We start from the raw sequence: 282,068 nt of genomic DNA, 5'->3' as shown, positions 1-282,068 counted from the left end.
CTCAGGACCTTCTTGCTGTGAGGCAGCACTGCTAATCAATGTGCCACCGTGCTGCCCTTTTAGTCACAGTTGTGTTTGATTGTTGTCTGAGTTGTTATTTAAGTGGTGGATGTCTTGGAGTGAAGCCATGCAGCTGTGACAGGTGACACGTGTGATACACAGGCATGGTCATTTGAGTCTGTCTGAAAGGCAGCTGATCTTGGAGTTCCTGCTGGTGATGGAGGTCTGTCTGTCCTGGCAACGTGTTGGGCAGAAGAACGTGGACATGCAGGTGACGTTGGTCCATCGCTGCAGTCTGTGAAGTGGACGGCTCCATTCCTGCTGGTGTCACTGCTGCTGCTTGGCCTTTTGAGTTTCCTCTGCAAGACAGAAACACCAGTCGGTCCTCTGAAACCTTAAGATACTGCTTCTTGACTCTCACATTCACACCTATGGACAATTTAGAGTCACCAATTAGCCTATTATGCTGCATGTCTTTGGACTGTGGGAGGAAGCCGGAGCACCCGGAGAGAACCCACGCGGACACGAGGAGAACATGCAATCTCCGCACAGAAAGGCCCCAGCCACAAACTCCCCAGCTGGCTAGGGGATTTGAGCTCAGGACCTTCTTGCTGTGAGGCAGCACTGCTAATCAGTGCGCCACCGTGCCGCCCTTCCCTTTTAGTCACAGTTGTGTTTGATTGTGGTCTGTGTTGTTATTTAAATGGTGAATGTGTTGGAGTGAAGCCATGCAGCTGTGACAGGTGACACAGGCATGGTCACTTGAGTCTGTCTGAAAGGCAGCTGCTCTTGGAGTTCCTGCTGGTGATGGAGGTCTGTCTGTCCTGGCCAGGTGTTGGGCTGAAGAACTTGGACATGCAGGTGACGTTGGTCCATCGCTGCAGCCTGTGAAATGAACAGCTCCATTCCTGCTGGAGTCACACACTGCTGCTTGGCCTTCTGAGTGTCCTCTGCAATACAAAAACACCAGTCTGTCTTCTAAAACTCAAGATACTGCTTCTTAAACCTGCTTTAAAGGATCAATATGTAACCCCCTAGTGTTCAAAAAAGATTACTGCAATCCAAATACCAACTATATTAAAAAGGCTGAATCCCTATTCAATGTACAATCTATGTTTGAAGCAAGTTGACTTGAAGTTGAAGCAGGTTGCAGGGACACTTACACTGTGAGAATGACAAGCAACAATAAATCCTATACCGTTACAAAACTTGCATGTTGGTTTTCTAAACTTAACACAAATAAAAGGTTATTAACTCTTGTCCCACTGAAGACAAAATCCAGATGTTAGTGGGTGTTAGTGTGTTTTTTGTCCAGTGTAAAAGAGTTTATTGCCTCAGTCACTATTGTCAGATCTTGTTCTATACAGCTTGATGTTCATTTTGTAAATTATGGTGCAGTGCTCACAAAACTCAATATGTAAAACTAGACAGTATTGATCAATGCTCTGTTACTACATTGTCTATTTCTCACCTAAACTGTGTTCAGAAACTGTTTAATTGTAATAAAAGAAAGATCGCCAGGCAGGCTAACATTATTTCCTGCTGAATGAACCAGCTTAAACCAAGAACTGTCCAAGTCGGAGTATGTCACCTACCAGCTTCACACTCTCTTCAGTACTGTGCATGCTGTGGTTACAAAAACCAACATGGCAGCCCCCATAATACCAAACTTGAGGCTTGAAAACAGTTGTTCACAAACCAATGGGTGACATCACAGTGGCTGCGTGACTTGAATATTGTCTTACCTTCAGCCTCTGTGGGGGCCTGGCTCCTCTCCCACTTCCTCTTTGTCTTTTTGCCCTACACACATACAAACATATTGATATCAGAGGATGAAAACTTGTTGCAGTGAGTGTGTGTCATCAGCTCGAATGTAATGATGTGTAGTGATGTAAACATGTTATGAGTTGTGTGTCAGCAGGGTGTACTTACATAGTTATCAAAAGTGGACCATCCAGGGTGATGCTGTAGGTGCAGCAGTCTTTCTCTTTCGGCTTGCTCGTAGTATTTCGCCTGCTCCGGCCTTGTTAGTGAATTCCACTGTGGACAGACGACAACATACTGTGAGTGAGTTAACAAGCTAAACTAGCACAGCGTGGAAATAAGCATTGACAGTGATGTCTTGTTGCAGGGTACCAACCGAAAAGGAACTATTATTTTTATACCAAACTTTACCAGACGAGTGTCGTTTGTAAAACACAGTGTCCCAAATATACAGAACCAACATACTTACCCTTTCTGCCACGGCTTTGTTTACAGTCGCACTTTCTCTATTGTTGATTTCGGCAGCTACAGCTGACCTCTGCTCCTTCAGGTAGAGCATGAAGGCATTTGGCGGCTTTTTCACGTATGGCCGGTCGTTGTCGTCTTGTTGGCTTTCACGCTTCCTCTTTCTGTAAGACAAAACAGAGCTCATTTTAATCACTGCAAAGAAAGACGTATTCTAGGAAAAAATTACGATTAGCAGAATAATACAAGATGTAAATGTTATATCATGAGCTGTTCACAAAAAAAGACAAAAGCACGTTTTGATCCAAACTGTCCAGAACAAACTTACCTTGATTTGATGATATCCGGTGGGGGAGCAGAGACGGGGTTAACGGCAAGTCCTGGTGGAAGCGCATACACCAACTGTCCATTCCTACACAGACAAAGACACACACATTTGTTAGCAGAAGGAGTGTGATGATACATACTCAAGCACAGCAGCAGTGTTCCCTCCTGTTTGTTTGCATTCATGAGTGTGTTACTTACATAACTCCAACTGGACGCAGGGACTGGTTGGTGTCTTCAGGGATCCTGGGAACTGGTACACTGTTACACTGGAGACACAAACACACAGAGAAAAAGGTGATTAGACAAGTTGCAATGGTGTCATCTGTCCACCAAATGTCCTAACACTGTCTTACCTGTCCGTGGCCATAAGCACCTCCTTGGCTGTACAGGTGACCTGGCTGCATAGGGTTCAGTTCCAGTGGGGCAGAGACAGGAGGAGGAGGTTGGTTGTCTGGAACAGCATCAAAATATATTAGAGCATCTTCCAGTAGGATGCTCCCAGGGAATTCTGCACCCTGGCTGTCTGCTGGCTGAGGCTGGGGGTTCAGGTCCAGAGTGGCAGGAACAGGAAGATGAGATCCATCATCGGGGGTTGCATAAAGAAAAGCTAAAACATCGTTCCAAACAGCGTCGTCACATCCGTTATCCTCGCTGTCTGCTGGCTGAGGGTTGGGGTTGAGTTCCAGCCCGGCAGGGACAGGAGGAGAAGGAGGAGGTAGAAGATCAGGTGGGTCATCAAGCAGTGTGTACAGGGCCTGGATAGCAGTCTCTATCAACTCTCCCTGCTCCATCCCCTCTACAATACAGTCAAACTCTGCCCTGAGCTCCATATGGGGGCAAAGATGATCTGTGTGCAGTTTGTTGTCGCTGAACTCTTCCAGAAGAGAGACGTATACGTCTGATTCGGTCTGGACTCCTGTTAAACACATCAAAAAGAAGCTGCTTTTGAGACACTTGACTGTGGAGTAACATTCATTTATATGATATATCATATAGTCATTTAGGAATATATTGTATATTTTAGTTCACTATATTTAAGTAACTTTGCAGATATTGCACATACTGTGTATAAACAACTAACAACAAGATTTAGAGAAAATATTCAACTAATTTTAGCTGTCTGTGTGTGTGTGTGTGCTGTTCAGTTACTTACGTTCACACATTTTACTTTGCTGTTCACCAACTTGTCTTGAACTCTCTCTCGGGGTTTAGATTCTCGATATTTCGCTCTCAGTGTCGCTCTGAAGCCTTCATGAATACTAGACAAATGACCAAATGTGGGCTCAGATGTCCCTGATGCTGTCTCTCATTCTCATGATGTCATGAGGTGCATTGTGATGTAAGCATTCCATTCTCCGACTCCATTCTGATTTATTCAGTTTGTCAGAATTCATTCCAAATTAAAAAAAAAAAAAAGTTTGAAACAAATTAACAACAATTAAAATACAATAAAAACAGAGCAGAAGATAAAACATTTCAGTCAGAATTACAATAAACTCACCACAACATTTTAAAATTATAACCGTGTACCACATGCACGGATGTTGATTCACAAAATTGCATATATGTGCATATATTTCTCTTTATAAGATGAAGCATTTCCTTTTTTTTATTACATATCTATTGGCACAAGCATGTGTAAAATCCAACATTTTATATACAGCCTAAGATAAGCCCTTTAACACTTTTTAAAGATGAATAAAAACATTTCAAAAATGAACTTAAAGAAATCTGAAAATAACAAAAACAGATAGTATGCAGTATGACGTACTAAATCAGCTGCTTTGATTATATTTGTACAATTAATTAATTGAAATATATTTTAAATATATGAGTTTCTATTATATTAGTTGAGTACAGACCCATTATTAAGAAGTACAAGATATAAATCTGTGCTCAGCTAAATATAAAGATGTGTATATGAAATATATTTATACATTAGTCAAAATTAGTTTAGGTTTTAAAATGAAAATTCATTGCTTATGTATTTATGTATTTATGCTGGAACAGCTCCTGGTATTAAATGGCCACTTGTTGGATAAAGTAGCCTAATCAGAACTGGCCAGAACCAATCTGTCTTTTTATATATGTAGTCTTACACCAGCTAGTGATTTAACCTCACTCTCAACACAGACTCTAGTTAAAGTTTTATATTGAATTGAAGAATATGAAAACCTCATAAACAGCATTGTCCATTTTCTTTATTAATCAATTTATTTGGCATATAAAATGTAAGAAAATTGTGAAAAATATAGATCAGTGTTTCCCACAGTCCAAGATGACGTCCTCAAATGTCTTGTTTTGTCCACAACCCAAATATATTCAGTTTACTGTCAGAGGATTAAAGAAACCAGAAAATATTCACAGAAGCTGAAATCTGAGAATTTGTACACTTTTTATTTAAAAAATAACTTATAACAATTAATCACTTATCAAAATAGATGCAATTTAATAGTCGATAACTAAGTCAATTAAACTTCCACCCAGTGAAGCATTTTTTCACTAGAGGCTATGATAATGTGCAGGGTAGTTTATCATCTATGTTTTAAAAGTGTAATCCTACTAATAATCCTAGTTTTTAACTGAAAGTATCTGTAATCTGATCATGTCTTTTTTTTTTTATCTGTAACTGTAATGGAACACAGTTACTTTTTTTTGTATTCAGATTACGTATTCCTGTTACATGTAATCTGTTACTCTCCGACCCTGAACGTTGGTCCACCTGTAGAGATGTTGCAGTGTTGTTTAGGTAGTGATCCAATGGCAGTTCTTGACCAGTTTTACTCTGGGGGGCAGGCTGGAGCCAGTTGTCCTGCTGTAGTAATAGTACATAATGTAATAGCACACAAACAACATTAAATACCATGATTGGTATTTGTTTGAGTACCTTACAACTGCAAGTATTTGTTTCAGTAACAGTATTCAGTTCAGTAACATGGTGTCAGCACCATATCATTGCAAGAGAGTGATCATTTTACTATTATTGTGGATTTTTGAAGTGAGAGGGAACAGGGGTGTCTGGTGAGAGGCAGTGCTTTGAAAGGGCAGAGAACTGACATGATATTAGATTTCTGTGTCTAATGTAGAGAAGTGTGTTTAGTGATTTGAAAAACACTCTCTTTAGTGTTTTGCAAAAAGTGTGAGGCTGAGAATGTGCCTGTTGTTGTGCAGATCTGGACTGAAGTTTTGCTCCTTGAGTATCAGGTTTCACTAACTGTGTGTTTATTTTAATTATTCCTCCGCCCGCCGAAGGTGCCGGGCCGGAGACATACTGTTCTCCAGTTGTCCAGCTGTACGTGAGTCGTGCGTCCGTCCGTCCGTCACAGATTTTTGTTTGCGCAATAACTTTTGAACGATGGACGGATTTGCACCAAGTCTTGTGTGCTAACACTCTATAACACGTACATGAACCGGTTAAATTTTGGAGACCAACGCTTTCAAGATTGCCGCAAAATGGCCGTCTGACAGACCTGTCTCTAAAAACACACTTATGCCAATAACTTGGTCAATTTTAAAGCTTTTTTATATTTGACTTTGATATATTTTTGAATAACTATGTTGGATACTATTAGGTAATAAAGGTAATAGTCCTTTCTTGCAATCTTTTCTCATTAACTGTATACTGTATCAATAGAGCCATAATTCTCAAACTCCTGGGACACTTGCAAATAGGATTTATAATGAATCAATGGTTTCAATCAGGTGCACCATTTCATCATCTTTCACATTTGAAAATAAACAAGCTCTCTTACTGTTCAGAAAGTAGTTTTTTGGCATTTCACTTGGCAATTTCTCAAAAAGGAAGATATCCAGTGACAGTGTTTCACCAGCTTCAGTTTACCAACAAATGATGGATATATATACATGCTTCATATGTGTGTTTTATTGCAGCTCCACTGTGTGCCTGTTTTTATAAAGGGACATAACTATTGGCAGAACAGAAAGAGGACCACCATGCTGGTGGTCTGCAGAGACCAGGTAAACATTCACTTTTATCATCTTGGATAAAAACTAAACCCATGTTTCAAATCCCTCACATATTCACTCTTCAGTATTTAACACCATGATTTCTGAATGTCATTGTCATGAGGTTTCATGATGCATTCACACTATACAGTGAATCATTCAAGTTCACAGTTCAAATGTATGTATTTAAAGCAATGCCACAGACAGACGTCTCTCCATCAGCAGCCACGTGTTACTGACTCTCTGCAGGTCCTGGTTGTCAACCCCAGGTCCCAGCCTTCCTCACCTGTTCCCACCCTTCCTCAGGCCCCAGGTCCTCAGTCTCCTGCACCCACCTCTGACTTTCTCAAGGTCCTCGGGCTGATCCCCAGACCTGTTCCTTCCCAACCTCAGCTGAGCCCTGAAGTCCGGGAGGACGCTGTCCTGCCCAGTGAGGCACCACTGAATATCCATGGTTACTCTGCTGAGGAGTACCGGAGGATTTACCACTCTGTGGTGGATGGCATGCTCGTGTATGTAAACTAAACCTTTAAAAATGTTTGTTAGTTCATTGGCTAACATGAATTGTTAGTTATTTTACAGGCATTAACTTTTAAACCCAGTTAAATCATGGTTTCACTTATAAATATATTTCACCCAATTTAAACTTTAAAATTCAAAGATTCATTTTTAATCTCACTTTAGACTTTAGTTTAGGTTTTACTCTAAACTTAGATTAAATTTAATTCTGTTATTGCACCAAAGCTTTAAATTCCAGTTTGAGCTGTGATTTGTTATTAACTTTATACTGGACTTGAGGAGGTTTCACTTTTAAAATGGCTGTCTTTTTGAAAGGGACTGAGCAAAGATTCTCTGCTGAGTCATCATAAGTAGGCTAACTAGACTAACCAAACATTTTTTCTTTTTTCAGCCAGCTAGTAAACTTTATTTTACTTTTTGCAAGTGAGCAAACAATGCACCTTTCATCATTTCCATACTCATTCAACTCAATTCAATTTAGGTTTACATCAATAAATCTGGATTTACTAAACTGATATTAGTTTGTTATTGTGCAACAGAGTTCTTCTTAATTTTAATCTGGATTTACTCATTTTAAACCTGGTTTTGCTGAATTCAGACTAGAACTAACCTTAGATTACATTATTTTTTTGTTGGTTCAACCCAGTGTTAATGTTCCTTTAATCACATTCATCTTTGTAATTTAGCTTTTGTGTTGTTCTCTTCTCACAGATTTACAAGTGGCAGGCTTCGCCCATACAACCTGCAACTCTGACGAAGGATTAAGCAGCGCCTCTGGGAGAGACTGGGTCGTCCTAAGGTGACCATGACTGAAAAATCTGAGGGGATCCTGGAGATTCAAGAGTCTAGGGCAAACGAAGCCTACCCAACACTCATAGATGTCGACATGTCAGGTGAACCAGATCCTTGGGAACCACTCAACAATCAAGCATAACATGCAACCTAAACCAAATGTATGATTGCATGCAACAGTAGTGAAGTATATGAAATACTTCACAATTCTTAAATTTAAACTTGAGATTGAGATTTTTCTCATGGAAATTCAAAGCCCACTTTAATTCTGCAAAGTCGCCTCAAACTCAGCCATCTTTAGCCCAGAATCTCACCGCAGCCTTTGACAACATGCTGTTACATCATCATCCTCCTAAAAAACAGTAACATCCAGTCTTCAGAAAACCATCTCCAGCACAAACAGCCTCTCCTGCCTAAACACTCAGCCTTCAGACAGCCACTCAAGCTCCACCTGCAGCCTCAAGATAAAGAAAACACCTCCAGAACCTCGCATCCTCCAGCAGTCAGCAACAATTCATACGTCTTCAGCTTCTGACATTCAGGCATTCACCACCAACTCCATCATCCACCTGCAATTTTTGCACTAGCAAAAGCAGATGAAGCCACTGCCTGCAGCCTCTGCCAGCCATCAACATCCATGGCCTGTTCCTACTACCATACCATCCCAGCTGTTCCTGCTAGCCTTAGCCTTACCCTTCACCATCTGAAAACCAGCTGCCTACAGCCTTTGGCTACCCTCCTCAGCTTCCACCTCAGCCTTTGCCTGGTGGTTTTGGCAGTATCACCAACATTTCGGCAATCAGCCCAAACTTCCATCCCTAGCCTCAGTATTTAGAAAGACAACTCCAAGATTGTCCAGCAGCCAGCTGCAGCCACTACATCTGCCTCCAGCTTCTGACAGCCAGCTGCATGTACAGCTATCTCTGACACCCAGCCATCTAGCACCAAGTCCTGCATCAACCTGCAGATTCCAGCAAGAACAGATCCAGACACTGCCTGCAGCCACTGGCAGTCATCTTCATGACCTACTGCTGTATACAGGTCGGACTCCTCACACTTCCGACTACAGCCTTCAGCATAAATGCAACTGATGCCATTTAGGTGGAGCCTCCAGTACACACCAGCCTGTATCATCCAACTCTCTGCCAGCCAAGAACGACAGCCTCCTCCTGAGGCCATATTCGCTCCCAGCCTCTGTCTCCTCCCTCCAGCCTTAAACCCAGCCTCCACCACCAAAACTCCACACAGCTAGCTTCCACGGCCTGTGACCTGACATTCAATGTTTGTTTAAAGCACAGAGAATGGTAAATAACATATTTGATTATACTTAATATAATGTATATGCTTTTTCTGCCTTTATTATGATAGAACAGCTGAAGATATCACAGGAAAGGGGATGACACACAGCAAATGGGCCACAGGTGAGAATCGAACCAGCAGCCGCTGACAGCCTCAATATGTGGTGCACATGCTCTACCAACTGAGCTATAGGGGCGCCCTGATGTATTCTAATATTTATACAACCTTACACATTTCTCAGTATGCACAGCCACGGCCTCCAGCCTCCCGCCCCCAGTTTCAATGCACCTGTCACCATTCAGCTACCCGAGCTGCAACTTTTTGTGATGAGCAGGTCCAGATCAGCCAGCAGTCTCTGTGCCTACACCTATTGACTTCATCAGCCAGCAGCAACAGAGGTCAGATTAAAGCTCTCTGATAGACTTGTGACACCAATTGTGCTTTATGCATGTGAATATGAGAGGGGTGAGAAAACAGTCATTTCACAGAAGCTGATTCCTCCTCCAATTGCTCCTTCCTTTTATCAGCTGAGAAGTAAAAGAATCATCCATGTATTATAAGGGATGAGATAGTGTATGCAAAGATGCTATTCATTCAGCTGAATGAGAGTTGATCTTCAGGTGCATGAGCCAAAGATGTTTTTCCAGCTTATAGGTTTACTTCCTGATTATACAGTCCACTGAATGTGTGCAGTAGTGTTTGCCCCCTATTTATTCAAGTAAATTAACATAAATTTCTAGTATTATTCTCAGAAAACTCATGAACACGAGTTCTTCTAACTTGTGTTTTGTGTTTTGACTTGAAATGTTGAGTCTCCTGGGACCCTTCTTTTTATAGTTTGAAAAAAACATATGATGGAAACTTTGTGTGTCTCTAATACACTTTAAGATAAGTTATGGCTGCTTATTTTTGTAATAATGAAAATACTGCAAACCATGATGAATATTAGCATTAAATCCGTCCCTTCACCCTTACACCTAGAGTTCAATAAATTCACTGGGAGCAGTTTCCAAATGTAAAAGGAAATCAAATTTGTTGTGTTCATCAGTTGACTGAACAATTGTTGGTTCAACTTAAAATTTTAAGCTTATTGAGCATGTTTTCTCAAGTACACTGAATTAATATCAAATTGATTTGAAAGAAATGTTTATTTATTTTGAATTATTACAAAATTACTTCAACTTGTCTTTTTAAATCAGTCAGTCAACTTAAAATTTTAAGGCAGCCAAAACACTAACTACTCAAAGTTTTTTTCAGTTAAATTTAAAGTTTATTTTTATAGCATGATGCACTTAACATAGGCTTATGACCCAGTCTATAAAGTTAGACATACACAGTTCACAACTTAAACTGTAATTAAAAAAAAATGCTTTTTACATTAAACATTTGCCAGAGATTGAAGTTTTATGGTCATTTTAAAGTGAAAGTAAAGACTGAGTCACACAGCCACACTGTGGCCAAAAAAGGGGCTCATAGTGACACCAGTAGAAGCTGGTTGTCTTCCGGTCAAGACGGGATAAATGAGAAGTTACTGAGCCCTCCTCTCTTTGCAAAGGAATTTACATGAAACATCTATTTTTAGAGCACTGCTCCAATAATTAGGGAGAAACAGCTGGTTTATTTTGGTCCTTCCTGATATGGCTGTCACCAAAGTAGGCATGACTAAGGTCTCAAGCTACTGCTGCAGGGTTTTGTTTGGTATAACGTGATAAAAATAGAATCTCCTGTATATGCTATTCATTTCTCTTGAACTGAGGTGCAAATGAGGGTGGATAGTCTAAACTGAAAATAAGTGTTTTCGATGAATTAGGATGAGCTGTATATAATAGAGTCTGACCAATACTGATAGCAATGAAACAGTGCACTTTCACAGGCATTTTTAACAATTCTAAATAAATATAAATAATAATAATAATAAAAAAAGAAACAGAAAATGAACAACTTGCATTAATAAAAAGACCTAAAATGCTGCATAAAAAACTAAAAACAAAACCCAAAAAAATCTGCAATATATTCTGTAAAAACAAAAAAATGTTGGACAACATATATACCAAAACTTATATAGACCAATAGAACTAGAAGCTAATGCCAGGCCGATAATATTGGTAAATATATATACATATATATAAATGTATGTATGTATGTATAGATAGATAGATAGATAGATAGATAGATAGATAGATAGATAGATAGATCAGTGTGATATTTTGTCTGTATATATCCTCATTCTTCTTCAGATCATTTCTTGTTGTTTGAGAAAGAACAGTTAAACAGAAGATAAACTCATTTAACAGTCTGCTCATCATTTGTTTTCTAGAAATGAGCTTGTACAAAAATAGAACAGACACTTTACAGAACTGACACGTTGTCTCATTTCTGTTGCTTTTACATCACTGACACGCATCATATCGTTAGTTTCTGGGAAAAAGCTGAAGGTCTCCCAAATGTTCTGATAACCAGGATACTGTTATTATTTTGCCATAAATTGTGGGTGTGTGCCAGTGTGTGTTTGTGCCTGAGTGTGCGTTCATCCTGCTGTACAGCTCTCTGCGGGAGATGAAGTGTTTCTGAGAAGTGCCTGGGATCTTTCCACAGAAACAGAATGAGAAGTCAATGTGACGTCCGAGACCACCTGTGGGTTTTCACGGTGGCTTCATTTCTAAATCTTACAGCAAATTACCGGAAAACACAAACACCTTCAGCCACACCAGTCAGTTATGACTGCTGCTGACAGGAGGCAAAAAACATACAGAACCCCCAACACCAGAGCACAAGGACACATCGTGTCTGCATTTGTTTTAGTGTTGTGTAATGAGGATGTTGGAGACATGGAGACGTTGAGATGAAGCTGTGCACATCACTGACCTACAAGCAAAATCTTTTCAAGTTATCTTTACATAATTTGTTATAGAAGAGTAGTTTGTGTAATTTATCAGTTAATCTAAAATGCAGTAGGTTTTCCCCCAATCAACATACCGGTGGTGTTCCGTTGATGTGGGCGAGCTAATGATGCAGATGATTATTGTAATTATGCTTAATTAAAATAATTTGTGATTCAGAGGCGTCCTTTGAAGCTCTGCAAAGTAGAGACGATGACGTAGATACAACACGGTGAGAACAATAGCTGAGGCAGTGTTTCCTTTGCATGGTGTGCGCTGTATTTAGAGTATTTTCAGTGCTTTACTTTGCTGTCAGACAGTGTTTTCCAACAGGACACCACCGTTACACAAGCCAAATGTCACTCTCCTCAAACCAACCTAGTTGCATAGGCAAAATCAGCAATTTTACCTCACAGAGCACAGGAGACACTGGTCTACCGCTGCCTCAGTGTGTTAGTTTGTTTGCATTATTTTGTGACTTAGGTGTTTTAAAAGGATAGTTCAGATTCACTGAAGTCACACAGCAACACAAACAAACTAACAGACCAAGCCTGTGAAAGAATGGCAACCCGTGTATTCTGCAAGGTAAAATTAATGATTTTGCTTATGGAGTTTGGTTTGAAGAAGTTATTTGCCGTGTATGATGGCAGTTTCCCATCAGAAAGGGCTGTCTGAGGGCAAAGTAAAGTGGCTGAAATATTTTAGATATAGCACACACTGATGCTGATTTTTTTTTTTTTTTGGCAGCTAAAATACCTTTTTGGTGCTGACGCTGTCCACTGTGGTTCACTGCTCAGCTTCTGTGCTGATACTATTGATCATACATCCTCATACATCCTCATACATGTCAAATAATAATAATTTGACTGACAATTGGTTGATCATCTCTTTTATTTATTGAAGCTCATGGCTCTTCCATCCAGGTGTTTTCACTTATTTCCTAATGAGGCCTCCTCTCAGGACTGTGTGGATGCCTGCAGACACACTTGATTAAAGAAAACATCTTAATGCTTCATCCACCGCTGCTGAAAATTAAACTTGACAAAAGGACATCAAAATGTTTTTGAAATATTTAATGTTTTTTTTTCTTGGTTTTTCTTCCTTAACAACATTGTTATACGATCACCCACAGTTTGTTTGAATTATTCCAGCTGTGAACAGCTTCTCCATTTCCTTTGTGTATTGCATTATGGGAGAATAGTGTCCATCAACTGCATACTGCTTTTATTTTGTCACTTTTACCAGTGTGAACACACAACACAAAACCTGCCATGTATGGCATTGGTACAAGGCTTTGAGTCTTGCCACTGCGTATAAGAAAGCATCCGGATAGCTCCTTTGAAAAACAGGATGTTCCCTGGAGAACAATATTGTTATATCACAGTTTTCTTAGAAAAATGAGAAAGAAGAGAGGAAGACATTATCAATGCTCCTTGTCACCTGTAGAGTATCCAAGTCTGCCCACAACATATCTGAGTCTCAGAGAAACTTCCTGTTTGCTTTGGTTTTCACTGAACATTAGACAACATGTCCATCTTTACAGCTATCAGCTTTGTGTCCTCTCAGTCACCCTGAAACCTCAGCTAATCCCCCGCGAGTAAAAATACAGCAGCTGCCTGCCAGCAGTCTGGCACAGTCACTCTGTGTTGATACTTTAACCTCTTTCCTCCTCGTTTCCTTTGTCTTCTGCTTCAGCTCTCACTGAGGCTTCATCCAAACACAGGAAACACAGGAGGGAAACTGAGCATTCATCTGTGGAACCACACACAAATATAATATATAAATATATAGTGACAAATAATAGAGCTTTGTATTTGTCTTAATGAGAGAATGAAACTTTGTGTATCCAGTATCACAAGCCTCCAGTCATATTTTAAACAACATAAAATGCTCTGCAAGAAGTAAAAATTGTCTCATATATTTATTTCGCAAAATAAGGGCAAATGTGTAAACACTCAGGTGACTAAAAAGTGTACCTAAGTACAGTACGTAAACAAATAAATGTAATAAATTCCATCACTGATAGACCTTTTCCACAGCAGCCATATTGGAATGTAACAGTAGTGTAAACAGAGGTGTTACCAGTGATACATTATAATATTCATGATAATGTATCAATGATATTGGCTCACTGGGAAGACTCTGCTACACTAAATGGAACAGGATATTGATTGGTATCATTTCTAATACCTGTGTTTAGCCTACTAGTTCATGTCGGTATGGCTGCTGTAAAAAAACAGACTATTGTCTGTGATAATCCAGAGTTGCAGTTTGATTGACATGCATCAGTCTAATTATTGTATAATTCTTCACAATTTTCTTCACAATAAAAAAAATGCAAACTAGACAATCAGAGTGTGACATGGCTTTAAATCTGGACCAAATCTATACTGCATACTAATTCTATGTAGTATGTGCTCTACACTAATCTTCATAGTAGTATACATAGTACACTGTTTATTTATTTATTTTTTTGGCAATACTTTTTGAATGTTTACTTCCATCCACAATTTATTTCCATTATGCATTGCATTGTGGGAGAAGAGTCTACAACCATGCTAGCTGCTCTTTGAGGACGTACTAAGGCTAAAGTCATTATGCCACAATCCTAAGCATGTAATAACATTATCATGCTCACGTCTTACTTTACTGTGTTCCCATTGTTATGTGCCACAGTGTGTACACTATAAAGTTGCAGTTTAGTGTTTGTATGGCAGGTTAGACTGTGTATTGCTACCTAGTTGCTAGCATGGGTTGGATTCCACCAATTTACCCCCCTTTTCAAAGGGAGGGTCTTTGTGTGTTTTAACGTCCTTGGTAAAGACAGTGTTCCTCCTTTTAGTATTTTAGGTTAATGTTTATTTGCCGTTAACGTATTTCTTTGACTTTATTAATAAAAAGGACCTTCTTGGTACATTTGCCTCTGTTTCCTTCCCTTCTTTTTCCACAGGTAACTGTTTATCATTGTCACTTTGCTCATCCCACAGATCACCACTGAACCTGATGCCATGCTAATGTTTGCTTTTTGTTTGGTTTGGTGCGTAACACAAAGTACAGCTGTGGCTGACGGGATGACTTGACGCAGCAGGGGAATAAAGACAAACACTCCAGCATGTTAGCTGATAGTCATTTTATTGAACAGAAGAAAAAAAAAACTCAAAATGAGTGTGCTAAACTGTGGTTCTTCATGTTAAAGCATTGAAGCTCATCACTAATAAAGTGCACTTTCAGTTTACAGCCAAATGGAGACTAATTCATCTCCTCTTCCCCTCCAACAAGCTTGATCAGATCCCACCTGAAGCAGCAGGACTCTGTGCACCTGAACTCTTCTAGGTAGAACACTATCACAGTAAGATAATATAAGACCAAGTGCAACAACTGAGCATCTCAGTGAGGGCGAGTGCATAAGTGTTAATGGAAGATCGGCGCGTGAAGAGTCTCTTTCCTGTCACCCAGGTCTATTCCTGCTACTGTTTTCTATCCTGGCTCAGTTCAACCCGGTGAAAGCAACAATATGTCAGATGGTGACTTCTGCACAAATATGTTCAATTATGTAATCGCATGATTGTAAAATAACAGTATTTCTCAGCAGGGTTTCATTAATGGTCAGCGTGATACTAAAATCTTTGCCATGAGCGTCTCTTAACATTTTAAGATCTTCGCTTTAAAAAAATATTTTCCTATTTCCAGAAGTGTTTTTTCTACATAATATATATGTACAAGTTGTATCTTTACAAAGAAAATAATGTTCTGTTAAAGTTGCAAGGTCAGTATCGACTCCAGTTTGGCACGTTTTCCTCGTGACTTCACCCAGTAACAGACTAAATGGAAGAGACAGCAGAAACAAGTGCATTCGACAGCCTGAGTTTCACTATTTTCACTTTCAATTCTGCCTTTCAGACGCAAAGCTAGCAAATTAATCCTACCCCTACCTCCTATTTATAATGAGATGCTGTTTGAAATGGTAAATCCTCTCATGTGCAACAAATAGGAATGTCATTCACATGAAAACAAGTTGTTTGATGTCGCTCTAGTCTACAGGGCATGGCCACAGAGCCTGGGGAACGGGCTGAAGAGAAAAACATCCACAGTACAAGGAAGGGATATCGTATGATTTAACATTGAAGCTTGAATTTTACCTCTAAGGTTTCAAATGTGCTACATTTGACACACACAATTTACATCATCAAAGTCTGAGACAAACTGAGAGAAATATAATGACATGAAAAAAACAAACAAACAAAAAAATAATAAAATAATGCCATGTACGGTTACGAAAAAAGACAGATGAAAGAAGGTTGTAGCTAACATCCCAGCACATGGTAAGGGGGGGGGGGGGGGGGTGTTTACTTCGATATCACTAACACACAGCACTGGGAAAAGATCAGCTGCTAAGAAACACATCTACTACTAACATTGAAAAGTAATTAATATTAGTCTCACTGGGAAAATTCGACTTCACCTCTTATTGCACTTTTCATGTCAATCAAAAGATTAGGCAGTTCTGGGTTGTGTCTTGCTTGCATTGTGTTAATCTGTCTCATCTTTTTATTTAACATGCAAACTACAAAATGAAATAGAAAACCACTTTTTTAGCTGTCCTATCAAAGTGTGTATCATATACACCATGTCCTTCAGAGCTTAGACACAAGGGTTTTAACATACAAAGCTCTCAAAAGAGCCATATTACACACACACACACACACACACACACACACCTTCATTATTTAACAGTCTGCATTACAAATAACAGTAATAAATATGTTAGGTTCAATAAATAGGGGTTTCCTATTGGAATAAAAAATTATAAAGATTTGGCTGATTTGAATGGAGATCCGTCTGGACAGAGACGACAGCAGGATTTCCTTTCACGTGTAGTGTTGTAGAGCGTTTGGCTCAGTTAGATTAAGTGTTAAAAGTATTGATCATATCCAGTTAATAGGCAGCATCTCACAGAGTGATTCTCTATGGGACAAAACCTCAGCACTGTCAGCAGTTAGGTAGTTTTCAGCTTGTGAGTTCTGTCATTAAAGGGATAGTTGAGATTATTTAAAGCAGGTTGTATGAGGTACTTTTCCACAGTCAGTGTGTTAGCTACACTAGAGGTCGGGCGGTCGACTCACACCTAGTTTGAAGAAGCAGAGAGGAGAACCGGCTCATCTAATCAACCTGCTGTTGTAGACAGGGTCAGTGGCAAAAGGTATTTTAGCCACTTAAAGAAAGGTCCACCTGGAGAAAACGGGAGTTGCTGGTCTACTACTGTCTTAATGTGTTAATTGTTTGTGTTATTATGTGACTTTGGTGAATCCGAATGATCCTTTTAAAATACAAAAGTCACACAATAACACAAACAAACTAACAGATCGAGGCATCAGCAGACCACCAACTCCTGTGTTCTAAAATGTAAAATGGCTGATTTTTCCCATGGAGTTTGGTTGGCTGGTATAATGGTGGTTTCCAGTTGGAAAAGTTAAGTGGCTAAAATTCCTTTTGTTGCAGACTCTGTCCACAGCAGTTCATTGCGTTGCGTCCGTGCCGGTGCCTCTCTCTGCTTCTCCCAATATGTACTGCATCCAACCTACTGCAATACTACTTCAAATAACCCGAACAATCTCTTTAATACTCAGATATTGCTTCAAAACCATTGGAAACGCATGAAATCTCTTTTAGTGTATGATACAGTGTTTGTCTCCAACTTCATTCACTTCTCATGCATCCACCCAGGACATGGACATATCAAAGGACTGGACAGTGAGGGGGGAAATAGCCCTAATAAAAGGAATTATGATGGGGTGACACATCATGGAAGTAGACCTTATATACATATAAATGATATAGTACAATTTCTGACAACAGTCTGTATGTGCACCAGACCCTTCTTCATCACCCCTAAATCATGTTCCTGGTAGAGAATCACCTCTGCAGGCTTCTCAGGCTCATCTACACCCAGCGTGAATGTAGACTCTTTTGTTTCCGTCATGCTTGTTGAGCATTTTTGCTTTTGTTTTAAAGTGCAGTCCAGATGCAGGTGACTAAAAGGCAAGAAGCAAATTACACAGAGAGAAAGAGATGAAGCACAGGTAAACCCAGAGGTTGGGGTTTGGGACAGGATTGGCACGTATGTCAGAGGTATGGGAGCAGGATGGGATGGGGATGGCAGGAGTCTGGGTCTGTTCGGCTGAAGATAAAAAAAAAAATAAAAACAAATCCTATTCAGTCTTCTCCTGTGTCACTGATCCAGCTCCAGCAGTCACTCCCTGGACTGGTAGAAGAGGATGTATCCCGACTCAGAGTTCTTTGAGATGTCTGAGGTAAGCCCATAAAACTCCTCGATGGCCTGGGCGTCGATTTTCTGCACAGCACAAGTAAGATTTGGTTTACTGAAAATACAAACACACACCGGCAAACGTACAAACAGATGAGTCAATGAACACAGGCAGGCTGAGACTGAGAGTGACGCACCTCCACGATGTCATCATCAAACAGCAGCCAGAAGCCATGACTCTTCACTATGGTGATGTAATGACCTCTATTTGGGCCACTGAGGAAACAGAGACAAACAGTGACTCTCTCTTGTACAGAAGTTAGAATCAAAACTCCCACATTGTACTACATGTATCTTAGCATCCTGCAGGAGTAGCTGAAGTCATCTCTACATCATTAACGCGAGCACAAATACTGTAACACACAATGATCAATCAGTGACATTTATCTTTAAGCTTTGGTATTATGCATTTTGTCTCTTTTTTTGGCAAATCAATTACACTCACACTTCTTCTGGATTGTTATTACAGAAAATGATCATACACGATATGAATATTTAATTTCTTTAATATGACAGTTATTGTAAATACCAATATACTGCAGCACTCTTTATTGTAATTAGCCCTCTAATCATATTCAGGTCATATTTAAATTCTGTCCAGGGAATCTGCTTCACAAGTTGCCCTCGAGCCGATTGTGATTTGTGATGTGTGTTATGGGTATTCAGGTAACTCTGAGCAGTAACAGAGAAAACCTTTCTTTGAAAGCAAGGAGGAAAAGTATGTCAGTGTCATAACTGAGGTCCTTTGGACTGCTGTTTTTCAGCTGCTAACTTGAAGGAACAGTTTGACATTTTGGGAAACATGCTTTGCCATCACAGTGAGAATAGTCAGAATCTATGACTACTGAGATTAGAGATTATCTTAGATTCTGGATGTTGTTATGTTGTGATATGGCATGAGTGTTGTCTGTCTTTAGTTTTAAAGGCTGCCTCACAGTAAGGTGATGTAATTTTCTCAACTTACAAGACTGTTCTAGCTGTTCTGTTATTTGCCTTTCAACCACTTAGTCTTTTAATCCACATTACTGATGATTAGTCATCAAAAATCTCATTGTGTCAATATAAAGCACCAATAATCATCCCTGCAATGTTGTTGCCATATTGATATCGGGGTATTTGGTTAAAAATTTTGTGATATTTTATTTTGTTCATATCATCCAGCCCTAATTTTTCATTTCAAAAGTTGCATATTTAACTGTGGCTTCAGACCGGTTATGTCACAAAATCGTTGCCTTTAACTCACATTTATGGTGAGTGCAGATGAATGCAAGAAGAGCCTTCCAGTGTCTGTGCTTACATCATCGGTGAAGGTCAAACACAGTGACTGAATATAAAATGGACGTCATAAGAGCTCTGCAAAAGTGAAGCCAAAGCATCTTGATCGCCCTCTGATGCACAGCTGTAGTACAGGTCTTAAACTCAGCCTCCTAAACATGGCTTCTGTCATTTTATCACACTGATGTATATTCAACTGCTAATTTTTCTGATAAGTTTGCTTTAAATAAGTTACTTGATGTTATAAAGATGGGGGTTTTAAGCCATGATTAACACCAGTCACCAGTGCAAGATGACGGCGCTCGTATCCGGAATACTTCAGCTTCACTTTTGAATGGTGGGAGAAAGTCGAGTCGTTGTCCATCATTATTTACTGTCATTGGTCCAACAATAAGCGACAAAAATAATTTGATGGAGGGGGACTTTACTGCACAGGCATGTGTGATATTGATCCTCTCATCTAACAAACTGAAAGCGAAAGCACTATTTCCCCGCATGTCAAACTATTCTTTAAATATTATATAAAGCAGAGTGACGGGATACAGCTACAATCACCTGTTGTTGCCACCAAGTAAAAATTGTTTCTCAAGGTCAAATTTGCTCAACACATTCAACAAAAGTCTGATCAGTGTGTCTGCAGAAGCTTGTACCTGCCACAGTGAACAACCACAGCCACCAGATCGTACATGCGGTCCAGGTTAACTGCATCACCAGATGTGTTGAACAGGCGGAGCTCGAGGGGGAAAACCACTCGATAGGACAGCTTGGTGTAGCGGTGCAGCTGCTCCATGTACTTGAACCTCTTCAGGTGTAGTGCCAGGATCATGGGAAGCTTCTTCACACGCATCCTGCAGAGAACACATGCGCGCTCAGAGATGATGTGTGTTTGTGCAAAATGACACTTCGCAGTGTTATTAAGCTCAGTTCTTTACTGACCGCTTCTGTGCTTCCTGCTTGCTGCAGCATGTCTCACAGTAGTATTTGTATTCACTGCACAAAGTCTCTGTGTTACTGAAGTCCCTGGAGGGGAGAGAATGCCACAGGAGGCTTGGTTATTCAATCTTGCTCTGCCGCGAGCCTTTTAGCTGTGACTGAATGTATAACAAATAAATCGATTGTACCTGAGACAGTGTGTTATTGATGTGTTCTGCTCCACGTCAACAGACAGATCCAGAAAATCTTCATCTTTGCTGCTCACCTGCCACAGAGGGAGAAAAATGAGGTAACTAAACTGTCATTTTCTCTGACTGAGCAGGTGAGGATAAGCCCACTGCGCTGTGACAGAACACCCACCGGCCCACACCTATACACACACAGCCAGCCTTTGAAATGCTTATTATGCTGAGTAGCTTTTGTGTCTGCGCACTGCTGCGTCTTGCTGTTTGCAGTGGTTGTTCAGGGCAACCCGTCCCACTACTCGCCCTCAAAATTGTGAGGACAAAACCTCCAGTGGCCCTGACGTAAAGTGGGTGGCCGGAGCCCACCGGGTGCGCTCGCTGAATCTGCATCTCTCAGCATCTGTGCGAAAGGCTAATCCCTTTTTCAGACTTATTCAGGAGAGATCTCTCATTCAGGGTGAGACAGGGACATAAAATATACTACCACACACCGTTTCACAGTTGAGGCAGCGTGTCTCATTGGTCAGGGTGCCTTGGAAGATGTCGTGAACCCATGTGGGCTCTGTCTTGTTCTCCGTCTCCGTCTCTGTGGTAACGGCGGTGCCGTTGTTCTTGAGGCGTCCGTTCTGCTTTTCCTGCTTCTTCTCCTCTTGCAGGATGTCGGCCACCGTGTTCAGCAGGTAGTTGAGGAATTCATGGGCGTCCTGCTGCATGTAGTTATCGAACAGATCTGGAAAGAGACAGAGAGATAATATTAAGCGTTATAGAAATAAAATTTATTATCATCATTATTATTATTATATGGGGAGATAACTCGTAGGGAGGAATTGACGGGGTTGTCCCAGTCAACTTATTAATTTAATAAAGACTGTGGTAGTCATGGTAGCTTTCCCAGTTGACAAATAATTGCCAGCATGGGCAGTGATGTTCACAATATGATTTTATGTAGATCTGAATGAAATGCACAATTTTCTGTCTTATAAATCTTGTTTGTGTTTGTATGGGCCAAGAGATCGAGGCTGGTGTATACAATGCTTTTAATGCTCGAATTGAGCAGGTAACACTGTATAAATGGTGTGCAGACTCTGTCTTTCTTGCAGCACTGCAGATGTTCACTGACGTGGTAGTGGTAATTATCTGCCCATTCTGAGTCCAATCTTAATTTTCTCCACATAATTATTCTGCACAAAGCACACTTAGCTTAAAGCAGGCCTGTATTAAAATCAGTAATCATTTATTTTTAACAGACAGCTGAAGAACTTTGGGCTGAAGATATATGGAATCACAGCCTTCTTTTAAAGAGAAAGTTTGGCATTTTGGGAAATACACTTATTTCCCATTTGGTTGAGAACTGGATGATGAAATTGATACAACTGTCATGTCTGTCTGTTGAATATACAACCAGCAGCCGCTTAGCTTTGCTTAGGATTAAGACTGGAAACAGAAGGAGACAGTCCAAAGGTAACAAAATCCATGTAACAGCCCGACTAAAGATCGGTAATTATCCTGTTATATTGCTTGGGTCGGAAAACTTCCTGGAATTGTCACTGGTTGTCTCGCAACTACTCCCAGCCAGGGAACAGTGTGGCACATTTTTACATGCTTTTTTTGTACGGGTTCAACAAACCATATACACCGTTTACCACCTTCAGACAGAGCTAAGCCAGCTTCCCTCTGTCTCCAGTCTCGGTGCTAAGCTGAAGCCACATTCAGACAGAACCAGGCATCCAGTGATGAGGAGGTGTGCAGGAGTGTTTACATGTGTTAAGAACATAACTGCTATGAAACAATCAGAAAATGTTTTATTTCTCACCACCAGCGTGGCCTCACCTCATTCAGCCTCTACCTTGTACAACCACTGACGCACTCTCTTTCTCAAACAAATGGACACACACCAAAGGAAGCTTGGTGTCGCTATTTTGCAGCGTAAACTGCAGTCAGACCAAGACGTCACATGTGGGTACATGAAATAAACAAAGCAAGAACACAACTGTGAGATTATTATCATTAAGTCCATGAATTCTGCTTGGATAGCACCCGGTTTCAAACATATTTCAGGCTGACCAGGGAGCAGTCTTATCTCCTCCTCATGATTGGCCATCACAGCGTGACATTGGGTTGCGTCGCTCCTTTTCTACTGCACCACCTCAATTCAAAATGACTGAGTTAGGTTTTTGCCACATGGCCTGATTCTGTCTACTGACTGGCTGCTGCCTATATTGTTTTGCACAGTGTCCGACAGTATTCTATATAAAATGACGAGAGGGGTGTCGGTGTGGATCTGTCACCGAGGACACTCTGACTTGTTGAGCACAGGTGTAATTAATCACAGTAATGACTGCTGTCTCACTGAACACAGTCATCATTACTGCCATGAGTTACACCTGTGTTTTTCCCGCTATGAGGAATTCCTACTGAGAAGTTCTGTCTTGAGAAAGTGATGTTTTTCTATGTTTTTCATTCTTGCATTCAGTTATTTCTTCGATTTTTTGCAAGTGCTATTTTTCTTTGGTAATCTTTTGTTTTTGCCAGGCCTGTACTACACATACTGCTGCATGGGGTCTGTCCATTTTCACGGGTAAATACATCCACCTGGACTGCAGAACTAGAGTTTGTCTCAGTTTTTTGGGGATTAGCCACTCATCCAACTGTGCAGTGTCCAACAGTATTCTGTATAAAAATCATTTAAGAGATGTCTGTATGGATCGACCTCTGTCACTGAGGACACTCTTGTCAAACAGAGGTGTAATTAATCACAGTAATAACTGCTGTCACACTGAACAGAACCATCATTACTGTGACAGGCTACACCTGCGCTTCTCCTGCTACGAGGAATTTCTACTGAGAATTTCTCTCCCGAGAGAGGTCGACTGTAGACCATTTAAATAAAATCAACAGGCTACACTGATAATACCAACATCCACACACACTTCTGTTTTGACAGATCTGTATGTGAAAAGTGAAAACTGAGATGTGGGGGATTGGGGGGGGGGAGAGAGAGAGAGAGAGAGAGCAGAGGGGGCAAAAAAGTCCACAGAGGAGGCAGCTGACCAAAGCTGGGTCCCAACAGAGATTGCATTGTTCATTCACATAAAGAGCTTCCTCAATATGGACAGCAGAGAACAGTCAGCCTCTCTGTCAGCTCCACGTCTCTGAATGACCTTACCACAGACATGCACCTGCCCTTCTCCTCAAAGCAAACACTGCTAGAGTTTGCGAACATGTATGTGGAGAGGTGCATGGCTTCAGCACACAGAAGAATACAAGTTTTATATAGGAGCCTTTTTCTATCTCCTCAGACACCAAACTGCACACACGTGACAGCAGTAAAAAAAAAAAAGAAGACATTTTTCATGCGATTTCAGCTGCAGGGACGTGGTCACACATGTGCAAGTACAGGAAAGTGACTATCACCCACCAAGGCAAACGCCACACAAACGTCTGTGCTATTGGCCGAAGTTAAAGTTGAACTCCATCCAAAGCAAAGATGTAAATTTGTACAGATGTTACCCAACAGCAAGAACAGCACAGGTGAGAGGAAACAGAAATGAGATGAGATGATGCCTGTTTTATCAACCTAAATGAATTTCTAAAATATTTAACGTGTATATTTGCAATAATGTGTCAAGTTAATATAAGGTGACACAGAAATGGCAGGAATGTTCATTTATGCACAAATTAAATCGCCCAAGATTTACTGATAATGGTTTGATAAGGGATAAATAATTGGGAAGAAAAGTTTGGGAAACACTGCGATAAATTATTTTGCACTAAATTTAAATTCTTAGGCAAAAGGCTCTATAAAAGCTAAAGTATATTGGTGGGTTTTTTGGATTTTTCAGAACTGTTTCATTTTGTTGTAATAATAGATTTGGATTAGATTAGATTTGGTTCAGTCAGAGCTGTGAAATATTAAACCATCCATTTAATTAACTACAGGTTATATGAACTTCTGTTTTAAAATACAAAAATGTAAATATATCGGTTATCTTATTGGTTGCATCCATGAGAAGCAGGTATCTATCAATATCAGCTGAAAAAAATATATACCTAGGTAAACCTAAATGTAATGAAGCCATCATTAATGTTATCATTAGACCTGTGATTTTCCTGCTATGACTTGTTTAAAATCTGCTGAGAATGTTCCTTTGTAGTGATTTAGTAAAGGCTATATTAAGTGAGTATCCTCTTTTAAATCCATCCTTAATCATGCATATCTTAACTGACGGTGGATTGTTGAAATCTTATCAACATATTTTGGATTTTACTTAATCTTTTATTCTTATCTTATTCTTATTATTTGTTTATTATTATTTACTGTAAAGCACTTTAATGTACTACTGTTAACTTTTTTGTAATGTCTGAGTTGCAAAAGGTGTATCTTTAATGAATTAATTTCCTGCCTGTCTACTGCTTTCACATGAATGGGGTTGGGTGCAGACAAAAGGCTTCAGGTCCAAACACACCAAAAACACCAAAATGTGTTAAATGGCAGAATTTGCACCAAAAGCATTATGAGGTCTGTCAAACTGCCTTGATGCCGCCACTCTGACCTGGTTTCAATTTTGGAGCATCAAATGAGAACCAAAGCTGTTTTTTCCCACAGCTGCAGTGCTGTTTGGAGAGAACTAAAAGGAATAAAAGGCACCATGGATGTGAGAAGTGGGAACTGACGTCTACAGCACCATCTAAAACCAGCTATTATAAAAAACAATTAACTGATAAAAACAAGTGATGCAGACTCGCAACAGAGAGAGCGAGAGGGAGGGAGAGTGTGAATTAAGACAGAAGTGTTGATGTGATACAAAAACTTTTTTGGTCATAATATTGAAGTTACTGTACAGTTCTGTAGTTTATCAGTGAAGTATTAACTTCACTGCAGACTGGAGTCTCTGTTAACAGACAAATTGAGGCCCGTTCCCTCTAAACATCTGTCACTGCACTGCAATACTATAAACTTCAATGAAATGTCCAAGTGCTCTCTCTCCTTCTTCGTCTCCTTCATGCATGTTGGTGTTGAAGTTGTATAAAATTGTTGTTAAAAACTAATTCATCCTGGCCATTTCAATTAATAAAAAAAATGACATCATGCACCATTTAGTATGACATCATTATATAGACTGGCCTGAAAAAAGGTAAGGATTTCTAGTAACACTTTAAGGATTACCAAAGTGGTGTGCATAAGACTGTCATTACACTGTCATAACCATGTCATGCCACCTTTCATGAACAGGACGGAGGAACGTTTATGACAGTGGCCAGTTTGATGACAGGGAATAGAGTACCAATGTGGTTTTCTTGCTGGGTTTGGCTCCTGGCACTCCAGGGCTGAGTCCACACCAAATTGAGCTAACTGGCCCAACGTGAGCTGCAGATAACAGCAGACAGTTAGCTTACTTTAGCAACAAGTAAACTAGCTAACCATTGTTCCATCAACTAAATCTGTAAGCTAAATCACCTTGGTACTGTACCATCATCAAACTGGCATTATAATATTTAATGATAGCTTTATGACAAGTCCAAATAGTAGCAATTTAACTGATGTCCAGGAAAATATTCACGACACACTTATAATGGTCTTATGACAGCCATGTCAAAACCAGACACATATGACGGTTTAATGTAATGTTAAATCATAAAGCTAAACAGTTTCTTAAGACATTTTTGTCTTTATTAATATCAAGTTGTCATAGTATCTATGTAAACTCTGAAATGACTTAACTGACCAAATGAGACTTAATGACAACAGTCATAAACATTCATCAAGACTTCTTTATGTTCATGACAGCTGTCGTGACAGTGTAATGACAATCTTATGCACACCCCTTCAAACTAAGTGTCACTGGAATTTTTTCCCCCAGAGGACAATATTTCATTAAAGAATTTTTAAGTATAATGCTGCAAACAAACAATACTAAACAAATAAAGTAGTGAGCATCAAATGAGTTATGGCATTTGGAAACATCCATACTTAAAGTTTTCTGCAGAAAGTCAAGGTTTACAGGCTTTTCAGTTGTTCTGATACACAAAATAGTTTCTTAAGACAAGATTTACTACTCGTCTATTCAAGCTCTTCCTGTCTCGGGTATGGGATCTCACCATTCTCTTTCCGTAGGCGGGAGATAAACTTTTTGGGTGGGATGACGCCCACTTTCTTTTTCTGCGTGGCGATGGAGTGGAAGAGGTCAGCCAGGCATGTGAGCAGGTTCTCCTTCTTCTTCTGCTGGGCTTTGTAGGCCAGCACGTTCTCCCGGAAAGGCCGGCAGAAGTAGAGAGCCTGGAGCACTGAGTTACAGTAGCATGTGTTTCCAAACTGATGAAGACAGGGACAGGACACGGGAACAGAGACGAGGACAAAAACAAGTTTCAGTCAATTTTTCTTTGTAGATTATTGGTTAAATCGGCTGGTGGAAAAATACAGATACGCTTAATTGTTTTTATTCGCACTTGTCAGACACTACATCAAGGGTGTTGAGAAACAGAACACCCCTGTATTGGCCAACAGACTTTAAAAACAACACTGTCACATTCAATACCAACTGTCCAGTAGAGGACATGACTCACCCAATTCCTGTAACAGTTTGTTTTGAAAAATGACACCAGTTTTTTTTGGCAATGACCTTTGTTAATGTGTGAGAGGATTAAGTGATACTCACGTTGACCAATCCAAAGTAGTGTTCATTGATTGGGAATTGCTCCGGGCCGATGTCTTTCTCCAGAGCAGAGGCATTGGTGCCCTGAAAGACCAGAGACAACACGAGACATGAAAACGTCACTGTCATCATCACCATCATCTCATATAATGCATTTTACTCATTTATTATGGAGTGTTACAGGACTAAATTGAAAGTGTATTTTGTTTAGTCCAGTCTCTGTATATATAGCCAAATTATTATGGAAATCTTGTACAGTCAAGGAGCAGCAACCAGCTACTGAGGGTTCAAAGCTGCAGATAAGAGATAAACCAGAATTAGAGTCCTGTCTTTCATACAGCATAATTGATAAAATTATCCTTCCTGCCAAATTTCAATGTATCAGTTTCCAATGAATGTTTAAGCTCATCTCAACGCCTTTTCTTGCCAGAAAATCCCCCCCAAAAAACTCCTTGTCAAAGAAGAAAAAGGATATGGTCTAAATAGACCCGTGTCAAAAGTCAGGAGCTGGCCTATTTTGTGCCTGATTGCTGAGACAGACCACTTATCTCTTGTCAGAGCCTTTTCACTTGTCAGAGCTCAAAGCTTTTCCAAATGAACCACTGCTTTGTTGAGTGGATACAGAAGACAGTTTCGTTTGGGGAAGGCTTTGACTTTCAATGACTGTCATTTATGTGTGTCAAAGCAGAAGGAGAATACCTCTTTGTCTGGTTTAAACCACTTCCAGTCTGAGATGAAGCAGCATGTACACAGGCGCAAGTCCGTTTAGTGTACTGGGGCTGCGACTAACAATTATTTTCTTTATTAATTAATCTATTAATCGTTCGGTCTGTAAAATGTCAGAAAAATTGTGAAAAACAGTCATCGTAATTTCTCAGAGCCAAAAGGGGTGTCTTCAAATTACTTCTTTTGTCCAACTAACAGCCCAAAACCAAAAGACATCATCACTGTCAAAGTAAAGCACCAAATCCTTACATTTAAAAACTTGCAGTCAGCAGGTGTTGACTGAAAAGATGTGTTCATTATCAAAAGTTAGCAACTAATATTATTTTGATTGACTCATCTTTGCCTTTGGTCTACAAAACTGGAGAGAAACTTTTTGGCGAATTCAGTGAAAAAGTACAACAAGTTGACCTTACAAATGGAACGTACTGACACCTGATGCCACATTTTGACATTTGAGCCCGTCGTTATAAACAGCAGGCAGTGGCATAATTTATTTAAAAGGAAAAAAAGACTTCATCCTTGATGGTCTCAAAGGAAACAATGCATGTTAGCAGGAGAACGAGAGCAGAGGATGCTGTCAAGAGTCATGACAACCACACACTGTCATCCCTGGCTTTATATTTCTATTATCATCATCTGCAGCAACCGCTTCAGACTTCTGTATAATGTTTATTGAATAGCTGTGTACTTTCAGTCTGAAGATCCTTGACTCGCATACTACAAATAACAAACTATACAATCAGTGTTGCCCTTAATATTGAACACTTTTTCCTCATAACTTGTTTGCTTTATTTAGATACATCGTATGCAATTCAAGAAAATCTATGTAACCTCGAAACTTTCCTTTCTTAACTCTGGTTTCACTTATCTTCAAATGTGGTTATTTTGAGCTTTTATTTTTTTGAACAGAGGGAAACTCCTCAGCTCCTTTATGAGTTGAGATGATTATCCTATTTTTTTTAAGTCAAGCAATTTAAAAAAGCCACTGGATCATCTGAAGAATGCATTACCACAAAGCTGAAAACGTGGCCGTTTTCTTCTCCTCTTGAAAGGTTCATATTTTGGAGATGAGTGGTTTTCACTGGACAGTGATGATATGTTTAAATGCATTTCAGCAAAGTGTTATTCTAGATTTTGACACCAAGACTTTAATTTTTACTGCAAATACATACTGAGTCCAAATATCAGTTTCCTAGATAAGTAATAGTCGGTATCGGCCCCGAAAAAAACAAAACAAACAAAAACAAAACAACCCCCACAACAGTCGACCTCTAATTTGATGCATTTCCAGTCTTGTATGATAGTAAACTTGGTATATTTGAATTTTGGCCTATTGGTTGGACAAAACAATGTATTAAAATATGTCTTGGGCTCTGGGAAATTGTGATGACCATTTTCCAAGCAAAAACACCAAACATTTTCTGGTTCCAGCTTCTCAAATCTCAAAATTTGATGGGTTTTTTTTGCCATATATGTCAAATAGGTCAAATAATCACCGTGGGCTGTGGCATTTTACACTATTTAACAACATTTTATTTTAAAAGAAAATAGAGCTAATTGATGAATGAAGAAATAATCAGCAGGATCAGAGGTCAACGTTAATGTTTTATCTCACTTATGTGATTGTCAGGCAAGTGGGTCAGAATTCGACTTGGCCAGAGGCAATTTTTACCTTCCCCTGTAATGTTGTAATGTATAATATTCATTTAAGTAAATTAATCAGAACACACACATCTTGCATATCAAAAATGATATAACAATCCTCCATGTTTCTCCCTAGAGATGGACTTCTCAACTGTCACACAATGTGTGCATTTCATTTTTACCACTTGTCCAATCAGGCAAGTGAGTTGCTAGATTCACTAGCCCAATGTGCTCTTTTACTTGCCCTGTGCAAACATGCAATCCTTATTGCTGAGCCCCAAAAGAGAACTGAAAATGTGTTATATATTACAGCACAAATTGGAAAAAATATCCCTATTATATGAGTATACAATATCCATAATATTCATTAATGATGTGATTTCAACCATATCACATCAGCACTACAGCAAACTGCCGAATCCGTATCGGCTGTCACAAGTAGTAATGCACAATTAACTGAAATATTACTGAAATCACAATGTGGCCAAATCCCAGAAGCTGCACAGAAATGTGTGACAAAACATCATTATGAGTAACTGTCCTGCAGCATAAAACCCTTGACCTACAAATCTTGTTCTCCAGATGAAAGAAAGCATGTTTGATCAGCCCAGACCTTAACAAATGTCACATCATCATAAATGTAATAGTTTTTTTCAGTGAAAATGAAAACAAAAATGATCAATCCCACCAATCCTGAATCATATCGCAATCGCACTATTATTCATTTGCTATACTGAGACACAAGAGATGCAAGTTGTGTCCTTTCAGTTGCAGGACTGCTTGTGTTAAGACACCCGACCATCTAATGAATAACACCGTTTTACGCAAGTGGAGTCCATTCAAACTTGACCTGAAAAGTGCTGTAACACTTGTTCAGAAGCTCTATATTCACCAACATGTATGGGGTACAGTGTAGTAACTCAGTGTCTTTAACGCAGGCCAGCAGCACCCTGAGGAGACAGACACTGCAGGCTTTTGACATCAGTATCCAGTCTAACAAGGGGAAGGCCATTCTCTCTCTGCACCCAGCCGTCTGCAGCAGCAGCAGCAGCAGCAGCAGCAGCAGCAGCAGCACGTTATGCAATCACAACAAGCTGTCAGAAGCAGCGCTCGGCTTCATTCACCTGTCAATCATCGGTGACATCTACACAAACTGCATATTGTGTCATCTCGCCGGGCTGCAACACACAATGTCAACGCTACCAGCGATTTGAAGGTTTGGGATGCAGCCAGGCCTGTGTGAGCACCGAGACCTGATAAACTGCACATCGTTCATAATAGTGACTAGCGTTACATTCACTGTGCACCCGTTATAGAGAGCCTCCCCCCCTGCACAGTGTGTCGGGAGGGAGGGAGGGGGGGGGACGACTCACCCGTGAACATCATTACACACCAGGTCCAAACACAGTGGCTGCAGGCAAATCAATAGCAACACACATACAGCAGCAGGATACTCACCATATTACAAATGGAGGCGATGTTTCTGACAGTCATTTAGTTTACAGTGTCCCCCTCACCGCCATCTTTATAAAATAAACATGATTTCAGAGCAGGGCGACGCTGAGAAATGAAGTTAATTCGCAGCCGCGGCTGGAGGCCAGACTGCAACCCCAAGCGTCAGAGAGCGGCGGCGGGCAGAGAGACACGGAGCAGCGGCATGCGGCCCACCGGCACCGGGCTGACGGTCACACTGCACTCAGCGTCCGCACGGCTTCATCTTCACGCACGTTTCACCAACATTATAGGCTGGAAACCGTCAGTGCATGAGTGAACAGTGGACCGACCAAGTTGCAGGCAGCAGGTTGTTAGCAACGACCAGGAAACAAGCTTGATGGCGAGCAAACGCCGTAGCCCCGCCCACATTGAACGAACTCCGGAACCGGTTGGTTCAGATTTACTTCAGTTGATTGACAGGGCTGTAGAGCCAATTACAGACTTGAATGATGAAGCTTAGGTGAGCTGCAACCAATCAGAAGCAAGTGTGTGTCACAATGTCGTGAGGGAGTTGTAGTTCACAGTTGGGACGAATTTAAAGAGATTTTGTAGGCGGTAATGTAATGGGAGATTGACCAAAGATGTACTGTAAAGCTATGAATTCATGGTTTGTTTTATTGATTGATTAACTGATTTTATAAAATGAAATACTGCAAAAATATGAATAATATTATTTTATATATAAAATATGTGTAATAAATACAGTGCAATCAATGACTAAATTTTAAATATAAAACGAATAAATAACACAGAGCCATTTTAGGTAAGATATCTCGTCCTCTGATGTGATTGTGTGTATTGTCCTGGATAATGTTATTAATGCCCAATTTTTATTTTTATTTTATTTTCATCATTTTTCTCAGTATTTATTATATTATTTTTTATTATTTAATTTATTATTATCCTCATTATTATCCTCATGTATGGTATGTCTTGTCTTATAATTGTGTTGTTGTCATCTCACAATTGTCTTTAAAAAGGAAATAAACACATTGTTTGTTTTTAAAAACACCAATAAACACCCAAACTGCCTAAAAAGGCCTAATACAAAACATAAAAAGAACAATAATAGCTTGCTAGATTAGAACATAATCTGTATTTTTATTTTAGATTTGAAAAATAAAATATTATATGTGGAACTATGAAGCCTTTTGTGAATGAATGGATGAATAAACAAACACATAATTAATTAAACACAAATAAATAAATCTACAAATAAATTCATGTTTATATCATAATTATAATCATATAAATAAATAATAATGAATGAATTTGAAAACTTTTCAAGGAGCCCCTGGTAGTTTGCCATAGACACTGAGGGGTTCCCTGGACCACCAATTAAACTGATTATTTTAGTCTATATAATACAAGAAAATGCAGAAAAAAAAATCAGCTCATCAATTTGTAACCAAAGGGTTACATTCAAATTACCGGTTTTAGCCACCCAAATTAAAATGAGCCTATAGTCAATTCATAATGATACAAGACACACACACAAAAAAAAAAAATTCTAAGCTAACGTGAGCTAATGTAACACACTATTGGCTCCATAGGGCAGCTGATTAAAGTTAAGGCACTCAGGTTCGCATGTAAACATCACATGCTTTGGATTTGCCTGAAAAGACAGTACCAAGTACTTTACACAGAAATAAGTCCACAAACTGTTGGGCGACCAAAACAGTAGTGGAAGGTCTCATTTCTTAAGTTACATTACAATCTGTTCAGACATTGGCAATACAAAGCGATTAATAACTCAACATACAGTTGGGCATTTGTCATCATTCTTGATATTTTGTGGACTAAATAACCAATCATTTAAGTTGCAGGCATCCTGCACACAAACCACAAATAGCTGGTCATGATTAAGAGAGAGAGGCATTAAAAGGTAAGTGTCCTCTCTGTAAATCTCTGCAGGAGTCCCAGGCCCTCAGGACACCCTCATTCACCACCAGCCTTTGTTGGTGCTTTCACAACAATCCTCCAGCAATTATCTCCTTAGCATTTACATGTGAACAAAAAGAAAGGAAAACAGCAAATAATTATGATTCTTCTCGACTTCAAAAGGAATGGGGAAGGAGGCAGGAATAAAAGTATTTACAGAAAAACAAATTCAGAATAACAGGGCTGTCAGTTCGAGAGTTTGAGCTGTGGAGGATGGGAGAGTTTCATTGTTGATCAGCTGTTTGGTATGCACCATGAGTTTATTGGGAAATGTTTTGATTGACGTGTTCTTATGTGTTTATTTCTGAATAATTTTGACTGTCGGGAAAAGCACTTAGATGGTAGCTTATGGGCTCTTGATGCAAAAGTTCTCAGACTTGCTTTCTATTTCAGTCTGGTCTGTATTTATAGGATCGAGGGGCACTGACGATGCAGCTGCTCTTTTCCTGACTCATACAGCTTTTACTGTCATTATAGCTGCTCTTTGTGTACTTACTGGTGTATTTGTGGATATGGATAATGTCCTCACTGTAAAAACATTTCATTGACATCCAGAAACCAAATTATGCATGAAAACAGCTCCAGTTATGTACCTCTGATGATCTACTCCCAGCCTTGTTGATGAGATAAAATCTTCTGTTTCAAGCTGTGCAGGTCAGTGTTGACACAAGGCTTCAGATGATCAGAAAAGGTGGCTGAATTCAGTCTGTGTTTATCTGGAGTTTTAATCTCTCTCTCATCCAGTCTGTGTTTTGTCTCCTCATGTTTGGATGGAGCTGACAGGACTTTTGTATCCACAATACGTTTTTTCGCGAGCCAGCGGCAGGTGAACCTCAGAGGACCTTCTCTGCTCGCCTTGGTTGAGATCAAAAGTGGAACTGAGTGTTGGGATTTTCATGTGGGTGCACGTGCACTACACACAGACAAACACAGAGAGAGACAGAAGGAGAGAGAGAGAGAGAGAGAGAGAGAGAGAAGGAGAGAAAAACACTCAGAAAATGTTTCCTGTAAACGAGGTTGGCTGCGCTACTAAAAGCCTTGATGACCTTCCTGTCGTTCAAGCTGCTACAAAGAGAGGCACATGAATTATGCATCATTTACCTACAGACGAGAAAATAATCCTCCAGTTTAGAATCTGTGATTCACAGCAGCTTGATGACATTCGGCACAGGCCTCTGAAACATCAAGGCTGCGTACAGTCTATTAAGATTGTTTTATGGGAGTTTACTGGCAGCAGACAATTGTCAGAACTCTAAGTTCCAGACGCTCGTGTATTGTGATAGTTGCAAAAACAAAATGAGTCAGAGCCCAAATCTTAACAAGTTTGACTTTTTAAAAAATGACTAAGCACTCAGATTCCTTATCATGTTGCATTATTTGTTGCAGGTGAAAAATAACTAAACCATTTTATTTCCTTTTGTTTTGCGAAATTGTCGTTTTCAATGCTGTATAATACAAAAGTCATATTTTACTCGCAAAACATTTAAACAATAATCACAGTCCCTATACTTTTGTGCATTATTCAAAACTATGTTTTAATGTGAGTGTGGAAATAACAGTGATAGCATCAATAGCAGCCCATAGATGCTGCACTGATGCTGATTTTATAGCGGTTATGTAATACTTGAGCCATTCAAGATCGAAGATTATTGTCATATTGCCTTATTATTAGACATAATCCCTTGGGGACAGCTCAATTAAAGTAAGAAAAAGATAAGAAAAGTTAGACCACTCACTCACATTAAATAGAGTATAAATAAAAGATAATATCCGGTCCATACAATAACTGATAGATACATACAGTGATGGTCGACTCCCTTCAACATGGCTCCAAGTCAATATTTGGACTGCAGTACTCATTTTTGGACAAGTAATTACTACATATTGTTCCTTTGAATGGGCTGAAACCCTATTTAATATACAATCATTGGTTGAAGTGAATTTTTTTCCCCGACAACCTGCATCTCAGACTCAAAGCTCAGGCAGGTTGCCTGCAGGCTGCCGGGACACTGAACCAACGCAGCACAAGACAGGGACAAGATTATACTGTCAATGTCAATTGACAACAAGTCCTCCACTGTAAGTTGATCACCTGTTTATTACTATCAGTTGTCTGTCAATGTAAAGTTGAGCCTGTTGTCTTGAAAACAAAAGCCCTTTGCTCTTAACTGTTATAGACACCTCCACCCTCTGAAATATTATTAATGATTTCTTATGTCTCATAATTGGAAACTTACTTATTTGGTGAACTTTCGGCATTATTTTAACTCTAAGAAACACAATATGATCAACAAAAAAAAAATGGACATTTCAAAGTAGAGCATGTTGGCCATAGTGTTGTTGTTGAAGAATTCAGTATTTCAACTTAGCATGTTTCCTTCCTTCTCATCTCACAAGACATGTTATCATTTTATGATTAAGCACAGTAAATATATTACATATTTCTGAGTGGCCTGCAGTGCTATGTTTGGACTGTTAAGGAGGTGGACACCCTCAGGGTATGTGCTATTCTGGAACCTGGATGTTCTGGTCCTAATGTGAGAAGGAGGGAAATTAAAAAGGTTGTTCACTGGGTGAGAAGAATCCTTTAAGGCCCTATTTGCTTATCTAGCCATATCGATTTCCACAAAGGGTGGGAGATAACAGTCAGTTTTTCTGGACGCAGTGCACACCACTCTGTCCAAGTGTCTCTCATCCTCAGCTGATGTGTTTCCAAACCACATAGTTATTGCACAGGTGAGGGCGCTCTCCACCGCAGCTCTATATATATAATTGGAGGGATCATATTTTCAGGTCATCCCACTTTTGTGAATGCCATGTCTCAAGAACGTCTTGAGGGAATTTCCTCAAACTTGGCACAAATGTTCATTTGGACTCAAAGATGAACAGGTTAAATTGTGGTGGTCAAAGCTCAGAGGTTAAGGTCACTGTGACTTCATGTCCCATTCTCATGATAACAATATCTTAAGAACACCTTGAGGGAATTTCTTCAAACTGGCGAAACTTTACAAATGTCCGCCGGTTGCATTTGGCAGTTGTGGTGGCATTGCAGTAGGTGCTTCACCGCCTGATGCCTAAAAAGAAAAACTTCTGCCGTGCTTTCTGCAGGTTAGTAGTAACGTTAACCTGACATGTCAAGGAGATTGTCACATGCTGGAATTTGAAACGTCTCCTTTTCTCCTTTTCTGTGAAGTTGGTTTCTTTTATACAACTGAAGCACTGCAGTGTCTTTTTTTTATAGCATATCAAAGGGAGTGTTTGTGCCTCATTTTTTATTTTCTTGTATCAAGAGCACAAAGAATTAAGGTGGTCTGTTATTAAAGGAGAAGAGAAAAGTCTGTTCAGGTCAGAGCCATTACCACAGACATGCAGCACACAGATGCTCAACATAATTCAACTTAATTGATATCAATCATGATTAAACCAATCACTTGAGACCTTGTGTCATAGTTCTATCCTGATCAAGTTACCTCATATTGTATTCATGAGACTCCCTGAACACTATAACCTAACAGAATAAACATTTCCTGTGTTTTATCAAGGGAGGTGAGGAGAACGACAATAAAAACTTGGCCAGAACAGAGAGAACAGCAAAGAGAAGAGGAGGGAGTGAATTATTGCACACACAAGCGTTGGCGCGCTTATTGTCTCCTGGTACACACTGTTCCAGATGGGCTCATCTGGACTCTAGTTTACATGTACGGTACCCCTGCTTCTGTAAACACAGGAAGAGGGCATGCTGAGTACTGGCACTCTGTTCTTTGTGGATACACAGCAGGGTTCTTGTGTCACCATGGCTAAACATGGAACAAACAAAGAGAATAAATACAAGGAAAAGGTACGATTAGGAAACATCTGATGTTCTAAATGACACACAGAAACTATTGCCTTAGTTCATTATTAATTATTCTATTATTTTTTCAGATTAGTCAATTTTAGTTTAGTTTTAGTTTAAAAAGGTCAGAAAGTACAGAGCCTATAAAAGGTTTTGAACGCCCTTAGAAGTTTTTATGTGTTAATATCTTATAACATTGATTGAATGACCCTTTAAAATTTAAGAGAAATCAGATCCCTAAATAGTGAGTGCAAAATACTTGTTTGCATAAATATTCACAACCTCCAGGTTAATAATTATTAGATGCACTGACTGGCAATGATTACAGATTTGAGCCAGCATGAATACATATTAGCTTCGCACATCTGGACGCTGCACTTTTCCCCTGTTCTCAAAACTGCTCAAGCTGCACTTGACAGTCTTTAAAGATCTTTTGATTCAGTGTCATAAAACAATATATTTTTTACAGGCACTATAGTAAAAAACAAAAATGCAAGATATGATTCCCGAGAGCCCAAAGTGACTTTTTTGTCCAGCCAACAGTCAAAAACCAAAACGTTTTTAGTTTACAATGATACAAAACAGAGAAAAACAGAAAATCCTCACATTTGAGAAGGAGGAATGAGTTCATGTTTGACATTTTTGCTTGATACATGACTTAATCTATTATCGAAAGTTTGTTTAATTTGAATACTCTACTAAAGATGGGGCTGCGGACGGCTGCTTTGCTCTCTCATGCTTTGTAAATGCAAATCCAAGCACACTGCACACTGGACAAATACATGTTTATATCTACCTGCATATACTTGTACAGCATATGTACAGTATATACCAGAGGTGGAACCAAGTAATTGTTTTCTTGCAAGTCACAAGTAAGTCTCATGTCTTTACATTTGAGTCTCAAGTTAAGACACCAAGTCGCGAGTCAAGTTCCAAGTCAAATCATATTCATGGACAAGGAAATATTAAAGGTTTTGTTCATGCAATGTTCAGTCACATTTACCGACTTTCTTCCTCACTCTCTGATGTGCTCATTGCATCCCATTGTCCTGCAAGTTATAGAACAGGAAATGCATAGTTACCTTTAATAAATTATGTATATGTATCTCTGCATTTGAACATCGTTGTTAAATAGTATCGGCACATGTGACGTTTTGGGCATCAGCCCTTCATGAAGCCCTTCATCTATTAAAATTTGCAAATGGAGCAATTTCTGGCATATGGAGCTATTTTTGTGTTTTAGCACAGAAACTTGCAACATACATTTTACAATAACACAGTCCTAAAAATAAACACTTCAAGAAATGTTCAGTCAGGTGACAGCGCTGTTCGCTGCCTCGGTTACCCCAAAATGCACCTGTTCTGCTCCATAAACACTCTCGCTCAGTGAGACAGCGACAACAGCACAATAGTCACATTGTTCTTATTCCACAAAGGCGGGAGCAGAAGAGTTCACCGTGGCCATCTAATACAGGCTGCCTGGAAACTATATCTGTATGTGTGCTTGTATTTGAGCGCACTGAGTGAGAGCACATCATTATGTGGGCGACACATAATGCAATCAAACTGATGTACAGCACCCAAATGGAAAAGGTCACAAATTATGTTTATGTTCACTGAGCAGTTTATTTAAACATGGAGGCTTATGACAGGAGATCAGAATGTCAGTGGATAATAGTGTCAGGCTATAAAAAGCACTGGCCTAGTTTTTATAAACTTTTCACCACAAGGAGAGTGACATTCATAGAACTGTTTTGCTGTCAAGTTAGGGGTGATTCGAGGTGCCCACTGTAAAGGTAAACGATTTGGTTTAACTTTGAGCTGCCTGAATTTATAAAAGACAAGTGCAAAGTATAACTGTATCTCTTCTATATTTGGATACTAAAATGTGAATGAATGATGGCTTGTAATTTAGACCTGAGAGGATCTAATGAAACAGAAGATAACCAGATGTATTTGCACAATCCTTCCTTGAAAGATGCCTAAATTTCGCAGTATATCAGAAATCTACATGCCATTTGGACACACACACACACACACACACACACACACACACACACACACACACACACACACACACACACATACACACACACACACACACACACATACATACACTATATGCACACCTGCTCATATATCATATCCCCTGCCTGCATATTTGGCTCATCTCTACAGCAGCTCCAGATTCCTGCGCTGCCCTTCTTCTGCTCTGGGAGCTCAGCAGCATCTTGTTCTCATACTGGTCAATAACAATAGATCTGCTTGTATAACTGGATGTCTACAGTGAACTGAGATCGCTGCAGAAAGCAGTGGAGCTTGACCCACTTTCCAGTCCCGTGAAGCGCATTATTTCACCCTGCCAGGTGCTTGAGAGCCTGGAGGTCTGCTAAGTGAATGTACTGAAGCCTTTATCTGTCTTTCACACAATACGGGCTTGAACTTGAGATTTTGATGTAAAAGGAAGCCCCTTGACACATTTTTTCTTGTGTAACTATGTCTCAGCAGAAATATATACAAGGAGTTTACATGAAGACATGAAGCAGGGGTGGAGGGGAAAATTGCAATTGTAAATTAACTCATGAAAAATATGAAAGTGTGTCATTTTGTTGCACACTCTTCTTCTGATTTAATCACACCTGTCTGGACAATTACTGCCACCAACTGTTTATCTCCATGCAGTCAGCTCCTAACACTGGCAAAACAGCAGTGGACGGAAACACACATTCATTTGTGTTTGTGTCACCAGAAATTCTGTTAAAATAGGTGCTAAATTTGGATGAAAACTTTGGATGGGGTCCAACTCTGATCAAAACCAGATGATCTGAGGTAACACTTTACAATAAGGGACACAAAATTATGAGTAGTTACTAGGGAAAAAAGAGTAACAGATGAGGAACTGCTAGTGAACCATTAGTTAATGACTGATTGATGATTTGTTAATTTAAAAAAAAAAAAAAAACAAGCGAGGAAAGAATCAGGAATGGTTTGATAATTGATAAATCTGTGAACCAATACTGACCACTTTCTTCAAGAATGGTTATTAATTAACTCGTAACCAGCTAGAGTATGGCACATAACTAGTGACATAACTCATTGATTACCAATTACTGAAAAACTTGTTAAAGTTTTTGTACACCCCAAGCAACGTGATGTGAGTAGTTACTAAGTAGTCCATCATGCCTTTATCATCATCTTAAAATTACTTTTTTATAAAGTCAAGTTGTGCGTCACACTGAGTGGTTACTGAGTACTGAATCATTAGTCATTATTTAAGCAGTAAATATAACTGTAAATATATTTTTTTGTCAAGAACAAATGCTAACAGTAGGCGACCAAAAGATTTGACAGCACAAAGCATTGTTTTTATTTTTGAAGCAATAATGGACGAAGGCTCAATGTAACAATCAACATAATGTAATTATTGTTAATCTTAGGGGTGGGATTCTGAGCTGATCGCCATACCGACACGGTTTCAAACCTCCACATTACCTCTAACATGACAGAAATACACACAGTGGAGGATATCCCTTACTTTTAAGATCTTTTTATCATAAAACCAAACATTTACACTTCATCAGTTGACCACAGTGTGGTTTTGCAGGCTGACATCTTTTTTTTTTTTTTCATTTTAGTTGCGTGAATACACAAATTGTGATCACAATTTGCAATTGGTGTGCAGGATGTCCATGTTTGACAAGTGATGATTCTCTCTGACCAGTTGGTTTGCAGTATTTTCACTCCACCATCAGCCTTTTTCCTTTTTTGCTGGTCTGGCTTGACTTGATTTAACTCAGCGTGGGCAGGGCTTTTGCTGGATTTGCTAAAAAAAAAAAAAAGACAAATAAACACTTAATTTCCTTTATATTCTTCACAATAGAGGTCCCCTGTTGCTTTGTTATTTAAACACTTTTATTATGAAGCAGTCAAAAGTGCCAATGGAAAAGTCCCACATTTAGTGTCGGTTCAGCTCGTTTGGAACTTGAGGTGATACCAAAGAAAGCCCCATAAGCCAAGTCGAGTTGAGCTAAGCTGAGCTGTACCATGCAGTAGAACTACAGCTATAATGCATACCAGAGTCTGTCAACTGAATGAAGAAATACCAAACTGATATCCACCCTGTCTCTTCTATTATGACAGCAAATAATCCAAATAACCCCAAAACTGTCAGTGTAACAGAGTGTTACTAGGAGTAGTAACATAATGTAATTACTGCATTTCTAATTGTAATCCCTCACAGCACATTATTGAAAAACATAGCCAACTGTAAGATATTTCTAACTAATGCAGTACTGCCCAACAGCAGCCTCGAAACCCAAATATTTCCTCCCAGCTCAGTGTTGATGTTATATAACTCACCTGTGAACTGTGAGGTTTAAAATCGGTGAGCCGGGAGGAAATTTGGGGATTCTGGGGTGCTTTAACAAAAATCTGTGAGTGTACCTTTAAACACACAAATACATTGTACTGAACACATTCCTCCGCTGAGGTCTGCAGAGAGCACAGCATTTTGTTAAATGCACGGATTTAATGTATTTATTTGAATGTACTATTAATGAGCAGGAATCGTCTTTTCTATGAGAAGTTGAGCTCCTCTCTGACGCAGCTGCATAAAAAAAAAAAGCTTTTTTGAGGCTCTTTTTCAGTCTGCTCGGAGTGAAAACATTCCTCAGAAAATAATCACCACACCAACCTTGGGTTACTTTTGTGCGTCAAAGCAGTGGAATCTGCCACAGAGGCGACACTGAAAACATTCATGCAGGCGAAATCCATCAGACTGTGTAATATATACAGTAAAGTGCATGTATGAATTAAATCATGTATATTGAAGTTTGTCGGTAATATTACTAAAATGTCATAGTGCCACAAATTTACAGCTTTCTTCCTCGGTGAAAGGACTTGAAGTGTCATTTCCAGTCACAGCAAGCCCCCTTGTGTGTGATGTGTGAAGCATTAGGAAGAGACAGCTCTGTCTGCGGTGGTTTAATGAGGAGGGGGGGAGCAAAGAGGCACATGATGCTGTGGTACCCCCTCCTTCAGCATGTCTGACGCACGTCTTTCTCTTTTTTTTCCATTGTATTTGGTGCCAATTTACACATAGGGTACAGTGTGTACCCTTCAAGAACATTGACACGTATCCTCCATTATTGCCCAGAGCAGTTTGGCCCGTCTGTTTTCTTTTTTCTCACTCTGTGGCAACCTAATGGCCCAGCTCCACCACAACTCTTCCCTGCAGCAGACATAATGTGTTTCTGAAAGCCAGGCCCGGGGGGGGGGGGGGGGTTGGGGGGTAGTGTGTGCTTGTTGACCAGCATCCAAGTATCATCAGTGGTGGGGCCGGAGGAAAGCAGAGGCAGAGCTGACTGCTTTAACACAATTTAAATGTGTAGGATTTTACTTAAATATGAGCCACATCCACATAATCATGACAAACACGCCATGTCTTCAGTTACGTCATTCAGTCTGGCAATTTACTGTACGCAGGTGAGTTAATAAAATGTAGCGAGATTTTCTTTTCTGCTTCCAGCTGATGTTACACTTCCGCTAACGCACTCACTGACTAAAACACCCAGCATCTGTTCCTAACAAGCTCTCTTCCTGTTTAGCGCCCTCGCAAAGGACAGACGCTGCACAGAGAGATGACCTTGACAATCTGAATCAGTCACACACACACACACACACACACACACACATCCGTGATAAAATGGTTGAATTCTTTGTGCAATGTCTGTGATGCATAATAACTGAGATTCTGTGTGGGTGTGTGTGTGTGCATATGAATGAATGTGGAGCACTCAGTCATGAGTGTATCATTGTCATAATGAACGTGATGGAGGAGTCCACTCTTCCTGAGTCTGTTTGCATGTGCAGGGGCTGAAGAGTTTGGAGGACAGTCCAGGACAGTTCAGATTATTTGATGTGGGGTTGTACTTGGTCAGTACCGGCATAGAAGTTCAGCAATCAACTGCTGTCGACAGGGTCAGCAACAAAATGTATTTTATCCACTTAAAAAAGCTCCTCCTAAAAAAATCTGTATTAGTTCAGAATGTTTTCACTGCTTTACTTTATTGTAAATCCTTTTCTGATAGGAAACTGCTTTACATAAGCCAAATATCACCCTCTCCAAACCAACCAAACTCCATACACAAGGAGGAGGTGCTGGTCTACTGCTGCCTCGATTAGTTGATTAGTTGGTTAATGTGTTACTCAGTGAATCCGAACTAACCATTTAAAGAAACAAAGTCACTCAGTAACACACACACAAAAAAAATCCCCTACCAGCAACTCCTGTGTTTTGCGAGTTTATTACTAATTTCAATTTCAATTTGTTTGGTGAGATTATATGATGACAGCTCCCAATTGGAAAAGTATGTCTGATGGAAATGTAAAGCCGTAAAAATATTCTAAATATTTTGCACACTTAAACTGGTACAATTTTTTTTTTTTGGTGAACATTTTTTTAAGTGCATTTTTTTAAACACTGTCCTAAGCAGTACCTTGCATAACTTATACTGGTACTTCTGTGCTGACTGCCATCTACTGAAGCTAATACACTGACTATCAATATGTAACTCATAAAACCTCACTTTGAATAATCCAAACTATCCTTTTATAGTATCATACACTAATGTCGGGTAGGGCCAATCACAAAACACAATGCAGCAGACAGATTTCCTCGTGTGCTCTGTCTAGTTTTGTTTTTCACAACATTGAAGAGTAATTGCAACTTTCCTAAAATAATGATAACAACAGATAGAATGACTAATAATGCTTTGATATGAAATAAGTTGTGTCATACGCTACTTTATTCTTGGGGTCCCCAGGGAACCCAGTCTGTCCTCGAATGTTAAGTATGTTGGTACGATGAGGGTTGACGGGAAAAAAGAATAACTCATGATAAACCATCCTGTAAAGACACACCATCACTTGAACACAGATACAACAAGCTGCAGGCCAATTTCAGGCCATAATATCAGCATAGTGTCAGTGATTAAGTGTGAATCTCAAGAACAAGGTGAGGCCACTCACTCTCATCAGTCCATCTTTAAGGCTCCTCTGAGTCGGAGCGCTCAATTCATCAAGGGATTAATGAGCTCTAAGCTCTCTGAAGAGCCGTTTTTTTATCTTGTAAAAACACGCTTTGACCTAAACAAATGAAAAAATTGTTAGTTTATTCCGCTATCACCAGGATGTATTGTTTTTCACCTTATTCAACCCAACTTCACATCCAATCCCGGGACCTTAAAAGACCTCTGGGTTCTCTCATCTGTCTGTCTACAGTATGTTGATGGAAAGTCCTCCGGGTCACAGACAAAAACAGGCCATTAACAACTAATGTTGTCAGATTTTCTATTGGTTTAGGTGTGACTATTTGTGCCATCAGATTTGTGCTCACAGGTGCCTAATCCACCTGTATTCTGGGTCATTCTTCCTGTGAGAGGCAATGACAGGACTGAGCCTGTCTGTCAGTCTGCACACAAAACTTTATTTAGTCTTGAAGATGCTGGACTGACAGAAAGGCTGCCTCTGGGATGACAGACGATGACAGATCCATGGGTAAACTGTGAAAATAATGAGGTCATTCCCAGCTAGCAAAATCTGGTTCCCAAAAAGTTCTGGGAACATTGATTGACTGCATAATGTTCCTTTGATGTTAAAATGGCAAGTTTTTCTGATGTAAAACCAACATTATTGATATTGTTATCAGAACATTCTTGGAAAGTTTGCTGAAAGTTCCAGGAATGTTCCTTGAACGTTTCCCCCACTGTTTCATACAAACAGTCCAACAATGTTTTCATTTAAAAATAATCAATCTATCTATAAATATAATAATAAAATAAAAATATACTAAAATACTAATACACTATATATTATTATATATAATATAATACTAAATATACTAAAATATTGAAATAGTATTGGAATGACATTGAAAGTAATATTGGTCATGATAATGAAAATTAATAAAGTAAGTAATATTGTATGATACCAGACCTAACATTGCACAAGATAATAATAAAAAAAAGGTTACTATTAAATATTGCACATCATTAAAAATGTATTATTGTACTTGATACATGATAATCATAATGAACAGTAACACTGCGCGTGATAATGAACATGATATGATATGATATTAAATGTAATATTGAACATGAAAAGCAGTAATAAAAAGGAATATTGCACATGATTATGCAAAGTAATATTGCTCATCATGTTGAAAAAAGTAATACAGTAATACTACAGCAGTGCAGTGATACACAAATTGTTGTTATTGTTTTTCTGTGTCCGATGTTTCAGCTGTGTTTGCTGTGTTAAGGTTATCGATATAATATGATGATAATAATGGAAGGAAAGCGATGATAATAGATGTCTGGCTGAAAACATAATAGAACAGAATAAATATTTGGGAGCTTATTTTCCATGTACACATACTGTTCCTGTTTACTTTCATGACTCTGGCTGCACGTGCACAGCGGCATCTTTATCCCTATTCATCACTGGGCTCTTGTTACCCGTGAGCTGATAATGGGTCACTGTGTCCCACTGAGGGCTGTGAAGAGGCCAGAGAAGAGTTGTGATAACAGTCGCATCAGACTTTCATTTTCCATTTTGCTGCACACAAAGAGCAGCAATTCCAATCCATACCCACAGTACACACAGTACTACTATGCGTAAATGTTCTCATACTATTGGTATAAGTTCCAGTATGTGAGGCGGTTCTTGGCAGCGGCTTCATTTTGACCACTCAGTAACCACATCCACAGATCAGAGCTCCAACCCCGGCCCAGAATATGCCCCCAAGGGAGCTGTCTGTCTATATTAACCCACCATAGAGGCCCCACTCTGAACCCTGCTCTGCCTCCAGCGTGGGCTCCAGCTCCGATCAGTCTGGGCAGTAAAGCAGGCTAGACGGACAGACAGGGCCCAGGGGGGAAAGTCTGGATTACCGACAGAGGCCGAAAACCGTAAATCTAAACCATTGAACCCCATGTCCCAACACGATCTGTCCAGAGCAGACTGTCCCCATCCGTTCCTCTGTGTGCGTCTGTCATACTGATGACGACTTTATCTCATTACAACCCGACTCCCTGGTTCAAAAAATTACATTAGAAATAAATGTGTTGTCATGGATGCCTGAATAATATTGATTCATAAAAAAAAAAGGAGGCTAAAGATGAAATGGGTCATCTCAAAGATATCTGAAGATCCATCTGTTTCTCTCTCTCTCTGTTAAAAATCAAACAGGTCACCATATTCACACCGTGGCCATTTTCCTGTGGCGTCACGCTCAGAGAGGAAAAACATCGTATTGCAGTGTTCCAGGTTGGAAGTCGTAAATGTAGGGAATCTGACAAATCGTTATCATCGCTATTACAAAGGCAATAGATATTTCAAGCTAAAACAACATATTTATAACTGATAGCCATTTAGCTACCGTGAGACAACAGCTAATGTTAGCATTCAACCACTTCGGAGCTAACGCTACCATCTGATAGTGTTACACAACAATGACAGGAAAAGTGTAAATTAATGCTGAAATATCAATGCACATCTTGGACTAAAGTGTAAAACACACTGGATGTAATCAAGCTTGCAATGTGATGTTTTCTGTCTTGTTGTTTGGATGTAGAATGCAAGATAGCAGCTAAAACAGGTTTAACAGCAATCTGAGCTTAACTATTTCCTAATCAGGTAGCAGATAGCAGGTAAAATTTAGCACAATTTCTTAGCTGACAATATTAAATCTTGTCCAAATAAATACTGTGTGTATTCAGAGTCATTTTGAGCCTTTAATCACATTCTTCAATGACCACACTGTGTTATAAATACCACTGAAATGGCTGCAATGTTGAACATTGTGAATATGGTGAATTCTTTGAATTTTGAACTCTTTTCTGTAGCAGTACTGTATAACCCTGACCCCTTTTTTTGGTGTGGGTGTGTCGCAGGGGTCGATCTCCAGCTCATTATTGTTTCACCTATACATTTGTGCTGAAGACACCATTATTTACCGTATACACACTGAAGAGGTGCAGAGGATGTTGTAACAAAATTAATAACTGTTATGGAGAGTGCAGCTGTCTGGGTTAATTATCTGAGCTTTCCTTAAGCTGCTGACATGTTTTTTTTTTTTTTTTTTTTTTTTTTTTTACATCAGACTGAAAAACTCTTTTTCTTTACCAAAAAACATTCATTTCATTGTAGAACCATCTCTAAATATAATTTGTTTTGCAATATATTATTGGTATTCAAGATTCTTCGCAACATTTTCTTCTATAAAAACAATAAAAATGACCTCCTTCCCCTCTGACATGAAAACGTCCTCTTAATCTTCCACTTAACATGTTTAAAAAACAAGACAAATATGCAGATCCTGTGCAGTTTTACTATGTTTTCACTCACAGCTTTTGCACGTGAGAAGAAAAACAACAACTTCTCATTTGAAGAAAACAGGATAATCCCAGAGTTTAAGGTCTTACCTTAAATACATGTCTATGGTCACATGCACGCCAGACGAAAAACACCCCGATCCTATGTTATTGCTGCAACACCCAGCGCTTGTTGTCTGTCTGTGTCTTCTACATGCACTCGGCCACACATGCTGGCACATACAGTTTGGGGACTGACACGTGCTCGTCAATCCTCAGAAATGAGAGTGGAAACCAATTATCCAGTGTCACGCTAGGGGTCAGCTGTGGAATGCAAACACGAGAAGCATGAATGAGAGATGGAGAATCCAGATTCAGATATTTTCCATCATGTTTCATAAGAAATGGGCTATGACTATCTGGATTACTTCAGTGTAAAAACGTGAGCTGGCATTCCTTGAGCGGGAGGAGGGGGACCATTGTCATTCAGAACCAGTGCCATAGTACACACAACCCCCTAAAACCAGCACTGCCTCCCCCTTCTACTACTGTTGACATTCAGAGGTATGCAAATGGATGAACATGTTGGGAGGTTTACATTTCAATAAGAAAAAACAACCTCTCTTTCCTTTGTGTTGGTCAGGGGCTGCTTGTGCCAGCAGGTCAAGACAATTTCCATTGGTCATTGGAAATTCAAATGTGCTTGTGGATATAAACAAATAAGTGAAGAGATCTATGGGAACATGTGTGAACGGATCTGTTTTTTCATGTTATACTTGTGTTTCTGCAAAGTTTGTTTTGTAGCATTCACACAGCTTTGAATCAGCCACTATGTTAATAAATTCTAAGACTTACTGTAAAATAATTGGCTCCTAATTATCACTTTTGCATGCAATGATTAAGTGCAAAGAGAATGATAAGCATCATAAACATATGACCATGGCTCATGAAGTTTGCCCCCAGGGCAGATCCAAACTGCCCCAGTTTCTCTGATAGCCCAAATGACCGTCCTTTGAGGGATCAGGCCTCAGGGGGCAAGTGACGGCAGTATGCCTCCTCTCAGCTCCACTGTGAAAGGCGAGGCCACCTCGGGAAATCAGTCCTCACTTATGTGTCAACAAGGACATCCTTCTGAGAACAACACCTCCTCCTGATTTCACCTGCCCTCTGCCACCCCCAAATTAACTCCACATTCCTGTGTTTGCAGTGAATACCCCAAATTCTCCTTGATAATTTCCCACACCCTGGCTAAAAGCAGAGGTGGGAAGTAACAAAGTGCAAATACCCCGTTAATGTACTGAAGAGGAGTTTTCAGGTATATGTACTTTACTTGAGTATTTATTTTTCTGACAACTTTTACTTGCTATATTTTAACACAAATATCTTCAATCTTCTTCTTCTATCTTTCAAAAGAGGCTCACTGGTTAAGTTTTGATCCATTTGTGGAGAATTATTTATTATTTTGCATCATTGTGTGCTGCCTTCAAGACATCAAGACCAATTTCAACCTAAATGGATGCAACAATTACACGGAAAAGACGATTCCTTGACAACATATGTAACAAGACAAAAAAAATGAAGTAAAAGACATAACAGGACAAAACAAGAGAGGGAGGCCTGACCGTTGAGAAAATGTGAGGATCAGCTAACTTTGCACAGAAACAGCAGATATGTCCTTAAGAGGGTGAGTGTCTGTATTTTTACTTGAATTAAGAATGTGTTGGCGTTTGCCACCTCTGGCTAAAAGATTAGCCTCCATTTTAGCCTCTCTAACCATCTATTGTCACTTATGTGGGCTTGACACTCTGACACTAAAGTCAGGCCTTGTTCTGCTCTGTTGTAGCTATAATTGTCTGCTTTGACTCAAAGGTATTTTAATGTACCTCCAGCCCTCCCTCGGGGAAAGTGAAGGCATCACCGGCCTACAGGGAGCACTATTTTAGTGGAGTTCCTGCACCGCTGCGTGAAACGTATTATCAACACATAAACACTGTTTTCCAGAGATAAAAACAAGCAATGTTGCATTTTAGGTTAAAGTCACTGCGTTGATGACACTCTGCTGCTTTGACTTCTGCTGTGAGTCACTCTGCATTTCTAAACAGGCTAAAAACACCTCCACCTCCCATTATCTGTCATCATTAGCCTTCTCGCCTGGTTGCTAGAGGAGGGAACGACCGTGATGCCTTTTATCTTTCTGTGTAACAAAAATGCTGCAACGTGGGCTTAGATTACAAAACGGTGACACCTCACTCATATTATTCACTTTAAAAGGCAGGAACCCAGTTTACATGTCATCAAATGCAAGTATGTGCAGAATTTACTGACTATTACCGGGTAAACAGCCCTCCCATGATGCCGCCGGGGTGGAGTTCACTGTGTCGGCTGTGATGTGGTTAGAGGGATCGTTCTATGTGTGCGTTTGTACACACCTAGCAACCATGTCTGCTCACGAATCCTGGGCACTAATTTCATATTTCAGCAGTGCAGCCGCCTGTCATCAGCACTCTTATCAAAAATACATACCAGACCATAATCACACGAGGACCGCATGCCAAAATACCTCAGAGCACATGAACACGAGTGAAAGACGAGAGAGGCTGAGGGGGGGGCCTGTGGGGGGGGGTTGAGGTGGAAGAAAATGGGACAAAGAGATGATGCAGGTTAAATCAGAGCGGAGAGCAGCTGCCGAATTGATTTGCCACGTGAAATATCAACAAATGTGCTATTATGTTGCAGCACGTTCCTGAGAATAGATACGGTTTCACTGCTCTGTTACATTTCTCAGATAACTGGCTGAAATATTGTGTCATTTCTGGATGTGGAGGGCCATTCGCTTTCACATCCACAGCATGAACGCTTGCATGAATTCTTGTAAGGTATGTGTGTGTGTGTGTGTGGCAGGGGTGTATTTGTACAACATCAGCAGCCATTAACCCCCTGTGTGGACGATTCACAAGTATAGAGGGCATGTCTGAACAGGTTACCAGCTGCAACACAACAGTGGGAGGATGAGCAGGCAGGATCCATCCACATCCTATAGTTCCACACAAAACTGTGGTGTTTTGGTTGAGTCAAACTTTATTGCCAATGTTATAAGTAGGGGAGACTGGGGAATGTTGTAACACTTGATTAGTTGTAACGCTGTCAGTTTTACCAAGTAGGAAAATGCTGTAGTGATATCATCAATGTGGTACAAACCCATTTCAATTTCAGCTCACAGGTGAAGTGACAGATTTATGACAAAAATATTCTATATTCTATATTTAATTCATTTTCATGTAACAAAATATTTTTTTTATCCAGGTTATTTTTGCCCAGTGTCCATTGTAATGTGGAAATATAGTTATTTGACTTAAATAACCTAAAGTAACAGTTTCTCTCATTTGATGCTTTGCATTCGTGGTACCTTCAAGGCCATATGCTAAAACAGTTAGCTAGTGGCTTCTTTGGGTGGGGGCAGGTATAACAGCTCATTAAAGTGATGTGAATTTCTCCATTGAGTACAAAAGAAGTGTGGATCAAGTGTGTACATTGTCACTTCTGAGCCCACAAAGCCACAACTGTGGCACATACACAGTCATGAATACAGTCTGTACACACACACACACACACACACACACACTGTGTGTGTTTTTGTCACTTTAAATTGTTCACTTTACTCAAAACTGCTTATTCTTTATTTTTCCACAAAGTTCGTTCATACATTGGGTTGTGTGGCTCCTAATTCATTGTTACATCTATCACCAGTTAGTGTTACAACTCACCCCAGTAGTAGGGTACGTTGTAACAACTGAAATCTTTGTATTTGACAGTAACTCACACAATCTGTGCTTGTGTAGAAGATGCCCAAGTGAGTTTTATTTGTAGCAGACAAATATAGGAACCATGTCTCACAAGTTGAAAGATCTAGCATGAAAAAACACTCAGGTACTGATCCTCAAAAAAAGGAGTTACTACCTTTCCAGGTCTCCCTCTCTAACCCCTATTAAAACGACAAAGGTTAAAATTAGGATAGAAACAAAACAACATGCAGTTGAAAAAAAAGCTGTATTTTGAGGATGTGACTATTGTACGCAAACAATTTGTTCTTTACTTATGCAGAAACTTTCAATTGAACAGCAAAAAAACCCCACACATTTTGTCCTGTTTCCTCTTCTTAATGAAAAGCTGTTTTTGAGAGGACACCCAGCTAGAGGTCCCACCTGTTGCAGGAGCTTGTGTATAGCTGCATATCCACGTGTAGGCGGAGGCGCGAGGGAAGGGGGGAGAATCAGCAGCAGCCAATCAGATGAGACCTCCGCTCCAGCCCTATAAAAGCCGCGTCCGCTTCTTCTCAGCAGCATTCAGTCATTGTCCGTCCAGTATCAGCGTCGACTCACTTCACCTCGACTGAGACACTACGGGAGCGGTGACAGCGGATTAACTTTGTCTGTTTTCAGCCGTTCAAGAAAATTATTTGCCTTCAGTTTGGCTTTTTGGAAGGAATTGACGGACAAACGGGAAAAATGCGTCTTATCCACAACATGACGACCATTGCGGAGTATCCAGCGCCGGAGTACCCGGTCCCCAACCGGGCCATTAAAATGGCTGTGATAGGAGGCAGCGGTGTTGGGAAAACCGGTAAGAAAACTACTGAAACCCTTTCGTTGTAGTTTACTCACAACGAGGTTTTATTTCTGCTTTATTTTGTCTTATATTCTGTGGTATAATTGTCTAATGTGTTGTCACTTTTCTTTATTTCAGCGCTGGTGGTGAGGTTCCTGACAAGGCGCTTCATCGGAGACTATGAGAGAAATGCCGGTGAGTAAACTGAGCAGTTTTATTTTTGAGGGTTAAATTTAGAGCTGCAACGATTCATCCATTAAGATTTGATTGTAAACTTAATCCCCAATTTATTTAGATAATCTAACTATTATTATTTTTTTTTAATATTTTAAAAGTCAAAATTCTCTAATTGAAGCTTCTTAAATATGAATATTTTCTGTTCTCTTTATTCCTTTATGATGGTAAAGATAGTGTAAGATAGACCTATAATTAATCCCAAGGTTAATTCTTGTGCCAAAGATTGCTCCAAATTTACAGTAATGTAGAATAAACTCAGTATCTTTGGGTTGTGGGCAAAATAAGACATTTGATGTGTCATCTTGATTTTTCATCATTTTCTGACATTTTATAGAGCCAACAAATAATTGATTAATTGAGAAAATAATCAACAGATTACTCAAAATGAAAATAATTAATTCTAATTGCTTAACATGGTGAAACTTGGTGTTAATATCATATTGTTTCCTCTGTGCGTGCAGGTAACCTCTACTCCAGAGAGGTCCAGGTGGACGGAGAGCAAGTGACCATCCAGGTTCAAGACACTCCTGGTGTGGAGGTAAGATCCTCAGACAGAAAACAGACAGATTACAGTGCATTTTCTCTGTCGGGTAAACTTGAGCCATCGACAGGGCTCAACACATGAAAATCTGCGGAGAATAATCCAATACAAAGATGATATAATCTAATTCACTGCCTGGCTGTTAAGGTCATCTAAGCCTCTCTTGACTGGGCACCAGTCCAAAACCTAAGATGTGTGTGTGTGTGTGTATTTTCTCCTGAAGTAGAGCCCTTCAGTCTGGTTGTCTAATCTCCCATTTAGGCTAATGGATGTCTGAGGCCAGGGTAAATGATACCCTGGTTCAGACTCCTCAATCACCCACACCTCACTGTTCAGGAGGGGTAACACTATAGCTCTGTCTGCTGCAGTCAGCATTCCAGTCATGACTAAAGATCAGTTGAACAAAGTCAGGGAATGTTTAATCTGGCCTGATTCAATTAAATTTTTCAGTTTTGGACAGAACATGTTTACACTTTTCTAATAAGTCTGTCTTTTCCTTTCCTTCCCAGATGACTGATAACACTGTCACTCTACCTGACCATGTGACCTGCTCCATCCAGTGGGCTGATGCAGTGGTGCTTGTTTATTCCGTGACAGACCGCCGCAGCTTCGATTTGATCGATCAACTGCACCAGCTGGTTGTCCGTGCTGGCGGCACCAACATGCCTCCTGTAATCTTACTGGCCAATAAGGCAGACCTGCTACACCTGAGACGAGTCGACTCCCAGCAGGGCCCTTTGCTGGCAGGAACGCTGGGCTGTTCTTTCTATGAAGTGTCTGCCAGCGAAGACTACAGCCAGGTGCACAGGGCTTTCCACAGGCTGTGCTGCCAGCTCGCCAAGCAGCCGCCTCCCCCCGCCTCCTCCAACTCCGCCAGCGCCGCCACAGAGAAGAGGCGCTCGCCCCTTATCCCCCGGCCAAAGTCTCCCAACATGCAAGATCTGAAGAGGCGCTTCAAGCAGGTGCTGTCAGCAAAAGTCAGGACTGTCACTTCTGTGTGAGAAAACCGAGATGTTGAGCGTGGTCCAGAGTGGCCACAGAGAGAATGAAAGCATTGAAGGTGGAAAAGAGGACAAAGAAGATTCGTGTTTCTCCTCCACAGTCCTGTACCGTCTGGCTGAAGAAGGCAGGTGTGAAACAAACAATGAAAGGCGGAGGCCGAATCTTTCCAGAGGTGATGACCTCTGAACGGGCAGGTGTCTGTCCTGTTGGATACCATGTGTGAGGAGGAGCAGCGAGGAGGTTCATCGTCTGTTCAGGAGTAGAAATGACACCTGAGGACACAGAGGCAGCCGTGTGAGGGTGCCTGAACCCCAGACTCTGCAAATCAAATCAAAAACTGCAAATCAGGTTCTCCTGGCAACAGCAGCTCTGAAGGACTCTGATGCATATTTTTAGCTGTGTTGCCCATTGTGTCGGTTCTTTATTCAGACTGCCACTACATGGCACCGCTGAAGGCTGGTATTATTATAACAGCTCCTTGAGCCAAGGCTCTGTGCAGCCGTGTGTGTGTGTGTACTCAGTCTCTTGTATGTCAGTATATTTTTACAGCATCCAGAACCATCATCGTGCATAACAGAATGATGAGAGGAGAGGAGGAGGGGTGGGGTGGGGGTTATAGAGGGGCAGCAGACACAGTATGTAGCACGGTTGTTATCACTGATGCACTTTATAAAAAGAAGTAATTCAAAGGGCCTATTGTTATTTATTCGTTACAAATTCACTTTTTTTCACAATAAAATGATGATGAATTTGACTATGTCTCTTGTCATTTATCAGTTTGGATGTATGCATATGAGTGGATTTGGTCATTTTGGGGTTTAAGGCAAACAGGCATGGGACCTTTCACATCCCTTGTCCTCAGACCTTTCTAGTCTTCAATAAATAAGTCATAAAAATGTAATTATTAGCGTGGAGGGAAGAAGAGTCCATGCTGTAGTTTGGTGGTACAGCAGTGGATACTTCTGTATCTCTTTGGGGGACTTCTTCCTCCTTTTTCACACAGCTATGGAAGCTTCAACCAGAGACATGTAAACGCTGCACTGACTGCTTCAGCTTGTTGCTGTTTCACATCGACGTTGCTGCCATTTTCCCTAGGTCAAGACTGACAAATACATGTAAACAGGGGAGCTGTGGTTTTTCTGAATTAAAAACCATTGTTTATTTCTCAACCGATTTCAGTGAGTGGTGTTATATTCGAGAGGTTATAATCTGTGTGGATTAAATTGGAAAAAAATCTAAACTTTTCTCACTATCAATTATACGCGAACATAAACCAGTGAACGTCACTGCACTCATTCAAATTGGTCAAGAAATAGAAATCATAGTGTTTCTTATTCAGAAAAACCTTACTTGAATTTGTTCACAAGTCAGGCTTGACCTAAGGAAAATGGTGGCAGTGGCATCTACATATATATATATATATATATATATATATATATATATATATATATATATATATATATATATATATATGTATGTATATGTATATATATATATATGGATGTCTATGGCTTCAACAGTTAGACGCCACGCTGAGCCGTTTGTTGGCTACTGTCTTCTTGAAACATTTTTGCAATAAGATCATAGAAAAGACAGACACTCATGAATTAGGCATTCTGATGCCATTCAAGCATGTGAATTTATAAGCAAAAGGTAAAAAAAAAAACCAAAAAACCAAAACATTCTTAACTTAAAGTTTATGAGGCATTTATGGGGCCCTTAGTGGTTTAGGGCCTAAAGCAATTGCAGAACTCTACCTCCTGTATTTGACAAGAAACAATCATAATGGCATCATAAGGCTATAAGAGTCGTCTCTGTTATTGTCAATGGGGTGACTCACAAAAATGTTTTGAAAAACAGTATTAATGAATAACATCAAATTAACAAAGGAAGCATGACTGTACAGCAGCTTCTTGAGATGTGTTAAAACCCTGGTGCAGTCCTTGACTCCAGAAAATCAGTCTGACAACAACAAAAAAAAGCTGTTGAAATAACCTGAGCTGACAGCACTGGAGTTCATGTTAGTTTTCATTTGGGGATCTCCAGGGAATTACAATATCCTGGAAGATGAGGAGAAAATGATAAAAGCACTTTTCCAATAAAACCTGATGTGCATGCTGTTATGTTAGTGATAAACTTATTTACAATAGAGAACCTAATTAGTGAAACCCGAATATCCTGATCCCATCTGTCAGAAGTGCCTCAAAACGCAGGATTTACCGGCTTACTCTGCTGGACAATGTGGGAGACTCTTGCGTTCACAATGGATTCAGGCGTGAGTAGGTGGATGAAATTACTGACCTCTCGCTGAGGTGATTCACGTTGCAGAGAATAAAGACGGTGGGTTGTGTGTGTGGTGGTGGGGCTCAGCAGGTGTAGGCAAACCCTAAGTGTGAGCAAATTATCGGCCTTAGCAGACAGTGTGAAACAACTTGTTAATTACTCTGCTCTCATTTGTCACCGTATGATGTTGGCGAGGTGTGAATGGCCACTAATTGAGAGTGTGTATTCTCTCCAGCACAGCAGAACACACACATGCGGCTTTTAACACAGCCTGGTCAAAATGGCTAACAACCGAGCCTGATCAAAAGACAGCGTCACATGACTGGGTTTGAAAAGTCAGAAGATTTTTATTGCATTAACATTTGATGTCCTGATGTGGAGCCGTAAAGTTGCACCTCTTGATCAGGAAAACTACAAAGTGTCTGGCAGCACAAGAATAGCGTCAATCACACAACAGAAAAATGCAAATTTTCTTTAATGTTTCCAAGAAAAATGTAGCCAATAGCTGCTTTTAATTACTTTACAACACAATCTGACAGAAAGCACTGACATGAACCTGATAGGAATGTTGCTTTGTTTATGTACTGCCTCCTTGGTTTCGGCGGATCTCATTAGTCGATCTCCACTCACACCTGACGAGGTGTCTAGACGTTTGTGGGCGCGTGTCCTCCCACGTGTGTATGCGTGCGTTTCCACGTGACGGCCTCTCAGACGCCGATATCAGGCAGCAGTCTCTGCGTGGTGAAGAGCAGCTCGGGGACATCTGTCGGCCGCAGTAATCTGGTAGACAGAACCAGCACCTGGAAGTGCAGCGTAACAAGGTTAAAATGGGTCACACTGTGAAACTCGACACGTAGAAATGAACACGACAGACATGAATGTTGGGGTGCGTAATGCACAAATTGGCAGTCAACAAGGTGCATGAATCAGGTGACCTGGCAGCTGGTTTATTGTCTTAATTTGATTTAATTACTTCCGCCGACGATATTGGCCTGTGGGGCCTGATTATTGTTCTCATTTTTCAGGCAGCATTTTGTGTAAAAGAATATTTTTTGGTAGGTGATACTCCAACAAACTCTATCGTAGTGTGAGGTGGCCATATGTCGTGTATTTAACCAACTGTGAGGACTGAAACTGGTTGTTATAAATCCCCTTTCAGAAATGGAATACATAATATTGCTGCCGTTGTCAACATCCTAAACTGGTTGCTTTCTCATCTTTCAGACATAGATGTCCAATTGTCTGTTACGTCTTTCCTGAGACATAAGAGGACCGTTATGGACAGAATCACAGTGTTGTTAATATTTGGTATCTGGTGTGTAAAAGGAAGCACTGTCAATGCTGGGAAAAAAAGCAGCAAATTAAAAAGACAAAAAATCCCCAAAATAAATGTTCAATTGAATCATTTACTGTGGTGGAAAGTAACTATCTGTGTTTACTTAAGTACTGTTTGAGTATAATTTTGATTTCGTCATCCTTTACTCAAGTATTTCTGTTTACCTCTACTCCACTATTATTCAGAGAGAAATATTGTACTTTTTACTCCACTTCATTTATTTGATACATTTAGTTACTAATTACTTTGTGCACTCCACTTTTTCAACTACAACATTAAAAGAATGTTTGAAGTATTAAGGCATCAATAATTATAATTATACAAATAAGGCTGCAACTAATGATTATTTTGATTATTGGATAATAAATAATAAAACCAAATATTAATAAGTTACTCAAAAAACAATTAATTGATTATCAGAATAGTTTGTGATTAATTTAGCAGCTGGTTACTTAATCCTTGTAGCTCTCTTTATAAGAATAATAACAATGATAATACATACGTTAGTCTGATTTGGGCAGTTTTGCATGATGAGTACTTTTTGAACTTTCGATTTTGATTGCAGGACTTTTAGTTGGAACAGAGTATTTCTACACTGTGGTATTACTACTGTTACTTAAAGCGGCTGTAAGGCTCTGTCATACTGCTTTGATTTTGGAGGTCCCTGTGGACAATAGTGGTCGTCTTTCCACTGCCATATATAGCATCAAAATGAAAACATCTCATCTTGCTTATTTTAAACTGGCTAAAGTACTGCTCACTGTAACTTTGTCTGGCAAAATAAAAACCCAGGCTCTTCTGGTCTGCAGTTGTTTTGTTTTCATCTGCTTTCATGGAGACTCTGACCTGGCTTTAGGCATTAAGAATGACTACATAGAAATGGACAATCTTGTCTCTGATGGTCTTGTTAACTTATGCTGGTCATATAGAAACATCAATATTAAACTGAGACTGTTTCATAACCAGTTGAAAACTTCTTGTTGCCTATGCAATGTTGCCAGATAGTCATTTGTTTGGCAATGAAAAAGTTAGATTCAAGGTGGAGAATCACTCTCAATTTCAGTGAAAACAGGTGAAAAGTATTAGTAGCCAGGCATCAAGTTATTCTTTAATGTCTGCACCAAAAGCGGTGCAGCCAATCATCGTCCACGGAGAGACTACTGGCTGCTACAGGAGTGGTTTTAGGTGCGACAACAGCGAGACACGTCTGTGAACAAACAATGGCGACTCCTGAAGAGGTCGGCGTAGATGCTGTGTTAGCATCAGTTATTTCTTCATTGAAAGAAGAGCAAAGAACAACACTGAAGGTTTTTTTTTTCCCCCGACTGGCTTATTGGCTGAAGTTAGCCCGTGTTAGGCAAATGGTTCATCTAATCATCTGCCAAGTGTTTTTTTTTTTTTAAAGTGCCTGCCCTTTTCCAAATAGTTTCTAAGGATTTTTGCCATTGTCTCATTAAATGCTACACTTCACTCGAATTAAAACACTAAGACATACATCTCATTATTTTTTATTGTCACATATATTTCAATGCAGACGGAAAAGGCTTAAGTTACTGTAGTTGTCGTTTGGCGTCTTTCAGTGCTTTCTAGTTTGAATAAGAAGCCCAGTTCTCTTGTGTTGTATAACAGAGGGGCTCTGTGTCCCAGCAGCACTGTTGCTTTAACTCCGGGTCAGCACCTAAAATTGGCAGCGGACCTGTTTTTAGTGGCACAGTCAGTGTGTTTCAGAGGAATTTAGTTCAAGTTCACAACCAGAACGGTGCAGTTTGTTTTCAGCGTAACTGCTCATCAGCGTCTGCTCCAAAGCCATTGTTTAGCCACACTTGCATGTATACAGTATGTTATGTATGTATGTACTGAGGCCAGTATGTGTGTGGGCCAGTAGGTTATTGTATAAGCTGCTCTTTATTCAGTTCTCCTGATTACAGATGGAAGGCTTTGATCCTTGTCAGGCCTTTCATTGCCTCTGGCCTCCTTCTCAAAGCCTTTTATTAAGACAAACCCACATTACCCAGCCTGATCTCCCTCTTCTCCTTCCTCGCACTCCTCTCACACGGACAGAAAACACATTCATCTGCATGTTTTGCATGTCAGTGTGGTCTGCATATGTAATCAGCACTTAAAGCTGCTGAATGCAGGCAGAGGCAGACGGACGCAACATCACCTGTATGAAATGACGGTGTTAATGCGTGTAAAGATCAGATGCCGCTCTCACCTCTACACCTGATCTGAGCCACCTGCGAGCAGTATGTAGGTCAGCGTTTATGTTCGCTCACTCGCCTGAAATCTGTCTGACGGGGGTCATTTCGTAAACCTGCCCGCCAATAGTGACCTAAATGTGCCAGCAACACACAGTCTGTGCTCATCTTTATCTCAGATTATTTTATGTTTAATGGCTATAAGAGTATAACGGGTTTATGAACTGGATGATTATGATACATGTACACATGTATCTGAGTGCATTTTATTCACTCAAATCAAAACCCAAAGAACATTTTCAGTGTTCTGCAAAAGAAGACTCTAATAAACAGCAGCTGCACACACAACTTTCCACAAAAACACCATCATCTCTGCAGTTCACTGTTTCAGTCACCTGTTGCCTGTGGCAAAAGAAATATTCAGATCTTAAACTGAAGTAAAAGTAGCAACACCACAATGTCACAGTACTTTATTCCAGGTAATAGTACTTTAAAAAGAAGTTAAAAATACAGACACATGAATGAATGCATGAAAGTAAAATAGCAGAACTGTATTTAACTACTTTAAACATACATACATGTACTGAGACTATTAAAAATTAAATTATTATATATTAGTATTATGCAGACAGAATAGCTCCTCTAAGTGTTATATCAACCAAGTTACATGTTGTAGTGTATTTATATCAAAATTAGTGGTATATTGGCTGACTGATATTATCGACCTGTTATTAGCCTATCACATGTATCAGCATATTGGCATATAAGTTGTCTGATATGTGGTCAAAAAACCCAACATAATGCAGATTGGTTTTATTTGTTTGCGTTATAGGGAGCGGTTTATGTATATTTGATCCCTTTTCTTAATTCAGGTTTAATACATACATATAATTTACTTTATTTGTATTTTTTTAATAGTTATATATAATTATTATAAATACCAGTCAAAGTTTACTATCTCACTGCTTTGATATCATTTTGTGTTAAATTGTATAATATTCTGCCTCCATTACACATTTTTGTTAAAAGTGTGTGTCGACACAAAAATGTGCACAGGGATCATTGCAAAAAATCAGAAATCTTTTTACTCAGAAATATCAGACCTTTTTTACTCCCTTATATTAGTGTCAGCATCAACCTCAAATACCAGTGTCTGTTGGGCTCTAGTCTTTTAAATACGTAATATTTTCATCTGAAACTGCAGTGGAGTGGAAGGAGCATTGAACGGAAAGATGAAACCCAACACAGTATGCAGGACTGAACAATATTAGCTACCCTTGGTTACACGAATTAATAACATTTTATCAGTGTACAACACTGGTTAACTGTTGCATCTAAGAAGTCACACAGCTGCCCTCTCCCTGCACTAAAGCCTGGATGGATTAAATAAAACCAGTGATGTTTGGCAGCATGTAATCTAGAAAATGACAATAAGGTTGTATGTAGGCTGTGTCAGTATAAACTGGCATATAAGCGCTGGCTGGAACAACGCGTACAACAACTTCGTAGAAGGCAAAGATTTCTGGAAGTTAATGGAATATATTGAGCCTGAAAACACAGTGCTGGCGTGCAAAATGATCACAGTGATCCCTGCAGCTCACACGGTAGAGTACGCTTCCATGTAGTGCGGCTGTGGGCAGAAATATACTTGTTATCCACACATTTACATTTGTGAAGCATCTCTCCTCCTGATTTCTTGTTCTTCTTCAGCTGTTACCATAAAAACTATAAAAAAAAAAACTCAAAAAACATTTTAAATTATGGCAGCATTTTAAATATGATTTGGTTATTGTAGAATGTCATTAATGGTTTCAAATGGCTGTTAAATACATGCAATAATCTTGGGACAATGTTTTAAATATCGATTAATAAATCCTAAATTTGGACTAGTCAGACATTTTTGCTTTGTCGACAGGTAGGAATTAGTTGTTAGGAACATCCCTAATCAAAATAAATCTAGTTTCAGTTGCAGAAAAAAATTTAATTCATATTTTAATAATATTTCATTATTTTAATATAGGATTCTATTAAAAAAGACAACATGCAAAAATGCTACTCTTCACCTCTGAGCTGAGAACACCCTGATAGTTTGTTGATCCTAAATTATAGAAAGATCCTAAAGTTCTAAAGCGCAAGTAGTGAAGTTTTACCCAGATTCAGTGTGATTATTCTTAGTTTCTTCTCTTACATCATCATTAACCCACAGACCTTTTACTACCCACAGTGTTAATTTGTGTTGGAGGAGTGAGAGAATACACAGCCGAACTTTACAGAAAAAAGAACAGAATGTGTGCAGAAGTTTCTGACTCTCGCCGACTCACCTGGGTTCCCGGTTTGCGTGTGGTGACGATCTCTTTGATGAGACGGAGCTCTGAGGCCGTGACTCCACCCACCAGGAAGAGGAGGAGCAGGGGGTTGTCGCTGGGATGTGGACGACTCACCTGGAGTTAAGATGGGACATTGTGATTGGCTGGTCTTTTCTGTGACCTATTATACAACAGTCTGAACGCTTAATCATTTCCTCTTCATATTGTTATCAGTGGCTCTCGCTCCGTGTCTCGATGCTGAATCACTGCTCAGCTGGACACCAGCATTGTTTAGTATTTTTCATTAGTTTTTATTTTGATTTAGTTTTTTTTTGTTTGTTTTCAATTCCGTCAAGTTCCAGATTCAGGTTTATTGTTCAAAAATGATTAGTTTTAGTTTATTTTTCATTACTGTAAATGTGTCAGTATTAGGTCTACTTTATTATTATAAAATGGAGGGTATTTGTCTGGGTACATAAGTTTTTGTTTTTCCTTTTCTTTTAAGGTGCTTCTGCTTTCCTTCTGTAATAAAATAACATTAAGCCATGTTCTAAGCATGTGCAAAAAATTAGCATGAATTATGTAATGAAGCAGATGGAGTGCGTAATGAAGTGGAGTGGTTACATGACATACATCTATATTTTATTTTATTTCAGCTAATTTTGTAAGTAGTAGTACACAATATAGTTACTTTTCATTATTTTCTAAAGTCTAGATTTTATTTTTATTTCATTTAAACTAAAATACACCTAGGTTTTGTACTTAGTTTACGTATTATAACCTTGCTGGACACCTGTGATACTGTGGAGATAATGATGAGAGTGGACCCAGGTCACTGCTGCTACAAACAAAGGATGATGTCTGTCTTCTCACCCTGGTGTTCTGATGGCTGACACGTGGACATGTGTAAACACACACACACACACACACACACACACACACACACACACACACACACACACACACAGACTCACAAACAAACAACATGCCCCAAATCAACTGTGTCAGGAAGCTCTCACAGACCTGCTGCTACAGTGAACTGTCACTTAAAGATGGATTTTAATAGCGGGGTAAAGTCTGGTGCCTGGAGCGTGATTGGTTGTCGGGAGAATAATGGCTTTGTGCGATTGGTTTGGCGAGCTACAGCCAGGGCACATCTGCCCCCCGTGAATGCTAACGGAGCAATCAGAGCTGCAGGGGGCGGACCTGAGGAGAGAGTGGCTGTACACGTGAAGCCCCAGCAGGCTGGGGTGGAGCGTGCTGAGGATGATTCAACATGTGTTGTTTCCGAAAAAATGTGAGAACAAATGCTTTCAGGTGTATTCTCCTTGTAATATTTTGTGTTATGGGATGGATTCGGTGGAGCTTCATCCCTGACACGCCGAATCCATGTGCGAGTTGATCACCACATGCATGCTGGCTGGATCCAGAGACACACTGCAGCTGCGAGTGTCTGACCATGTGTACTGCCATGGGATAGACAGGGAGGAGGGGCCTTATGAAAGTGTGTAGAGATGAGGTGTGAAATGTGCCTGTAAGTGGAAGTGAGGAAAAGAAAATGTTATTCTGCATCCTGATGATAAAATACATCCACAGGTGTTCTTAGAGACGCCCCTCATTCGGTTTTCTTGATATAAATTCTTTAAGATATCCAGCTGCTGGCAGTGAGCTGCCTTTGAGTGAGACGAGACATCCACAGTTTTAACTTCTCCGGATGTCTCAGGATGTAGATTTTATCCTCAGGTCACCCTCCTCAGAGAAATCGTTTTAAAGGACACACAGATGATTTCATCCATCCACGCACTCTGCCTGTCAGTGGATCCAAACCCAGAAAGAGAACAGAAGTAAAATGTTACTTTGAAAGATAATGAATTTTGAGGGAAGTGATTTTATTTTTAAGTATGCTCTCCCACTGCCAAAAACATTAGCATATATGTGCAGGCGACTGACTCCTCTCCCACTGCCAGTAGATGAGTTGCCTTTTTTTTACCTGATGTGTCACACTCAATGTCATGAATGTGCCAGAAAAAAAGTGTTGGTAAACAGTAGGAAGCAGCATTTTACTTCAGTCTCTCTTTTGCACACTATTACAATCATGTTCGGGTGCTGCTTGAATAGAGGCAGATGGAATCTGTAGCTGAGGCAGCAAAAAGTCGCAGAACTTACTGATGGAAGTGACAAGCATTCATTGCCTCAGCCGGTAAAGGGGCGCAAATTAGCGTGTCAACCCGTGTGATTTCTCTAATAATTAAATAATCTTTTAAATTATGTTGAGCAGCACAAACTTTCTTTATTGTGTTGTGTTGAAGTGTTTTCTACAACGATTTACTTTCTTGATCGGAGAGGCTGCTTTGATTAATGAACATCCTAACATTTCCATGTGTGCAGTAACATCACAGCAGCCATGCCGCTGTGCGTAAAAGCGCACACAGCCTATTTCAATGATTTGCAACCCATCCGCTTTCAATCAAAATGTTTAATTTACTGACCCGGCCTGCCTGACCTGTGGATTAACAGCACTGCCTGCATCACTTCAGACATTTCAGCATCTCCATTCGCTTCTCCAATTTGCCAAATCAGTCATTTAAATAGCAATGCACCTGAAGCATGCATACCTGGTTCTTAAAGGGAATGGGAGCTGACACTCTGATTGGTTTCATTCATGTTATGCCTAAAACACACCTATGACTAATTAAGAGACTAAATACAACCTCTTCGCACCTCGTGCCTTACTTTGTGCCTAGATTATGCGCTATTTAAATAGCACAGAGGAGTGGTGGTGGTCACTCAGGATGAATTGTAATGCCAGGTGTTGCACTCACATACTTAGAGCTGACTACTTGTGATCAGATCACCCAAGACGCATATTAATACCAGGTATGAACAACCTCTCAGACAGCAGCTTACACAGTGCGAGAAGGTCAGGAGGCCCCCGATCTCCTGATGTCTCCATAAATGTGACTTTAGGATTAACAGCTCATATCTGGCTGCTGGTTTTAGTCAGATGGAGGACCTGCATCTGAATTAGCTTTTGAAGGGACTGGAGCCAGATCCCTCGTACAACTGGGACTCTGTCTAAACAAAGACTAAACATGGCACACCAGACACAAACTGAAACACATACTATGTGGTTACAGACAGTTTAAGATGACAGTTTAAGTGCACAAGCTGTCACTTGGTCATGACCCAGACTGCAGGTTCCACTGTGTTCAACACTATAAGGATCTGTGGTTAAAAATAGAAGTTTTATTGGGTTGTTTTATTGCATTAAGGGTGTGCACAGCGCTCCTATAGAAAGTTCAGGTTTATAGGTTTAGTCTGTCGGAGTTGGTGGTTCGTGGGCCAAGTTTTTTAATTTGTGTAAAACCAGGCCACGGTTACACAACCAGTCTAATTCTTCCCCCCCGGGTAATCATCAGTTTAAGCAGGCCCAGATGTGGGATAATCAGACCGTGGATAGTGATCTGCTCTGTGGTGGATATACATTACCCACAACCCCAAAACTACATGACTGTTAGAGAAAAATATTTGGCCAAAATATTAACATAACCCCAAAAATTCAGGTTGTCATGACTCCCACTGATGTTTTCAAAAAAGAATGAATACCTAATTGAATGAATCAAAGAGTAAGTCAATTGATAATCAGTCAAACAGCTTATTAACATCAGACTGTGTATAATCGCTGCCCTCAAACTCTGCAAGTTGCATTGCAACTGCATTATTTTAAAAGGTGAACTTTGGGTTAAATGGACTAATAGGGAATTAATCAACTGAACAAATTAAACTGAAATGACTCACAGACCAAATGTGAGATTTTATTTGAATCTTTGCTGAAGGAATCTAAATCAAACAGAACTTTGACAAAAAAAGTCAATCCTCTAATGATTGATGATCAGCGCTGGAATGTGTTTGTATGATTACTGATTTGCCTTTAATAAACTTTTCAGCCTCAAACTTTTACTGCTTCATAACTTCACAACTTTTACGTGTATTTGTTGCAGGTGCTTAAGGCTCAACAGATTTTGACGAAGCTGTTTGACACCAGACCAGTTTGCTAGTTGTAAGGCTTACTGGTGGGATGTTACCTAAGTTTGATTAATTGATGTCATAATAGTTGGTTAATTTCACAACAATGACAAGCACTAATGTCACTGTCAGCAATGACGGCAGGTCAGGCAGACATGGATCATGCGATTTGTGTATGTTAACTGTAATGGCTGTGATAAGGGAAGTCGAAGAGGGAGGGACGGGAGCTTGAGTGGTCTTCTTGAATTAGAACTCAGATGCATTTGTCTGGAATTACAACACAATTTTAATTGAGAATTGATGTCAAGTGCCAAATTTAAAACTAAAATATAAAATTAGAAAAAGAAATAAGAAAAAAAAAAATCCTGCAAAAGAGGCACTTATCCGATCAGAGGCCAAAAGGGCAGGTGCTTGAGCACCTTCACACATGGCTGTATGTCCGACATATAACCTTCATCAAACTTAGCTTATTATATTATCTGGATCACCTAAAATGCAAAAAGGTTTTTTGTATAAATGGTTACCTAAGTCCTACAGGTGAGATACTGTCTGGATATTGAGTAACACTGCCTTATCTATGCAGTGCAGCATGTGACTGTAACACACTTGGGGGACCCGAAACAAGTCTGATTCACATGGTGTTTCACCTATAACTGGCACCATAATAAGCTTCATACTTGGTAGAGATGTTGCCCCTGGGCATCTGCTCGACATGTTCAAACAGGTCACCAACAGCGCCACTATTGCCACCATGCAGCCACTTATAAAGCACTTCACACTTTTGCAAATGCAAAGTGGGCTATCCAGTACTCTGTGCTTTGTAAATGTGAATGAAAAGAAGCAGCTGGTGACTCCATGTGGAGACACGTGGCTTATCCCTGTGCAAATGTTCCCTGTATTCTGCTTTTCTTTCAGCTTCTGACTAAAGAACCATTTAATTGATTATATTCTGATGATTCAGACTGACTGAAATGTTAAGGCTTTAATCTGTTGGTCAAATCACTGCAAGTAGTGCTGTACATCAAACATTTCAGGACAGAGTGGTTGTGGTTGAGGAGAATTAAAAGTGGAGGGTAAATACGAGTTACATAATAATGGTTTTGATCATCATTTTAGGGTCAACTCTGTACATGTGCGGACCTAAGAAGGCACTTTATTGGGGTAGCCAGCAAAGGTAGGTTTAAGAGGATGCAACAGAGCTGACCCCATTACATACAAACGGGTGTGCGTGCAATGTCTGACCTTCATGAACATGCTGAAACCAGTCTTGAGCAGGTCTGTGAGGCCTCCTGACATGTGCTCAATGTCGGGACATTCAAGTTTGTCAGGATGGAAGACTTCCTCCAGGATCTGCCGCAGGAAAGGACGATAGGTCGCCTGCAAAACACAAACACCAAATAACACATATAAACATCCAAAAACACCCGCACTGACAAAACTGTTTTTATATAGGTGTGTCAAGTGGGATTAAGTATAAACAATCTGTATGTGAATATGTGTGTATAAATGTGACTGAGGAGCTGTTTGCGTCTATTTGTTTTCCGTGGAGAGACCTTTTTTTAGCCTCTGTATTTCTGTGTGAATGGACGTGGGTGTGAGAGACAGTGGAGTTATAAACAGCTCTGGTTGACCAAACAGGCTGCGAACTTATGAGTCACTGTCAGGAAGAAGAGCCTGAACGCTGCCGCAATTAGAATGAAAAAGTCTGCCTGCACTGTTGGATGTGGATAAAAACTTTGGCACTTTGGTCTATTTTAAGTGTGTGGAAATAAATCCTCGCATCGTGGGAAAGTTATCAGAAAATCTAAAAACATCTTCCTCTTAATGGGCACAACAAATGGTACTTTTTTTTCATTCTCTTCTATTTTTCCTGTTATTTAATAAGTGATTTGAATTATATTTAAATACATTGACACACAGTGTTCTTATTTCATCTTAACCTGACTTTACAGCTATATGTACTATTTGTACTTATTATTTATTTTTGGTTATTTCACTTTATTTCACAACAATATGTTAATGCAAATCAATAGAGAGAAGGTTTATGTGATTACCCATTTGCATAGATGAGCAATGTAAATTCAAATTTAGTTATGGAACTTTCATATGAATTGTGACCTCCAAACTGAACGGATAAAAAAACAAACGATAAAAAAAAGTAGCCCCATCTTTATCTGCAGCTGTGCAGAAATCCCAGGTTCAAACAGAAAAAAATAGATATAAAACATGCACAGTATGTGAATTTTGATTTAGAATTCAAACGTCAATGTTATGAATGAAGCTCAAAGCTTTGAACTATTTGGTACAGCCTTAACTAGTACTTGTTTGTGCTGATTGGCAACTGTTACCATGCCAGCTTGCTAAACATGGTAAACACTACACCTGCTGAACATTAGCATGTTAGCACTTATTGTGAGCATGTTAAAGTAAGTTTTTACCTCGAAGCATCATTGTGCTTAAGCACATCCTCACAGGGCTGCAAGCAGGGCTGTAGCCTTTTGTTTTCCCAGCAACAGAAGACGGTACGACTGTGCTGACATTTGAGAAAAACACGTTTGAATGCTGAAGGTCAGTCATGTTTCAGCTGTGTGCTTCATTTTGATTAAGCTGAACATGTTTGCACTGATGACAATGGTACAATTTTATTCTTATGAACATATTGACACCATTATATGACATATGTTTCAAAACAGTCACAAGCACCGGGCTCACTTTTAGAGCTGCCTAGCCTTCACAAGTCCAATGTCACATCACTTTTTCAGGTAATTTTGAGTTTCAATAACATGTTGATGCCCTTGGAAAAGCTTAACTGCAGAGGCTTAACTAAAGCTTCATATAATGCCTTCTAACATTCTTAAAAGGCTGTCCATGAAAAAAAGAAAAACTCCACACGGAGCTCAGCTTTTTCTGCCCAGCTACAGAATGTACAATTTTTAGACCACAAATCTCACGGGTCAAGAACTCAGCACAGATTTTTTCTTCATGGGAGTGAAGCTGCTGTCTCCGAGAACAATAAAGGCCCAGATAAGACTTGGCAGATATTTATTTCAGGACTCTGAACAGTCTTAAAATAGACAGGCTGAATATCATCCAGTACTGGAACAAATGGAAAACTTTTACAGGAGGCTGCAGCTAGTGACACATAAAGGCAAAATATGCACGGCAAGGACCACAACTTTTCCTCTGGACATTTTGAAAGGAACATCTGAACACGAGGCAAAGACTCCACCTACCAAACTGTTGATTCAAGCATTAAATACACACGCAGTGTTGTCCAAATGTTAATGCATCCAGGTGTTTCTGCCCACAGGCATCCTCTCACCTCAATATGGAGTACCAGTACGCATCATTCTTAACTGATGTCTCACAGCCTCCCACTCCTCCAATCTCTCTCATCAGCAGCCAAATTAGGCCAGGGGAAATCCTGCTGTCCCTGCTGTATAAATCATGAATTATATAAGCTCATATTTACCTCGCACAACATGACTTTGCTGCCTGGGTCAGCCTGCACAAACTAAGCTGGGAGTAAACACATTAATGATTCACCTCTGGCTAAATACCACGCTCGCGCATGCACATACACAACCAACAGCGCCATCGGTATAAACAACCGATTCAAACCCACAGTCACGCACACACCATTTTCATCTGCTGTCCAAAAAAGCTAAAAGCAGTCCCATTAAATCACGGCCACAAACACCCACATGATGAAAACAATATTAGGATTAGTCATATGATAATGCCAGTGCTTAAATATTCGTCGGTACACACAAACATTAGCACACACACACACGGCCTCACATGTGAGTATCAGTTTCCCACCGGGTTTCCTTGGCGTGGAGGTGCATGAACACATTAATGTTCCAAAACCAAATGGTGACAACATCAAAAACATGCATAGAGAGCCCAGAACAGAACAGGCTGGAATGTCTTTGGAAATAATGTGGTCAAAATTAGAATGCAGTTGTACCGTGCATCTCATTTACATCCTTTAAAAACACAACGCTGGATTCCAATCACTGGGCTATTTTTTCTTTTAAGAAAAAAAGTTCACATGCTGTTTTTTTTTTTTTTTGTAAAGAGTACAGCGTGTTCTCTCAAGCTAATTTAACATGTTCTACCTTGCTTGTTTCATCCATACAAGGGCCGAAGTGTTACAATTACAATTTGTGGTTTCATGAGAGATGGCGGTACATGGTGGCTTGTTTTTCAGCAGGGCACAGTGACTTCCTTCCGGTTTCTGTTGCTTGCAGGGGTGGGAATTATCCTGTTACAATTAATGCACATTTTTAAAGGAGCCTTTTCTAAAAGCCATAATCTGCAACATTTTCCTAAAAAACATATGAACATAATCCCTCTGTCTGTGTCTGAAAAGACCCTGCCCCCTGCCTGTATTTCTTTATTTCTGCATGTTTTGCCGTGCTTGGGACACTTCTGGGCTTCGGCCTGTTTGGCAGCGGTGTTCAGCCCCCAGCCAAAACAAGGCGAACATATTTTGAGGTTGGAACTTGAACATGGCAACCGACGGTTACATCGTTGTCGGCATCTCTTTCCTCTTCTGAGAGCTGCAGAAGGAGTTTCATAAACATGCACACACACACACAGAGGCAGAGCAGACTGAGGACTGCTTCAGCTGTATTCACACAAAATCTGGCGTTGGGCGGAGGTGTGGCTGCTTTGCTCTCGCTAGCAGCTGTTTCACCCTCTCTCTCCTTCATTGCGCCAGGGGGCAACTTTGCATGGTGAGTTTAAAAACAGTGTTGCAGATTCTACCTTTAAATTGTACTCCTGCTCTTTACCTGAGTACACTGTGGAGCAAGTAATCTACATTAACATTTGCCATTTCTACCTTTGTTACATCTAGGCTGCTCTAAATGCAGGGATTGATTGTAGAGGACACAGTATGGGAGGAGTAAAATCTATATCTGAAAAGAACAACACTTACATGAGGATTAGGTATGTCTGCTATGCCTCCTGAAAAAAAGACATATTAACTCCTCTTCTAACCTCTGCAAGCACTTTGAAGAATCTTGCACATATTAAACTAATGATAGCTGTGTTAATTTTTTAATACATTATGTTAACTGTTGATGCTATTGACATTAACTCATCTTTTAGCTGGTGGTATGTTGGGTTTTTAAATTTATGTGTTTTAGAAAGCACTTACCCTAATGTGAACTTAAACATTACTTTTAATAACTGAAATACACCCTAAAAAATATCAACAAGGAAATACTGCTGGTACTGGTAATTTATTAACCAGGCATTTGTTTTTTAATTTTACTTGAGTAGGTTTCTCAGATGGGCATTTTTACTTTTACATGAATAATTTTTTTAATGGGAGAAATTGTGATTTTTTTTTTTTTACTGTCAGGTTACTGGTCTGGCCAAAAAAGTACAATTATTCCTTTAAACTTCATCATTATTTTGAGAAGATTATTGGGGTTAAAACAAAATGTATTTTTTGTTTCTGAGTGAACTGATCCTTTAGTTTTGCTTCACGGTTCAACTGAGGCGGTAATGCCTGATGTTCAGACGCCATGTTGATGTAATTATATGTATGAGACTATGTCATAATGAGCAGATAATGTTCATTCTATTAACTTAAAACAGTCAATATGTGTATAGTCACTCTCAGGTGTGTGTGCTCGTCCATGTTCCACAATCTGTCAGTACAAGACTTGGATGAATCATTTCCTTGTTACAATGGCTTTTGATTGATTATGTAACTCTCCCCTTGTCTCATTGCTTCCCATTCAAAAGGTTCTTATAACAATGTGAATGCTCGTAACAATAAGATCACCATCGTTTCACAGACAAGCGAGAAATCAAAAACCTGCCTTCTGCCGAGGTCTATAGATTATATAGAATTAGACTCCGGCTGTTAGATGCTCCGTCACTCAGACTTCATCTTTGTTCTTTTTTTTTTTTTTCCAGGAAATTCTACAGTGTTCAGTTACTCACAGCAGGACATGTGCTCAGGAAATGTGTAATTTTCATGCAGCTCTACATGTGACAAGAAAGGTATATGAGTGCTGCTGTCTGCTGGTCTGATTAATCATGACTGTAATAAACAGAGTGATTGAAGCCAGCGGAGAACCTGTGACATTATCATTTATAACACTACGTCTATTTGCTACTATCAAAAGGCAATGAAAAGTGAAAACTTGATTACCGGAGCCAATAGCACACAGTGCTCAATGGTACTGGTATATACTGGGATGAAACCCTGTGTTCCCACTGACCCACTGACAACCTAAACTCAGGCTTTGTGAGAAATACGAGTTTCTGAGCCATTTCAAATCCCCTCAGTTATCTGTGAACCCTGGAGAGGAGAGCTCTGCGTTTCAAGGAAATCTTCAGCGAGAGGAGGACATCTTGACCGACAGGTATTGGCTTTATTGGTGGAGGGGATGCGTGCTGAGAGAGGCTGATGGATTTCTGGTATTCCTCAAGAACAGATATCACGCTGTTTTTCTTTTAAATGAAATCATTTTCATAAATCGGAGCGGGGAGGAGTGGGGACAAACTGTTCTTTACTGAAAAAAACAAAACACTTCTTCTCACATAGATGCACAAACAGCTGTACAGTCAAGGACAGAGATAGTGACACATTTTGATAAGATAACGTCATACTTCACTCTGTCATCAACAGCCCATTTGCACCTTGTATTAACATGTGATCTGTATGCGGATACATTATCCAGATTGTTGTACAGATTGCGTTTACACCTACTTCAGATCCAGAATGCAAGCCAGACTACCTCCAGATGTGGTCTGGCAGATCATTCTGATTACGCAGCATTAACATTTTACATTAACAACTGTTGTGTCTTATCCTACCATCCCATTAAATGTTATTGTTTATTGCTGAATAATGCATGTAATATATGAGGCTGAAGTATTTGAAATAGCATAAAAATGGAAATGCTGAAATGAACTGCTGAACACAAGAGCTCCAACTCTTCCAGTGAGAATAAGGCTTTGCTTTAGCTTCATTGCTTTGTGATAAAAGAGTTATGTAAGACCTAGAAAAATAAAAGCCTCTTCTTTTTTTAAAGGAGGCTCAAGAGACCCCAGCAATAAAACACAATAAGACAAGGACAGAAATGTGTCTTCTCTAGCACTTTTGTTCAAGCTCAGCTATATTTCCAAAAATATTTCTTTCATGCCTGTCCATGTATTTGGCTAAGGGAATAGTTATGACCTTGAAAAAAGAAAAAAAAACTGTGTCTTGAACTTTCATCGACTAACCTTTACGCTCCCATCCTATAATTCTCTGAAAATGCAATCCAGTCGCAGTGAAGGACAGTAGCAGTGAAGCTGCACTGTTGACTGTCCATAAGAGAAGGTAAAAGCCTGTCATGAGGACAAAGTATTCAGATGCACACAGAGGCCCTTCTGAGTTATGTAAGCTGTAAGAAACAGACAGTTTATGAAGAGACTCTCACAGTGAACTCCTCTGCTGTATACATGTGTGACGCAAGCTGGAGGAGGACAAAGGCAACCAAGGCCAGAGGTCGCCAGCTAAATATCTCCCTGTGTTACTGCCACAGAGAGACCAGTGCAAAAAAATACGTGAATAAGCATGAGGGAAAGCTGCGTGTAATGAACAACGTTAATTTAATATTCTGCATTTCTTAGATGTGCTGGACCACCCTGCAACACGAAGTGTGTATGTCTTGATATTGACAGTCTGTCTTTGTGTCTTATACTACGTTCACACCAAAATTAGTGCATACATGCAATTTTTTAAATGCCGATAAACTCGCTAAACAATTTGACTCCTCTCCCACAGCCAGTAGACGAGTTTGCCTTTCTGACTCATGTCTGCAGAAGACCAGAGCAAGAAACACTTTTAAGTTTCTATGTTCAGCTCTCAGTCCTTTTGTAGCTTCTAACTGAATCTCTGTGGTCTGAAGTTTAGTTTCTCTCTTGTGTCTGTTCGTATTTTCAGGTATCTGTTTTATTTCAGTGTTTCATGTTCACTTACAGAAAATTAATGAATGAATGAATGTTCACTTTCAGGTGAGTCATATCAAATTACTACAGATGAAAATCCAACATTTTGCTGCTTCATAATAATATTATTATTATTATTTGTAATTATTGTCTTTATCCTCTGCTTTTCCATCATTTTAGAGCAGAGCTAGAGTTGATAAATATCTGTGACCACTGCAGAGTAATTTCATCCAGGAATGAATGTTGGTTGTTGCCTTTCCCTTTTCAGAAAATAACGTATGATGTTAGCGGGTGTTTGTGAGTTTTTTTGCCCAGTGTAATACCTGGTGTACCCCATCGCTGGCGGTGTAGACGGAGCGCAGCTGCTTCAGGTGGTCTCTGGTGTGGCTCAAACCTCGTAGGGTCTCGAACATCTCCTCCACAGCAGAATGGACTCGCTCTGTAGTCAGCTCCTCTGTGTTGGCACAACCTAACAACACACACAAAGGCACTCTTTTACTAAATGAAAACAAAGTTTTAGAATTATATATGAATGTCAAGAGTGTGACATAGCAGAGGAAACTCTATAAGCATTTGTGAAAATACTCAGGTCACGATTATGGTCAAGGTAGTGTGACAGTTTGAACACTAGTATCACCTAAAATGAGAAACTCCCCATATTCCTTTAAAAGTGATCTGACAAGAAAGCTAGACATGCAAGAAAATGTGCATCTGCGAAAAATGGCTGGTAAGATGTTGCTTCTTGTGGGTAATTTTCTCAGCTGGATGTGAACTGAAACCAATTATCAAGGTAAACGCACAGCAGCGAGAGGACAAGAGCTCCTTTATTCAAACAGAAAACGTTGCCGTCTAATCAAAAGCTAATGTTCCCTCCTTTCTAAAGAAACGCATAGGGAAGCAAAGACCTGCTGTGAAATAAACCCAAAATGACAGAGCATATGATAAAAGGGGAGAAACAGGGAGGCTGTGACAGAAACGGTCGGTGGGGGTTGCAGGAAAAAGAGCATAAGGATGTGAAAGTGAAATAAACAGATAGAAAGTGAGAGGAATGGTGCATTATTGTGCAGGAAGACAGAGGATTGTAGCCAAGCGGGCAGTTTACAGCACTGCTGGCAAAGTAGGTCGACTGGCACCTGCACTCCCCCCTCGCGCTGCTCAGGAATGTAGCTGCCTTTTGTTAACAAGACGGTCAGCTGTGTTATAGAAGATATAAAAACAAACCTGTAAACTGTCTCAGCACAGCTAACGCTGAGAGGCTTCTAACAGCTAACAAGGATATTGATGACTCCACCATCAGTGTTGCATATCAGCAAATTTACCTAACATGGTGTTTTTTTCACAGCAGTGGAGAATATATTTTCTTAACTCCATATTCTCAGCCTGTGACAGACTTTCATTGACTGGAACTTTAAGCTCCCACTTCCTCCTAGTCAGAGGCTGTAGACTGGATGCTGGGATAAGAAGATTAAGCTACAGGAACCACTTCATGGCTTATTCCTCTCAGGCCTCTGTTCGTCCATGTGATACAACAAGTATATACTACCTCATTACACTGACTTATGTGTTTATCTTTTTGTAAGAAACTGTGCACAATATTAAAGATGAATGCTCCTTTTGATGCATTGCACCAGAGGTATTTGAGAGAAAAGTCTTATCTGCAGGTTCTTGGAAGGAAGACATAAAACAATAAAACATGATGTAGGCCAGTCATAACATCATGCAACAAACAGTATATCATATAAACATGAAATGGATGTTAACCTAATAAAAACTGGTACTACTGTAACAACAGTGAGAGTCTGCAGCCATGCTAGCGTGTTGAGCTAAATGCCAATGTCAGAAAGCTAACATGCTCATAATGATAATGCTAAATCTTAATTTAGTGAGTTAGCATGCTAACAATTAATGCTCAACACAAAATAGAGCTGAGGATGAAAAGTACTTCATTCCCCAGACCCACTTTGTTTGGACCAATCCAACAGCATCCAATCAGGTTGCAGGAGAGAACCATGAAAAACTGAGCTCATTACTGAGCAACAGTTGTATAAAAATATACCAAAGATAATTTCTTTCATATATAAAAACTATGTGGTGGTCAGAAAAAAAGTTGCAGGATGCAACTTCCAATTTTGTTCAACCTTTGAATTTACACAAAGAAGAGCAAATTGAGGCTCTGTTGTTAATATGTCACTAAATTTGGTGAAGAGCAAATAATTCAAAACTCAAAGTTTACGACTTAAGACTTGACTCGGGTCTTCAGACTGGAATCCAAAGACTTGAAATTTACTTATGACTAAATGCAGGAATGTATGGTACAACATGTAATATTCTCACAGACAGGGACATCTCCATGACTCAGTAACAGAATACTGTATTTTTTTTTGCTCTCAGTAAAAGGTAGCTCAAACAACCAGGCACTCCATCTTTGATTAGACTAATTAAGCTCAACTCAAAAGGTTATGCATGACTTCTGCCACCATGGGGTCATCATCAACCCCCGGAAACTCAATTAAGGCTCTTACTTCAAAATTATATAACAACGTATGAGCTCACATATTATACAGACCTACTTTGGAAATGAAAGCAAAGACAGACACATACTGTATATGTGAGTTATATGAGTACTGCAGATAAGATCTAACATTTACAGGACATGTGGAAAAAATCTCCCTTTATGAACACTGACACACTGAATTTGTAACATATGGTAAATTAATAATATGTAAGAGACGTTATATCACTCCCATCCCTCCCCCTCTGACTGGAGAGACAAGATAAAACTTTCACAAGGCCAAAAACTGACCTTCATAAATACTAGGCTTCATTTTATTTGGCATTTTATATATGTCGAGGAATAAATCAGTGTCAGCACAGTTAGATAATGTAGGCTGAACAGCTTGACTCTGTCAGGCTTTAATCTTAGTTATTTGTTCTCTGTTAGTTCCTTTTCCTTCCCATATAGACGATATCAAATTCAGCACGGCGAGTCTTTGTTTTGAGTTACTGTCTTGAGGAATGTAAAGCGTCTGGCCCGGTGGTTTTGCGCTCCTGCACTGCGTCGTCTGAGAGGTAAACTCTTAGGACAAACAGCAGGGCTGTTTGATGGTCGCAGTCAGATGGGGGTCTTATCTTTCCAGACGCCCGCAGAAGAGAAAGGCAAAACAAACTAGAGCTGATGTTTGTCTCTGAGCATTTATACTGCCAGAGAATCTTATGACGCAAGAAAATGGTAAAAAACAAACATGAAAACATGCTGTACATTTAGTTTCATGACATTTGTTTCTGAGTGGCAGAACCTTCTCAACATCTGTTGGGAATATTTCCTCTACCTGGGCAAATATTACCTGTGGAGTTCCTCAATGGTCTATTCTTGATCCTTTATTGTTTTTTAAGTCCACATGCTCCCATTCGGTCAAGTTATCTGCAACTCTAATATTTGAGTTAAGTTGAGAAAGACTAGAGACAGAGGATGGTAGAGCTTTCACAACTCTTGAAGAACCTTCCACTGTGGATCAGACAAGCTACCTCAGTGTCAAAAAATGGATTTTAATAAGACTTTTGTTTGTCTAAGTCTTTTGCTCTTATTCATTAATCTATTCCTAAACATTTTTATCTATTGCATTGGACTTGTTCAAAACTGTTTTTTGAAAAGTGCTATATGAATAAAAGTTATTATTATTGCAGTGACTATTGGTTGAGGCCTACTGCTTTGGTTGTGTTCAGCGTTTTTGCAGCACTGGAATGGGAGCAGTCTGGATATATTATAAGGGCTAGGTGGGAGGAAATGTGTAAATCTGTTTAAGGGCTTGCGTGTCTGTGGTGAGAGAGCTGGTTGACTTGCTGCCAAAGCATACAGTGCAGGCCCGGGGCTGGGTCTGGGGCTGTGGCAGACAGTTGGATGCAGGCCCTTCCTTCCCTCCTCCTCCTCCCCTGAAGCAATCTGTGGTTTAATTGTTGATCGTGGCACTGCAGATAGCGAGCGGGAGCAGGACCAGGTGCCGATCCTGGAACATCCAGCTTGGCTGCGAGGCTGAACACCTGTGTCTCAATTCATCTCACGCGACGCTGCCACGCCACCAACCATAACGGCACCACACAACATTTACAGCACCACAAATCTGATATCTCGCACGCAAACATGAGAGAAGAATTCCAGTAAATCACAGCATAATATATGCTTACCTAAAGACCAACTGGCTGTCTTCTAGCATCATTTTTTGTCTTTACATGAGTACACTTTTTGTAAAAGTGATGGCAAAGGATGAGTTAATACAAATGCCATCTACGTCTGTACACATTTGCTTCGAAAAACGACTCAGTCTCACAGTCAACAATTTGTTGTAGCAGAAAATTGCAAAGTAATTTCTGACACCGACTCATCGCTGCACTGCTAACAAAGATTAGTGGGGGAGAAACTAGTTTGGTGTTGATGTGTAGGCCAATAAGAGTCCAGGCCGGAAATGGGTGATTGAGAGTTTTCTTAATTAGATCTAAGAGAGCCGGAGGTGAGCAACCGTTACTAAGAGGGGTGTGAGCGCAACCTGTGACGCTCAAAAGGTGGAGGCTACCAACCGGAGAAGCTCAGAGGAATGTATCACTAATGAACGGAGCTGGGTGGGGATTAAAACAAGTGACAAAATTAAGAGCAGCTATGAGAGAAGTGATGCAATGAAAGACGAAGCAGAATACTTAATGCTGCCATTTAAAATCTGCGGCAGTAACAACCTAGATGTTCATCCCTGAAGTAAAACTACTGTCAGGTTGAAATGACTGGAACAGAGGGTTGCGCTTAGAAATAAATAATGTGTTTGCTGACCATTGTTATTTGCAATGTCTAACTGATAGATTTCAGGTGAAATTGTATAGATTTTGATGGTGTTATTCCCCCATTAACTCGATGTGGAGTCACAGTGACTGACGATTGCATTCACCTTTTAACTTAGCTGACATCCTTCAGTAGTGATTGTATCCCTGCAAATTGTACAAACTGATGAAGGCTGCATGGCTGGAAATGTTTTATACAGATATGATCAAGTAAAAGGTTATTTAATTATGTATTTCTGAGTACGACCCTTTCTTCTTTATAGAAAACACGCCAGATAGAACTACTGGTGTTGGGGATTTTCCGTCAAAGAAAGTCGAGCTTGCTGGTGCGGGAATGCAGTAGTATGCGGTAGTACTGCAGTTAGTAAAAGACTTAAAAACAGCAACTCCTATATGAACATTGTCATGTGAGGAAAAGAAAAAGTTAAAAGTTAAAAGCTGACTTGAAATGTTTCAAAATCAGTGATATTCAGTGAAGATGAGGTCAATCTGAACGGGAAGATTAAACTGACTTTAAAGGATAATGCAGGGGTCAGTCTATATTTTGGTTATTGTTAACAAATTCCATGAAAAGTTCAGAACCAACAAGGCGTTTCTCAACATTTTCCATCTATGGTCCTCAGCCACATGCCCACTAGTTTCTACTGAAGATGCAAGAGATTAAAACGAATCAAAAATATAGAGGGGCAAAGTCCCTCCCCTTATGGTGTTCCCCATTGGATGTGATTTCTATCATCACAAAATGTTTGCTATTTTTAAAAAAAATAAGCAGAAAAATACAGTAGTACAATATGTGTCACCAACTTGGCTGCCACCCTGGCACATTTCACCTCATTTCTATCTGACAAACATCAGCAAATAACTGTTAATAGGATCAATGCAATATTTTGGTCTCTTTTGTTGATATTAAGAAATTAAACAGAGGTTGAAAAAAAATCACTCTAACATAAAATATTAAACAGTGTATGTGTGTTTAAATAATCATGAAAAAAATCTAAGACATGTGGAAATAAGAGACCATTTGTGTCCATTACCACCACCACACTGCTGTGCTTACAGGAAATATGGCCTCTACAAAGGAACACAGGGAACATTAAATTAGAAAAACACAGTCTGTTTCCTCAACAAGCCTCAAAACACTGCAACAACTCCCCATCTATGCCTGACACCACAATCAAAACTAATCGCTGCGTACTTATCAGAGGAATGCAGACTACGAGACTACTTATAAATATCCCGGCTTATTTTGAAACTTGATCAAAAATTCTATTCTGGTCTGAGAAAAGAATGAGAGTACGTGATTTTCAGAGAGAGGGAGAGAGACAGAGAGACAGAGGGATTTTTATATCAAACGAGGTGATCCTGTGTGGAATGCTGGGTAGGAAAATCTCTGCTCCTGTATCTCAGGATGAAAGAAGTGGTGGGATTTCAGAGCTACAAGCTTGGCGTGCCTCTTTTCCCTTACATGATGCTAGCTGTCGCCATGGCAATCATGTCATTTCTAGGTCAGGAGGAACTCACCTCCCCACGGTGCTCTCATAAGACTGACATAAGTAAAGCAGCTGTACTCAGGAAATTTACATACAGGGTCATAGGAAGCTATGATGCATTAATCTTTAGCTATTTTACTTAGTAGCCAAAAGAGTTAAAAAAAAAAAAAAAAAAAAAAGAAACAAGTGAATGGACAAACAATGTGTGTTGTGTTGTAATGACCTCAGATGGATTTGGGAAAAAGTGCAGATTAAATAATGCTGATTTTAACAACAAAAGGATGACATAACACCTGATCAAACACTTAATAATGTGTAATAATGCCTCATATTCTCTGTTAAAGGCATTTATACACTTTACAAAAACTAGGGCTGAGCATGTGAGGAAATTATTAATCATTAGGCTGAATTCATATTCCACAAAACAGTGTGGAAACATGAAAAATATGCTGTTTTCTTGCCCCTGTGAATCTGATTAAAGGGACAGTTCACCCAGAAATGAAAGATGGAGCTTTAGGAGTCTTGTATTACACCACACGAGCAGCATGGAGACATTTTATGTTTTTTTGGGGTTGTTTTTCTTTCATTTGAAAACTAGTCATTGTTCACGTAAATTGTTTGGGAGATTCTGACTGCTTAGTAGTAGTAGTGGTGAGTAGATAATGACTGAATTTTCATTTTCAGTTGAACTATACCTTTAAATTGTGCCCTCATGGCCAAAATACAAACTGAGAACATGTCTGATAAATGTTGTAACTATAAGTATTAAAGGGGAACTTCAATTTTACACCTGAAAGTCTGTTTACAGGGCTCAGTGAGTACTATAATATGTGAAACACATTGTTTAAAGCCTGTTTGGCACCAGAGAGAACTCTGAGGTCTGATAAATTGCCTCAAGTGATGTCACTTGAGTCAGTGTTGACTGGGGCTGAAGACAACAAGTCTGAAAATGAAAGAAATTTGAGGGTATGAAGTGAGCTTACAGACTTCTGTCCGTCCTCATGTCTTCTTAAATGGACAGTTCACCCAAATATGAAAATTCAGTCATCATCTACTCTCCCTCGTGCCGACTGAAGGTCAGGTTTAGCTTTCTAGTCCACAAAACAGTGCTGGAGTTTCACAGGAAAACAGTGTTGCGTGAGAAGATAATGATTGAACCATCATTTCTGCTTGAACTATCCCTTTAAGGCTAGCAGCCCGGTGCTACTAACGCTACACTACTAGCATCATGGACAATCTCAGATGCCATCTGCTATCGTCGGATGAAGAGTTTGTGTCTAGGGGTAATGGTGAGTGTTTTGGGACTTATGTTGTAGCCAGCAGATATCCAGATAACAGACAAAGGATTTCACGATTTCCTCTTATGTGCATCAGTCATTGTTTAAAGCCAGATTAGCAACTTGTGATGCCAGAAGAGAGTTGGAGTTGAGAGACGACTAATCTCTATAAACAGATATCTGCATATGAATAGAATTTAAAAAAACTAAATTGTCATCAGATGATAGCTGATGGGTTCTGAGACTGTGTTTCAGCCAATGCGTTCCGCTTCTTTTGCTCCACACAGACTGTTTACCTGCACGCAGCCAAAGCCTGCTCAAACATGACTGGTTGATCCTACTCAGACTACAAACATAAACCAAAAGGCTTCCAGTACCAAAATCCTGTTCCTTGCCTGCAGGTTCTGCAGTCATTTGGAGATACTGGTTTAGAGAGATAACATCATGGGTAATGTGGGCACAAGGGAGAAGCATCTGTGGATAAAAAGATGACCTCTGGCTCTGCTGCATTGATTCTGATACTTTTTTTCAAACTGTTCATTGTGAGTCTAACAAGCTTCCAGCCTTTTACTTTCATGAAGAAAAGAGGAGGCAGCAGAAAAAGTAATTGCACTAAATGAGAGAAATCATGAGACTGAACAGCCTGTTAAGAGCTTCCTTCTCAAAGACTGCTTAGGACATCTGATTGACGTGTTCCATTGTCCAAAAGACGATCCTAAAAGGCAGAATAGTGCCACACTACCTATGTGCAAATGGCAGTCGACAGTTAGCTCTCTGTCCGCGGCCTACAAGTTGGGCCCACAGTTTGTCTGAATTCCGGTGTTAAGCCTTAATCCTCTCCAGAGAAGCCTGCTTGTGAGAAAACACAAGACCTGTTAATCTGGGCTCTTTCATAGACTCTTTAGGAAGTGCAGAACAATGCTGCTCATACTGATTTACACACAAATACCCACACACCTCTAACATCACCTTTAACTCAAACCTCTTTCAATCATAGGAGACTTTGTGGAGCCCTGCAGCCAACACAAGTGTGGATCTGCGTTTCATCACAGAATGAACAACGTAATGAGGAATGTACAATGTAAAGAAGAAAATGTGATATGAGAAGGGAACACGCAGACGCACACAGTAGCCACAGCGTGCCTGTATCGTCAGCTTTCCCTGCTGCAGGAGCCTGTGTACTCAGAGTGGATGTGATTAATCGCATGCTGGGGAGGGTGCGGTCTCAGTGCCGCCACTTAGGATGAAAACCTTTCATGGTTAGAGCAGACCACAGGCAGCATAACTGCGGAGAACAGAGGGATCTACATGTAAAACACTGTCTCCTGAATGCTTTCATGTCAGCTGGGTGGTTGTGTCAGTGGATGGGCATGTGGGCTGCATGGTGGCTCGGCAACAAGTCCCCTCAGATGTCGTCCCGTCTGCAAGCAGGCGTGAGCAGATCAAACAGCAGGCATGTAGGACTCACCCACTGAGGGGGAAACACCTTGTCGCCGCCAAAGGGAGTTTCTGCCAATGTGCGTGGGTTTGATAAATGACTAACAAGAAGGAGGGTATATGTGTGTGTATTGCTGTAAGTGGATTGGGGAGCTCTACATGTGTGTTTAAGAATGTGTGTGTTAAAACGAGATGGAGGTGGGGACAGGGGCTTAAATCACAGGACAATGATCTGCTCAATTAGAGAGTGGCAGCCGCTAATTTCCCCATCTGACTTAAAGTCTTTTAAAGCAGATTAGGTGGCGCTCATACACACACACACACACACACACACACGCACACACACATTCATTGGCGCTGACTTGAGTTCAACACTTGGGGGGGGGGGCAAAAAATGTCAGCCTATGTAATGTTAGATGGTGTGATGAACTGAGGAGTCAGGATGAATATTTTTCCTGAAAAAGAGCCGTTTTCTATTCCTGGAACAGATGCACACTTTACCCAAAAAAATTAAGGTAAAGCTAAATGTAACACAGATTAACGTGAGTTCCAAACCTGATCACTTTACTGTATTATTTTGTGGCATTAATAATTATTGAGGCAGAAGAACGCCATTTCATTACTCAACATTAAAATCAACATAATATAAACTGCACATGCTACATGCAGCTTGAACTTTGCTAGAGCAGTGAGGATGAAATGCCAAGTTCACTGCCTGTGATCTGTCACTGTCTGACTGAGCACATATTTTACAATTCTTCACATTATAAACAAACAAAATTATTTAAAGAAACTCATTTGGTGTATTTGAAGTCATTCTAATCAGCTGTTTGCATTCAGAGGCAACTGCTGACACAGTGCACGCCGCAGTGACAGATATAGTCGGCTTATGAAGTCAGTGATTGCTCAAAGTTAAAAAACAAAACTTAATGGATGGATTCTTAAAGAGATTTTGTCTCTTTCTTCAGTGAGAGGTGCATTTCACCACAGCCAGCTGATAAAATCCATCATGTGCTGCCATCTCTGCCAGTATTTCACCCAGCAGTGTTTTTGCATGCTTTGGGCTTTCGCTTGTAGTTTGTCTGAGATTCCAGATGTGGCACCAAACCGCTTCCTGAACCTCAGTCAGGAAGATTTGATCCCTCATTCACAGAGTGCACACTTTGGATCTTCATTGTTCAGTCTTTTGAAGTGTTTCCACACAAAGCTGGTGGCTGACATGTTGTGTTAGTCTAATTTAGACGGTAGAGCCTGAAGTGGAGAAGTGTTTGAATTCATTGCCCCTATTCAGTGCCGTAAGCACACATTCAAACATCCTAATGATATTAGTTGATTTTAAAGAATTACTTTTCATCACAAAGATGCATCTGGTGTGCAACTGACATAAAATGACCTCAACCTACACTAACCTTGGCAACAATGCTTTTGCATTCTTTGTAAAAGGCACAATACGGCTTTTCAAATTAAAGTAAACTCTGACTTTTTCCATTTCCACTTCAAACGACTTGATCCTCCCAGACAATAGCTGATTCATGATTGCAGTACAACTGCTGAAATGAAAACTTTCATCACTGTGAAGAAAATTTGTGTGTCCTGATGCTAACCCAGCGTACACTCTTTGATATTGTTCCTCATGATTTGTGTTTCACCTCGCTGTCGTCTACTATTAGCTGGACTATCAGACTCTCTGAATTTCACTTTGATCCTCTGTAATTACAGTGCTGTGTGTTTGTGAGAGTGTGTGTGAATGGCGGTGTGGTTACAGTGTTTCGAGCATAGTTTCAAGGTAAATCAGTGAAATCTGGCAAGGCGTAGAAATGCCACCAACTCCAGACAAAGACAAAATTGCAACTCTGCACGCAATGCAACACGAGTCCCCTCCTTCAAATGGGAAGACGAGGGGGAGTAGGGGAGAGTATGTGTGTGTAACAGCGTGTATAACGGTGGGATGTTAAGCAAACCTCTTTTCCACCTCATTTCTACTGTGGCTGTCTGGCTGACTGGTATGTTAGCTCTCCTGTCTAATAAATTTCCTAGTAGTTACATAACTTCATCCCCGGTGGAACACCTGGTGCTTATCCACATGTCTCCTGCAAAATATTCTTCAGTAGATTGATTGGAAACACATACACAAGTCATGCATACAAATGCTGCACTCATACTATGTGTGTGTGTGCACATCTTAAAAATGGTCTGAATCTTGGTCACCATGGAGATGCTTGGGTTAGGTATGTGAGTAAAAAACAACTGTGCATGGTGGTGCTATCAATGAAAAACAAAACAAAGATTCTACATTCATGCTGGCAGCTCTGTGAGGCTGTACTGAGCCTTGTGCTTTGTGCTAATCTCAGCACGCTTACTGCATCCATCATGCTCACAATGACAATGCTTACATGCTGCTACATAGCTAACATTAGCTATTTAGCACTAAATACAAAGTACATCTGAGGCTGATGGGAATGTGAATAGCTTTGTAGATGTTTGGTCATATATCAAAGAATTTTATAGAATAAAGTTTTGACCTGAAGATGGTGCTAGATGAAATGTGGAAGGACTACTAAAGTTATCATAAATTACCCTGAGGTACCCAATAGTCAGGACAAAGTCAGAAGTGTCAAACTCAGAGCTTCTAACAGCCCTTCTACCCACACAGCCAGTTTGGTATGCCTTATTTTGAACTGGCCGTTGTGCTCTTAAAAGAAACTGGCGGATTTCTTCATTTAAAACTGTCACGGCCAAAACACGCTGCAGTGTGCAGAGCGTCACAGAACCTCTTGCTTTTCATGTTGGCACTCATCTTAACAGGTGACAGCAGCCACATAGCCCGTGTCTCAGGTGCAGCTGCATCATCGCTTCATCTAGAGAGTCAGCATCTCACCATTTGCGTGATGAAGCAAGTAGTATTTTTGAGGTGTTCTCTCCCTCTCTCTGGATTATACTGATGCCTAATTGACAAAACGATCAACAGTTGACACCTTTTATCTTGTGTTTCTAGAGTTACCTGTTTTTATGGAAACATAATAAATTGTTAAAATGTCATATTTCTCAAAGGGAGTTTGGTGTGATATTTTTCCCAGACAGCACAGGGAGCTTTAGTTGAATTCACACTGCTAATACTGTATGTAGGGCTGGGCTACATTTGAGGTATCGATTGAAATAACCCAGGACCCAGGTGCACTGAAATCCTCTTTTACCCAGGTCTAGAAAAAATACTATTTGTGTGGTTTTGCTCGCAGGCAATCGCTGCAAGCATTCTTCATAAAGACAAACCTTTAAGAAAAGATACTGAATGTAGTACTCCATTGGTATAGGTATCACTTTAAGAGAATTGGCACTGACATTGTAATTTTATTAAATGATACCCAGCCCTACATGTATGTATATTTTGTATTATATTTTGAAATTTTGTCACAACTATGGAAACTCTAAATAACTAATAAAATACAATAAAGTCATTTTACATTGATTGTGGTTGTTTATTGTTTAATGGATTATTGTCTAAACTAAAATTATATGAAATCCTTCATTCTGCAGTGTATTTTAGAGGATGAATGATGGTGCAGCAATATTGCCCTATTCTTTAAAACTGCACTAACTGACCTTTTTTTTTGGGTATTTGGGATCAGGGGAAACAAGCTGAAACACTACAAGGACATCGCTTATGAAGCTGTTATTGCAAACAGGTTAACAAACACTTCATTACTTTATTTAATTTATATACACATCTGGCAGATATAGAGCAACATTAGAATTCATTTGGAGTTGTGCTTCTGGTCACCTGGTATAAGCCCTGTTTTTGGTCTCCACAAACTTTTAAACTTTTAAATATCTGGCCAAAAACGATGCTCTGAGAGCGGTGAAACTGAACCAAAACTGTTAAAAATGACCTGGAAGATGCTATAAAGCCTTGCAGGAGCTGAGGCAAACTGCACGTTTGGATAATAATACAACTGCAGAATACAATAATACAAACAGCAAGTTTGGATAATAATACATCTGCAGCCTGATGGACAAAGTATGGTGGCTGTGAAACTTGTGAAAAATGCAAAAGGCCCTCTCGAGAGCATTTGGTTTGCCCATTAAAGGCTACTGTAGAAACATGGTGGTGCAACATGGAAGAGGACCCATACCCTCTATAATCCTCTTTCAGGAGATTATACATTATAGAAAGCCCACTTATGACTATTATACATCATTTCTGCTGAATTCTACCAATAGATCATGCTAAAACAAGCACACTGGACCTTTAAATGTCTGATCAAAGTGAACTTGGAGCGTCTGAGTTCATATAGTGTGTCACAAGTTGCTTATCTGGCCTGTATGGAGGGTTTATGTTCTGTGGTTGAGAGTCTAGTTGACATGGCAACCCAATACCTTCACATAGGCTGAAAAGGCTGCCTACACAGAATAAGCACAGTATAGCTCATAAAGTCTCAGGGTCTCTCTCTTTATGTGTCTGTGTGCATTAAAGTGAGTCAGTGTGTGGGGTACCTGCGCATATACACACATGCATGTGTGTATGAGCATCTGGCACATTTTGCATGACCAACCGTGGCTTCTGCTGCCACGTGAAATAGGAGAGCTTTAATTAAGAGCAAACATTCAGGGAGATTTAATTACGTTTTAGGAGCCAAAGGTATTTTATCATGCAATTGGCTGCCGATGAAAATGTTATGTAATGAAGAAAAAAAAATGAAAAACTTAACACCTCTTTACACAGCAACTCTTACATAAGTTTGAAAGAATTAAATGACGCCACTGAATGTGACCTCGTCTGCAAAAAGTGAAACTTTGAGAATCCTCAAAGAAAAAAAGAAAAAAAAAGTTAAACTTCCATTTCCCTTTTTAAATTAAAAAAAATTTTTTTTTAAGAAAATGGCACGACAAAAAAAAACTTTTTTCATAATCTAGTGTGAGAAACTGGTTTATAATCTAGTAGGAGAAATTGGTTCCCATGCACCCAAATGGCATTTAGTTAAGAATTGTTGTTGTTACCAAGGTCAACCAATGTCGCATTGGGTTCATATGGTGGTCATTTCGAATTGATGCTCACACGAGTGGCAAAAACCCACAGATTTTCACAACTCCTGAACCAGACAAAGACAAATGAACCTACTTTGAAAGGGTACGGCCACTCTTCAGTGGTCAAAAACAAGAAAATAACAAATTTTGGGCTGATAAAAATAACAGTAGCAGTAACATTAACAGCAAGTTCTACTGTTTTGTTTCACAATTGCAAGGTTATTAAATGGATGGCAATGAAGAAAATTCAGAAAATACTGAATGAAAAACAGAATATGTCATTAAAGTCAGAGAATATTAAAGTCAAGTATTATAACATGGAATGGAAGTCTAAGAAAATGGGATGGAATTATAATTTCCCCCCCCAAACAGACTCCACTGCATATTCTCAGACTGTCAGCACATAATATCAGACTTTTTTGGCCCATTCTGACTTCCATTCAATATTCTAAGACTTTCAGTCCACCTTCTGTATTTCTTTTTTACTTTTATTCCATATTTTTCATTGCTGTCCATTGTATTACCTTACAATTGAGATAAGAGAATGACCTAGTTTCTTTTTGCTATAGCAGGAAACTACTGAATACCGAAATAGCAAAAGTTACATTGTTATGAGCCTGAAATTTGTTAGTTTCCTGTTCTTCACCAATAATAAGTGACTGTACCAGGTTAATGACCTTTCCATTGAATTATTGGTGTCATTATATGAAACGGTGGGTTTATTTGTCCTTGAGTGCTGTCTGGTTCAGGAGTTAGGGAAATCTGCATTTTTTGACACTCGTGTAGATGGTAGATATGGGATATTAGTTGACCTTGGCAACAACCAAAATTCTTAACTGGACACCATAAGGATCCTAAAAAAACAGGTTACAAAAAACTTACATTTAGGTGCTTGGGAACCTGTTCAGTACAGCATTTCTACCTACTGATAACGTCATAAAAACGTGTTCTTTTATCCAAATAAGTTGTAATTATCCACAAAAATAGCGCATAAAACCTTGCATTCAGGAAAAACATCCCTCTCCAATAGGTCAGGCACTGAACCCAGCTGAACCTGCAGAGTGTTGCTCCCCAATCATACCTGCATGTGTGTGAAAGAATGTCATTAGCACTGTGATGACTGAGTGTGTGTGTGTATGTGTGCCAAGCAAGGACAGAGAGAGTGTTTTTTAATTTGGCAAAATATGCTGCGGTTGTGCACACACACGCATGATTAAGCTGTGAGCATGAATGTGTGCGTCTGTGAGCGGCAACAGACAGTTTTCATCACTCCTCAATTCGAGATCATTCCTGAGGCTGGGCGTCAGCGGCTGCAGACAACACGCCATTCCACAGAAACAGAAAGCTCACAGTGAGATTATCATGGTGAGCTGACTACTCAAAGAAAGGTGGCGGGCTGTTCACTGCCAGAGCCACCCTGTGAGTCAAAGTAGGCTTATTCTGCCCCCTAGAGGACAACAGGGACAGTGCAGACAGTGAACTATCTGCAGCACACTCGGGATGGAATAAATAGCAGCTTGTTTTGCAGTAAGAATTCAGCTGAATGAATGGTGTGCAGTGTAGCTGCAGTTCTTTCAACAGTCTAAACAGTATAAAACTTTATTACAGTGTTTTTGTTACAGGAAAACCTTTATTAGGGTCAAGGGGAATGCCTGTGAGACCAGTAAATGTTTTTTTCCACCGATAGAGAGACATCTGCTGGATAAAGACAGACCAACACACCAACAGAAAAACCTCCCTTTATTCTGCCGCTGTACAATGGTCCCCTAAACTTAAAGGGCAGTTTCACTAAGTTTAATCCGCAATGAATGTTTTGTGTGCCATTTCTCTGAAGCTCACAGGTTGATTTGGGTTGGTCTGCCTTGTTAGTCTAGAAATGGCAGTAACTACACCTCATTTAACATTGTTTTATTTGGCAGAGACATTTATTGAATAAAGACAGCTGAGGTTTCTGGTTTTCCATATACAAGTCATGTACTCTTTAATATATTCAATTCATTAATTAATTATGAGGCACAGTACTGTGCAGCCCCTTTTATGGTATGTAATGTTACATAATGTGTCATTGTAATGTTTTGTACCTTTTGTTGCTGTTGTTGTCATTGTTATAATTGACTAGTTTTTTGTATGTCTATATATGATGTAAAAATGTAAAAAAAAAAAAAGAAAAAGAGAGAACAAGGACAGCTGGATAAGTGCAGCTGCTTCAGACAAAAGCCTTGTTGTCTTATTATTCTGTTTGTGTAAATTGTTTATACTTCATTAAATAATAATTCAGACACCTGATGTGTGTATTGCTTGAATAAAATTTAAACAGAGAAAAAGGCATGTGTTTCGTGTCTTAATTATCATTGATCCAATGACTAATTGTTAACGTGTTCAACTATTTGATAAGGAAAACGCACAAATGTCCATTCAGCTTAAATGAGTGAAAATCAATATATGCTGACACAACCACAGCAAAATTAACAACACTGGTGTTAAGAGTTTTTAACGGCGGAATTAAATAACTATTAACTGCAATCAGGGGTGTCACAATATACCAGTGATGATAACTGTGATAGTTCAAGGATGAAATATTTATATCATGTTAATTATACACATATGATATAATCTCTATAGTATGAGCCTCTTAAACATATTGTATTCTCTTTGGTTAAATCATTTCTGTTTTTGTCTGTTGCCACTGTATTTGTAATGTATATATAATCTATATGAAGCATGTCAATAATACATCCAGCTGGAATATAATGCAAAAATTAGCACAAAAACAACTGTCCTGCTCTCTTATTCTGCTACTGAAAGTTGTCAGGTTGTACCCGGTCACCAAAGAAAAGTAAAGTCCATTCTAAAAAGAGCCACCATGACAGAAACAGAGCTGACACGATGTATGAATTTTCTCACTCTTCACACAATCAACAACACAAGCTGCAATGGCAACATGGTTTTAATTATCTGTCACTGTGAGAGCTACGACATGCAGATAAGTTACAGATTACAACATTAACAATCAGTAACTAAGAAAGGTATCGTTAGGAATTTATTCATACACATATCAATACTGATCCCTAGAAATAAGTTATAACATGTTGAGCATTTTGCATGCTGCATTTTAATCAAATGTAGTACAAGGAAGCTGCACTTTTGAATGTTTTGCCCTGTCAGCTGTTTATGCACCGTCTGTCCAGGAGCTTGTTGATATTTCAGTACTGATCAGTCTGTACCAGTATAGTATATCGGCTCTCCATACTCATCCCTATCAGTAACACTTTGATGCTGATACTGCGTGACAAGGAAAAGAGCAGAACTTATTTGTGTAACATAAATGATTTTATAGCACATTTGTAAAAATAGTTAGAGGTCATTTAGTTTTTATGATTCTTATGTATAACTATTTGAAGTTCTCTTACATGTAACATGATTTTCCTGTCAGTACATATCCATTCTTTATGCAACATTATGTAATGATTAAAAACAGGAGGAGATGCTGAGACACGTGCGTTGATGTCATAGTGTTGTTATTCTGTCCTACTCTGCGAACAGACTGAAAATGTGCTTTTTTGTTTTTTCAGATGTCATCATGAGATGATAAGATCACAAACATGCAAATAAGTGCTTTTCCCCAGTGTTTCAATCTGTATCAGGGTGTATGTAATATCATAATCAGCAAGGTGGTAACCGGCTGAATGTCTCAACAGCGTTTGAACCAATGCAGCTTCAATGACACGATGTCAAAGGGGTCAAACAGCCTAAAGAAAGGGGGGGTCAGAAACAAGGTTAAATATGAGCAAACAAGGACTTCCTCCCTGAGGGTAAAATCTGCACCTGGACTTCTCATTACTGCTGCACTCTGAGCCTGTTCAGCACCAAAGAGCACATGTGGGCCCAAAGGAAACAAGCTCATAGCACTGCTAGTCTCCAACATTGCATCAAACACACACACACACAAACACACACAGACGGAGAGTTCTGGGAAAATGCGCCGGCCAATAGGGGTTCAATGGACCACCTCCCCAGTTTTCATGAGTAACCATCGTGGCATTGGCAACAAGAGAAATCCACGCAGCTGCACACACGCACACACACTCAGAGAGGAGCTAGCTGATTGTATTGTGTTTTCCTGATGCTCACGGTGCTGTTTGAATCAGTGTAATACAACGTCCGCTCCATCTATCCACAGGGAGTGAGCAGGATTTATTTATGACTCACTGACACTTTGATTCTCTTCAATTTCACAGCTCAAACAGCTTGTTTTCTTCCCCTTTGCTCTGCCTCTGTCACATTCATCTCCTGCTATCAGCGCTGATACAAACAACCTGCCTTTTCTGTGCCAGTATGTGCTTTCGCCTCACGTCTTCAGTTAGTCTTGAAGATTTAAATGTAAGACTGATGCATGCGTCGGGTTAAAATAACCCACGTTATCATCATTATAACGTCCAAAGAGGCAACTAGCACTCTTTCTTCATGCGTTTCTCTTCTTCTGCTCCATCCCTGTCTCCCCGAGGTCTTCACCTGGGGCCCCGTGGAGCTCTGCCATACACCGCGGGGAGCGAGACATTAATCAGAGGCGGAGCAGAGGGAGGAGGAGGAGGCGGCAGGGGTGGCTCGCTCTCCCACCATGTTTTCTTCAATCCCTCCCTCAGCTTTCAGGATTTTAAATCTCTCACAGTCTGAGGATTCATCACCCTCGAAGCCCCTCCTGCGTGCTCTGCAAGAGTAATGGATGCCCCAGACGCGTGTACAAACACATAAAATCAGAATGCAGATGAAACTTGCACATAAACCTAATATATCCAAATGCAGGTAAAAGAAACATCATGCAAAACATTTCTGGTCACACTTTATTTTGCAGTACACTAACAAGTCCTAACAAGACATACTTTACGTCAAGTTAGACAAAAACTAGAAATATGTTCTTTATTAGACCCTGATAAGAACATGTCAGCAGAACTGAACTATAAACTAAAGGGAAATCACATATCACCTTCTTTAGCTGTGATTTTGGCCCTTTACTTGGTTGATCTGGTTCACGTATTATTTTTAAATGGGGAAAAAGAAGATATGTGATTTAGTTTATAATAAAGTTCTTTTGAAAATGTGTCCTTTCCTTTGCAGCAAGTCCAATAATGGTCTAATACTGTATAATAAAGAACATATTAATTCTAGTTTTTGTCTAATTTGATACAAACTACAGCTTGTTATGTCTTATTAGTGTGCTGTAAAATAAAGCGCAACCACATTTTTTAAGAAAGAGTGAGCAGTGATCTGTCTATGAGTAAGAGAGTCACTGTTGGGGGAGAGGTCCAAAGGGGGGCAGCTCTTATTTTGACAGCCCCTCTGTCCTGAAGAAAATGGCCTCTGTTCTGTTTGTTTTTCAAGGAGAAACATCTGAACATCTGTGGCGTTCCTCAGAGCGACATGCTGGGCTTCAGTTACAAGCTGCACCGGTGCACAAGAATGCATAAACACATGTGCACCATCAGACACATAAACATGCACATAAAACACAAACACGTAAATATAGAGGGAAACATTCACAGATTCAAGGATAATGTTATTTTGAAGATGATGTACTGTATTTCTGCTATATCGTAAAATTTCAAGGTTTCTACGCCTTTTTAAAGTCATATTCATGCACTTTTCAAGAATTTTCAAGGTGCATTTTCAAGCTTTTCCAGCATCTCACATCTGTGATAAATGACATATTTATATAGACTGTAAACCAGGGCTGCAACTAATGATTATTTTCATTGTCAATTCATCTATTGATCAATTTATTTCCCAAAGCTGATTTAAAAGCTGAAATCAAAGAATTTTGACTCTTTTTCTTAAAAAAATGCTCAGATTATCAAAATAGTGGGTGATTCATTTAATAATGGATTATTAATGATGAATCATTGCAGCTTTACTATAAACAATTAAAAATTATGTTTTGGAATAGACTTCTACAACTATTTATTTCTTCATCTAAAAAGCAGAGATGTAACAAAGTAACAAAGAACAAATACTTTGTTACTTTACTTAAATACAGTTTTCAGATATCTGTACTTTATTTTTCTGACAACTTTTTGTATTTGAGGAATTATCAACCTAAATGGATGGAACAATAACACAGAAAAGACGGTTCTTTGGTGTATATCACGCACAATTAATGTAACAAACAAATGACATAACGAGACAAAACAACATAAAAGACAAAAATTACAAGGGAGACGTAACAAGCCAGTAACAACACAAAAGACATAACAAACGCAGAGACATGAAAATTAAAATTTGAGTGTTTTGAAGGATTTCCAGCACTTTTATGTGCTGGAACTCTAGAATTGGTAGTATTCCTAAGTATTGTGAAATCCACATTTTATTAGCAGTGTGGAAATACCAGGAAACTTAAAAGGCAGCCTGAGGAATGCCGCCGAACGCCGGGACTGTTGTGGCACTCTGAATTGTGTGAATGTGCCCAGCAGATATAAGCTTGTCTCAAGCCTATACCAATAGATGTATGGACAAATTCATTGTCTTCAGGCTGTGGCCGAGGTTTGTATTGCATTACTACATTCTGAGCCAAGAAATCCAAGGCTCAAAAACAACTCTTAAGAAAATATTGTGTAAGCGCTCGCATATTTCACTTGGCAAGAACATCTGGCCTTTGTCACAGGGCTCCTTTTCAATAAAAAAATGGAAATGTAGGCTTCAGGCCCTTTTTCTTGCTGTCAGAAGTGATAAGAGTTTAGTGCAGAACAGTAGTGATGGCGCTCTAAGAACTTGAAGGCAAATGTGTTCACAGAGAAACACTTTGATCACAGAGAGGAGATGAGCTTATCTGCAGCCTATTCAGCTTCACACGGCCTCAGATCATGCAGTTCTCTATGTGGCCACTAGGGTGCACTGTTACACTGCTCACTGAGCCCGAACAGACACGAAAGCACACATCTACCTCAGCCCCCTCTCCTAAACACCCGGCTGCCACGACTGAGCTGTTTTCTCTTGTTCTCCTGAGGGAGATCAGCGTCTTTTTTTTGTCCAGCTTCCCCATCTCAGATAATACAGTGAGGTTGTGGCCCAGATGTGAGGCACCAACTCAAGACCTGCTGAAAAAACAGTCACTTTCCCTCCTCCTCTGATCCCAATGTGTTTTCTGGTCCATTTATAACTTCTACGGCTTCTTCTCCTGACTGTTTGGTGGTATTGTTTGGTATATTGTGCAGAGCTTAAATACGAATATATTTAAAATTTTGCAGTTTAAAAAAATGCACAGATGCATACGCAGTATAAATAACTGCAATATAAGCAGGAATAGAAAAACCCATCAACTATAAATCAGATCATTTCAGTGTTTTGGGGATAGTTTAGATTATTTGATGCAGGGTTGTATGAGGTACTTCTTACCTATAGTAGATGCTGGCTGACACGCCCCCAGTTTGGGAAAGCAGAGAGGCACACCTGCATGGAGGCTAAGCAATATACTTAGCATATGCTACGTTTAGAATATTTTCACCACTTAACTTTGCCGTCAGATGGGCTTTTCTGATGGGAAACCGCTGTTACATCAGCCAAAGTTTGCTCACTCCACACCAACCAAACTCCATTGGCAACATCAGTAATTTTACCTCACAGAAAACAGGAGTTGCTGGTCTACTACTGCCTGGATTTGTTAGTTTGTTTGTGTTATTGTCTGACTTCTGTGAATCTGAACTATTCTTTTAAAACAGTGACCACAAACAAACTAAAAGAAAGAGGCTCTGGAAGAGCAGCAATTCCCATATTCTACAAAATAAAATGACTGATTTTGCCTATGGAGTTTGGTTGGTTTGGATAGAGTGAGACAGAGTTTATATAACAGCATTTTCTTGTCAGCAAAGGTTTTGTGATGGCAAGGTAAAGCAGTGAAAATATTCTAAATATAGTGTGCTTAAACTGATATTGATCTCTTTTAGGTGGACCTTTTTTAGGTGGCTAAAATACTTGTTGCTGACCCTGTCCACAGCAGTTTGTTGCTTACCCTCTGCGCTGGTACTCCTCTCCACTTCCCCTAACTGGGGGCGTGTCAGCTGGCATCTACTGTAAATAGTAATCCACAAGTACCTCATACAATCTCACTTCAAATAATCCTACCCCTTTATGGTCAACAAAACACTTCAGTTGAAGTGAAGTGTAGAGCGCAGTGACACTGCACATTAAACATTATACTCGAGGGATGATTTACACAGGACCAATAGTTGGATGTGACAAGAAGAACTGTTTAAGTATAGCATTTTTCTAACCACATCTAGGAGGTGCTGTGCTTTACACAGAAATTGCGACCTGTAAACTGGCAATGAAGGTTGAAAATAGAGGCTTGTCCTGCTTTGCAATAGCATAACCAGTACTAATAGACTATTATACTGGATGCAGGTTGACATTTGAGGGAGACACTGAGGCACAACAGCTGGACCCAACCCTTTGAGATAAAGACAAGGTAAAGGAATTCTTAAGAGAACATAACTTACAGGGTCAAAGTCAAATGCCACGCTGTTATACTGAATGTGAATATAAATGTTTAAACTTATTGGATGTTTTATAGTTTGTTTCCATTAGGAGACTGTGATTAATCAAATGTAAACAACAAGATTTTCTGTCTACATTTTAGCGAAATCCTGCCGCTTGTTAACAACTCATCAAAATTAGTGAATTAAATATGTCAAGTTAACAGTTCAAACATCCATGCATATAGTTGGCATGCTGCCTGATACTTCGATGTGACAGACATCTGCAGAAGCATGTCAAACTGTCTTAGTAAAGAGACTGCAGAGGAGCATGGAGTTCTGATCACTGATAGGACGGTGAACATGGAGAGGTAACTAGTTCCCAGTGCAGCATGTGTAGGGCTGGGTTCACCAACAAAATTGTTTTAATCCCCTAACTTGTATATCTTCGGTGTCAGTGAGTCATCAGCATGCAGCATGCTTGTACAAAGATCCAATAATGCTGGTGATTGGCTGTCTGAGGCATGCAGGAAACACACTACATCACTAAGTGAGCTTTGCGCAGCTTGTTAGCTCATCAGTGAGTCCATTCACCACAGTCCACTGTGATGGAAACCCCAGCGTGTCCCGTCTGCAACACCTGGATGGATCACCTGGAGTCAAGGCGGAGAGTGTTTCTGACACCAAACATGGCGTTGCTTGGAAACCGACAGGTAAAAGGAGAGAAACGGTTGCTGTTTGTCAGACCCAGGCCTGCTGCTCTGCCTCTGTTTTCCCAGTACCACCCAGAATTCCCACTATTGCCCCCATTCTTCTTGTTTGTTAATGTTCCTCATTTTAGTTTAGTCCTTCTTCAATGCGTGAAAAAGGCAACATAAACTTCACAAGTCTAGGTAATTGTTCTCAAACTCTGCACAATGATCCACTTCTATTTAATCACACTTGTACTATCAAGAGACATAATTAAAAACAGTGCTGCAAAACCTACTAATACAACATATGGTTGAGCTGGTGGAGCTGTTCATCTGTTACAGAAAGTGCACATAATTTCTAATAGAGAAAATGAGCAGCCATCCACAGGGGAGACGGATCGGTAACATCCTCCGGGAGAAGAAAGAGGGAGAAATAGAATTATTAGGGTCTATATACAGTTTGTGCCTGGTTTGTTTTGTTGAATTGAGTTAGTAACACAAATACACTCTATTAGGGCCAATTAGAGTCTTATTGGTGACATTTTCTACAGAAATATTTGTTGCAATTTGTAAGAGAAACAACCCTTCCTGAATTAACTCACTGGATTCTAAACACTTAGAAGGTCAGTATCCTGATACATAAAGATGTATAAAACTAGAATTATTACTTAGCAGTTGTATTACATCCATATCTGTCCAGACTCACATAATGTTGTAGAGACTTTGAAGGAAGTAAATAAAAGGTATTAAGTAGGGTTGGATGCAGACAAAATTGACATATCACGATGTGCAAAGTGAAACATTGCAATAGACAATGACATCATTGCTGGGTCTAAAAGGGTCCTGGCACTAAATGTCAGTAACTTAGTTGTTCGTGATAAGAAAATAATAAACAAACATGGAGACATAACTTCAGTGCAATGAACAGCAGCAAGAGCTTCTTTTCTCTCCCACATGTCAAACTTGGAACTCAGGCAACAACTCTGTGGGGACACACAACCTCAAATCCAGAAAGCTTTTAAATCCTGATGTTACAACAGCGGAGGAATCAGTGGTCAGTGACTGTCAGCCATTGTCCATCAGCCCAACCCTAGCACTGAGTGTATTTTATGGCAAAATGGAACTTATCACTATATTGACTTGAATGACTCCAATTAATGACATGCTGTCTTCACTTAGAGGGATTAGCAGAGAACTGAACATTATGACATCACAGGGAAGTTGACCTTTGACCATTTGGATATAAAACGTCATCATCTCATCATGCTACTCTATTAGACATTTGTGTGAGATTTTGACATAATTAGTGCATGAATTATTGAATCATTAATGTCCAGGGTGTACCCTGCCCCTCGCCCTTCAAAGATAAGCATTTTCGGACAATGAATGAATGAATGGATGAATAATAATGCATGAATTATGTCCAAAAACATGTTTTGTGAGGTCACAGTGACCATGATCTTTGACCTCCAAGTTTTAATCAGTATATTATCGAGTCCAAGTGGACATTTGTATCAAATCTGAAGAAATTCTGTCCAGGTGTTCCTGAGATATCACATTCTTGAGAATGGGATGGACTTTAGAGTCACCTCTTTTACATCCAAATTCTAATCAGTTCATCCTTGAGTCCAAGTGGATGTTTGTGCCAAGTTTGAAGAAATTACATCAAGACATTGTTGAGACATTGTATTCACGAGAACAGGAGACATGAGGTCACAGTAACATTGACCTTTGAGGACCAAAATTGACGCAGTTCATTCTTAAGTCCAAGTGGACATTTGTGCCAAGTTTGAAGGGCTTCTGACAAGCCATTCTTGAGATATCATGTTCACAAGAATAAGATGGCTAGACACCCAAAAACATAATGACTCTGGCCACAGCTGTCGCTGGCGTGGAAACAAAATAAAACTTGTTCCAAATGTACACATTAAACTAAGTGATTCATTGTGGCCAACTGACAAGGTCCAACGGCAGATTTATTGTAAAGTATGACAAGCACACAGCCAAGAACAAGAACAACAGCATGTTGTAGAGTAAAGCACACAGTGTGCATTACTCTACAACATGCTGTTAAACACTGCAAATATTCCAATTAAAAGATGAAACTGTTTGAATGTCCAACCAGACAGACTGTAACATATCCAACATACCAGACTCAAAGACTCACACATGCTGTTTATTCATGAAACTACAACCATGCAGGTTTCAAAGTCATCAAAAGCACTCGAAGCGTGTGTCAGATCAGTGGGTGAAAGTGCTTCAGAAGCCTGATGGCAAATGTTCAATCCCACACACCAGGAAGCATGATAATGTGATAATGTGCATGGCAGCCCCGACTGCCCCGAGCACAGCCTGGCCACTCCAAGCCCACACCACCGTGCTGCTGAAGAGCTGGAGGAGAGGCACGGCTCAGGGCCAACCTCTCGGCTGGGGTTATCGTTAATGAACTATGGAGCGAGGGTGCTGTAACTCAGGGCAGAATATCATTCCTTCTGCCAAGGCTGCTTGATTTCCAAATGAACTTCAGCCAGACGCACTGAGAAACCTCCATGCAACAAAGCTGCAGAAATACTCCATTACAAGTGTAATGTTGCTCAGTTAAAAAGTATGTAAGTATAGCAGGATTATTCAGTTGATTAAGTTTCCCATTAATCAATTAACTTTTAAGTTTCACAATGTTTGTTTCGTCCAACCAATAGTCTAACCAATTGAAAAACAAGTAAAAAATATAAAAATTAAACATTCAATGCTGGAATCATGAAATGTTCTTGCATGAAATGTGACCTAAGCAATTATCAAAATTGTCCATTTTCTTGTTTTATGTGGACAATGCTTAATTTGTAAAGTAACTAATTTGTAATGTGTAACTAAAGCTGTGAAATACATGTGGGAGAGTAAAAGAGGAGTACGCACAGTACTTAAGTAAATGTACTTAGTTACATTCCACCACTGCTGGAGTCTGAGCACACCCTGTCTATGATAACGAAAACAAGAACGAAGGAAGAAAATCTGAGATAAAATGGAGGTAACTGTAAAACTCAAATTCAAATTCTACTAAATTATAATAAAATCTTGATAACTGCAAAACACTCTTGATAAATTAATCCGTTGCTACAATGAAATGTTAATATACTTGGCTGCATGCCCACAACTCCTTCCCAAATAATGTTTAATTTATTTCATTTGTTTTGCAAGCACATTGCCCGAAGAGCTGCTCTGATCTAACTCATGGAGGAATATTTCTAAATATCAACTCATGGTTTGAGATAATTATGATATTTGAAAACGATTGCCATGAGAGATTTGCAGCAAAGACAGCGCACAAGCAAAAAGAAAGAAGACCTACGACTAGTGATGTAAGATATTAGTATTTGCTGATATCCAGTATGCTGATATTTTGGCTGATTGCCAAAGCCAATATATACACATTTTTTTCCCACCTGCAGCTAACATCAAGTCCCTCTTGTAGTGGAACTAACATATTATTATGCCGACTCTTATTGTGATGGTCCACTGGCAGATGCAGACAATAACTGTTTTTGTTTGGGCAAAAATTTAAAATTTTTAGTATTTAAATTTGTAGTATTGAAGTAATGTGATTTGGTTGCTCCTCTCATGGCTGATGTTGAGCAGTCATTGCAAATGGCAGCCTCCACACTGCAGACATACTCACGTCATATACACATAATCAAAGCATCATCTTGTTGGCCTGTTCATTTGGGGCCAATCCAGATACCGATGACGTGCCGATATGTTGATGCATCCCCCCAAAAGACACATGTTACACATATGTTATTTAAGAACAGGGGGACTTTTCAGTGGTCACTGGTCAGGCAGGATCACATCACTATCAGCAAGAGAAAACCATGTCTTTTACTCCTATGTTTTAAAGGAACACTGAGTAAAACCCAAGCATTATAAAATGAGCGCTGGAGTCCAAATAGTGAGTTGGAGCCATAGATGATAAGCAGGTTAAAAAGAGTCGTTTCCCCTCACCTCCTTCCCAGAAGACTTGTAGCTCAGGCAGGTTGCCTGCAGGCTGAAGGGACAGTGGAGCTACTTGAGTGCAAGACAATTGCAACATTACATTTGACAATGACAAGCAAGAAAGAGTCCTATACTGTAAGCTGATCAGCTTTTATAACAGCGAATCGTCTGTCGTTGCAAAACTAAGCCTGTTATCCTGAAAACAAAAGGCCACTGCTCTGAAAATGCAAACTCAGGAGCTGGAGTTCAGTTACCGTCTGCCTAGCTGACTGCCAGACACCATTAACATGTTGCTCAATTTAAAAGTTATAAACTTCTACTCTTTCTCAAAGATTATTAATGATTCTAACTCATAAACAGACACTAACTCCTTCAGAAAACTGTCTGCATTCATTCCAACTCTTCTAAATGTGAAACTGGCAAACAAAAAACAGATGTTCTGGACCAGAATGGAGATTTCAAAGGAGAACATGCTGGCTGTAGCGTTGTTGTCAAAGAAGCGAGTATTTCAAGTTAATCTCAGATGACATATCATGGTCATTTTATGATTTCACACAGTCAAAATATTACATATTTCTCCTTTAAAGCACACAGGTCTTGAATATCATACACTCATTTTGAATGCTGCAGTTCCTCATCGCCATTTTGTGCCTCCAGAAAAGCTCCATTTGAGGGTGCAGGAGAGGGTTTTCTGTAAATGTACACCTTCAGAATGAATAAGCACTTCCTGTTTCAGGGTTGGGGTTCACGCAGGGGGGGTTACACTCTGAAATGTCCCAGTCTCTCCCTCTTTCCCCAACACCAAGAAAAAAACAGGCTACTCAAAAAATCAAGAGCAGGATTTTCAGTTCACTTGCAGACTCTTAAACACGCAGCTAAAATCTCACATACTTATCAAATTATAGAAAGGCTCTGTTACACAGACTTTATTGGAGCGTACATCAAATTAATAGCCAATTTTACAACTACAACAGAAACACTTGGTTCCCATTAAATCAGCTAATGTAAACAGAGAAATCTTGTTTCATAAGGGAAGAAAAAACACCCAGGAGATGAAGAGAGATAGAAGAAAACAATGGAAGAGGAGGACAGGACTGTTTATTTACCGTGTGCACGGTAAAAAAAAAAAAAAGAACTCTCAAAGCGTCCACTAGTGAGGACAGAATTGCTCCCACAACCGCAGACAAACGTCGTCTGCTCATATACACACAACCTCACACACACAGTTACAAACACACCCATTAGACAGGAGGAGGACAGATAGAAGAAAGGGTGGTGCAACTGATGAAAAGCCATGATTAACCTTTGATCTTCAGTCTGTATCGCGTGTGTGTGTGTGTGTGTGTGCGTGCACACAGGCAAGTCTCGGAGAGCATGAGCGAGTGTGTGCGATGAGAGAAGAGAAAGAGAGAGTGTGTGTGTGTCTGCGTTTGCTGAATGATAACTGTGCTATGTGCTCGGCTGCTCCCAGGGGAGACGGAGCTAGATAATGTTGACGCTGTTCAGATCCTTTGATAATGGCTGCAGGGATGGAGCGGGGAAGAGGAGGAGGAAGATGGTGGTGGCTGTGTATGTTTGTGTGTGTTTGATGGGCGGGTGACACTTTGGTCGGGGTGGTTGTGTAGCCTCTACCCTTTGGTGGTCCCTGGGCGCTGCTGGTCTGAATTACACGCTGAGGAGGGGACAGGAGAATTTGTGTTTGACCTCTGAAACCAGGCTGACCTGGCGCAAAGCATGGGAACGCAGCAGCCGCGTACATGTACGCACGTAGAGTGTATGTCAAAGTGAGAGCGAGAGGAGCAGAGCAAAGACGGGGGAGTAAAAACACAGACAATGCGAGTGTGCATCTGTGGGAAAGCAGAAGAGAGAGATTAGTTTCTATATGTGCTGGACAATGAGTTGTGTATTTGTGCGAACAAGTTCATGCATGACTGTTTGTTGACTCTACAAAGCTATTACTGCGCAGTCAGGCCGAGGGGATACACATGTGATTGTGAGACAAGAGTTGCGGGTTTCATTTGATACCTGAAAGCCAAATAAACAAGCCAGGCCTGCCAGATCTCAACCCAGAGCAATAAACTCCACCGATATCTGAGACGCTGGCTGTGTTTACTGGCTCATCAGTCAACACACCACAAGGGCATATACACACACGGGTACATCTAAACGCTCTTACAGGGATCAGCAATGGATTTACTTGCCCAAAGTCAATTTTTACTTTTTTTCATTTTAGTGCTTTATTTGTCAGCTGTTAACAAACAACAAAGACAAAAGATAAATGTCATATTTAGTCTTTACTTAAAGTTGCTGTGTAAAACATTTACTTCATGTAGAAACCAAAATAAATATCTGTTTTTCAAAACTCAGCAATGTTGATCAAAGATGGATGAAGATTCTGTTGCTATTTACATATTTTAGCATACTGTTTAGCTATAATGTGAGATTTACCAGGCTGCCATGTTGAAAATATACGCAGGGAAGACAGAGAGAGACTTCATGACGTTCACAGACTGACAGTTAAAATCTCACCTCTTGTCTGTTTTGGCTGAAGAATAAACAACCTGTGGTCATGTGTCGCCTCAGACATTTTCTCCTCCAGACTCGTTGAACTTCTGCTTCTGTTTTTCTCACTGCAAAGTTTTACTACAGCAAACTGTTGCACCGCGTCTGTCGCCAGTTTGTTATCATCTGCTTCCACATGAGATCACATGAAATCACGTTCCCTATCAGATCTCACGAATTTGAGCTCCCTCTGGTACAGAATCTTAATATAATAAGGTCTTGCTGTTACCTGGAGCACTTCTGGAGAAAAGGTAAAAAATATTTCATAATCAGTGTTTTATTATGTGCATTTAATTTTACAAGAAAGAAAAGTTACGCAATGTTTGTGTGTTGTGTCAATTATAGTTCCTAGAAAGATTGAAAATTGGAATGGGTCAGAATTGAAGACGCTTAAAAAAACAAAAATTGGAATCAGCCAAGAAAATTGCAATTAATGCATCTCTGAAGGAGCATTGTATTTGCTCTGTGCAATCAAGCAATCTTTACTGCTGAGCCCTGTCTTAATATTCTTTCCCATAACATCTGAATCTTTTTGCTGTAGAGATACTTAGATGGTATTAAAAATGTGAGGACAAATTCTATGTGACATCCAGTAAGAACCGACTTGTTTTCAACCACGAAAACGTCTTCAATGGTCACGAGTCTCTGTGAAGGGCAAAAGAGGGGTGGGACGCAACAGAAAACAGTGATTGAAGCCACATGTTGAGGCACAGCGCACATCACACACACACACACAAACACACACAGATTGATTGATTAATCTGGAATGTTTTTGCGTTTCCCCCTAAAAGCCCAAAAGTTCCACAGAAAAGCCAGAGCAGATGACAATGTACTGCTCATATACTGTAGCGCAATCATTTTTCCCCCTCTATCTCCTTCTTGCACGTACACTCACTGTACTGTGACTCACACTCATCTACTCATTGAGACACAAACTATTGTGCTGTGGGATGAGTCACATCTTCTTCACACGAGCAGGAGAGTGATGAGGTGTTGCTGCGCTCGCAAACAAAGCCTCGCTCCTACAAGAGCGCTGCAAGAAAATCCTCTGATCTCAAACCTACGACGGCTTTTAAGAGTGGAAAAACTTTCTGATGTTGCTCTAAAGTGACAGCAGCACATAGCAGGAGGGACTGGTTGTAACAGAGTGTAATCCCTCAGTGAGGAGGACGACGAGGCTGTAGAAGGAAAGGGGAAATGTGAAAGATCTTACAGGTTGTGCAGGGCATCATGGGAATTAAAAGAGAGCGGCACACTGGGTCAAACTGCCACAGCAGACGCTGTGAATAGTTTTTATGGTTGTTGTTTCTTTGTTACAATAAAGTTCCAAATAAAACTGATTTTCAAGACCAGCTAGGACATTAATTTTGGAAAGAGAGGGGCTTTCACTTCTCATTTCACTTCACCTTTTCCAAAGATCACAGGTGCTCAGGGGCATCATAGGAACTAAAATAGAGAAGTAAAAACACTATGGCATACTTGTGAAAATACAAAAACTGCCACGGAGCAAATGGTGAGCAGGGACTATTTCCTCAGTAGAATGTAGTTCCAATGAAAAAAGTTCTGTGTTTTTTCCACAGCAATGACAACACTCACTTGTTTACAGTCAGCTAACCTGAATTCTTACACATGGATAAAACAATTTCTAGGGAATCTGACTTGCGCAGCCAGATTTCTCCTGCCATAATCTTGCTGATTTCTTGGCCATGTATACGTGTAACCAGGTTTCTGATCTTTTTTTTAACTGTTCATTTATTCTTGTGTTGGTCTTCAGACAGCAGCGCAGCAGGATGTAATTACAGATCAATAAAAGTAAAAATGAAAATAACACAAAGTAGCCTCTAGTAGGGATCTGCATGATTAGTTGACTGTATGATTAAATGCTGCCAACTTCGCTAGTCGGCACCAGAAATCCTTGTCGGTTAAGCTATTTATCAATATTTTATTCATGTACAATGTCAGTTGACTGTTGCATCTAAGATGTTATGCAGCCACCTACCACTAGCTGGTGCAGCCCCTTTTGCTGAATGACAATGCCATGATGTTGTTATCAGTAAAGGGGGAGAAATGACCGCTCGTAAAATCAGTGCTATTTGGCAGTGTTTTGATCTAGAAAATGAAATTAATCTAGGCTGTGTAAGAATAAACTGGTATAAAGCCACCTGACTGGAGCAATGCACAACCACACAGGCATGGACATTAACCTGCAAACAGAGCAGGCTGCTGCTAGCGCTGCTAACGTTAGCAGCTAACATCAGCTCTGGGTAAATTATGTAGTTTAGCTCCAGGCCCAGGTTACTACAGTACATATAAATACACTGTCCGATTTCAAGCATAACCTGATTTCTTGGTGTAACCTGGTTTCTTGTGTCCATGTAAATGAACCGACTCTGATTCTGAAAGTAGCTGCACCACAAACTAAATTCGATTCACCTCCATTGTACTGGGGGAGAGGCAGAGGCTATAAATGTGTTTTTTGTGAATCATGTGAACTTGCACACTGTGAGAGAGACAGCTGGCATGTGTGGGCAGCAATGAATGAGCGAGGAGCGAGCTGTGAGAGAAGTCATTGCCAGATAGAGAGGAGGGGGTGAGATAAGGTGGTGAGTCCCACAGACACAGAGGAAGCCTCCTATCACAGGAAGCTCCTCTTGTAAATGTCAGATCCTCCTCTAATCGCCGCTCGACTTCCTGTTTCAGTCCCCCGAGCTGGACAACATCACACGAGCACTTGCACCGATACCGACAAGCCAACGGGATCATACATATACTTACCCGTCCAGGCAGGCATCCTACACAAACATCACATCCTGGTGGGGTTGAGGTCCACATCAGTGGATTATAGGGTGGATGAAGCCAGCGCTACACTACATACCACTTATTATTTCTGACCTCTATGTGTTGACGCCACCCATGGGTTAGGGAACGTCTCCAAACTGTCCACTTTGCTTTTTTACTACTTGTTCACACACACACATAAATATGTGAATCAGAAGTTTCCATTGTCTTAATAATGGTAACATGGTTTTTAATGGAGAAATGTGTGTGTGTGTGTGTGTGTGTGTGTGTGTGTGTGTGTGTGTGTGTGTGTGTGTCCTAACAGAACACAATAATGAGCCATAATAACCTCTGCCCAAAAAATGCAATACTCACAAAACCCTATCATACACTCTGGTCCTATTTAGTACAGGCATAATATGACATGCAACAAAAACTATTTCAACTATTTTAGTATCATAAATATGTAACTTCTGAGAAATCCAAATGGGGAAAAGTATTAAAAAAATACTGAAATTGGTGATGCCACAATTTCCAGTTGAACTCATGCTAAAAAAATCATTATGCATGTCCTCTTGTCTGATGTTCACACAAAGGGTTCAGTGCTGTCCACAACCAACCACAAACTGTATTTTATGCGAGACATGGAGTTGGATGCAGTACAGTTCATGTGCAAAATGAAATGTGGCACTTTTCATATGGATGTCTGGTCAGTGTTGATGATGAATGTAGTCAGTGCAGTCAAATTCCTCAGTGCATTCTATATTAACCAAGAAAACTGAGTTTTCCTGCTCACAAAGTTGTGCAGCAGCGCATACATATACCAGGATGCATTGCAGGTGAGCTTGTGACTCCTATGCCCATGTGCTTTATTGTTTTTTCCTCTATTCAGTTTTTACTTAGTTTTATGACATGTTGATGTACACATCTTTTTACCTCACTGATCCAATGTCTTGTTCTCATAAAAGCCCTTCCAGGGGTGGGTGTTGCAAATTAGCATTCAGTACAAAACACTATGATACTTACAGCTTGTCTATGTATATTACATTGGTCCATATCACATAAACCATGAATAAATGTTATTAGTGCCAATTTGCCAGTCACAAATATTCTGAAAGTAATATAAAAGTGCTATTTTATGTGATATTCAAATAATTGAAATTTAAAGTTATGCTAATCAGTGCCAACATTTGGATTAGCACCAATTCATGTTGCCTTGTATACAAGTATACTGATATAATGATGTTGATTTAAATTATTTTAGGAAGCAAAAAAGTGGTACCAGTGTTTGGTTAAGAAACACCTTTTAATCATCATTTGGATCTATTAGAACTTTTGACTGTTATGAGTAATAAACATCTGTCAGATTTTCTGTTGTCATTTGTGTGTACTTAAAGAGGCATGTTTAGTAGGATCATATTTAAGTGATTCTTTCTTCATAGGATTCATACCAGACTTTTTGTCTCTCATTCAGAACACACTGAGGACACAAAATCCGTTTGTTTATGCTGCGATTTGTGAGAGTTTGACCCACACGTTTGGGTAAAATGCCCGGACTGTATAGAAACACACAAACTTCATAATCCCGTCACTCAAAATACACAACGGACTAATCCGCTCCCACACACTGCAATGGAGGGCTGTCGCACACGGGTCAGGAACCGCAGCCCTGTGTATCACAACTGAAAACATTTGGACTACAAAGTTTGCTAGTTTTAGAACTATTTAGTGAAAGTGCGAGGCAGCTGCTGATTGTGTGTGTGTCTGTGTGCGTGTGTGTGTGTGTGTGTGCGCGCTCAGCCTCTTGACTCGTGCAGTGATGCAAGGAGGCCTACCAGAGGGTGGCTGCTCCCACCTGAGAGACAGATGTTATTGTTATGTGTGTGTGTGTGTGTGTGTGTGAGTCCATGTGTCTACACAGACAGACAGTGGACGCCCAGACCTGCCACAGTCATGCTATAAAATACACATTAGTGTGTCTAATAGCACTTGAGCAAGATGTAACACTCTACGAGCACTTATATATTCTGAATGGATGATTATTTAAAAAGACTGCATTCATAATTTAACATGTTGTGTTGTATTTCAGTCTCAATTCTGTGTGTTTAACACACTGTGTGATCTGTTTCCAAGATGTGAATCAGACATCACAGCGCCGATGTCGCTTTGTCAACACTCTGCAATAAATAAGTGAGTGTTTCATTAAAGCAGAGAGGTTTTGTACAACTGTGAAACTCTGAGTGATGTTACTATGGAAAACTGCATGTTTAGAAATAAGGGATCCAAAAAGGTTCTTTGTGAAGGCCTGAGGTTCTACTCCATTTGCTTCTGAAGAACCCTTTTCTGAAGAAAGGGTTTGCCAACGTCTTTGTGAGACTAATGGTTCCTTTCATCCAAAAAAACCTTTTTGGAAGAAAGAGTTCTTCAAGGACTGCTGGAATCCTTGAAGAACTCTTTTGTGAAGGGTTTATCAAGGATTTTTTGAACCATAATATAAAACCCATGGAATATAAAAAGGTTCTCAGTAGAACCCCTGAGTGTATTCTAGATAAAACCCTTGGAATATGAAAAGGGCTCCTGGTAGAACCCGCTAGGTAGTTTCTTGTTAGCACCCTTAGAAGGTGGAACTATTTGATTCTGAAGAACCCTTTTTTGAAGAAAGAGTTCATCAAGGGCTCTTTGAGACTATGGGTTCCATTAAAAACCTTTTTCACCCACAGAACCTTTTTTTGGAGTAAAGACTTCTACAAGGATGGTTGAAATCGTTGAGGAACTCTTTTATCAAGGGTTTTCTGTAGAACCCCCTGGATATGTTTTAGATAAAAAAAAAGGTTCTTGGTAGAATGCCCCCTGGGTGGGTTCTTGCAAGCATGTGGAAGGGTTATGGATTGAACCTCCCGAGAGGGTTCTGAATAAAACCTTTCACAGACAGTTCTTGGTATAACCTTTTCTGTTGGGTCCTCCTACGAGGACAACCCGAAGAAACCTTCATGGTTCCTTTATTCTGAAGAGTGTGTGAACACTTCCTGGAGCAGTATGTGAAGAGAGTCTAAAAAGGGGAATGGGAGGCGTGGAGGAGAGCAGGAAAAGGAGAAAATTAAAAGCATACATCCCATCCTGGAAATAACACACCCCCTACAGTGGATTTTCTTAGGATTTGCTATCGCTACAGTTCGGAGAGGGAAATTAAAGCATGGCCAAAAATAGTGACTGTTTTCAATGTGGAAGCTTGAGTTTGTGTGTTCTGGGTCAGGGAAGATAGAGAAGGAGCCCATATAATGGGGGAGTATACAATAGGGGCGGGGGGTGCTGTGGCCTCGGGCGACAGTTGTAAGGGGAGGTGTGTGCGTGTATATGTGTGCGTTCTAATGTGTTTATTTTCTGGGGGGCCGAGTTTACACTGGCCTCACTGCAGCAATCCTTGCTGCAGACAAGTCATTATCACCGTCTATACGACCACGCTGCGTGGATGGCGGCGATAACGGCGGCCGACGGGCCTCTCCGCCAAAATGCTTCTCACCATCTGTGACGTTGTAGAAGAAAAGGTATGACAGCCGACTCATTCATCCCTCTATCTCTGCCCATCGGAGAGAGACGTTTACCTGGACTGAGAGTGGGCTGAGTCGGATGTGATAGTGCTGAGCTCACAGACACAGTGCAGACGGCGAGCAGCTGTCAGCATCAAAGAGCACTCAAGTGTGTGTGTGTGTGTGTGTGTGTGTGTGTGTGCATATGTGTGTGTGGCAGCCTGAGAGGACCAAGAAGCAGAAAGAAGTAAGAGAAGATAAGATGAAATGATGGAGAGGCAGACAAAAAATGTGATGGGGAAAATAGGTTCTATTGATAGAAAGGATTTAAATGATAGCGAACATCTTCCGTAACAGTCTGTGCTTCATCAGACTGAGTCAACTCAGCACAGCTACAACACTCATCCTCTATACCAGGGGTGGACAGTCTAACAGGAACATCCTGAGGCTCATTTATACTCCTTTTATGTAGAAAAATAGTCTGTTAGAAACAATGTAACTGTCACTGCCATACGTCCTTTATGTTGGCATGGATGTTAAGCAAAACATCTACTAGTGGGCCCCCCCTCAAAGTCAAAAGTCATCCCAAAGAAAAAGAAGAAGAGTCAAAAGTTTCTGACAACAACAAAAATGGTGATGCTGGACATCAGGGGGGTGCTATGGGGGCTACCTTATTAAATAATCTCTGATAAAAATAACCAACTAATAGCAGTCTCTGTTCAAGTGCTTGTGGGTGCATTATTCTTTCATAGTTCAAGTGAAAAATATGGTATATTTGAAGGATAAACATATTGTTTTCTACTTAAGAATCCTGAGATGACCGCCTGTCTTCACTGAACTCCTGGTGGATTTTAACTTGATGTGATAGAGATTGTTCTGGTTCAGTTTTATAGCAGTGTTGCCAGGAACAAAACAGTGTTGTTTTTGTATTTCTGGATCATTACCAGGATAACATTCATGTTGCAATACGATGAATAAAAAGGCAACAATTTCTTTCCCAGATTGTGAGGAATTACTTTTGCAACAGTTAAATCTAAATGAGTTTAACTTTAAAAAATACATGAAGGGAAAAAAGAACATTGACTAAAATTCGACCACATTTATATTTTACTTTCTTTCAACTGCTGATGATTTAATTGTGATGCTAAATAAAATCACAAACTATTACATGCTCCAGATGCACAGAGCAGGGCGCTGCAGTGACTGTGATCTGCCCGTGAAAACAGAACCTTTGGTGCGCTCTTATGCATCTCTTGTTCAAACCGTCTAATAACTTGTAGAAGTAAACGCGCCGCACAGAGAAAGTCCGTCAGAGAATCTGATCCTGAAGACAGACAGGATGAGAATCTACAGAGTCTGAAACATGATCCATCATTAATAATATGTTGCATAAAACATTGCATAAAATGTTAAACCTATAAATGTTTAAGATTTTTTTTCTCAGCACTCAGCAGCTGAGCTTGTCACAAGTTTAAATATTCTTGACGATATGGATCATATATTGTTTATCCTGCTGTAATATTTCAACACAAGTTTCAGACTTAACTATATATCATCTTTTAGTCATTTATTCTAACATTAATAGGCATGTGCAGGGAAACTGATGTGCACACGTATGCTATCATACACATGCATGTTATGTCGAACTTCTGCTGATGGCATTCTGACCGGTGGAAGTGCTTGTATGACTACTTGGTGTTAAGAGAAAATTAAACGCAGATATTCACAATGTTTTGTAGAGAAGCAGGTTTACATTTCTTCAAGTACAGAATTATTGGCACTGACATTTGCCTTAGAGCACTATTGCAGACCTCAGGATCAGTCTTGGTCTTGATACAGGTCTCAAGAACACCTCTTGAAGTTCTTAGTCTTGCCTCAGAATCAACCCCATTTTTACTGTGTCTCGAACAAAGAGGAATCAGGATTGATTGATATAAGGGGATATCAATAAATTACCTGTGCACTGTCCCGATTCATATGAGAACCACTTGGGTGAGAGAGCTTCAGTGACAGCACTTGGTCTTGACTCAGCGTTTGACTTGGTCTCAACCCCTCTGGGTCTTGGTCTTTTCTTGGTCTCGACAGATCTGGTCTTTGTCATAACTTGGTGTTGGTTTAGATGGTCTTGACTACAACACTGCCCTGGAAGAGCAGTAATATTTGAGGCTGTTTATGGTTTATGTTATTAAGTGAAAACTGTTTTTTGTAATTGTGACTGAAGCTACGGAGATCAATTGCAGGCTCAACAAATCCAGAACATTCTAAAATTCACAAAAACTGTATTTATTGGAGGGGTGCTGCATTCAAGGCTTTCTTCAGAGGTGACAATGGCTTTGTTTATCAGCTTTGATGGTAGTCTTGTTAAGGTGAGGTGGCGGTTTACACTAAAGGCGTGTAATTATATGGGCATCAGGTTGGTGTGAGGCTATTTTCACATATAGTCTTTTTTACATGAAACAAACTCAGTCATTAGGTTCCATTACGATTAGGTAACCAGTGACTGGGTGCTGACAGAACATATTTTCACTCTAGTTGTGACCTTAATTCGAGGAGAAAGAACTCTTCTCCAAAAACAGCAATTGTCTGGACTGCTCATGGCCATCAAAATTAAATCCCAAATCAGTCAGTACAGCAACAATGAAATCAAAAACTGATGGAATATGATGTTTTCATGCCAAAGTAGTCCCAAGTTTGAGTCAAGTTGGAGCCTCATACTTGGAGTGCTTTCCATACTTAACTGAATTTTCTCTAACTGCATTATGTTTTTATGCATCAGCATGAAACTAGGGTACATTAGCTACATATGCATTTACAAGCATGAAAATGTCTCCGTGGAAAAAACACAGCTGAAACGTTTCACCATTAAACACTTGATATGAGGCTCGTAGAACACTGAATGATTAAGAAAGACATAGCAGGAGAACTGAGTCCAAGCATTCCCTCTGACTGTACCCCTTCAGTTAACAGGCCTGTGTCTGGTCAGTGTGGAGGTCAGCTGAGCAGGAGGAGCTAGGAGATAAGTCTGTCTCCCACTGTGTCCATCACACTGCAGGAGACAATAACAGACGCAACAGAAAGTGACCAGACACCAGACCACAAGTAAAGAAAGACTCCTCTCTCCTCATTCCTTATTATCTCCTTCTATCTACTGGCCAGACCTGCAGTCCTCCATAGGGACACTCTGATAACACAGACCGTTGCCTCCTCATGATTTACGACCACCTAAAGACACTCAGAGTAGAGTATAACATGTACTAAACAAAGCAGGGGTATGGTATGGAAGACAAAGGAGCAGAACCAAAGGGGGAAAAGGGGGAGGAGAGAAAATGTGTATTTCTTAGCCTCTCTGCTAGATGAGGGGGTGTAAGAGGAGAGGGAGTTGTAAAAAAAGAGGAGAAGGAGGAGGTAGGGGAGTAGGGGGCGTTCCCGCTGGCTCAGGCCTTGATTAACACCAGGCCTCCTGACAGGAAATGACCCGGCCAGCTCATAGCGCCAGGAGAGCTTCCATCTGGTGTCGAGGCCGTGGAGGAATTCTCCACCCAGGAGAACCGAGCAGAAGAACTCTGGACTGAATGAATACGTTTCACTTCCAGGAGGGCTGGATGGGTCCAACTGCCTGAACAGGATGATAACACAGCAAGCATGGTTCTGTTGCTGTCGCTGTTGAGGGCGTAGTCGTTGAAAGCATCGCTAAGCTGAAGGCTTTTACTCCAGGCATCAAAAATCATGACCGCATCTCTAAGATTTTATTGATAGTCGATCCCGCCAAAAGCTTACAGCTGGGCGTCCATTGAAGGGTGTGAGGTGGGAATGGTTTAGTGAATTCCTCGTATTTAAAAACTGGAGGCAGTTGCACTGGTCGCGGGGTGGGAGGAGGTAGAGAGGGAGCAAGGGGACAGCTTGGGGAGGAAAGCGGGTAAATTAGGACAGGTCATCTTTCACTGCTGACTGGAATCCTAAATGTAAACAAGTTCTTCCGCACCAACAGATAAAACGCAGATATACTGTAAAAACCAAGTGGCTCTGGTAAAAAACAGACGCACACGCAGTCGACCAAACTCATACACCCATTCATGAATGTTGTTAGACCCGAGACATTTGTTTCTAGAGCCATCAGGCTGTAGAAAAAGCACACAGAGCCAGGAAAGTGACCCCAATCAGGAGATTTCAGAAGACAACTGAAAAAATCCTCCTTGCATCGTGGTATTGTTGCCATGGGAAACACAGTCACAACTCATTTGAGATGAGACATCAAATAGATTCTACTGGTTTCCTTCCAAATTAGTGCGACCTAAACTTAGAAACAGTGATACATGTCAGAGATGCAGCAGAACGGTGGGAACTAAGACAAAATGTGGGATGAAATAATTTCCTTCTTGAATACACCTGATCAAAATCCCAAATTATGTCTAGGACTATCTACGTAACTCTGTATGGGACTTCTACCAGACAAAGTTAAAATGTCAAAACGCCAAGAATCATGGTGCCATTTTGGCTATTACAACAGGGTATAGGGCTGAGTACTTAACTCAGTACTTTTAAGGGTACCGACTGAATTATGTTGGTACTACTGTGAGCAGATTCAATGAGTCAGGACACTGGCAAGCTGAAAGTGATGCAGACAACACTGACTGCAGTATTTTTAATGGAAAATGCAAAGCTGTGAGGGAAACACATCTAACCAAACACAAAATACAGTATATTTAAGAAAAAGAGTTTTTCATAGCATAGACAACTAGGGTTTTTCACTGTCTTGGTTGATCTTTTTTTACAAGCGCACAAGCAACACTCAGACACTGGTTATGTCCAACCAACATGCTACTTAGCACTTTACAACAGTGTGTGAGATTTATTAGCATGTCCTAAACCTTTCGTGATTTGCATACTATTAATGGTAAGCAGTAGTAATGACAACAACATAATGCGAAATATAACACACATGCTTCCTCTGAGGCCTAAACAACAGCAATAAATGTCCTGGGGACAGACTGCAGGCTGTAGGGACAGGTTTTTATTTTGTGTGGTGTCTATAATGTTCTAAATAAATAGCAAAATGTTTGAGATAAATAACATTATATATATATATATATATATATATATATACATATATATATATATATATATGTATATATATATATATATATATATATATATATATATATATATATATATATATATATATATATATATATATATATATAGAGAGAGAGAGAGAGAGAGAGAGAGAGAGAGAGAAGTTTGGATTTTTTAGAAGTGAAATTGCATTTTTGTTAGGAGAGAATAAAGTACTGATAAAGGTAACATTGGGTATCGCTAATGATTTCCAGGTACCGGGATGTGAATTGTATCAGTTAAAATCTGAACGATACCCAGCCCTAAGGGGGGAAAAATCTATTTGATGAAGTATGGGGTCCATTCCTTACTGAAATGCTTAATAAAAAAGTTTGATCCTACTTACCTGAAAATAATTTGTATTTGGATCAGGTCTGTGCTATGCAGACTTCTTTCTGTGTTGTGTTTTTCTGTTGACTGTCTGGCTAAATTTGAATTTTATTCCTGGACTGTTGACTTTTTCCTTTCAGTTTTTTTTTTTTTTTTTAAGAAAAAGACTGGAATCAAAATATTAACTATATAAAAAGAACACACACATACACACATAACTTATCTGTACATACACAAACATCTATAAAAAATCTCAAACTATCTGCCTCTTTGTCCATGTGCTGCACAGACTTTAAGAAGAAACGTATGTATGCAAATCAAAAAGGACATCTCCCCAGAGGAGCCAAGGAGTGTCCCGCCAGAAGACGAGAGAGGCGAGCGGGTAGAGTGTGTTGGCTGGACTCCTCCGCTGACCCTCCGTCAAAGGGTCACAGGCTGACCCCCGCCTGCTCTGACGCGTGTGCAGGGGCCGCTGTCTCAGTCCCTCTGGAGCCCGCCCTGGGTGTGTGTCTGGTATGTATTTTCTGCCTTCGCTTCATTGAGCGAGAGCGTGTTTATCTATTTGCAAGACTGTGTGGGATCTCCATAGTGTCCTTTTTCATTCTACAAGCCCGATTCCCAGCGGAGATATAAGTGCTTACGAGTCTTTTATGATGTGCATTTCCTGTCATAAATAAGAAGCAGAGGAATTCTCTGCTGAGCGCTAACACACTCCATAAAACAAACAGAGGTGTAAACTACACTGTGGCCCAGATCTGTGAAATCAACCCAACAAACCTTGGACACTACTGACTGAGCCCCGGAGTGATAGTACATTACCAACAGTCTCAGAGCAAAAATATAATTAAAACTATACATGTGGATCTGTTTCTCCCAATAATTAGAAGGTGCCTTTCATTCATATATTTCACTGACTATTCCACTGGACTGAAGTTTCGTTCTGATTGCCTGCCCTGTTTCTGTTTTTCAGTTTCATTTTGACTTCAAACTTTACTTCTTGTATGAAAAAGCTTATTCCTTATTCACAGTTTCTAACTCAGTTGTGACCCCACACTGGATTACTCTCCTGTATGATGTGATTTATGAGATGTTCATGATGTGGGTGATGTAGTGGTTTTTGACTGAGTGCAAACATCATATCAGAATTAAGTAGAATGAAGTAATCTCTAACCATTAACTTCATGTACATACATACAACAAATTTCAAATTAAGTCAGCTGTAAATCTCTGAAGTTGGATAAATGTACAGCGAGAGTTCACTTAAATCATTAAATTAAGTTTGTAAAGACACATGATCAGCATATAAACAGTTCCCAGCATGCATTGTTTAAGGGTAAAAACTCTCTTGAGACAAAACAAACATGATTGAAATTTGCTGTGTGTCTTTAATATATCTTAAATTAAATACCGGTTGTTTCCTCTGATAATAATTAAAACTGTGTTCATCATGATAAAGGCTAGTTTTCCATTTAGTACATACATTATAAAGGTTTACAGTGTAATGTCATTTGACATTTTCTTGCAAAGTGGTGAAACAGTTTTCAGTCTCCAAGCCAATTATAAGAAAAAATGACCCGAAAAGAAGAATCACGCTTTAGTTGAAGTATTCATCACTTTGCAGTAAGCACATCTGTGATGGAGAGTCACAATTATAATCTCTTTTAAGGGATGACTTGCTGAGCCTCATCAGTTTTCCAAATGCAGTTGCCAGTTCATCTACACTGCTATGTGTAATGATCTGATGGTCTTGATATATTGATTTAACAATAATGATCAAATATCAATAATGGATAGTGAAAACATCGGTCTGCATCATTATCTTTCTTTAAGACAATGATGTCATCGGTTCAATGTTAGCGCCAGACAGATAATGGCATGCAGCCAAGGAAGAGATGATGAGGATATTTACTCCCCTTTCAGGAATAAATCAGCAGTGTGGAAATATTTTGGAAAAGAAAAGAAGGATTAACAGACAAAGCTGACACCGTATGCAAATAATAGCATAACAACGAGAAAGAAAAAGTAAAATAACAATACATTTAATTTGTTAAGATATGAGTAGAGGAAAAGTCTGTTAGCCACTAAGCTAATTAATGCAATGGAAAATGATATAAGCTCTGTCTCAATTTGGATACTTCTGTTAGTCTGCTGTCATGTTGTTCACTTTGGACACTCTGTACTCACTTTCATAATTATATTTGATTTGAGATACTACATTTTTACAAACTTAACCAAATAAACATGTCAGTGGCTTCAATCCATTAACAGTAAGGTGGCTCTAACTGATAAAAGCAGATGCATGACTTATAATTCTATGTTCACCGTGGCCACCATAGTGACCGTGACTGCTTCCTCAGCCGCTTGGATTGCTCTGTTCACAAGTTTGGTAGCCCCGCCTCTTCTGCTACGTAGACAACATGTTGACTGTTGAGAGCAAGAAGTGTTGAGTAGCATTTTGAGCACAACAGCCGGGTACTTGTGGTGTACTTCGTTTTGCCATAAATGCTGATATAAATGCACTCAAAACAGAAAGTGTACGTACAGAAGTCAGCGAATTGAGACACAGCGACAGACTTAAGATGATAATGGTGACTAACAAAAAGAAATGTTTTGTCTATGAAAACTGAGCTGAATCTCGTGCTTTTGTTAAATGTTCTTGTTGTTAAAGCCATGTGTATGTGTGTTGGTGTAGTCAATTTAAAGTAAATTTTACTGCACTAAACCGATTGCAGTTATTTGGGAATTGTTTTTTTTCTGTTAAGACCAAAAGTAGAAAAGAAAGGGGTGGCAGTTTCTTCACAACAGGTCCCTGAATTGAATTAAAGTTTAGTGGTAGACTTTGTGATATCAATATTGTTGTCCAAAGAATCAATATAATATTTTATGATGATGAAACTTGATTTACACCTTATTACCTGCAAATAAAACTGTCACTCCGTCCTCCTGCTGTGGGTCTAAACCAGCATAACCCAGAGGAGAAGAAAGTAGGAAGTGGGATGTATACAAGGGAACAAGAGACCCAGTATGGAGACCCGACCACAGGGCAGACTTGGGAGCAGACTTGATGGGATGCGAGTCAGGGGGTCTGATGGCGACTCTGTGTGTGGCCCCTGCCTGTTAACCAGGCCTGTCTGGCCCGGCAGTGAGGAGCTGATGAGCCTCTGTTAATTAGAGGCTCAGCTCCGTGTCATCAGCTTATCTGATGAAGTGAACTAGAGAGAACAACGCCACCGGCTGCTGTGCTCACCCCAGGGCCCACGCTCTTCACCTCATACATGTTATGTGTGTCTATGTGCCTGTATGTGCTTGTGTAACAGAGGAGGAAGTAAAGAAAGACCACCAATTAAAAATAATTGGGACTAATTTCATAAACACAGTGCAACAGGGGAAATATATTTAATCAGGCGCGATCATTAGGCTAACTTATGCTCCACTTCCCCCTACTGCTAGCAGCCTGGTGCTTCAGGGCCTCAGAGAAAGGGATGCAGGGAGAAATACAGCGCGGTGAGGAAGAGGGAGAAATGGAAAAGGAAATTAAAAAAACAAAGAGAAGAAAAGTTTAAGAAGTAGGCAGACGGAGAGTTGGTGGCCAGAGTTATGTGTGATCCCTTTCATGTCCCTCGACTGGCCGGTGTTGCCGTGCCAACCCAAACAGCGGCGTTGGGGAGGTCCGACAGACTCTTCCAGTGCTCCCCTCTTCCTTGCCCCGTGCACACCCCACTGACAGGATGAATAACAAACCCAATGTGTGTCTGAGGCAGAGAGTTTAGAGGAACATGACATGAAACCACGGCAATTTCAGTTGAAATTCACGTCACCAAAAAGTTATTTTGCAACCTTCTTGCCTTCTTGTGTCACTGCTGCCAGTAAATCACTATCATCACCATCTGGGGACTGGGATTTTACATTTTCACTACTGGAGCTGCACGCCCACACACTGACATAAGTGCAGACAAACTTTGATCCATCAGCTAGCTAGATGTCCTAGGGTGAAGAATTAGGAACATTTGGGTTGGCCTGCTCTCTCTTTCTTGGCCCACTGTTACCCGAAGAAAAAATGAGGACAGCGAGGGAGGAGACTTGATTCTGAAATGAAGAAAAACAAGATCCGCCAAGGCTGACAGGAAACAAATCCATAAAGAAGTCTGAGGAACACTCATTTTTACCCTCTTACCAGCATCAATGTCGTTTTTGCCACAACTGAACGAGGGATTAACAGTAACTGCTCGGAGCTATTTACAACCTGCACACATCACACACACCACCCATGCACACCGCAGACTGTCTGGCAGCAGCCAATCAGAATCCAGGTTTCAGGAGAGCTGTGGGTACTTTATCCAATCACAGCGTCTGTTCCCCATTCACTCCTTTGCCCATGACCAATCCCGCTCTTTCCACATGTGGTGTTGGCTGAGGAGCGTTTGGTTTAAGAGCTCATTTCCCAGGCTGCAATAAGCGGAACCATTTTCTTGGATAAATACTGTTGAAGCCTTTAATGAAAGCCATGCCCTAACACAACAATGCAGACATACTGCACTGCGCTGAGCAGTATCAATGTTCATTTCTCATGCATTTCACACACAGTGATGAGAAAGTGTGCACAAATGCAAACATACGGTTGACACTTAACACTAGTATTACGCCATTTTAAAGAGTTTGTTTAGGCTGCTCTACTGTCCTCCCTCTGGTGTGAAGCTGCAAGATGAACAATTATGGTGAGAGCCATTATTTAAAGGCCTATTTTGTGGTCTTCTAGATTTTCTTACTGTCAACAAATCCGATGAAAAGACCAAAGCAAACAATGAATGAGCCTTATAACCAGTATTGCCTGTGTAGCATAGCCTGATGTAGCCATATACTGTATCTACTTTGTTGTCCAAAAACTATACATTAAACACTTTAATGAGCCACACTGTTGAACAGAGTGATGTGTTTCTTTATTACCACCAAGATGGGCTGGGGTTAGGGTTAGCTGCCATAAATCCTCACTAACACACCAAAGCTGCTGCTCAATATAGTCCCCAGCAAATGTATTTTTTATTTCTCTTTATGTACTTTGTTATGCTAAAATATTTGTGACCTATTTTTTAGGTCCTCAGTAGGAACCAATGAACTTGGAGCGCAATATCAAAGATGAGAAATCACAAAGCAGTAAGAGAGACAGACTAACACATTGTTATTGTGGGTATTTCATGGGAATTGTTGACAGCAACAAAAAAATAGAATATTACTTAAAGGCCTGGGCACCAGAAAGTGGCACAGTGAAAATTAATTTGTGTGCAACTTTGGAAAATATTTGGTAGAATCTTGGCGACTCAGTGACGACTCGCTGGCTAGCTGGTGAACTGCTATAGGGAATGAACTATTTGCTAACAGCCTAGCCAGCTGGACAAGTCCTCAACAGTCACAATGCAGTAGGTCCCCAAGCTTCTCTGTATTTTCTCTGTTTCCACTGTTTACTCCTCTGTGGTATTTTGTTTACTACTGTTAGCGAGCTCTTTAGCTCAGCATCAGGGATGATTTCCAATGTGGTTGCTGAGTCCCCGTTGGAAGCAAACAAAGGGCACCAGGGGTGCCTCAACAAATTGGAAAATCAAATTAAATGTTTATTATTATAATGTGCATTATTATTATTCTAATAAATATAACTTAGTCATTAATAAAAGTAAGGAAAGAGTCAGCATTTTTTATGTTTGCTGTAAGATTGTCAGTGGGTTTTTAAAGACAAAGAGGAGCCCAGCCATAATGCTAATAAAGCCAATGCCATCTGGGGGGCCTTCGCATGGAAAAGTCTATGAAATCTTTTTCCAGTTTGGATGCTTCAGCTCTCTGTACCCTCAAATGTCGGCTTTGTCAAGACAGCTTAATATGAACTGGCAGGTCAAAATTAACCGAATTTGAAATCGATGTGAAAAATGTGTGCAGATTTTCTTTTCCACTATGAGAAAATCCACTTAACAGTTTGCAGCACTTCCACTGAAATTTACCATGAAACACTGCCTTCTTAAATGCTCATTTGACCAGGCCTTTATCCTTAAAATATCACTATAAATGAAGGTAAATGTCCCTGTGATTATGCAACAAACCAAACCGGCTGTCTACCTTATGATAAAAAACAATGTGTTGATAGAAGTTTGATGACACAGCACACAAAGCTCAGGCCCACCAGGACTGTCAGGAAACATGGACCAGACAACAAATCTACAGAGTAGAGGAGTCTGAGGAACACCATTTCCTGAAGATGCTCTTTAATTAAGTTCCCAGAAGGAGGTAGTTAGCAGGGTCGGGGTGTGTTGCATTAGCTTGTCCTGTGTCCTGTCCTGAACTGTCCCCATTTCTTCTCTTTGGTTCTGGCGTTTGTGTGCGTGTATATTGTTCTTGTGTTCCTGCACCCTGTTTGTACATGCACTGTAGCCAGGGAACAAAATAGAAGAATTTGTAAAAACATTGTTCTCATGGCGACCAGGTTTCATTCAATGTCTGGTTTCCATTTGAGTCCTTTAATTGGGGAGAATGTCACAATCAGTGTTTTGCTCTGGATTCAGTGAGACGACCTCCCGCCTCATGTTACCGCAGCCAAGCACTTCATCGCTTGCCATAAAAACTCCCGCACAGACACTCGTTCATGCACAAACGCACACTCAAATCTAAAAGTGGGGTGCACACACTGCTGAATTCCTCTGAATGGGCAAGACAGACACGGCTTTTTTTTTCTGTCTGAAACACACCTGGCACCCTATGACAGGGTAATTTCCAATGAAGTGTTTATAACAGAGAGTCAGGTTTTTAACATGAGCCACATCTCACTGCCTGCGCCTGCCAAGAGGCCCCTCAACTCCAAACTGCATTTAGCCAAGTAGAACAGGAAGAGGGAGAGACAGAGTACGAGAGGGGAGAGAGTGAAAAAGAGCAAGAGGGATCAACAATCTTTATTAGTGCTTTTCATAGATTTACCAACCCTATATATACTATTATGAGCCTATGTGTGATATGAGATGAAAACCCCAACAGCAGTGTATTATTTCAGGGTGTGTGCTAAGGTACAGAGCAGGCCACAACTAAAAGTAGCTGTAATTATGAACTATGTGGCAGGGGAGGAGACTGTGTGTGTACAGGCTCAAGGTTAAAGATGCTATTACTCTGGGAGGTACAGCTAGCTGTGGTGTGGAGGTAGATGGTTAATTCGTCTCACGGGCTGGCCTTGATCTGCTCCACCACACAATTACCAGCTCAGCTAAACCAGCAAAGACTCCAGTGCTGCACAAAGGAACCAAAGAAAACAGTCGACACACACATACACACAGCGGAGCAAGTTAGACGCTCAGGTAAAACTTTACAGTAAGGGTACGAATTATCATGACTTCATGCATGAAAAAAACATGAATGTAGTACTGCAAAAACTATCAGGGATGTACAAGAATTAACAGCATTTAATGCAGGACTTAATACGTTAATTAATGCAACAACTAAGGTATATCAATCATCATGAACCGAACCACAAATAAAAGGTTTTCCTGTATGCTGTACAGGTAAATCTCATTGTCATGGCAGATGGTAATTTCTCTCTCACACTCCACATCTAAGTTCAGACATTCCCACACTCCATTGTTTGTGTAGCTGCTTGCCAAACTGACCAGACTGTGTCTGTGGAGGCGTGTGATACAAGGATAGAGGGAGAGGGATGGGGTGTGAGGACTTTGATAAAAATCCTCTCATTAAGAGCACTGGAGGCAGACAGAAGAAATAAACAATTAGCTGTTCACACTCTCCTGCTCTAATTTCTCTCCTCACGGACAAATCAGCACATTTGGCAAAGGGGGCAAAAGCTCCAAGAGGTGATCATTAACTTGAGATCCCATTAAATCCCACTCACCGGTGAGTTTCTGGAGCAAGGGGCTGAGTTCGGCCTCTCGGGTTATGACCAGGGTGAGCGCTCCGATCAGCTCCCTCTCCAGCTTCTCCAGGTCCTCCTCCTCGGTGTCCTCGTCCGCGGCCTGAGCCTCGTCAGCCAGGGAGTACAGGTAAACCAGCAGAAGAATCAGCTCGTCGGGCCCGCATTCGTCCTCCCTGGACCTCGACCCGGAGGCAGCGCTGTCCTCGCCTCCGCGGGGTTTCATCAAGGGCAGCAGCTGCCTCAGCACAGCAGGGAAGTCAGAGTCTCCAAGAGCCTGTGACAGGAACACACATGCAAAACAGGTGGTTAGTCAGAAAACAGCAGTTATTGTACCTTCTAGAGACACATAAGGATGGCATACGTTTGATTTTTACTGCCCATATTACAAATGACAAATAACCAGGGGCCTGATGATGGTTATTAAAGGGTACTTTGATTGATTTTACACATCAAGGTCTGTTAACAGGTGTTGAGGAGTACTACTGTATGTGTTAAAAAAGTTGAGGGAGGGTGCTGTAGGCTCCTCATCTGTGGATGGGAATTGATAAGATTTTATTGATACCCAGGCCATTATTGTTTCTGCTTATCAGTCTAAATTCTTTATTGATTCCCTTACCGATACCTGATAAATTTACTGTGTGGAAAAAAGCAGGCCCACACAGCTTTCCAGCCAATTTATTTTCAGTTTATTGTCTCTGGGTCTGACACAGTGTAGAAACAAATGAACTAGACTGAGAAATGAAATATTTGCTGAATTAAGTATTTGTACAGCATTTCTTTTTCAGTTAGGTTTTCTTAGCAAAGAAGTCTGGCTGCATGGTGTTAAAGTTACTATAAAATAAGATTTTTACCCTCTGTAATGGATGTGCAACTTTGTTGGGATGCAACAGCACTTTTAATCGATTACTAAATTACTCGGTTAGAGTAATTTTAAAAGAAGAGTCAAAATTCTCAGACTCTTCAGATTCCAGTTTCTTAAATGTGAATATTTTCTGGTTTCTTTCCTCCTCTCTGACAGTAAACTGAATATATTTCGGTTGTGAACAAAACAACACATTTGAGAACATCATCTTTGGCTTTGATCAACATTTTTCACCATTTTCTGACATTTAGAGACCAAACAACTAATCAATGAATTGAGAAAGAAAGAGGCAGTGGAAATTTTTAGTTTTATATGTTGAGTACATTTCAGAGCCATTACTTTTTCACTTTTACTTGAGTAAAGAAGTCAAATCATCCTTCTACTTTTACAGTTTTTTTTACACTATCTGTACTTCTACTTGAGTAAAGAATGTGAGTACTCATTGTTGACATCATTGTTTTTTTGCTGGCAACTTGAGACCTGTTCTCAGCTGGAACTGTTCTCCATTCCATCCCTATTCTCATCTCTGCCTGAGGCTGAAGGTTTGAGGCTACCTTAGCTGCAAAAACGTGACACACCCAAATCTCTGGCTGTAATGTCAGTGGTGGAGCTGCAATGTGGGTAATGTAGGCGGCCAGGACTTGATGAGGAACAACAGTGTGTGGCACTAAAAAGCATCACAGCTGTATCGATCTTGTTTTTAAAAACTGTCCATCGTGCTAAATATGTGGGTACCACCACCAGCCAGTTAGCTTAACTGAGCAAGATGACTGGAAACAGGGAGCACACATGCTAACATGTTTTTATCTCACTTGTTTACTCAGTCAAACTGTGAAAAACAATGTGTTGATTAATTGATTAATTTGCTGTGTCCCCCTTGCTGAGTATTAACATAATTTGATGTTACCTGCTCATCAGTCTACATTCTCATTAGTTGGCGTCTGTGTGTCTGTTGTAACAATACTGTAAGTGTTTAAATTAAGAGCACAGTGTGTGAGCTCATCGTTCCATTCTCTAATTTAACAGCTCTGTGAGAGGCTGAGGTAACACCTAATTTTGTTTCATTCTTTTGTTGGATTTGCATGAGCACTGAACTGTTTTCTCTCTCTCTCCACACACACACACACACACACACACACACACACACACACACACATTCAAAAAATCCAACATTTGGGGCAATGTTTAGGTGCAGTGACCTGTTTTTGTGAGCCTGTCTGAGCAGGTCTGAATAGTCCCTCGCGATGGTTGCGCTCTAGTCCAACATGCTGTAGATCACCGGACCGTTTCCAGAACACTGGCCACTCTCACAACAAGGGTGAGCTCATAGAGCTATAAAACAAGGGCGTGGAGCTAATCTGTGTGATGAACAGCATGAAAATTGAATGAAAAATAAGGCTGAAAAGGGGAAACTGAGGAACACAGTCAAAGAGAGGAGGGAGATAGTTGTGATAAATGAAGCAGGGAAGAAACAGAGTCAGGAAAGATACTGGGAAATTACAGGGGGAATTATGTTTCACATGATAGTATAAAGGGAATGATTGTTGACAGAGGACAGTATGTTTGTGTCCGATTGAGCTACAAATGCCCCTGTGGATATATTTCATTTTAACGAGGGATTCCTCTGTGAAGAGCCTTGTGTTGCTCTCACCAAGACAAACAGGCTCTGAGAACATGGGGCTTTGGACCCTGTGGTGGGCCCACTGGGGGGATCCTGTGTCTGACCCAGAAGAACTCGTTACCGAGCCAAAGAAGCAATACAATCAGACCCAGAGATGGAGTGCCAAAGCCACAGAACTGACTGACTGTCCCTCAAGAAGTCATGGCTGAGGGGAAGACTTTGCAGAGAAAGGTTGTTCCTCACAGAGAGTTCATGATAAAAGGTCAAAATCATTGACTGCTCATTTCAGTGAGCTCTTGGATTATAAATATGAAGTTAAACTTCACATCACAGTTACAGCTCAAGCTGAAGTCGGTGCACAAGAGCAGAGAGAAAGAGATTTTTATAAATCTCTCCTTGTTCAGTTATTTTGTAGCTTCTAGCTGAATCTCTGTGGTTTGAAGTTAAGTTTCTCTCCTGTTTCTACATTCAGGTATCTGCTTTCTTCACTTTCTTGTTCATTTTGCTGCTTCAGAATAAAAGCATTTGGATAACAAAATAACTTTTGTTGTGAAGAATTCAGAGGAAATAAGGTGTCCATCACTGCTGGAGCCAATAAAAACCTGTGACTACTGCAAAGTGAGGGTGGCACGGTGGTGCAGTGGTCAGCACTGCCGCCTCACAGCAAGTAGGTCCTAAGTTTGAAAACCCCAGACGGCTGGGGTGTTGAGGAGTTTGCGTCTTCTCCTTGTGTCCGCATGGGTTCTCTCCATGTACTCCGGCTTCCTCCCATAGTCCAAAGATATGCTACACAATAGGTTAATTGGTGACTCTAAATTGCCCATAGGTGTGAATGTGAGAATGAATGGTTGTCTGTCTCTATGTGTCAGCCCTGCAATGAACTGGTGACTTGTCCAGGGTGTACCCTGCCTCTCACCCAATATCAGCTGAGACAGGCTCCAGCCCCCGAAAAGGGGCTTTATCACTGCTGCATAAGCAGACGCTGCTGAAGGTGTTATTTGCATCAGTCACATCCTCCCAATATCTGAGGTATCAGGAGAACACACTCTTCTCCAACATCTCCTCCCTGCCTCAGACCCCAGCCAGCCACTCGCCCCTCCGGACCGCTCAAACAGAGTCTCACCACACATTTTTCTTCTTAAACATTGGGAAATCAAATACCTCTCCAAGTTACACGCATTCAAACTGCCAAACAATGTTTGGGATTGTTCCCTTGCTCATTTCGCTGTTGGACGGCACTGAGGAGAGAAAGACAAAGGACATTAAGGGTATCTTGTTGAAATGCAAACAGCTAATTCACTTTCTCTTTTATCTTTCGCTTTAGAACTATCGATTGCCTGCACAGCTGTCCGTACATGTGCAGGACTTTCATATGATCCCTGCTGGGCGTTCAAAGAAGCGTGCCCACTGTCAGCAAGTTACATTTTCATTTTGACCAGAGCTGGCCTGAGAAGTACCTGCTGCTGCCATGTAACTTTGGCATCAGAAGCTCTCAGCGTGGGTGAGTGGAGAGAGGAGGAGCTGAAAGAGGAGCTCAGGAGGGAATCTGGGCCCCCACATCATTTGTCAAGAACAACTTCACTCAAACCTGAACCAGTTGTAGGCATCCAGTTTTTTGTGTATTGTTCTTCAACATGTGGTCTTAAATCGTGTTTGACAGGTTGCACGTTGGTCAGTGGAGCTGCCAGATGGTAAAAAGGTTGTTGGTTTGATCAAAGTTACCATTATGCAGCTTTATCTTGCTGCTACTTTGCATACAACAAGCTTTTATTAAAAGCAGAAATATGTCTGTAATCATTTATAATCATCAAGATCATCTGCGTATTTCAATATTCAGAGAAGGCTTATTATAGGGGAGATAAACACATCATTTAAAAGGATCACTTTTTTCAAATTTAGTTGCCTAGAATAGCTGTCCCCAACTCTTTAGACTTGTGACTCCTTCAAATGAAGTAATCATTACATGTTGGGGCCATAGTGTGGTGGGGTTGGGCGATTGGGCCACTATATCGGCCACTGGCATCCATCCAAACAACTGCATGAGTATATCAGCAATCACTGGTTGATGGGCTGACAGTGGCCAGTTAGAAAAGTTTAATATATTGGCCAACCCTAGCATGTGGACAGGAGTTCAGAGCATTTCAAGCAAAGGAGGAAAGAGTTTTTCTTTCTCAATTTGTTTCATTTGAGGGATTTTTAGAGGAATAAAAAGGGTAAGTGTCCAAGATTTAACAAGAAAAAGGCCCCCAAAACAGACAACAGTACATAAATCTGGAAGAGTGAATACAAATTTGGAAAACTGAATTTAAAATTATAGCTAAAATAGAGTGTCAATGTGGGAATGTCGGTGAATTTGCAACTAAAGTGGTATTCCTACCATTTCTTATCTCTTTTCAAATATCTCTTTCTGTCCTGAAGATGTCTCATTTATCTTTTTTGGTTCATGGCACCTTTGCACAATTGGCGTTCCTCTTTGCACCATAGTGTACCTTTCTTAACCACATGTGCAAACTGTGCACTGTGCATTATGTGTATATGTTTTTATGCGTGACAGGAAGCATGCACAGTAACTGGGTCCCTTCAGGAGATCTATAAAAGCTCCTGTCAGCTCCACGCCATGGCGCCAGAGCAGGAAATGGAGGTCTTTGGTACAGAACTGAAACTGAGTGGGAAGACTGACTAAAGCTCTTTCCAGCGCTGAAGCTAAACTCAACAATGCCCGACTCAGAGCCCTGGCACAGAAGCTCACTGGAAAGGTAGTGTACCGTACACCTCAGGGAACAGAACGGAGCAGAATACAGCATGCTTTCCATGGCGCTGAGGATAATGCAATCAGAGCACTGCACTCAGATATTCTGTGTTTAATTTCATTTGATTCATGTGCCTGTTGAAGTAGCTTACTTTGAAGAATAAGCAGGGCCGCTGGTTGTGACTGGTCGGCCATTTGGACCACCTACAACACTCAAATACTTTTTACAGGTTTACAAGTTAATGCATCAATAATCAAAGGCTTAAGAAGAGCCCATTCAAAGACATGATTTGCGCTAATACTAGTTTTATTCAAGGATATCTTTTTGCCACAGCATTCATCTAACATTCCAAAACCTTTTTTTTTTTTTACAGGATACTCTTTAAAAATATTGTCACTGACAGACTAACAGAAGAATACTGCTAAATTTATGTGGCGTTTAAGGTCCACTATGCAGATGTAAGGGCAGGACTTGTGGCCTCAACTACAGCATTACTGCAGTAATAACAGGAAGCTAACGTTATTATTACACACCATTACTGAATGCACTGGTCCTGCTGCCATGCTCTAATGTGACTATTACACACAATTATAGAATAACAATGGCATCGCTCTGTCAAAACAATGCTAATTTTAAAGCTGCAATTACTCAAATAAAGCCATTACTTTGAATTACTTGAGAGTTTCTTATCATGACACAATATTTCCCAGAGAAAAACTGACTATGGATAAAAATACAGAGCATAACACTCCTTTGTTCCCTGAATAGCTCCAGCAGATTGGCTGATGCCTAAATTTGCTGCGTGATTATTAGCAAATGACTGAAATATCACTGGCTTCTTGCTCGCGCTTTTTGCACCAATCATGAGCTCTCTTTCGCATTATGCTCTGGTTTGAATCGGATTGCCAGTGATTGACAGATTACTGTTTGGCGACTCCAACCATCCTGGGGTCCGTAAAGGCTCAATCTCGCCCAATCACAGAGCCGGGCCAAACTCCGCCCCAGCCCAGCACAGCCTGAACAGGAAACCAGCTCCAGATGCAAACCCTGGAGGAAGGTGAGTGTTTCAGATGCAGCACAGTGCGCTAACCAGAACCAGGCCTCACTTGCCTCGCTCCCTGCCTGCACAATGAACCTTTTTCTGGGCCGGAGGGCAGGGGGAGGGGCGGGAGGTGGGGGTCCTTGTGGGAGCATGAAAAAAGTTGGCTATAGGTCAGTTGTTCTAGTCAACCAAAGACACTCTGGACAGGAGTCACCTTACATGGATGTCAGACAACTCATCACTGCCATACCAACTAGAAAAAAAAACTAATTTGCATTCTTTTGGAAATACACACATGTGCTTCATTTGCGAATGTGTAATCACATCCAATTTGCATTCACAAATAACAACACGCAAAGCTGGAAGGCATACAAGCAAACTTCTTAAAAACAAAATACATAAATCTTGAAATTAGAAGACAGCAACTAAACTTTGAGTCCAAATTATGTACAGCAAGCTTACTATTGATTTGTAGTAGAACAGCTGGAAAACAAACAAGTATGTCTTCACCCACAGAGGGGCTGGTGGGATATTGAACACGTAAACAACAGCAAAACTCAGACAAAACAAATGCCTCAACAGACATTTTGTAGATGAGTGCCTTGTCAGCCTGCCAGCGCACTCGCACCCATGCAGCATCTCAGCAGGGACATGTGTTCACTGTAACCCGCGGCGATGACAGTGATGAATCCGAGAACGGTTTCACCGGAAAAATTCTGTTTATGAAAAGACGGAAACTTGCCTTAAGTTGAGCGGGAATGGAAAAAATTAAGTTTATCTCTGGCTCTCTTTTTACAGCCATTATTCTGCCTTGTGTGAAAGGTGTGAACAACAGATCAGGTGTTTAAGAAGGAGAGCGGAAACATGAGTCTAAACACAAAGAAGAGCGAGTCCGAGCACAAGATCTTACATGTACTGATCTGTTGAAGATCAACAATTACTCAAACAGAATCACATCATTTTTGCTGTGATTGTGATTTTTCCGAGGCTCAAATACAAGGTGAGGGATTTGAATTTTACAACCGACAAGATCCAAATGTTAGTGATACCTGCCCTCTCTAATGTCCTTTGGTGTGCTCTCAGTTTTAAGCTACAAGATTTTAATGAAATCAAACCCCATTTTTTATTCATTGTCTGCATTTTTTCTGCAGTTGTCTTCAATGTATTTGCATTCTGTAATTACCTTGTTAGATATTACTGTTTATTTTAGCGACTGATTCTGCCATTTCTGGAAACTGCCACATGAATGAGAGATTCACCGGAAAGAATATAATCCAAGGTTACTGTTTTTAATTCTGTTATTGCCATGATTAGCCTAGTTACTGCTAATCCAAGCCAAACACTTCCTACTATCACTGCTGCACACTGAAATCGTTCAACTGATGAAACATGGGATGTTTTTTATTGTGAAGCAGTCAGAGAAAACGCAGCGTATTTGTCACTGAGGTTAGCATTGGCTGAAATCATTCATAAAAAATGTAGCTTCAAAACAAGGAAACAGCTAGTTTCTGCATTTTTCTGACAGTGAATCAGTTTTAAATGTTGCATTGATTAACAGAATAAGAGGGGGAAGCCACAGTGAGCTGTTAGATGAAGACTTCCAACTCCTCTGAAAGGTTACAAACTTCACTGTGCTCTGCTGTTCAGTGGGAAACCACTCGCGCTGTGTACAGCAAGAAATCAGATCGTGTTTGCAATTATTTCTGACTTAAACAATCTGCTCAAGGAATGTCTGGGTAGAATTAAACCACATTTGATGTTGCCAGCAGTAACTGCCAGGATCACGAAGTAAACCAAATCATAAGGACTAGGATTTAGTGATGTCTAGAGGTTAGCTTGCAAACTGCAAACATATCATCTCACCCTAGTGTTGGGCACGATGACAGTATATACCGGGTGATGGTAGAAATGTGTCCACCGGTGCAGATTACTGTGGAGGCGATATCGTTTCTACTACGGGAGCTATTCTCGCACTATCTCTCAACTCCAGCTGCCTCGCAGGTAATGTGATTAATGAGCAGTATTGAATTACAAATATAGAGCAGGAGGCATCCAAACCAATGAAAACTTATTTAGTTTCCTTGATCAAACCCAGGCTGGTATTAATTTGCACTTGTTAACCTTAAAATCTGTAACACTTGAAACTACTGTTCCCATTTGGAAAGAATGTTAGTTTTACTGTGCTGAGCCTTGAGTGAGTGCAAAAAAAAAGAGCAAAATGTGTACAGTATGGAAAAATTTAATTCTCTTAATTGAATTGAATTGAATTTACAGTGACAGTGATATAAAATTACATATATTGTGATAGAAGATTTTGGCCATATCGTCCAACCCTACCTCACTCTCCCTTTTCTAACATATAAGAGAACCTATGGTGGCTGCAAAACTTAAAGTTATTGACTTTTGTAGAGCCAGTGTTTGGTTTCTCCATTTTGTGCTCCATGGAACCCTCTGTAGATATAACAGGTTCATCCTAAGAAAATAAAAACACAATTCTTATTTGCAGGTATTTATACACACACACACACACACACACACACACACACACACACACACACACACATACTGATGAATATCATATTCCGTTTGTGCCATATTACACATTGGACCTTTAAAAGTCTGCTACTATTCTCCTCTCCAGCATGATCGTCATCCAGATGTTCTGATGACTCAGCGAAACACTGCCTGAATGAATGCAAAAGGAAAACAGAGCAGGATTTTCTTTACAACAAATCTATTAATACTTGATAAACTATGGAATGTACTGAATGTACTTTAGAGACTGACCACTACTCTGTGGTTTGTCCATGTGCTGATTATTCTTGCATGTCTCAGCTCAGAAAAAACAAACATGCAAACATAAATCAGGAGGAAAGTTGAAGGAAAACACACAAAAAAGGAAATTTTCAAAGATCAGACAATTTCATTGATTGATTGGACAGACTGTAAAGTGTAAGATGGAATGATAGACGGTGCAGTGGATGGAAAAGCTTTTAAAGGTAAGGTGACCCCTGGTCTGGCTCCATCAGCCTGATGCCTGTTATGTTTGTGGGAACACCGAGACATAAATCTTTCGCTTTAAATGGGGCCTGAATTTACCACACAGAGTGTGAGGTGAGTCTGTTTTGTTTCTGCCCGGCCGAGCGGCCTGGTCGCAGACCTGCAGGCTGGACTGTTGGGAGGGAAATCAATGGACTCCAGCACGGGGGGGAACACAGCTGAAGGTCAGCTCGCTGGAGGAGGGATGGACGGGCAGCTGCCTCTCTGTCAATACAGGCAAAAGCTCTCAATAGCTTTTACATCAGTCCTTCTCCCTTTCACCTTTTATCCTCTTAAGCCACTGCCTCCACATGCATCTCTAAGCCTGTATGGAACTTCTACTATATACTTTTATTTAAACTATCAAGTATCGAAAAATGCCTAAGGAGCAGACCTCATCAACTTTAGCAAGTAAATAAGCAGAACCAGGGTTATCTGCTGATTGGCTTTCTAACATTAGACACCGTAGAGGCTAGAGATGCATGATTCACTTTTTTCAGTTCTGATCTGATATCAGAATTTGCGTATCTACCGATACCAATACTATACTAATACTGGCACTTTATTATTATAATTATTATTATTATTATTATTACTGGTATTCTGTGTAAGATTACATTAGGCTGAAACTGAACTTCAGTTCAAGTTCGGTGTCAGTTGATGTTTTCATCCTCTCATCATTGTGAGAGGCTGTAGGATTGTGGCTCGTGACATTCGCATGAGCTGCAGATAAGCTGAGAGATGCAAGTCATTTGCATTATTTCCCATGATGCATTGCTGAGATCTTAAGTTTGCTATTTTATGTTTGGAAATGCAAATGTGGGAACACGTTTCCCTTATATAACATGCTAATGTAGAATAGACATGAAAAGCGCTGTTACAGCTACAAATTTATGCTGCTTTGCATTTTGTTTCAAAAAAGAAAACACAGGGCGCTGTGGAGTTGGAACCCCCCCGTTATTGATATTGGATTAGTCCCATCTCTTGCAAAGACATGCAGGAAAAACACTACTTTATGAACAGAGATGGGGATCATTGTTTTGTTTTGTTTTTTTTCCTCCAGGTCTTTGAACAGCTTCTTCCTTTAAAAAGAATAATTGTAGTGCAATGTGGAATGTAATTGCCTTTTTGTTCAAACAGATTTAGGTATCGAAAAAAGAATTGTTCAGCACCGATATTGCACATTGTTGAATGATGCCCTGCCCCATTGCATCTCTGTCTTTTATCTGCATTTTCTCTCCTCTGCTCTGTGTGTCAAAGGTTGGCTTGGCTCGGAGCTCGAGGGCTATAATTTGGAGGAGACGTGGGACCCAATCACAGACACAAACACAAAGTCCCCGCACGCCGCCCCGTCACCGCCAGTCAGCCACATGCTGGTCACTGTGGCTGGACTCTGTCTGCCCGGCACACGACACCCTGCCTGCTTATCACACTCAGACCTTTGGTACTGTGCTTGTAAGAAAAGTGAGCAAGATAGAAATGGTATGTGGCTTTTAATGTGAAAGGCAGTATAGTCCAAGTGTTTAGAAACATAAGAGAATTAATGAGCCCTTACTTTCTCCACATAGGCTGCAACAGATTATGGCGCAATTCACCAGATGAGAGTTGCTCTGCAGCCACAAACCCCAGGGCCATGTTACACCTCCTGTACTTTTCTCACACTGCGAGAAACTGAATCATACGCATTCATGAGGAGACACACACACACACACACACACACACACACACACACACACACACACACAAACTCCTAATACTGCCAAGGACAGTACATTACATCCACTGCTAATTGACTAAGGAGGCACCAGCAGGGAGAAAACATCCTGAGGTAAACAGACGGTTTCTACACGCAGCAAAATGAAACAACCACAATTTATCCAATGGGACTCAAAGCAAAACAACTGGCTTCGACATTTTGCAGTTGCTCGGTTTCATTTTTCTGCAGACAGTCAGAAACGTGATACTGACATGATACAGCATGTCACTTTTCTTTTTTTGTATCTTTTTTCCGTTGTGTTTTTCAAATGAAGAAACATGTAGTGTGAAAGATTAAAGCAGCCCATCTGATTCCAGTTTCAGTCTCACACATGAAGAGGAGGGCGCAGAGGTAGAGGAGGGGGGGTGAGTAAGTTTAACCAGCACAAAACGAGGCTATTTCAAAATAAGAGTTTGGCTTGACTGGTTGGGGAAAATGCTGCCTGCAAATTGTAAAAATGTAGTGGCAAAATAGCGTGATCATTTTCTGCTTTTGAGGTTGATTTATGTGAAGGAAAACACATTTTAAGTTCACATGAGCATGTTTTCATAAGAGGGAGATAAAGTTTTTAAAGTCTTGAATTCAGTTCCAGGCCTTGTGGAGACTTTCAGACATCAGGGGGCACTGTTGCACCATGCCGAGCACAGGAAGGCTCGCTCTCAGGCTGCACAGATTGAACCGCGTCTGCCTGTCTCTTTCCCTCCAAAACCCCATCCCTCCGACTTGGAGTCTTCAATAGGCAGGAAATGGACTGGAGTCAAAGTGTTGGATATTTTTAAACTATTAGCTGTATGTTAGGTGGATCACAGCTGTATTCTGGATTGCTGACCTCAGCTCTGTCCATGGCGTCATCTCTAACCTGGCAGTGTCATCACAGGCTGCTGCAGTGGATGCAGAGCTCTGTCATTGGTACCTTTCTGTAGTAAAGTTTGAATAAAACATGGAATTCATCACGCATAACCCGAGAGCTGTGTCACTGACTAGCGTACTGTGATCTGTGAGTCATTACTCTGAGGTACAGCTGGTGTGCTCTCTGTCTCTTAAAGGGATAGTTTGAATTGTTTGATGCAGGGCTGCATGACATACTTATCGATAGTCAGCGTATTACCTACAATAGATGGTGGTTGGCACGCTTCAACTTTGGAGAAGCAGAGAGGGGTACAAGCACAGAAGCTCAATGTACTGCTGTGGACAGGCAAAAACTAGTTTAACCACCCAAGAAAAGGTCCTCCTAAAAAAACACAACAATTATTTTGCTGTTAGACAGTCAAATGCCGACACTGATGTTAGGGAGTAACAAAAATTTCAACATTGATATACTAGCCAATATTATATATACAGAATATAATGTACATAATATGGAATATATACATAAACACACATTTTTTGCAACACCTCAAAGGTAGTTAAAACTTGTGACAAAGATATGTAATGGAAGTAGGACATTTTACAGTTCAACAATAACCGTGATTGTTAAGGCCAATATCAGGCCAATAATATCGGTCAATTGATATATATATATCGGTCAGGCTCTACTTTTATTTAAACTGGGGGCATCCCAACCACCATCTACTGTAGGGAATATACTGACTATGGAAAAGTAACTTATTCAGCCCTGCATCAAATAATCTGAACTATCCCTTTAAAGGAGGTTATGCACTGGATGTAAATAAGTGAGCGTGCTGCCACACAAGGGGAGGGGCTTGGCTTCTTTTCTGAACCCCACATTAACACAGAGGTCACAGAGGTAACTGAATTCATGGCTAAATGGAAAAGAGTTCATGTGCACATCTGTTTTAAAGGAAAGTGGTGCTAACCTTCAGCAAGGGAGGACTGTGTATTTACATGTGCATGCACGGCTGTTTGTGTGTGCTTCTTTGTGTAAATAAGGTCTACATCATAATCTGGGCCGTCCCGCCAACCTGTGCGTATCTCTATCATAGACATGGACAAACACGCCTACACACGGCTGCTCTTCCCTAAACATTTATAGGGCGCTCATTACAGACACGGGAAATGGAAAACAACTAATCTCCCCCCCATTCCTCTGCAAACGCTCACTTGTACACACACCTGGGTGGATGTAGAGATGAATTATGCTCAAAATTAGAAAGCACTGGAACACTTTAACTAACATCTCATAAACAAACAAGAAAAGTCCAAGAAGAGAAAGATAAGAGAAAATAAGGAGGAAAGATGGGAATATGGTTTGGGATGACTGGAAGGAAATGTAGTAAGACCTCCTCAGAGAGATCTTATCAGTGCAGTGACGGTAGTGTGCGTGTGTGAGGTCACATGGTGTTCCCTGATGGGCACACTCATGATGTGAGTCAGACCAATTCTCTATTTACCATTCAATCACAATCAACGCCATTATTTACTGTCTAGCTAACAGGAGAGGTCTTTACCTCAACAGACTTACAAATGATTGAATATGGACCTGCAGCACACACACTGGGGCTGAGAACTACCTACATTAAACTTTTTACCATAAGGTACGTAGATTATCTTGGGTAACAGGGTCATGGTTTCTGTAAAGAGACATTGCTGTAGCTTTTTTCAAATGTATTTTTCTAGTTATATTATATTGGAGAAAAGGCAGACATCTCTATGGCTGATATCTCCAAAACTCTGCAACTCAAAACCAAAACTATTTAGACTTATAAATAGTAGTGCTGCAATGATTAATTGATTATTAATTGATTATTATAGTGATTGGTTTGAGTCATTAAAAAAGCTTCTTAAATGTGAATATTTTCTGGTTTCTTTACTTCTCTCTTACAATAAACTGAATATCTTTGGTTTGTGAGTAAAACGACATTTGAAGAGATCATCTTGGGGTTTGGGAAATAGTGACTGATATTTTTCACAATTTTTTGAAATTTTAAAACAAACAACTATTAATTGATTAATTGAGAACGTAATCAACTGATTAATCGACTGCAAAAATAATCATCAGTTGCAGCCATAATAAACAGCACTACAGGTAAACAAAAAAAAAAAAAAAATTATTTTTTGATTTTGGGGTGAACTGTTCCTTTAAGGTATTGATCAAAATAACGCAGTACTAAGTAGCATCAAAATTTCTCCAATCAAACAACAGTTGCACTCCATTTTTTTTGTGAACAAATGTAGAAATAAATGACTATTTGCATGGATTTGCTTGCAGCCAATCACAGCAAATGTTGATTGACTGTGATTGACATTAAATTTGAGTTTGGCAGTTAAAAAAATATGCAAGTAAAAAACAATATTGAATGAAGTATATATTGGTATGAGAATCACTTTAAGGGTCCTGGTATTGGTACTGGTATCACACACACAAATGCATGCACACAATGAAATAAGGCAGTATTGGGTAAAACCACATAATAAGCATTTACAGGCATCTGTTTTTTACTGGAAACCCCTTTTCACACAAAAAAGAGACAGAAAATAGAATTAGGAAATATGGGTAGTCATAGTGAGGGGCAGTTGTGGCAGGGGGAGGAAACTTTCAAAATAAAAGTTCAGAGGAGATAATAACAATTCTTCTTTTTCAATAAATTTCTAAAGTTTTATTAATTGCAGATGAGATCTGAGCCTTTTGAAAAGTTTCATTAAAACGCACACAAAGAAAGCCTTGCTGTAAGATTAAATATATTATTTTAACACAGCGACCCGTCCCGCAGTTTGTCAGAGCAGCGGGCCGTGAAGAAAACGCTCTTTCTGTGAGTAATCTAAGACCTGGGACAGGGTGGCATTTTGCACACACAGCAGTCCTCTGTCACACATTCATAGTAACGTGCCACCGCTAAACACAGGTTGTATGGAAGCACGCTGGTCCCCACCAAAACAGTAAGAACCCAGTTTGATTGGAACGCTACGCACAGACACACAAACATGTGCAGACATGCGGGCAACAGGAGGTATATGTGTTATGCTTGTGTTTACTGAAGTGTCATGGGGAGGGCTGGACACAACACGCAGGCTAGAATGAAAGAGAGCAAAGACGTGAAGCGATCCGTCTGCAGACTGCATGTCTGCACACTAACACCCATCGCCCTGCATGAATTCCATCTGTTATAACACTTTGAAAATCAGCAGGGTTTACCAGGATCTCTGTATGGCAATTCATTTGAGCACTGACCCACATTTCATGAGAGGGGCAAAGACCAGTGGATGCAAACAAGGACAGGGCAGAAGTTAGGAGATGGGGTCATAGATGGACAGAGACAGACTGAGTGATGAGTGAATAGCTGATTTCTCTTTATATGTGTGTGTTTGTGCGTGTGAAAACACAACACAGCGGTCTGCTGACACTGGTTCGACACACAGGCTGAAATAGAACAATACAAACAACATCACCCAGGGTTTGTACTACACAAACATTCCCAGAGCCTTAAGCCCACAGCTCAGCTAAAAACACAACCAGGAGGGGCAACAAGACAAGCTCGAACCATTAATACAGCCGAGCACCTCTTTTTTTAATTTACTTTGTCTAGTTCTAAATACATAATTCTCTCTATTATTGTCTCTCTTTTTCCCAGATTTCTCACCCACTCCCCAGTTCTTCCCCTTCTTTGCCTTGCTTGTGAAAGAATACCTCTGCTTTGGCCAAATCACACAGACTCTTAAACTCTTCTGACGTGATAAAAAAAAAAAAAAAATCCCACAAGACTATCATAACTTTGAGAAATCATAACTTATATCTTTGACTAAATCAAAACTGCTAGAGCCCACAAGTACGAGAGCACAAATCAAATAACGGCTCCGCTGAGGTTTTTTGCGAGGCTGGGAGGCTGATATAGTGTTGGAGAAGGAGTGGAGGCACTGGGTGGATTGCAACACCAAACTCAGGCCTGAGTTAAGTTCATTTCTCTACCCTGTTCCATCCAGCTTCAATCCCTACCTTATCTCCAATGAGTCTAATTGACCACCTTCCCTTCCCGGAATTCTTGGTTCACACACTGTGTTCCCTTCACGCATTATGCGCCTCAACAACTGGAGATTTATCGCACTTTCTGGCTGTGTGCATTAGGGCTGACAAAATATCAGATTTTCCACAAAAATTTGCTAACAATATTATCGAACAATCGATAGAAAATTTGAAAAAAGTTTATCTTGTTAATTGTACACACTGCAGCATTTCCTCACTAGAATAACGAGTGACCAGGTCGTCCATGTAAGCAACTTATTAAAACTCGTATTTATGTATATTTTTAGGGCAGCGACCTCTAGTGGGTGTAATACTTATGACAGGAGAAGCCTAAAGAGTGAGAAAGTCTGCTTTACAGATGCATTGGTGTTTTGTCTTTTTTGTCATAAATGAATTATATTCTAAATAAAAGTATGTGGAGGTGGAGAAGGAGTCTGTAACCATGGGGTGGGAGACCAACTGAGAATGAAAAAAAATGGAAATGATTATTACATGAATACTAATATATGTGTATTATCAATAATTAATGACATAAATATATATATATTTTAAATATCTCTGTTATATCACAATACCATCGGTTGGCATGTATAAAGTTCTCCTAGTTGTTTCTGGGTGTTATATCATCTGTCAAGACGGGGTGTCTAAATGCTGGCAGCTGTTTCCTATGTCATTATCTCCCTGTCACCCTTGGGGTCCAGACCCAGGTGGGTCTTGTTTTATAAAGAAGACAGCATCATTGACAATCCCTGACCTGTCTTCCATGTTAAGGGTGACAGCGTGCCACAGAGTGTACACCAATGTTTGACTGGCCTCTCTGATAAATAATGGTTGATGTCTGGCGGTAAATCCATGGACGCACCCCCCCCCAACCCTTGCCTCCATACACTGTGAAAATGTCTCTCTGCCCCATCCTCTCCCATCATGTCTGTCCTTCCTGAACAGATGGCAAACGCATCACTAATGCCTTGTCTGTCTGTTTGTCTATCCTGTGATGCAGCGCAGAGCCTCGCTGCTAAACAAGGACTAAACACATCATGGTGGCAAAGAGGCACCGCTTCTATAAACACCACTAAGAGCGTGAGAATTACAAGGGCCAAGTGCTCAAGTATCCAGAGTATACCACTTACCTAATATTATCCATTTCTTTTTTAGCTTCACCATGACCACTGGTTTTTTAAGACTTAATTTTCCCACAGCTACTGCATGCAGTAGTCTGTAGTAGTCTCACACTGACAGCAGTAATGTAATGTAAAGTACTTAGCAATGTATCTAAGTACATTTACTCAAGTACTGCACTTCAAGGTCCAGTGTGTAAGATTTAGGGGGATTTATAGACAGAATATGGCAGGAATGGAATATAATATTCATCAAGCCTGTGTATCATCACTTGAAAATAAGAATTGTTATGTTTTCATTAGGGATGCGTGTGATTAGCCGACTATACGATTAAATGTCCGAACCCTCACTAGTCGGCAACAGAAATACTAGTCATTTAAACTATTTATCAATATTTCATTCATGCATGATGCCAATTATCTGTTGCCTCTAAGATTTTATGCAGCCGCCCACCACTAGTCGGGACTGCTCACTGTCAGACGGCAGCCCCTCTCGCCGAGTACGTATGCCACAATCGCCTAGGCAACCCCAGATGTTTATATCAGCAAAGTCTGACAGATGACAGCTCGTAAAACCAGCGCAGGTTGGCAGCGTTTTAAATCTGGCGATTGCTGACTGTGACAAACAGCTTCAAATGGCTCTTAATACACACAATATTTATTTATTTTTTTTCGGACAGTGTTTAACATTATAAATTAATAAATTCTGCTCAATTTTAACTGCTTTCTGAGTGTTTTCTTAGTGTTAGACTAGTCAACTATTCTAAATTAATTTTGCATTTAATCGACAGGGAAATTAGTCACCAGGCTTGTTTTTGTCATTTACTGTGACTTTTGGAGCCACCATCGGTTCCCCTACATGTTTATAATGCCACAAAATCCTACAAACAGGCCCAAATATGATTTTGAGAAACTTATTCTTTACTTCAGTATTTCCATTGAGTGACACTTAATAATTCTACTCCACTACATTTCATAAAGAAATATTGCACATTTTACTCTTACTTATTACTATATTATCTATCAAATTATTTTGTCATTACATTACCGATCAAGATTTTTCATACAAGACTAATATAAATATAAAAACTATGATTCATTCTAAAAAGAAAAATACACTACGTACACTTTGAGCCTCAAACACCTAATTGAGTAGTTGATTAACTGAATAGTGTTATTAAAATTAAAGTTAAATTAGCAAGCAACTGATGACTGATAACTGTATTATTACATAATTCTTCATGCTTTTCATAATTTTTCAAACATATTTTTTCATGCTAAAATACCAAACACTTCATCATCCTTTTCTTTTCATCTTCTCAAATGACAGTAAACCGAATCAGTCTGAGATCTGGACTGTTGGACAAAATGATGAAAGTCAGGTTAATTAGTGACTCTAAATTGTCTGTGGGTGTGAATGTGAACATCAATGGCTGTTTGTCCTGTGATGAACTGCTGACCTGTCCAGCGTGTATCTCGCCTTTTGCCTAATGTCAGCTGGGATTGGCTCCAGCCCCCTATGACCCTGGAAAGGATTAATGAGTATAGAAAATGGATAATTAATGGACTTAACTGCAATAGAGTATTTTTATAGTAGTAGTAACACTAGTGGACAAAATATTGCAAACAACTTACACTATAATTCAATGCAATGCAACATCTCCACGCACTACAGCCAGCAAAATCACCCTAGAGCTGAGTCAGCACTTCTCAACACAAACTGAATATGATCAACTTTATGAATGTGAGATTTACTGCAGGCCTTCTGCATTGCGCAACATGGAGGCTTAAGGAATTTGTGGTTATTATAGGCAGCCGTTGTTTTATTTTGAAACATATAATGACATATTTGAACAAATTCTTGTAGTCCAAGTTTTGTCTATTTAAAGAAAAGGAAAAGAAACATTCAAGTGTGAGCAGAGTCAGCCGACTGCAAAAAAGCAAACTTGCAGAAGTAAAAATTTGATTCTGCAGTTTAACCTCTGTATTGTTATGTTTTAGACAGGATGTGGAGTAGTGGTTGGTGCAGTGTGAATGAGGACATCTGAACTTGTGATCCGCACAGCCAGATGTGCAGATGTGTTTAATGTGCCGTTTGAATCAGTGCTTCATTTTCTCGACAATGAACTCCTAATAACCACAATAAGCAGCTGAAAATTAGTTGAAAGCTTATGGCAATTTCAACACAAACATGACCACCAAAAGTGAACACACATTTATCAAATAATAGCCTGTATAATTTATTGTGCCTCTCAAACACAATACAAATCACGTAAAAGGGCCATAAACCTTGTCACGTCAATTGGGCCCCCCCATGCATGGAATTATGAGAAGAGAAGAGCAGCTATCTCCGCTTGTGATCTTTAGACACACAGCACTCATCACAACTACAAACATGAAAGAGAGAACACACAGCATCTTAAATAACTCAGAACACAAAAAAAAAACAGTGGGGTGGAGAAGATGGAGAGTAAAGGAGCAGGAGATTGGGGGGAGGGGGGGCACATGGCGGGCGTATGAGAAACCACTCTCCTATTCCCCCTCCTCTTCCTCCGGCCCCTCCATCCCTCCTCCCGCTCATAATTAGCGGTTCAGTGTCGGTGCTCGTTTTGGGTTACTTTCATTCCTTTACCCATTTCCATGAAAACAACAGTGGGACAAACAGGCCCACATGTGTCTCCAAGTACACCAGGCTTAGAACAATAGACGAAGAAAAGTGGGGCATGTGAGTTCACTCTAGATGAAAGCTGGAGCGGGAAAACACAGGAATTAGTGAGGTTTTCCCTCATATGTTTTCAAATCAAGTTTTCCTATTGGATAAAATGCAGCGTCGAAGGCTGGAACAGCTTAGTTTTGCCTTCAATTCGTTTACACCATGACAGGCAGTGGAAACTTTCCGGAAAAAAAAAAATCCGTAGGCCTATTGAAATTCAGCGTTGTACTACAGCCCACATGTTTGAGTTATTTCAACAACATTTCTATGTATCTCTGTCATATGTAGCTCGTTGAAAATACATCTTTCTGTGCTGTATCTAGCAAACATGTGGCCAATCGGTCTCTATTTGTTGTAATTGCGCTAAACATATCCAGTATTTTGGCAACTGTTCTGAGGCACTTCTAACTAATCCATTTGCAAACATTTTGTTGACGTGTACATGTTCGTATCACCCGCTCTGGTTTCAGTCTCGTACAGGAGGTTTCAGCATGTGGCTACAGTCCTTCCAGAGTTGTACCAGATACATCCTTCTGCTTCAAAACAGACTATGCAGATGCAATTATACACCAAAAAAGTCAGGACACTGTGTAAATAAAACATAATGCAATGATTTGTATTCCTTGTTGACCTGCATTCAACTGAATACAAGACAAAGACAAGATTATTCAAACTGATTAACTTTATTGTCTTTTGTAAATATACATTAATTCTGAACTTGATGCCTGCAAGATGTGCCGAAAAAGTTGGGGCAGGGTCATGTTTACCACTGTGTTACATCACTTTTTCTTCAACCAACACTCAGTAAGCATTTGGGAAGTGAGGAAAGTAATCGTTGAAGTTTTGAAAGCGAAATTTTTTTCCCCATTTTTGCTTGTTGCACGACACGTCTGGACTACAGGCAAGCCAGTCAAGTAGTTTTACTGCAAAGCCATGCTTCATCTTGCTGAAAAAAGCCGGAGCGTTCCTCAGCAAAGATGTAGTCTGGATGGCAGCATATGCTGCTCCAAAACCTGCAGTAATGGGGCCTCGATGCAACAGGCATTAACACATCCCCATACCATCACAGATGCTGGCTTTTGAACTTCATGCTGGTAACAATCTGGATGGTCTTTTTCCTCTTTAGCTCAGAGGTTGCAATGTCTATGATTCCCACAAACAATCTAACATGTGGACTCACCAGACCACAGCACACTTTTCCACTTTGCGTCACCATTTCAAATGAGTTTGGGCCCAGAGAAGCTGGCGGTGACTCTGGATGATGTTCATATATGGCTTTCACTTAACTTGCATTTGTAGATGCAGCAACAAACCGTGTTTACTGACACCAGGTTTTCCCATGTAGTATCTTTTACACAATCATGTGGGGTTTTCATGCAGTGCCATCTGAGGGCCCAAAGGTCCGGTCATTCAATGTTGGTTTTCAGCCTTGCCCTCTGTGTGCATTGACTTGTCTGGATTCTCTGATCTTTTAATTATATTATGGATTGTTGCAAAGAATAGGAAAATTCCTTGCAACTGTGTGTTGAGAAAATATGTTCTTAAACTGTGCACTGTAAATGTAAGTTTTTCACAATGTGGAGAACCTCACCCCATTCTTGCTGGTGAATGACTGAACCTTTCAAGGATGCCTCTTTCATACCCAACCAGGATACTATCATCATTGTTACCAATGCACCACCAAACAGGTGTGATTGAACATCCCACAACTTTCCTGGTCTTTTTTGACCCTGTCCCAATTTTTTTAAGAAGTGTTGCAGGCATTAAATCCAGACTGAGTGTATATTTAAAAAAACAACTATGAGGTTTATGAGTTTGAACATGAAATATCTTTTTTTTTTTTTGCACTGTGTTCAACTGAATATAAGCTGAAAAGGACCAGCAAATTATTGCATTCTGTTTTCTATTAACATTTTCCACAGCATCCCAGCTCTTTTGGAATCAGACTTTGTATGATGAGACACAGTTTTATGAATCAACAACAAAAAAAGCCATATCAATATTTAAAGATAAAAAGATTAGAGGAAAGACACTTAAGAAGAGAAAAAAACCTACAAGAAGAAGTCAATCAAAACAAAGACAGAAAACACAGAGGAATACTTAACTACCTCCAGACCCCAGCAGACAGCCTCAGGGGGCATCTCCCTATTCTCTGCACCCTAATGTCAATCACATTACAAGAGGAGCTGCGTGGTCTATTCTTCAAAAATCCCTCAACAGATGAGTTTAATTTTTAGCTCATACAAGATGATTCCAAGAACAACAAAAGGCAACCTTGCCAAACAAGAAAAAAGGGAAGCTGTATGCATTTTTTTTCTATCCACATAGTTTCTAACAAATGCAAATACCAGCTCATGTTGAAAGTTGAGCTCAAAACCAGATACAACTAATGTTGTCACGACCTATAAACATTGAATCATTTAAAGTTAGAGCGGACTGGGGTCTGTGCGCTCTGGCTGCTCAAATCACAACACTTACATGCCGTTGGACTTGTCTTAGTTTGCTCCACCTTGAACTTTTCAAACATTAAATCAAAGGAATCCTTCCTTTAGAGTCAAAGGTCTCTATAACACCACACAGGTCAGAGGAAAGATTTGAGTTATTACTGCTAACATGACATATTGATTTGACACACCAGTTTCCAAACACTGTCACAGGTGGTACACTCACTTAACTGGTAACAAAGACCACACTGACCCTGTCATAGATACACATATGAAACGAATGGCATGCTCCACCTGATCATACACTCAACCCGCTCTGATCCAGACTGTTGAGCTATGTGGTTACACGTAGAGCAGTGCCCCAGGGAACTATGGGTAATTAATGACAGAGCAAGGGTGACAAGAGTCTGTCTCTGATTGACCCGGTGTGACCCTCACCGCTTAGTTACCATAGTGATCGGTCAGCTTCGTTCCCTTTGGGTGACTGGGCAAACCCCTGGGGCGACAAGGTGGTCTGCATGGTGGGCATGAGTGACCAGAGGGGTGGGGGTGGAGAAGAGAAAGAGTTGCAGACTGGGGTTTCAGATGGGTACAATTACACACTATAGCAAAAGAGGAGTCCTTGTCCCACCTTTGCTTCACGACCTAAGGGGGTCACTCCTACCTCCCCCATCTTGTCCCATTCATCTCTGTGTTCAGAATGCAAGTTGTGGCCAATCCTTGGCACTAGGGGGCACTACTAATCTACTGTGTCCCAAAATTTGTAGGCCAGCAGGAAACTGGCCAAGCAAGTTCTGAGAGATTACAGTCCACTGGCTCACAAGGACGAGCATTCATCATCAGTCAACCGGGCACAGAGAAACTCCACTGTCATGTGTCCATCTGCAGTGCTACAAACACACTATTTCTGTGGGGGAAAGCAGTGGACTTTTTCATTTGTTTCCGATCACAATAGCTGTGTTTCCACCACAGGAACTTTCCCCAGGACCCTAGTGCGTTTCCACCACAGGGACACAAGAATTTTGCAGGTGGGGTTTGCAAAGCTGAACATTTCTGATTGGAGAATTTTCAGCATTTTATTTCACCCATCATTCTTAAAAATCTTCAGCTGCAGCCCAGTTTGTTTTTTGTTCACTGTGCTTCGATACATCAATAGGTACAGAATAAAGAATAACATGTACATGAAAATCTCATGGAAATTAAGTGAGCTGAACCACTGTGCACAAAAAAATAGATTTAAAAACAGTAGTTGCCTTTTCATATGTCAGTGAGCTAATTTATCTGATGAAACTTAGACAACAGCAGGCTGTAGGAACCTTTTAGTTGCTTGGACTAAAAGTTCTGGGTACTTTGAGTGGAAACACAGCTTGATATACTCGCCACCCTTAACTGATCAATCACAATGAAATCTTCAACTTGGCTAAACATCTGTAATCTGGCTCTACAGGGTCAATCAGTATCTAAAGAAGACAACCAAAAGTTGTGGAATGTTTCTCTGTCTCCATTTCAGATCAGACATACAGACACAAAGACACATGTCCTGTGGGCTGTGACCCTCCCTGGCCTGTGCTCAGCAGGTAGTGACAAATGACCTGATAGTTAATCTGTCCTGAGGTGGAGCTTTTCTATAAAGAACAGAGACCCTGTTTGTGACAACAGGAAGTTGAGACACTGTTATCAGAATGAGCACATTAAAGGATGCACATGCATGAATGCACGCATGCACACAGGACCGCACACACACACTTACTTGCCAGCACATCTGGCTATAACTCCAGATGAAGTTCACCATGGAAAAAGTGAAATGCAAACAGAGAGCGGTGACATGTTAAAATGAAGGAAGGGGTTGTGTGCCAGTCAAAGGAATATAAAGGTATCAAGTGGTTCATTGCCCAGCTCCGTCTGGGACACTGGGTCATTGTTGGGTCTCCTGCAGCCCCCGCTATCATCCCGAATGGTCAGCTTTTTCTACGGCCTTCCTTATTAACAATCCAAGGGTGAATGCTGGGCATTGTGGGATTTTCCCCAGTCTGTGGTGTCTTGTTGGAGCATGCTCAAATGAAGTCTGACGCCAGGAGGCCAAGTCAGCAGACCACACTGACCTGATTCACCGAGGATGGAGAGTGTTAGTGGGAGCTTGAAGAACCCCCTCTGATCATGTTCCCTAGACCACCTCACCCAAACACTGCAAGATGACAATGCAGATCAGTACAATACAGTTCTGAATTACCAAAGGAGTGTTTGTAAGTGTAGAGAGCAGTGTGGATGATCTCCAAGAAAGATCAACCATTTCTTTCTGCAAGTGAGCAAGTGTGAGAAAAACCTTTGTCTGAGGCTGTGAAAAACATTGAGTTTAAATCCTTCAGAACCCTCAAAAACACACATTCGTGAGGAAAAAAATCTCCAGGCCACATGAAGAATTCTCCTGACGTGAAGGGTTTTGACTCCACAGTTAAACAGCCGCAGTAAACAATAGAGACCAGTACAAAAAATATCCGCACATGCACACAAGCAGCGGCTGCAACTCTGACTCGATACAGAACAATGACAAAAGCAAAAGGCTGCTTTAAGTAAAAGACAAAATGTTTAGTGTATAAAACCCTTATAAGCCCATCGTACTCCCTCAGCTTTAACATTCAGGGAGCTGTAGCTCTATAATTCTACAGCTATTAACACCAAAGCAATTCCCATAAAGTTTCAGTTCAGTGGGCTGAGATATAGATTTGGTAAAAAGATGCTTAGTAGAACATTTAAAATGCAGCACATGCAAATTACTATTGAGCTGAAAAGTGGATCCCCTAAAGTTTAATATGAGGCAACTTGATTGAGCCTTCTTGTCTTCCTTAAAGTTCCCAGGAAGTCAAAATAGATGTTAAGTGTCTTTAACACATATGTATTGCACATCTCCTTCACACCAGTATCTGGTAGTAGTAGGTAGTCTTTTCCTGGAAAATTATTAAAAACTGTTGATGACTCATCCTGTGCTTGTATGCGTACACTAAATTTGCATCCAATGAAAATGCTTTCCAGCTTATGATGCAGCAGAGCATGGAAGAAGAATACATTTGTCCACTGGAGTAGACTGGAGTGTTTAAACTTTATCACTTTATTCACTGATTTGGGTGAAACCAGATCATATTTTAGGATGAGAATATTTTTTGGTCTCCTTTCTGATGTCCTTTGGCTGAGTTTCCAGACAGACAGATAGCTGTAGCTTACTTGTTGCTTAAGCAGCTAATCGTTAACTGTAGCAGGCAAGTGAACATGGTGAGCACAGCCGGTCATTAAGACAAACACAGCCTGCAACACTGACTGGAAATACACCACTGACATTGTTTACAGACTTGTTTAATGGAAAGAGAGCTTCGCAACACACTGTGCTATCGGCTATTATAAATGTAAGTCTATGTCTGAAACAAGTCCCTCCCCGGCTGCACGTAAGCAATAAGTACTCCGCCAGCCGTTTCATGGGAACTTTGACAGATTGAGCACAATCATAGCCAGCAGGATGGTGAGGCCATTGGGGATAAGTAATGCAGAAAGCGGAGCGAGCCAAGCACCTATCAGTCTGAGGGAAGAGAGGTAATGATAACAGGAAGTGAGATGAGTCGGTCTTGCCCTCTGGCCTACCAGCCAATCACCTCTGTTAAAGAGGTCCCTCTCTCTAAACAGGCCTCTCTCTGCCTATTAAACAGATAGTACATTAGGCCTGAGCTGTGCAGAACAATGTAAACACAGCCGTCTCAGGGTACCGGCGCTGAGAGGAGGGGCGGGGGCTTGAGATGGGGGCTATTGCTGGGTCTTCCTGGGAGTGAACTCCATCACTGCTCTTCTCTTCCACTGTAATCCTCTCCAACTAAACACAGGAAGGAAGAGATAGGTAAATAACTCAATCTTCTGATAAACCCAACTTTCTTCCAGTTTTAGAAGGCTTGTTATGCTACAAAAATACAGCAGACTTCAGTGGAGAACAGAAGTTCATGCTGTGTATGTGTATGTTTGCCAGTTGGAAAACACACACCAGAGATGTATGGTAAACATGACATATTTACTGGGAAGTGCAGGATAAAGTGTAGTTGATGAACAGTAGGTGACAGAAGAGAGCCAGAGAGGCCACTTCGTCAAGAGCCAGACAGGAGTTGATCCTGAACCTCCTGTGGCTCGTTCTGTGAGCGGATCTGTGCCGCTCCAGGGTGGAGGGGGCTACAGAGAGGATACACAGTGCAGGGGGGCTGGATGGAGGGAGAATGCTATACTGAAAGTGGATGGATGGGGAGACAGTCAGTCCAGGTCAGTCCAGATGTGAGGCTGTTAAACAGTGGGGAACTGGAGAAGGTCAGTGCTGGACATCCCAGGGCCGTGCCCCGGAGTCATTCACACCCCTTTGTTACAATCTCCAGTAAAACACAGCAAACCCCCTCCTGTGGGGGCAGCAGGGACACAACAGAGATGGAGAATAAGGGGAATGTCTGGGATGTGGGGACAGGCTCCATACCCTGGGGAAAGGCCAATTACAGGCTTAAAGCCCCCTGTCTGTCTGTGGCATGCAGCTCAGATAAGATGAAAGTTACTTGGGACCAATATCAACATTTTTGCCTCTGTCGCCATAAGAAATGATACAATCCAGATGTTATATGTATGACTGCATGTTAAGTATTCTGGGGGTTGGCATGCCTTCTTTTGGCTTTACATAACAGGAAAATGACACAGGTTTTATTGTCAGGCTACTGACACACTACAGGCCTGCAGGTTTGAGCATCTGCAGGTCAGTTTATGTCCACGAGAGGTCAAGGGATAAAGGTGAAGGGTCACGCACACACTGACACTGTACCGGTGGGGTTAATGGAGTATGTCGGTCACCAGGCTCCAACCTGGCTATCTACTCACAGCCAATAACAGCCATGGGCATGCACAGCAACAAAGCAAAACAACAATCTGAAAAAAGACTTAAGATTCATCTTGAGAAATTAGGGGAATCTTTTACGGTCATAATTGGATTCAAGCTTTCTTTTTTGCGCTGATGGCTATGCTAATGTTAGACTGTTGAGTCTTAATCTGTTAAGATGAACAGATATTGGTTTATGCACTGACAACTGTCATTTAAATTTTTATCTTCTTTAAGAAGATAGTCTATCATAATCTCAAATGCAATATAATGGCAGGTCAGCTGCTGTGTGTTGTTTTGCTTCCAAAACACACTGGACATCATACATACTGGGAGAATTGCAGATTCTGCCTGTCTGATTTTGATTATTATTATTCTGATCAATTTTCAATTTAATATTAAAACACACCTACAGAGAGTTTCTTACATAATTATTTGTAGATGAATGAGGAAGAGGTCCTCACAGGTCCAGGCCTTGGTCCAAAATGGACCCAAGGAAAACCTACACAACCTCATGTGCATATATAATTTTAAAAAATGAAAAAAGAGAAAAAAGAAAAGAAAAGAAAATAGAATGGGACAGACTCAAGAAGGAACTCAAAAACAACACAATTAAACCTGAACATCACCAAATCTATTCCAAAAAGACTAAATACAGAGAGAACACCAACACTGGCAGCAGCGTGATGCGCAATTAGGGAGCAGCCGCAAAATTACACGCAATTTTTCCTGAGCTTGACAGATACCACTCTCTGTCTAGTTAAAAAAATCTCTCCTGTGTGATCAAAAATAAATAAATAAATAAATAAAAAATGCTATGGGCAGACATATTCTTATTTGATTCTTTAAATTCTCAAATATTAATATCAGTATCACCCTCAAAAATCTAGTATTTATCAGGCTATAACACTGACACCCAGATCTGAGATCTGTAACAATACAATGGAACCAAAGTCTAATACTGTTTTTACATCAAGTTTGCCATTTTATTTATTGCTTTTATTTGTGTCACATTCAATGTCATGGACAAACCAGAAAAAAAGGTTAGTAAACAGTAGAAAGCAGCATTGAGGCCAGTGACAATGTTACGATGATTACTTTTTAATTGTTTTACTTTTTCTTTTTTTCTTTTTTTTTTTTTACTTCAGTCTATTTTTCAAATTCAGAGATGGATGGCATTTGTGACAAGCCTTTGTAGCATCATGCTGAAAAAATTCCATTTCCATTGCTGGAGATTGGAACCTGACCCAATAAATACCCATGACCCTTCCCACCGAAGACAAAAGACAGATGTTAGTGGGTTTTCTGTACAGTGTGAAAGTAACGAGAGGACCTGAGACGGCCTCTCATTGGTTGTTCTAGTACACTTGTCCTCTTAAAATTTTCAGAATAACTTATTTGGATTTTCATCTTGTAGGAAGTTAAATAATGAAGGCAAATAGCCAACTGGCCAATGTCAAGGACATAGAGCTGAGGTTCATAGTTGAATTTTAACTGTTGCAAAGCCACCAGCATTTCAGACTAAAACACAAACATACAGCAGAGACAGAGATAAGGACCAGGCCGGCAGTTTGAGTGACTCATGGGGGAACGGGACATACGGCCGAGTGCAGCTTTCTGTCTGAGCTGCGCTGTGACCAGTAATAACTTGGAGCTTGAATGTTTGCAGAGGCATGCCCTGGTAATCCCAGCAGAGTAAAGCAACAGGCCGGGGTGAGAGAGGTTAGCTCCTCTCTACTGCACTGCTGTCATCACCGCCACGTCCAGGGATGTGACAGACTGATCAACAGCGGGCTGCACAGCACTCTCAAACACGACACCAGCCTTAAAATGCAGCCGCAAAACTTTCCCAAGTCAGCTCTCGCTGGGAGGGATGCACAGTAGTAGTGTACATGTTTAGTTTGGTGAGGCAGAGGCTCTGGCTGGGCCGTTGATGGGAAGGTAGTGTGCCTGTGATGTTCTGGGAAGTGGTGAAAGAGTGAGTCTGTTGAGTTTTGCCTTGGCTGCACCACTCCTGTCCAGCAGCGAACACGTCTAGCATACATATTCTGTAACTGTGGGCTGGAGCTGGACCAAGCCCGCTCAATCTGGGCCTTTCAGACCAAAACCCAGTTACATGCCAGACAGTCAGGGCCCAGGGCAGCAGGGGAGGGGGGTATAGGTGCAGTCAGGGTGGCAGTGCCAGCCAAGATGATATCTGGCCATCTCACATAAATATAAGTACTATATTGGGGAGGTAATAAATCGAGCAGCCTCTGTAAGGGCAGTATAAACGGTAAATATCACACTGACCACATTTATATATAAGTATACCTAATATGTCAGCCTACATAACCACATCTGTGCCCCAGTCTTATTAACCTCCTGACTGCAAGACCCTCACAGGTATGTTGGAGAGCTGCAACGATTAGTCGATTGATGATTTGTTGTGAACTATTACATTAATTGCCAACTATATTAATAATAGATTAATCTTCTGAGAATTTTTTAAGAAAAAAATGTCTATATTATCTGATTTCAGCATCTTAAATGTGAATATTCTTTTTTTAGTCCTCTTTGACAATGGTTCTCAACCTGGGGATTGACACCCCTAAGAGGGGACCATGAAATGGTTTTTGAGGGTCACCAGATTGCTGCAGAGATAAAAATGAAATAAAATATCATGGCAAGCAGTGTGGAACGAGAGCCAGGAAGCAGCTCTCAGTGACAGTGGTTCAAGTCAAGAAGTCAAGAAACATTTTTTTAGAGTGTAGAGTGATTTTAATGTGTGTGTTGTGAGAGATCAAGTTATGGTCTTTGCGTTTGAACTTCTCAGGCAGACGATGGTGAGGGGCGGGGCTTGCAATCACCAAGCTGATTATTCTGTGGGATCATGACTCAAAAAAGAGGACCATAGAGAAGCACTGCTCAAACAGTAAACTGAATATATTGTGTTCAAAACGAGATATTTGAGAATGTTACCTTCAGTTTTGGGAAACACTGATCAACTTTTTATTACCATTTTCTTTTCGTGGAGCAAATAACTAATTGGAAAAAATGGCAGATTAATCGATAATGAAAGTATATTTCCTTTCAAGTAAAAATCTGTAAAGCAGTCTGCACAGTTTCCTTCTGAAGAGCAGCATATTTAAGCATTACCTCATGAGTGAAACACTATGCTGCTGCTCAGAAAAACTCGTCTGGGTCACAAAGTAGTTATTACACAGTATTTTATTCAGGCAAAGTTTGTGTAACTGTTGGAAATGCCATGAACTAGGCTAGGCCCTGAACTCAGTGGCCCTTTGCCTCGGCCCGGCCACTGCCCACTCTAACGCCCCAGTGCACCCCGGAGGAGCTGGCCTGAATGAACCCTCACTGTCCACCAGCGACGGAGTGTCCAGCTCTGCCCGGTCGTACCCACAGCAGCCCTCACACACTCAGGCAGAGCAAACACAGCCCGACCGCCAGGCAGAGCTGAGAGGCATTTCACTCCCGCCATTTTGTAATGTAATTAACTTCTCTCTGTCCACGTCGAGCCAAAAGCAAAAACCCCACATGGAAATTAAATAAACAGAGGGGGCACGGAGGACACACAACTCATTTCCCTTAATGCCTCAATAAAACTCAGGCCCGTTTTGATTGCAAACACCAACTCCTCACATCATGCTCAAGGCTTGACTGTGAGATTTGATTCTCAAAGAATGTCATTTTGAACCTGTGCCCAGTGCTATATATACTGTTCTGACGCTGAAAACAACAACAGCCTGTTATTAACGTAGTCATCATCAGTTTAACGAGGCCCAGTTCCACCTGTGGACACAGTCACCTAAAAAGCCTGGTAGTTATGAGACTAGACTAAAAAAAAGAGTAGTGAGAAAGTTGTACTTTGACTATCCAGGTATAGTAGACAGCCACGGGGGAGTGGATCAAAGTGGAGTCATGAAGCAAATGGATACTGGAACTATAAGCCCTAAAGTCTTCTTCCTTGATTTAATAAAGCAACGATGGCCCCAGCTGAGGACCAAGGTTTATGAGGTTGTTTTCAAATTCCAATTTGGCATGGGGCACTGCTGCGAGCTTGTTTTATTTTTCCGTGATTTAGTTTAATAAGTTCCTAAATACTCCCCTGTCCTACTGCTTGCTTTACAGCTTCAGGAATATAAAGAGACTCAATGAAAATAGCAAGGTAAGAGAAGGAGGAAATGGCTTTAGTATTAGTTAGCAGAGTATGGCGCCATTCAGCTCGATGAGAAATTTCCTAAAAATATCTGTTGATCACTGCAAAAAAAAAGCTGAACAAGCGATGAGTGGCTGCTCTGGGTTTTGATTTATTCTTACCCCCCCTCCCCCGTCTCTGTCTCTCCATGAGACTTGCACTCTGACCTCTCCACAGTCAAAACACACGTGTACATCCGCCTCTGTCCACCCCCGTAAACTAGACCTCTGCCTCCTCTGAAGTAAAAAGTCTCTAAACAACATGATGGAAATCTGGCGCTTTTGCAGTGTTTACTGGATGCGAATGTTTTCCCTACAAACACAACTGACCTTGTTCGTGGAGGAGAGGAATCTGCGTTTTTTCCTGCCTCTGTCAGTTTAACACAACATTCTGGCCACCATCTAGTGAACCACAAGCACCCACTTACCTGCTGAGCATCGGTAATAAAATATTTACCCGAAGGGGAAGATGTGAAAGGATAATTACCAAGTTAATTACAAATTGCCAGTGAATGTGCTGTTTTTCTACTTTAATACACTAAAAGGAGTTTTTAACTGGTTATGAAACAGTCTCAATCTAATACTGATCCTTCTATATGACCTACACAAGCAAGCAAGACCACTTCTATATAGTTATTCTTTATGTCTGCCACTGGGTCAGATTCTCCTTGAAATCAGATGAAAGAAGCCTGTGTTTACATTTTTATACGGAAAGTTACAGTGAGTAGTGTGTTAGCCAGTTAAAAAGATTTTGTGAGGTGGTGTGGAATCATGGGAGTTGTTGTCTTCATTGTTAAATAAGCATCAATGTAGAGCTGAATGATTTTGAAAGAATGTCTAATTACAATTATTTTGACTGATATTGCCATTGCAATATGATTTGTGATATTAGAGGTAATACATCATTATTCTTATTTTCATTAAAAAATGTGTTTTTAAGTCTGCAGAATCTGATGTTTAAGACAGGACATCTCTACCTCACAACATTCATTCATTCAAATTCTGTAAAACACATTTTGTCTCTAACAAATAATGCACCTCCTGCAATTTGAAATTGCAAAAAGCCACATTGCGATTTTGAGAAAGTTTCTATTAATTGTGCAGCCCTACATCACTGCAGATGAAAATCTATCTAACGTGACTCAGGCAGAAATCATATTCATGCACAATGTATTTGAGTTTTATTCACGTTCCATTTGTTGACTTCTTTTCTCCCTCTGTGACATACTGTGTTTTTGTGGAAGTTATTGCATCAAGCAGCTAGTAAGAAATGCATCCTTACCTTTGGGATAATGTAAGAACACAACTCAACAATATATATAACCCGTCTAGTTATATTTAGACAGAAATGTTACATATAATAGATTTAATACTGTCAATGTAACATTGGTTAGGATATAATTTAAAAACAACGTGCACATTCTTCAAGTTATTTGACCCACATTCCTTAATATTATAAAAGAGAACTGGCTGCATTTGAAACAGTGAAAGTTTCTGTCAGCCTTTCTGTCATAGCCGGTGTCACATTTTTCAAGAGGTAGAGATCCCATTTTGAAAGGAGACTCTTTATTTTTCATCGCCTGTAACACATATGGACAATAGGTTTGTGTAAGATGAGCACTGACCTGCAGCAGCAGCCTCTCGAAGGCCAGGCAGGCATCCCAGCGGGGCAGGCTGGGGTGGCAGAGCATTTGGGCAGTGGCCAGGCCCAGCTGGAGCACCCCGCAGTGACTCTCTAGCGCCCCCCAACTGCTTCGGAACAGCTGCATGTAGGAACACAGCTGCTCGGGGGTCACACGGCCTGAGAGGAGGGAAAAAAATACTCTTAAATCTGTGACAAAATCACAAATTAATCGAATTAATATTGGTCGAAGTACATCAGACAGTCCGTGTAATCCAGAACTGTTATCTGACTGCTCACCTAATGGTCTTTTATGAGCCATCTGTTACAAACAAATAAAAATGTACAAGGTTGCAAGGGACACACTCAGACAGACACACACTCAAGCTCACACACACACACAGTTATGCCTCCTGATGGGAAGAGCGGAGAGTGGAAACTGAATAAATAGACAACCTTTTTCCAAGCATAACAGCCTTTTTAATAACTATCATACACTCAGCTTAGGGCAGAGGGGAATGACTGATACCCAAACAGACCATAATATTATCTTAATGAGCAAAAACTCCACAGGCTGGGAGAAAGCAAGAGCCTGTGTTCATGTGAGTGGCTGTGCCAGTCAGGAAGCAATATTCTTCATAGGAAAGAGCTCGACATTAACCACGGCCGATCGCCTGTGGTTACAAAAAGTTATGTTGTGGCCGCAAAATATTCCATGTAGGTGGCCCCCTGTGGCCACCAAGTTTCATCCCCATGCAAGCCTTCACCAATATGTTCCACAAACATCCCAAATTATTCACACCTTTCAGTTCAAAATTCTACGAAACTGGTGAACTGTGCTTGTCGCTGGCTAACTACAGATGTTGTATGGGGTTACTAAACCTATTTTATTTGCAAATATTTTATCTACGAGTTTACTCGAATGAAAATCAAAGCGAATCAAAATCTTATCAAAGAAGACTTAGTTATATCAGCAAATATAGCATTGTTGTTGATAGTTTTGATATAATATCATATTGTGATGAAATGTATGATTTTTGATGACCACTGCTAAGGTGTGTGCTGCCAGTTTCTCAACTAGCCAAGACGTCTTACTTGTTTTCTGCCGGAAACAATGGCTTCAGGAAATATCACATCGTAATTCATGAGGAAAAGACAAAAGGACAGCTGTTGTTCAGTTGTATTAAATTGCCGTTTCTGTATCGTTAAGTTTACATTCGGGCCACTAAAAATGTCCTTTGGCCACCAAATTTAGGTGCTTGGTGGCCAGTGCTTCCAAATATTAGTGTCTATCCTTGTACGTGCAAACTTCAGGTGGAGAGTTACTGTCAGAGTTTTAAGTGATATGTTTACATGAGTCAGAGTATATGACTAAACATCACTGTCTGCGTGTGCTTCAGCAAGTCTACGTATAGCAGAGGTGCAGGAACTGATAAGAGCTCCTGAGAGCTCGTCTTCTGTGTGACTAATAAGTGTAAATCAGAGGTTTTCTAAGAACATTTATAGAGGCAGCAGAGAGAGACTACGCTCCTCACACTTTAGGACCCCCTGCCTCCCCCCCAGCCCCTCCTGCGAAGATTCACAGAGACACAGGAGGAGCAGCGTAAAGGGTGTAAGGGCTAGAGGGGGGGGGTGTGCAGGGTGGCCTGGAGGTACGAGGGGCTGGGATAGAGAGGGGGCACACATTAACTCCCCATAAAGCCTACTTCTTCATGTTGATGTTCTGAACCAGCACCAGATGTGGGAGTATTTCCTGTTGGACTACATGGCCAATGTTTTCTTTAGCGGGGCCAAACACATGACTAGAAGAGAAACAGACAGGCGGGATAAAAAGTGGAGCAGAAAGCTGCAGAATACTAATACAACATGGAGTCATGGCACTTAGCAAATGTAGAGACAACACATTTTTGACTTTGTTAAACTGGATGTCAAAAATTCTGGACGTGATATATTTTCAGAAACACAATCGGATCGAATCATCCAGGGAAGCTAGTAATTCATTTCAGAGCGGCTGATAAGGAAAGCTGACAGCAAAATAGATTCCTGTAAGTCTGCCTGTTGGGAAACCTATTTTCCAAGCTGAATTGAAAGAGTTAGTGTGTTGTCTGGCATTCACTGTGCAGACATTACAGAGAAATTGTCTACAAAAGGGAATTAATTTTTCTTGCTGAAATTTTAGTATTTTTTGAAGAATAATCTTCAGTCCAGACATATTCAAAATGCTGAAAAGCTCTATTGTGAACATATCCAGCCATAAAATCCTGGCAGGATGACTAAGGTTCACTGGGCTTGATGTGCCAACCATAATTCAGCACAGAATCAGGAAATACGTCCAAAGCAAGGGCCAAGCATAATTCCACCCGAGAATAGGCAACCAAAGAATGGCACACTCCAGGCCAAATATAATCAGACTTTACAGCTCCGCTAGATCATACGAGACTGAGTGAGAAAATGTAAGACATTGGAAAAAAGTACTTAAGACAAGAAAGCCACGTAAGAGCCTGTTCTCCATTACACAATCAAACAGTGCTGGCTGAGCCTTCACTCTTATCTATGCCACTAAACTTCCCTCAAAACAGCCCTGCGATTCCTCAAGCATCTTGTAGCCAGATGCAAAATGAATCTCAGGGAGATATCTGTCAGCTGATCTATGGCTTCAAACTGGGGTGTTTCTGCAGAAATAGCAGTACTGGAACGCTTCTTGTTTTCAGCCTCCAATAAATAAGACTGTATATGTAAGAAGACACTGCACTTGTGCCTTGAGTTGACTTTTCCTTGTCAGCTTTATCATTTTTTTTAACAACTGTTTTAAACGGGCAAACTAGAAGCGTGCACACAGTAGAGCACAGATCTCCATCAGGCAACAGATGGTGAAGCACCTACTGCAATGCCGCCACAGCTACCAGGTGCAACCAGCTGAGATTTATGGAATAAAGTTTTTTTGTAGAGAATGGTAGGGCTGGGCCGAGGGACAACGCCATTGTTGACAAAGACTGTTTTGAACCTAGCAACATTATGCATCGCGATGTTTCACTATGGACATCAGGATATACCAATTTGGTAGACATCGCACAACCCTAGAGTATAGAAGTAAGTAGTATAGTAGTATAAAGTAAGTATAGTGTAAGTTTTCTTATAGAGATGTATTGAAAGTTTTTAGTAGAAGTTGTCTCAGTTTTCTTTAAGATGAACAGAATAATGTAACAATATTGTAACCAAGCATTCTGCATTCTTCTAACCGTATTTAATAAGGAAACAATAAATAGGACGATAAATTCAAACTTCTCAGTTTAAACATTTACATGTTACTTATTTCATTCTGTTATTTATTTATAACACTACAAGCAACCAGGTGTCTTTAACAGATATAGAAATCTTCATTTTTGGACAAACAAAAACTGAATTTCTAGCCAGCATGTTCCAGAGGAGGTTGTGGCTACTCAGCTGGCTAAAGCTGAAGTTTTGAAATAGAGCTGATGAGATTGCTCGCAGTAACCAAATTTAATTTTCAAGTACCAGTATGATGTTCAATTTTTCAGTTTCATGACAAACCATACTTCATGAAAATCGGTTCAGAATTAAGTGAGTTACATTTGATTTTATAGTGAAGTGTGCATCTCTCAATACACATTATAGTTGTTATCCGTGGACATAGTGGCGGCCTGTGAGGTACAGTGAAGATAGCTGCAAATATGAGGTGAGACGAAATTTTGTAATGGATTTGAGCCATGACAAAGACCAAAATGTGACCTGCAACATTATAGGTAAGCCTAGGTAAAGCCAGTTAAGAAAAGTGAGCAGTTAGTATAAAACAGTCAAAAAAGTTAATAAAATAGGTTCTCCAAGGTTTTTCAAAAACTGCAACCACAAGAGATCTTTGAGCACACAGTCATACATGTTCCCAGAAAATATTAGGCTGATGGGTCCAGTAGTAGGAGAGATTAGTTTTGGACAGAATGAACACGTACACACACGACCTATCATGATCTTGAGGTAATCGTACATTGTAAACCTTGTGTTTTTCAATGTGTTTCAGTTCCTTGAAAGATACACGATCTGAAGGCACCAGCAAGTTTTGTGTTAGTTTAAACTCTGGTCAAGTCATTCAGCGTATCGGTTTTGTTGACCAACATCCTTTGCCCAAAGGTTTTCAGGTATTCACAACACTCTAGCTAATGTTGCTCTTTGGCGATCACCTAAGATGCAAGAAGAAACATTAATCTTTTGGCCATGTTAATGTTCTTCTGGGTGCATTTATTGCAGGACCAGCCATAAAACAAATCACATTTTCAGCCCAGTGCTATAAAGAGTTTTAGCTGCTGCCCATTTTGGCCCGATGTGCAGAAGTGGCAATTGAGGTTCGGCCGTGATCAAAGTCTGAACAATGGAAAAAAGGGCAAGGGCCAACAATGATTTAGTCGTGTTACTGGAAGATGACTTGCATTCTAGGTGTACAGGGTTACTCAGAGGCTAAGTGATGTCTGATGTCAGCTCGGAGCTGAGTGGTGACCGGCTTCAGCAGCTGGACAGCCTCGTAAGTAATTCTACTTGGACGGGGGACACAGGAAGGCTGAGAGGTTTTTATTTATGCACTCCAAGAGGAGGGAAGCCCTGGATCTTTTATTTGTGGATGCATGTTGGGGCCCCTTTCAAGACTCAACTGTACAGGATTTGAGAGCACAGGCTACAGCAGGGCAGATACATCACCACACTACTCAGACCTTCTTTAATGTCTGTGTCACAGTTTTTTATCTCTGGTTCCTCTTCAGTTCAAAATGTGTACAAGTGATATGCAATTCAAAAACAGTACTTTGTCATTTTTATTATCACAAACAAAATCTGATCTTATTAGGGATAAGTTATTTTGTTGGTGCTGTTTTTGTGCTGTACACTTTAACCGGACTGAGAGTATACAGCCATGCTAGTGCTTTTCCAGCAAATAAGCTCTGGGTCTTGAACCGGTTTTGTTTTTGGAACCTTGGTTCTAGTGAACCAGCCTGTATTTCCACTAGATTTAAGCAGAACCATTGTAATCAAGACTGTAAGATTTTTTTTGTTTCCAGCTGGTAACCAACTTTCTGGGTTCTGAACCACTTTTTTGGTAGAAAAGCTCTAAATACTTCAAAATTAGGTGCTTGAAATAGAACGGGTTCAGTTGAATGTTGCTGAGGCCGTGTTGTTTTAAGCTAAATGCTAATGTCAGCATCCTAATAAACTCACAGTGACAATGTCGATGCTACACAAATACAGTGTTTACCATGTTCAACCTCTTAATAAAACTGACGCTGAATGTTTTGACGATATTTGGTCATAAACCAAATGATTGGACGGGGAGGATTTGACCAGGTGATGGTGATGAACAGCTGGGGAATCACCTACTGTAACCTGACTGGAATGTGTGTACAACATTTCATGACCATCAAATAGATGTTAAAATATTTCAGTCTGAACTAAAATAGTGGACTAACCAACTGGCTGACAGACTGACCATCCCTACAGCCATGACACCATGTTTTGATCATCACAAATAACCTCTTACCTTATTAGACCTGTTATTGTATTAATAGTTTTTTTAGTGACATAATGGTCCTTAAAGTTGTTAGGTGATATACATGATCCATCTAAGACATATTTAATATTTAATCTGTCATTGTTGGTTAACTGAGTGCTATTACTGTAAATATTACATTTCTCCACTGAAATCTGAAATAAATGGCCATGCATTGTGATCTATGATATTTTCATTTCATTTGCTTGTACAGAGTTGAGATAAAGCCTTTTATTTCCCCAAAGATGCTTCTCTTTTGTCCTACTAAATTACAGAAACAAAAGCACTTCTACAGTCTACAATTAGCTGATGAAGTGCAAGGCCTTTTTCACCATTTACCAAACCTCATTGTTATTGCCATTTAAATTAAGATGAGAGCACAGTGATGATACTGTAAAATATGAATGCTTATTTGAAACTATTGTGATTTTCCGCTTTGCCAAATCTCACTGCTTGAAATGATGAATGCAATCAATTGTCTGCGTGAGTCTCACTCCTCTCTGCTCAGACTTCACCACAGGAAGAAGGGTCCTGTCAACACATCTCATTTACACTGTGGTATCAGAGCACACTATACATACACAAACTGGATAACCTTGTGACGCACACGTATACATGCATATGTACACACACACACAGATGAACAGATAGACGCACGTTTACGGACGATGAAACCAAAGCTGTCCAACTAATTCCCTGCTAAGAGCAAAAACAACCAAGATAAACACTGGATTCTACACACACACACACACACACACACACACACACACACACACACACACACACACACACACACACACACACACACACACACACACACACACACACACACACACACACACACACAGCAAGGGAATTTCATCATCCCATTGTGCTATGAGAAACCTGACGGGTCATACTCAGGCTCTGAGAAATGGATTATTTTCTCTGACTCTCTCTGGATGATCTTATCCTGTTGAGATGAAAAGAAGCCAACTTGGGTCAGTGTGTGTGTGAGTACGCAGCCTGCAGGATCCTGATACACTTTTTTCTCCACTGATCTGCATAAACCCACCAGAGTGAGAATGTGTCGGGGTGCGGGTGGAAAATTCTCCTCTCCTGGCGAGTGATTGGGCACTGGGAGAGCAGATAGGTATTAATGTTAAGCGTTTTGTGTTACTGGGTTTAGCTCGGTCTCATATGAGCAGAGCGTGATGGATTGAGGACGCTGCTGGTGGTGCTGGTGGGCAGGATGGGAACTGTGTGGGGGTGCGCTGGGAGCTCAGGGGGCTTCGTGGAATCTGGTCCTCTGCCAGTGGGGTATAAAGGTTCAGTGTGTGAGAGGAGTCTGACAGTGCCCCCGTCTCTCCCCACTTTTCTCTTATTCTTTCTCTCAGGGAAGACATTAAGTCAACAGACGGTCAGTCAGCAGGCAGGAGCAGCTTTAATGCTACACCTTCCTCATACTTTCTTGCTTTTACTGTCACTCCCAATCTCTTTGCAAGGTTTAAGGTTAATGTTTTTTTTTTTTTTTCACTTGCCTGGTCGGGTCAGAATTCTACTTGCCCAAAGTTAATTTTTACTTTCCACTATACAGGGTTTCTGCAGCTTTTTCTGACCTTTTAAAGAACATTATGCATGCAATTTTAAGACCTATTTCAATGTCTGATCTCGCAAAAAAATTCAAAGAATATGAAGGAAAATCAGGGTCCCAGAACATTTAACTGAATAGCATAAGGTTGCAGTATTGTATGGTTATTATATAGGAATGTTGGCATAGATCCAAAATGATGTCCCGCAGTTGCTTACTGGAGTTGCAGGAGATAACGTTGTTAGATTAGAGTGGGCTGTGCAGGGGCCGGACTTTGGTAAAGATTCTGATGTGAATACAGAACAGCATTGCGTGATGGCAGGCGTTTGCTGGTACAACTTTATAAAAGCAATGTTACCTTCATAATCCAATTAATTTTAAGACCTCAAAATCAAGCAAGACATTTTGAGACCTAAAATTCAGATGACTGGATTTGAGACCTGCAGAAGCCCTGCTATACAAATTATTTCATTTATTAGTTGCTATTAAATAATGTCTTTGAACAGCCATGTCAGTGTCAGTCCTATTCTTCTGCTAAAGCCCTTGATTATGCAGTGACTGGCTGCCTGTTTTTTGAAAAGTTATGTACCGTGGAAATCAGTTTTGCGATTATCTGATTTGCCTCAGTGTTCGTGTTTCGTACAAACACCGGCAAGACCCCAGAGGAGGGGTTGTTTGCAACCCACTTAGCTTCCATGCGAGCAGGATGGCGTTGGCTCTTGTTACAGCACTCCAGTGAACTGGACGGGCTTTTGAAACCCACCCTGTTTTATCTGCCTTGCTCTCAAACTTGTGGGAAACTGTGCAATACATAGGTATGGCTTCCCAATAGGGGTATCACAATTCTCCAAAACCACAATCCAATTTGACTTTTGATGTTCAGGTCACAATTAGATGTTTTGATTATATTTTTGACTCTGACTTTATCAAAAAATGGCTATCAAGCTACACAATGCTTTCTTTGAAGTGCTGTTTTTTTCTTCAAACATGCGTCAGAAGTAGCTCTGTGAGAATGTCTGATTCTGCCTTTGATTTCAATTATTGAAACTGAAAGCCAATTCCAATCATTTGATTTTCAATACAATATTAAAATGGTGACAACTGTACCACCCAAGAAAATCTTTGTTCCTTTGATAACTGAAATGCTTGTTTGTGCTTTAGCCTGTAAACTTTGTCTTTACCGCCACCATTTTCTTGCCATAGCCAGATTGGTTCTGCGCATGAGCAAGTCTCAACAAAGATGAGAGGAAAGTGAGATGGCTTACTCCTTAGATACTTCCATCATCAGTTCTGGAAAAACATGATGTGTTAAATTCCTTTTTTACCACTTGCAGCTTTCAAACTCCTGTTATTGGTGCATTTGTCTATATAAATCCACATTGTAGCAGCCATCCAGAATTAGAAGGACTGCTGTTTAGCACAAATGTGTGAATGGAAACCAACATGTGTATACAGATGCTTGGCAGAGTGTGCATGGGGTGTGTGTGTGTGTGACCTCCAACATATTACAACCTGCTTGTTACGAGAGACAAGACCTTCTTTACCTCACAGATTATAGGAGCTGAGGGACCACACTGCCCCTCCCTTTTAACCCCAACCCCTTTCTGCCAGATGCTAACATGCATATTAGCTGTGTGTGTGTGTGTGTGTGTGTGAGTGTAGTACATCCATTACCTTGTGAGTCAGGAGGTAGCATAAAGGTGAATGTACACAAGGGCACTGTATACTTGTGCATGTAATGACTTTATTTTTGCGTGCCTACACATATTTTTATCCCTCACTTCAGCCCCCTTTGCTTCATTAACAAACAACAAAAGTTTTCAAAAGCAGCGTGTGTGCAAGCAAGCGTGTGTGTGTGTGTGTGTGTGTGTGTGTGTGTGAGTGTGTGTCACAGAGCCAACATGTGGTTCAGATTTCCTCTGTGGCCACATGGGCAAATACACAGCAAGGCAAAGATGCTGGATCCCAGTAGGAGGCGCTATGGTTCTGCTCTGAAACACTACAGCACTCTCTCTCACACACACACACACACACACACACAGACAGACACACACACACACACACACACACACACACACACACACACACACACACACACACACACCTCTGTAAGAATTACAATCTTAAAACTTGATGCTTTTACTTGATATGAGTGCTCATGTTCATTCAATTTTATTTTCTGCATTTGATGTGAATTTGTGGGAAACGAGATGTGTATTTTATTCCATCTGTGGCATTTTGTTTCTTACCCATGCTCATCTTGATTGGCAGCTTCTCTTTGCTGGCTGCTTCCACTAGTTGCCGACGGACTTCCATCACCCCCTCTTTATGTTTACTGGTCAGCATGGCCTCCCATAGTAACTGTGCTGCAGGTGACCTGTAGGTAAATCAATCAAACAGCTCATTAAGTCTCAGGCTGCCACCAATGATTATTTTCATGATTGATCAATCTGCCCATTATTTTCATGATTAATCAATTGGCTAGTCTATAAAATGTCCAAAAACTTTTGAAAAGTGCAAGTCACAATTTCCCAAAGCCCAAAGTGACCCCTTCAAAATGCTTCTTCTGCCCAAACAACATACTAAAAATCAAAGACTCTTCATTCACTTACATAAATAACAAAGGAGAGCAATAAATCCTTACACCTGCGTCACACTGCCTGTGTGAGCAGCATGTGCGTTGCTGAACCTCTTGCTTTTCATTTTGGCTCAAATATTAGCAGGCTAGAGCTGCCACACAGCCAGCTTGCGCAGCATGTCTAAAGCAATGTTTCATCCGGAGATTCTGCCTCTAGTCTATTTTTTCCTCATGGCACATGCGATTCTCAGCAAAAATAGACAGTGACAATGATATGCAGTGTTTCCCTACCATTGTATTGGGGGCAGCACACCCCCACTACTGGACCCCCCTTGAAAGAAACAAAATCTTTTATTTTATATTGTGAATTCTTCATATTCAGAAGATTTTATTCAGAGACTTTTATTTTTAAAATTTACTTTGAAAGTACATGTTCCCACTTTGTGACGCTTTTCTGCCATCCTGTGACCTAAGTCAGGCACATGTAGCACAATAACGCGACTCTTTGTTGTTCATGATGTTGTTCTGTCTTGTGGATGTTAAGTGTGTTTATTGAACTTCTGTGATGTCTGTAAAGACCCATTTCACTAATTACCTGTTATGAAATATGGCTCGGCAAGTGATAAGCTAACTGGCTAGCCCAGCTAGCTTGCTCTCTATTACTGGGCATTCACACAGCCACACAGAGAGTGTGCAGTATCCAGTGTAGAAAGCCAGGGCTGGCAGTAGCAGTGCAGCAACAGCAACACTGACTGTCACATGTTACCACATGTGTTGTAACCACACAGCTGCAGCAGTTCAACAAGGTAGCCGCCATTCACGTGCAGGTAGTGAGCCTGGGCACAACAGTTAAGAAGCTGAAGCCAGCAAATGTCTGACATTTTTGTTTGGAAAATGACACAGACAATTAGATCTAATAGATCATCAAAATCGTTGGAACACTAATTTTCTTCTGATTGTGAAATTGATTAATTGACAGATGTAACAGCTCTAATATAGTGATGAGCAAAGAAAAAAAAACATAAAAACAAACTTATAAACCCCTGTTGTAATAAAGGTTGTACTGTTGTTCAGCCCTAACAAGCTGAACAACTGTTGCTGCTCCTGCTGCGTGTTCAGAACATACAGGACTCCAAGTATAAACACAAAAGGACAACATGGACGTGATTGAGTGCCCGTCTCAGTGATGGAGAGCCGGCTGGTCAGGGAGTGGCGACTCCCTTGTGGGACCCCTCACAGGAAAAAGCTGAAATTAGCGACTGAAACATCAGGAATGTTCTCAATCCACCTTAAACGTCCGTATGCCAACATTCCTCTGGACTGATCAGTGCTGTCCTTACAACAACAGAGTCTGGAGACCCAAGACTCCTCTTGATACCATCTCAGTCCCTCGTCTCATTATCCGCTAGCTTATGAAACACACTGATCCACATTTCTAATGGCAAACTGGGGACAAGGCATGTGTGTAAGACTATTACCATCTGCCATGAACAGTGGAAACCGCTTCCATGAAAGAATCTAAAGAGTGTCACTGACTTTTTTACTTGCACATCAATTTTCCACTAGTATCCAGAAAATGACAACATTCTGAATACAAATATAACATAAAAGTACTGCCCCTTCTTGCTCTGTGATCATTAGCAAACTAATTAGTAATTATTTTTGCTCTGTTTCAAATTAGCTTGCTAGCCAGCTAATCTACATCAATCCTTTGCTAGAGAGTTATATCTGAATGCTAATATTAGCAAAGCACTATCTGACTAGTTAGCTAATCTACATCAATTGTTAGTTTGCCAATTAGCCAGCACTTTGCTGGCATTGGCTAGGATGTACAGAATATGTCCAACATCTTTTAACCATCTTCAAAATTTTAGTTTTCTTTTCTACATAGACAAGTCTGCCACATAAGAACAGGAAACAGGAATGGAGAAATTTGAGAGATGTTCCACTGAGTTCCAAATTTTGCTCGATGGTTATTAGATCAAAGAGGAAAAAGGAGCGGGATTTAGGAAGGGTGAATTGGGGTCTTTACTGCAGGGGTAGAGATGCACAAAAAATAGCTCATATTTCTGGTCAGAGGAAAAAACATCCTACTTTTAAACACTGTCAAAGGCTCAGATATCAACAGGTTTTTGGGTATCGCAACATCAACCTTTTCAAGAAGGTGGTTAAGCGAATGAAAGAGGGAGGCTACGTTTGCACAGTCGAGTGCACCAGCGGTGGAAATCTCAAGTGGCTCCACTTGTCCACAATTGGAGTATACACGGCTGCTCTTAATAGCAATATTAATAGAATATTGATTTTAACCTTTAATCATGTAAATAGCTGGGTAGGAATATTATCATTTTCAGAACAAGGACAAAACACAGAATATTTTGGATGTGACTGACGCGCTTTGTCAATATAAAGTGACATTTTAGTTACAAATGTTTCATACACCTGAATTTGTGCTACAAACAGTTTTTATATGTCTGTCTCCATTGGTCTCCTCTTAGATTGTCCTGTTAAAAGGCCCTGACACTTTGTTAGCTGAACAAAAGGCGATAAACAGACAACATCTCTGTCTGCTCCTTTGACAGCTAGACTGACATGATCTTCTCTGTCCTCTCAGGACTGACCAGAAACTGAAGAGAGACCGAGACAAAGAGAGAAAAAGGGGCTAAGGACGGAGAGGGGGAAGGTAGGAGGGAGCTCGTTGACAAATCCACTCTGTTTTTCTTTTCTTTCCTTTTTTTGGGAACTTTTTTCTTCTCTCGCCTTTTCTCCTTTCTAACTGCTGCCATGTGTTTAATATCAGATGTAATCTGTTCCAGACCTTGGGCTGGGGCTGGATGGGGAGGAAAAGGGGCTCACACTGGGACGGCCGCCATCTTCACACTAGAACCAGACACAAAGACCGGCAAACAGGACTCAGCCCAGGGCAAGAGTCTAATGTAAAAACTAATAGAATCCAAAAAAGATATTTATCACAGTCTTCTTGTTGATTAAAGTATGATTAAGACAAACTTGACACAGTTGCTTTGCAGTTACTGGTCAAGAGTTGTGATGTGGTGTCATTTCTGTAAAACACGTTTCTTAATCCTTCATGAAAACACCTCCCATGCACTTGACGAAGTATTAGAACTGCTACGATTACGCAAACCGTGAAGTCCCACATACTTGTCATGTCTGAGATGCCAATAGTGACTTGACCAGGCCATATGTGAGCAGCCATGTGTGTGTTTGTGCGTTCATGCATCTGTATATGTTTGCGCACAAGCATCTGTGTGTGTGTTCTTGGAAGAAGACGGAGAGGCTTTGGTAGAGTGTGGATGAAATATGGTTCCAATTTGGCTACTTGCCCACCCCGGCCCCTCCCGCTCCCATCCCCACTCCCCTACCCCGACGCTTTCCCTGGGCCATTTGGTCAGACGAAGCTGGGCTGAGGGGTGAGGGGGTGAGGTTTATACTGGCAGGGTGTGAGACAGGCTCCATAACCAGCCAGGAACCTTGTTGAGTAACTACTCTACTATGGAGGGGAGAGGAGGGAGGCGGGGGAGTATGTGTGTGTGTATGCGTGGGGCGCGTGTGCTTGGCCATCTGCAAGCGTTAAGTGCACTGTGGTTCCGTCTGTTGGAAAGGATGCTCACATGCAGACTGAAGGGGGCACTCTTGCACTTGACTTGTGTACACACTATAGTGGATGTCCTCTCTGCCCTGCTTGGACAGGCTGAGTGGGTGTGTTTGGAGAGTGTTTGTACCCAAACTAAATTTCCACTAGATTCGTAATGAGTGCCGTACTATTAAAAGGCAGTTAAGCAACAAATATTGTAACTTCAAGAAAAACGAGCGTACTATGTTAAAGAATGAACACGCATGCGCCCATTAAAAGTGATGAAATACCTCTGGCCACGTCCAAGTCATTAATGACTGTGGGGGTGAGGAGGGGGATAGTATTCCTGGAAGAGTGTGATACAGCAGAAAAGAATGGCTCTAACCGTTCTGACTCAGGATTTCTTAAATTTACTCCTCATCCTGTGGCCCCCTCATCACCGGGGCGAACATGCGTGTGTACGTGTACACACACACATTTCAGTGTTTATTTCTCTGCTCCCACTAATACACATGTAGAAGCACATACCAAAAAATCAAGTATTCATGACTTGATCTGGAAGTGAGTCAGACTATATCATGTCATTGATGATGTGTCCTTGAAAATGTCAGTTCACCCAAAGTCCCAATAAAATCCCCCACATTTTCTCGCTTCCCTCTGGTCCAGATTTATTATTACATCTGAAGTTATGTTTTCTGGGCCACTTATTTGTCACTTGTTTGTCTGTTAATTTTCACGAAACTTGTTGGAAAAGTGTCACATTAATTGATCTCCAATTGCCCTTTTTTAAATTTTGACTATTTTTTGAGATACTGTATATGTCTCTGAGATTTCAGCTGCACCACAAGAGGTAAATGGAATTATGTTTGTGGTTCTCAAAGCATTGAAATGTGACGTTATAAAATTATTTTCATAGGAAAATATGTCTTGTGTAGAGAGATGATGAAAATTGTGATAATGGATTTTAAAACAAAAATAAAAGAGACAAAATCAGAGACTTTGTTACCTGCATTCTGACCTTTAAAGAATGAAAATAACAAAATAATAAGTACACTGCAACAGAATTTTTATGTTAAATAATTTTAATTTTGCTTGTAATTCTCAAGAAATAATACAGAATAATTTGTCCCTCTAGCACGAACTCTGGCATAAACTAATATTCATCAGTTTTCTGTCAGTCATTTCGAAAGAAAAATGATACAGCAGATTTTAAAAATGCATCTCTCTTTCCCTTAAAAATTTCCCTAAGAAACGGGAATTCTTCTTAGGAAGTCTGGCTTGGTGTTAATGTGTTGTTGTCCTTGTGGAAACAGTAGATTTTTAGATTCACACAGGGCTTATATGTGATGTACAGTGTCAGAATCTGGTTGCAAAAATTAAAAGAAAAAAATGTGTAAAAATTTGCTAGAAATTGGGAGAAATACAGGAGGGTTGTGGTACCAGGAGGAAAAAGGGCGAGGGCAATGACAAATGGGAGTTTCCTGGGAAAAGTGGAGGTTGGCAAATATAACCAGAATTGTTTTATTGTTTCTGTGAAGGCATGTTGCTGTTGAGTAAATTTGTTCTGGGCACCACAAATGAAATTAAAGGCACATTTTCCTAAAAGAAAAAACAAAACAAAACAATGTATAGACAACAATGTATAATAATTTCAATCATCACTTATGATCCACTAGGATCTGTGTCTGTATCTGCAGAGAACATGCCCACTGCCTGTATTTCCTTATTTTCTCATTATTTTGCTGTGCTCAGGACACTTTATCAACTCAAAAAGTCAGCATTTAACATCCTGAGAATGAGACTCAACAATCAACTATCTTTCTTTATGAACAGCTTAGACAGATCCAACTGATTCTACCTTTAAACTGAAATCATTTGCATGGCAGGCGTGGCAGAAATATCAAAGACAGATATCTTTAATCTCTGTAAATAACTTCAAAATGATCTATACAGCTAGAGCTAAATGAGAAAATGTAAAAACAGCCCTTAATTTAATAGTTATACACAGTAGGCTTGCTGCAGCGGTAGGTGTTCCTGTTCTTACACAGTGTTCAGGCATGCACGATTACATTACTTGCACCCCGTTCCTACTGTCTTAACATCTTGACATTACTTGGTCAGACGATGGACAGTACGGTAAAGCAGCAGCAGCAGCATCACAGCACAAAGTGGGAGTCAGATATGCCAGTCAAACATAATATTGTAGGCTAACTACAACCTGATATGAGGTTGTTTGACTGGATATGGTTGTACAGACTGAAAAAGGAAAAGCTAAGCTAGCCTTCACAAGGAGCCAACATTACAACCAATGTGCACTTAATGTTACTTTACAATTGATCTATGTTCATCAATCATAGTTGCTGGGGTCATTGTGGGATCCTTTATAGATCTGGCAACTCAAAACTTAACAATAAACCAACCCCCTCAGCATTTGTTTGGTTCAAAGTAAGGGGAAGATCTAAAGAACTAATATTAAAGATCAAAGTAAGCACTCTACCATTACAGAAATTTAGCATCATCACTCATGTCTTTTCTTGTAAAATGTCTGCTTAAATTAACACCAGTGTTGTCACAAGTTTAATTAACCTGTGGAAACACTTCCTCACTGTGGCTTCATCACCCTACTACACAGCCTACACATCACTCTGACAGCTGAGAAACTTAATACTACTGATCACAGCTTATTAATATTTGACACCACTTCTTAGCGTCTGTCAGCATCTGTACAACAACTCACATCCACAAACTGTAGTACTCTCCAGTGCATATTAATGTAACTGCCCTTAATACGATCAAGAGCATCGAAAACTTCACACTCAGCAGACTGCAAAAGCAGACTGTCATCTATTCCCCAGCACAGATGATTCAGATTATCTGTGTACTTTCCATCAGGTCTGTGTGTAGCAGATCCAGCCTAATAGAATTGTGCGAGGTCAGGCCCATTCCTCGGTGAATTAATTTATGGGGTGCTTTTAATGGGGCAAAACACGCTGTCCGTTTCCTGTAAACATCCCCGTGTGCATAAGCACATGGGAGAGAGAGAGAGGTGGACCAGAACCAGACCTGGCCTTGAGTGCCTGTGTGTCCTGGCAAGAGGGACAAATTACGCAGCGGATTTATGGAGAGAAAAGGAGGGAGAGGAGTTCCGCAGGAAGCGAGGAAAGGAGGGGAAATACACTTTAAAAATCAAAACACACCAATGCAGACGTACCAGGATACTGGTTCTCTTTTATTGTTCATTTGTGGAGAGTATTGGTATTGGTATTTCTCACTGTAGATATAAAGAACAAAGTCACTAAGATTATTAATATGTCTAGCAAGATTGTGGGTCAACAACAACACAGTGTGGCTCTGTGAGTCCTGAGTGTCAGGGAAAGGATGGGCAATCTTCAGTTGTCCTACGAGTTGCTACCAGTAAGATGGAAGTACAGGGTACACCATTTGTCAACTTATTATGGTCAGAGATCCTTTGTAGCTTCCAGTTTAGCTCTGTTGAACAAATCCTGGTGAGGTGTATGTCACTTGCATTTTGTTGTTGCATTTTGTACTCAATTCTTGATTGTTTCTGATTTCTCTGCTGTTAAAGGGGAACTATTATGTTTTTCTTCAATTTCTGACCTGTATATAATGTTAAAATGTTGGATATTCATATTCATCATGGCCAAGTGTCAGATAATGAAGGTAACACAAAGTAGCAATATAGCAAACAAATGCTCAAACTGTCCCAATGCAACATTTTGAACTTTTTTTTTCTACTTTTGATGACTTGATGTGTCGGGCTGACGTTAGCCTGTCGTAGTTTCTTTATATGGTCATGCGCTCCAGACGAGGCAAAGCACGCACAGCACACCCACCCACTCGGACTGTCTTCCCACTGCTCAGCTCAGGATTGTTTTCACACTCCGAGTGTCTCACAGAAAGCATTTTTTCAGTTGTAAATGTGTTTCATATTTTCTGTTTTTCCCTCTGATGTCCTGCTGCTGCTCAACTCTATGATTAACAGAATTTCTGGTCAACAAGTGTCTTTACTTGTTGCTGATGTAGCTAACCGCTACTGCTAGTTAGCCCGCACTCCCCTGGTGTTTGAGCTCCTATTTTGGCCAGAGTAAGCTCCATGGAGCTAACTAGCAGTTATAGACTGAAGTAACTAACTGCTAACAAGTAAACCTTTGTCCATGAGGAAACTCCAAATATCACTGACAGAAAATAGAAAATATTGTCTCCACAAAATGATCAAGGTTCAGTGGACAACTTCCCCAGAATCACACAGCTCCGCCTGCCTCTGTTGTTTTTCCAAACTAATTATTGTCTCATTTCTGGTCTGATAAACACTAAATGAACAACATTCAGTGTCCATAACACTGTTTTCCATGCTCAGAACGATGCTCAGAAGCACTCAGGATGCTGTACTCTTATATAGCCAGACCAATCTCTGAGCTAACTAGCCAGCTATCAGCTAAAGTAGCCACTAGCAACATGTTAAACTTGTCAGACAATCAGAAAACTCAGTTGAGGCAGAGCAGCTGGAGGACATCGCAGGGAAGACCAGAAAATGTTTTCTCAATGAAATCCAAATTCACCAAAGTCAGGAATAAAGGGTTAAAGCAGAGAAGGATCATCCAGATTTTGACCAATGCAAAGTTCAAAAGTTAGCAACTGTGATGGTATGGGGATGTATAAATGCCTTTACCATGGGTAGCTAGCACATCTGTGAAGGCACCACTGATGCTGAAAGGTATGTATGGGTTTTGGAGCAACATATGCTGCCATCAAGACATCCTTTTCAGGGAAGTTCCTGCATATTACAGCAAGACGGGGAGTGCGACACATTCTGTACATGATGCAACAGTGTGGCTTCATGTTAAAGAGTACAGGTACTAGACTGGTCTCCTATTGAAAATGTGTGGTGCATTATGAAGCACAAAATACGGTCAACAGAGACTCTGGACTGTTGAGTACCTGAGGCCATATATCAAGCAAGAATGGGAAAGAATTTTACTTCCAAAACTTCAACCATTAGTCTCAGTTCCCGAACACTAACAGTGTTGTTAAAAGAAAAGGTAACACAGTGGCAAACATGCCCCCTACCAAGCTTTTTTTGAACATATTTCAGGCATCAGAGTTAAAACCAGTGTATATTCACAAAAACAATACAGTTAATCAGTTTGAACATTAAATATATAGCTTGTTTGAAAATGATTGCATTCTGTTTTATTTATATTTTACACAGAGTCCCAACTTTTTCTGAACTTGAGGTTTTGTTTGTGAAATGCATATGTGAAATAATGTCAGTTATTCCAAAAAATGATAGTAAAAAATGCCAGAAAATGTATTCTTCTGTGAAAAGGTGAGAAATGAGTATCTGTACAGAGTCGATGCGGGAGTCTCTTCCTCCCCTCATCTCTCTTGGCTAGTTTACCATTTCAAATGGAAGCCAGCAGCAGGGGCTCTTTGAAGAAGTGGGGCTGGAGGATGTAAAGTGCCATCTTTGGGGGGCGTTTTACCCTCTTACTGAATAAATGAATAAATGCATGCGTACTCGTTCCCAAATAAAAAGCGTGTTCTGTAGTGAAAATCAAATGACAGAGTAGGAGACGGCATACAAGACAGAATAGGTTTCGTTATCTTGGTCTTGATGGGAACACGGAGTACAAGTTGTTCAGGTGAAAGTAATCTAGGTGATTGATGCACTGCGGGTTTCAGGATGAGATACCTTCTACACTGGAGAGGAAAACAGAATTAGGCAGCGGAAGAAACAGAGACACAACATCTGAAATGGAGCAGGGGACATGTCAGCTCACTGAATCCTAAGATATGACTAAATCCCTGCATCTTCTTCACATAACTACAACCCTGATTCCAAAAAAGTTGGGACACTTTGCAAGAAGTAATTAAAATCAGAAGGCAATGATTGTACAAAGACCAGATATTAAATGATTCTGTCATTACATTTTACGCAGTGCGCCAGTTTTTTGGAATAAGGGTTAGACCAAAAATCGACAGACATGAACTGGACACATTCATGGACATGAATTTTGGAAACAATTAAAGTTATCATTGACCTTTAGGGAGTGTTGATAAAATCAGTGAGATAATGAGTAGATGAAAGCAACTAAACTGTGCTGCTCTTTCACAGATGCATACAGCTCAGAGGGAGAATTAGTTCTCTTCTTTTAAGTGGTGGGAAAAGGCTTCAAAATATTAAACTGGGAGTATTTTAGCTTGATCTTCCCTCTATGCTGCAATAATGGAAACTAAGAGCAGAGATTAGTTCTCACTTAAGTATGTAAAGCACATAGCCATGATTTCCATCGAGTGCAAGCTTTTATTCTACAGAAAGAAAAGCACTTTTGTGTTACATGACTTCTTTCATACTGTAGAAGCGTGTATCATCAAATGTATATGACTCAAAAATAAAAACAGTCCAGACTCCATTTGAGCCCGAATTGCTAACCGTGCTGAGCTGCCAATAGCTAGTTAGCTCAGTTAGCGGTCCTATTACACTGGGACGCAGCCTCCATGACCAGCAGAGGCCAGTTTGACAACAGGGAGTTCAGTACCAAGGTGATTTACCACAGTTCTGACCGGGACTCGGACTCCGGGGGACAATGAAGACATGGCTGGTTCAGATGGGGACAGGACACGCGCAGTATTAATTAATAAATGTACATCCATCCTGCTGGTAAGTCTGTAACTATCTGTTTTTGTGAAGCAGAAAATAATTTATTCCTGTGTTTTGAACAACAAGACTTGTGTGAGGTTATAATGCATTGAAATAAATTAACCAAATGTCTTTGCAGGTTGTTCCAACACATTCAGAAACATTACTGCTTTTGCCATTAGCATTTAATAGACGGCTCACTTTGTGCCCCCAAAATATATAAATGAATACTTAAATTAATATCATAAATGTGCAAAGACTAATCAGCTTATGGTTTGAACTGAAGACTACTAGTTGACTAGGAAAAACTTGAGTCAAGGGCAGATCTACTCAAAAAATATCAGAAAGCAGACCTTTATGGAAACTAAACTGTAAACAGTGATGGAGTAGAGTTGTTGTTCAGCCTATAAATCACTTGACAGTCTTAATGTCAAGTTTAAGTAAGCAAGTATAGAATAACAAAACAACCTCTACACTGTAAGGAACCAGTGTGGGCAGTTTTCATACTCCTTCTTTATTCTTGGTGGGGTAAAAACAAGGTTAGCTGTGCTCAGCTGTCTGTCATTTGCTCTCTCCTCTCCAAACTCTACTATCTCTGCTTTTTACGGTTACTTCTCCTGCACTTAAATAAGCGTGCATGGCTTTTTATTCATGCTCATATTTCCCAGCTAGGACAGAAATAGGTGTTTTCCCTCCATCCTGGTGGTACACATGCAGGAGCTGCTGGGCAGATTTGAGGAGATGGCAGCCTCGCAGTGTTTTCTCATGGCAGGGTGCGGTCGGTTACTCTGCCTGGCTCCAGCTCAGCAGCTCCTGAGGCAGGCCCAGAGCACCTTGGCCACCCGTACTCGGTTCTGCCCACATGCACACACTCCCACCACAGGATCAAGGTCGGAGGCGGCCAGATGACGGGGGTGCAGGGTTCAGTCTGAGACTGAGGGAAACTTGGTGCCCTCTGCCAATGGGGTTCATATGTCCTACTCAGGATCACAAGGGCTGTGCAGCCAAGCACAGCAAATTACACAGACTGGGCTGGAAGGTACCTGACCACAAACACACACACACACACAAAACAACACACCCACTGCCACTTTCACTCAACATCCTTCTTTATACAGCAAACTCTGCATCCTGACCCTGTTTAATAGCTGAAAAAGAATGCCATAGTATAAGAATTGAGTAGAAAAAAAGGCAGCACAGGCTTACACACCCAGCAAAGTATACTTTCTCTCTGGCATGACTATTAGAACCACAGAATGAAAGTCAGGTTGCAGGATAAGGAAAATTCACACCAGGTTATGAAAGACAATACGACAGTAATTGCAAAGTAAGTGTGGGGTCTTGCCAGGAAAGCTAGAATCAACAACCACCCACAGAATGTTTAAGACACAGTAATCTATAAAAATATCCTGGAATTACTGAAGGAAATATCATACAAAAGGTCCAAATTAGGTCCGCACCTAATATTTAAAGGCTTGAGCTGGGCTACACAACAAAACCAATCAAAACACACTGTGGTAAGCACTAAAAATAGCTCAACAAATCATAGGAGAATAAACATACAGTAGGAGGGAACTTATTATATAGACAATCAAACCACAGAGGGCCGACAGAGTCTAGTGCTTTGCACAGTTCACATCGTGCAACAAAAACAACCCATTTTAGAAATGTGGGGTTTTGTATCTTTCTGCTGAAACACGTATCACCTGTGACAAAAATACACTCTTAGACATTGGAAAAGGAAGCGTGGGGTTTGGATAAAATTGCAGCAGAAGATAAGCTGAACGCACCCCTGCAGACCACCCCAGGAGGAGTGGAGGTGAGTGGGGGATAAAATTCATGCCCCAGCTGGGACTTGATGCTGCTCCTGGCTAATGTCCAAGCAAGAAAATGAAACAAAATGCATCTCCCGCGGACAAATCAACAGGGAGCCAGAGACTGTTGTGCCACGTCTTACCTGCTCCACAACACCGCAGATCAGTGTGCTGCACTTGATGAGTGGACCAATTCTGAGCTGACAGGATGCGACATGCATCGGAGGTGGACTGTGTTTTTACATCAAAGCTACTTGGTGCACAAATGCAGTCAAAGTTGATGGACAGTGTTTCCCACATGTCAAACTTTTTATGTGAAGATGTCGACCATATTATCACCTTCCTGTTGCCGCTGTTTTCAATTCAACCATTCAACCTGACGCAATTATGCATTTAATTAATTATCTGTTTTTAACTAATAATAATAAATGCCCCTGATTCCTTGAAAAACATGCATTTGCAAAGCTTTGTCCTGAACATACTGGAGTGATTGACAGAAATTCTGTCTATGGTAAGCTGCACACTTGAAGGCAGTCAAATAAAGTGGGAACTCCAGGCTTCTTTCTTGCTGTGCCTCGGCAGCACTTCAATCTCCTAAACATCTGTGATAAGGCTCAACTGGGCCATCTGCTCAGAGATAGCACAGGCAATAACACTCCTGCTGATCCGACTGGCCCCGATCAGACACATACTCCAGACAGACACAGCTCGCGTCGCATTACTTATTACTGTCAGCTACACTTCTTCTTCATCTGCCGGTTTGCGTCTGAGCACCTGCTGGATCTTGTACACAGTATCTGAATTGGTCAACTAAATGTTGAGAGATAAAGATGTTTGGCTCATATTTGCTGAAAAGATCTGGATCAAAGACTGTAAACAACGCTGCTACTCCGTGCAGCCACCAATCCCTCCCAAGGATGCTTTGTCATCATACACTTAACCCCATTCTTATGGAAGAACACTGGACCTAATTCACTAATATGGGCATAGAGATGTTCTTGTGTTTTTTTCTGGACTCAGAATTACAGATGAATTCATGACACGTACACTGGACAATTTTGCTCTCATCCCCATGCGGATGTTAGTTTATCAGTTGACAGGCACAACCCTGAATTGTAATCTGCATAATGCCACACTGCCAGTTCTCTTTAACAAGGAAATATGTCTGCCTTGAGGAGTATCATGGAGAAAGGTGTGAAGCTGTTGTATGACAGAAGCATTACCTCTTAAACGTGTCTGAGGTGAAAGCCAAAAACACACACTTTCCTAAACTGTTCCCTCTAGAGTTAGAATGGTTACAAAACAGGGAAAAAAGAAACAGTTTGAAATTAATCTTGATGCAAATAAAAAGAATAACAGACCAGGAGAAAAAGAAGGAAAGAGGCAGAGAAGAAGGACCATCTGATCTGTCAGCCCAAGATGAGAGATTGACTTGAGGGGTCAAAGTGAAGACATCCAGCGAGGACTTTATCCCAGAGGTAATTTATATTTTGTAGTTGTAAGAAGATATTCACATTTCTTTTGTTTTTTATTAATGGGCGCAATTAATAAATTCATCTTTTAATAAATTAATTGACAACTATGTTGATGATCGATAATTAATCAGTTTGAGTAAAAGAAAAAAAAGTCCAAACCCTCAGATCGTAACTTCTTAAATGTGAATACTTTCAAATTTCTTTTGTCCTCTATGACAGTGAACCAAATATTTTTTGGGTTGTGGGCAAATCAAGACATTTGAGAACATCATTTTAGACTTTGGGAAACGCTGATTGACATTTTTCACCGTATTCTGACATTTTATAGACCAAACAATTAATCCGAAAAAATAGTCAATGTTGACAATTAGTTGCAGGGAGTAAATTAACAGTTTAAATTGACTATCATTATTGTTGTTATTATTATAATTACCATTATTATACTGTATAACTATTTATATAGCTAAATTAAAGCATGAAATGCAACATAAAGTGCTTAACATAAAAGCAGATAATCATAACATTTATTATAAAACACTGAAAACAAGAAAAACAAAATAAAATTGAATTAAAACGGCAAGATAAGAAAAGATAAAACAATGATGAAGACACTTCAAACACGTCTTTTAAAGCCTTTTTAATGAATGAGGTTTTAATATGAGCATTTAATTAAAAGAGGTGTTCAGTCAGGCCTTCATCATTTGAGCGTACGCATGGTCTGAAGCAGTTCTAAATTTAAGGATGAACAAATTCAGGTAAGGAAATATTGATGTGTCTTAGATTTGTGCGTAAAACATTTGTATGCATGGTTTAAACACAGAGTGGAGCGTAGGTTTGTGAACACTGGCCAGTGTAAGAGGGTAAGTTTGTTGCTGCAGCATCAAGAACACAATATGAAACATTTCATACATCTGGATCTTCTCCTGAGCTGTGTTTGTGCGACCGAGATTTTCAGAGAAACTACAGTGACTTGAGACACACATTTGTGGGTGTATTGTTGGTATCTGGTTGACGTTTGGCCCAGACTTGCGCCCTGCATCTGAGGGTCGGCGCAACCTGCCCCTGCTGTGCTCGTATTATCTGCTACAGTACACGCTGTCTAAACATCACTGACTAGAAAGATCTAAGAGTGGTTTCATTAAAACAGAACCTCCCACCAGAAGAACAGTCCCCGCTGCATTCAGTGTATGTGAACGTGGTCAGACATTCTGCATGACAGCTCCAGTCACAAAACTCTTCGTCTCAGCCAAAGCCTTTTCCTCCTGCAACCACATGAAGGGCCGAAGCGGGAGTGGAACACATGATGTAGGACTAATCCCTGCCATGTACAACAGCCCCACCGCAGGCACCTAACACGTGCATCTGCACAGCCAAGACTACGGGCAAGCTTCACTGAGCAACTGGCACCTAATGCTGGTCATGTGCCACTCAACTCTCTCAGAGGGGGCTGCCTTGAGGCTGGTGAGTGTGTGTTTGTGCATACATGTGTTTGACCAGGTGGGAAAGGTATGTAAAATGTATACTGTGGTGGTATCTTTGGTATGAGTGGGCTCCAATAGCCAGGTCCATTTCAGATCTGCGTCCAAGTGGAAAAGTTACCCAAGTCATTGATCTCTGTCGATTACTGATTTAGGTAGTGAAATAATAACAGTACATATTTTTAACTACGATGACATCATTTTACAGCAAACAAACTACCTAAAATGATTTGAAAAAGGATTCAGATTTGATAAGCAGATTTGGAGCTGCATTCAGATTCACTGAAATGCTATCAAACTAGGCTAAAGGTCTTACCAGGGTATTCCATACCAGGGACAGTACCACACTGTACAACACTGTATTGTAGTGTGCAGCTTACGCCACCAGGGGTCAGTCTCTATGAGGTAGCGCAGCTGAGTAGACAAAGTCTTCATAAGAAGAAGAAACTTGATGCTTTGGGAATAAAGTTACATGACTAACAAATTAAAAATAAGAGAAATGCATCTGCCCCTGTTCTGGATTCTGTTAGATTCAGTCCAGATGATTAAGGTAAGCTAACAAACACTGTAGACTACTGACTGATCAGAGTAGCGTTTCATCGTGAGTGTGTAACTAAAGCAAGCATTACAGAGGGTGAGGGAAAGTCTAGTTACTACTGACAGAGTTACAGTGAATGCACAGTGAGCAGTTGTCAGAAATTGTCATCCTGGCAGAATATGTACAGAGACTGCACTGTAAATTTACAGTTTAGGTTTGACTTTGTCAGTGAATAAAGGCTGCGTCTGCTCAAGATCGGGGTGGTGCTCCTGGTAGAGAGTATCAATTTACTGATGACTATTTTCTCAACTGATCCTTTGGCCCAAAAGACCCATTACAAAAAGTGAAAAATATCACTCATAATTTCTCATTTCTAAGGTGACTTCTTCGAGTATCATTTTCTTCAAAACCCAAAGATGTTAAATTTAAATTTTTAGCAAATTCTCACAAGTGGGAGTGGAAAACATTTGGAATATTGAATATTTGGAACTTTTGCTTGAAAATGTATTTGAATGATTAATTGATTTTCAAAATAGTTGCCAACTAATTAATTAAAATTATTTTTGGTATCATTAGGCAAGAATTACATTAGTATTTTGTAATTCAAGTTGTCTGAGAGAAAACTAGATTTCTGCTTGTGCTCTTGACTCTGATTTTCAGGCTTTAGAAAATTTGGCTCATGATGGGACACTCCAGCCAATTACAGGAAATTTCAGAGAGAAGGCATTCCTGTTGGCTGTTTTACAAATGCACTGCAGACAAAATCCTGTAGAAAAATCTAAAATTTCACGAACTTCTTTGAAGATATTGGTTTATAATACAAAACATGTGTGTGAACACGCCCCGGCTCCACACTGAGCTTCAGGCTCATTACATTCACATGGTGCTCGTATCGACGAGGAGCGAAGAGGCATGATGAACAGTGGAAAATAGGTTTTGAGGCGGGTCTAGTGCTGGTGGAGCATCTTTGAGAAGGTGAAAAACAAATGGGGCTCATGCATGCAAAACATGAGGCTGCAAAAGGATGATCTTAAATTTTGCCCTTTGAACATCTGTTAAAAGTCATATTGGGTCTTCAACATTACAATGAGCCAAATCACCAGAAGTCTGTATAAACAAATGTGATACATGCATGGCCAAAATATCTGAAACTCAAGCATTTTAGTTAAGAAGCAAATACCTTGTTGTCAACCAAGTACCTCCTGATTACGAATTAAAATATGTTTTTCTTTCTTGCAGTCATTTTTCTGTCTTTTACTTCTCTTGTCTTATTTCTTTACCTCATTCAATGATGATGTACACATTTTCTTGATAGTTTAACAGGTCAGGTTTAAATTTAGAAATTGTGGCTGAAAAGAGACGTGATGAATGTTCACTGCTGATAAAAGTTAGTTCAATCCAGGTCTCTCAGCAGGTAGGTTATAATAAACACTGTGTATGTGTGTATAACACCAGTTGCAAGACTATTGCTATAAATAAAACTAATCAAAACTGTCATCAGAGGAGTACTCACTGGGTCTGTGCGAGACAGCCGGGGGACAGGGTGGTCTGGGAGTGAGGGGTTCTCTGTAGACTTGTGAGCTCCAGCATGTCAACCTGTACGTCTGTCACATGACCAGGTAAGGGTTCAAGCACCGTCAGAATCTTCTCCACCAGGTTGTCACCATGGTGACCAACAGCTCCTGAGAATCGAGAAATGGAAAATTAAAATTGATCAAATACCTATTCAGTATGCAGTTACAGTTGTCAGTTAAATATCAACATCAGTGTTTGCATTTTCATACTCCATACTGCACACAGAACAATATTTTTGTAGTTTTAGCTAAGAATACTATAACCACGATCCCAAAAAGTTGGGACATTGTGTAAAACATAAATTGAAGAATGCAATAATTTGCAAATACTTTCTGAGTTGTATTTATTGAATACAGTGCAAAGACAAGATATTTAATGTTCAAACTGATAAACTTTATTGTTTTTTGTAGATATAAACTCAAGTGAAAAAGTATACTGTGGTCTAACAAGTCCACATTCAAAACTGTCCTTGGAAATCATGGACTGTGTGTCCTCTGGGCAAAAGAGGAAAAGGACAATCAGATTGTTGCCAGTGCAAAGTTGAAAAGCCAGCATATGTGATGGTATGGGGATGTGTTAGCACCAATGGCATCATGGGTAACTTGCACATCTGTGAAGACCTTATTAATGCTGACAGGTACATACAGGTTTTGGAGCATCATAAGCTGCCATCCAGACGGCATCTTTTTCAGGGACGTTGTGGTAAAAGAGGCTGAGCACTAGACTGGCCTGCCTGCAGTCCAGACCTGTCTCACATTAGAAATATGTGGTGCATTATGAAGTGCAAAAACTTTTAAAACTTCAACAATCAGTTTCCCCATCAGTTCCCATATGCCTACTTAGTGTTTTTAAAAGAAATGATGCAACACAGCGGTAATCATGACCCCATCCTGACTTTTTTGGAACATGTTCAACATTCAGAATGAGATTTCACAAAAACCAATAAAGTGGATCAGTTTGAACATGAAATATCTTGTCTTTGTACTGTATTTAAATGAATATAGGTTGAAAAGTAGGTGTATTTATTGACATTTGAATTGAATTACATTGGAATTTGCTATTGTATAAACAATAGCAGAGAGTCATTATTGTGATGTGACTTTTGTTCTGCATTACGCAGTATGATTTGATGCAATATGATCCAAGAAGGGGGGAGATTTCACCTGTAAGATCCATTGTTCGGTCCACAAAAATGATGGATGCTTTATTAGGGGCTGTCTTCCTTCGATTTTTGGCTTGAGGGTGATTCGCCAGCTCCCCTGCTATGATGCGGCTCATGGGACCCACAGCAAAACTCTCTTCCCTGGTCCCTGTTGCTTCAAACACTGAATTTAATGCTGAAGCCAAGGACTTGATTTCAAGCTGCAGCTCAACAGGGAGAGAGTGCACGTCTACATCAACCAGGCTTCCAAATCTCTTCTTCTCTGGTCGTCTTGCATTTATTGACTCCAGGTCAGGTGAGATCAGGGGGAACAGATGAGCAAAGGTGGGTGTGAGGAGTAGCTGCTGTGATACCGGGGCGAACACTGCTGGGACATGCATGACTTCAGCCGTGTAGTTCATGTTTCCCATCCACTCGCAGAGCTTCTCTTCAAACTGCTCAAACACAGGGCTCCCCTCCATTTCTGTCGTGACATTGTTGGCGAGCAGGTGCACCGAGTGGGCGACGGTGGTGAAGACAACACAATACTGGAAGTGACTGAGGGATATGATGTCTTTAATGATGTCGACGGTCCTGCCCTTCAACAACGTGCTCACCACAAACACGGCTTTCGGTTCATTCTCACTGCAGGCTTCGAAGCTTGAAAACTGCTTTAAATTTCTGGCCCCAGCCTCCAACAACAAGGCAGCACCTCCGCTCCAGTGGAGAGCCTCTGCACACTTGTCGTCCATGAAAACGACAGCTTTCTTCACCTTCGACAGCACCCTCTCCCACATCTGCTGCGGGAAGTGCGTGAAATCCTCCGTCGTCAACATTTCGACAGTTGTCAGCGTCAGCTAGAGGCAAAGAAATCAAAGACACATCAGAAATGTCAGCTGTAGTAGCTCCAGCAAAACAAACACACGAGTCTCTCAAAGGTGACGTGGCTAGCGCGTCGCGGCATAAACACGTCACACGAGCTTGAACACGTCGCTATGGATATTAGCTGCATCCAGCGACTCGCATGAAGTGATGATGAAGTTTTATGTTACACAGCAAGAATATTATACTGAACTAAACTAAAAACTAAAACAAGGTGTGAAAAACACTTTATAAACTAGGTTCTTATTTCTTATAATAAATGTTATTGTTATTAAGAATAAGAATAAGAAATAAAAATTAAAACTAGACATTAGAAATAAGAAATAAAAAACTAAATATGCTTACATAGGTTGTCATCTTTACATAGGTTACATAAAAAGGGTACTCCATGATATTAAGACAATAAAAAGTATTTTTTTAATGTTTAAACAATTTAAGTATTATTTTTATGTATTATTTTCCTTGATTTCACTGCCAACGCCATGCCATAAGCTGAGAAAATGAATGAACAAAGGAATGAAAGGTAGACCCATTTCTTAAAAACGCTTAAAATATATAAACCGTCTTTGATATCAGCAGTTGGTCATCCAAGCGCGAGACGGTTTCTGACCAATGTCAGGGCTGGGTTCATTCCGTGAGCTGTAGCTTGTTTCCATAGCAACGCATCCAACTGTCAATTTTACTGAAACTGTAGGACCACACCAAGTTATGCGAAATTCCTGTTTTCCACCACGTTTGTAGCTAATTGACTTAAGTTAGCTAATTTTTGTTTTCATTTTGAAACGACCTTTTCTGTATTATAATGTCCTCACTGCAGTCGGATTCCAAAGGTGTCGCCGACGATGAAAATGAAGAGGAAAAAATATATCGATGTAAGTTCAAACAGGCTAACCACTGTATGTTACTAGTTAACGTTATTTGTTCTCTTCATTTCCGGGATAACCACTACGAGAAAACAGTCAGCTGATAGACGTTGTATTGCTACAGGTGACTGTATCACATCATGCTGACATTAGAGTGTTAAATTAGGCCACTGATCTTGACTGTGTTTGTGTGTTTCAGTGATTTATGGCATGAACACTATATATGACAAGGAAGAAAAAGAGAAGGTGCAAACCCCATCCAGGTGTGTATAGCTACTGTGTGTCATATGACATATGGTCTCATTCACACACTTCACTTTTCATGGACCCACATTGATATAAAATAGTAGGGCAAACACAGGTGTTACCAGTGATAGTAATTAAAGTCTTGTTCCCTTTAGAGTAGCACAGCCTTCCCAGTGAGCCAATTTACACAATGGCAGCAGGCCTGAATAGAACGGAACCTTAATTAATATCACTAGTAAAATCTGTGTTTGCCCTACTGTTTCATGTCTAAATGGATGCTGAGAAAAAGGTCTATTCTCTAACAGCTCACTTACCTCAAACTAGGTTTGAGAAGTTCAAAACACACAGGTTAGACAGGCCAGCAGTGACAGTGAGCATTGGACAAATCCAGAGTGAACCGTGCTGGGATGCTCATTTCCAATTAGACCTGACTGCATTACAGTAATGAAGCATTCAGATATAATACACTTTTCACAGTACAATAATGACAGTGATCATTAAAGTAGCACACTGTTTGTGTGATGGCACTGTGTGTGCTGCCTGAAATGTGCATCCAGTCATGTGGAACATTAAGAAGTATTTTGATGCTCATTAAATCTTCTGCCAGGCGAGCAGTGTTTATTTGGGAGCTGGCAAATATGGATGTAAGCAGTCACACAACTGGAGCACAGACGAAATCTGTGGTCTTCATTCTCCAGCCTTTGCCTCAGAGTAAATGTAGCATAACCTGCCAATTACAGCTACTGTAAGTTACTCTAATGCACACCAAAGTTTGTGTGTGTGAGATTTGTCTGGGTTTTTTTTTTTTGGTTTTTTTTTGCATTTGTGACTTAAATTGAATGTGTAAGATATTCAAAAGATAACCGTCAAGTGGTTCACTTACAGCTCTGATGCCTGACGGTTATTATAACCCACCTCAAGAATACAAATACAATTTTTGCATTTGTTACTGTTTCAAAAGCTGAGATTAATATTTATCAATATTAGCCTTTTCCAACAGAACATAAGCCTTCTCTATAAATAAAGGTGTCTCTCTTTTCAGATGGCTTTAGCATGTGCCCTTTTGCCATGCAATAATTGGCTGTGGAACTGATACATATACATACATATACATATACATATATGTGTGTGTGTGTATACATATGTATGTGTATATATACATATGTATATACATATATTATATATATATATATATATATATATATATATATATATATATATATATATATATATATATATATATATATATATATATATATATACATATATGTATATATATATATATACATACATACATATATATATGTATGTATATTCTTTTATAATAATGTAATATCATTCCCTAAAGAATCTGTGAGAATATGGGCACTTAGCCTGTGATTGGTGAAGTGCTCGCCTAAAAATAGTCACAGTGCACTCTCCAGCTCTCATTATAATGTACTATGCATATTATTTTGTATTCTCATCACAGCACCTGCCAAAAAACTGTGTTTTGACTTGTAACTGGATATTATTGTTACTATCATGTGTTTCCTTTGTTTTATGGGGTCATTTGGAAATTGTCCAAAATGATGAAGACAGTGACAATGACAGTACTGATGAATACAATGATTTCTGTGAAACCATGCAGCCGTGCATATGAGAGTGTAACTGTTTACTATCCATCTTCTGACAAAATAATGTTCAAAATTTCAGCCTTTTATTGTGTTTGTTTGCCTGTTGGGCATAATATGAATGTGCATTATTTGTCAGGAACCCACTTCTGTCAAAGTGTAGCTTTGAGATATTTTCATTGTTGTTTTTTTTGGTGTTATATTAGTCTTGCATGTGGAGGTGCCATCTGAAATTAGGTTATCAGCCCTGAACCCAGACAGCAGTATTTATCAATGTTCAAGTTAATGTCATGATGATGGAGATAACTATTGATAATGTGCATACCTCTTGTTTTCTTGCAGCTCTCAGCCGACATTTGTCCATTTGAAAATGAATGCTGATGGGGATGACTCAGAAGATAAGATGACAAATAACACAACACAAGCAGAAATACAGAAAGACCAGGAAGGTCTTTATATTTCTTTTGTAATTCATTAAAAATGTAAAACGTATGTAGCCTCCAAAAATTGCATGCATGGTTGATGCTTTTTCTTATTGTTTAAAATAGCCACCAAACATAATTGTCACTTGACAATAGAGCCTAATTTCAGTACAGCCCTTGAATGAAAGTTGAAAGAAAGTTGACTGTTCAGACAACCCAGGGAATATTTGACCTTAAAAAGTTCACCATCATCATTGCCAGCTTCATTACTGCACATCAGCACAGTTTAATGATAACTTTGTGCTAAAAAATGTCCCATGGCCTTATTAAAAATGATTAAATAATGCTCCTATATTAAAGTCTTTATCTAATATGCTTGTCACAATCGTGAGGTGTTTCAATAGGTGAGGTGAAACACTGAATCCTTTAAGATGTTTTACAGGTGATAATACAAAGGAGCCAGACATGGATGCAATAGACGATATCCAAGGAAAGTCAGTACAGAAGGCGAATGTAAAGGAGAGGCCATGGAGGAAGCCTGGTAAGTAGTAATTTTTTCTTAGAGACTGTAGATGTAGGTAAATTCATTCACTGCAACTGTGTTGTTAGTAATTATATGAAGACTTATTCATTACTATTTTGTCTTTTGCTTTTAGGTGCTGACATTTCAGATTACTTTAACTATGGTTTTGATGAAGACAGCTGGACCACCTACTGTAGGAAACAGTCAAAACTCCGTGCAGCTAATAGAAAACTATACAATAAACTCATGGTAAGACAAGATGTTACTGATTTAGCCAGACCATAAACTCAAGTGGATTCACATAATCTGAGAACATGAGTTTAATTTATTGGTTTAATATTAGCTAGAAATGAATAATAAGTAGATTAGAGAGCAGTGGAGGACTGTAAAATTGTTGTTATTCCACTCAGGTCAAGATGGGGAACACTATACATGAAGAAAAAGTATCTTCTTCTGCTTGTCCTTCCTCAGGCACCCAATCTTTACCAGCTTCCAGGTTGGTAACATTTGTTCTACCTACTGTCTGTGTCCTCAATGCTCCGCCCCACATCCCATTCCTCGCTCTAAACTCTGAGCTCAGAGCCTAGAGAAGCTGGCAGCTGGTTGTTTTCTGTTTGTTTGTGACACAACAACTATCAGGCTGGTGCCATCTGTTTTCTCTGATCCTAAGATGGGCTCAGCATATTAGGGTTGTATTGGCAAGGGATCCTAAAGTGTTGAGGTAAACAGAGACTAATGTTCATCTGTTAAAAGCTGGAGTGAAATTTCATGGAAGGTACATAGACACACACACACACAGTATTATGAATGGCTTTGATTTAGAGCAATTTGTCAGTTAATCTTTTTTTTTTCTGACGACGACTTACTTATTTTTCTGACTTTGACTTACTAAAGTATTTATATTTTATGCTACTAATGCTACTTTATACTCCTACCCTGCTTTTTATTGCAGATGAAATATTAATTATAATCAGCTAATAAAATATAATGGATCATTATACAAAATCTAGATTGAAATTAATATCACCTTGACCTGCTGCAACATGAAAATAGTGCTTTGAGGTTGATGCATAAGTAGTACTAATCCATATACAATGTAACACTCAGACATGGATCATTCTATTGTGTACATTTGAGTATATTTACTTTTGATACTTTAAGTTAGGGGTGGCCAAACTTTTTTATGTCAGTCATATACAGAAAAAATATAAGAAGTCACAGGGCAAACAGTCAGAGCTGAACATGTAAAATAGCATTTATTCACCTTTTTATGACTGTATGAAAAGGTTGAGTCAAATTTAACTTCATTGTTTACTGAGCGTTATATGCCAGTTAAAAACACAACCTCACCTTGCCTCCTCCTCCCACCTTTTCCTTAGCAGACAGCATAGCCTTGGTGCAGGCGAATGAAATCAAAAGGCTGCATGATGTGTGTCTATCCACTGGTATGGACAGCATTAGTTTTTCAGACATGCTTCAGGAAAAAAAACAACAACACATAGCATTGTAGATGTTGCAAATGGTAAATAATGGTTGCTTGTTTATCAGTTTACAAGACTGCTTGATCCAACCAAGTGTTTGTTTATGAGGGTCATATAGAGGCATCAATATTGTTAGTGTTTCATAAGTTAAAAACTCTTTGTAGTAGGTTTAAGTAATTGAGCGTAATAGTTTCTCAATACAATTAGCATACTTGCTTAATGTACATTGGAATAATTCCACAATATTTGTATAACAAATAGAGGAAAAGTAAATTAAATGGGTCAGCTTTGTGTTGTGAGATTACTCTGTTCTGTTCAGTGATGTGTGTACTATCCTCTTCACATTAACGTGAAGCTTCTAAGGGAAAGTTTTGAGCACCGGAGCTGTCTGGAGCCTGTGGGAGACGGGGCTGTTAGCCTGGGCCCATGGTGCTTTACAGCCCAGTTACAGTCTCCCATCATTTATGTATACACTCATGAGCAGCAGATGCTTGTCATGTTAGTAAATAGCATCCAGTCCCAGCATGCATTTTGGTTTTATTTATGGACCAGGTGCTGTATGCCTGTGAGTGCTATTGCTCATACACAGCAGCATCTTTTCCCCAACTGCCTCCCATTTAGTTGAAAGCTTGTCGGGAAAGCTGACTGGCAGCACTGGCCTCTTAATTAACGATTTGTCCCTTGATGATGTACCTCTCCATCGGCAAGGTTACCCCACAGGGGAGGTTATGTGGATCTGAGCGCTGTGTGGCGTCATGAAGCTCTTTGTTTCTCAGTGACGTCACTAGAGGGGAACCAGGATGTCATACACACACATGCTCTGTTATATTCCTTATACAATTAATTATATTGGATGGTGTGTTCAATGATGCTTTGATATAGCAGTGGTCTTGTTCTCTGAGAGTCTAAAAATGTTGTTGTTGTTGATCCTCTGGGATCTGTGTGAGATTCAGTCCCAAATTTCCCCGTTTTAAATTTTAAATTCATGTGTTCAATCTCTACAAAGCTATTGTGTTAAGATTTTTATTTGGTGTGTATTGCAAAGCTGAATTGAACAGAAGAGACACTAAAGAGCTCCAAGCACTTCCCTATCAAGTTGCCATTAGATGTAGTTGTTATTCTTTTTTTCCTGTATGTTTTTCTCTACTGTTGATTAAGTCCTAGTGACAGAAAGGGGTTAGTGTCCCATCCGTGTGTGTGTGTACATGCACGATAGGGGAGGTAGTGGTGGGGGGTTAGGACTGTTTTGTGAAGAAGGCGAGATGACCCAAATAAGGAAGTTTAATGCGTTAATGGACCTGCAGGGGGTTGTAGTAGCAGCATAGTGAGTGAGATTAGGACAAAAGTCCTGTTTTTAAAAGTGCACGTCAAAACCACATGTAGGCATTGTTTAAAACTACTACAAGATACTTTCTTATTTTGTTGATTTTGGAGGCCCCTGTGGACAAAAGTAGTGTGTTTTCACAATATTATCACAAAATATAACGTCAAAAATAAAATGATCTAAATGAAAATCTCCTCCTACTTCTTTACTCAGTGGCAGAATGGAAGGGTGTCCAAGTCTCAGCGCTGAAGGCGGAAACACTACTCAGGTAGTATGTGTGTGTGTGCACGCTTGTGTGCATGTGTGTGTGTGTGTGTGTGCATGCATGCACACGCATCAGTAAAGCTATTAATACCTATGTTTACATTGCAGGCGGTTACTGAGATGTCTCCCGAGGAGGGTAGAATTACTTCTTATCATCTGTCTCCTCAATCCAAAGTCATTTCTCCCTTAGAAGTTACAGTTCCATCATGTAAGTACCCCCACTGCTAGGAAAAAGCTAGATACTTAGTCTCAATTACAGTATCCCTAGGTATTGTTCTGATTATTTTATGTGGGGTTTTATATGGTGCTTGTCAATTGTCAGTGTATTACCTTCTGTAGATGGCGATCAGCAAACCCCAGTTTTAAGAAGCACAAATACTGCTGTAGGAAGATAGGCAGTGTACTGCTGTGGACAGATTCACACATATTTTAGCCAAATCACTATCAGTGTATTCTATGTTTTGACTATTTTCAGTTAACTGCTGTTATACAAGCCAAATATCACCCTTTCCAAAACCACTGAGTAAAATGAGTAATATTACATCACAGAACACAGGAGCTGCCGATTCACTGCTGCCTTGATCTGTTAGTTTGTGTTATTGTTTGACTTAAGTGAATCCAAGCTATCCTTTTAAAATATCAAAGTCACTCAAACACACAAACAAACTTACTGCTCAAGGCAGTGTTGGACAGGCAACTCATTTATTCTGAAAGGTGAAATTATTCAATTCACCCATGGATTCTGGTTTGGAGAGACCAATAGTTGTCTTATATAACAGTGGTTTCCTGTCAGAAAAGGATGTCTTAGTTAGCAAGTTAAAACATGTTTTGTTGCTGACACTGACCACAGGAGTATATAGCTTAGCTTATTGCTTAGCTTCTGTGCTGGTGCTTGTCTCTGCTTCTCCAAACTGGGGTTGTGCTGACCAGCATCTATTGTAGCTAATACACTTACTATGGATAAGTACCTCATACAACCCCACATTGAATAATCCCAACTATCCCTTTAATGGGGGAATATCCTTGCATTTTGCCCTCTCTCTTCTGATGCTATGATTATGAACAGCTGCATTATCTTTTAAGAAGCTGCGGGAGTAGATTTAAGTGGAATATGGAGATTTAAGGTGGAAAGGGCCCCATCAGAACCCCTGGTGGGCCACATCACGCATCATGCAGCTGCACAAATGACTAATGGAAATCTGACCGTGTGTGTGTGTGTGTGTGTGTGTGTGTGTGTTTGTGAAGCTGCAACACGTGTCATAATAAATCCTGAGGAGTTGAAGGACAGAGGTGAACACAGTGGTGAGTGTGTGTATGTGTGCACGTGTTTGACATGGTTTGGATATATATCTTCCAGGCAGGTGTCTGCAGTGCCATCCATGTGCTGTCAGTCTTTCGACTTCCTCTTGGTCTTTGTAGTGAATCAGATAGAAATCCAGGAAGGCTCCCTGCCCTAAGCACACAGCTGAGCGCATGCCATATCTTCATCTTCAAAGGTTCCAAAATAGATGTGCCGGTTTAGGCCCCCTTCTTACCCCTCACACACCCCCTGTGAACCCCATACTGCCTGCTGAACCCGACCCAGAGCCGCTAATACAACCAAAATATCAAACATCCTGCCAACTGCAGCTTTTGAACAGTCAACTCCAGCTTTGAACTGTACTTGTGTAGCTTTTTTTCTAGGCCACTCCCCTTTCTTTAAGTTATAGGCCCGGCCTCCTTTTGTGATGCAAATGTGTAACATGATAAAAATAGCCCCTGGTAAAAAAAAGTGCTGGGCCAGCATATTGTGGCATGAGAAATGTGCTGAACAGACCGACCGTAGGGAATAGGGCAGAGGGAAAGAAGGTTTGTTTTTTTTTGTTTTTTTTAATTTTTGTTTGTTTTTCATTCAGGTCACATTAGATGCCAAGTCTGTTTGATAGGTGCAGATTTTGGAGTAGCACTGTGTCATTGCAGGGTTGTTCTCGTGTCATCTGTCAGTGCAGCACAGCACACAGTCAAGGTGAAGCTGTCTGCTGCTCTGCACTGCAGCTAATGCTTCCTACAACCGGTTAGTGGGTCACTACAGTCATTGTAGCAACACAGCTTGTATGTGAGTGTCCTTACATTAACTGAAGATCACAGCTGAGCAGATGTTCAGTTCTTTTTGGATTGACCATACCATAACCAAATGCCCTTAGATCAGAGGTATTGATGAGAACTACTGACCTACTGACCCGTTATAATTGAAGGAATCATTTGAATCGAAATGGGGAATATCAGCAGTCACATGATACATCATGTTAAAAATACCAATAGATGAGGGGCTGAAAAATATCAAATTGAGATTATGTGCACATATATTGCGAATAGCCATTTTAGCTAGAAAAAACCCTATCAGAATCATGGTGATGTGACATTTGTGACATACCAGTAAGATTTAGAAGATAATTAAAGCAAAACAGTGCATTTAACTCCCAGGCTTTCACATCGTTTTCAACAAAAAAACAAAATTAAATTGCAGCAGTCCCTTTTATTTGATCGATTAAATCAAAAGTGTGCACCCTGTATTGATTTTCAGGTTTACAGTTGAGAAAGCCAGCCTTTTCTCAGGAAGCCTTTGACCAGCAGCTAATGGCTATGCTCTTTACGGTCGGCAGGGCAATGTCAGGACACTGTCACAACAAGAAGAATTGTGCACATCTGTCTGTGCAGATAGCATCTGTGAGTGCAGGAGACAGTAGCCTTTACCTAGGCAAAAAAAACCCTCAGACCTCTACTGAAGTGCAGGACGGCAGCATGTGGTTCGATGTGAAATATCAACTCCATCTAAAACCCTCCAGCCTGTAGCTCTGTGAAACATTAGTATGAGAGAGAAAGCCACGCAAGCACAATCGGCTGCAATTAGCCCTCAGCCATTAGCTCTCTCATATGATGCCAAGCATGAAACTCCAGCCCTCATCAAACACTCATTCCAGATCACCACAGGTAGAAGCAATTACTCACTCACGCTAACATTCATGGCATGTGTGTGGACAAGCTGGTGTTTACTGTGAGTGCATGTGTGTCTGTTTGTGTATGCAGTACACAGTATTTCTAGGAAGGAGATGTTTCGGTTTTAATCACTTTTTAATGCAACTTCGAGTATCTTTTGAATAATTGACTGTATAAACCTCCTCCATGTTGTCTCATGTAATGAGAAAAGGAAAGGAAAATGAGAGTTTTTCTTCCAAACACATTATACATGCTAGAATATACTTACTGAAAATATGTGAAAAGACTGATAACTATGTTGTGTAAGGAGTTACACTGGTAGACTGTTCTTCACGATAAAGTCAGTATTCTTTGGGAGGACCTGAAACATGACTTGTTGACGTGCTGGAGCCATGGTCCCCCAACACTATAGAAGCCCAACAAACTGACACACAAACAATACCGCCTCCCACTCCCCTCAGCATCAGCGATGGCCAGTTACATACCTCAGCAACTTCATTGATCGTTGAATAACTCTTTCTTCTTCTTTGGATAAAAAAGGGTCCTTATGGAACCCTTAAGCATCTATTTCAGTCCAGAACAGATATTAATGTATTAATTAATATCCGTCCTGGTATTAGCTCTGCTATTAGTTCTGGATACACTACTTTCTGTAGAAAAAAGCACTCCATACATGCACAGTTGATCAGTGTTTGTAGTGGCGTCAATGAAAGACAAGTACACATGATCACAACAAATGGGGGGCCTTGGTGAATGACTACATGTATACCTTCACGGAAAGCGTAATAGCAGCTTTAGTTTTACAAAAACCCTTGAGGAACCCTCTCTTCAAAAAAGGAACCTCAGCCCTTCAGGAAGAACCATTTTGGAGCCCTTATTTTTTGGAGTGTGTAATTAATCCTGGTCTCAGGTGTTTGTTTGCTTGCAGCACACTCCATGTTCCTGATGAATCACGCTGTTGTCTTTCGGTTTGTTTTCTTGAGAGGAATTGCCTGAGGTCGGCCTTCAGCGCTACACATCAGGCTTTTCTTTCTCAGTCTGCTGGAAGCTTGTGTGTGTGCGTGGGTGTCTTCCCCTGGGCTTTCAGGTGTCTGAGGTATCAAAGGCCTTGCTGGGTCAGTCTGCCTTAGTGAGCAGTTCAGGCCCTCTCAACTCTGTGGGACTTGTATTTGAAAGGGAAGGAAGATGTTCTACATTTCACTGACAAAGCAGGGGAGCACTGTGTCTTTTTTCATATTCAAGCATGAACTTCCAACAGCTCTTGTTATTCTTCCTCCTGTTTCAAGCATTTTATGTGTTCTTTATGTTGTTGCACAACAGCTCTGAGCCACTCTCACGTTAGGGGTCTTTATGGAAGAAAGACGGGGATGGTATCCAGATGTGAATGAGTGTTTTTGCCTTGGCTCTTCAAAGGAATCTCTATATGTGTGTGTGTATGTGTGTGTACACATGTGAATGCGTGCCCAGTGCAGCCTAAGTGTGTGATTTAGGACTGATTGTGTTGCTTGGTCACGTAAAATTTGAGCATTATAACAAGTGGGGCCATTAACTGTGCACCCAAGCGTTTGACTCGTTCTGTTTTATTGAAGGAGGAAATGGCAAGTAGGACTTGCCACATTTTGTTGCTCTGACATTTTGAGGCTGATCTAATTTCTCTACCTTAAAAGGAGTAGCGCCATAAATTATTAGGTTATGTTGTTGGTAATGGGTGATGTTTTTGAACTTGTAGCTTGTGTTCCTGTTCTTTGTTCCACTTATTAATGCTGACACATTCATCTTCCCACACGTAATCTGCCGTCCTAATATTTCTATATACATCCAACTGAAATAGCTGCTCTGTGTTGTACAAGATTCATCCAGCTCTTGCCATAGGGTCTGTAGTGGTGTCTGTTATGTCTCATGTTAACTGTGTTTTACTTTGGTAGCTGTCGCCCAGAAATACATTTAGTTTAAAATTTATTTTAGGTCTTTGCAAAGTAAAGTGAAAGGCAAATGATTAAAATTTCAGTAGTATGAAACACCTGCTCTGATTTCAAAATTTAATATATGTTCTATATTTTATCTGGGTAAGGTTGCTTACGCAATTTTGCATGGATTAATATCAAACACTATATTAAGTAAGGATAGGCTGATACCAGTACTGAGTATTGAGATCTGGCCAAAATTGAAAAAATAATATGATCCGTTAGCCTATACTATCCATTTACAAAAACTATTTTACTTACTTACTTACTTACTTACTTTGAGCGACATGCTGTAAAGAGAGATGTGTCACGAATAACACAGATGAGCAGCATGTGTGAGATGAACAGTGGCTAGAACGTGAGTGAGACCTGTCAACAACACTGTCGTCATGTCAGCTGTGGAGTTATTTTAAGCTCAAGGAAGGAAAAAGCAAAACAGCTCAGTGCAGTTTATGCTATTCATTTTTATAACTTTATTTTGAATGTTTGAATGGTGCTGACTAATCAGAGATGCTGCTAAAAGTTTTTTGTGTGAAAAGGTCTCAATAAAAAGAAGCGGCAGTATTGTATATCTGGACCATATTGTGGGCTACATATTACTTCATTTCTTTGTGGTTTGTGTTTTTTAGATGACTGAAAGGTTAAGGAAAAGTGGATCCATACAAATGAATTGCTAGCAGTGTAGATGTTTAAGAGAGAGAAAAAATCTTATTGGATTAGTATTGGTATTGGTAGATACTCAATATTGGTTGTGATATCGATATCGGTATTGAACATGAAAAAGTGGTATCAAGCCATCCCTAATACATGAAACATGAAGGTAAATACATCAGCATTTCACCTATTAATCCCAGTGTCTGTGTTATTGTGCCGACACCTGGGGCTGGTCTTACAAAGATATTTTAGAATAGTCTGGAGTGTTACACGAGTAATTTTGCTCATAGATTGGTCTCTTGGATGTTAGACCATTTCACTAAAATAAAGACTGTTGAACTGTGAGCCAAAAGATTAGATGCATTACCCCAAGGCTAACTCAGGCTTAAGACCCATGTTACCATGGTAACAATCAGTGGCACCCATTGATCAGTAGCACTTAACAAAAAAAAGAGGAAATCATGGCTCATAATTTGTGCTAACATTGTTATGGAGAGAGCAATGTTTTCTTTGTGTCTTGTACTATATATGTATATATATATATCTTTGTTGAACATCTTAACACAGTTTACTGTCACTGCAACTTTTTTCCATATTAGATTTTCTTTTGTTTTGTTATACTCTTTGCTAAACTTTCCAAGTAACGTGTCCTTGTACCTGTTAAATTCCTCCAAAAGACACATATTTTTTGCAGGGGTAAATGGAGCTGAGAGGTTGGATGCAGTCACTCAGTCTGCTTTTTTTTTATTTTAAAAAAGGTTTTAGTTTAGCCAGAATTTATTTTGCCATACTCCTACTTTAGATGGTCAAGAACTGAACTGTTCAGGGCAACTGATGAATTTAGACGTCTATCTTGAAGTCTGACTGTCTGTTATATTTAAGCCATATTCACAGTCTATCTTTGTGAATCCAGAAATCCAGTGAGTAATAAAAGACAGACAATAATACCAAAGTGAAGTTGTGTGTTGAATAAAAATGAGAAGAAAAAAAAAGAGAAAAAGACTGTCCACCTTACTATTAATGGAAGTCCATGGTATTAGTTGGCAGTCTAAAATAATTTGAGGCACTCAGATTATGAATATAAAAATTCTTCATAAAAAATCATGGATAAACCAATGTTATTAGATCATAGAAGACTCTCTGAATTTGTTTACTCATGATCTAATAAAGGATTTTTATATTCATAATCAGTGGGCCTCAGCTGGACAGTCATTGTATTTTTTAAAACATTTTATTGAACTACTGGCTCTGTCCTTGAAGAACACCAATTTTTTTTAACTTTCATATTACTGACACTATTGTTTTTGGACCCAGTGCAGCACTCCCTATTCTTTATTCATTAATAATGTTGTGTGTTGTTGATGTGTGTCTGCTCCCTCCCCAGGCTATCAGTGGAGTTGGCAGTAAAAATTACTGCATTGCACTGGGAATTAAACATTCTAAATTAGGGAGAAAGAAACCCAGGGAAGAAAAGAATGCAATGAGGCATGCATTGCATTATTATGTTTTCATTATAGTACAAACAAGCAGTTTTTTTTAGAAAAAAAAATCAGAAAAGTACAGATAGTAGACACAAATTAACCTAGATAAATAATCTTTTTGGAGAATCTTTTTGCAGCAGTTATTTCAGCTCATTATCAGGTTTACATTTTCATGCTCAGATGTAGTCATGTTTTTTGAGTTCATAAGATAATTCCATGTAAAGTTGTATGTTAATGTGTCAGGAACGTGGCTCAGTAGTCATGACCTTGTGTTTTCCTCCTCACAGCCTTCCTGGACCGTCCTCTCTCCCCCCATGCTACTTTGGACAGGTATGACTTTTTCATTATGTATGTGTGGGACCACATACTTGTGTATATATTGGCTGCAGTATAGGAGCAGGAATAAACTGCAGGTGGGATGGAGGTAGAGTCAGGGAAACAGTACACATGTTCATGCTCAGGTGCAGGCACAGGTAAGAAACAAATTCAGCAAAAATGTGAGAAGAACAGAAGAAAAACATTAGTCAGAGACAGGATGAGAGATCATTAATAAAACGTGCGTTAGTGCTGAAAATTTAAAACAAAATAATTGCTGTTGGAAGCAGATTCCTAATTTCTGAGGCAGACCTAGTGTCTTTTATTTGACACCAAAGGACAAGCTGTATTGTGTTTTTCTGACATTACTGCTTTTCATTCTGAGCTGGATCAGTTTTATCACTGCGCTGCTTGATGTTGCAGCTGGACTAATGGCCAAATAAGGTAGAAAACAAGACAGCAACCTTGTTTGTGCCTGTTTGTCAGTATCCAAGGCATCCCCCACTCCCCACTTCCGATCTATGTCACAACCTGTCTGCAAACTCCCACATTTCAGCTCTAATTTACACTGCCTAAATCACAAGTGGGCCACGCTGTACCCCAGGCACTCCTGCATTTTCTTACAGGGCCCTGAATGCAGCTCCAGTCCAGTTTTGTTTGCTGCAAAGCTTATATCCCTTGGATGTTGTCTGTATCCAGCCTGTCTCATTCCATCTCTGTTTGTCTGTCTGTCTAACTTCCTGTCCCTTCATCTTTTTTCTCTTTTCTCAATCCCACTCTTTCCCTTTCTCCTAATTTGCTACGTCTACGTGTGCCTGAATTCATTCAGTGCTCTGTCCTAAAAGATGGTTTTTCTCACATCTGAGTCCATCTGCCAAATCCTCACATCCTTCAGGGACTTACTGTTCCTATGAACTCTGCCAACCATCTCCCGTATGCTTTATGAATCATTTCCTTTTTAACTTTTCTCTTACACACATGTGTAGTGTCTACACAGATAGTCCCTGCCTCACTGTTGGTTCTCCACATTTCCCTTGGGGATATTAGGAACAGCAGGTATTTCTGGCATGATCTGCGCCCTGGCATCTCATGCTGTGCAGAGGGCCAAGGGCCTAAAGGGCTCCAAGTGTGCGTATTTAGTTTTTGAACAAGAGCCGCGTTAATTTATCAATAATATGCTGATGATGGTATTTATAGGGAGATTAGTATTCACGGTTTTTCAGTCTTTACTATTCTTACATTCAGTCTAAATCTTTTTAAGTGTAGTGAACAAAAAGAAAAACCGAGGACAGTCATCACTTGAAAAATCACTTCTGAACAAGTAAAACCAGAGATAACACGCAGGGTGCAAGTGGAAAGCGTGAGGTGTAATGGATTTAATTTATTCAAGGCATTTCCGGATACGCCTTTGCTGTCTTGCACCAGGGGTATCTGTCCTGTTCCACCCCTTGTGCCAGGAGCACACAGCGGCTTATACCTAGCAGCTGCGCCCAAATACCTTGATTAATTCACAGGCGAGTTTAGGCTGAGCATGCAATAAACCAATCAGAAAGTCGTCTCTCATCACCTTTGAGAAGCAGGTACACCAAGAGTGCAAGGGGTGGCAGCATGTACCAGGAAGAAACAACTGAGGAGACAGATATTCTGGTGCGAGAAGTTAAGGAGCCGGGGAGAGGAGAGTCTGGCCTCAAAGGTCCACCTCAATCCAACTGAGCCGGATTGAGGTGCAGCTTCAACCCATGTACAAAATTACGCACAGGGTATACAACCAGCACCAGGCTCTGACAGAGGTGAACATGCCAGGTTGGACTGGTATAACGTTATAAGATCATAATTGTTCAAACCTTGTTTTTCTGGATTCCAATAAACGCTCAGACACCAACACTCTAGCTGCTCCAGCTGTCATGCTGACTGATCTGTCAAAGACGATCTGACAGGTGTGATCTTGTCTCTTGTGCACTTTGCAGGTCTGTAGAGATTTACTGGACATTACAGTTACTATAATAATAATTTTACATATGTGCACACACACTGGTTAACAGATGTGTGCATGCGCCTCAGCCAAGTGCGAGATGCACACACCAGCGCACTTTTAACTTCAAAATTTACACTTTCTTACTGAAAGGACACTTTACTAATCCACACTCCTGAGTGGAGAAAGACTTAACATAAATGTAGGTCATTTGTGATTGTGGATTTGCACTAGGCCACGCCTTCATTTTGCCTTCAGTTTTAGACTTCCCACCCATGGTTGCACAGACCAGGCACAAATTTGTTTGCTATCTTACAGACATGGCAAAAATGGCAAATGTGCCTGTGTAAGATAGCAAAGCCACCTGCGCCACCAGCACAACGGCTTTGTGCCGGGTATAAGATAGGGCCGTAGATGTTTGCATGCTGTTTGATCTAAACCCAATACTTCTGTACCTGTAGATGGATTTCATAGAAAACTAGAAGGGCACTCTGAGAGTGCAGACCTATGCCAAGGCCAAATGCTGTCTTATCTTGCAGTGTTAATGAAAGTGAAAAGTAATTTGTGTAGCCGCATGATTTGGATCAACTTCAAAATTTAATGGGTTCTTACTTGGCCCATGTTATGCCTTTCTACCAAATCTAATGAAAATTGGGCCAGTAGTTTTTCCATTATTTTGCTGACCAAGAAACAAATGGATAAACACCACAGAACACAAAACCTCCTTGGAGAAGGTAATAACTGTATTTAACTTTGTTTTGTGACATAGACACAGAAACAAGTGTGGAATGATAATCACTGGCAGTAGTGTACTTTCTTTTGAGAGGATTCAAGGTATTTTAAAAATCAATAATTGGACATTTTGCTTTTTTTGGTGGATTAGATTTTCACAATGTGACTGGTTAGGCGAAGAGCTCTAGACACATGAGAGGGGGATGGATCAATTCTCATACAACTGTTGGGGAGTAATTTAATTTGGATGATAACAACACACAAGCTAATATGAAGCCTCGCATATTCTCAAAATCCAGCATTTCTCAAAGTCCATTTATTTTTTGCAGAACAAAACAGGGGAATAACTAAAACAGTGCCAAAACAGACAGGCTAATATTACAGCACAACAAACAAGAAACATATTGAAATTCATCCTGAGCTGATTTTAATAACTTTCCTCCAGCTATGTGATTTGACTGTTATATTGTTTTTTTTGTTTTTTTGCAGGGGTATTTGCTTAAAATGGTCCAGAGTGAGTACTGCATAGATGCCAATTTGGATCTATTTTTCAGTCAAATAGCCTTATAAAACATAAGGTAACAGCATCTAGAGCAGGGGTGTCAAATTCATTTTAGTTCACTGGCCACATTTAAAGCAAATTCAAGTCAGCTGGACTAGTAAAACCACTGCATAATAATATATAATAACACCTCCAGATTTTTCTTTCTTTTAGTGCAAAAAGTATGTTATGAAATGTTTACAGTTAATGAACCATCCAAAACAGACAACTTTCGTAAGAAACTCGCTATTCTGTGTCCACTTTTCTCATTTTTGACAAAGATGTTATCCACCAGTAGCTCCTGCATGAACAGGTTTGTCTAATATACTGTTCATAAGCACACAGGATCCACAATTGCATATCCAGGGCCTGCTACTCTTATCAGCGTAGCCCTTGGTGGACAAACAAGGAATACTAGTGCATTTTTATGAATCACTGAAATTAAAGACTTCTGCGCAGTTTTCACACTTTGCAAAGTCATCCTGGCAGGGCGGTTCTGTGCTCACGCCCTGTATGTTTGACACCTCCAACCTGGAGCAATATCAATTGTGATAATGCCATATGCCATTTGTCATATCACAAATAGTAATTTTACATCTGGTATCTATGCTTTTACTAACAGGACCACACTCCTCTCTTGGACAGATGTGTCAGAACCATAATGTATATTCCTGACCATTAGAGGAACTCGTGTTGCATTTTAGATGAAGATAAAATCATCAGTGTTTATGTTGATGAAACGCAGAGGCCACAGAGTGAGAGGTGTGAGCACTGAGCAGTCCAGAGTGCTTTGATGAACCATTACGCACACAGTTATTATCCTCCTGTTAGGGCCCTGCCAGTAGCCACATGCTCACTCAGCCAGCTCTTCCATTCACTCATTCTGTCTCCATTCACAAACAAGCCTCTCTACATCTCTATGTCTCTGTTACACCAATATAAAAATTCTAGAGAGAGAAAACTGGCCAGGCCAGTGCTGGCACAGGACAGGGAATGATGGACCTGCTTACCACGGGATTTATGACACAATGTGTTTGAACTCACACCTGGTCGGGAGCAGTTTCATTGGATGAGCTTCATACACACCTTCAACGCACTAGGAAGTTTTCAATTGGAAGCGGGTGTGGATCAGAGCCACGTGGACGGGGCAGAAGATCCAGATAGTATCTGTAATATGCCCTCCATCCGTTCCTCATGGGTTGGCGAGCACACACGGCGCCTTGACAATGAGCCAGTCACTTCAAACACTTGGAAAACACAGCTGTGCATTTGAAAAAAGAGCTTTGATCATTTTGCAGAACCATCCACTTGTTTTCTTTTATTCATTGATTCATCTGTAAATTTATTTGCTCGCTCTGTTTCTTTTCACAATTTAAGGATTACCTGAAACATTATATCAAGCTCAGTAACTGGCAATGCATATCTGCCAGGAAAATATATTTAGCAACAAGGTTGAAAATACTATAAAATGTGGACTGCAGATGTCACCACAAATAGAACAGCTCTGAAACACTTTTTCAGCTAAAACTCTATGTTGCAAACTAGGGTGAGTGGTAGGTCTGCATGACGTGGTAAATGAAAATAATTATATTTTGGCACGTATTGTGATTGCCGTATGATTTACAATTAGTGGGAATGATACTTGTTGCATCACAATTTTTATTTTAACAGAAATACAACTACTGAAATCATGATGAGGACATTTGTTGAGATCTGTACTAAATCAACAAATACAAATGTGTTTCTTACATCTGTGGAGCAAGATTTGTAGTCCAGGGCATCTCTGCTGCACTACAGCACTTCATTCTAATGTTTTGTCATGCATTTTTCCTTGCAGCTATTGCCATTTGGATATGGCACTTGGGCAGATTGTGATATCAGTAATATTTCAATTAATGGTGCACCCCTATTGTGAAGTCGTGTACAGATTTTATGAAGAACTTGACAGTATGTTCCCTTCTTGTTTTCATTTTCAGTGGACAATCTAAAGGCTTCGATGACCCCTTTACTTCACCAAGCCCATGTTCATCAGGTATGTCTACTTTTGTAAGAGTCCAGCATGCATAATGCTTCACAATAATGACTTCAGTCTATGTACTGCACATACTAGTCCATGATGAGTCTACATACAGTTGATCAACCAAGATCAAAGATGAGTGTTGCTTCTTGGTGTTCTGGCTGTGCTTTGTTAATGGATTGTTATAGAGGAGTGCTGTTAAATGTTGTGGGAATTTCTTCGCTTTCTGCTCTCAGCTGTCTTTGAATACTGAGAGATTTCCATAAGGACAGTGAAAATAAGTGATATGTTCAGCCTTGGAAACCTATGAGCCTTTAAGACAGATCAGTGTACATTTACAGCCTTTTGAAGGTTTGCTCTGATTGTTTTCAGCAGTGTTTTATGTCTTTTCTTTTGTTTTCGGTAGAACACACTTTTAGTACCTGCCCTATTTATTCTGTTTGAACTTCCAGTTAGCGTATGTCCTAAATATGCTCTTTGAAAGCATGTTACTGTTGAAGTCTTGCCCTCAGAACTTACATTAATTATACATAAGTATTGTTTTTGAAGAATGTCATGAATGGCATAATGTAAAGGGATGACAGATGTTGCTCTAAATACAGTGACTTGCTGAATGCTTAGTTTATACATTGGGTAAATGAAAATTGATTCATCTGCCAGCTGCTGCTGTGTATGTTCCTCTCCAGTCAGCTGTCTGGCATGGCTCTGTTCTTTCTCTTAGGTGCACCATCCTTAATCCCAAGGACTGCGTCCTCCAGAGCAGGAGTGATTAACACTGCCAAGGGCTGGGAATGCGACATATGGAGGGAAAGGTGTGAGAGAAAGTACAGAGACAGATCCAGAGAGAGAGACCATGATAAAGACGGGAAAAGAGGCAGAGATACAGACAAGGAGACCTGTTCCCTTTTATCCAGCAGGTGGGTCTCAGAGATTTCAAGTTATAAATATTCAGTATATTTAATTTATATAATTCTCAAGTCTGTTTCTCTTTTATATCATGTCAATAAAGCACACACACACACACACACACACACACACACACACACACACACACACACACACACACACACACACACACACACACACACAAGTAACAAAACACATTCTCTTCATTCAAAAGTCCCCCTTTCCACTCATGGATGCATCTGTAATGGATGAATGCAAATGTCTGCTGAGCAGCTGTGGCCTCCTGGATTGAGCAACATATAGTGCGTTGGTTCTAGTCCAGATATTCAGCCAGTTTTGGACTCCTTCAATATGTGCGCATTTGCAGCCTGCCTCCCCTGCTTGTACATATGTGTACAGCAAGCAAGGTTTGCTGTAGAGTAATTGAAAACTTCAGAGGAAAGACAGAGGAGGAGGAGGAGGAAACGGTCTGTTTGCCAGGTGAGACAGGAGAAGAGTACAGAGTGTTGGCATCAGTGCTGGGTAATTTTTCAGCATGACTGTATGCTAGTAGGCCTGTGTGATGGCAGTTGCTGTATGAGCCCCAGCTGAAGACGGTGGTACGGGTAAAAAAGTTTTGTTTTTTGGTTTTTTTCTACTGTGTTGCCTTGTAGTAACTGTATAGTTTCTGCAGTGACTTTTAACTTAGTCTGTGGATTAAATGGATAGTTCAGATTATTTGAAGTGGCGCTGTATGAAGTACTTATCAGTAGTCAGTGTATCACATGCAGTAGATGGCGGTCGACATGCCCCCAGTTTGAAGAAGCGGAGAAGCGTGCCAGCAAAGAAGCAAAGCAATGGACTGCTGTGGACAGGGTCAGCAGCAAAACACATTTTAGTCTCCTAAAAAAGATCCAAATAAAAAAAATCAGTGTCAGTTTAAGGATATGCTATTCTTACAAGATATTTTTACCTTGCATTCAGAGAGTGTCTTTCAACGAGAAACCGCTGTTATATAAGCCAGATATCTCAGCTCAACCAGACTCCAGTGGGCAAATCAATCATTTTACCTTGCAGGACACTGGAGTTGCTGCTTCTTCAAGCGGAGGCATCTACTGTTGCTAATACACTGACCATCGACCAGTACCTCATACAGCCCCACTTAAAATAATCCTGTAAAGTCAGGGTATGTATTTGTGTCCATTGTTTCAGCTGGGATTTTGAGTGGTTTCTCTCTTGTAGTTATGACTGTTGTGAGAAAATACACACTATTGCAACAGAGCATAAGGCTATTATGACAGAAATCAAGACTATTGCAAGACCAGGAGAAATTATTGCGAACATTTGCAAATCTGTTTTTTTTTTTTTTTTGTTATTGTTCTGGTGCAATGAGACGGGCCAGAGTGCAGTCTAGATGAGGCGATAACTCGCTGTATTTTCCAGCTACTGCCAGGAAATAATTGAGTGTATGCACCCCTGCATGGAGCATGAGCTCTTCCTCCCTGTGGCTCATGGATGATAAGAGCCAATCTGATTTCCACTCCAAATTTAACATTGTGCCCTACTACCCTACAGTCTTGACAGCCAGAGCACTGCCATACGTGTGCTCAAACACTCATGCTCACATGCATGCACGAACCAAATCCTGCCCTACATTTTCTCTGCACACTCAGTGTTGACCAGTAGCCAGATGTCTATTCAATTATTATCAACTCAGGCAGCTGCCAACTGTAATACACACACAGGCACATCTTTCCTCCTTCTCACATACTCCTCAGTTGACCTAAGGCTCATACTGTCTGAAGCAGTGAGTGTGACATTTTGCTTTGACAGAGCATTCCTCTCTAAAACACGTACATGTTCGTCATCAGGGATACTCCTGTCATTTCCCTGGAGTTAAAGCTAGGGCTGCCCCCTAACAGTTGACCAAACTGCTAGTTGGCAAGAGTCTTAGTCGACCAAGTTTTCATTTATTCATTAGTTGCAGAATGAAAAAAAGAAAATGCCTCAAACTCCATTCAGGAGTTGTCAGGAGTTGAGCACCTGAGGCGATTTAACATTATAGCAGCTCTGACCGGGCTCCAGGGACAACAAAGACATGATGGGTTGAGGAAGCAGTTGAGGAGCAAGTTTGTAACTTAGTCTGCAAGTATTTGTTTTTGTGAAGTTAGAAATTATTTATTTTCTGTGTTTTGAACAACAGTCACTTGCTGGTTGTTTTGGCACATTCATTGTCATTAGCCTTTTTGTGGTAATTAACAGGCGACTCGGTCCGTGCCCCAAAAACGATGTTCTAAAATAGGAGCACGTTCAATGAATGCCGCTCTTGTAGCTCATTCATGTACAACACTGCTAACTACTAGTCAGCTAGGACAATCTTTAGCAGGGGGCAGCCCAGGTCATAACAACTTAACATTATTTGGGACAGTGTAAATACACAACTCAACAAAATACATAACAGGTCTAGCATTTTTAGACATTTTTAATGCAGAAGTCATACTTAATCATAGTTTTAAAGCCATGCAAGTACAACTACTCTTTGGACTAATTTCTCAATTTGTGTCTGTGGTTGCTGTAATCGATAACAATGAATTCATGTGTCGACAAGTTTTGGCGCTTCACTGGTAATGAACTTAGAAATAAGTATAAAATAAAATAACAAAACTGACAAACTGACCAACTGAAGAACTCTCACTGCACTGTGCTCTGTTGAAATATCCCTGTACACTGTTTTGCTTTTCAGCACTTCTCCTACTTAAAGTGTTGAGCTTTTGCTGGAGTATTTGTCTGCATTAGACGATTGGATTCAGGTTAGCTCTGAACAGTATTGTGGGTCAAATGAGGGAACTGGGACATGGGGACAGCTGGGGAGCTGTAGGCAAACAGCAGAAGATAGGAAGTATGTGAATCACATGTGCGTGGCAGACACACAGGGAAGGCGCAGGAGATTTGGCCATGTATGCCATAAGATTTGCTCTAATGTCACAGTCACAGAGAACTCTTCCTGTGGCCCAGAGTCCAATGCATGCTGCTGCTCACACCTTCTGGGCTCTGTTGATGTGTTTGCCCTACATTCTCGTCACGTGATCACATAGTGCGTGTCACACACACGCTCATATGTACAGGTTATGTGTTTCCTCTTGCATTGATTTATGACTGTGCTCTAAGCTATTTTTAGACTGGAACCGGAGGGATTCATTGTTAGTGTCTGTGTGTGTGTGTGTGTGTGTGTGTGTGTGTGTGTGTGTGTGTGTGTGTGTGTGTGTGTGTGTGTGTGTGTGTGTGCATGTGCACATGTGTGTGAATCTGTGTGTGTATGTGTGTGGAAGAGAAAGAAACAGATGGAGCCTTCCATGGCTTTGTTGCTAGCCACCCTCATTGTTCATCAGTGAGGTCAGTGTGAGTGTTTGTGCAATGTGCATTTGGGCTGCTGCTGCTGGAGGTGTGCTTGGTAGCCCACATGTCCTGTGCTGAGTCACACACAGGCAGATTGTGGCAGGGCAACCCTCTAGGCATCAGCTACTGGTTATCAGCTGTGGTTGTGACCGCATGCCTCAGATTTACCACCACCACTAATAGATTCCATGAGCTTAAGGCTCACATTGTCACCCACTCATTTATCCAGTGAGTGATATACTGTTTATCTGACTCTTACCATGCCGCAGATGCCCTCTACCTCTTTACCAGTGGGTGTAGATTGTTAACATTTGGTCAACAATGAATGCAAATCACATCTCTGAATGATAAATGTAGCTCTCATCTTTCCAGCTGGCATTGCCTCCGACTCTGTCATCACCTCTTTCATGTGCACATATGCACACACTTGCAAAAGACAATGGCAACACGCAACATCCACTTTTTGTCTTGGACCATTTCTTACACATGGCATCGCTTAATATGTTCAAAGAGATGTAAATATAATTTAAATACCATTTGGCTGGTTTGATCATTGGTTGACAGAAACGCTTGCACAGAAAAGTGCAGTAAGTTCATTGGATAAGAATAGACCTTTCAAACAACAGCCATATTCATATGAAATAGTAGGGCAGGCCCAGGCAATTACTTAGAGGGGCCAGATTAGAATAAAAAAAATGAAGTGCCAGGGTTCCAGATGTTTACATTTCCTATGCCTGACCTGTAAAGTTAGTCATTTCAGTGTGTGTGTGTGTGTGTGTGTGTCCACTTTATTAGTTTACTTTAAAGTTAAATTGGAAACGACACATTATGTACAAAAGCACTGAAAAAAAACAATGCACCTTTGTAATCCTATATTAGAAGTAGCTTGTTGCTGTAATAAACAAAATGTTGCATTTAACATCTTTTTTCATTCAGTTTGACTCTCCTAATTTCCCTCTGCTTAAACAGAAAGGAGTTAACAGAGTTATCGTGTTTTAAAAACTCAATTGAGTGTAGACTTCTGCCAGGCAACCCAAAAAGAATATTTGGATGTAACCCGTTTGAACCAGCATTTAAATTAGCAACTGTATTATAGTCACTCTAACCAATCACAATTACATTTAGTTTGTGATGTTATTACTAACTAGTTACTCCCTAATGCTGCTAGTAGACAAGCCTTGTTTTATCCTTGCAGTTGTTTATGACCTGCAGCCCCTTTAAGAGGGGTGAGGAATTGGCAGTTGGTATAGATTTTTCAAAAATTGTAAATCACCACAACCATGAGAGATCCTTGAGAATACAGTCAAAAACAGGCACAAAAATATTTAGGCTGGTGAGTCCAGTAGTATCCAAGATTAACTGGAGACAAAGAATCAATTAGTCATGCACACACACAACCTATTGCATGATCCCCTCCAGGCTTATGCCTGGCAGAGATAATAAAGCGTCTCAACAAGAGAGATAACAAATGTATGGACTAATTAGTCTACTAATGAAAATATATTTTAATATACAATGTAAACACTCTTAAACTTACAAGTGTTAGCAAGATTTTTAAATAAAAAAATAAATCACAATGATATATTTTATTCACATTTATACATGATCATAGGGCTGGATTGAGTTGGTTAAAGGGCCAGATTCAGCCCATGGGCCAGCACTCAGATAGACATGTAGTAGGTTAAACACAGGTGTTACCAATGATACTAATTAAGGTCCTGTTCCATTTAGTGTAGAAGAGCCTTTCCAATGAGTCAATATTCATATACAGACTCTGTTTGGCCTGAATGGAACAGAACCTTACTTAGTATCATTGGTAACGCTTGTGTTTATCCTGCTATTTCATGTCAAAATAGCTGCTGTGATAAAAGGTCTACTGAGTGCAGTTCCAGTGTCCCAGTGTCATGAGGAAAATAAAATGATAATTGTCTCCCTGCTTAAACTTGAACTAAAAGCTTCATTAGAAAGTGCTGTAAGGCTAGTTCAGAGTTAACAAAGGGTTTAGCTGACTCTGAATATGGAGCAGGAACTGATAATTGAAAAAAGGCAGCTGTAATGCAATGCACTGAAACCAAATTAGGGCAGCGCTAATTCAGAACAGCAAACGCATGGCAATAACATTTTACTGCCTTAAAACAAATTTGCACCTGTCAACAACAACAGCCTCATTCAATTTGCATCAATGCACAATAGAGTGATTTCCTTTCTTAGCTGGAGAGTTAAATTTTCATATGTTTCATAAGTCTTGCCTGTGGACTCCTCAATGTAACTTTGATGGCAGCCTTGTGATTTGGAGAAGCAGCCCTGTCTGCCTTCCAGGTTTTTGTTTTAGATTTAGGAGGCACTGCAAGATCCTAAATTGCCTCTTTCCTTCTACCGTAGGCAGGGAGGGGCACAGTAAAACCTGTCTTTGACTTGATTTTTCTTAGCTGCTTTTGTGCCTGATGCCACTTTTATCCTGGCTTCAGGCTCTGTCTTGGGGCCTGTATATTCTTCCACCTACATCTGTTTTTATTTTCCCCACTACCCAACTTACTTAGCCTATAATGTGACATACTTTTTGTCTTTCTGACCCAACTTCATGCATGAAACTTTTTTTAGAGCAAATCCCAGGGTCTTTAAATAATCAATTTAATGTTACTTCCATTCCCCTTGCCCTTGCATTTAATGTTATTTTCTATCTTAATTTATTAAACATACAGCATCACTTCCTGTCTTAGCTTTACATACATAGCTGCCATATGTCCCTCCTCATCTTCCTTTCCTTGCCAACAACACTTCCCCACTTTTTGCTTTGTGGAGGTTAAAACTCATCTCATCTGAAGGGCACTGCACTCTGGTAATCTCTTACAAAACATGTTTGTTCTCAGAACCTCCGCTGCACTTTGCAGTTCTTTTCTTTTGTTGGTTTAAATTGACCTGGGCCCCCAATTTTGTTCGATTTTACACTCCCCCTCCTGCAGAAATATTGGCTTCTAAGTAGTGTTTTTGTTTTGTCGGGAGCAAATTGATTGTCATTGGTGGCTTTACACAACTATGATTCCCTCAGTAATCTAATGAAATGGTGGCCCGTATGGCCAAATCAAACAATCTGCTAAGAAAACAAGCAAAACGCTGTATTAGAGCAGTGTAGAAATAGAAAATACGGTTTTACTTGATAGGCAGTGTTTATTTTTACACACCCAGATGGCTGTAAAATTGAGTATGATGTTTTAATTTCACAACATTCAATCATTAATTCATATTTAGAATGGAAAGACATCCATTTTGAATTATTTTATGATCACTCACTTAGTTTGTATGGTGACCCCACACCTTATTACTTGCAGGATAATAATTATCTTGATTTTGCAAGGACCTGGAGTGAGACATGGGTTAGCCAGCTATATTTAGGCCTAACTCAGGTTCTCTGGCTCACTTTTAACCAAGATACATCACTTGCAAAAACATTCCAACAGGTCGCCCTCTCACCAATCGGCTCACTCAAAAAACAGGGACCCCTTTTTTTTGGTAAACATTATTTTTTGTGGAAGGAACTTAGGTGGATGCAAATCAGTTAGCTAGCAAACACTAGCTAACAAGTTTTGTTGGCTTGTTTCTTAACAGTGGCTGAAGAAAATATGAGCTCTTCTGAAGTCACTATCTCTCCAAGTCCGCATTAACCAATGAGACCAGACTGGCCGACCCATATACTCTTGCACAATGGATGGACCAGCTTTCTACAATTGGCAGATGTTTTTTTTTTTTTCATTTTATTTTTCTAGCTTTATAGTCTGCAGGAGTAACAGGTGCTGCAGTCAGTGGCACAGTTTACACCCACTGAGTCATTATCATAACTGTTTATTTTGCTTGTCTGTTGAGTTTAAATTAAGTTTGTTTTATGGATTAAAAAGCCAATTAAAGCTCTTCTTAGTCTGGTAAAAGAGAGAAACTTGAATTCAGAGGGTGATTGGTTGTATATTTTTGTTTAATAATGAAAACAGGTGTGAGAATATTTCCTTTCTTGACATTCTGTGAGTTAATTTTGTTTATTTTGTCGCGGCTTGCACACATCTCCCAGCTTTTGTTTTATCGTATTTAACAAGTTTTTCCTGTCTGGCAGTGGCAGTGGGTGTGCAATAAAACTAAATCTTGAGCCATTACTATTTGATTCTGTCACCCAACAACACAACAAGATGGCATTTTCACTTGAATATGTGGCCTACTACTCCGGGGTGATTTGTGTTTGCCTTCAGTTTTTACCTTTCTTTTGCCTCCACATAACACGTGACGTAATCATGACATCAGCACTAAAAGGGTCTCTTCCAGCAGGATCCTGACATGGAAATGAGTAATGACTTTATAATAATAGGACAAATAATAAAGAGCATTAGATATTTTTATAGATCAGTTGATTTTTTTTTGCTGTTCCACTCTGGTTTTAAATCAGAGCTTCTAACAAAGAGATGGATGGGTTTCAACCCTATAAATAGATAATAACGATTATAGCAGCATTTTAATTGCACAAAGTTTCTTTCATCCTGACAAGATCCCTGACAGCGTTGATGCTTTTACACTCTTATCCCATCAGTGCAGCTCAGAATAACATAAGGTGACTTTGTGATGATAATTGGAAATAAAAGGCATTCTTCTCCTCTGTCTTCTCCTCTCGGCTTTGGCAGCCAAAGCAGTCCTGACATTACTTTTAACTCTTTTATGAGCATCACATATTCATAAGAGATTGTTCATCATCAGACAAAAGAGCAAAAATACTCACAGACATAATAACTCCCACACTTATTCATAGCTTTAGCCCTATTTTTTTTTTTATTAGAAATTTCTTCAGCTTCTGATGCTATTCTAGTTATGTACTTATATTATGTACATTTCACCTCGGTGAATATCATTTTTTGCTGCTGCTTTAACTAAGTTATCTTTGATGTATTCATGTTTCATCTCATAGTACTTGAAGTACTTCATTAATGGTTCTGATTTTGTTGCTTGTAATGAACAACTCTGCCTCTTTCACATGAACATCCTCATAGTTGGAGCTCAATCTGTCACTGCAGGTATGTGATCTTGTTTGTGACACTAAAATAATGATTTAGCTTCACTGAACAACACTGTGTCTGTGCATACAGTTGGCTTCTGATGCTCATATAAAGAAATACAAACCAGGTAAATGTCTGATATTTTTCTAAGTGGTATCGAGTATGCAGTTGACACACAGCACCATGGGATGTGCCAGAGTTACCAAATAAGGTCACATTAGTAGAATCTACATATTAATTGGTTCTAATATGTAAATATGAAGCATGATTATCACAGTATGTAAGAACAGGCGTCATGAGAGATCGCAGGAGAGACAGTAAAGTGAAATAAGATTGCATTTAGTTATTTTGGGTTGTATTTTGTCTTAAAAAAGGTTATTATATAATCTTTGAGAGAACAAAGCCTTTACAGAAATGCTGACTCCAAAGTAATGCCACACTGGCACAGTCGCGTTTCTTTTGGCGACCACCATAATGTAGCTGAAATAACAGTATCTCCTGCTCCACAAGTCATTAGACGTTACACTCTATCCCTTCACTCACAGCTGCTGTTTATTTTTGTGGATATTACTTTCATGTTAATTTTGTCAGTCCAAGTTGTGCCTCATATCCGCAGTGTGGCTCACTGAATCAACCGGGGTTCTCAGTTAAATGACTGCAGGGATTGAGTGGATGAAATTACAGCGCGGCAGGCTCAGGCATCTTATGAAATGTGTGATACTGCCCACCCTGACAAGCCTGGACACTAGTAATGAGTAAAAGCATAAAATGTGAAAACAAATCCTGAGGCTTCTGTGCTATAATTTACTCCTTCTAACGCTGTCTCCTTGGGAGCTGTTCAACTGTGTTCTTGGTGTTATTTGAGGTGGTTGTTTCTGTGTTAAAGCTAATGGCTCTGAGCAAGAACAAATGTGGGCCTTGGGTCCTAATCCTCATTGCTAACAGAAGAGCTGTCTCCAAATATTGAATATATTTAGCTTTGTACTTGCAACAACTCTGCCCCTTAAGGCTCTCCCTCTGTTCTGTGTTGAGCAAGCGAATGGTAATAATTACTCCAGCCATGTGTGAGCTGTTTGCTTTTGCAGTGCAGTATCTGCACTTTTCTGTTTTGAGCAAGATGATACTAGTGGCCGAGAGAAACGCCTTCAGTGTAATGATTCTTAAAGGTCAGGTTGATTATTCTAAAACAGCAAACTGCAAGCTGTGCCAACGTGTCTTGTGTGGAGGTAGGGAAGTAAGTTTATGTACACACTACAGATTCCTATTCGACAGAGGTTTTCACTTTAAAGGTATGCAGGATATAGAAGAAAATTCCTCTCATCCATCACTTGTGACCCACTTGTACTGTGTGATGGTGACTGTGTGAGCAGAGACCTTGCCCTCTATCTGTATTTTCTTATTTTCTCATTATTTTGCTGTGTTCAGGATGTTTTGGAGTGTCAGGCTGTTTGGCAGCGGTGTGTAGCCAGCAGCTAATAACAGCACACAAGTTGTGAGGTCAGATAAGAACATAGTGACCAACGATGCATTCTCCATCTCTCCCTCTGTCTGTGAGAGCTGCAAAGAAAGCTACACACACCCAGGCACAGCAGACTGAAGAAACATCGACAGGGTGAACGTTCCTTTCAGCTGCATTCGCAAAAACTCCGGCATTGTGAGGAGGTGCTTTAGAAAATAACTGCTGTGAAAATAGCATTCTGTTACTCAGATTCACAGCTTTGTTTTCAATAACACCGTTCCCTCTTCATTCACTTTAACTCTCTAGGCAAATGCTATTTTCTACCTTTAATCCAACAATCTACAGTATTATCTGTATTCTCCATTTATTTATTATTTAAAGATCCCCCATCTATACATGGAGCCTCCCCTCATTATTATGACCATCCAATCTGAATTAGTCAGCAGTAGGAAATAACTGCAAATACATAATTATTGTACTTTTCAGGTATCTATGCTTTACCTGAGTTTTTATTTTTCAGACAACTTTTTACTTCTACTCCCTACATTTTAACGAATATCTGTGCTTTTTTATGACATGTTGTTCAGTTTCAGTTAGAAACAGCCAGTAGAAAGTCTTTCAGAGGACTACTTTTTACTTTTATACTTTGAGTAGACTTCAGAGACTATACATTTTCACTCTTACTTGAGTAAAGAAGTTGAATCAGTACTTCTACTAGATTCTTTTTGTATACAACTATCTGTACTTCTGCTTGAGTAAAGAATGTGTGCATTTTGCCACCTGGAAATAGCATCACCTCTCTTATGGGTGTGTGTGCTGTGTATTACTTTCTATTGACGAGCAGTATAAGACAGACCACGAACTGTTCAAATTTCTTTTTCTAAAGCAAGGTCAACAGCAACGTTGGTGTTGCTCTTGAAAAGGAAGAAAAAAAATCATCTTTATTGAGCTCTCTATCTAATTTACTAACTGTCTGACTGTTCTACATGACTGATTAAATAAAACATAATGAAGTGAGAGTCTAGTAGTGGTAACGTGTAATTATGTTATTGTGAATCTCCCAGTGTTGCAACCAGCCAGCCTCTGATTACTAGAGACGTCCTCTGAAGGTCACACTCTAATAGACTGCATCCTTCAAAGGAGGCAGCTACTGACATGGGACAATATGCCAGCGGTTCCCAAATGTTTAAACCACTGCATTCCTTCATAGTGATTTGTTTTTCAAAACCCTCCCACATACCACCTACACTAAAACTGAGAAAAAATAAGGATGCTGAAAGGTAAAATGTTTTCTTTTATCCTGTTCAAAAAGCAAAATTTGTGTACATTTTGGGTTTTTCAAGATGCCTTTTGATCGCACTTTCATTATGCATTTGACAGTCTTTCCCTAGCTCCGCTCTTCATGAAAAGCTGTAATCCATGTGGCTTTTGCTGCATGGCCAGACTTACCTTCGTTTTGTCAGCTGAGGTTCATTTGACTGTGCAGAGGAGTGAGATTGATCAGAATGTTTTTGAGCATTATTTACACTGACAAATATTTACAATACTTGTACTGATAGTTGCTTTTTCTGACAGCTGTGTAACTGAAAATCTGTTCCTGAAAAGCATGTTGCTGGTTACCATGACAGCCGGCGTCTGTGATTTCAATGTTTGACACTTATTTATTTTGTTTTGTAATATTTGAACACAAAATATAGAAATCTTATTTTATGTGGTAAACATTATTATGAATGTACCCCCTTGTACTGTCCTTAAAGAGATAGTTCATATTATTTGAAAAGGGGTTATGTGAGCTACATTTTGATAGTTAGTATATTACCTACAGTATATGGTTGTCAGCACACCCCCATTTTGGAGAAGCAGAGAAATGTGCCAGTGTAGAAAGGTAAGCAATAAACTGCTGTGATCAAAGACCATAGTAAAATGCTTTTAGCCACAAAGAAAGCCCAACTAAAAAAATCAATATCAGCTTAAGTGCATGCTATACTTAGAATATTTTCGTATCTTTACCATGCAGCAGACAGCCTTTTGCATCAGGAAACTGCCATTATGTGAGACAAATATCACTCAGAACACCGGTGGTGGTCTACCAGCACCTTGATCTGTTAGTTTGATTGTGGTATTGTATGACTTTGGTGTTTTGGAAGGTTGGTTAGGATTCATTGTAGGTATTAAACCGACTAACTGATCTCAAAGTTTGTCACACTGCAAAATATTCCTTTAAGGCACGTCAGGGTGCAACATCCCCCACTTTTGGAACAATACCACTATACAGTATTCTTTAGTTGACAACTCGTGGCTCAATATCATTGATCAGTGCCTCCCTTGTGGTTGAAGGTGTCGGTGTGGTTGAATCAGCATATTCTCTCCACTGTCACTATGCCCTTTTCATGAATACGTTTTTCCATGTGTGTTTTCGGAGGTCATATGAGGGGAGAAAAGCTGTGAAGTAATGACAGTGAATAATAGTTTTTTTTTTTTTTTTTTTTTAGCTCAGAGGATACTGCAGCATGGCTGCTTGGCTTTAATATAAAGGGCATGCTGTGACACCAGTGTTGGGCTCTTTGTTACTCAAAGTCTTGGCTAGGGGGGGAAGCAGCAAAAGCTCAGGCAGGCAAGCAGCAGGCTCTGTGGTTCAGGTTTTGGTCCCCTGAGTTCTGACTTATCTCTCCCCCAGTGGATAGAGGGGGAAAAGGCCAGCAGTCTCATTCCTTTGGGCCTTGAGTTCTTTCTCTCTTTGTATTATTTCCCAAAGAAGAAGCCTCGAGTTTCATCAATAGCAAATCGAAAAAATACACTGCATTTGTGTCTGGTATTTTTCAGTGGTGAGGAACACATGAGAGACAAGGACACTACGGAGAGAAGGCACAAACACCACAGTTTAGAAAGATTCAGAGGAGAAAAAGAAGAACAGCACACAGAGAGGAGGCGCAGCGACAAAAGAGAAGCAGCGCAAAAATCATCATGCAGGTCAAACAGCAACACACACACATACACACTACTAATGAAAAAAGAATGAAAGATGACAGATTTATAATGTGCCCGTCATCTCTGTCCTCAACAGCAGCAGCAAGAGTAGGAGGGACAGTGGTGAGGACAGAGACAGTCAGAGTAAACACAAACACAAAAAGGCCAAGAGGAGGAGAAAGCACAAGAAGACCAACAAGATGTCCTCTGCTGACCAGGGAAGGGAATTAAAATGACTGACTTTCAGTTAGCCATTTAATAAGAAGAAACGCCCCGTAGCATCTGACTGCATGTTTTGTCAGAAAATGTGTTTCATTAGAATTTTATCAGAGAAACTTAAGATAATTTTATGTATGCGTTGTATACAAAGTGTTTATGTTGCATCAGTTTTTAGTGTTTTTGTGAGTTGAAGAAAGGCTTTTCAGTATGAGATTTCTCACACAGCTCTCTTTTTCAAATGACTTTATTGATCATTTAACCAAATGTACCATCAGATATACTACACAGGCCGAAGCGTGACAGACAGAACCACAGTGGACGGGCACAAGACCACCCACTGATACACAGAAACCAAGTCAGTTTTTTTTTTCTTAAAAGTAAGAAAATTAGTAAGGCCTCCACAATGTCACCTAATTAAATATTATTTTTTAACATGTTATGAACACACTGATCCTTTATTTTTTCATATATTTTTATTGCCAGTGGTTTGATAATTTAGCCATAGCTTCTGAAATAAAAGAAAAATAAACCTCAACACAGACTACTACTTGGCAACGTGTCCTCAGGTCAACGGATGAAGATGACAACCACTGTCAGTACAAACAGAATGAAGCCTATATTTAAAGGCCATACCACAAACAAACAAAAGAAACGTATTACAAGTGCTTGGATCAGTACTTTTTTTAGACACCCAACATTTACAGTAAAGAAATGTGAGTCCAACTTAACGCATACCCTAATATATAACTACTGGAATTGGCAACGTGTTGTGTCTCCTCTCGATCCACCCACCCCACTCACTGGGTGCTGTGCCAGAGAATGACCAAATCCTCTAAACCATCCTAGTCAGAATTGGCTCAGTCCTGGATCCTCCCAGTTCAGCATTCACGGAGGGGCAAGTTAACCTCTGGTAACAATCCAGTCTCATGTTTGTCCTTCGCCAAACTCCTGGCAAAGTCTCAGCTGTCCATCAGAAGTGAGATATCCACACAGCTACAGCACTAGTCTAAGCTTCTCCCACACAGCAAAGCTTAGGGTGGTCAGCCAGTCAAAAGCTCTGCCACAGAAGAAGCAGCGCTCAGTGTCGTGGTGCACCGCTACAGCAGGCTGCCCGGCCAGGAGACGATGGTCAGGGTGATTCTGCCTCGAAGCTCCTTCAGAAGGCGCACCAACGCTGTGTGGGTCATCCCCCATGTGCTCTTCCCGTTCACCTCAAGCAAGATGTCCCCACACCTACACAGAACAAGATGGACACCAAGCAATTATTAGATGGATATAAACTAAAACAAATCTAAAAAGTAATGCGGTGGAAGCTGCTTATAGTGATATTTGTATAGTTAATAAAGTCGTGAAACGGACAGCTTCACAATTTACTGAATTTTATTGACTGTCTCAAAATACAATACAGCTGTTTAGGGCTGCAATGAACAATTATTTTCATTGTGAGTTAATCTGTTGGTTATTTTCTCCATTAATTGACAACTTGTTTTGTCTGCACCTTGTCAGAAAATTGTGAAAAATGTCTATCAGTGTTTCCCAAAGCTCAGGATGAGCCATGTTTTGTCTACAAACCATGAGTTTACTGTTGCTGCTGTAAGCTGCAATCAATTTAAGATTTTTTCTTAAGAAATAACTAACTGATCAAAATAGTTGGCAATTAGATTAATAGTTGACAGCTAATCAATTACTTTATTTATTTAAACACCATGTCAGCCTCAACAACATCCCCATGCAGTTTTTTTAAAACAAAAAAAACTGCCCTCTCCCTGCTGCTAATTCTTCTGCCTTCTCTCTCACCAGTGACCCACTCAAGAGGGCATTATGTGACGTTATCAATCCACTTGACAAGGGTGGTTTCAACCACAGGTGTTTTCCACATGTTTTGCCATGTGCATTTCTTTTCTGTGTACATCACTAGCAGATTGGTTCTTGTTGTTTGAGTAGACTAGACGGGGTAGCCTGAGGAGCACAGCTGCATCTCGTTGTCTTGTTTTTGGCAGCTTCTCATAAACTTTGAGGAGACTACGTTTTTCATTGAGAGAAAATGGCTTTCTTTATCCCATCATGATTTTGACGTGCATGTAGCAAATGGAGGCAGCAGCAGATTATGGGCAGGGCTCCCTGATTCAGAATTGTTTCAATCAAATCAGATTTTTAGTTTTCAGTGTAGCCCACCGTAAATTCCTATAGGAGCCTACATGAGTATGTCTCATCAGTAAGACTCCTTTCTTCATCATGTGTGATGTAAAAGCATCAGATTTTCACAGTCAGATAAAGCATGCACCCTCCTATAGTTAAGTTATAAAGTAAGTGCTAATTTATGAATATGTTTATTCCCCATTTTTATAATTTTTCATTGAAATGTTATCTTTTTGATCTATAAGCAGTTACTGTGATCACTATAAGCAGTTTCCAATATAACATCTTTGTAGGTTGTGTTGAAGCTCGTCTAAAATGTGTCCATGAGTCGCAATCAGCAATGTACAGTGCACTGGCTGAATACCTTATCCTGCCATCGTTGTAGGCTGGTGTCCCCTCCACGATGGAGCGGATAAAAAAAGATTGATTGCAGTTGACCTCCTCCTGACCTCCCACGATACTGAAGCCCAGGCTGCCCGAGGTGCTTCGCCGCAGGACAATGTCTTTGCAGCAGTAGAGATGCCTGCATGAGCCAAGAGAGAGATTAAAAACACTAATCTCTCAACTGCATCTTTAAATTATATACCCTGTATATCCAGCAGCAGTCTTACTCATAAGACAAAGGCCAGGCTTGCTGTTTGAACAAAGGTGTGAGTTTTCCTCCCAAGAGATATAAAAAAAATGAGAATAGTTGGGACCCTCTGTATCAGTCTTCTAAAGATAGCCCAGAGCAGAGCAAAAATTTTATTCAAATCCTTTCAGTTGCACCACTGCTCTAGACTACATTCCCAGGGTGCCTCAGTACTTGGTTTTGACTCCTAATCAATTCACTGTTTGAAGAGAAACACATTTCTATTTCACTTTAAGCAGCAGCAGCAGTTGTTTATTGCTGTCAGAGCACCGCTGTCTTCCTGACAACTCATTGCAGTAAGATAAACTCATACGTTGTAATTTGAGGTAAAGTTTCTCATTCTCAGAAGTTCCACTGACCTAACAGTAGTGAATATTTAAGCTGAAAAGTTAGTTTGAAAGTATAATGAGCGCTCTCTCCCCAGCTGGCTCTGTCAACATTTCAGTTGGCACCAGCTGGCAAAGGTCACAGGGACCAGTGTGGGGGGTGTAAATTATACTGGGCTCAGAGAAAAAAGGAGTGGAGAAAGCCGAAAAATGTATATGGAGTGGAAACAGAGACATCAAGGGGTGCTGACCTGGGTAGCTGCAGCCATGACACCCACACCGGGGAGTAATCGTCATTGGGCAGCGGGCTCTTGGTGCTGTCTGTGGGTGAAGGTGTGAGACAGGGTGGCAGCGTGCACTCCTGCAGGCTTTCCTCCGGAGGACGCATCTCCAAGACCTTGAGCACAACGGGAGAGGAGGTATTCTTCAAGTTGGCCACGGCTTCGCCTCGCGTCACCCCCGTCAAGTCCACCCCGTTCACGTTCAACAAGATGTCACCTGCAGGGGGAAGAAGCAGACAGCACAGCTCATCCTCCGCACACAGTTGGTGCCCCGATAAATGCTTTTCAACACACCTCTTAGGACAGGGACTCATCATCTGCCTGTTTAATATTCAACAACCGTCCTGCTGCAACACAAAGGGATGGAAACCAAGCGCCACCTGTGCACTAAAAAGCCTCCTAGTGATGAAAGTGGTCCCAAAGAAAAACAGACGGCACAGTCCAGCTTGCTAGTAAGCAACTCAAAGGACACGTTTGGCCTGTGCAGATATGCAAATACAAATGAACAGTCTATTACAATACACAAACATGTTTCATAACCACACAAGCAGAGACGACTGCTGCTGCCATGTCTTACATGAATACAGTAATGTGCACCTTGAACCATGCACAGAACAAACACTCTGAATTTACTTTTGTTTTTATGGACACAAAAAATGTGAAAATGATAATTATATATTTTGTAATTAATCAAAATTTTAAGGCAGTTGGTTTAAAAAAATGTTCATGTTTTAAGTTTTGCCAATCTATAATTGTTTGTTGAGATTATTTACTTTTCTTCTTTGGATAAACTTGAATCTTAAAGTTTTATTAACTACAAAAATTTTGTTTCTCAAAAGTTGTTCATAGTGAGGTGTGAACCTAATTGCCATTATCTGGATGCTTGAAAATGAAATGGTTGCAACTGAAAATATTATTGACTTTTATTCTCTTTCCTTTTATTTCATTTACTCAACAAATTTTGAAATTTTGTTTCTTAAATTCACAGATTTAGGTTTTTTTTAAGATTTATTTTTTAAGAAGAAAAGTGAAGCATCTCAACAAAAGATTATAGGTTGGGAAACTTTTCCCTTTTTTTAAACTTTATTTCAAAACATAAACATTTGAGTGTGAATCAAAACTCAAACACTTAGTGAAGACAGTGGCCTTGAAATAATGAAATTTTTACAGCAAAGACTTAATGCTACTGGGGGATTGAGCGTAATGTAACATGGATATGCTGGAATCAGCAGTCAGGGCTCAAATCTCTCACTTCGATGCCTTTAACTGTGTTACAGGCTATAGATTGCTGCTATTACATCCATTTATTTGTGTGCCGCTCCATGTTTTTGCTCTATTTCAGAGCTGACTGACTTCATATAACGAAATAATTAAGTACTCCACAAATTCTCCTCTGGAACACAGTAAGTCCTCAGTGCTGCTGTGCTAATGTTTGTTTGTGTTTTTGTTTAAGTGTGTTAGAGCCAATTTGCAGAGCACTGAACCACAGCAGCAGCACTGAGATTTTTTTTCTGCTGGATGAATGAACTTCATAATGAAACACGAATCTTAAGTGTTCATCAATCACTCTGTCTGTTATATACAAAGTATTCATCATCAAAGCCAAATCCATGACAGTGTGTCTGCCATAATGTGAGCTCCAGTAGACCTCAAGAAACAAATACTCCATCCACTAAATGAGTAATTATTTGCACAAAAGTGCTGAACGTGATGTTCCTTGTAATAAAACACGTGAGTTATAGTCTTATAATTAGAAGATTGAGCGTGCAGGTAAGTAATAGAAAGAGACATCAAGGAATTCATTAGCAGTTTATTACCTTTGCGGATGGAGCCCTCCTGTCCCACCACTCCGTCAGCGTCCACGTTTGTGACATAAATGGGGAGGTCCCACCCTCGGCTGGACATGCCGCCCGCCACCGTCATGCCCAGGGAGTCGTACGGTTCCTTCGTCAGAGTGACTGTCTTCTCATAGCATGCAGGCTTCTGACAAGAGTCCTTCACATGAGACAGAAGACAGAGAGAAGTTTCAATGAAGGATACTTTAATAATGGAGGCTGTTCTTGCCCCAATCCTTAAAGGAGCATCCTTCAATAAAGTCCTTTTAAGCATAATTATTTGGCCAGTCTTGGTGAACCAAAATTCCAATATTTGCTTTTTTGTGACAGTTAGAAAAAAATCTATACTGTCACAGCCCTAGTTCCACTGCTGGTAGGAGATACAAATACACACAAGACATTCATACTTGACGTTGTCACTGTGGCGTCTTTCTTTGTCTCTTCACATTTTTATAAACACAATAACTCAAGAACAAACATGATATGAACCTAATTGTTACACCAAGGGCACCTTCTATACACTACATAATCTAATTGGATTTTAGAGCTGCACATTTGCATATTAATAAGGAGTGTTTTCTCTGGGACTTGCGATAGCCCCTTAATGGTAGGAGAAGTCTTATGAACACCACCCATGATGTGCTATGGGAACAAGAGTCCAGTGACATAGACATAGTTGCTAATTAATGGATGACCTCATTAGCATAACTGGTAATGTATAATATATGGCGGTTATTAAGATGGGACATCAAGCAGCTCAAGTGCCTTCTCATTTCATGTCCACGCTGGATACAGAGCCGCTGATTTATTCATAGGCGTCGTGATGTGCGATTTGGTTTGGTGAATGAGGCTGTGTGTGGGATCAAGTGCGTGACATTTTATTTATGGCGAGTGTGTTTGTGTGTCAGACGGGGAAGAGTGGGAGGGAGCAGAGTAGTTATGAATAACACATGGACACATTGAGGTTGATGGGATGGAACTTGTGCTGCTTCGCTAATGTGCTGCATTCACACATTTCTGCTGCGCTCACAGGAGGAGATCAGTCGTGGTCACATGACTGACCCCAGGGCACCGCACTTGCTATAGCTGTGTGAATACTGTCCATACCTACATAATACACTCTAGGTTGTGTGGATTGTAGTACTGTATAATACTGCATGATGTACTATGTGTGTAAATATAGTACATAAATAACACACCTTCATGACGAGGTAAGAATATACAGAAAAAAAAGGAACGATATTGCTTTTTTGATTTGTTTTGTTTTGCATATTGTCACACACACACATTGAGCGCTTTTCCACCCAACTGAACTCAGCACCTTGGTCAACTTTCTCCTTTTCCTGTAAAAGCAACATATGTGGTAACTACCTAACTTGTTAGCTAATGCAAGCAAAAAGCCAGCTAACTTGTTAGGTAATGTTAACAAATTACTAGCATAGTATCTAGCTAATGACTCATGTACATTAGTGAGCTAATTAGCTGGTGCTAACATTAGCTAATCTAAAATGAATATGTCACATTTACGGGTAATTCAGAAACATGTTAACCATCTTCAAAGCTGGCTTCTTTTCAACATAGACAAGCCTAGCATACAGCATGTCAAAGTACCCAAAACAGGAAAGGAGAAAGTTTTGAAGCACGCAATGAAAAGGGGCAAGACAGGGTCAGCTGAGTGGTTTCTGGTTGCATTGTGTGGGATAAAATAGGCTTTAGGTGGACAGGATTTGAGTTGGTTTAGCTTTTAAATACATTAACAATGTCAGTGTATTAAAAATATATTCATAAATCATGTTGCTTAGTTATGCAAACACCCAGTGCACAACTTGACATATTTTTTATTCATTCTGTTGAGAGGAGATATGAGTTGTCATGATTACCAACCACCCGCAGCTTACCCTGGAAACACAAACAAGCTGTAGTGTTTTTTTCAAATCTTTATATTCACTGGCACAGAACCCTTTACGCTGTTCACATTACAACATCATTATTTGTTTGTTTTTTTGATTGCATGGGATTGTGTGTGTCTTCTTTTCTCCTTCTCCTGATCTTTCTCTATACACAGTTCTCCCTCTTTGTGTGTGCGTTTGAAGGGTACACTTTAATTTGGCATACTGTCAAGGCTTGTTACAGTTTACAGTTTGATATCTGTGCTGTCCCTTTGTCTTTATTCTTTGTTTTTTAAGGCAGAGGGCAGAAATAGAAATATTGAAAAAATGTGATGAACACAATACTGTTGCTACTGCTTATAAATTAATTCAATTCTGATGGTCATTATTGGCCATATTTGGCCAGCTTTAATAAATTTGGGGGGATTTTGATCAATTATCAGGCTGGAAAACCTTGAACAAACCCGGGAACACTGTCCCAGGGTCCAGTAAGAAACTGGGAGAAATCTCTCAGGGAAGAATGGTGGAGGTCTAAAACCTGAGGCGTGACTGTTTTCTGTGTGGTGGGAGAAAAAAAAATGGCTGATGTGGATGCAACAATTTTCTGAGAGGGGAAGACTGCCTGCCGTACTGCTTAAATGACATGCTCAGCTTTGATGGGAGAATAATACCTCCATGGATCATTTGCACCTGAAAGGGAATATTTATCATGGAAAGGGGAGACAGCGGAACAAAGCTCCTCTCTGTGTATTGGTGCTGTTCTTGTCTCGTGTGCATGTGTTTGTGTGTGTGCTGCTCACCAGTAGTGTTTGTTCTATATCCACAGGGGAATATGGTGGGGGACCGTCCATGCCCCATGGGGCTTCTTGTAAGATGTCTGGGGTAGGTAGGCAGATCTGGCGGGACACTATGAAGTGGACACCCTCCTCGCTTGCCTGGAGAATATAACAGATAACATGAATTTTATACATGAGTTGCAAATGATAACAAGGCAACAGATGTTTTTTTAAAGAAAACTTGAGGAGACTGATATCACTCTCATGTCTGTCTGTGTTAAATTTAAGGCTATAGCCAACAGCTTGTTATCTTAGCTTAGCACAAAGACTGGAAACAGCTAGCCTGGATTTATCAAATGGTATAATGTGCCTACCACCACCTGTAATTAAAGGCACAATATGTAAGCTGTGCCTCTAGGGGTCTCTCTCACATTAAAACAATAACAAAAGATGTAGTTTGATGACGTCATGAAGTAGTTGGGAGTAGATGGGAGTTAATATCTTCACTTTTTTAACAACCACCATATCTGATGACAATCTATCTGCTGAGTATTTACATTATGTTTAGTCATGAACGCCAACTTCCTTCCTCACCCTCTGGAGTATATGATAACAACTAGCAACAGCTAGCGGGAAACACAGTGTTATGGTTTTCTCTGCATCTGAACATTGTTGGAAACATTTAGGATAATGAAAGTACACAATTCAACAAAATATATACACGTCTGTGTATTTAGACATTAGCAGACAGGTAGAAATAGTTTGGAACACAATCACATGTTAAACAGTGAATTGTTGCTTTTCCACTTTGGGTTTGTGCAGAACAAAGAAGATATATTGTGTTTATTACTGACCTTTAGATGTGCTGGTTAGTTGATTTTTGTTACCTTCACACAAAGGCAGACTCGCTGTTTCCCTTTTTTCAGTCTTAATTCTAAGCTAAGCAGCTGCTGCACCCTTATGTTTAATGGATAGATATGAAAGTTCTATCAGTCTTCTCATTGATCATTACTGATGCTCACTGCTTTGAAATATTACATTTAAAAGGTAATTATTTCAGTGCTGTGATCAAATAGAGACAAAATATGTTGTTGTTGTTTTTTATTTCAGTTTGGAGGACTAGCCCTTAAAGCCACAGCAGTCAATATTAGTTTTTCTTTTTTTTTTTTTTTGATCGACATAACAATTGATTGTTGCATGTCACTAACAATACTTAATTGGGGGTTCCTATGTTGTTGCTATGTTTATTTATTTAACTGGACACAGTCTGAATCAAACAAACAGCTTAGCAGCATGATTCAATTCATTTTTCATTGTCTATATTCAAATTGCCGTCTGCAGCTTTAAAGGAGAAAATGGCGGGAAAACCATAGTCAGTCATAGTTTAAATTCACTGACACTGAGTAGCAATCTATTGAAGTCTCTTCCCTCTGTGACTCAAACTCTTGCGACTGAACTGCCAGTCCGGCTTCACTCATTCACACATTTGCATGCAAGTGGTCCAAGAGACACGCAGACAGGCTGGCTGCTTCCCTCTCCCCCTGCTCTGTCATTCCTCTGAGATTTCCCCCGGTCTCTGTAGCGCTGAGCTGACTCCTGAATTAGCCAGTCCAGCCCATTATTGCCTTAATTGGACTAATTTAATTTCTTCCCTGCCAGTTCTTAATCTCTGACAGAAAGTGCCTGCTCTGAGAGGCCATGTTGGCTCCACAGAGACCCAGAAGAGCCAGTCAGACTGCTCGGACAGGAACTCTGGGCGCACAGACCCTGCACAGTCGGCTGCAAACACACCGCAATTAACAACGATTAACCACAAACACACCACCATTGACTGGCATCAACCAGGAACCAGAGGCAGCCGCATGGCCCGGTCCATCAGGGAATCACCACAATTAAATACTATTAACTGCAGTGAGTGCAGACACAACAGCACAGCACAACACAATTAGCCTGAATCACCACAATTATCTTTAATACCTCAGGGACCCGCGAGCAGAACACGGTTGTTTATGGTCGATAACAACATGTGGACTCATTTGACCGTCACAACTATGAGCTTTCTACAAAATGTTAAATCAATTTGTTTAACGAAAGAGCTGCAGACTGACCTGGATAAGCAGAGCAGCATGTTCCGGTGCTCCGTAACGTAGATCGTGCCCGTTGATGGCCAGCACACGGTCACCAACACACAACTGTCCATCACGTGCTGCTAGGCCACCCTCCAGCAGGTGAAAGATGTAGACTCCGTGCTCCTCTGGCCGCCTCACTAGCTTAATGCCCAGCTGTTCGTCTGGAGTGGTTTTATTCAGGACCACGTGGATGCTGTCATCCCTCAAGGGATGGTGGGGTAGGCCGTGAGACGGGTGGCCCCCAGCGACATCGTGCCCATGCCCGTGGCCGTGCGGGTGACTGTGTGAATGTGAGCGGTAGCGATGGCGTTGTTCTCTGAGGACAGTTAGTCGGAGGAGCTGGCAGGGCTGTTTGAGGGTCGCCACGGCATAGCAGTGGGGTACATTGCTGATGTCAATGCCATTTACCTGAAAAGTGCAATAGAGATGCAGTTTAATGGGATGGCTCACCCCCAAATCAATAATACACATTTTGCCTTGGGCCTGTAGTGCTGTTTATCCATGTAGATTGTTTTGGTGTGAGGTACCAAGTTGTCAGAGCTGTAGAGATGTCTGCCTTCTTTCCAAAAATCATGACTCAGAACTCAAAATAATCCAGAGGTCAGAGCAGTTGAGAAGTTTCATGTATGAACTATTTTCTATGTAGTTTCTTCTATGGCAAAAAGAACGTAGTTCATACAGGGAACTGCTCACTGCTCTTTTTTCAATTGTATTTTTTGGCACTTTGAGCACCACATGCCAAGTATGAGATTTGATTTGGCAACAAAAAACCAACAAAAAATTAATTGGAAAAAAATATATGATATAAATAACTGTTTATATGTAAGTAAAAAATGCTATATAAAATCTTATCATAGTAGGCAGAGTGATACACAAGAGTGGAACAATGTCAGTCAATAAAGGGAACTCAGCACTTAGTACCATTTTGCAGTACGTGTTTGCTTTTAGTCCATAATTAGGTTTTAGTTTTGGCTCTCGATCAGAAAAAGGTTGGGCACCCCTGATCCAGATGGATAAATGTGTATGTGTTTTATTTGGGGCTTAACTGTCCCTTTAAATTAGGAAATGGGCTTGCTTCTTCAAAATTTATGAAAACAAATTTTGACTGTGATACCTTCAGGATCATGTCCCCAGGCAGCAAGCGTCCATCCCGTGCAATGACACCTTCTCTGTAGATGTCCTGGATGAGGATGCGAACCAGGGGAGTCTCATTGCCGCCAACAATGCTGATGGCCAGCGGCTCTGAAGGGTCAACCCGCGTGATCTTAATACTGGTGAGTTCACCATCAGGGATCAGGTGATGCAGTTGAGGAAGAGCCAGTACTGAGGAAAGGGGTACAGAAGAGAAAAGGGCTGAGTTGAGTTCTGAATTTTACTGTACAACAACAAGAAAAACCAAGTTTGACAAAGAGCCAAATAAAACAGGAGAGGAAGTGGGAAAAAAACAGAGGGAGAAAGAGTGGAAGAGCTTGGTGGTGGAGAGGTTCAGCAGTGGAACCAGCTGTCTCTACTCCCTCAGGTTACTAAAACAAACTTGTACAAGCCAAGAGGGAAAATTGACTTGGCTGATCGTCTTGCTCGATGTTTGTATCATTAGTCACATACATCTGTAGCAAGTATGCTTGGGAAAACCCTCGATTTCAAATTTCCACAAAGTTATTACATGGGCGGGGATGCAAGTACTGTTATAGTACAAATGCACAAGAATACACATGTATTCCAACCTTTGCACGGGGAAGGATGTTAAGCCAAGAGGGTATTTATCTTCTAGTCTTCTTGAAAGAAGTAAAAGAACTCAAGGTTTTCACAATAGGTGTAACAATAAAAAGTAGAAATTTTAAAGGGACAGTTCACAAAATCAAAAATACATATTTTTCCTCTCACTCTTATTTCTCCATATAGGTTGTTTTGGTGTGAGCTGCAAAGTTGTGGAGATACCAGCTGCCTTCCCTTGAAAATAATGGAACTAGATGACATGTTCCAGAAATTATGACCTGGTTATTCAGGATAATTCTTGTGAAAGCAAGGAACTATTTTCAGAGCGTGCATCAACCCATGGATGAGAGGCTCGTGCTTGTGACAGCGCTGAATGTAAATATAAATGGCATCATCCTCGGTTGTGTTGTCACTTCTTGTCCATGGGTAGATGAATAATTAATTCTGTTCTGAATTGATCCCTTTTTTAAAATATATATTCTATTAACTAACTAATGTATTTATGATTTTAAATCGAACTGTTCCTTTAATTTGGAATTTGTAACATTTGTTGCATCTCAACATACAGGATTCTCCCTTAATAATAAATGCAGAATTTTACTTGGCTAAATAGTAAGATTTTTATGCATTGAAACCATTTAACATTTCTGAAAAATATGTACTCGTCTGCTAGTTTTTCATCTCATTCCCTTGTGCAGGCTCCCTCCCCTCATGCCCAGTGGTGAATTACACTCAACAGCAGAATGACACATCTTGGACTGGGCCGTGTGGAGGTGGGTGGGGATCTTTTGTGACTATTTTGGCCAACAGCCTTGGCCAATAAATGACAGAGAAGATGTATTTCTCATCGCATTTCCTTTTCTCTGCTTATGAAAAATGTCTCACTCTCCTTATCCCTTCTCAGTGGACCGTCTTCCTCCACGGCTCCGTACCCTCAGTCGTTCGTTCTACTCACGCTGCACTTTCTCCGTTCCAAAGTCAATATTTTGTCGTTATCGCAGCAGATTGCTTCCAGGGTGGAGACCACATTAACACACAGACCTGCAGCCATTATGTAACCCTTCCTTCTCCCATCGCACACCCTTTCAACCACTGTCTCTCTTTCTTCATCCCATTCCTCCATCCATGGGGACCTGCTTTTATTTGTTTCCGTATCTCCACTGTCTTTTTCGGTATCCTCTCTTCCCCCTCCATTTGTTCTGTATGGATCCATCTCTTCTTTAGTCTTCCATCCCCTCCGTCTATCTTTGTCTCTCCAGCGGCAGGCAATGAATATTTAATCTATTCTCTCAGCCTCCTCGGTGATGGCCTCAGAGAATAATCTAGTCCCTGATCATTCGTCATCCTTCATTCTTACGCAATACCACATCCATTCTCTTCTTCCCATCACGCTGCAGTTCTACTTCAGTGTTATGCTCTCTGGCTGACTGTATTTCCTCAACTTAACCATCATGAGTGTGCGGCTGGGGATATCACATTAAATAACTCTGAAGCACATTTTCGTTACCACCTAACATCTTGTGGATCTACCATGTCAAGAACTGCGCACTCTCCGGGGACTGCTCCATCAAGTTGGTGCAAACCTGTTGACCCTGGATGTGTTGGAGTAGGAAGGAGAGGAGGAGGGGATGCAGGGTTAGCAGAGAAGGAGATTAAGAAGGAGAGGAGAATGAGATAGAGGAGGAGAAGAGGTGGAGAAGGACGTCAGCAGCCTCGGCTGCAGTGACCTCTCATATCCCACCCCTGTCCTAAGTGCCTCAGGCTACCACTCTCCCTCCTGATTCGTCTCCAAATGATGCACCAGTGGACTTATGTAATCTGCAGCTGAATTATTAAAGAAACATATGCTACTGTTACACTGAGGACTCCCAGCCGTGTCACCCTCCTCCTACAGCTGAGGGAACATCACAAATACACACATTTCGAGACACGGACACACATTGAGTTCTCTCTCTGGAGCCCTCTTCAGGGAATCACAAAGTGCAAATGCAGCAGTGACATAATACAATCAAGACACAACACAACATGCACGAAAATATGCACATCATAGGAGCGAAGACAACGTGCAGGTTGTGATCAGTACCTTCCTGCGGCACACTGGAATTCCTGGCATTGTCTCTCTCCTCAGATGTCTCATTGCTCACTGCGTTGCCACTCTTGGTCCTCCGTAGGACACTGAATGCCCGGTTCAATCTCCTGAAGGAGCGGCTCCTCACTGATGACCGGTCAAAGTTTCTGACTGCAGAGGAGAAGGGAGAAAGAGAGGCACTTTATAGATTACCTCACACTCAACATGCCCAGACATGTCTGAATCTGCCTCCTCACAGCCAATCACATTTCTCCTGCCGGCTGCTTGAGATCTGTGTTGGTGCGTTGCCAGTGTGACTGGTGAGAAGCTAAAATACCTGAATGATCCAGAGGAGGTCCAGTTTGAATCGTAACAACACAATCTTCAAGGTTTACCAGATGCCGAAACAGTGCTCAGTTCTTTATAATACCACGAAACAAGTCCTTTGAACTGTGGTTAGTTTTCAGAAAATACTTTTCCTTTCTCTTTCTGGGTGATAGTGAGATAAACAGTAGAGCTTCATGCTTTTCATTAAGTATCTGATTGGCCAGTGTGGTGTATTAAAAGTACAGAGTGTTTGATCTCTAGTAGTACAGAACAATGTTTTTCTGAGTGGGTCCTTGTAATGCAAAGATGTGCATGTGTAACAGATTTCATATTCCTGCCACCAGTTTCACACTATTCCTGATACAATTCCAATATCTAAAAATAGTGTATCACATGACTCAGACTCGAGTTACAAATTCAATGTCTTTAAACTCAACTCACAACTTGACTTGCACCTTGACAGTGATTTAACACCAGTGACTCGTGACTTCACTTGGACTTGAGCCTTTTGACTCTTACTTCCTCCAAGCTCAAAGATCAAAAAGTGTTATTTAAAAATGTTTGCCATAATGTAGTTCATTTCCCCTCATTTGCAGAATTAACATTATTGATTCTCAGAAAGTCTACACTTAATTTCCCAGATCAACTTTGTTTGAACCAACCCAGCAGCATCCAATCAAGTTGTAGGACATGATACCAGAGGTAATTTAGTTCTCTTACAAAAACCATTTGGTGGTTAACAAACAACAAATAAGTGTATGCAAAACATGCAGGTTGAAAATTATTGATGGAGAAGCGACAACTTCCAACTTAATTTGACATTTGAAGTTGAACAAAGAATGGTAACTTGTCAAAACAGCATTACATTTGGTGAAAGGGCATTTTGATTTGTTTGGGACTTTGGTCTTGATTCAGGACTTGACTTAAGACTTGGGACTCAGGACTTGGGACTCTTGACTTGCAAAACAATGACTTGGTCCCACCTCCTAAGGATACCTTACTCACTAATATAATTTTAATAATTTTATTTAAGGTAACATGAGTCAGCAACTTGTCCAGACTTAATCAATTTAGTTGTAACTGATAGTGGAAACAGTGAAGGATAATAATCATAATGACAAAGAATGTGGATTGGTCATGTCATGGCCGATACACTGTCTACTTCATAAGGTCAGTACCTGCACTGATATAATCCAGAGCATTGGATCACTACTAAACACAAATGTTAACAATGCATAACTGAAAAATATTTTTAAAAAATCTGGTCTGCAAATGTTTTTTTTCAGGAAGGAGACTAGTGTGTTTTAATGAAAAACTCTAAATGCAAGCATAACTTTGCTTGCAAGAAAACACAGTGCACCTTTCAGGCAAAAATGAGCTGGGCAACCTTGTTTTTTTTTTTGTTTTTTTTTCTGGAGCCGTCCATACTGGGACAACCACTGTGTCACTGCAGTGGTTTCACTGAAAGGAATGAAGAGAGTTTTTTGCCTCCAGTCTATCCTTTTCTTCCAAAGTTTGTTTGTTGAGCTTCTTTCAACAAACTTGAATACTGCATCTTTTTGTGGATGGAGGAAGTGCTTTCAACCAGTGGCTCTTTAATTAATAATCCAAATCTGTGCTGAGTGTAGACACATGGTTGCGTAACTACAGCAGTGATATAACACACTGTGGACTCTAGTGACCACATCCAGGAGAGACCCTCCCTGAGAGAGTGTTGTCTGGTACTTTGCTTTTCTTAGAAGAAGACAGGCAGGTTACAGGAGGCAGCAGGCCCAGCCTGGCTGCACCGAGCACGGGGCAGCGAGCCTCTGCAGCGCCCCTCCCTCCCTCCCTCCCTCCCTCTGCAGGCTTGGGGAGATGCGAGGGCTCCTGACAGCCACATTATTCTTTAAAAGCGCCAGCCGCTTCTGGAGCTGACAGCTTGTTCAGCAGTAGTGGCGCTCGTGGTGGTGGTGGGCGCTCAGCCGGCCGGGCCTAAAGTGCTGGTGCAGCGTCATTTGGTGTCCCCACTGCCTGTGTACACTCGCGTTAGGGGGGGGTGGAGGGGGGGAGTGGGACGGACGGGCAGAGAAGAACACTCGTGACTGCTTCCTGGTTTCACAGGTGGGAGAAATGGAGTGAGAGGGGTGTTCACGTCATTGGGCATTAACACACACTTGCATCAGCTATATTTAACCTAGCTCTCCTTCCATTTCTCCTTGACTGCATAATGTACCTGCCCTCTCCGTGACTTTCTCTCTGTTTCTCGACTGTTTTCCACAAAGAGAGATTTTATGGATTGGTGAAAAAAAAAACAAGGCAGAATGACTAATTGGCTGATAGGATTTCTATCAGAGGCCATTAGAGAGAACAAAGACTGTATTCGAGGTTGAATGCGCACTTGGTTATAAGTCTCCAGGTGTAAATGTGTATTTGAACATACAGACCACTGGCATCTGGTTTTGACTGGGAGACTGTGTAACTGTGACTAGATAGCTTTCTGCTTGCTATTGATTTTCAATCTGTCATTCTGGCAAACACTCCCCCCAGTTCCCTCCCTCTCGTCGGGTAACTTCAGGGTAACGTCATGCAGGACTGAACATGACCACAGACAAACACAAACATCCGTTCGCCCACTCACACTCACTCTTCTTGGTGCTGCTGCGGGCGGCCAGGCTGGTTGTGCTGCCTGACTGGCTGTTGTCCTCCATGCTGGGGTCGAAGGCGGGGTTGACCAGGCCGGGTTCGTCTGAGAGGAGGGCCACAGCAGCGGAGGTGGGGCCATCGTTGGGCAGCGTGGCAATGGTGAGTTCTGACGTGCTGTCGGTGCATTCACCCTCCTGCGAGCGTCGCTTCCTGTCTGCTGAGAGCCCATAGTGAGAGGCCCCTTTACACCTGCACACAGGGGTCAGAAGGTCAGTCCCAAACTCAGACAGCACAATTGGCATGATGCATGATGATGCCATAGTTCATGATATATGATAATATTATGTCTTCTTTATAGAATGACATCACACACTGCACACAGCAACAAAGTGACGTGTAGAAAGTTAAAGTAACATTGCTACAAGGTCCATGGTTGAGCAGTTTGTTCCAAAATGGGGAGCGACTTCAGTAGTGTGGAGGTGGTTTGGTTACAAAAGATCAGATGTACAACAAACCACAGTAATATAAGTGCAAGAAGGCTGTAATAACAAAAGCAGGCAATATAACAAACTAATTTCACCACCTCCAGCAGAAGCACCTGGGCAAGTACAAGGAGAGACAAAAATCCAGTGAAGGGAGCTCAACAGCTATTGTGACTTCTAAACCAAAATATTTTTCAGGATTTTTAGTTACTGTAGAACATCCAAAAATATTGTAGTATTATTTAAGGGTCATATTGCTTACCCCTATGACAAAAGATGTTTGAATTCTGTAATTCTGCAATAAACAGCATCACTTATCATCACTAGGTTTGGATACTGAAACTACTTGCAATGCAAATTTTGGTGCCACTTGAACTGTTTGTTGACACAGTCGTCCTCTGGTGCGGATGTTATAGACAACACAAGCATCACCGCATATCATCGCTAATTAATATTACAGCATAACTCTCGCCATGTGATGTTAGCCCACCTTAAACATGGTTAAAATTCCAGGCTAAAAGGTCTAAAGTGTAGCTGTATTTCACTCCAAAAGAATCCAACACTGTCCGAGACGTGCAACAAATGTTCAAAAACAATTGCGTGTAAAGGGGGGAGTCTGGTGACATACAGAACACACTTGAAAGCAAGAGGGATGTTCTGTGTTCAGTGACCTTATGGCAATTGCATAAATTTCCTAATCAGAGGGTCCACCCTACACAGTGCTCCAGCATTATGATGAGATCAGACTCAATATGCAATATATAAGATTAGAGTGCATCCATGATGTCAAAGCAGAAAGAAACTGCTGTTCTAGTTGAATGTGGTGGTAATGTTAGCTTTTCTAAACTAGACAGCATTTGAATTGCAGACCATTTGCAGCAATTTCCATGGAAGAGGTCCTCACCAGAAACAACCAGGTATTTAGTGTCAGTATAACAGGAAAAAACTCTTATATAAACCTCTTTTCTGTATTCATAGTTGTGAATAAATGTTATGCAATTTGAATAATGACAACTGCAAGTGACAACAAATTTTTAAGATTTTCTTCTTCCTAGAGGATCACCACCTGAGGCTTTCTGCAGGCTGACCTCTATCTCCTGCTTTGGGACTGCCTCACACAAAGACGGCTTATCTGACCGCAGCACTCAAACAGCACCTCGCCAAGATACCACACAGCCTGTACAACACGCCACAAAAACAGATGCTGTGGCAGAATATATTTCCTGGTACTCTCACCTGAAATTTATGCAGCACCTCACTGAGAATGTACCAGAAATGTCATATTTACTCTCATAAAGAAATAAAGAAAATACCCATCTGTGCCGGCTGCACACCGTGTCTGTGACAGTATCTGTAATCACATGTAGGATGGGTTCTCTCTGTGACTGCGAGCGTGAGCATCACTGACAGATGATTGAATACAAATGTAAGAAAACACCCGTTAGAGAGCAGAGAGGGTGGGTAACTGACACAGCATTTGAATATAAAACAGAGATCGTCTCAATGTTGTTTTTCTCAAAAACAAATCTAATTCCTAAGTTCCAGATGTCTCCTCGCTGTCAACAACACCACAACCACAACAACACATTTACAGTCTCCCTCTGTCATACACACTTACACGGATACGCACCCACGTACACACTCATGCACATATTACGCTGCACGCCATAAAAGGCTTTTCACACTGGCATTATTAAATTGGGAATGTTTGTGTGTGAATTAAAGATATCCCTGCAGAGTAGGGTGTTGTATTGTTGGAGAATTTCTCTCCATCTGTAAGCCATAAAGGCTTTGAGCTGACGCTTCATCAGAAGCAGGAATAACACTGGCTTGTCTCTCTGGCTGTCTCTGCGGAGCCATCAGCACAAACATTAACTGGGTTTTAATGAGCTGGATCAAACCCAGGCTCCACTTCCAACAGTAGCTCAGAAAAAACAAGAGGAGCGGCATCCATTCTCCTGTGCGGTAAGACAGGCCGGGCACTCGCTGGATCTTACGTGCAGGATATTACACCAAAAGGAGGGGTTAAGAAAAAAACGAGGTAAAATGGTGGCCGTGATTGCGGAGACACAAAAGAGACAAGATTACATGCTGGTGAGCCATTTGAGCCCGGGAGGCCATTACCCCCCTCGGGGCAGCACATCACTAGAGGCAGCATTTTGTCTCAATAACAGAGCTGTCAGAGTGGGTCATGCACTCTGTCTATATTTCACAGGGAAAATCATTTCATCCTGAAGTGGGTTCTATATCTCACTTGTAGCCACGACACTCACTGTGAGGCACAGCGTTACACAAAGCTGAAGTACCTATTGATCCCACTCTGACATAACACGGAGATACAGTGCGTGCGTGTGTATCTGTTTACCTGTGTGTGGGCAGTACCACTGTGAGTTATCCTTATTCATTCAGTTAGTAAATTGAATGCTATCAAGCATGTCTGTGCACCAACATACCACTTATCTGAGTGAAGTGGTTGAATAGAGCAATATTTCAATCAACAGCAGAGGAGAGGGCAGCGCTGCAGAAGCTTTCCTCGTGTCACTCACTATCAATTAGAAGAATTAAAGCTGTATGCTGCTTGAATATACTACTAGTACTCACATAACTGTCTTACAGAAAAATAGTAGCTTCCAAACAAGTAACTGCAGAGCAGAGACAGACAAATGTGTACCTGTACAGTAGCACTCAAATACACCTGGTGCATTGTACAAATTGCCGCATGTTGCACTTCCTAAGTTGTTTCACTTTTTTGTCATTCTTAAACAGTGAGAATATCACAGAGCAATGCACCAACATGACGTATTATTTACTCAAGTGAAGAATTTAGATGGCACTGCCATTGTCAACAAACCAAAAAATATATATATTTCTAACCCTTCCCAACCACATAAGCAGCATGGCCAACTTCAGGAATGTAATGTTAGCAAGTGTTAGCATGCTGACATGCCAAACTAAGATGGACAGCGTGGTAAACATATATCCTGAATGTCAGTAAATAGAGTGCTGCGGGATAAACAAACAGTCAACAAACATCAACTCAAGAGATTTTCTCATTTTGCTCTACAGCATAAAATACATCAGTAATTATTTTATGAATTTTGAATCTTGTATGTGTCTTGTAAAAGGTGGTTGCCAACAGTTGGCTAGATGAGGTGGACATTTGATGTGATCACGTAGAACACCAGTCATTCAGTGGGGGTGACACTGAGTCATGGGATCATGGTGTAGTTCATGTCAGCTTTTTACTTCTTCACAAATACTTCAAAAATTATGTCAGTGGTGTTTATTTGTAAAGATCGTCTTGATGAACAAAACAAACAAACAAAACAAAATCTGAAATCAAATGTAAAAATACCATTGGCCTTTTGTGGAGCGATGCTAACGGTGGGTTAGCCTACAGAAACATGTCATCCCTGCAGCACTCATTTGCATTGCAACTGTTAGCATCGTATTGCGCTAAACCAAGACGACGAACACTGAAGACATTATACATTCTGAACATCACTACATTAGCATTTTCATTGCAAGCATGTTAGCATGCTTACATTAGCATTGAGCTCAAACCACTACAGTACCACACTCCAACTTACACAGTAAAACTAACTTTAATAATAAAAAATACTTTAATTATCCTTACAGTTACACAACTTAGAGCTGCTGTGACCGTTCCTGTGTAACAATGTCCTCGTTAACTTTAATTTCTCCCAGCTGGTGTTAAGATCTTCATCTATATATAGATTCACTGATGTAGCAGCACTGACTATAGATGCTCAACTGAACACTTGCTTTCTTTTCTTTTATGTACACACACACACACACACACACACACACACACACACACACACACACACACACACACCTTTATAGGCTCTCCTGTATAGGAGCTCAAAGCTGACTGTATGGAATTGAAGCCTTAGACAACATTCCTCTCTTTCAGCACAGCTAGTGGAAAATGGAAAACCACAGTCAGTCAGTGGAGATGGGCAAATACCTTCGAATACAGGTTCATTCAGTTACATAAATCTTACAGACCACCCAAATCTTCGCTAACTGTCTGTCCAAGGATTAATGAATGCACACTGCACATGGAATCTGAATGAGGAAGATCTTAAGGAGTTCATTTCTAGTACATGTCCTGTGAATCTGGAGCTCAGACACAGAGGATAAAAACCAAAGGAAAATATATTTAGAGCTATCACCATGAACAACAGATACAAGAAACATAGAGGCCATCACAAGAGAGTCTCTGAGACAGCAGCTATTGTTTAGAGCGCGACTGGTTTATTAAAGGCTTTGTCTCCTGTTAATTAAAATCTCCTTCCTCCAGGGCATAAGAGTTGCCTTAAAAGCGTGGACATATCTCAGCTGCTTGGAGTTTGAATGTCTGGGTTTTAACGTTAAGGCCACAGTCTGTGCTGTCTGAGGTTAAAGGCAAGAACGCATGACAGAAACTCCTTGTATCTCTCACCAGGGTGGTCCCGGAGTTTCAGAGCCAAGGTAAGCCAGCCAATTAAGCCAGCACACAGGAGATGCGCGGTGCATCGAGGGAGGCAAAAGCATCCACGTATATACGCTTTCCTTTTCTTTCTTCTCTCCATTTTCTTGTAAACAAACATCTTTCATGTGTATAATGATGGAACTTTGAGTGTTCACGCGGTGCTACCCTTTTCTCATAAAGTGTCATTTTTCAGGGGGATGATCAGTGAGCTTAGAGGATGCTCATTAGCGCTGCAGTATCCGTGTCTCGGTCAGCACAGCCTCAGTTATCACATCATCTCTCTAAACCCCGGGATCTGTGGCAAGATAAGGAGCAAAGACACCAAAACATCCTCAGCAGCACCCATCCTCCCCTCCTCTCTTATCCTCCTCCTCTACTTCCTACTCCCTTTTTTCCCTCCCAGCACGGTAACAATTACCCATGATGCTTGCGGTGACACCGTGGTCGTGCCGAAGCGTCCTGGCTGTGACACAAACAGCCCCGTTCTTGTGATGTGAAATAAACACCAGCTCACAACTCATCAAAGCCTGTGAGATTCTCCAATCCTCTTTAGGGGTGAGTGGATTATCCTTCCTAACCCAAATACTCTCTCCGCTCCCTGACTGCCACGGACAATCGTGTTGGGCCACACTCCGCATACAGCGCAAATTACCTCCGCTGAGGTGACAATTCCAGGTCAGGCAGTCAGACACAGAAACTGGGATGTGTCTCAGAGCATATTTTCACATGCTGCAGGCGTGTAATCATGTAAATGTCTTGGAATCTCAAGCATTGTTTATTCAGAAACTCATCTGTGGGGGCACAGCCGGCTGACCTGCATACGACCCACAAGTTTGACTAACTTTTGATTAGTTAGAGCTCTTCCTCTTCTTCCTGCTTCCTTATTAATCTGAAAGCGGTAGCAGGAAGAAGAGTTCTGACTACAGCAGCCAACATCCTGATGAAAATACACCAGCGACACCTGACATGCAAGAACCCAAGAGAAAAGGAGAAGAATCTCTGGTTGCACCGTGAGCCTGAAGGTAGCCTGCAGGTTTTTCTCACTGAAGAATGTGTGGAATACAACAAGCGTGCGTATGTGTGATATGTGGGAGGTTTCCTTGTGTGACAGAATGTGAGAGAAAGTGGGAGCATGTGTGTGTTGAGTTTATTCTTGGAGCACTAATGAATATGGGAGTGCACAAAAGCTGGTGGCGTAATATTCAGCAACTACTCAGTCACACTGATCTATCAATTTAGAACACAGAAACATCACTGAGCTAAAAACAGATCAGTTTAATTTCCCTTAACCAACTGCCTGAGGACAAAGAACAAACAAAATGTACCAAAACATTCAAAACCCAGGGAGGCATGCTATGCCCTTAACAACCAAATTACACACTTTTGCTCTCACAAAAGTAAAATATGTAGTATGTGTTAGACTTTAGCGTTCAGAAATGAGTACTGCAGTCCAAATAGCAAGTCAGAGCCACAGACAGTATATTAAATAGGTTGAAGTGAGTTGTCCCCCCCCCCACTTCCTCTACAGACACTCGAAGCTCAGGCAGGTTGCCTGCAAGATTCAGGGACACTGAACCTACACAAGCGAAAGACAGGCGCAAGATTATGCTTGACGAGGAGTTCTACACTTTAAGTTAATCAGCTGTTCATAACTCATAACTCCAGTTGGAGTTCAGTGACCTCCTGTCTTACTGCCTGACTCCATTAACATATTGGTCAATTTAACCATTATAAACATCTGCTCCTTCTAAAAGATATTGATTTGTTATTAATCATAATCAGATGAGTAAGTAATGTCCCTACAGGAAATATCGTGGGTTTTTTAAGCAACAAAAATTAAAACTGTAGCTACAAACATGACAAAACAAAGGAAACTCTTCAGGGGATAAAGAATTATTGAAGTTGCGCTGCTTTGCCTAATGCGTAAATGAGCACACAGCGTCTGTCCAACCCTTCTTCCCATCCACAATCGTCAGAATGTTAATTTTCATCACCTGGCATGCCCAATATGCAGATGAACCGCAGTGTCAGCAGTTGTTACTGTGGTCCGTCCATCACTAAAACAGACACTAACTCATTTTGCGAACATTCAGTATTAATCTCAGCTATATCTAAAGAGAATAAATGTGAAACGGGCCAAGGTAAAAACAGACCTTCTCCTCCAGAATGGAAATTTCACTACTTGCTGTAGTGTTGCTGCTAGAGAAGCCGTTATTTCAATTTAGTTTGTTTCCTTAATCTCTCATGACATATCATGATCATTTCATGATTTAGTACTGTAAATACATTGTATAGTTCTCCCTTAATAAAGGTAAACAATACTAAGAAAGCAATCTTTAAAATCCAGAAATGTTTTATGAATTTTATCTTGAAAGGATTCACGCTTTGCTTAACATCTTCTTTAGCTGATTCCTGGATGAGACTCCTGAGAGTAAACTATCTGTCCAGAACAGCTGTTGGCTTAAACCCTTCAAGGAGTAACTCGCTTTAGACCAGACTGAGCAGGGAAAAAAATACAGTGGTCTGGGGAAGCACCTGTGGCCAGCACACACACACACACACACACACACACACACACACACACACACACACACACACACACACACACACACACACACATTCACTCACTTGCCACACAAATAAGCTGTTGCACTGATGGGTGGTGGTCATTAATTGAATTTATGTTGATAAAGGCTTGAATTGAACATTTTGCCTTGATTAGATCAGTATATCAATTACTCCTTTATCACGCACTCCGGCCACATGCCAAACACATAAAGTAAAGTTTGATTGGTAGGGAACAGTCAGGATGATAGATACATAGGGGCAGAGTGGGAAGAGAGGGACATAAAGACAGACAGAGTAATCCAGTTAATGATGAACTAGAGGAGTGTTAATCAGAGGATGCGCTGGTGTGTTGATTGGATCCGCCTGCTGTGAGGGGTAATCCCATCTGCCGTGCAAGGAGGGGGTGAGACGGTAGCTAGAGGGGACAGTCACTGCTGTGGGTAGAAATTTTGGTTAAGCTCGTTTCCAAAGACAGATCTGCTAAATTGAAGTAGGAGGCGAGGTTTTAGTTGGGTGTGACTTCTTTCAGCCTTTGAAGATGAATGCATGCAAAAAGCAAAAGTGAATGTGTACAGCAGCCCACACAGCTCATAAATCCTGTCTTTGTGTTTGAACTTTCCATTGTGCTCCTGTGCAGTGAGCGCTGGCTCGGCAGGTTTGGCACGCTTAATTCATCGGCATGTTTACGAGTGCAGAGGCCTCCCCGGCCAGCGCCGCGTCGGTCGAGTCAGCCTGTTAGTAACTGCCCAAACTCTTGAGTCATGCCTTTTCAGCCAATCAATATGTGCGATCATCAGTCGAGCCCTGACCTCATGATCAGGCTGGAAGGACATTAATGCAACATTTACTGTGTCAGTATCTGGTTTCAAGCAAGAGGTCAATCCCACTCTTTTTGTCAGCAGAGAAGAAGAAGAGCAGGAAGCACTACGACTGATTTATTCTCTGTTCTCTGGCTGAGCTGGATCTCAGCTTACTAATACACCTCACATATGTCCACCTCAACAGTGGCTGGTTTCCAGTCCTGCAGTGAAACACAGGATTTTGCAGGCTGTTTTTAGGTTTGTTGCTGCCTAAAATGCCTGATTTCACAGGAGCTTTTCTTAAGATTGTGATGCATATTGCAATGTTTTTTATGTGCTTTTTTTCCCAAAGAAATTGTGGGAGTATTTTTTTTAATCAAATCAAAGGAAACTTGCTCTAGTGAAAATAAAGCCACACTCTGTTCTAAGTGTGTGAGTGTTTTAAGTAACCTTACCAAAAAGACTTAGGATTACAAAAATTCTAAGCAAAATCCTGTTGGTGTTCAAACTCAGAAAGTCAAAACAGCAAGAACAAAATTATAAAATAAAAAAGTGCAAAGAGGATTAATAAATGTCAGAAACAGTGACAAACCTTGAGCTTTTTTCAGTACTTGTGACCAAAAAAAAAAGATGTACATACATGTATGACATTTGCACACGAGACTGTTATGATTGGTGGAACTCACAGGACTACGATGATTGGTCAAATATGCAGGAAAGTTGGACAAATTTGCAAGGTTGTGAAGAATTTGCATTTGCGTTAACTGTTGCGATAGGGCCTTCCTGCAGGGACTGATATGTATATATTTCTCTCACTGAAGTGCAGACAACTCTAACTGTAATTCCCTCCACAGTACAGTACATGATCATAGTGAATCCCCACTAGGCTGCTGTCCCACATTGCTCTTGGCACCTTTTAGCCTATATTTCTCACTCTATGCCACACTAGCCCTTGGCAGTGTCCTGTTTTCTCTACCTCCACGTGCCATGGTACAACTGCCTGAAACACGGCCAGCACGCACTGATCGGCCCAGCCCAAAGCCCTGGCACTCAGTGGGGCCACTGTTCACGTGAGAGATTAACACTCCGCTGCTCTCCTCTCTGCTGTCAGTTACACTCTGCCGGCTCCCTGCTCTGCAGGCCGCTCATATGGAACCCCTCTTACAGATTAGCCGGCCGCAGACAGGAGGCTGTAGAAAATATTCCATGTTAAACACGTCAAGCCTCAAAGACACTAAACACCAGCCAGACGCTGAGCCAGCAAGAGGCAAAGGTTAACAGACACCTATTTTCACAATACATACATCTTCAGTGATAGGACTAAGAAAGTAGGGCACTTGATGCAAATGATTCAGCAGAGATGTGAAAGTGAACTGCACTGCAGAAACAAATGGCATACAAATGCTTTTCTTATACTGTCTTAACACCAAAATTAGTTTGTACATGCAGGTGTTTTAAACAGCTAAATCAACTAAGCATAGACGACTGACTCTTTTTCCCATTGCAAGTAGACAAGTTTGCTAACTGAATCTCTGAAATTTAGTTTAATTAGTTTCCTGCGTCGCTGTTTGTTCCTTCAGGTATCTGCTTTATTTTACTGTTTGCTTTCAGCTGGATAGAACTTGTGTTAAGTTACTGCTAATGAAAACCCCAACATTAGGTAGTGTTTTATTTTTTGGTCCAGTGTAAAAGGGGCTTTATAAAACACCACACTCAAAGCCATCTTAAAGCCGTCTCTGCGTGCTGACACTAATACCTGTTCACCTTGCCGCTGCTGTGCTGCATTTCTGCTTCAACAGAGACACATCTGACAGGAAGGCTCTGCTAAAGTAAACAAGTTGACCTGCTATCATGAATAAATGAATACATACATAATTCAGTGGTTGTATTTACACACACACTGCGCGCACTTCAATTACACATGTTGTGTATTGGTGTGTGTATATCCATGCATATTTGTTGTATGTAATGTGAGATGTACGTGTTTGTTTGTTTGTGAACAACTTCACGGTGTCCTCTACATGTGTCCTTGCCCCATGTTTCCTTTCATGTTTGATTGTGTATGCAGTGAACACAGCTTCACACTGCTCTAGGCTGTAAACTTTTGCCTTCCCATGCATATAAACGCTCCCATGACACATTCAGTGAATGTGCTTCATTTTGTAAATCTCAGGCAAAGAAATAATTAAGCTGATTTAATGTTATCTCTTTTAGAGAGCCATGTGAGTTGTTTCAGGAGGGTATGAAGTAGGCTGTAAATGTGATTTCTATCTCTCAGCCACTCTCCCCTTGGCCTCCACTGTATTTCTGGCCTGTTAGATACAATGAGACAGGGAGAGCTGCCTCACTACAGATCAGGGATTAATATTTAATCCAAACAAAAGTCTAATTAGTGAAGCCTGCCCCACACTTGAAGCAGCCACGAAGCCAAAGAGGGCACAACGTGGTGTGCTGCCTTTGACTCGAGATGGACCTAAACAAACGACTCCTATTGTACAGACCCAGTGAGTGCGTGGCGGCCGGGTGGCTAATCCTGTTAGAATGCGTCCATGCTGAAGATGTCCGGAGCACTGGGAGTGCGCGCAGTTCGTGGTGATCAAACACCTCCTAGATGAGGGCTGAAAGGACGGAAGCTAAGCTAATCATAGTGTTTAAGACATCTCAGCACAGGCCCCGAAATGAACATAGATTAATCATTAATGCTCTACAGCACTGCACTGTGATTATCAGGGGAGGCCATGAGGGCTGGGGGAGGGAACCAGCCAGGTCTGATGCTGTGTGTGCATGCCCTCTTAGAATTAAGGGTTCCAAAAAAGTTATTCCTGAAGGGCTGAGGTTCTGTCCATAACCATTTGCTTCTGAAGAACTCTTTTTTGAAATAAGGGTTTGTCAAGGTTTCTTTGTAAGACTAAGGGTTCCATTAAGAAACCGTTTTATCCAAAGACCCCTTGTTGAAAGAAAGAGCTCTTCAAGGATTGTTGAAATCCTCGAGGAACTCTTTAGTCAAGGGTTCTTTGTACCTAATATCTTGCTAGCAGCCCTGGAAGGTCGAAAGGTTCTGGATAGAGAGGGTTCTTGGTGGAACCATTACACCATAGAAGGGTTTTCTGCAGGTTTGTAAGGGGTTCTTTGTAAGACCAAGGGCTCCATTAAGAACTCTTTTTGGAAGAAAGAGTTCTTTAATGATTGTTGAAATCCATGAAGAACTCTTTCATCAAGGGTTCTTTGTACCATAATATAAAAGAGTTGGTGGGTTCTAGATAAAATCCTTGGCACATCAAATCGTTCTTGGTAGAACTCCCTGAATGGGTTGTAGACAAAACCCTTGTGATATAAAAGGGTTCTACCTAGAACCCTTTTATGAAAGGTTGTACTGAGAACCCTTTTAATTGGGTGGATTGCAGAAGTGTTCTCATTAGAACCCCCTGGATGGATTCTCACTAGTACTCTTAGAAGGTGGAAAGGTTATGGACAGAACCTCCCACAGTGGGGGAAGCAAGAGAGGGGGAACCAGGGTTGAATCATTATACCATAGAAGGGTTCTTTGTAGAACCTGTCATGAGGGGTTCTGGATAAAACCCTTTACAGATTGTTCTAGTTAAAATTGTTTAAGTTGGGCTTAAGTAGAACCCAATGAAAGAGTTCCAAATGGAACCTTTCTAAACGGCGGGCGCCTCTATTTCTAAGAGTGTGTGTATGTGTGCTAAAAAGTAAAAAAATCACACCATAGCTGTTCACCTGTGGATGCATCTGTATGCTGGTGCTGCTTTTTTATTGGTTGCTGCTGACAGAGTCAAACAGCACGAACCACATGAAGCATTTCATCACAGAGAAACATTTACTCTCGCCTGCATTGTTAGCTCCATCTACACCCTGCATGTAGCCCCAGTATATTCTGCACACAACGCACGTTTATGTGTGAGTAAGAGAGATCGCAGCCACTCTCATTTTTCCCACGCAATGTAAACTCACCGTGGTAATCACGTAAATTGAAAGAAATCAGAAAAGAAGGAGGGGGAGGTGGAGAAAGGGAGCAGGCAGAGGTGGTGGTCACACGGGGGGAAGCTGGAGGCTGCTCCTGTCAACGGTATGGATAAAGACAAATGGTGTGCCACTGCTCTCTAGCCAGGCAGAAAAACACCACGTCCGCGTTTGTCTGCTCCTGCTTTCTCTCTCTGTCATGTCATAATCAGCAAAAACCTCACTGTCACCAGCACTGAAACACACTCCAACACACACGCTCCGTCTGAATGTCAATATCCGTCACTCGACGGAGCGTCAGAGAGAAATCTGATTATTCTATTTACAAACAATCCCTCACTGAAATGACCCACATACCATCACCATGGCAGCCGTATGTATGGGCAGATGGGAAGCAGGCACAGGGAATGACCTTACACCCTCCTGTCTCCTCTCATCTCCCCTCTCCTCTGCTAACTGCTCATCCACTTCATTTCCATTCTCACTGTATCCTCCCATTCTTCTCTGCACAAAACCAAATGTAAGGATTTCATCTCTCTTCTTCTTCCAACACATTTGCCTGTGCACATCGCCCGTCTTTCCCTTCCTCTCCTCTCCTCGTTGGCATCCGTTACCGTCCAATATGGGCTCGTAGTGTCTGCAGGAGCTAAAGCCCCACTCAGTGGAGAGAGCATACAATGAAATGAGGGGATTTGCGAGGCGCTCCATTGTTCCATGTATTCATGCAGTATAATGGGACATTTCCGTCAGGCTGGAGAGAGGAGCGGTAGCCCAGCTTGGGGATCAGAGAGCCCTGGCTTCACACGGTGCTGTCAACATTAACTCCCACACAAAGAGAGTCTGAGGGCCAATACAGAGCCAAAAACACAGTTCAGAGAAAGAGGAGCCAAGAACAGGAGAGTGACGTGCAGTGTGGTGTAATATGCTGTCTGCTGCACTTTTCATCTTGACCGGGTTCTTTACAAACAGTTCCCACCATGAGCAAGCACTGAGGTGACTGTGGTGAGGAAAAACTTCCTTTTAACAGGCAGAATTATCAGACGCATCCAGACTCTTTTTTTTTCTTATGGTGGGCAGCCATCCACCGAAACCAGAGCTGTTCACTTCACTGCTGAAATGATCAATGTCACAGTAAGTTGACAACAGTTTTGAGAAAGAAATACTCATTTGAGTCAGTATGCCAAACATTCGCAAATTGAAACGTCTAAAATGTCTCTTTCTCTTTTTCATATCTTTGTAAACTGGATGTCACTGGGTTTTGGACTATCAGAAAAAAAAACAAGCAACATAAAGATGTTGCCTTGAACTCTGTGAAATTGTGATGTGCATTTCTCACTATTTTAGTATCTTTTGAATGAACAATTAAAAATTAGTTGCCAAAAATAGCTGATAGATCACTCAGTTTAGAACACTCACTGGTTCAAGCATCTCTGCCAGTGTTTCATATCATTGTACACGGAAGGTATTTGGGTTTTGGACTGTTAATTAGACGAAACAAGAAATATACAGATGTTGAGCAACATCTGCAAAATTATAATGGGCATTTCTCACTAATTTCAACATCCTTTGAACTAAACAATTGATTTTAATTGCCAAAAATAGTCCACAGATAGGTCCATTTTAAAGCAAAAATTCCAAACATTCGCTAGTTCAAGCATCTAAAATTTCTCTTTCTCTGTTTCATATCTTTGTAAATTGGAGGTATTTGGGTTCTGGACTGTTAATTGGACAAAAACAAGCAATATAAAGGTGTTGCTTTGAGCTCTGTGAAATTCTGGTAGGTATCGCTCACTATTTTCACATCTGTCTCTGTTTCATATCATTGTAACTGGGTTTTTGACTGTTGGGCGGAGAAAACAAGCAACATAAAGACGTTGAGAAACATCAGTGAAACTGTGACGGGCAAAAAAAAATATTAATTGCCAAAAATACAAAAATGCCAATCATTCTCTGGTTCAAGCTCCAAAAATGTCCTTTTTTTTGCATCATATAATTGTAAACTGGATGAATTTTGGACTGTTAGTCAGACAAAACAAGCATTATAAAGATTTTGCCTTGAGCTCTGTGAAAATGTGAAGCGCTTTTCTCACTGTTTTCAATAGACCAGTCAATTTTCAGCCCAAAATGCCAAACATTCACCAGTTAAAATTTCTAAAATGTTTCTTTCTCTATTTCATATCATTGTGAACTGAATGTAATTGGGATTCAGTCGGACAAAACCAGCAAAAAAAAGAGACCTGAGAAATTGTGATTGGCATTTCTCACTATTTGAGACATCATTTAAACTGAACAATATGATTGCCAAAAATGACATATAGAAAACTCAGTCGATAATGAAATCTTTAGTTGTAGACCTAATATTGACACACCTAATAAAAGGTTTGTTTCCATGGTATCTGACAGCAAAAGCCAACATGCTGTCCATCTGTGTGTATATAGTGATATACTGATGAAATATTAATTAAAAGAAAACGTTGTGTACCACCAGATGTGTTTTCTGTTATTTTATATCCTGATGGTGATGTTTATGTTAAATACGATAAAGATTATGTGTATATAAATATATATTGAACAGATGTGATGCGAGAGTATCCAGCCATGAATTTTTAATGCTGAGGCGAAAGTCTATTCCACAAACAAACACCGTTGCTACAACAGTCCATATGCTTAGTGGGATTCACACACACACACACACGCCCAGTGTATAAAGCCTACAACTGTGAGCGAACGCATGCTGATGTTTTGCTCAGATCAATACAGACACACTCACACATGCCACTGAAGAGAGATGCTGCAGTGCTGTAGCATCCAAACTGTCCTGGACAGCACAAAGCCCTACTTGCTGGATCTACCGCATCCCAGAACCAACAGCAACCAGTGACCAGGACATGAAAAAGCTAGTCTATCGTCATTTTCACACTGGAAAGGCACACTTGAACTGGTGGCAAAAATGTAAACATTAGAAGTTGCGTACACACATACATGACTGCAGGGCACAAACACAAACAAACGGCTGAGAAAAGTGCACAGTGACACATGGACAGTTAGGTGGACTGTTAATGGAGGAGGCAGATGATGGGGTGATGCTGGTGAGAGGATGCAGGATGAGGCTGAGTGTTGTACTCACAGCTCAGAATAGAGGATGTGCAGGTTGCCCAAATTGTCTGTGTAGTTGGCCGGGCTGAGCCAGGGCAGGACCAGCAGCAACAGAGCCTTCATGGTTTAACGGCTCGCCTCTTTTTTCCTCTCTTTTCCCCCCTCTTTTCCCTCTCCCTTTCTCTGCACTGAAGCTCTTCTATTCCCCCCTCCTCCCCCCCCTCCTCCTCCACCACCTCCAATTCTCCGAACCTGGCCGTGCTGACCCCCTCCCCGCCACCCCCCTCCTCCTCCTCGCCTGCCTTCCTTTTCCTTCTCCAGATGAGAATTAATCCTCCACTTCCTACCTTTTCAGCCCCCTTTTTTTTTTCTCCTTTCCTTCCCTCCTCTTCTTCTTCCCCCTCTCTGCCTCTACCTCTCTGTGTCTCTGTGAGCTCTTCTTCTTCTTCTCTGCCTTCAGGCGGGCTGCCTGGTCATCTCAGCTGCAGAGGCAAACGGGCCAGTTGCCAGAGGTTGAAGACGGAGCGGAGGAGGAGGAAGAAGAAGCAGCAGCGGCAGCGGGAGCAGGTGCAGTGGAGGAGAAGTCCCGTTGTGGCACAAGAGAAGGAAGAAGAGGAGAAAGTACAAGAAGAAGAAGAAGAAGAAGGAGACCGGTGCAAAGGTGGCACATTTGGAATACAATTTGAGATGTGCAGCCCCTTAATCTGCTCTGGGCACTGGCGAGTTGTAAGAGGATTTGCGCTCGTATGCGTGTGTGTGCATGTCTGTCCCCCTCGGTGTGTGCGTGAGTGCGCGCGCGTGTGTGTGTATGTCAGAGAGAACGGCGCAGGCTGTGACTTATACTGCAGCAGAAACCACTGAGGGGGGGGGGGAGCTGGAGCAGACCAAACAAAGACAGGAGGAGAGGGGGGGCTACCTGGTGCTGCTCTGATTGGCTCTGCCCTCTTCACACGCGCGCACACACACTCAGACATAAACACACACACGTACAACCTCTGCATTCACCTCCCTCCCCGCCCCTGCCCGCACATATGTTGGTCCGTGAAGGGGAGGACGGAGGAGAGGGGAGGGCGCGTGCTGCCTCTGAACCCTCACCCCCTCCTCTCAGGCGATGGACTGCTCCCTGTGCAGCAGATTGGTCTGATCGCTCAAAAGAATCTGCCTACATGTGAGGGAAAAAAAAAAAAAAAAAAAAAAAAAAAAAGACAGAGCAGGACCAAAACACACCGGCAAATCAATATTCTCTGCAATGATGAAAGCTTGTTATTCGGAGTGACATGAAAGAGAAAAAAAATAAGAAGATTTGGAAAAAATCTGAACCACCGTCCAAGTGCATGTTTCATTCATTCAGTCAGTCATTCATACAATCATTCAAATTCGGTAGAGCTGCAGTGATTAATCCACTGATCTTACAGTTGTCAAACTCTTAATTATTCATCAACTATTTTGATTATTGATTGATTTTTTTCTCAGAAAAAGGTGAAATTCTCAGATTCAAGCTTCTTAAATGTGAATATTTTCTGGTTTCTTTAGTCCGCTATGATAGTTATTTTTGGGTTGTGGTCTGATATGGGCCTGTCAAAGATATACTGTATGTTTGCTCATATGCACTGATATGATATGAAGTTTTTTTTTTTTTCTTTTTTTTTTACAGAACATTTAATATAGAAAGTGATACGTTGGCTGATTTAGATTTAGCACAGTGAGGACAAGAAGAGCTCCCTAGAAGGTGTAAATGCTGAGAAGATTCTTCAACTTGCCCCTAATGGCTTGATGCCACCGGGCAAGGCTGCACCACGTCCACCAGAGCTGATCGCAGCCGTTCTACATAATGCTTGTGATTCCACCAGAAGGACCTTGGCATGTCCCAGACGTGTCTCTCTGCTCTGCTCCACTTCAAATACGTGTCTATTCTCTGTATGTCTACAACAGCACAGAGAATCTCATCAATTTTCAAAATAAATGAAAAAGGAAACTTTTATTGAACTACTTCCTAATGACCCATGGTAGCAGTGCAAAGCTCAAGGAAGAAAAAGAACAAGTAAACAAAATCAGGCAGGCAAAAGGCTCCACTTCTCAAAAACTGCTGGTGGGACAGGCAGCCGTGTGAAAGACAGATCAAAACCGTGGTGCAGACATGATGTGCCCAGTTGAATCAACGGGTATTTGACTGACAGTATTAAAATACTCAGCAACTGACTGATACTGAACAGAACTGATGTATATTTAGCTATTTATTTATTCTCTTTTCTCAGTGTTCTTTTTTACAATTGGTTGGTGTATGTCTGTGTGAAATTATTTAACATGTTAAATAAAATCTCTAATATTTTTTTAAAAAATATTTGTTGAGAAGAAAACAGCCTCATGAGTACCTCTGCATAGTCATATCAGTGCAGAATCCACAGAGAAAAGGTCTATTTTTATTCTAGTTCAAATATTCACTTTTTCCCCTCTAAAATCACAGTAAGTCTCAAAAACCCCATACTGGTCAGGCTCTAATTTGGGCTTTGGGAAACACTGATTGACATTTTTCACCATTTTCTGACATTTTATAGACCATACAACTAATTGATTTATTGAGAAAATAATCGACAGTGAAATTGATCGTTAAATTGTTGCCCTGAATTTCAGAATATACAAAAAAGAGAGGGCAAGATAAAGAGCAGAAAGTGCTCAACAGCAAAAGGTTAACCCCGTCTGTCATCACCGCCTGTTCTGGTAAGTTGTGCAGGGATCTTGGGAGGCACTTATGTACAGCAGGGAGGTGGTGGAGAGGTGTGTGTTGATGGACTGTGCTGCTGGCAGCGAGATACATTTAGAGGCTGTTTGAGGTGTGTATTTCTGTTTCTTTCATCTCTCCTGTGTTCTCACTCTACCTTCTTCTGTAGTAAACACACAGCAAGAGGGAGAAGAACTTTGAATTACTGCAGCATTTATAATCTATTTTCATCCCATCCTGTCAAATCTCGCCCTCAGCCCCTTTGCAGTGTTATTTATTTGAATATTTTAGTTATGACAATTTTATTTATAAAGCTCAAATTTTACGTTCCCCTTCCCTTCATCTTTTCCTTTTCCCCTTTCCTTGTTTTTCCCTCTTCCTACCTTTTTTCCCCACTTTTATCCGATTTTTCATAGCGCTGAGCTGTCTGCTACCCTCGAGAAAGACACTTAACTGGTGTAAATACCCTGTCTGAATGAATATTTCATGGGTGGAGGTAGTGTGGTTACAGGCTGAATTTGTCTGCCTGTGTGTGTGTGCGCGTCTGTTTTGTGTGTGTGTTAATGCATGCATGCGTGCATACTGAGGCACAAGTTCTCCTGCGGTATTTGAACAGTACGCACAGCAACAGGACCACAGGGCACGCAGGAAATGGAAATGTAATTGGATTGTGACAGGATGCAGTTTGTGAACAGAAACCAGTCTGCCCCACAGGAGTCGTTTGATACACTAGCACATTAACTCGCGCTCACAAAAACACCATCATAACATGCACATATACACATACTCTCACCCCATTATTCCTTTTCATTCCATAGCAGCCAATTCCTCATACTGATGTGAAATCAAAGGCGGTATTTTTGTACAGTATATTTTGGGACTTGGAATTTTGCCTTGCAAAGACAACTTAGCAAGGTATTATAAGTAGAAACCAAGGCACCTATCTATGTGTATATTCATCCAATATTAAGTAAAGAAGAGGAGACCAGATGGCTTGAGAAATAGCAAACATAGTGGCTATGCAGCATCTGTGTGAGTTAGCCACATGCTACAGGTGTCTTTTCTTAGAGCTTTTTAGAAATAAACACAACCTGTCACACTTTAGATGGGTAATGTGGTCATACTTCAGCCTTCTACGAGGGATGGAAGTTAAAATGCTGGGACGAGGGACAAGTTGCGTTGCTAAAGTATTTAGCTACTTCAGCAATGCTGTTGGAACAGACAGAAAAGAACAAAAAGCTCTAAGGTTAATCAGCACTATGTAATAAGGTTGGCATGTCTCTAAAAGGGGGTGAGACACACTATTTTAAAGCAGACATGAAAAGAACCGAGTGAGGTTTTTTTTGGATCCATCTTTTTTTGATAGGTTATTTAGTTTAGCTTCATAGTCAGCGCTAGATTTTGATACTGGCACCAATATCTTGATTGCAATACCTGTTCCTGAATTACACTTTTTTCAATAACAATTTGATAAAATCCATTTTAACAAAATGAAAATTACATTACACATCACGGTACAACTCACTTCAATGGCAGAAGCTATTCAAAGAAAAGCGGCAGAGTGAGACCTCTTACTTTCTCTGTGCTAAAGACCAGTTAGCATGGGACTGGCAAACATCCACCATGCCAAGTCGGTCTATACACAACACAATGTTAACCATCAGAAATGCTCTCTGCCTCGACTCCAAGTTATCCATCTCCATGGTGGCGAAGAGGGGATGCACCATCCCAGTAGACAATGTGGTGAACAGACTCACCGACAGGTTAGCTGCACTCGCTAGCTAAGTACCACATAGGTTACTTAATTTTACTTTAGCAATACAGTCAGTGCCGTGCTCCAACATACTTAGTTGGAGCAGCTGTCAACGGGGGAAACTTATCCTTCAGCTTTGTTAACTTTTCTTACTCAGTTTGTTACTGCTATCCAAGACCACTTCTCAAGGTTGTCCTCCCACCCCTTGGTAGTAAAATGAAGAGGTATTATCATATCTTCATTTTTACTGTGTGATTTTGTCATGGTAAGGCCCTAAGAGGAAGCAGGACACCTGTGACATGCAGCTGACTCTCGCAGAAGACCAAGATCAACTAAAAATTGTGCCCATAATTCGTGCAAGGTATCATGGCTCTAGGAATAACATGGATCACAAAAAGGTAAGCTTACCACCTGCCGCCATGGCTAGCTTTGGCTGTAAAGTGGGCTTATGTCTTTGTCTTGCAAACAGCCTGAATCTCTCATCCAAACACACAAACAAAAGTAAGTGGCACATTCAAACGTGCTGAATAAAATTTTAGTAACCGCCAGGAATTCTCATTTCTTTTCCAAATATTCACACAAGCTTTGAAGAATTCCTCTGTGGGCTTTGAAAGTGTACTTGAAAACAAGTACATTTTCCCAAAAAAGAAGGAGAAGAAAAAAAAAACAGAAACACCAACATGCTCGAGGCAGATCATCAGTAAAACATACACATGGTATTATGAGAGACATTCAGAGCAGAGAAAACCTGTTATAAGCCTTACTGGGAGTAGAAGCGCATGTAGCTACACGTAACTGTTTAAAAACAAGAAAATACCTGAGTGGGTGGGGAGGCTCTTTCTGGCTGAATTCTGAGCAAGCCCTTACAGGACAAAGTACTGAAGCCAGCAAGAGAGAGCACATATCAAATGATTAAGATTTTACTCTCGGTTGCACTGGTTCTGTCCGGAATGACAATTTCTCCAACCAAAGGCCAATAAAGGTCATGAATGATTAGATGAGTATGAAATCAGCTCTGACCAGATGGCATGGCTGTTTCAGTCATTACAACTCCTGACCCGCTGCCAGGTTCTGGGGTATGGCCAGAGACAAAGTATTCTGCCATCATGGACACCAAAATACCCGCAGAAAAATATGGTTTGGGAAGAATGGTTTTATTTAGAAAAAACACAGGTCTCAACATAAATCTATGTGTAAATACAGATGAGATGTGTTCTGTTCTTATTGACCTTACTGGCTTTATTCCCATGATACCACTTTGAGCTTGCTTTGTATTGAGATTGGAAAAATCTATTGCAGCCAGCAAGCACAGCTCAGTTTTGTCTTTCTGTTGTGTACTAAGAGGCACATTATGCACATCTTTAGAGTCAGACAAAATATTCTGCCATAGAAGGCATTTTTGAATTGCATGCAAATTAAAAACTGTGGACATGGTCTCCCATTTTCAACTCATCATCTTTGAAATACTGTACCACAGGTGACAAATTAAAGGAAAATCAAGAGTATTTGAGGGGAGAAACATGCAGAAACGATGGGTCATAAAATGTTCAATATGTTATTCTCTCCTAAGGCCTGAATATACTCTGTTTGGAGGATGCGTTCTGCACATGTGCACATGATTTTCTGCTAGTTGTAACACAGTCGCCTTGTGGACAAGCTGCGGACAAACAGAGCCTACAGGTGCATCTTCTGATGACAAAATGTATATCACGCAAACCTTGAATACTTGCAGACATTAAAAGTATAATTTTGTGCATAGTCATGCAAATAGTCGTAGTTCAGTGACAAAACAACGTGTAAAATAAAACCACTTTCTAGTCTAACACAGTTAGAGTTTTGTTAGGTTTACACACAAAAATGGTTTGCTTAGACTTAACGACAGAACATAGTTTGATTTAAAAGTACTGTACTGTTATGATTACAAGATTTTGGGGGTCATGGTTGAAATAATCACTTGGTTATTTTTAGGGGACATTCGAGGCTATGGTAAAACAACAACAACAAAAACAAAAAAACAATGTTGACTTTCAATGGGAAATGGGAAGCAATTACTTGTCTCCTGTGTTGAATCCAGATGTTTGGTTGACTCATCCAACCAACCCTTTGTGGCTGTATGGCAACATCACACTACATCCTCCACTGCTCCAGACAGACAAGAATCATGGACACTAGAGGGTTTTGTCACTTGAACATGCATACATTTTATTTTTAGTCACTTGCTTAAATGACTGATGTTGTCGTTCTTGGAGGGACAATCTCTAGTCACCACATCTCAAGCCAGCTGGGTACCACTGGGAGATTTTAGGGACAGTGTGCTGGACAGCACTCTCCACTATTGTACCATCATCAACTATGATCAAATAATCTTTAGGAAGAATTGTGTTTCATCCTTTTAGTAGACTGCCACAACTGGTTTAACTTGTACGTACGGTACATCAAAGTTATTTTGGTGGCTCATGGTTGCCGAGGCCAGCCAGGGAACCAGAGGAATCTGCCAAGCTCATGTTTTCATTTGCACTTGACAGATACCTTGCCAGTCACAGTCATTTAATTCAAAATAGGGCAGGTTCTATACAATGATTGACAAAGGTTTGAAAAGTCACGGCACACGTGTCTCCGTTCTGATTGACTGTAGGTCTCTTCAGTTGTGTCCAGTCAGTAGGTCCATCCTGTGAAAACCCTCAGGCTCACAAAACTCAGATCCTGCTGTCAAACAAGGCAGTACTGATCAACTATGAATCAAGATTCTGTTACTGTATTGCCTATTTCTCACCTCAAATGTTTTCAAAAACACATTTTAGTGTTCTGTTTAGCTGTAATTTGTGAAAGATTGTGACCAGGTGGCTGTCATTCTGTGTCCTGCTTGAGAACAGATCAAGCACCGCTATGTCACGTTTTGTTGCTCTCATTGGTTGTATGTCAAGTTTCATTGCTTTGATTAGTTATACGTCATGATTCGTTGCTCTGAATTGTAGGTCCACCCAGTTGCGTTCAGAGGCATTTTTATCTGCCGACGCTGATAACACCCCTTAGAAACTGAAAATCACCTTAGAGATTCCAGACTTCACATTTGTGAATTAGTCTGACGAGGCCATTCTAGGCAAACCAAAATCTTATTAAGACACATCAGTGGTTTCTCCTTTAGTTTCTCTCACATCTGTACATGAAGAAACTCAACAAATACTCGGCCAACAGTAATAACCATTTTTTCTGTTCAGCGAAATACACCACACTGAATAAATAACCACAATTACTGGACCATAGTAAAGTGAACAGAAAAGAAATGTTGAAATGGGGGTTTCAGTGAATCTTTTTCACATCCTCGAACACAATGTGTAAAGTCGTCCCTCTGGACGTCACCTCTCACCTCCACAGATAACACCTTCTAACTATGGGAGAGCAGCTGAATCCTTCTGGGAGGCGGCCTCAGTGATCCACACCTCATTATGACATTCACACTACATGAAGGAAAAGACTGGGCAACAATGGAGAAATGTGGAGAAAAGATAGAGGCAAGGATGGAGCAGGAAAGAAGGTGTGAAAAGAGAGGAAACAGGGAATTGGTTGTATGTGTAGACGTGGGAAGTGGGAAATAAGACAATAAGGAGAGAAGGGACAGGAAAAAAGACAACTTTTAAAGAGTTTATAGAGTTTTATACAAGTTGAGGTTTTATAAAGTGCAAATGAATGGGAAACACGCTGCTGCGTGTGTGTGATGTGTGGCGAGATGCACTAATTATCCCAGAGGCCTTTGGGCTATGGGAGTGTTAATGAGCATTAATGAAAACCCACCCAGACCAAGAGAAACCAAAGTACTATCTTTTAATGATATATAAACAGAAGAGCTGGGCCGAGTTTAGATGAAAGCCTGGTTGAAGGAAGAACTCGTCCCTTTGGAAATGGAGCTGTGGGTTAATGACGATGGGCAGAAGAGGGTGGGAAACTTAGAGTGTGTGTTAACTGCAGGTCATTGAAGTTTTTTACCAGATAGCAAGGGTAAATAGGAGAGAAAGCTAAATGCTCAAGTACTTGCTTTAAAGTTCCCATGAAACAACTATTGGAGTGCTTATAGCTTATGCATATTACATGTTTCCTGTGAAAACAAGGAGCTAGGGAGGGACTTCACGGACATTGCCAGGTGTCTACAGTAGCCTGTAGCACTGAATGTGTGTTACGCCCTGTGTTATGCAGCTAAAGTGGTTCATGGATGTATTAAGGAAAATGCTCATATTAGCTAACTACTCCCATACTGAGATCTCCAAGACAAACAGAGACCAGTTTGACAACAAGGAAAAGACTACAGCTCCGAAGTGGTTTACTGCAATGCTGGGGCTGAGTCACAGCTAACTGAGCTAACAGCAGTCAGCAATTAGCTAAGTCGCTTTAGCAACAAGTAAAGCTATCTTTCCTTCATGAAACTTCATAAATGAGCTTGGCACAGTATTCTCTGATGGTCTCAGAAGCTGTGTCAGTCCCGTGACCAGCCATGTTCACTGGGAGGTTGCTGAGCCCAGCTCCGTTGCCCACTTACAGCAGCAAACAGTCGCAGTTAGCTACTTTAGCAACAAGTAAATCCCTCTGTCCACCAGGAAACTCAACTGGAGGACATCAGAGCAGAAACCAGAAAATGTTTTGTCCATAAAATGCTATCCAGTTTGATCAAAACTAGTGAATAACATTATAAAGTGAGTTTTTCTGTGAAGCCTGGCCCCAGCCCCCGGAAACACTCTGCTTCCACTCCATCATTGGCAATAAAGTGTTTAATTGGAAACACATTTAGTATACACCCCCAAGTGCAGGATGAGTCAACAGCATTCTTTCAGTCGTCTTCTGGGAAAGGACTCTAAATCTAAAATAACTTTAATATTACCCACAAAACTATGTTTTTGCCATAATTCTGCCAGACACTGGACATATAGTGCAGTACATATGGAATAAAAATGCTTAAACATTGATCTTGACTTCATGGTAACTTTACAGCAGTGATAATATTTCAGTTTCTTTGATATAAAATACATAGTAATACACAATGCTTTGAGATACAGCCTACTTAATGGAATGAACTAAACTGTGCATCTTTTATCCTACCTGCTCTTGATGTGGTCTTCCAGTTCACCGCGTGGCATTGTTTCAGTGCAATGGTCAGTGAAGGGGCACGCCACAGTCAGCTTGTCCAGCAGCTTGTGCACCAGCAGACTGGGCTTCCTGCAGCTCTGCAGCATGAGGGGCGTGCGGCACACGGGGCAGAAGTCGCTCTCCAGCAGGAAGCTGGTGAGACACTCCTGGCAGTAGGTGTGTCCGCAGGGCGTGTCCAGGGGCCTGATGAGTGCCTGCAGACAGATGTGGCAGACCAGGTCGTCGTCCACCTCGTCCTTGTAAAGGTACTCATGGTTCTCCTCCAGCTGGTGACTGTGGCCGCATGAGGCGCACAGTTCAGGAGGCGGAGACAGCAGTCCATAGTCTGAGGGGGAGAGGGGTGGAGCCGATGCTTCAGCCATCGCCGTGGCAACTTCAGGCTGTGTACAGGATACTCATTTGGAGGGCAGGCCTCGAGATGTCTGTTTAATCCAGTGAGGAGGTCATTAGCAGCAGAGACCTGTAGGGGACAATGTGAGGAGAAGGAATATCATATAAGAAAAGCAGTAGTGGAAGAAGTACACAGATTCTTTACTCAGGTAAAAGTACCAATACTACAGTAACCATTACAAGCAAAATGTACTTAAAGCATCAAAGTAAAAGTAATGGTAGTTGGAGATTCTAATTATCAGTCTGAGATCCGTCAGTGGATTGAGATTCTGTATTTAAAGAAGTTGTTTTTTGTTGTTTTTTGTCAGACCCAGAACCCAGTTGGAAGAAGAGCGAAAAAAAATTCTCAGTTTCCATTGAAAAAAGCCTTCAGTGCCATTCTTTGCTCTTCACTTCCATGCTTCTTGCTGTCATCACACCTGAAACCACACCCATAGCTGCCAGTTGTCCCTCCTTGGATGCTCATTGGCTGCACCACTTTTGGATAACGGATAACTTGATGCCTGTTGAGACGGATTCTCAAGTGATCTTGTGATCTCTTGAACCCAGCCACTTCACAATGTAAATATAAAGTATAACATTTTTTATATAATAAGTATAAAGAAGCATCAAATGGAAATACTCAAGTACAGTACAAACCTCAAAACTGTATTTAAGTATTGGATAGTACTTGAATAAATCTACTTAGTTACTTTGTACCACTGAAAAAAGGGAGACAGCAGTCAGCAGTCACATTTGTCATGTCAAGTAAACAGTGTGTGAAAATATTCATAAGCTGTGTTGCCGGAGCAGAGGATTGTCTCTTTCTCTTTCACACACACATGAACAACAGCAGCACATGATGTGTGCGGTGCTTCCACAAGCTGTCCTTTTCTCAGTTTGTTTGATTTCCTCTGCTGGCACAGAGAAGTGATATCGAACTACTGAGATTTCTTCTCTGGGTGCAGGGACATCAATACCACTCATCTCAGCAGCAAGTGTAGAGACAGATAGACACAGATAAGTGTCCAGCACTCGCTCGCTGCACTGCATGACAAACACACGTCACTGCTAATCCAGTGTGAGAGTTTTTTTTTGTTTTTTTTCACTGCACACAGGTTTATATTGTGCTTGATGTTGTGAGCGTGCCAACGTACACGTCATATCCAAAACAGGCAGGCTCCTCGAGCACATGGACACTAACAGATGGGCTCAGTCAGACACACGTCACCTTGGCAACAGCCATCTTTTTGGCGCTCCGCTGGCTTTATTTCTGGACCCACCATTGGGTCTTGGCTGCTTAATGAGAAACTAGATCTCGTTAAAAAAAAACACCAACAACAACAGCAACAAAACTTGTGTTCCGAGCCAAGAAAATACTGCTGGTTCTATTTTTAATTGGGCGCATCCCCATGCTCTTGTGCTAAATAGTTTAAATAATCACAACAATAGACTTTGATGTGCATCCCAGTATGCTAATGCAGACAAATATGACGTACAAGTACATACAAATCCGCGGCGTAACCACCAAGCTGTCAAACAAACAAACAAACAAACTGCCCGTCTTGGTTCCTTTTAACATAAGCAGTATGTAGATGGCGCAGGGCAAGTTATGACAGCATAAAAGCTCAGTGTCTTTAGTGCGTCTGGGAGGAGTTCAGCTAATAAGAAGAGTCTTAACAAAGATGAACTTTCCCACTGAGAGCTTGCGGTGACACGGCTGATTCATCACACACTGCGGCACCTGCTGCTTCTGAGGTCTGGCTTGATCTATGGAGCAGAGCACTTTCATCACTACATGGAAAAAAGCAAGAGACAGAAAGGGATAGAGAACAAATATCTGCCAGCAGAAGCTGAAAATGAAAAAAAAAAAAGATCCAAAATTAAAGAAAATGAAAAACTGAAAGTGAGTTTGATATTTTTCCAACCCCTGATCTGAGCAGGATAACACAATCTCCTTAAAGTTTGTTCTCTTTTCTCTCCTGGGAAACTTAAGTATTTAAGGAGAAAAGATAACTACACACTGACCATAAGAGTACAGAATGAACTACCATTTAGTCTGAGAAAAAATGGACGTCATCTGCAGCAGACAGACACATACAGCCTGACTGAAACCTATTAGCCACAGTAATCTGTGTTTGGAATGAAGTTCACACGATAACAATACTTTTCCCGCCTGCAGATACATGTAGCTACATGCAGAGGCACGCACAGGAACACATGCATGTCTCTACACACCCACACATACAGATGGGCACACTGAGAGGACACACCCATGCCTGAGGAGCATCAGATCTGGCTCCTTCCTGATCTATGAAATGACAAGACGAAACTGCCACAAGAAGCCCTGTTGCACTATAAAAAAAAATCACACAGCAGTTTGGTGGAATCAATTCATTTTCTCATTACCTTAGCGTAGTGCTGAGTGATACAGCTTGATATTTTTTGGCTATTCAGCAATATATGATACATATAATGATATACACATTTTTTCAAAAATAAAATACCATTAGGGCTGGGCGATATGGACAAAATCAAATATCACAATATTTTCGATCAAATACTTCCATAGTGATATTTATCAATGTTCTGACAATATTGTAGAGATAACTAGTACTCTCACAAAATATTAACACAGCTTTATGAATAAGGTTTGATAAATAAATTTTGACTTGAAATGAGTTGGATGAATGTACTGGACAGAGTTCTATAAACTCATTCTTCAACTCAGTTAAGTTTCTAAAGAAATGTGATCAGCATGTTGGCAGACCTCCCAGCATGCATTGTTTGAGAGTTAAAACTCTCCCAAGACTCTTTATTTTTCTAGTTTGAAGAAAACATATATGATGAAAACGTGCTGCTTTTTGAATTCTAATTTGTTTGTAATGTTCACCAGTGTGACTGAACAGTCCTTGGTTTACTTTAATGTCTTTGGTTAATTATTATAAAACATTTTTTTTACTAGAAAAGTTTGTCTTGAATCACTGATCAAAATTAGCTCAGCTTGCCTTTTTAAATTCAGTGACTTAGAATATTTGAAGGCTACCCAGACACTAACTTTTTTAACTTGAAACAAACGGTCTATTTTTACAGTATGGAACTTTGGCCTTTGCTCTGGAGAGACAATAACAGAGAGCTGGTAGGCTGAACCTTAGATACTGCTGATGTTTTATTAATAACTACACCTGCAATCCAATGTCCAAGCTTGTATTCAGCCCGCATCTCTATTTCACTTTTGATCCTGAAGTGAAAGAAAAAGCAGTATTTGGATTCTAAGTTCAACACCGTGTTTAAAGTGTTTCCTTTGTCTTTGAACCAAAGTCATGTCAAGCTCTGGCTCAATAGGCTGCCCCCTTTTCAACAACTGAGAGCTGGGAGAGTTGTTTGTTCAAGATAGCCTCTGCATTCTTACTCACACGTTGCACCTTTTATGCAAATAGAGCTGTTGATTCACTCTCAGGTTTCTCTCCTGTGATCTGAAATGACTTGATGAGTTAATAACGATACGAGGCCATGCAGAGTCAGCTCCTTTTCCTAATGACCGAGTGTGAAAAACAACCAGCGACGAGGTAACTGTGTTTCTGTCAGCACTCTCGCCTTCCACACTGAACTGGCATGTTGCTATGTACGTATCCACTCCTCATATCCAGCGCCGGAGTGATCAAGTCATATCTGTATCAATCAAAACAAGCACACCGTCTGAGTAAACAGCCCAGTCAGCCAAATCGGATAAAACGGAGGTTTTGCATGTGTGAGCAGAGCACACAGGATGAAACACGGCATCCTACTGCAGCTTGTTAATCACTGCAGATCTGATGGTATGTGCTGCAGCATTCTGATATATCATTCATGTTATAGTTTATTTTAAAAGGACAGGCAAACTTGTGTCATTGGTTGGAAAATCGCTGGTGGTACTTTAATAAGGAGAGAAGCACTTCTTAATTCTTTAATTTACCGGCCTGAACTAATTGACACTACTTTAAATTAACAGAATAAATAGCTACATTGGCCCCAGCCTCTGAAGAGCTGAGTGAGCTGAGATAAAATGTTTATTTCTGATGACAGCATGTGTGTGGAGTTTACTCCACCAGACTGCTTTATCAGTGAGGGTCAGTATACAGATAACAGTTCAAGCTCAGTGATGGATTGATGTCTGTCTGGCTCTGTGACCTGACTTTAAAGTTTTGTGAAGTTTTAAGTTGTTTCAGTGTTTATTTTGTAGATTAGGCTGCTAATGTGAGCACAGGCTGGAGTGATGCTGGACTAATGCTGTAATATTGAGGGACTGCAAAGAGAATTTCAGTCTTCAGTCTTTTCTTTTGGTTGACTATAGCTTTAATTTTAACTAACACAGAGTACACCTGGTCACCGGTTTACTCTATGAATCACTGCTCTGTGATTCAGACTCAATCACAGGGCCCACACTCACCGACACGCAACATAATTACACAACAATGTGGGAGTGCTGAACAACAACTTGCTCATGAGCACATCAGTTCATCAGAAAATCAGAATAGCATGCTGATACTACACCTGCACCACCTTTCCAGGCAGCTCAGTAAACACAGACCCTGAGAAGCGATGAACACGAGGCGGCCCAGAGTTACAGGCACAAAGAGTACATGTGTACAGTCTGTTGTGTTCAGACTTGTCCCTGAAACACTGAAAATTCCACTGTGCCATTTTTTTTGCACCCTTTCGAGACACTTGTTCCATAATAACACACATGAATAAACAAACAGTAGAAAAAACTGAAACTTCAAGAATAATTTTTACAGCAAAAACAGGAAAAATTTCAAACCGAAACTTCCTTACTGCACACAGAAAATTAGGCTGTGTTAGACGATACACACCCAAGAATCTCACCATGAGTCATTTAATCACATCTCTGCATGTTTAGTAGGAATCTGTTTACTTGATAAGGATGGTCATGTAGCTTTAAACATAGCAAATATATGCAACCTGTATTATTTTTATGACATTGTCATTTAGAGAATCAAGGCTTTAGCATCTCATATTACGTAACTTAACTTAATATTTTTAGCATTTTTCAAATCTAGCACATCTCGTTCCATTTAGAAAGAACATATGGGATCTGGAGTAACAGAGCAATGTAATTCCTGCCCTTTCTAACCTCTACATAAAGCTTGTGTGTGTGTGTGCAAGCATGTGTATGTTTGTGTTGCTCTCTTGACTTCATAGCAATCTCCGAGGTGAGCGTGAGCCAGACCTGACACCTCAGTCTGGGAGAACAGCTGTGGGCAGATGTGAAGCTCTGTGAAGTGTCTCTAATATCAGAATGGCTGACTGGATCGGTACAGGCTGTGCTGAACACCAACCGAGATGCTGAGATTAGCAGTAACACACATAGGTAACAGTAAATGTACACATGCAGCACAATTATAGGCACTGAATGTCTCCTAGGTGTATATAAAGTGTAGGTGGGAACACGCTCACACAGAAATTCAATGCAAATGACTTCCATGCAAATAACACAGAGGAGTAATCGCCACTGGAACAATGTTTTGTCACTACTAGTGCTCACTATCAGACCATTTAAGACAAGTAACAGCCACACTTCTAATAAAAAAATCACACTGGAGTGGTGAAAGTGTACTTACATGACTTCCTGAGCGACGTTCACTTTCAGTAGTGCAGTTCACCTGTACAGGTAAAGCCTCATAGAGGGTGTAACACTAAACCAGTCAGAGAGGAGGGCAAAGGGGAGTTAAATGACTCGGTGAAGAGGACTTTGTCCCAGTCACGCAGTCGACCGATTGGCTGCTGGTCCTCAAGTGAAGAAATTCTATCCGGCTGCCGGTCCTGAGGGACTTCTGCAACCCCAAAGCGGGGTAAATAGCCCACTTCTCCTGTGTGTAAAGCTCAGAACCTGCTCACCTCTACCAGGCCAAGGTGATCAGGAAGTGGCAGGGCAGAGGGGCGGAGCCACACACAAAAGGTAAACAAGAGAACTGCCCAAACCTGCTCTGGGAGCTTGGGACAAGTTGGAAATTCCTATAAAGAGGGTTGGATATGGAAAACAGTTACAGAAAGCATTTTTTTTCAAAAGTGTACCAGCAAGACTGACATACTTTTTTTTTGGTAATGAAATATTGAAACGTCTTGCAAAAGGGCACCTGCATTTGAGCTACAAGTTCTGACAGGACCTCTTCTATAACACAGTAAAAATTTAATAACCCACAAAACATTTTATACAGCTACATGATTGATTTCCTGTAGACTATTTGTGTAAACAGTACGACTGTGTTCTGCTCTTTAAACAGGAAGCCCATAATCTGAGAAAATGACAGCATGTCTCAGGCTCAGGTAATGCCACCATGTGCAGCAACTATTTCAGACCTGTGTGTACAATACACACGCTGTAATGCTTGGTGCTTGTATAGGGCCTTATGTTTTTGTTGTGGTTTTGCTGCTCTATGACAATAGCTGCTTTTGTTAAGCCGTGCGTGTGACTCCGGCTTTGTACTAAAACAGTTGTTATCCTCGTTTTCAGATGTGGTTTCCCTCTCGGCTTTTCCTACCTCCCGCTGCTCTTCAAACCCCGACACTGTGAGCCACAGGTGCTCCAGACAAACACACAAATCTGCAGACACAAAATGACGGTTCTTCATGAGTCACCCTGTGACGCCAGCAGAGCTGAATCATTAGTTATCCAGAATATTCTCAGAGCACTAACAGTTTTGCCCACTTTGCTGGTCGCATATTATCATACAGTAAGATGCAGGAACACTGATTTTCTTGCTTTTCTTTGTGACCATCTGTGCACCGTGTGCTGTACCTCTCCAGCATGTACAGGTTTCGGGGAGTAACGGATTACATGTAACAGGATTATGTAATCTGGATACAAAAAGGTAACTACCATGCGCAGTGCACACTCATTATCATTGCCTCTGGTGAAAAAAATGCTTCACTGGGTGGAAATTTTGTTGGTGGTCTTTCTGTCAGTCAATCAATCAGTCAATAAATTGCACACAAACAAAGGAAGGGACAACTGGAGCAAACCAACAGCGAACACAAAACACTTAGAACTGCAATGATTAATCAATTATTAGTTTACTATTAAGTTAATCTGCATTCATTTTGACAATCAATCAATCATTTTGAATATGCTTAAGAAAAATGTGCAATTTCTCTAGCTTCAGCTTCTTAAATGTGAATATTTCATGGTCTTTACTCCTCTCTGACAGTAAACTGAATATTATTAAGCTGTGGACAAAACAGGACATTTGAGGACTTTGGGAAACACTGATAGACATTTTTCATGATTGTTTAACATTTTGTGGACGAAACAACTAATAGATTAGTGTAGAAAATGGTCAACAGATTAAGCTATAATAAAAAAAAAAAGTCATCACAAGAAAGGACGTCATTTTGAAGTTTGTTCAGTATTTTTCACCATTTTCTGACATTTCATGGACAAAACAACTTGTCGATGAATTGAGAAATGAATCAACCGTTAAATCAGCAATGAAAATAATCATTAGCTGCAGCCCTAGAAACACTGTGGTGAACATGGTGAACATTATACCAAAAAAAGACACCACAATCATTGTGAACATGTTAGCATGCTGACATTAGCATTTAGCTTAAAGCAACCCTCACAGAGCTGCTAGCACAGCTGTATTCTCTTCAACACCATTCAATCCCCAACCCCATCATCCATCAGATCAGTTCAAACATGTTCGACTTCCTGCATTTGCATTTCAGTTCACTCATGTTAATTTGACTTGCTAGACTAGCTAGCAAGGGCTAGCAGCAAATGCACTGTTACCTTGAGTAAATTATGATTTCTCTGGGTTTGAAGACTGTTAGAAACATTTGGGAGAATGTAGGCACACAAATTAACAAAATATGTGACATGCCTACCATTTTTAGACATTTTGTGTCAATGTTATATATCATAGTTTTACATAGCTTTAAATTACAAATTCATTGGTGATGAAAATGAACAGGTGATTTATTTAAAAACACTGAGAAACTGGTCAGGTAACATGAAGGCAAATTCTTTTATTTGCCTGTGATTTTACATTTTAATTTATGACGTTCATAACACAAGCAGCATTAAGTTGTGGTTTTGTTTGATTCATTTTCATTTACAGCCAAGTCTTATTTCTGTTTCAGTTCACACATGACTCATAACCTTCTTGCAACAAGTGTGTTTACAGGAACAGAAACTCTTGATTGTTTTTGTGATGTGTTTTTTAGATTAGGAGAGTTAAAGGTATCTGTCACGTTCACGCTCACTGAACAATCAGGCTGAATACAGCTCTGTTCACTGGATGAATGAGGGCTGATAAACAAGAAACAGTGGAGCAGTCCGGTTCCTGGTGACCTTTACAGCTGTCATATCACTCCCACTTCCTTTCCACATGACCACTTCTCTTCTCTTCTCTTCTCTTCTCTTCTCTTCTCTTCTCTTCTCTTCTCTTCTCTTCTCTTCTCTTCTCTTCTCAATTTGACAACAGTCTATAGCAGATCATGCTAACTGGTAGAAAATACCCATGAAATGGTTCTTTTACAAAATGATACGGTGTGTTTTGCTAAGATTTTGAGTTTCTTGAACTCTTAAGTTCTCTTTGAAGTGCTGAGTTGAACCTGCATCCTGTTTCATTTCTGCTGAGTCCTCAGCTCCCTGCTGCTGGAGTTTATCTAAACACTGTGGTGCAGGTGAAACCAATCTCTCCCTGTCTCTCTAGGACACTTTCTCTCCTTTCTCTTATTCCTCTCTCTCTCACACACACACACATGCAGCGAACACGCTTTCCTGCTCCCTCCGTCTCTTCCCGGCTTAGCTGTGCTTCACATTCCTCTGACACACTTTCCTCTAAGTCCCCGGCAGTGATTTGAATTCAGATGGCAGATGAGAGGGTAAAAGAACCAGCTGATACAAAGACAGCGAATATTTCCCTTTTAACTCAAATTTTGAAACACCCTTCATCAGCTTCTCTTTCGATCCATTCTCATGTGGCAGTGAAAGGTCGGTCATCTCTCTTGCTTCCACACAGCATCCATATTTCATGGCGCCAATGCAAATGCTCTTCGTAGGATGAATACAGAGGAGGGAAACGGGAGGCGGACGGAAGGTCATCAAAAAGAAGCAACCGCGCCGGCTCCGCCATCACCACGGAGATGGCCTCCTTCTTGTCCTTCTGATGTGATCACTGAACACAGACAGCGTGTGGGTGCAGGTGTGAGTCGGTACAGATGCGTGTGCCTTGTTGTTGTACACGTACATTTGGGGGTCAAAACAAGACAAAGGCAAGGTCCATCATACAAAAACCAAACACATTTTCAGGCTTCGTCTGTTCAAAAAGTGCAACAATTTAGCCTCAGCCAACAGTTTTTAGATGAAACACTACCTTGAGACCTGTCTGCATTAAATAATCGCATTGAACTATGGTACATTTATAAAGTATTTATCCTACTCTGCCTCCACTGAGCCTGGAGCTGGTTATTAATTCTAGAATGACAATGATTTGTAATTCTAGTTATTCTGAATTTACAACATGAAACAAGAGAAGGCTGCTTGGCTTGTGCAGCCCTGCAATTCTCTGCAAACTTGGGTGTTGCTCTCATATTTTTGACCATTGGTAATGATCACTGTTTATTCACCACTTCTCTTGTAGAGATTTGGGAATTGCAGAGTGCAGCAGGAACATCAACGATCAAGGTGAGCCTTTCTAAAAAAAACAAAAAAAAAAAACTTTAAAAAGAGAAGTCATTCACTGCGAGAGAATGCATGTCAACCACTTGTTTTTAATGGTCTGTTCCAGCCGAACTGTTGAAATTCACAGTTGGACATTTCGACAGTAACGCCCCCTTTAGTCAGATTTCCATTGTACTGTTGTATGCAACTCAGCTGTGACACATTCCCAGCTCTGACTTTCGGCGTCTGAGGTAAATAGGACGCAACACAAATCAAACCAAAAGCAAAATCCCCTGGAAATCCCTGTACATTTTGTGGCAAACTGCATAACATAGCAGAGGCTTGTGTGTGTGGCTCACTTTCCATTTGGTTTCTGTGTATCATAGAAGATAAATAAAGTTCCACAATATTCAGTTTTTAGCCATAACTGCTATCTATCTGAAATATCTTACAAAATGTGAAATATCTTATTGATTAGCATGATTCCTCAATCTCTGATGACATATCATGGTCATTTTATGACAAATTACAGTAAATATGTAGCAGATTAAACAGAGTATAAAGAGTGAGAAAGTCTGTGTATGAAGGAGGGATAGGTCAAAGAAAGGCAGGATTTTCACAGGTGAGCAGGGTTCATGTCCCGTGTGAAACCAAAACCTGATCTCTGTGTTTTAAGTTACATAACATTACATAACACGTTTGTCATGTGCAGCATACTGGACTGAACCCAAACCACCATCTCTTTAAAACTAAGTAGTTTTGGTGCTTAAACTTAACCAAACTGCGACCATTTCATATTAACCATGTGTTTAAAAGTCTTTCTGGCAGCGTCTCAAACAGTCACTGAAGTACTGAGGTACATCAGTATGAGACTGGCAGTGACAAATGATTGATTATATTAATATTGATCTGACAAGACTTGGCTATTCTTGGATGAAGTTTGTTGGGTGAGTTTACGCAAACTTGGTTGGTACAGTAGGCAAACAAAGGTAATGCTTTTAGACTTGGTCCCTGTGTAATTATTCAACAACCTGAATGAAAAACAGTCGGCACTTCACCCTCTTTGCACTCCAGGCAAACGACACACATTCATGCACGGCTGAAAAAAGAAACAGTCTTCTTTCCTGCAATCCCACTTTCCCATCTATCTGATGGTTTACCCTCAGAACATTTTTGATCCCGCCTTTTCCTTTTTCATCTCCCCTTTTTTCTACTGTCCCTCTTCTCATTTTATTCAATCTCAGAAATAAGGTGGTTTTATTTCACTCTAGCTGTTTTTTTCCTCATGAATACATTTCCTGAGTCAAACACTTTCAATTTCTTCAGGTAATCTTCAGCTACCTAATACAAGGTGGCATCTGAAATGCACAAGTGCTCCTGTCTCATATTGTTTGTCTTGCTCTTTCATTCACTACAGTAATAGAATGTGGCTTTCCATCACTCCTAGAGCCACGCGTACAAACGTATGCATGTCACTTTCACACATATACGCACAAAGAGAGAGAGAGAGAGAGAGAGAGAAAACACATCAGACAGGAGCTCATCCATTAGTGTCTGCCTTGACACCACTGGCCCACTGCCACCCACCCAAACCCCGCCCTCCTCCAACACACTTCAGTCTGGAGACAAGACATCAGAAAGGAAGAGTTCTGGAGCGTTTTTATAAGTGTAGAGGATTCAAAAGTACACCCATCCTTTACTCAAGTTGAAGTGTTAAAAAAGAAAGAAGAAGCACCAATCTAAAATGTACTCTAAGCATAAAAGTAAAACAAAGCCATCTGAAGGACATTTCTCCATGTTGTTATATATTTTATATCAGTTTGGTCTTGTTGCATCTTTTATGTTTTTGTCTTCTAACGTCTTTTGCATGTTTTTTTTAATCTTGTTATGTCTTTTTTTTCTATTATGTCTTTTACATCTTTTTTGTCTTATTCCATCTTTTTTGCCTTGTTACACCAGTTTTGTCTTGTTATGTCTTTTGTGTCTTTTTTTAAAAAAAAATCTTGTTATGTCCTTTATGTTGATGATGCAAAATGAAAATCAACAATTCCCTTCAAATAAATTACAACTAAAGTAACAAAGCTGTTTTGACAGTATAAGGAGTAGGAAGTACAGATATTTGTGTTAAACAGTATGGAATAAAAGAAAAGTAAATATTCAAGTAAGGCAGAGATATCTGAAAATGTACTTATATACAGTAACAAAGTATTTGTACTTAGTTACTCTCCACCTCTGTAAGTGTTGCTCTTATCTTTTAACACTGCTGTTCTCATTTGCACAAAAAGGCAGGCATGGTGATAAAGTAGGGCAGTCGATTTTCATTTTCCCAGCTCTGACAAAATAATATGGGGATATAATGACGTATTCAATAAGTCATTAGTCTAGTGTCAAAAGTGGCTCCACTTTTGACACAGGGAAAGCGCCTTGTAGAACATGGATGACTGTGTGCTGGTGCAGATCTGACAGCTGCTCTATAAGCAGTAATCACTGGTGTGAACATCATCATTCAAAGTGCATGGGATGGATTTGTAATGCTATTTGTCAAATGTCACAGTGACACCAAGCCAGATTGTAACAAAAGAGGGAGACATTTGTACATGTGGGACAAGAGGGACAGATGCCGCGCAGAATACAGAATGAGAAGTGAGGGGGAGACAAATGAAAGAGGGCACAGACAGAGAGGGAGATATGAAGCGAGAGGTGTGTCTGGCTCAGTTTTCAGTGTCGAATCGCTGGTCTGAGTCTCAGGGGGGAAACAGAGCGTCGCTGTTCCAGCAGGTAACACAGCTAACGCCAGGCAGCAAATGAAGATGAATGCACTTAATCTCTCTGCTGCCAAAACTACACCTTGTAGCATTGAGACACACACCTAAAGGCCCTCTCTCTCTCACTCTCTCTCACACACACACACACACACACACACACACACACACACACACACACACACACACACCCCATCAATCTAATGCAGGCTTCACTGCTAAAATGTTTACATTTTACATTAATATCAATATTTCTACCTCTGAGTGAATAAAATTTAGTTTGTCACTGCTCATATGTGTGTGTGTGTGTGTGTGTGTGTGTGTGTGTGTGTATCTGTTGGTATGTGTGTACTGAAGTGTGTGTTGAAGGAAAACTAGAGCAGGGCCACAGATGCTTGACAGCGGGACAGTCTCATTATCCTGGTCCAGTGTGAGAGGCTCCCAGCGACCCCTGCCAACCCCGTATGTCACTCAGAAGTTGCCTTCGGTAACATCGGATTAGCATGATTGGCTGCGGGTGCTGTGACAGGAGAAGGCTAATTAAAGGGATAGTTGGAAAGTTTTAATGTGGGGTTGTTTGAGGTACTTGATAGTCACTGTGTTAGCTACAGTAGATGCTAGTCAGCACACCCCAAATTCATTTTTTTTTCTTCTTTTTTTTGGAGAAGCAGAGAGAGGCACCAGCACCGAAACTAAGTGATGTACTGACAAACCAACCAAACTCCATGGGCAAAAACCAGCAATTTTATTTAGCAGAACACTGGAGTTGCTAATCTACTGCTGACTCAATTATTAAGTTTCTTTGTGTTCTTGTGTGACTTTGGTGAATCCAAACTAAGCTTTTAAAACACCAAAGGCACACAATCACAGAAACAAACCAATGGACTGATGCAGGTAAATGAGAAACTCCTGTGTTCTGCTAGGTAAAATTGCTGATTTCATCCATTGAGTTTGGTTGGTCTGGAGACACCGAAATGTGGCTTATATGACAGCAAAGTAAAGTAGCAGAAATATTTTAAATATAGTGTGCACTTAAACTGATATTGATTCTTTTTGGTGAAGCATTTTTAAGTGGCTAAAACACCTTTTGCTGCTGACCCTGTCCATAGCAGTGCATTGCTGGTGCCCCACTCTACTTCTCCAACCTGAGGGCGTGACATCTACTGCTGGCATTACACCGACTATGGATGAGTACCTCACACAACCCCACATCAAATGATCCAAGTAATCCCTTTAAAATGTCACAGTGTGAGAAATAACATAGAGGATTTCTGCATTTGAATAGAAAATATTTGGATTTTATCTAGAAGCAATAACGTGCAGATGACTGAAGGTGAACATGCAGCGTTCAATACTTCCTTTGATCTTTCCTGCATTTTTAACAAGTGTAGACAAACTGCAAAGATCAGTCACTCAATTTCTTGAATCCCCTATAACCCTGCTCATATTCCAATCCCTGACAAGCCCTTGAACTCGCAGCAGGACCTCCGCACCTCTGAAGAGCTGTGAAAACACACTCAGTCCACTGAGTGATGATGGCAAGTGGGGAGCGTCCACATTCTAATTTTCCATGACATTTACATCAGGATCGGCGTGGCGACTCCTTCCCTGCATCACCTTAACGTCTTCTTCTATTAGCGAAACCCTCACCCGAAAAATGTCATTTCATCCCCTCCAATTCCCATTCTGTCCATCTTTCATAATGTTAGTAACGGTTATGTAAAAGTCGGCTGGGGTTGCAGCATACAGTAAAAAGAGGCCTCTTAGAGCCTGTGTTGGTCTTGCTCCAATCATTTCATAGTATTTTGGAGTGATTAAATTGGGCTTATGATGCAACAGTCCAGATGACCAGGACTTACAAGAATGTGAACAGACGGAGTCATTCATCACAGCCGTAATCCTCTCATCCTTTTATTAGACAGTCATTCCACTCCACTGCCATGCAACCCTCAATCCACATGCATGAGCACCTAGCATGAAAACAACACGCAGTCAGTCAGTGATGATACGAGATGATTCAGAAAAGCACAAAAGCAAAAAGTATTACCACCTCATGGTTGTAAGCCTCCACGAACCAGCCAAGTTGCAACTGTACATTCATAGTTTTCTAGACTCATATGTGTAATGAAGATTTTTAGGGAATTTAATGAAAGGCATGAAAGAGACAGTTCGTCTTAAAATCAAAAATAGACATTTGTCCTCTGACTTGTAGTCCTATGGATCCAGTGACAACTTGTGGTGTTCAAAGCACCATATCAATGGCAATATCTCTCCCAAAACCATGACCATGTCACTCGAAATAATCCACAGACCTTGTGGGTTGTAGTTTCATGTAGGAACTACCCTCTTTCTTCAGAGGAATAACTACTTTCTTCCTACTCAAAAGGAAGTATCTCCCGCATGAAACTGCTCACAACGCAGTCTGTAGATCATCTCAAGTAACTGGGTCATGATTTCTGGAAAGAGACATTGCTGTTTAATTTTTCACATTTTTTTCTGCTTTGAGCGCTACATACTGAGTGATATCTAGTTAAATTATAGGCAAGAGAAATCAGACATCTTTTTGACTGATATCTCCAAAACTCAGCAAGTCACAACAAAACAATCTAGATGGATAAATAGCACTACACGCAAGAGGAAAAATGTGCATTGTTGATTTTGGAGTGAACTGTGTATTTTTCACCAAAACAGAAGTTACTACTACATCGACATGTCTGATTATCTGTGAATAATTTCCAATGGCAAACATGCTGTCTTCACTTAGACACTATTTTTTCCAGAGGAGTACAGAGGACTGACAAGTGTTTTTGCAGAACAAGTTGATCTTTGACCTTTTGGATGTAAAATGTCAGCATCTCACCATTTTATCCTGTTAGGCATTCGTGTGACATTTTGTCATAATTAGTGTGTGAATTCATGTTTTGCAAGGTTGCAATCACCTTGATCTTTGACTACCAAATTCTAATCAGTACAAGTCCAAGTAGATGCTCTATTCTATTCTATTCCATCAAGGCTTTATTGAAATATTGGATTCACAAGAAATGGACGGATAGATGGACAACCTGAAAACATGATGCCTCCAGCTACTGCTGGCACTAGCGCTGAGGCATGAAAACCTGCATGAGAGGATTTTAGACTGAGGACCTGTTTCTGTTTAGTGTTTCTGAAAGCAAACATCATTTTGGGAAGGACTGTTGAGCGTTGAATGAATTAAGGTTTATAAATATTCACAAATCTCTCCTCCTCTTGCTCTACCCTACTGTGATCGCTTAGCTGCACGTCCAAAAAGCCTTAGATCTTTGCAGGCGATAACTTCCAGAGGGGCTCTAAAAACTTATTAGTACAGTGAAACTCTACATGTTTATTTGTTGGGAAAAAATATTCATGTATTCAGAGTGAGACATGAAAACACGCTGCACCGAATCACATTAATCTGAAATTATGAGATCAGTGTGATTGTTCTGTCTGGGTGTTCTGACATTCATTTGTGAGGGTCATTATTTCTGTCCGTCTGTTGCCATGGAAATATGTTTCTAATTTCATGATCCCTGACATCATCTACATACTTGTTGTTGCCACATTGTTTTCCGGCGCAGGTTTGTTTTGTGCTCCCTGGATTGTTTTGCATGTCTGTGAAGCCTCCTGCTCTCTGCTGCAGTATTTCTGTGTTGTATTGATTTTCACTGTACTCTGCTTGTCTCTCCGTGTTGCTATAGTGGAGTCTGACGTGTTGCTCTGGCCATTTGTCCTTACTGCTCCAGTCACAGCAGCTGCTCTGCTCTTAAGCTGACCACCAGTGGGTAACTCTGTTTTTGATGTGAAGCATCTTGATGGCTCTCATTCAGCCTCAGGGCTTAGCTTTACAGCTTCACATTGACCCGGACAACAGCCATGTCAAAGAAATACTGCAGAAAGAATTATATCATACCTTTGTTTGAAGGACAGCGTGTACACTGTAGAACCTATACCTGTATTACTGCATTACAACTGCTTTTAATAAGCTATTTCTGCTGCTAGTACTATTACATAAAGGTTAAGATCAGCTTTGTTGTGATCAATGGTCAGATTCATTTAACAGGTGAATTGACCTAGCATAAATGTTTTTGATGGCAAACTGGAGCACCTAAAATAACCCATCAAACATGACTAATAAACGACAGTGATTAAACACTATTAACCACCATTATTTTAGCAGTGGTGGAAGGATTTTCAAATCCATTCTTTAAAGAAGTAGTTCAACATTTTGAGATATATGATTATTAGTACTGGATGAGAACATTGACACCACTCGTGTATTTGTCTACCACTAGCTGCCAATTAGCTCAGCTAAAGACTGGAAGGGAAAAACACCTAGGGCCCTTTCTTACACCCAGCGCAAAGCCATTGTCAAGCCTGGTGCAAGTGCTTTTGCTATCTTACACCAGTGCAAGTGCCATTTTTGCCATGTCTGCAAGATAGCAAATGCACTTGCACTGGGTCTGTGCAGCCATGGGTGGGAGGTCTAAACACGAAGGCGAAGTCCACAACCAGTAGTTGTAAACCTCTCTACTTAACACATTATTAAATCCGTACAAAAACTGTACTAAAAATGACCCGTGCTGGTAATAAACAGAAGTTGTTCACAAAATGACAAGACTTCAGCATCATTAATTTGGACTTGTGTTTCTGGCCACCTTGCAAATGAAAGTCAATGATTTACTCTCCTTTGAGCTCAGTTTTGGTCTCTACTAACTTCTGAGGTAAATATCTGTCCATTATACTCACCAGCTTCTCTGTGACTTTGTCTGTTTGCTGTTTAGTGCTGGACAGGCAACATACATCCTGCTTATAGGATCTCTGAAAACAGCTGCCCGAAGATGTGAACCCAAACAGTAAAGCTGAAAGGTGCTAAAAGGCTGAAAGAGTTGAAAAATAGATTGAAAAGAGCTGAGGGAAACTGCAGAAATCAGTTTATCAGTTTTTTTTTTTTTTTTTGTAATTTCATCACTATAAGCAACTCTTGTCTCATAATAGTCATGTGATCCATTGTTAATGTAAAAATATTGATTATAATAGTTTCATTGCACAGCATTGTATTGTTGTAGTTGTAGCAGAGCCAGTGTTAACTAATTTATGCAGTGTTGCTTATATAATAATGTTTTAGCTCATAATATGTTTTGTATGTGAAATATGAAATCTTCAAAGAGCTTGTTACCATAGCTGTCAAATGAAGTGGAGTAGGATGCAATATCTGACTGTGAAAGGTAGCAGAGTAGCACAAAATAGAAACACTCAAGTTCCTCTGAGGTGCACAGAGTTTGAGTAGATGTACATCCCACCAATGCATTTTTGAGGCTGTACTTAATAGATTGGACTGCATTCAGAAATAAGCTATGAATCAACATTTCTCTGATAGAATAAAAATAGAGTACTTTTGTTTTACATGATATTGCGAAGGTGTTGATGATACTGTGTCCACCACTGGCTGCACCCACTGTAAGCCTCAAGCACAAACAGACCCATCTGAGGATAATCTATAAACTATATTAAACTTTAATGTTTAATCCAGCTTTCTTGTGAGAATCTTGTCCTCTTTTCCTGCACAATGTGAGGCTTCTTTCACTGGCTTTTGCAACAATGAGTGTCCCATACAGTGCAGGCAGTGCTACCAATATTTATAACCTCAGGGTGACATAAGATATTCAAGCGGCGCTGCCCAAGCCTCTGAGAAAAGCTTAGCTGAAACAGGGTCAGAGTCAGATAAAGAATAACAGCATTTGAATCTTAAGTTATTATGATGCGGGGGAGACTGAGGAGGAGAGCTGCTGTGTTAAAGCTAAAGAGAGCTTTCATGTCTTAAAATCTGACATGGCTAATAAAGGGAGGCGGCGAGGACGCGGAGAGGAGAGCGGTGAGAGACTGAAGGCTTTTAAGCTAAATGAGTGGCTCACGGAAGAGAGGAAGGAGATGGTCAGACGTACGTGAGGAAAACAGAGCCAAAGATTAATAGTGTAAAATGACTCTTCCACCGGTAGGAAAAGGCCAGGAGTGACACTTAAGTCACACTTGGAGCTTTTCCTCTCTTTCTGTCCCTCCTCTGTGTCTCCTCCCTCTGTTGTGCTCTTTCCAACAGCAGCTCCTTTCATCCCACTCCTCCTCATCCCTCTCTCTCCTCCCTCTTCCCCTCCCTTTCTCCATCGACCTCCCCTGCGGCTGTCCTGTGACGTTGAGCAGACGTGGAGGTTAGCATCACTGAGGATGGAGGGGAAGGCGCGAAGGGGGGCTCAGGGTGGGAGGGGGACATAAATAGAAACTGACCTATCATGAACACACACTGGCAGTTACCAAACATTAACGCACTGCCAGGCGGCATTTAACCAACGTTAACGCACACATTTCTGTATTTAGCAAAGGATACATACTGCATTAACATAATCTCTTTTCTGTGTATTTTTGTAGGAGGATTAAAATAAAATGACAACTACTGTAAGCTTAACAGAGTATGATGATGTCCCTGGTGATTCAGGGAACTGATGTCATCTCCTTAGAAGGCCAGTCTCTTGCCAGTCTCTCTTTCTCCCCCTTTGACAAAGTGTAATCAGACATCTCAGGTTTGCCCAGCGTGGCTGTGCTCTGCTTTATCTGTAGTCCTGAGCTGCACTGTGACAGAGCAAGGTTGGTACAGAATAAAGCCATTTAACCAAACCACTGGTAGATGAGACAAGAGAAGACACACACACTCATAAAGACCTGAACAATGGCACGTAAATACTGTTTGGGTTGCCAGAACTCTGTACTTTTAATAAAGGTACAGACTGAATTAGCCATGAGTTAAACATACACACCGTATGTGTTGATTTAAAAGATAATTTTACAAGTCAAGAAAGTTGCTGTTTTTCTTTTTTTTTTTTTAATTATTTTTTGGGGCTTTTGCCTTTAATGTGACAGGACAGCTGAAGATATGACAGGAAAGAGGGTAGAGAGTGGGGAAGACATGCAACAAATGGGCTGCAGGCGAGAGTTGAACCAGCAGCCGCTGCAGAGGACTGATAGCCTCAATACATGGTGCCCACATTCTACCAGCTGAGCTGTAGGGATGCCCAAGAAAGTTGCTGTTTGTCATAAAACTGTTGCATTATTAGATTGTGAAGATACATAATTAGAAAGACTATACACTCAGAAGTCACGAGTGACTCATGAGTCATGACTTTCTCTCTCAACAAGCTAGCATTAGCCACTGAAGCTACAATGCCTTTGTGTTTTCGTACTGAGATAAAGCCACATAAGCAGTGGGTCTTATTCATTCTTTTGCTTCACAGCTGATAAAACGACCGGGAGTTGCTGGATAAAACACTTCAGGTAAGATAATGTTACAAGTGACAACAATGTTGTTGCTGTTGACATACTGTTTGAGATGAGAGATGTCGTCCAGACAAAGTTTCACACAAAACTAAACAACGAAAATCCTACAACAAACCTACAACAAATGGTGACTTTCTTTGTAATTCATAGCACAAAAGTAAAGGTAAGGTCTGGAAGGGGAGGGATTTCGCTTCTCTATAGCAAGCTGAAAGCAGTTGTGTCTGTAATACTTATTTTTTGCAAATTTTGGCACCAACAAATGATGCAGAAAAATGCAATATAGTCTTGAAACCCTGAGAGTCAAACCACAGCAGCCGCAGCTAACGTTAGCATGCCTGCAGTTAGCACAGAAGAAATTTAACTTAACCCTCTATGATCAACAAAACTTCATCATCATCATCATCATCATCATCATCATCATCATCATCATCATCATCTTCTTCTTCATGTGATTAATTAGCTCATTGGATAAGTTGTTGTTGGAGATAACTGAGCATTTTTCCACTTTCTTCGTTGACCTTGTCTTAGCATTTTAACTAGCGTAAGCTAACACTCAACAAAACATGCCATTTTGCACGCTACAACAGTGTGTGAGAATTATTAGTATGTCAGAAACCAGTATTTGTGCAACTGCATATTATTAAAAGGTAAGTATTAGAGTTTGCAGGTAGTAATGACAACAACATAACAGGAAGGATGTCATGTTTTTCTCCTCCGAGACACAAACAACAGCTTTAAATACCCTGGGGACAGACTGACAGGCTGGAGGGTGTATGGATGGATTTATGAGAGGACAGGGAGGTAGAGAGGGATTTTATTTTGTGTGGCGTTTAAAATGTTATAAATAAATAACAAAATGTTCTAAATAAGTAACAGTGATGAGATTGACAGGCTTGGGCTTATTTTTTATAACGGAAATAACATTTTGGAGAGAAAGTGAAGTATTGAAAAAAGGTACCATTGCATGTCAGTACCAAATTCCAGGTACCAGCACCATATTGATCGAGGTGTGAACAGCACCCAGCCCTACACACAATGACTGAATGAGGAGCAGAGTTAGATTTCCACCTATTTCGTATGTTCGGAGCCACCCCATGTGGAATTGAAGTTTAAAGTGGTTTATTAATGTCAGAATAGGTGAGTGAATAACAAAGGGGTCCTTGGATTGGTGGTAATCCCATTTAGGTGGCTTCTAATCCTGTGGTATAGATAGAATGAGCTGGGCAGACTGTACTGGATGCTAATGACGACGCTCATCGACTGTGGCAGGGCCTATTTTTAAACTGAAATTGTTACATAATTAAGAGCGGATCGATAAGTCAATTGAAGGAGAAAGAGGAACAATGACATGGCCCACATATAAACATGTTAACAACCCCCAAGGGAGCTGTGTGCATGTACTCTCTTTTCATCACCATAGACATACCCCCCCGCCCCCCCCTTTCTGTCTCTCTCACACACACACAAAAACACATTTGCAGACACACATGAAACAAACATTATGCAGAACTCCCTGCTTATCAGTATTGTGCACTGAGCAGCCAGAAATGAAGGGTAGCATTAATTGGTATATCTAAATATTCACCAGCTGCCTGTAGCAACACAAGAAGGAGCAGTGAAGTGGCCTCAGACCAATAAAAGGGAAGCAGTGGACTGGTGAGGTAAGAAATTGTCTACAGATTGAATTCATTTCAATCTCTTTTGTCATTT

The 282,068-nt window shown here is 40.6% G+C and overlaps 5 protein-coding genes across 7 annotated transcripts; 2 read left to right on the top strand and 3 right to left on the bottom strand.

The window, feature by feature from the left end:
• Positions 1-17,610: 17,610 nt before the first annotated feature.
• Positions 17,611-31,595, bottom strand: usp46 (ubiquitin specific peptidase 46). Its single transcript, XM_084722170.1, has 9 exons — positions 31,211-31,595; positions 27,386-27,466; positions 26,829-27,042; positions 21,221-21,459; positions 20,733-20,809; positions 20,548-20,631; positions 20,262-20,459; positions 18,474-18,552; positions 17,611-18,363 (listed from the first exon to the last, which is right to left on the bottom strand). The coding sequence occupies exons 1-9, from the start codon at positions 31,244-31,246 to the stop codon at positions 18,262-18,264; spliced, it is 1,110 nt and encodes a 369-aa protein (XP_084578296.1). The 5' UTR covers positions 31,247-31,595; the 3' UTR covers positions 17,611-18,261.
• Positions 31,596-51,746: 20,151 nt separating this feature from the next.
• On the top strand, positions 51,747-54,534 carry rasl11b (RAS-like, family 11, member B). Its single transcript, XM_084722786.1, has 4 exons — positions 51,747-52,015; positions 52,139-52,195; positions 52,699-52,775; positions 53,288-54,534. The coding sequence occupies exons 1-4, from the start codon at positions 51,901-51,903 to the stop codon at positions 53,777-53,779; spliced, it is 741 nt and encodes a 246-aa protein (XP_084578912.1). The 5' UTR covers positions 51,747-51,900; the 3' UTR covers positions 53,780-54,534.
• A 1,856-nt stretch (positions 54,535-56,390) lies between these two features.
• Positions 56,391-185,160, bottom strand: scfd2 (sec1 family domain containing 2). The gene is made up of 9 exons (XM_084722785.1): positions 184,241-185,160; positions 183,016-183,184; positions 165,616-165,743; positions 156,253-156,428; positions 123,265-123,559; positions 74,215-74,360; positions 67,172-67,306; positions 61,919-62,038; positions 56,391-56,863 (listed from the first exon to the last, which is right to left on the bottom strand). Exons 1-9 carry the CDS (start codon positions 185,052-185,054, stop codon positions 56,771-56,773), a joined length of 2,076 nt encoding a protein of 691 aa, XP_084578911.1. The 5' UTR covers positions 185,055-185,160; the 3' UTR covers positions 56,391-56,770.
• A 742-nt stretch (positions 185,161-185,902) lies between these two features.
• Positions 185,903-218,461, top strand: fip1l1a (FIP1 like 1a (S. cerevisiae)). Its single transcript, XM_084723200.1, has 9 exons — positions 185,903-185,972; positions 186,163-186,226; positions 188,165-188,271; positions 188,687-188,785; positions 188,901-189,016; positions 189,239-189,263; positions 205,210-205,405; positions 218,082-218,240; positions 218,317-218,461. Exons 1-9 carry the CDS (start codon positions 185,903-185,905, stop codon positions 218,459-218,461), a joined length of 981 nt encoding a protein of 326 aa, XP_084579326.1.
• Positions 218,462-218,672: 211 nt separating this feature from the next.
• lnx1 (ligand of numb-protein X 1) lies at positions 218,673-266,499 on the bottom strand. Of its 3 annotated transcripts, none has more exons than XM_084722782.1 (11): positions 266,210-266,499; positions 260,172-260,679; positions 235,182-235,435; positions 232,250-232,405; positions 229,565-229,773; positions 228,430-228,858; positions 226,346-226,480; positions 223,639-223,816; positions 221,792-222,038; positions 220,948-221,106; positions 218,673-219,677 (listed from the first exon to the last, which is right to left on the bottom strand). In XM_084722782.1, exons 2-11 carry the CDS (start codon positions 260,579-260,581, stop codon positions 219,542-219,544), a joined length of 2,313 nt encoding a protein of 770 aa, XP_084578908.1. In that variant the 5' UTR covers positions 260,582-260,679; positions 266,210-266,499; the 3' UTR covers positions 218,673-219,541. The 3 variants fall into 3 exon arrangements, with proteins under 3 accessions (XP_084578908.1, XP_084578909.1, XP_084578910.1); XM_084722783.1 differs by having other exon boundaries at positions 235,188-235,435; XM_084722784.1 differs by lacking the exons at positions 260,172-260,679; positions 266,210-266,499 and adding an exon at positions 250,643-250,804.
• Between the last annotated feature and the right edge of the window lie 15,569 nt (positions 266,500-282,068).

The sequence above is a fragment of the Lutjanus erythropterus genome, chromosome 7, assembly GCF_056507025.1.
Source record: "Lutjanus erythropterus isolate fLutEry1 chromosome 7, fLutEry1.hap2, whole genome shotgun sequence".
NCBI lineage: Eukaryota > Metazoa > Chordata > Actinopteri > Lutjaniformes > Lutjanidae > Lutjanus > Lutjanus erythropterus.
The sequence above is the reverse complement of the archived record's forward strand: the minus strand, read 5'-3'. Positions and strand labels throughout refer to the sequence as shown.

Coding starts and splice junctions, on each gene's coding strand:
- rasl11b (XM_084722786.1), top strand. CDS start 51,901: ATGCGTCTTATCCACAACATGACGACCATTGCGGAGTATCCAGCGCCG. Junction 52,016..52,138: donor CAGCGGTGTTGGGAAAACCG/GTAAGAAAACTA, acceptor TCTTTATTTCAG/CGCTGGTGGTGAGGTTCCTG. Junction 52,196..52,698: donor AGACTATGAGAGAAATGCCG/GTGAGTAAACTG, acceptor CTGTGCGTGCAG/GTAACCTCTACTCCAGAGAG.
- scfd2 (XM_084722785.1), bottom strand. CDS start 185,054: ATGTTGACGACGGAGGATTTCACGCACTTCCCGCAGCAGATGTGGGAG. Junction 156,429..165,615: donor GCCAATCAAGATGAGCATGG/GTAAGAAACAAA, acceptor CCCTCCTCTCAG/GCCGTGTGACCCCCGAGCAG. Junction 74,361..123,264: donor CTTGCTCCAGAAACTCACCG/GTGAGTGGGATT, acceptor GTGTGTTGTTAG/GTTGTGCCAACACAGAGGAG.
- lnx1 (XM_084722782.1), bottom strand. CDS start 260,581: ATGGCTGAAGCATCGGCTCCACCCCTCTCCCCCTCAGACTATGGACTG. Junction 229,774..232,249: donor TTCCAGTGTGCCGCAGGAAG/GTACTGATCACA, acceptor CCCTTTCCTCAG/TACTGGCTCTTCCTCAACTG. Junction 221,107..221,791: donor TCATGGCTGCAGCTACCCAG/GTCAGCACCCCT, acceptor TGGCTCATGCAG/GCATCTCTACTGCTGCAAAG.
- usp46 (XM_084722170.1), bottom strand. CDS start 31,246: ATGACTGTCAGAAACATCGCCTCCATTTGTAATATG. Junction 20,810..21,220: donor GCTGCCTCAACTGTGAAACG/GTGTGTGGTAGT, acceptor CCTCTGTGGCAG/GTGAGCAGCAAAGATGAAGA. Junction 20,460..20,547: donor AAGCAGGAAGCACAGAAGCG/GTCAGTAAAGAA, acceptor TGTTCTCTGCAG/GATGCGTGTGAAGAAGCTTC.
- fip1l1a (XM_084723200.1), top strand. CDS start 185,903: ATGTCCTCACTGCAGTCGGATTCCAAAGGTGTCGCCGACGATGAAAAT. Junction 188,786..188,900: donor GAGGCCATGGAGGAAGCCTG/GTAAGTAGTAAT, acceptor TTTTGCTTTTAG/GTGCTGACATTTCAGATTAC. Junction 205,406..218,081: donor TGTTCCCTTTTATCCAGCAG/GTGGGTCTCAGA, acceptor GGTATTTTTCAG/TGGTGAGGAACACATGAGAG.